The following is a 268708-nucleotide window of genomic DNA, read 5'->3' as shown; positions in this document are numbered from 1 at the left end:
AAAGAATCTCCCCAGAAAGTTTACTTTTACTTCTTCTGTTTGTGTTTGTTTTTTAGACCAGAACATAATACTTCAATTGTAAAAGAAAACTGAGGAACATACTAACCCTGTTGTTCGGGAGAAACTTCTATACAAAGAATCCCAGCTTTCAAGAAACACATGCACACGTGACAACCCCCGCTCCCACACACACATACACACACACAAATACCAGGGAACATCTTATTCTCTTGTGAAGTCTTTCTCCACTGGGCACTAGTCTACAGACCATACTGTTTCTCTATCTTGGTCTCTTGACCAAGGGAACCTTAAAAGGGAACCTCTCTCATTTCAACAAGTCATTTATAGAAGAAAAGTTTTCCTACCAATTTCTTTCCAGAAAGACATCATGCTTTCTCACAGTTCAGCTCTACTAGAGCACTGATAGAAACGTCACTGTTCCATGAGGAAGTATGTCCTTTGCTGTAGAGGTCTGATTGTTGGGACACTATACTTACCTAGAGTTGAAAACTGCATTCATGAGGCCGTCAACCATCAGAGCCAGCGAGACCATATTATAAGGAAGTGCACTCTTTTTTCCAACTAACAGACTTTCCAATATTTGAAGATAAATATTCTGTCTCCATTAAAATTTATTTTCTCCAGGATAAAAATCTCTGGTTAACCTTTTCTCCTATCTTATCTCCCTTATATATTTCTATTATGGACCACATTGCCTGGATCTATTACAATTAGGGATTGGCCGTCTTAAAGTATGTCAGTATGTTGTCCCCAAATGGACTAATCACCCCAAATTTTATCCAACAGATTCAAAGAAATCAAAACTATCACTCCTCTAGTAATCATTTCCTTCTCTTAATGCAGCCTGATGCACCAAAGGCCATAATTATTACGTAGAAACATCATTAGAATGAAACCTGATGTGTTTGCAAATAACAGGCTTGTTGCATAAGAATAATGAGAAACCAATTAAAGATACCAGGACTCCACCCCACAAATTATAATTCAATAAAACTGAGAAAAGCCCTAAGCAATCTAAATTTTTAATTGGTATACATTCAGAATTAGAAAATTCAGAAGTAGACATTCCACCTAGCTCAATACAAGAGGGTCCCTGTGGAAAGCAAAATCACTACTGCATGAGATTAACAAGAAACATCTCTTTGAGAAGATAAAATTTGATCTGGGCCCAACATGGCAGAACTGTGGTTATTCACCAGAGTCATTCTTGTCAAATGGGAACTGAATCCAAACTCCACTTCTCTTGCTAATTGACCTATAACAAACCCCCTCTCCCCAACAGGCTCTGTTCAGATACATATAAAGAGGGCCTTTGGTAGGAGAGATTAGCCAGAACAATCACTCAACACAGTGCCCCATCCACAGTAAGGAAACAACCTTCTCCACAATGAGTCTCACATCTTGCTTTAGTCTCCTCACTCTGGCATTTTTGTTTTCCTCTGGTGAGTACATCTCTGGTCATTCATGAGCATTCCCTGTCTGTTATCCATGAAGTCTATGAGCATTCTAAGGGGGAAAAAAGGTGAATCATATCACAAAATTGTATGACGGGAAATGGAAAACAGTCCTTGATATGTGATTGTAAATGTATAAAATCTCTTGTGTCCAAAGAATTATAAAGAGAAAATTTTGGTCTTTACCTTTTTCACTTTATTTTCCTTTTTTCTAGATCATCTTAAATGTAAATTTTGTTTGAATCTGTATATTAATTATATCAAATGTTGTAAAAGTTATTTTGAAGCTATTGCATCCATTTAAGTTTTTAAATCATGTTTTCAAACAGAATTTTATCATTTGTGAAACAGTTTCATGAGGATTACCTAATTTTATTTCTTGACAAATGAGGGAAGTAAAGCTAGAAAGTATAAATGGAGACCCAGGACTCAACCCCACATATTCTAATTCCAAGGCCAATCTTCTTTTCACTATGCCACCCTGTTTCCAAAACCAGTATGTTATCATTGATTTAAAATCAAGAGAAAGTAAACTATAATTAAAATATTTTTATGTCTAATATATGACCTGCATGAACAAAAATCAGTTTTGAAAAAGAATTAAAGGAGAAGTTGAAATCCCTTCAAATCATTACCTATCTATAAAGAAAAGCATTAAATATGTTCCCTACTGAATGGATTAATATAAGAAATAGTTTTCAGTGCTCAATTTATATGAGCAAAAATAAAGATATTTCGTAAATGAAGAAGACCCCCAAGGCAATCACAGCAGCAACAAAAATTAATGAATGGGACATGATTAAATTAAAAAGCTTCTGCACAGCCAAAGAAACAGTCATGAGAATAAACAGACAACCTACAGAATGGGAAAAAATATTTGCATACTACACATCAGATAAAGGACTGATAACAAGAATCTATTTAGAACTCAGGAAAATCAGCAAGAAAAAATCAAACAACCCTATCAAAAAGTGGGCAAATGACATGAATAGAAACTTCTCAAAAGAAGATATAAGAATGGCTAACAAACATATGAAAAAATGCTCAACATCCCTAATCATCAGAGAAATGCAAATCAAAACCACAATGAGATATCACTTCAGTCTGTATTACCTCCAAAGCAGACGCTAAAGTCTTGATAATATTTACTCTTTTCTTACAACTTATAAAAACTACCTAAAAGAATATTTCCAATCTTTCTGAAATTGAAGTCTAGATTTAGTCTATAATGAAGATAGTCCCAAAATCCTTTTAAAATTTATGTTTAAAAATAGTTATTGTTTAAATGATGTCTAAAAATAGTTATTGCTCTTCAGTTTTAGAATCCACCTATAAGCAAATTATAGAAGATATAATTATGGTATACAGAAAAGAACATGTATATTTTTAATGTATGAATTGTAAAAGTAAAACTAGAGGTGATAAATCTCTAGACAGGAAGGCTGATTGAGGGATGGGAATACAGGCAGATGAGATATTTATAGGGTTATGAGATAGTGTCTAAAAATTATGATATAGAAATAGCAACTAAAATATATTACTTAAGGTTATAAAAGTAACAAGCAGAATTTTTAAAAAAACGTCATGATATGCCTATCAAAAACTGAGAAGAAGAAAAGAATGGAAAGGTAATGCAAATTAAAACCTTTTTCTTCCATAGATAAGAGTCAATACATAACTGATTTTAGTTAGTAAAACAAGAAATAGAGGCACATTATATTACCATAATATGATGGTAACAACCTAAAAATAGAAATGATTAAAATTAGTTCTTACTGATGTGTTGTAATGATGATAAAACATTTTTATTTTTTGTAATAAACTGTTTAATGTCAATGGAATTATACATATTTCTTACTATGACATATATATTAACCTTCTTTTCTTCTTTTTGTCCAAGGTAAAGTAAAGGAATAGTAACTCTTTGCCACATGGCAAGCTACTAAATCACCATAAATATGGACGTGAAGTGAATTTGTTTTTAAAATTTTACTTTTACAAGTTTAGGCCTTGGAGAAGAAATGATTTTATTCAGTTTTACTCATTTCTCTGTGTAACCATCAGCATTTGATTCATTGCAGTCTTCATCATCCTCATTATCATTGTCTTCATTAAAAATCTCTACTAAGCAGTTCAGGAGAGCACAAAGGTTTGTGTGCTTACCCCAACCTGGATATTCACCAGGTGTGTAGACCTTGGACAGGATGTTTAAGGTGCACAAGTATCTATTTCCTTACTTATAAAATAAAGAGAATAATAACCCCAAATCTGACCTGTACATTTTAAGAGTCAATGACATAATGCATCTAAACTATAATATCCTATAGAAATGAAACGGATAATTATGATCTGCATGCCCATCCTTCTCCAATATTTACCAAGGCCTAAAAGCATATATCACATTCTTTGCAACATGCTTGGCATATTAAAGACATACAACCAGTAACTTTTCAGAGTTTTTTTCCTTGCTTGAGAAATAGGAATATTTCTATTCCTATTGATGTCTGAAAGCAAAAACAATGTACAATTTGGAACATACAAAGACAACACACATTTGTTTATATAGTTTGTCCCATTTAAATGTGACCTATTTTATTTAACTCATACTATGGGTAACATTAGAATAAAAAAATGAGATATTTACATAATCTGAGAGTCTCCCAAAATATTTATTAATTATGTAAGGAAAACAGGTAACTTTATAATTGAGAAACCTGCCAGACACCACCTTAGCCAAGTGATCAAAGTTAGCGTCATCAATGATAGGCAAATCAATATCACATATACTATCTGAAAGAATACAACGTACAGAACACAGCATAAATTCTGGATTTCTCTGCCAAAAATGTACAACCAGAATATAATCATTATCAAACATCAGACAAACTTAAATTCAAGAACATTCTATAAAAACACTTGTCTATAATTTTCAAAACTAAGGAAGGACTATTTCAATGTTCTGCCTTGAAGGAGACTGAAGAGCATGACAATGCGTGATCCTGAATGGACCTTTACATTACTATTATTATTGAGAAATAGTTCACATAGCATAAAATTCACATTTTTAAAGTGTAGTTTCAGTAGTTTCTAGTCTATTCACAAAATTGTGCAATCATCACCACTATCTCATTCTAGGACATTTCATCACACCAAAAGTAAACTTCATACCCATTAGCAGTCACTCCCATTCCTCCATTCTCCCAGCCCTGTAATTATATTACATAATTATATAATTTATATAGGTGGATTCGCTATTCTTGACATGTTATATACACAGAATCACACAATATGTGCCCTTTTGTGTCTGCCTTCTTTTGCTTAGCATAAAGTTTTCAAGGTTAACCTATGTATCGGTATTTCATCCCTTTCTATATTTGAATAATATTCCACTGTATGGATACACTACATTCAGTCATTCATCAATCGATGAATAGTTGGATTTTTTTCCAATGTGGGGTTATTATAAATAAAGCTGCTATGTATATATAAATATATATATGAAGTATACATGAATATATTCATGTACAAGTTTTTGTATGGACATATTTTTTGATAATCTGGGATAAATGCCTAAGAATGGAATTGCTAAGCCATATGGTAAACCTGTGAATAACTTTTTGAGGAGCTACCAGACTGATTTTTAAAATAGCTGACACCATTTTATGTTTACATTTACATTTACACCAGCAATGAATAATGGTTCCAAGTTATCAACATCCTTGCCAATAACTCATCTTTGTTATTTTAGCCATCCTAACATATGTGAAGTGGTATCTGATTTTGGTTTTGATTTGCGTTTCCCTAATAATGATTTTGAGGATTCTTTTCATGTGCTTATTTGACCATTTGTATTTCTTTGGAGAAATGTCTATTCAAATCCTTTGCTCATTTTTTAATTGCATTGTCTTTTTTTTTATTATTGAGCTACAAATGCTCTTGATACACTCAAGATAGTAGTTTCTTATCAGATATATGACTTGCAAATATTTTCTCCCATTCTGTAAGCTGTCTTTACAGAATAAAGGATAAAAGCATAAAAGGTTTTAATTTTCATGATGTTCAATTTACCTATTTTTTCTTTTGTTTCTTGTACTCTTAGTATCATATCTAAGAAACCATTGCCCACTCAAAGGTCACAAAGATTTACAATTCAGTTTTTTCCTAAGAATTCTACAGTTTTAGCTCTTACATTTAAGTCTCTAATTCATTTTGAGTTAATTTTTGTATATGGTTTCTTATGTTATTTTGCCTGTGACTATCCAGTTGTCCCAGTACCAATTTTTGAAAAAATTATTCTCCAAAGAATTGTCTTGGCACCCTTGTCAAAAATCAATTCACTATATAGCCAAAATATACAAGGAACACAAACAATTGAATAACAAGAAAAAAAAATTACCCTATTTAAAAATGAACAAAATACCTGAATTGACATTTCTTGAATGAAGACACACAAATGGCCAACAGATATATGAAGAAAATGCTCAGCATCTCTAATCAACAGTGTCTTCCAACCCTATCTACCAAAGCTGCAAGAGCTGCCTTCAAGGTTTTCTCATGGAGTCACTCTATTTGAAAATTGGCACATTCCAAAATCAGTGGTCTTGTAGCCTTTAACAAAGACTTCAAATGAAGCATGGTTTAATAAAAGTATAATTAGACTTATTTAAGCCACGGCCAAATGATTGGTGGCTTGTCTATTAGAAGTTATTGTACTAAATAGAAGATGTCACTGGCTATGTATATAGTTGTGGCTCTGGGCAAAGTTACCATTTCATTCTTGATCCACCAGCTTGGGTTTGGGGACAGGATATTGAAATGGCATCATGTGCAATTATGTGTGATTCACAAGAAAATAATCCCTATGCCTAGCAGATGTGTCTGATCCCTTTACGAAATTATGTTACTGGAAATAGCTATTTCACAATTGAGGCAGGAACTCGAGACATTATATAAGGCAGGATCTAAGTGAGCTGGACACACACCAGAAGGTAGCTTCTTTTGCCTACATTTGACTGCCCTTGGCCACTTCAGCACCATGAGAGCAACAGCCTTTGTCTTACTTTTGGCTCTGACATTTGCAACCATGTTCAGTGAGTATCTCTCTCCTAATACTGCTCCTGCCCTGATACCAATAGCCAATGTTCTCTTCTACCTCTTACGATGCTTGTCCCCCGACCACTCCAGCACAAGTTCCATAATTCCGGGATACACTCATCACATAGATAATAACGGAAGCTGTTTGAAATACATTTTTTGCCTTCACCAACAAATCACTAAATTATGTCATTTTGCGGGTAGAATGGATGTTACTAGTCAACTAAGGCCAAATGCTTATTACTATAAATACTTTGTGTAACTTCTTAGGGAAATGATTACAGACTCTGTTTTGACTTGATATCACCATTTATGAGGATCTCATTTCTTCATAAAACATTACAATCCGTTATTTGTAAACATGTGCTACTATTTTTCATTCATTATTGAGTTAAAATCTGCCTTCCTAGAATTTTCAACCACTAGTCCAACTTCTGCCATCTATACCTGCTAGATAATAGCAGATGCTTCCTATATATGACTCACTTGTTCCTTTTATATTTACTGAGCTCTGGTTATGAAGCAGAAAAGAAAAAGACAAACTTCTCATTTATCATGGCAGCTTTTCCATCTTTTTGGCTACATTCCAGTTTCACTTCAAAAAAGGGAAAAAAAAAGATAAGTGTTAAAAGCTTCAACTTTTGATACCATGCTGATATACAGTTCTGAAGAGAGACTTACATTTTTATGACAAGCTGAAAGCTAAAACATAAATCAAAGCTTATTTTTCTAATAAGATTAAGCTATTCCAGAGTTTAATTTAATATTGTCTTTGTTTTTCTTCCAGATATAGAATGTGCCCTACAGAAGCAACAGGTCAGTACATCCATCTTAATATAAAATTCTTACTTTTATGTAATTATATAATTTTAAAGCCAGCATCAGTAAGGAAATATTTGATGCTATCTATTAATTAAATTTCTCTGTGTTTGAAGGTTTATCTTTGGGTATCAAAACTGGTTTTATTTCAAAAACTGTAGACAGATCTTTCTAAAATGGAGAACAAAGTGGTGTGACACTAGTGCCACAGTTATAGTCCTAGGTTTGAATTCCACCTCTTCGATCACACAGCCATGGGCAACAGTACTTACAAGATTATTCCAAGACTTAGAGCCAGAATGTTTGAAAAGGGCTTAGCACAGTGCCTGACACATAGTGAAACTCAAAAAGAACACGGCAGAATTCTTATCATTTTTAAATGGGTCACAAACATCTTTGTTTTCTATCTTAGAAAATGAAGATTTTAATTTAATATTTTCTTTATGACTCAGATTAAAATAATGACTATTGTTGAGAAAATCTAGATGTGATAGTAAAAACCTTAAACCAGTACTCAGGCGATTTGAGTTCTAGTCTAAACTCTGTTGCTTGTTAACTGTGTGACCCTGGGGCTTGAGCAACTTCTTTCATGTCTTTGAATCTTTTGTTTTAACTATTAAAGAAAACAATAGGGTTAAGAATATAAATTTTGGAGTCAGATGGGCCTGAGTTCAAGCCATCCTTGATGATTTAGTAGCTGTGAGAGAATGAAAAGGATTAATGGAGGTTAAAGAGTTTGGTAGCTTCTCAGTGACATGAATGCCACATAAACTCTGGCTCTGCGGTCTGAGCAGGCGAGGAGAGGAAGTGAAATCATGCTGGCGTGTATTTACCAGGGGGCACTGCTATGCTATTCTTTGCACTAGCCTTTGAGGTCATCCTGCCATTATGTCATGCTTGCTAGTCTTTGCATCAGCTCAGCCCTAAACCTTAGAAAGGGCATGGAAGCTAGCACTTGATGAATGAACTAATTAATAAATGGAGCATATCTGGGGGGAAAGATAAATTCAACTTTAAGTTTGAGCATATTCCAAGCTATCCAAGTAGAGATATTCAACATTTAGCAAAATAGCATGCCAAAAACTCCGGGGCAGAATGAGCTGGAGTTTGTGTAGGCCTGGAAGATAAACCAAGGGATAAAAATAATAGCTATTATTTATTCAGTATTTTCTATGCCATGTAGTGCTAAGCATTGTACACATACCTTCTCATTTAAATATTTTTTACTTCAACCTTACAATGGAGCTATTATTATTTTCATTTTGCAGGTAAAAAGCTAAAGCTTAGAGAGGTAAAATAATTGGTCCAGGGTCATATGGTCAGGATTTAAATTCAGATGTTTAACTTTACTGTCCACATCCTTCAATATGTTCATAGATTTTTAAAAATCCAAAAAATTTTTTCTTGTGAATTGCCTACCTGATCCCACAGGCAGCTCATTACCTTGGCTTTGCTCCAGGAATTTAGAACAGTGGTTCCCAATTATAATGTTAGGATGCATTTGTCTATGCGCTGATGAAGTGTATAACAAGTTAACTTGTTACCAATAATTAACGGTAAAAAGTTGTTAATGATGTACTAGTCCTTAAAATTATAGTACTTATTCCTACAATATATCTCACACTTGCATTCATATTGAACCTTTTAAGTGAAAGAGAGAAATAAGATAATTCATACAGAAAATATAGCACACTTCTGATTGCTCCCATGAAAATGGTTGCATTTGAGAATATGCCATGCATTTTAAAAACTGATGCATCAACCTGTTGAGTGGAAAAACTTCTATTTTTAAATAAATTATGATTTGGGAACCACTTACCATAAAGATGTTTATCACTCATGATTTTATATGTGATATAAAAGATCTTTACATTTGCTATATCTCAAAGAGTTTAAATGAGGACCAACAATTGGAATAAGAAACAAATGCATTGAGAGCCCTCAACTTGCTAAGAAATCCTAAATTCCAGAAATAAAGATTTGATGTAAAGAATTAAAGTTTTTAATATGTTTTTTTTCAGGTTGATTGCAGTAATTATAAAAAGTTACCACCAGGAGAAAAGAGATTTTGCTACGAGATCTATCGACCAATTTGTGGATCTGATGGCAAAACTTATAGCAATGATTGCTTCTTTTGTTCTGAAGTTAAGTAAGTATTTAAATATTTTCCTTTTTATATTTAAAGTAAAATTATGTGTTAAAGCAAATGTACCTTAATTAGAAGAGGTGGTTTAGGGCATAAGAAATATGTGAATCATCTCACACTGACTCTAACAAAGAGAACCTTTCAATTTATAGGATTTGGGAGCCCCTGGTATCATTGTATCCCTATATATTCTGGCAGAAAGAGTGAATCAGAAAATCCTATAATCTCCAATTTGGAAGGAAATTTAAGGTCATCTAGTTCAACTTCCACTCAGTAATCTATTGCTTAAGCTCCCTCTTCAAAAAGGTCACCAAGTAGTCTCACAGTTCATGTTGATTATTTCCAGGGACAAGAATGTCCCCCCCTCCCAAGCGTGCCAGTCCACATCAGTTAGAATGACCCATGTTTACTGTTCGGCTTCAGCAACTGAAGGATATGTTAGAGTCCCCTAATGACTGGTACAAAAGGAGAGAATATCTGAAAAACCTGCAGAGCTTCTCTTTCAGAGTATAATTTCTCAACAAAATATATGTGAACCTATAGTAAAAATTATATTAAAAATTAAATAGCCAAGAGTTTAAAGGTTATAAAGTAATTATCTCCAAGATATAGTAACATCAGCTCAAAAAATATGAAGTGATGAACAATATACTAGAATGTATAGAAACATATAGATCCTTCTAAGTATTTTCAAAAATACATGAAATGAAAACAAGCATCTAATATACGTGGCATATTGTTCTGGTTTTTTTAGTAAGAGTAAAATTTATAATTTTTATGAAAACACGCTTCTAAATGGTTGTTTCTTTTACATTAAACAAATCCATTAAGAATGTTTTCAGGAATATAAACTGATTGTGATGTATTTTGAGTATCATCCTTATGTAACCAGCACTCATTTTGAAAATATTCCTAAATTGTAGTCAGTCCTTTTAAAAATATCAATAAGTGGGGAAACTACAGTACATTTTTAGGGTTCACTGATGAAGTCTGGATGCTAATGAAGTGCCCATGGACTTAGCATTTCTCATTTGTTGCTATTTTCTCTCCACAGGGAAACTGACGGCAAACTTAAATTTGTACATTTTGGAAGATGTTGAATCTATCTTGTGATTCCAAAATATCTTTTAATGCCTCTATTCACATGAGACACATTTTTTCCCCACATAATCTATACCACATTGCCTAATCTTATCACCATATGTAGATTTCCTTGTAGAATACAGTAGACATAAAGGAAATAAATGTGCATCTGATTCTTTTTTGGGGGGGGCGGGTGGGGTTGAATTTCTAGATTTGTTTTAACTATGGGTAATGTCTAATAGACCATCTTAGGGAGAGAAAGGGGCCAATAATAGGAACCAGAAAACCAAAGGCCCTGAAGCTAATGCATTCTTCTTACCCAGGCTAGGAAAATACCCCATGTATACTACTAAGTATATATGTGAATAGATAAAGAGGGAGACTTCAGGCCCAAGAATCAGAAAATACTGCTTTGCTAGATGGTCTCTTTTTTAATTTTTATTTTTAATTCCATTTCTTTTTTTCTATTATTTCAAAATATTATGGGGGTACAAATGTTTTTGGATACATGGATCACTTTTGTAATTCTTGAGTCAGGGCTATACATGTGCCCACCACCCAGATACTGTTTATGTGTTAGGTAGGTTTCACCCATCTCCTCCTCCTCCTCCCCCATGCTTGATTTCCACTGAGTTTTATTTCCTTCTGTGCACATGCATGCCCATCAGTTAGTTCCAATTTAAAAGTGAGTGCATGTGGTGTTTGTTTTTCCATTCTTTAGATACTTCACTTAGGATAATGGTCTCCAGTTCCATCCAAATTGTTGCAAAAGGCACTAATTCATCCTTCTTCATGGCTGAGTGGTGTTCCATGGTGTACATATACCACATTTTGTTTATCCACTCATGAATTGATGGGCACGTGAATTGATTCCACATCTTTGCAATTGTGAATCGTGCTGCAATAAACATTGAAATGCAGGTGTCTTTTTGATAACATGACTTATTTTCCTTTGGGTAAATAGTCAGTAGTGGGATTGCTGAATCAAATGATAGGTCTACTTTTAGTTCTTTGAGGAATCTCCATACCGTTTTCCACAGAGGTTGTACTAATTTAATTTGGCTCCTATCAACAAATAAGCAAAGAAACCATGGTTTCTCATTCCAGATAACCCTGAAGTCAAGTGTCAACTCCTGATCCATTTCTGACCATTAGAATGTACAGTACCTATTTGCATTCTGCACCAACCCAAACTGTGTCTTCAAGTTCCCTAGAAAGAACCCAGAAACACACAAACAATAGAGAGCAAGGAATGCTTTTCTAGAGATTGTGGAGGAGTGACAAAAATGGCAGTTTACCTTGCACACCCCACAGCCCAAGACTCCTCATTACAACTCTGTCATCTTTTGCAACACCACCTGGTAAAATCCTTGTCATTTGTAATATGAAAAGAAAATTACCATAAAATTTCAAAGATGCACAAATAAAATAAGGTAAAAACAACTAAATACATTATCAGAACCTGTTGCTAGAACTGAAATGTACTCAAATCCTAAGAAAGTTCACTTTGCTTCATTTTTAATTAGTCCTTCCTCATACTTAAGCAAAGCCGGCATCACTACACCCAACAATCTGGTCCTTTTGGAACAGGTGACTCACGTCTCCATCAGTGAACAACGTGAAGCCGAAGTATTGACTTCAGAATGTTAATTAACACTAAGGGTGCAGATCAAGGAAATGGAAGCCAGTATTATAAATACATTCCTTAACAAAACTCATCCATATGGACAAGTTCTGAAAACTTTTCAGAATTTCTTTAAAAAAGGCAACTCTGAATCTAAAGATAACAGTCAATATAAAATTAAGCTTTTGAAGATCACCTGATTAAACATAGGAAAAGGACTACTGGTGTTCTGATAGATGCTCCTGGAGAGTTTGGGAAACTGGTAGAACAGTTGTCAGATTCTGAGGCTCTGCTTTATAGAATATGAGGCATTTGAAGCTCACAAATAGGTGTGGAGGTAAAAACAACAGAAGCTCCTACCCAGCCAAGCCCAGAGTGACTCATCAAAGCCTAAGCCTGACTTTGGGGTTTCTTTCTATCCTCATGTCCAGTTCCTGAATCTCATTCCGCCTGCATGGCAGCTCCTGTTCTGGTGCCTGCTGCATGCCAGCCTGAGCCCCTGCCTCTGTCTGTAACCTGCTCAGGAGCCCGGCCTTCTGGCACTTTGCACCACTACACTGTGCTCCTTGCTTCTCTCTCCTCCATTTTGCCTCTTCTAGAAATAGAGGCCAGTGGCAAACACCCAGAGACATTAGCAGACTTCTGCTGTGCTCCCTGGCTGCCTTACCTCTGCTTTGGCTGCCTGTCTGGGCTCCAGTTAGTTCTTCTTTATCTCTGAGGCCCACAAATTGTTTGAACTACCATCTGTTTGCTGCCACACTCTTTAGATATTAACTTGTTCTCCCTGTCAGACTGAAATCATTTGTAAAGGGTGTATAATATAATGAATAAGAAAGGAAAGTCCTTGGAGGTAGAGCACACTGGGGTCAGATTTAGGTTTGCCACTTCTGGGTGACATTGGGTTAGTGGCTTAACCTCTGAGTTTCAGTTCATGCACTTCAAAACAGGGACAGTAGCCCTTCCTTGCAGATTAGCATAAACTAATGTATACACAGTGCTTCATATTGTGCCTAGCATGTAATTAGCTAACAATAAATGGCAGTTTTAAAAAATAACAAAAACAAAAATCTGTGCTTGCCTTAAGTTTGTCCCCTAAGCACATAGGTGGTTTAATTTAGGTCCTGGCACCCCTTAGTCTTTTCCATCCTATCACAGCCACCACACCTGCGCCTGCCTGAGTCTGTCTTGAGATACACCACTACCTTGCAGGCACAGCCTCATAGGAGACAGGTTCTAAGCAGGTCTGTGCTTCAGAAAAATCACTCTCTAGTGGAAGTCTTGAAAATAATGATAGAAAATACATGTTGTCTGTTCTATATGCCAGCTACTATTCTAAACGCTTTAGGAACATAAAGTCATTTAGTGCTCAAAACAACTATTTGAGGTAAGTACTACTGCCCATTTTACAGATGGAAAAAGTTACAGAAAGTCACAGAAAGTAATCTGCTCAAGTTTAGGTGAGATTTGAAACCAGAAATTCTAGCAACAAGGTCCCTGCTTTTAACCACTACAGCACAATGTCTCTGCACAGGTGTGAGGGAAACAGATGCTGAGAAACAAAAGGAGAGAGTAGAAGAGACAGCAGAGGATGGAGGACGGGAAGAATGAAGAGAGAAAGCAAAGGAGAAAAGTTAGGAAACATTTGGAAATTATAATGTGGATCTGCACAAAATTAGTGAACAGGAGAATAAAGTGGGGCATGAGCAATTGGAGACAAATGTTAGTAACAGAACTGAAAAAGAGTGGGAAAACTATCTGTTATGGGTGATGAGGAAGAGACAAAAATATTGAAGATGTGGTTGAAGTTCAGGGTTTGGACAATTAGTTACATGGTGATGTTATTACTTCTCAATCGCAGATTGAGATTTTTATGAACCTATAGGCAAAACCTATTCACTGGAGTATGGACCTCTTGAAGGGTGGGATTGCATCTTAATCATCTGCTGCCTCTAGGGCCTAACATAGAGTCTAAACACACTTAAAGGTAATTTAATAAGTGTTGAACTAATGTTAAAGGTTATTCTAGAAGACATACTGTAAAATCACCATTGACCCCAGCTATGCATTCAGTAGCCTGATAAAATAATTTCCCTTCCTTCAATTATGAGTTCTTAATACCTACTGGAGTTAAAGGAATAAACATTAGTTTGTTGCCCACAAGACTGAGAGTGTAACAGTTTACTTGCTTTCCCCACAGGCAAGAAATTATCAGAGTCTTTAATGAGGTCTCCTTGACTATTGTGAATAATGCTATTAATACAATGAACATGGGAGTGTAGATATACCTCTGAGATCCAGATTTCAATTTTTTTGGATATACACTCAGAAGTGGGATTGCTGGATCAAACGATAATTCTATCTTGAATTTTTTTTTTTTTTGAAGAACCTCCATAGTGTTTTCCATAGCAATTGCACCCATTTGCATTCCCACCAACAGTACACAAAGGTTCCAGTTTTCCTACATCCTTGCCAACACTTATCTTTTTTTTTTTTTAATAATACCTATCCTGACAGGTGTGAGGTGATATCCCATTGTGATTTTGATTTGCTAGTTAAAAAGCAGAATGCACTTCTATGGAACTGAATAATAATCAAGCAATCAAACAAAACAATGTTAAATCATGCTGTCCTACCATGGCTCTATAACTTGCTAAGAATGAAATATTTTCCCCTGGAAGCCTTCTTGATCTTTGATGACCTGGTGCTGTGGTCTGGATATGGTTTGTACCCACCAAAACGCATGCTGAAATTGGACCCCCTTTGTGGTGGTGTTGGGAGATGAGGCCTAATAAGAGGTGTCGTGTACCTCATGAATAGATTAATACCTCAGGAGTGAGTTCTCACTCTCCCAGGAATGGATTAGTTCCCTCAAATGGTTGTTAGAAAGTTTGCCTTCCTTGGTTTCTCTCTATTGCTTTCTTCCTCACCACTACACGATCTCTTTGCATGATCCACTTTCCATGAGTGGAAGAAGCCTGATGCCCTCACCAGAAGCTGAGCAGATGCTAGCGCATGCCCCTGAATTTTCTAGCCTGCAGAACTGTCAGCTAAATAAACCTCTTTTCCTTATACATTATCCAGTCTCAGGTATTCTGTTATAGCAACACAAAATGGACTACGATATCTGGTGACTTTGCCCTTGGTGTCACATGTAAATAGATCATTTGCAAAATGACTTCATAATGAGGTCTGAGGTTCTCAGAATGGGGCCACAGCCTTCCGTTCAGCAAGAGAACTGAGCCTTTAGGGATTTGCTAGTAAAATCTTGACTGAAGAAACTCAAGTGGATGAATCACATTGTTTCTTATGGCAAAGATGAAAACTTTCGTCGTGGCTATCTTGACTACTGGCTATTTCTCATGTAAGAATTTGTCAAAGAATCTTGGGGAAGGAGTAAATATTTGATCTTCCAGGGGAAATAACAAGCCAACAATAACTGCTATCTAGACATAGAAATTTTTGAAACTTTGAGGCTTTTCTCAGGAAGAATTCCTACCTCAACTAGAATGAATATCACTGGTTGAATCCATTTTTATATATTTCAAGAACCCTGCCATAGTGATGCAGATGAGCTATTTTAAGGAATGATCTATAAGAGTTGTAATCAATATCTGACAAATAATTTGGCCTTCTGAGTTGATAATCAATTTTGACTCTCCCTCTGCTTCCTAATTTTTTCCCATCATACACACACACACACACACACACACACACACAGAGTGGTATATTTTGTGTTTGTGTGTATGCACATAAATGTATTCTGTGCAAAGTGGTGTCAGTTTTTGACATGGCTTACTCTTAGAGCACCATGAGACCAGATGTTATCAAATCCCAAGAGAGGATTTCTAAGCAGCTTCAACAAAGTGACCAATAAGGTCAGAGGTAAAACTGAATCTGCCAGCTGAATGGTGCAAGTAGAGAGAGAGGCAAGGAGAAGGCTCAGCTGCAGTGGCTCAAAGAAGTCAAGGCTGCCAAGCAGAACATAAAATGTAAAGGTAAACGGAACCATTAAAAACGTGAGTAAACAGACTTTGACACAGAGGTCCCAAGAAAAGAGGCTTCCTTAAAAGTAGGTAGAGTTTAGAGAAACGGTGCGTTCAAGATGCAATAATTGAAAACCACGGCAAGTATCTAAGATTTCTATTGGTACGTAGGATGGCTATGAAGGATGCGATCTTTTCCTAAAATAACCTTTTCCTAAAATTTGAGCAGCTCAGCAGTGGACGATATTGCTGAGTCCCAGAAGATGAAACTGGAATTTAAATCCCTTCTGCCTAAGGTCAGCAGTAAACCTAGGCTCAGGTTGAGTTCCCAAGTGGGACATTAAGTGTCCCAGGCATGAAGAGAGGAAGGAAACAGTGTTTGGCAATCAGACACAATCAGATAAACCCGTATGAAGGAGCCACTTATTTTTTCATGATTTTTATGGTTATTAATTTATATGTGATTACTTAATAAGCTAATTAGCTGTTCACATTTCAATACTGCATTGCTTTATTTGATCCTTTTTTTTAAACATTTTTTGTTTCAGATATTTTGGGTTCTGGTCCATTTAAGGTAAGTTTGCCACTTCCTGCATAAGGATGATTTTTCTAATCTTAGCCTCATAGAATTTCTATTAGGTTGACCCATATTAAACCATATGAAACTGCCAATATCTGACCATTGTCAACCCAATTATTGCCAATAATGGCAATTTCATATGGTTCAATCTAAATATCTATGTCAAAATAGATCCTGGAGAACACCAGTACTCATCTTTGACTCTTACTGCTCCCTTATTCTCTTATATACCACTAGCAATTAAAGCTTCTGATATTTGTTTTTTAATGTTTTCTCTCCCTCTAACATCATTGCTTTTGCCTAGGTCAAGTCCTCCCCATTTCTTGCCCATATTGCTGCAGTGGCCTTCTAATTGTCTCTTTGCATTTAGTCTGATCCAGGGTTGGCAAACTATGACCACCTGTTTTTGAAAATAGAGTTTTCTTGGAACACAGACAAGCTCCTTTGTTTACCTATCTATGGCTGCTTCCAGACTAGAACAGCAGAGTTGAGTACTTGCAACTAATGGCCTAAAAATCATAAAATATTTACTACCTGGCTCTTAACAGGAAAAGTTTGCTAACCCCTGCTCTAATCTTCTCCACAACCTCAAGAATGGACTTTCTAAAATGCAAATCTGATTGACAGTAGTTACAGTCATTTTTGGAATGGTTCTTTTCTCCTCTAACAAATTGCAAATATGCACTACACAACCAAGGATCTGGGCTGTGTGGCTTCACTTGCCCTACAGGATGGAAATTCCAAAGACTCTGGCCTCTGAATTTAAGGTAATACAGTTTGTATGTTTGAGGTTTAAAAGAAGACATTATCTCCTCTCTGCACAAAATAAAATATTTAAGCACTTTTATTAGAAGCCATTAAGAGATCATTGCAGGATAGAAGGTTTGACCTGTGAGTTTTGTTTTAGGACATTCAATGTGCTCATTATATGACGGAGTCTGCACAACGGACACGCATATGCTCCATAAGACTCAGCCCATTATGTGCTTCTAATAATGTGACATACCCTAATTCCTGCGTGTTCTGCTTTGCTAACATGTAAGTGAAAGCATTAAACCAAAAACATAACCCACTTTTGAGAATCTAAAATGTAGCTGATTGATAGCAGTCAGCTGTACACTCTTTACTATTTTGGAAAATGTATGTGAATTCCTCAAAATGTGATTCTGTAATATAAAAGTGATGTCACTGGAGAGAAGGGGTGACAGGGAGTGAAGAAATGGGACTCTGAGTCTCACCTCTAACTTCAGAAGAGAAAGTTCCCTTTAACTGTTTTGAACAGGAGTTTCAATATGAGATTCTGTGTGAAAAAACATTCTGTTCTTAAAATGTATGTAAATCATAGCTGTAATAAACCTCACTCTTTTAAAAATAAGACCAAAGCAAAAAGTCTCAGCACTCAAGGTCAGAAGAGCTTGGGTTGAATCTTGCTCCTGAGGTTAAGTGATATTGGGAAGTCTTATCATTTCCCCAACCTCAAATTCTTAGCACCAATCTGTGAATATATTTACTGCTTCACTTGCTACATACACCCCATTCACACTAACTCTCTTTCCTGATATTTTCAAACCTACAAAGCCTTTTTCTGCTTCGGGAACTTTGGGCAAATTATCCTCTCCTACAAGGATATTTTCTCATCCTCTTCACAGGGCCAGCTCTTCATCACTTGGGTTTTAATCTAAATATAGCTCCCCATGGGTGCCTTCCCTGACTGTTCTATCTGACATAGATTCAACTCTGGTTTTTCATGTTAATCCCCATCTCTTTCCTTTGTAGTACTTGTCATAAATCTCAAATGCTTTAATATTCTGTTTATTTTTGGCCTATCACCAAACATAAGCTCCATGAAGTCAGAAGGTAGCTTTCTGATTTATTCCTAGCATTTAACACAGTGTCTGCACCAAGTTAGCCCCCAATAAGTACTTGTCATATGAATGAATAAGGCTTCTTGGGCAGAATTAATGTGCTAATGGGTGTAAAATTTATTTATAAACTTAAAGCATTCATTATAGGTAATTTTTAAATTTTTTTATCACGTGTTGTTTCAGCTCAATCTTCCCAAATGGAATGTGTGTTTAAGAGGAAAGACTCTGATCCTATAGACCTTAACCGGAACCTCAGCTCTTCTGTTCAAACTCGATGACTTAGAGTTATTAGTTATAGTTAACCTCAGTAATGACCTCAGAGGTCAGCAGTGAGAATAGAAAAAGATAATACATAAAGAAGACTAGCATAATGCCTGTTACATGGCAAGCCATGAGTGACCTAGTATTGCTGCCAACTAGGGGACCAAACATCCCAGTTTTTCTGGGACTGAGGGTTTTCCTGGAACGTGGAATTTTGAGTACTAAAATAGGATAGTCATAAACAAACCAGAATGTTTAGTCACCCTATCATCAACATTCCTTCATACTCAGCCCCCTAGGGCTCCTTCCATATACTGACTCTCTCACTCGGACCATAGAACCCATTTTCAACCAGTTCGACAGTGTCTTCCAGGCTATCTCAAAACTTCATCTGATAGGCCTTCAGGATATGGTCATGATCATTCCATGGCACACACAGGGACTCCTCCTCCCACATTTATTATTAGCTCTCCATTTTTACCCTTTTTCAAACCTACTGTCTCCCTCCTTCTCTGGGATCTGAAGGCTTTAGGGAAATAAAAAGGAACTTCTCAGTGCCAAAAATTTATCCATAGGACTTTAATTTTAATAGCAGGGTGAATAATAAATTCATTCTTTTAAAGTATACAACTCAGTGGTCTTTAATGTATTCACAGCATTGTTCAACCATCACCACTAGCTAATCGCAGAACAATTTTCATCAGAAAGACACCCGTACTCATTCTCATATCTTCCATCCCCAGTACCTCGCAATCACCAGTCTACTTTCTGCCTTTATGGATTTGCCTATTCTGGACAATCCATAAAATGGAATTATATAATATGTGGCCTTTTGTTTCTGGCTTCTTTCACTCAGCATAAGTTTTCAAGATTCATCCATGTTGTAGAATGTATCAGTTCTTTACCCCTTTTGTGGCTGAATAATATTCCATTGTATAGATATACCATATTTCATTTAACCATTTGTTCATTATGGACATTGGGTTGTTTCTCCTTTGGCTAGTATGAATAATTGAATAATGTTCCTATGAACATTCATGTACAAGGTTTTGTGTGGACTTACATTTTTATTTTTGTTGGGTATAAACTGATGAGTGAATTGCTAGGGCACATGGTAGCTTCATGCTTAACATTTTGGGGAATTGCCAAACTGCTTTCCAAGATAGCTGCAACATCTTACAATCCCAGTAGCAATATATGAGAGTTCCTATTAATCTGCATTCTCACCAATACTTATTATTGCTCATATGTTTGATGATAACCATCCTTATAAGTATGAAGTGGTATCTCATGGTTATGATTTGCATTTCCCAAAAGACAAATGATATTAGATAGCTTTTCATGAGTTTATTAGTTATTTGTATATCTTCTTTGGATAAATGTCTGTTCAAATGTTTTGCTCACTTTTAAATCAGATTATTTATCTTTATGTTGTCGAGTTATAAGAGTTTTTTTATTGTGGGTACGAGTTCCTTAACAGATATTGACTTGCAAATATCTTCGTCCATTATGTGAGTCATCTTTTCATTTATAAATGGTGTCCTTTGAAGTGCTAAATATTTTAATTTTGATGAAGTCCAATTTACCTATTATTGCTTGTGCTTTTGGTGTTATATCCAAAAAACCATTGTTTAACCCAGGGTCACAAAGATTTACTCCTTTGTTTTCTTCTAAGAGTTTGACAGGTTTAGATCTTACATTTATGTCTTTGGGCCATTTTACATTATTTTTGTATACGATGTGAGGTAGGCAATCCAACTTCATTGTTTTATATGTAGATATCCAGTTATTTCCATACCATTTGTTGAAAAGATTATTCCTTCCCCATTAAATTATCTTAGAACCTTTGTTGAAACTCAGTGGACCACAGCTATAAGGGTTTATTCTGGACTTTCAAGTGTATTCCATTAGTCTATATGTCTATCCGTGTGCCAACACCATACTTTCTTGATTACTGTAGCTTTGCTCAGTTAGCCTTGAAATCAGGAATTATGGGTTCTTCAACTTTTCTCTTTCTCAGATTGTTTTGACTATTCTGGGTACTATCCTTAGGAAGTATTAAAGATGTTGCTGAAGAATAACATACAGATTTATCAGCGTAATAGTTTTAACAGTAAAATACTAGGAAAAAAATTAAATGTTCTAATAACAGATAATTAATTTCAATAATTTATAGTGCATCTGCAGTTAATAATTTCTGGAAAAGAGATAGTGAAGGAAATTGTGTCACTACCTATAGTAATGCTACAATTATCAATGCTCCAATGCCCGCTGACTTTACTGGCAAGAAATCCAGTATTTTCCAAGGTTTTATTTTTCCAAATAGTTCTTAGCATCTTGAGAGATAGCAGTGGGACTAGAGGGAAGTTTTCTCAAATAAAATCTGTTCCTTTTCCCATTGTGGTGCTACCATTTAAATATCCTTGTCCATGACACCCCCTGATGTTTACTACACCTATGCCCTACTGCCTGTCTTCTTTTTATCCCAGGCCAGTTGAGAAACCCATTCTGCTTCCCATTCTCCCCATTTCAGAGAGTTCATACAGAAGAATTATCTGACTCCCCAACCTTCACACTTCTCTCTTTTAGCCTGCAGTTTCTTTCTTCTCAGATTATCGGGGCATTCCAAATGTGTGGCCAGGTCTTGTTCATGATAAGGTAGGAGGGCCAAGTTTCCCTTTACACTAACTGTACATATGCCTCCCTCCATCCTTCAGGCCACAGTCAGGTTCTGCCTGGTACTTTCTGCATCTCGGGGCAGTCAGAAGGTTGATCCACTTGAGAACACCAAAGATCTCTGGCCTTTTGCTTAAAGCCTCCTCTTTTTTAGTCACATAGGATAAAAAATATTGCTAGACATTGTATATCAAGTTTTCTAAAAATAATCATAATATAAAGTTAAAAAATAACATGAGATACATGAAATATGTTCAAACTTTTGAAAAATATATGTATTGCATATACTCAGAAATATAAAATATTAAAGAGAATACATAATTGGGGACCTTTTGAAAGCCTATAAATATGCCTGATTTTAATTTAGTGCTTATTATATATATACCAGGCACTGTGCTAGGTGCTATATAAGAATTATCTCACTTAATATTTAAAACAATCGTACAAAGTAGGTATTGGTATTACCTTTCATTTTACAGATGATGAAACAACTGAAGCTTAGAGAGACTTTTCCAAGACATAACTAAATGATCATAAAAAGAGAAACCAAGAAACAATTCTAGGGATGTGATTCCCAGAACATACAAGTTTAACTTCCCATTATCTTATCTCATGATTAGAATCTTATATTTAGACAAAATTTAGGATTTCTTGAAACAATTTATTATATTTATCCATTTGTCCTATGAATGTTTAATAAATACCTAGTAAATTCCAGACACTGTGTTAGGTGCTGGGAAAGCAAAAGAAAAAAAAAGAGTAAGAGACTATTACTCTCAGGCTATTACTACAAATAATATATGATTATAAGCCTGCTATAGTTAGAAAGTACTTTCGGAAATAGGGACCATTTTAGACCTATACCAATACTGTCTGGTGAGTGGGGAAGAGATTACTCTCTCTTACATATAAAAAGAAAAGACTCCAAAGTTAATTGCCTTGCCCAATGTCAAATAGGATGTATTTACAGAAGATGAATAATGTTTTTTATCCTTTCATAGTAACTCTTATGTGGCTATTGTTTAACTTTTAACAAGTAGATCACTTCGACAGGAAATGTACAAGCAAAATTCTATTGGCTATAATTTAGTACAAAATGCTGTAATTGGTTTCCTATTGTTTTTACATTTCTGATGAGGAAGACAAATATTTTTCACTTATGTTTTCCACACTCCTGTGTATATCTTGCTCTTAACCATTATGGTTTTTGTCCCAGTAATTTCCTTCCTATTTGTAGTCCATACAGCAGTTTTACAGCGAGCCTCAAAAAAACCTGTCTCAATTGGCACCCATGATTATGGTCATTTTACAGAGAATTCTGATATAGAGAAGTGAAAAGATTGTTTCAGGGTGCCTTAGCAAGCCATTGCTTTCCCTCCCTCCACTTCTTAATATAGAGGCTTACACATTTGCTAAAAGCTCTAATAATTTTTCACCATGATTACAAATCAAAGGGGTCTTCAGGGTGAAAGGGTGTGTGGAGGGGAGAGGCAATTCTTTGTGGCTGTGGGCTATTTGTAAGCCAGGCATTTACAAAATCAAGGTCTCTTTTTCTTTTAAAATTCCTAGTATAATACCTAGGCCAGGAGGAAGACAGGTTATATTTCATACAAATGGTCTCCAAATATTTATATCAATTTCTCTTAGAGCTTTGAATTTCACTCTTACGATTCAATACCAAGGAAAATGCAGAAAGGACCAAAAACTCTTGGATATGATGTGATTTTCCTTTGTTCATCATGAGAGAAACCATTTGAATTAAGCATCGTCTTTCCCTCATACAGCAGAATTTATTATATTACTTTATTTCTTTTAAATCAATAAATTTTATCCTCTGGAAAGCTCCTCTTTGACTTGAAATAAATTTAATGCAATGTGCCAGAACTGTGTTTAGTTCTAGAAATTCAGAGCTGACGATGAGCAACTCATAGTGTAATAGGCTAATTAGACAATTCAGTCATTTATTTAGTAAATATTCTTTAAGTACTCTATGAGATTGAGAAACTTGGTTAGCCTTTCAGTTTTCAGTGGTAATCAAAACAGGTTTGGGCAATTTTGCATTTTACAATGCAGTGAAGGAGCAAGAAAACAAATGAATATTAAACAATATGATAAAATGTGTGAAAAAGTAAGACACCTAATAGCATCCAGGAGCTGACCTTGGCATTGGTACAGGTTGGCCTCCTACTTACATCTGGGCCTTAATGTTCTACTATTTAAGATAATCAATTTCATAGAACATTTACATATGATAAAGATATGATGTAACTATGATGAATCAAGACAAAGACAATACCATTCTATAACCATGTATGAACACAGCAAAACATGAACATTAGCCAAATCACAAAATACCAAACATCCTCCTATCTAGACTAATATGAGTGACTGATGCTTCTTCAGCAATTACAACTATAGCCTTAGGCTACTCTTCCCTCTTTCTAAATAAGGTTTTTTAAAGATGCCCCGTCACATAATTACTCCTCCTTTCTGAGGAAATTCAATCAAAATCAAAGCCTCTCTTCTTTGAATTCCCCAAATTAACCTAATAATCCCAAAGCCTACAATAAATCCTTTCTAATATCCTCTTACTGACATGCTCCATGGCTCCCCCAGCATGTATATTCTCCTGCAATGAATAAACCCAACTTGTTCAATTATAGGTGTACTCCTGGTGGTTTTTGGCTGGAGGGTATGACAAATGCAAAACTTGAAAGTAGCAATAATACCATCCTCATTGCTCAAGCCCTCCTTGCCTCAATTCTCTGTCCAGGGGCATTTATGAAAATAGATATCCATGGAATATTAATTTATGGGGTAGGGAATATTTTATTCATTTATTTATTCATCCATTGATTCATAAGCTACCTTGTTCCAAAAATTATTTAAGGTGGCTGATACTATTCAGTGGATGGAAAGGTACAGAGTAGAGGGAAGTTCCCTGACAATTGTCATATGAAGATAACATCCTGACCAAAGAAACACCCAATGACAACGAAAAAGGTAGGATGAGGGCACCCCAAGTGACACTGATGTCTAACAGGATACGCCTTCCCTCACAGCTGAGGCTCCCTCTGCCCTGTTCTTAAACCAGGGATGATATATTAATCACCTGCTGTCAGGTTCTACCTGACTCCCCATCTTCTTCCCTGCACTGGAGGCTCTGCATTTCCATCCTCATCCTCAAGCCCTATCCCCTACTGATGGCGAGCTCATTCTGTTCTCAGGATCTAGAAGAAAAATCCTCATTACTTAACCTTGAAGAATTTAAGCTTCTATAGTTCAATCCTCAGGTAAATCTAAACCAAGTCTGATAAGGGGCATTTAAACTATGTGGGGACTTGATTTTTACTTGTCACAATAACTGGAGTGGCACTCCTAGGCATTCAGTGGGCTAAGGCCCTGCAATGCACTGAACAGTCCTGAACAGGTAAGAATTAACTCTCCCCAAATGCCAATAGTGCTCCCATTGAGAAACATCTCACCTGTAGATGGCAACTGTCTATCACATCCAACCCTCCTGCTTCTCCTCATGCCCACACCAGGTAGCAGTAATGAATGATAGTACATGCCACTTAGTTGGATGTGGCCTCAAACTCTTTCTCAACATAGCAACCAAGGCATGCCTTGTCATCAGGTTTTAGTGGAAGATAAAACTGATTTGCTATTCTTGCCCTTACTTTTTTCAACGAAGGAAGCTTCATGGCTCTTGAGATGAAGTCTCTACATGGTACCTTCGTGCTGTTCCATTTCCTCTGCCTGTAGTCATGCCTTGGTCATCTGACTGCTCTCCAAGTCCTTCTCAGACAGGGGCCCTTTCAGGGATGTGAGTTCTGTGGCCAAGACCCTGAAGCATCCCAGCAGGTCTCTGTGACAGTAAATGCCTGCCAGCATTACTTCTCTGAATATTGCTTGCTTCTAGTGCAGAGTGAGCTACACCCTCTAGTGGAGAAATCACATGTAATACATTGAACTTCTTTGGAAGAATACACCCTCTGCCTACCACCTCCAGTATTGATCAGACTCCCCAGACTTTACAGAAAACCCAACTCAAAGTGACATAAATAAATACGTGGAGGATGGAGGTGACAAGGGATTCTTTTATGGTTCCTGTACCTGAAAAGTCCAGAGGAATCTCTGAATTCAGGCATAGCTGGATATCCAGGATCTCCAAAAATTTTGCTGTATATTTCTCTCTTCATCTCTTGGATCCATCCGTACTTTCCTTAATGTTGTTTTTATTCACAGACAAGTTTTCTCATCCAACCCCACCCTACCTCCATTCCCAGTGGGGATGGAGGTAGCTTCAGAGGTACAATTTCAATGGAAGAGAGCTTTCTTTTTCTAAAACTTATAACAAAAAGTTTGAGTCTTGTTATACTAGTTGTGATAAGAGGTTGATTCCTGAACCAGTCATTATAGCTACAAGTATGTGTAATTCTCATTGAAATGGACTGAATCACAAGGTCCTACAGGAGCTAGGAGTGGATCAGCCCTACTGTATGGACTAGAAGAGGACAAAGAATTGTTTCCCAAAGGAATATTGAGGCATTACTGCCAGAAGGAGAAGTTGATGAAGCTCAAGCAAACAACAGATGCTTTGATGCTACACTTTCTGTATGCCATTCTAGAGTCTAAGATAGTCCTCAGGCCAATCCCCTGCTATTTTGCTGCCTTGACCACAGTTGTCTATTTTGTCTCTTTTTGTCATATGCCATGATACTCTCAGGAGCTGAAACACTTTTTGTCTTGGTAGAAAGCATGAAAATGTCACCCAGAGCTCTTGGCCTGCTGGAGCACACTCTTTCCTACCCAAACAAAATGACTTCACCTCCCATTCCACAAACTATTGGTAGTCTGGTGTCCTCCCAATTCCAGAGGACCCCAGAGCATTTACTTTCTTGTGGTAACTACTTGCTCTGTATCCCTAATTGCGCAGAGTTCCCCAACAGCACCTCCTTGCACTTTGTGATACTGCTGCTTGATTCCCCACCAGGTTGGTGCATGTTGGACTCCCCCCCAAACATCTTCATTCCTCAAGCACTTTCAAGGCTATTCGGGGTAATAAATGTTTTCTGAAGGTTTGGGGTAACGGAGGAGGATAATGGCTAACACAGCATTGAAAACATATCACGATTCTTTCAGTTAAGAGTGATACAAATCTAAATGAAGCTTAGCTTAGGCTGAACAAGAAATGTGTAGGCTCATGTAATCAGGAGGATCTGGGGTGGGACTTAATTCAGGTACAGCTGTATTCACGGACTCAGGCATTATCAGAAACCTCAGCCTCCATCCCTGCCCTCTGATTGTCTCTGAATTTCATAAATGCTGGTTTCATCATCTTCTATACAGACTCCATCTATGTGATGAGAAAATGGCTGCTACCACCCTAGTCATGTGTCTTTACAGCTAGCCATCCAAAAGGAAAAGGGTTGGGGATGGGAATAAGAGACTCCTAGGGCCCAGCCAAACATTCTCCCAGTCAATATGCAACTGCAGTCCCCAGATATGGTAAATAGAATGTTTTTTAAAGTGATTAAGTACCTTAAAATGTCTATGCCAAAAGATCAAATTCAAGCAAAGAAATGAGGATTAAATCACACCTATATTACTTTTCTGTGTTAAGAACTAGTCTATGGATAATTAGCATTTAAAATATTTGTCATATTTTCCTAAAATATTAAAGAATCTGACAGATGAGTTTTATGATTCAAATTTGAAATTTTTAATTGAGCATTGATTTAAACTTAGAATATTAAGTTGAAAAGATAAAAAAGTTGAGACATCAGCCAAACTGGCAGGAATCAAAATCACAACAGACATTTCTAGTTATTTTTTTAAATTTACTTACAATGCACCCCTCCTCTCACTCTCCATTTCTCCTTTCCCTTCCAAAATACACAAGGTTAGAGATTTTTTAGTGTACATCAAAGACTATATGGTACCATGCTTCAGAAAGCCTGTATTGGCACTGTCTAGCTCTGATACACATTACAAGGACAAAGGGTGCATTACAAAGGCTTAATCTGAATCTTAACATCAAGCTATTGGTTTATACGTGGCAAAGAAACACATAAAGAATCATATTTCAAGGCTCAGGCCTGCAATCCTAACACTCTGGGAAGCACAGGTGGGAGATTAGCTTGAGGTCAGAAGTTCGAGATCAGCCTGAGCAAGAGTGAGACCCCCGTCTCTACCAAAAATAGAAAAAATTAGCTGGTCATGGTGGTGCACGTCTGTGGTTCCAGCTGGGAAAGTTGGTGTACATTGAAGCCATATAAGACACAGGTTATTAGACTATGATGCTGGAGAAGAAAAAAACTGAAGATGGCATGAGGGGGGGGTCTTTTGTTCCTTATTACTTTCTTGATTGATAGGTGACCTACTGTTTCTTTCCCTACTGTGAAGACCTACTGTGTGTCTTATATGGTTTCAATGCACACCAACTTTCCTACGGGTTATTTGTACCTACTTAAATCTAGGTATTTTAACCTATATTAATTATATGTATGTAAGGGCAAGAACACGGGATTTGGAAGGTAAAAAATGTGGATTTCATTACAGCTGTGTGACACTCAGAGAAGATAATTCCTTATCCATTAAACAAAGGAAAAAAAAATAACTAAGTTGCTTCCTGCCTACTTGTCAGAGTCGTAGGGAGACACTGATATGAACGCCCTTTCAGCTGTAAAATAGCACTAATTATGTGGAGACAATGTCCAAATTCACAGAAGGGATGATTTAACAATATGTAATATGTTTAATTTGACTGCTCCTCCTGCAAAAAAAAAAAAAAAAAAAAAAAAAAATCAGTTCTCTGTTTTTTAGTTGAATGATTCTCGTAAAACCTCTACCGGAACCTATTTTTCAAATGACAAAGGTGAGGTCCAAAGGCTTACCCAAGATCACAGAGCATCAGCAGAACTGTAGAGCAAACACACCGGCTCCCGCGTATCAGACTCTCAGAGCTTCGGTAATGGCTCGTAAGTGTCACGTGAAGGACAGCCCCAAGCCTTCAGAAATGCCACACTTACCATGGCTGCTGCGCCTGTACGCTGCGCTACACACCCAATATGGACACGGCGGTGCGGGCCCAGCCCGGATGACCACACTCCGGAAATGCCCGAGCGGCGGCGGAAGCGGAAGCGCCTCGGCGGTGGGGGCCGCGGGAAGTGTCTGTAGCGTTCTCCCTCCCTCTCAACCACAATAACAGACGGCCGGCGTAGGTGAGGCTACTGTAGAGCGGGCCGGGGGACCGGGAGGCGGGCGGCCGAGCCACGGTTGTGTGAGGCGGGGCGGAGGCGGCTGGATGGGGGTTACAGGGCTCCCGACCGCTTAGGCTCTCGGTCTCCGGCTCTCTTCGGGCCTAGACCTCCCGGGAGAGCAGGGCTTGAATTTATGGTTCCTGGCTTTCTAGGCCTTGCTTGCGGGTTTGACGCCTTGTCTGAGCCCGGCCTAAAATTCCGGCCTTAAGGAACCTTCTCTTGGCCTCGATTTCCTCAACAAAATGGGGGGTTCGGCCTGGACAATTTCTGGGACTCCCCCTCCGGGCTTCACGAATTCCACGATGTCAATGTTAAATCGGTATTTAGGCCAGTAAATTGAAGATGGCCTGTCGTCAGCGTACTGAGGGGATGTCTCCGAGCAGGAAGCAATGAACATGTCTTTGAAAGGGTGCCACGTCTGGGGATCAGGAACCCCGAGTTCTAGTTTTACCTTCTCCACCGAGTCACTATATGACCTTGCCCCTGTCCATTATCCTCTTTGTGCTGCAGTTTATCTGTGACATGATGCCTTTGACGCCCCCTGCTAGCCACGGAAATCAGATTCTCAACACCCCTTTTGTGGAGTCTTTTCTTAGAGACAGACCTGAAAAGCATGTCTTCCCTGCACCATGCATAACCAGGATTTGACTGATAAGAGATGACAACCCTGTTTCTTTCCAGACACCAAGCTGGCCAAGGGCAGCTGGGCACTTAGGAAGTTTCCCGTGCAGTGGGAAGCTCTTTCCAGAAAACTTTGTTTTATAAACTTAAACCAGCACTGTAAATCACTCCAAAGAGGAAAATATGAGACCTTAGTTTTTGACTTAAAGCTACTGTTAACTTGATGGTTCACTTTGCACAAGTCCCTTTCTCTCTCTAGACTTGAGATTTCTCATCTGTCGAAGGAGGGTGTTGAATTATGTCACTGGTTGTTAGTCCCCTTTCCCATCTCCCCAGCACAAGTGAAGAATAAAATAATGGCTCTATAAGGGCATAATTTTCTGGGGGGATGAAGAAGGTGTGGTGCGAAAGGTACATATTATGTGGTCATAGATTGAAAAAAAGTCTGCTTGTCATTTTTAACTTTCATTTTTAGAATTATTGGTTTAGATGTTCTGTAAGACTCCTCTTTAAAATTTCTCATTCTAATGCCCTTTTTGGGTGCAGAATATAGACATTTGTGTACCTCGTTGTTTAAATGATTTTGTGCCTGGAAGTACACACATAGTCTATTAATGCATACTATAGGAGAAAAAAGAATAACTAGATTTCAGTAAGGTAAAGTGGTATGGTAAAATAAAATTGATCTTGAACTGGAGTTGAAGACCTGGATTGTTGCCTCAGCACTGGTGCACTCTGCCTCTGTGACTTTGGGCTAGCCAGCTCACCTCTCTGGGCCTCACTTCCCTAATGTGTAAAATGAGTGGTTGAACTGGCCCATATGTAAGCCTTTTTCAGCACTATTCCTGTTTTCAAACTATTCGTGTTGAATCGAAATGACTGAGATGGTAAGAACCAGGTGCTAGAATCTATCTCCACTCTGAGACTATAAGATTCATGGTGAGAAAGACTTTGTCACCATCTAGTGCTTATAAGATAGTAAATAAATGAGTGAGGGGATGGATGGGTGACTAGATAATAGTAGTCGAGGAAAGAAGGAGCTTTTCCAGAAAATCGTCATTTGTCATTAGATAGAGAATGAGAAATTGATTCAGAATTATGAAAATTTTATAAAAGAAGGGGTCCCTAACCTTCTGATCAGTTGCAAGATAAGTTAATCTCTGCCTATGAAGTATGCTAACAAGAGACATTCTGTGCTCCAGAAAGCCTGGTGTGATCTGAGGAAAGGAGTAATTAGAATAAGTCAAGGATGAAGGAGGATGTTGACAAGATAGAACACGTATAGGAAGATTTTTAGTTGTGACAGATTTAGAGAATAAAGACATGGAGGTAAGATTTTTATAGGTATCAGCAATTATCAGAATTAGGAACCATCAATGTTAAAACCTTTATGATGGAAATAGAGGATTAAAAGAAGAACTTGATTTTACAAACTGCAAAATGTTGGTGCTCCTGTAAGAGGTGGAGATAGCTTTGAGCATTAAGAGTTAAAAGATAGGGGTAATTTGGGAACAACCTAAGTGACTTAGTAGGGGAGGGTATAGTTTTGTTTGGGATGGGAAGGAGATTTGAATTGGCAGGAAAGGAGAAGAGCACTTAGAGAAATTGTGTTTTTGAAGAACCGTGGCTTAAAAGAATACTCACAAACAGCTGAGGTTTAAGAATGTGCTTGGGATACCAGGACAAAAGTGATACTTCCTATGGCTACAGTCTGCTAAACAGGCAGAATGACTAGGATACCTAAGGTGACTCTAGGCTACACTATGTAGGAACCTAAATTAGATGGACTACAAACCCTAATTTGTGAAGGAGGGTGTGGTCAGAAGCATTTCTGTCAGAGCATCCAGAAGCCCATTTCCAAGCTTTGGGGCATAACTCTGGAATACAGGAAGACCGCCACAGTGGCAGAGGACTGACTTGATGATAAGGTGTGTAATGTAGTTTGAGAAGTCTGAAGCCCAGCCTGAGCTTTGAACACTGTATGACCTTGGGCAAGTGACTTACCAGCTTATCTTTGTTGGTTCTACTTGTCCATCTGGAAATTTCAGAAACTAGTCTTGGATAGGGATCTCTGGATGAGCTTTGCTGTGTCTGTGAATGAACCCCCTGAAATTGTATATGTATAATAATTCTGCTTGCCTGAATCTGGGTAGAGGATGTGCTGCTTTCATCATATTCTCAGATGGGTTTGTGACCCACAAAAAATTGAGAACTGTGTGACAAAAGTAGTCTCTCAGGACCCCTTCAACTTTTATTGGGATTTTATAATTCTGTCAGAATGACATCTCTTTGCGGTTCAGAGTCTGAGTGTCCAGAACTTGCTAAGCCTAGAAGTAACACCTGGTGGTACAAAATAGAGTCTTTACATATTATACTCACCTGTTATTTATGCAGGCATACCTCAGATATTGCAGGTTCTGTTCCAGCCCACCGCCATAAAGTGAATCATGAACTTTTTGGTTTCCTGATGCATATAAAAGTTATATTTACACTATACTATAGTCTATTAAAGTACGTAGTAGCATTAAAACCAACATACATACCTTAATTTAAAAATACTTTATTGCTAAGAAATGCTGATGATCACCTTAGCCTTCCGTGAGTCGTAATCTTTTGCTGGTGTAAGGTCTTGCCTCGTTCTTTATGGCTGCTGACTGATCAGGAAAGGGGGTAGTTGCTGAAGGTTGGGGTGGCTGTGGCATTTAATTAAAATAAGACAACAATAAAGTTTGCTGCATTGATTGATTGAATCTTCCTTCACAGAAAATTTCTTCGTAGCATGCGATGGTGTTTCATAGCATTTTACCACAGTAAAACTTCTTTCAAAATTGAAGTCAGTCCTCAAGCCTTGCTGCTGCTTTGTCAACTAAGTTTATGTAGTATTCTAAATCCTTTGTTGTCATTTTAACAATGTTCACAGCATCTTCACCAGGAGTCGATTCCATCTCAAGAAACCACTTTCTTTCCTCATCCATAAGAAGCAACTCCTCATCTGTTCAAGTTTTATGATGAGATGACAGCAATTCAGTCACATCTTCATGCTCCACTTCTAATTCTCTTGTCATTTACATTTATCTGCAGTGACTTCCTCCACTGATGTCTCGAACCCCTCAGAGCGATACATGAGGGTTGAACTCACCTTCTTCCGCGTTCTTGTTAATGTTAATATTTTGTCCTTTTCCCATGACTCAAGAATGTCCTTAATGGCATCTAGAATGGTGAATCCTTTCCAGAAGGTTTTCAATTTACTTTGCCCATATCCTTCAAAACAATCACTGTCCATGGCAACTATAGCTTTATGAAATCTATTTCTTAAATAAGACTTGAAAGTCAAAATTTCTCCTTGATCTGGGGGCTGCAGAATGTATGTTATGTTAGCAGACATGAAAACATTAGTCTCCTTTTACATCTCCATCGGAGCTTTTGAGTGACTAGATACGTCATCAATGAGCAGTAGTATTTTGAATGGAATCTATTTTCTGAGCAGATCTCAAAAGTAAGCTTAAACAGATGTGCTATCACCTAGGCTTTCTTTCATGTATAGAACACAGACAGTGTAGATTTAGCATAATTCTTAAGGGCCCTAGAATTTTCAGAATGGTAAGTGAGCATTGGCTTTACCTTGAAATCAGCAGCTACATTGGCCCCTAACAAGAGAAGCTCCTTTGAAGCCAGGCATTGACTTATTCTCTTTAGCTAGTCCTATATAGCATTCTCTTCCAATATAAAGCTGTTTCTTCTACAGATTCAAAATTTGTTGTTTAGTGTAGCTTCCTTCATCAGTTATCTTAGCTAGATCTTCTGGATGTCTTGGAGCTTCTCCATCACCACTTGCTACTTCACTTTGCACTTTTATGTTAATGGTGATGACTTCTTAAACCTCATGAACCAACCTCTGCTAGCTTCCAGCTCTTCATAGCTTTCTCACCTCTCTCAACCTTCACAGAATTAAGAGAGGGCCTTGCTCTGGATTAGGCTTTGGCTTAAAGGGAATGTTGTGGCTGGTTTGAACATCTATCTAGACCACTAAAACCTTCTCCATACCAGCAATAAGGCTGTTTTGCTTTCTTATCATTTGTGTGTTCACTGGCGTAGCACCTTTAATTTTTTTAAGAACTTTCTTTACATTTGCAGCTTGGCTAACTGATGGAAGAGGACAAGCTTTTGACCTATCTTGAGTTTCAACATGCCTTACGTTTGCATTATGTTTGTTGTCTTATATGGGTGTGGCTTGTGGTGCCCCCCAAACAATTACAGTAATAATATTAAAGATCACAGATTATCATAAAACAATAATAATAATGAAAAAGTTTGAAATATTGCAAGAATTACCAAAATGTCACACAGACATGAAGTGAGCACGTGTTTGAAAAAATGGCGCCAGTAGACTTGCTCAATGCAGGGTTGCTAAAAACTTGCAATTTGTTTTAAAAAAGGAAATAACTATGAAGCACATTAAAGCAAAGCAGGATAAATTGAGTTGTGCCTGTACTCACCTCTCCCTCATCCTCCATGACTTTTCTGCTAGGCCCCCTTCAATTCATCTCTTTCTCTACTGACAACTGAACTTTCCTTCCTTTCCTCTTTCTCTTTTAACCTGCTGCTGCTTTGGATCTTCTTTATCTTGTTGAGTTTCTCAAGTGAAAGCCATGCCAGTGGCCAATGGTGATATATTAGAGATAGAAGTGGGAAGAGAGCAAGACAAAGAAAGCCAGTCATCATATTTTTCTATTCTCACTTGCTTTTGTTCTTCCTCCCACCAAAAAGAAAAACAAGTAAGAAGAGGGTGCACATCCAAAAGAGACACCATCAGCACTTGGGACTTTGCATGGATTGCATGGTGTTTATTGAGGAAGCCTTTTATCTCCTGAACATTCTCAGAGACACTTGTACTTGAAAGGACTGGTGGATTTCCTCTGGCTGTAGGTCCTGAACTCACCACCTAGATGTAGGATAGAGAGCTTATCCTTTACCCCCAGTGTTCATCTTCACAAGTCCCCTCCCTCTAAAGGCTTAGGGTAGGGTAGTCGCTGCCAAGTAGGTAGCTACAAGACCAATTCTTCAATTCCTGGTATGATGTGGGAAATAAGAGTATAGTTTTACCCAAAATTTTGTTGGTCCTGCTAATTTAGGCTTTTTGGTACTGTTAAAAATCTAGATGAGGGTTGAGAGTCCTGAAAGCCAGGAGGGTGGGTACAGGAACACTATTGTGATAAAATTAATAAGAACAGCTAATCAAGTAGTTGTGAGAAGTGAGTGACCAGGATATATTTAGGATGGTTTCAAGGTGTCTAATTTAGGAATTTAGTAAACCACGTTAGAGAAAACAAGGGTGTGTATGTGTATGTATCTGTGTGTATCTGTTTTGGGAGAGAGGGCTTTGTGGTATGGAGGGAGTTCAGTTTGGACATAATAGCTTTGAATGATGTTAAGGATAATTAGGCAAAGATTTCTGATAGACAGAGGAAATAAAGGTCAGAGTCAGGACAGGTAGGAGGGAGAGTTGGGAATCTTTTTTTTTTTTTTTTAGTCTACTGTATTCTCTGCTTGCTTTTCAGGTGCTTTAAACTCAAATAAACGAGGAGAAATTTGCTCTTGAATACTGGAGACTACACGGCAATGGGGCCACGAAAGAAAAGTGTTAAAACCTGTCTTATGAATAATGAAATCCCAGAGGAAACAATATCAGATGAAACAAAGGACTATATGAATCAACTTTCACATGAAGTACTTTGCCATATTTTTAGGTAAGATTTTGTTTGGTTGACTTTCACCTACCTGCAATGTATAAGACCAAACCCTGGAGCTGTGCTGTCTAATATGGTAGTCACTAGCTACATGTTGCATTTAAGTTTAAATTAGATAAAATTAAAATTCAGCTTATCAGTTGTACTAGCTACCTTTCAAGTGCTTAGTAGCCATGTGTGGCTGGTGGCTACTGTATAGTATAGCACAGAGTACAGGTAGAAAATATTTCTTTTGTCACAGAAAGTTCTATTGGATAGCTGGGCTTCTTGGAATTTTTATTGGCTGATAGATTTGTTGACTTTTCTTATCACATGATGACAATGCCTTGTATGTAAAATATAAAGCAGTGTTTCTGACTCTCTGTACAACCCACAGTGAGAAACACATGTTGCTCAATGTGCACATATAGGTAAGTGAGTGAAACAAAAGTTTTGTGAAATAATACCCATCATTGCTATGTGGTGCACACATTTTAAAGCAAAAAAGCTCTTTTAAAAATTATATTTTTACCCAAACTGCATTATAACAACAATTGAAAAAAAAGAAAGAAAGAAAACTGTTATTCAAGTTTCCACTGCTCTCTTCTTTCAGTCATTGTCTTTGTTTATACCATTCCAATAAACAAATTCTATCATACTTTGTCTCTGGAGTTAGAGACCTGAGTTGGAATAAATATAGAGGTGACATTAGGATTTAGTGAGATAATGCATAAAAGCACTTAGCACACTACATAGTATAAATGCTTGGTAAGCTTTAATGGTTATTATTGTGTTTTGCTTTTTTTCATATTGCTACATTGTCTTCATAATTATCATTTTAGTCGCTGCTTACTATTCCATCGAATGTGTATGTGACATCATATTTGCTATTTCCCTTGTCTGACATCTAGATTTTTTCCACTTTTTCTCTTTCCTGCAAGTACAGTTGCAATAACCTTTCAAGCATCTGGATTTTCTATGAGATTATTTACCTAGGAAAAATTTCCACATATGAAGTTCTTAGAAATGTTTTGAAGTTTTATAAATTATTGAATATTTGCAGATTATGAAGTTTTAAAATAGTTAAGCAGAGTTATTTTAGGGGACCATAAGCACTTTATTTTTGCTTGCTAATATAAATTTGTATTAGTCTTTATCTTCTGTAGTTTGTTATTCTGTGACACAGTGTAGTTTTTGTTAATTTGGCTCTGTCTGGGAATAGACAGTTCAATTAAAATATTAGGAGTTTTTTTAACATAAAAAATGATAGCAATGTTCATCTGGCAGAAGAAAAGTCTGCCAGAATAACCAGAATTTTTCAGAAAAAAGAGTCTAGCCCTACCAAGATGTTCAAATATATTCCTAACATTTGGTTCTGGAGAAGACAGCCAGACAGTTTGTGTGTTAGTCTATTTTGCGCTGCTGTAAAAGAATACCTAAGACTGGATAATTTATAAAGAAAATAGGTTTATTTGCTCACAGTTCTGCAGACTGTATGAGAAGTGTAGTACTAGCATCTGCTTCTGATGAGGGCTTCAGGGAGCTTCCAAACAAGGTGGAAGGTGAAAGGAGCAGGTGTGTCACATGGTGAGAGAAGGAGCAAGAGAGGGAGGAGGCATGGGAGTTCACATTGCCAGAGCTCATTGTTCAAAGAAGCCTGGCACCAGGCCATTCGTGGGGGGGTCTGCCCCCATGACCCAAACACCTCCCACCAGGCCTCACCTCCAACACTGGGGATCACATTTTAACATGAGATTTGGAGGGGCCAGATATCCAAAGCATCCATATCAGTTGGGTACGACAGACAACATAGGCTGCCTTCAAATACATGTGGGGATCTGATTTATGATAAAGTTATATTTGTATGAATAAGGAAGAGTTGGGTGGATTATTTGGTGATGATGTCACAATTATCAACATAAAAGTGTCATTCTTATCTGTCATTTCTTACAACTAAATTTGAAGTGGATCAATGAATTAAATAATAAAGCCATTAAAATTCTAGAAGGTAAAGCAGCCTCTCATGTGTAGGAAAATAAAAAAAATTCTAGAAGAAAGCATAGATAAATTGCTTCCAGGGATAAGTGTTAAATGGTGGTTGGATAATGCTGGCATGTATTATGAAGAAATTGGATGATATTTTAAATTGAAAGTAGATCAGTTAACATTTTGCAGTTCAAACAATATTCAAATGGAAGAGGTGAAATCAAGTAGAATGTTACCCTCTTACAGCAATTGGCAGAAGGTAAGAAGAATCATGAACTAAGCTGAGTTCTTGAACTCTGTATGAGATGTTTATTCTAAAAATAAACAGATTAAGTTTTGTTTTATTTTTAGCCTTTTAAAGTTTTGATTTGAGGACTCATGTTGTAGTGCTGTAGTAACTACTTAGTGTGCTTTCATGAAACAAGAAAAACTATTTCCTTCCTTAAGAGAAACCTAACTTTGCTACACCTGCTGTGCTAACTATGTCTTTTCTAAAATGTGAAATATGTGATCTGCCTTTTGAACTCCAGCTCTTTGACTATATATGTTTAAAGAAAAAATACATTTCTTTTAAGTGCAAATATGATGTAAAAGAGTCTTGATTTTGTGATTACCAATCTGTTTATATTTAAAGGGAGGGAATATAATATTAACCCAGACAAATACTTTGGATAACAATGATTTAGAAAAAAAAATTATAATAGCAAACTTGATTTCAAAAACAAATTCATTATTTTTCATTGTTTATAAAATGTATAATTATGTAGTTCCTGAAACTTATTTATTATTTCTAAATTATAGAGACTATAAATTAAGTTATGGCTAGTGGTGATGCTTTTTTTGTAGAAAGTTTCATTTGATTTTATTCTCTTTATCTAAATAGTTTTAAAGGGGAAGGAAGAGGGTCCAGAGATAGAATAAAAGGGAACAGAGAAATATTAATAGTCAGCAAGCATATGTGGACTTTTCTTTTAGAATTAGCAAAAATTTAAGTGTTAGCTGTTTGTGTTAGTGTCCGACCAAAGTGTCTTGACATTCCTGCCATTCCTCCCTCTTACCTAGCCATATTACTGTTTGCAGGTGTAACTTTTCTGAGCTAATTTTATGACTTGTAAAATGGAATAATAATGGCATTTAGTATATCAGTGAGGATTCCAGCAGATGACAGAAGATACACTTAGCTGGAATTAAAAGATAGCTTAATGCAGGGACTATTTACAGAGGCAAATAGTCCCCATCTAGGGTTAAGGGAACCAGTAAGTGATACTGAAGAATTCATCAGGGGACTAGCAGTAACAGAAAGGCAGCATTGCCACCTCTAGCCCTCCAACGGTGCCTCCCATTGGCCACATTCAACCAACCATTAGCCAGTGGGCTAGGGAGCACAGCAGGGCAGAGAGGGAAGGAAAAAGGACTGGGAAAGGGCTGTGTTGCCAACAGAGAAACCAGCTACTTACCTTTTAAGGTTGTTGTGAAGCAGTGAGTATAGTACAGTGTTTGTGACACAATGCAGGCTCAATGAAGGGTAGCGCTTTTTTTTGGTCAAATTTAATCTAGGTGTGTGTGGAGGAGTGGTAAGAGAAAGAGAGATGAGATTTTCTGATCTTTCAAAATATATATGGGTGTTATTAGAAACAGAACAAGATTAGGGGTTAATTGAAAAGTTTCAGGAAGGAAAAGATATTAAAGAAGATTAGAAAAGAGGAAATTGTTATTCAGATGTGATATCCTCACTTAATACTTATGCAGTACTTTTATCAGAGTGTGTGACCTTAAAGGTAAAAGATCTAGGAAAAGAAATTGTATCCTATAAAGTTAGTATACATATTTGTTAATGGAGAAAATAGTAGTTTCTGGGTGGTGGGGTGGGTTGAAAGAGCAGAATCACTATAGGAATGGATTCTGTGAAAGATAGGAAATAACATTGTCCATGTTCGCATTAATTAGTTCTCTCCGATCTTTCTTTCTCAGTTTCCCTTATCATCATACCTTGAAATGCACTGAGCTTTTTTTTTCTTCTTTCTTTTCTTTCTTTGTTTTTAGATTTTCTTTGTCTATATTAAAACTCTTAAGAAGAAAAGCAGCTTTTATCAAATGCCATATGGAGGAAGCTCAATGTGTTATTTGAATACCTGAGTATTTGCTAACTTACTGGTTTTTAGTAAAAAACTATTATGCATGTTAACCTTAAAACGCCTGTGAATGTTAAGATTTTTATTTCATTTTGAGGGGTAGGAGAATGGAGGGAAGAAAAAAATGACTTATTGATGAGAGGAAGTACTTACCCACTTGATAAATATGAGTTTCTTTCTCTCACAAAGGTACCTCCCTCTGCAGGATATCATGTGTATGGAATGTCTCTCCCGAAAGCTAAAGGAAGCAGTGACCCTGTATCTGAGAGTCGTGAGGGTTGTGGATCTCTGTGCAGGGCGGTGGTGGGAATACATGCCAAGTGGTAAGTGGATTTAGGTATCGTCGAGCCCTACTGGAGAGTAATAATAATGATCCCCTAAAACATTTGTTGTCTTGAGAAAGGCAATCTAAGTCACCTTGTGTGCAAGGAGGTGGGATTTTATCCGGATTATTTATGTTGGCTTTACGAGTTGGCAAAATGCATTTTGCCTGAGGTTTTACTCTTCTAATGGCCTGCTGTTTTGATTTCCTACTACTTAAGAAACTATATCAACCTGTTTCACACAGATATGATTGGAGAACACTTACTGAGCCTTTGAGTAACTAAGTATATGTGTATCATGTTAGACAGTGTGTCCATTAGTCTATGATGCAGGTTTTCTGGTAAATGATAACGTTTTCCATCATAGTTTTCCTGTACACCTTAACTGCACCCTCTAGTTAAATGAACACTTATTTTTGTAAAACTGTTCTAATAGGCCACAGAAATTGCACTTCTGGAACTTTCACTTCTTTAGTTTCACCACTTTTCAAAGGTCTATATTAAGTCTTAAAGATTCTCAAATAAGGCACTGGCCTTGCAGGTGAAGAACTCAGAGTTAACAGCTTAACCACAAGAGATTGTGCTCAGTTGAAGAGACCATCTAAAAAGAAAGTTGATGACTTTAGCTAAGCAAAGCATTCCTAAAAGGGAAAAATTAAAATGAAAGGCCAATCGAGGCTTCTTTTCAGTTAAGACGAATCCATTAATTAGTTACTATTGTTTAGCAATTTCAAATCTTTTAACATCACCCTTTTTCTGTGATGTCTGCATTTGAAAATATCGTGGGGCTCAGGGGGACATAAAAAAAAAGCCTTAGTAGAAGTAAAGGGCTGAGGAGATAGTTGTCTTGTTCTGTTCTGTAGAACTGAGCAGACAACCTCTGGAATACTGGAATACTGTGCAGTTTGCAGTGCTGCACCCTTTCAAGGATCATCAGTCAACTGATAACTCTGTCAGTTGTCCAGAGTCGTTATCAGTATATACTTTCTTGTGAAGAACATTGCAAAGATCTGAGGCTAGAGCTTAGCTTTGTGGGAGGCAAACCACAGTTGTCGTCAGATACTTTTTAAAAAGCCATTCTAGGGGGAAAGTATTTATCTTATTCCAGAGATTGAACATTTATACAGATAAGAAAAAAATTAGGGTAGTGTGAAAATGGTTGTCTTATTCCTTTATTAGATTTTCTTCAGTAGAGGTTAGACCAGCAGGAATCCTGGAGATGGAATTAATGCACTTCATAAAGAGGCAGGATGGCAGAGCTCCCATGTGATGCAATTTTATCCCACCCTGGAGTTTAAACTCTGATCGTTACTATAATTATATATACTATATATGATACTATAATTATAACATAATGCTATATAATGGTATTTTATGGTTTACATATGTGATCTCTTTGGGTTGTCACACCCTCTCTATAAATAAGGTATTAATAGAATTTCCTTATTTCTTTGGTGAGAGGCAATATGTAATATATGACAAGAGTATGGACGTTGGCAGTGGTCAGACTTGTTTTTGAATTCCAGCACTACCACTTAGTAGCTCTTAAACTCTTTTAACTTCATTTTTTACATTTGTAAATGGGTGATAACCTTTTTGACTTTGGTTGTGAGAATAAATGAGAAAACATGTAAAATGGTTAGCACACTGAATGTCTCATTCAGTAAAGGTTACCATACAAGAGAGTATTAAGAACTATTATTATAATTACAGAGACCAAGTAATCCCCAGGGTCCCTTCTTACTCTTCATTTTTGTGATTCTAAAGTTAACATATCTGGGCTAGTCCTATATGAAAACTTAAGTAAGATTCAGTCCTTTGGGGCTTTATTTTTATTCTGAACAGTTAATATTTTAATTTGTCATTAGTGATCTGGCAGTTGGCTTTCTGACAGCTTCCATTAAAAATAAAAAGCCCCTGTAATAGATAACATATCATCTGTATGAGACTTGTCTCCCTGCTTATATAGCTAACAGCTCCTGCTGTGGAAGTAACCTCTCTCTCAGTTTCCATCTTGTTGGTTCCTACTATGTAGCACAACTGGCCTCCCAGGAAGACAGCTTCCTGTCCAACTCAGCATCCCCTCAGTTTGGATCACTCTTGTTCTCTTAGCTAACTTGTGTTTGTTTTTTCCAAAAGAATTAATTGTCTAAAATGGCAAGGGAGCAATAAATACCAGGGCAGAGTAATTATTAGGAAATGGATAGAATAAGAGAACCTAGTTTGAGATGCAAATTAGATTGGAACTGTGAGCTTCCTGAAGATGAGGACTACATTTTATTTATATTTTTAGTTAGTGTTCTACGGAGCCCTGGAACTTTTATAGGCCAGAAAGCACCTTTGGGAGAGGAGAAGGGTGGTGATGATCAGGTGGATGGTCCCTCTCCATCCACCAAATCAAGTAGGTCCAAGTCATCTGGGTTAAAAGTGTGTTTTTTGCTGAATATTTCTGTGCCTTAAAAGCAACAACAAAAAGTCACTTATGAATTAAAAACCTCAGTTATAAAGTATTAACTCAGAATAAGTGGAGTTTCTGACACATTTCCTCTGTTACTAAAAGAATACATTTTCTGTTGTAACTGTTTGTTCAGCTATAGTGTTAGCCTTATGAAAATTTAAAAAGGAAATTCTTTCTTTTTTTAACTTTTGATAAAAATTACAAGTGCCTAGTAAATGTTCATGAACAGAAAGATTCTGGCTCTAAATACTTTTGAACTTCTCAGGCTTCACAGATTCCAGTTTTCTAACACTATTGAAGAAGATGCCAGATGTCGAACAGCTATATGGCCTTCATCCTCGATATCTTGAGAGGCGAAGAGTAAGGGGCCATGAGGCTTTTAGCATTCCAGGAGTCCTAGAAGCTTTGCAGGCATGCCCAAACTTAGTGGTGAGTGCACCTGGTTGGACATTTTGGCATCAACTTGTTGAAGAAATAATAGGCCAAAGAATGACAGAACATGTTTACTCATACAAATTTCATCCATAACAAACTTTTGCTTTAAGTTCCATTGTATACTTAGCATCTTATGGTACAGAAATAGAAGTTTTATATGCTAAATTTAAAACCTTTCTTATGCTTGCTTTGGCATTATTTTCTAGGGTGTTGAAACTTCTCATTTGGAGTTGGTAGAATCCATTTGGACATATATGCCACATGTTCATATTTTGGGGAAATTTCGTAATCGTAATGGAGCATTTCCAATTCCTCCTGAAAATAAACTGAAAATTCCTATAGGAGCCAAAATTCAAACTTTACATTTAGTTGGTGAGTACATGTTTCTTGGGTCACTTGGAACTCCTTGAAATGCTGTATAACTGAATATTCATTGAAAGGGAATAAAGAGAATTTTGGAGATGGCTTTGTTGATTGACGGTGGCAAAAGAAATGCTTGTAAGACTTGTTTAAAAACTCAGATTTCCTATTAAAGACCCATGGGGAAATATACTGCTTCATATGTGTGCATTCTCCATTTAAATATTTTTTGAAATTATATACCAATAATTTCAACCTAAATAAATAGTAAGGGCAGATATTTTCTCAAATACAATTTATGTTTGGCTTAGACTTCTTAAAGGAATTTTGGGGGTCCCTGTTAATACAATCTGACCTTTAATAGTCATTTAATATTTTATTCAACATATACGTATTGAGTATATGCTGTGTTCCAAGCATTATTCCAGGTATTGGAGGTGGTCTGAAGAACTGAAAATTTCTGAAACCGGGTCAGGTGGTAAAGGGAATGCAGCATGGCAGGAATAAGAAGTAGATCTTAAATAAGGCGCATACAATTATGGAAGAAGAATAAAACTCTCTAGCAACCCTTCATTTATAAGATCAGGGAGTTGGCCAGGTACAGTGCTCATGCCTGCAATCCCAGCACTTTGGGAGGCTGAGGCAGGAGGATCGCTTGAGGCCAGTAGTTCAAGACCAGGGTAGGCAGCATAGCAAGACCCCATCTCTATAAAAATAGAGGATCAGAGAATGACTTTAATTAGGAACTTGGATATCTTTGAAATTGGATTTTTAGATAATAAAAGTATTCTGTAATATCTATAGTTTATAATATAAACTCATTAAGGTCAAAGACTGTTTTTCTAGCTTTATATTTTCTATGATGCCTAACAGTTCATTGCAAATATAAATGCTTCTTAAGGTAAAGGTGTGTAGTAAATTAATGAACATGATTGAAGGAATGGATAATTGCATCCTTTGTTTATAGAGTGGATTTGGGGCAAAATGTAGATTGAGCATAGGGTATACTTTCTTCGCTGGATCTGTCTCACCCTTGCTACCTTGAGTTTCCTATTCAGTACAATCAGTACAACCACCTTCATGGTAGACACTAAACTTAACTTCGTGAATTCTGCATATTGCATCTCAATCTGTACCTTACTTCTGCTTTTCTTCTTTTGGTCTCATCCCCAGTTTTACTTCCCTTCCCAAGTGTTGCCATACAATGTGTGTGCATAGTTCAAGCTAAATTTAGCTAGGCTGCTTTGAGAGTACTAGGTTAAGTAGTAATACTTGTAGGTTACAGTAGGAACATTCTACAGAATTTAGCTTTTGAAGAACTGGCCATTCAAGTACTCCAATTTTGCTTTCTCTGGTTACTCTTGCTAGAAGGGCTTCTACTGTCTCAAGTTTAAAAGCTGTATTGAACTGATTTTGCCAGTTACGGTTTGTTAAATGCCATCAGAAATCCAAGGAGAAATCACTGAATTTCTCTCATAAACTTGTGTCCCTTCCTCAGCTTTTCTCAAGCCCACAGTGTTTAGACAAGTTTCTTGGGCAAGTTTCTCAAACTGCTTTCTTCCATTTAGAATTTACAAATTATCTTGCTTTCTTCCATATCTCCTGAAAACTTTCCCCCCTCGTTCTACACCACTGTCCTTCTTCTAGAACTGGTCTGCTGTGAGTATGATTCCTAGTACTGTGCCACTCAGGGATCAGAGGCATAAAATACTTGGATCAATTTGAAATGCTGAAATAAATAACTGTCAGATTTCTCACTTTCCCAGAACCGTGCTGGCTGGCTTCTGTCACATATTTACTAATCATTGTGATTCGTGTATCTGTAGAAATAGCTTTTTAAGCTCTATCTCTGGATGTCTTCTAGAAACCACAATATTGACATCCAGCTATCCTGACTTTGTGCTGAGAAATTTAGTTTTTCTACTAGGGGTGGAGTGGGTATTGGTAGTCCAGTCTTAAATTTGTGTATTCCATGTCCATCTTCACAATTTTGCTTTTAGTAACCTATTTTCACTTTATATCTTCTTGGCAAAGGATCCTAGAAGTTGTAAGATTATGAGAAAGGCTTACATGTGTAAAATGTAGAAATACTTTTTAAATTCCATCTTCCCATATGCCTTTTCTAAAAAAAATTTACAAAGTAAGCTTTTATGGTTTGCATAAATTGCTCTTTATATTAATAAGTTAGTTTTAAATAAGCTACACTTAGTTGATTTTAATTATATAATTTGTTATGATAAAAATCTCCTTGAAGGATAAATTGTCAATTTGAAATATAAACTCTTGAACTTACGTACAGAATATAGAGTATTTCTATAATGTTATTGTTTGTTCCTTTTTTGTATTTGTGTTTTAGGGGTGAACGTTCCTGAAATTCCTTGTATCCCAATGCTAAGGCACCTTTATATGAAGTGGGTAAGACTCACTAAACCACAACCATTTAAAGACTTTCTCTGTATCAGCTTAAGAACTTTCGTCATGAGGAACTGTGCAGGTAATGGTACACAACTGTGGTAGAATTAAACATATGCAATTCTAAAAATACCCTAAAGCAAACTCTGTAGCTACATTTGTAAATGTTATACTATTACTATTTATGTTTTATATCTTATCTTATGAAGATAAATGTACTTTTGTTTTAAAGATATTAGAAATATGGTTTGTGTTTGATCTTAGCAAAAAGCAAAACAAACAAAAAGAACAACAAAAATAAGTCAGAATATCTCTCTGTGTTTTTTATAGATACTTTTTACTTTTCATAAGATTGTTTTATTAGATTTCAGTCAGCTTTGTTTGTCTCTGGTCTCCTAATCATACTACATATAAATAGTTGTTTCATCTAATCTACCTTAAACATTGTTTTTATGATATTATTCTTCTGAACTGAAACCTTAAGTGTCCCTATTGCCCTAGAGCTGCGGTCCCCAACTCCTGGGCTGCAGACCAGTACCAGTCTGTGACCTGTTAGGACCCAGGCCACACAACAGGAAGTGAGTGGCAGGCGAACAAATGAAGCTTCATCTGTATGTACAGCCGCTCCGCATCGCTCACATCACTGCCTGAGCTCCACCTCCTGTCAAATCAGCTGGACTCTCATAGGAGTGAGAACCCTACTGTAAACCACACATGTGAGGGGTCTAGGTCGTGCGCTCTTTGAGACTCTAATGCCTGAGATGATCTGAGGTGGAGCTGAGGTGATGCTAATGCTGGGGAGCTGCTGCAGGTACAGATTATCATTAGCAGAGAGGTTTGACTGCACAGAGACCATAATAAATCAATTGCTTGCAGACCCATATGAACCCTATCAGTGAGCGGCAAGTGACAATTAAGCTACATCGGGTGGCAGGCTTTCTAGTGGCATGTGAGTTTATGTACTTCAGTTGTACAGCTGCATCTGGTGGCAGGCTTTAAGTCAGAATCCGACACTTATTTTAGTCCACACATGGCCCACCCATTATTTTATTTACCACTTCCATCCAGGCCTCTTTCTCCCCACTGTGCACTTGTCTCAGCCAGTTTTGTTAAGCCCACAACTAACACTAGCAAAAATGAGTAAAAAGCAAACATCGCTGAGCTTCTTTGGAAAGGGGGAAGGACCCAATGATGAAACAGCAGAAGACTCTACAACAAAATGAAAGCTGCATTTAAAAGAAAATACCAAGATTCCTACTTACATTACAGGTTCATTACAACAGGTGATTCTCCAAGCCCACTTTGTATATGTGGTGACCGGCTATCCAACGAATCCAAAACTGCTTCTCCACATAGAGACCAAGCGCCCTGCATTAAAAGACAAGCCTTTGGAGTTTTTCAGAAGAAAAAAAAAAACATCAACACGAAGAACAGAAGCAATTATTGAAGGCCACCACTTCATCAAATGTGTCTGCACTGAGAGCATCACTCCTAGGGGCTAACCACATTGCCAAAGCTCAGAAGCCCTTTACTATTGGTGAAGAGTTGATCCTGCCTGCTGCTAAGGACATTTGCCATGAACTTTTAGGAGAGGCTGCAGTTCAAAAGGTGGCACTTGTTCCTCTTTTGGCTAGCACCATAACTAGACGAATTGATGAAATAGCAGAGGATATTGAGGCACAATTGTTAGAGAGGATTAATGAGCCACCGTGGTATGCAATCCAGGTTGATGAGTCTACTGATGTTGACAACAAGGCAACAATGCTTGTTTTTGTACAATGTATTTTTCAGGAGGATGTACATGAGGATATGTTATGTGCACTCTTGTTGCCAACCAACACCACAGCTGCAGAACCATCCAAGTCTTTGAATGATTACGTATCAGGAAAACTGAATTGGTCATTGTGTGTCAGTATATGCACAGACGGAGCAGCTGCTGTAACTGGACGGCTTTCTGGTTTCACTACTCGGGTCAAGGAGGTCGCTTCTGAATGTGAGTCTACACACTGTGTCATCCATAGAGAAATGCTGGCTAACTGGAAAATGTCACCTGAACTAAACAACGTTCTTTGGGATGTGATTAAAATTATCAACCACATTAAAGTACATGTACCTTAACTCATGTCTGTTTGCACAGCTCTGTGAGGATATGGACACAGAACACACACATCTTCTCTTACACACAGAAGTGAGATGGCTTTCTAAAGGTAGATCGCTGGCCAGGGTTTTCGAGTTATGAGAGGCACTTCAGAGATTTCTTTTAGAAAAACAGTCACTGCTGGCAGCACATGAGACAGAATGGGTCGCAAAACTTGCTTACTTGTATAACATATTCAACCTGCTCAGTGAACTCAATCTGTCACTTCAGGAGAGGACGACAACTGTGTTCAAGTCGGCAGATAAAGTGGTGGCTGCATTCAAAGCCAAGCTGTAATTATTGGGGTGATGAGTGAACATTGGGATTTTTGACATGTTTCAAACATTAGCAGAGATTTTGAAAGAGACTCAGCCAGAGCCAGCTGGTGCATGATCACCTATCTCAGCTTTCAAAAGAGTTTGAGCATTACTCCCCAACCACAAAAGATCCCTGAACTGGGAAGGAGTGGATCTGTGACCCATTGGTGAATAAGCCAGATGAATCGACTTTATCTGTGCTAGAAGAGGTCAACTGCTCAAGATCGCAAATGACGGTGGCCTTAAAAGTATGTTTGAGACAACTTCAGATCTCCATAGGTTCTGGATTAAAGTCAAGGCGGAATATCCTGAGATTGCCACAAAAGCACTGAAAAGCCTGCTTCCATTTCCAACATCCTATCTTTGTGAAGCAGGGTTTTCTGCAGTGCCAGCAACCAAAATGAAATTACGGAGTAGACTGGACATAAGCAACACACTTCAGCTGTCACTGTCTCCCATCACTCCAGATGGGACCGTCTAGTTGCAGGAAAACAAGCTCAGGGCTCCCACTGATTCTGCATTATGGTGAGTTGTATAATTATTTCATTATATATTACAGTGTAATAATAATAATAATAGAAATAAAGTGCACAATAAATGTAATGTGCTTGAATCATCCTGAAACCATCCCCCCCCCCCGCCCCCAAATGGAAAAATTGTCTTCCATGGAACCGGTACCTGGTGCCAGAAAGGTTGGGGACCGCAGCCCTAGAGCATCAAGTAGGAACTACTTTGCATCGGGGTTCATAATAACCAGGACCCCCCCTTATTCTTGTCCTTATTCTGACTCTGTTCCAATATATACCTTCCTTTAGTGCCTGTTGACTACACAACTATACAGCTTTCACCTCAGTGTCTTCCCTTAATGCTGTGTTATTGTTTCCTTATCCTGAGACACACTCTTCCTTCTTCCTCTTTACTTATATACATACTTCAGGCTCTGCTTTTTCCAACTTATCTTCCTCTTCTCTTTCTCTTATTTATGGAATGTAACAAATCTTATTTTTATACTTGATGCATTCTACCTTTTTATCCTCTTATAATTATTTATGTTCTATCTCCATGTCAATTACAAGGCTTTTTGATAGTCAGGACCATATCTTTTATGATCTTCCATAGTCTCTACAACACTGGTCCCAGAGAGATGTTTAAATGATTGAGATGTTTACTTGAGTGGAGGATCAAACTTTCATCTTGGCTTTTTCCCCTTAGTTATTCTGAGCTCAAAACTATGGAGACTTCAGAGAATTTGTAAAACGTACTACATATCTCTCCAATGGTACTGAAAAATCCTTATGCTGAATAAGTATATAGTTAACAGGCCAACTTTCATTTGTAGTAAGAATTACAGATTGTAGAGAGCCAATAATTCAGCTGTCATTTTAAGACACAGAATTTATAAATTATTCATTTTAGTCACTAAATTGAAAATTCATTTTTAAGGCATTTACATTGTTCTAGTAAAGATTTTTTTTTTTTTTCCCAGGACCCACAAATTCCTTGAAATATGTCCCTTTAGTAACAGGCTTAGCCTCTGCCCGAAACTTGGAACATTTAGAAATGGTTCGAGTTCCTTTCCTTGGAGGTCTTATCCAACACGTAGTTGAAGACAGCTGGAGATCAGGTATTCATTTTCTTTAGTTACCAAATATCTTAAAAGTCAATTTCAAAAATTTATTAAGGTTTTATTTAGCTTCTCTTACGAGTCTTTTTAAAAGAAAATGCTTGTAATTTGTGCTTTTTCTCTAGATAGGTAGTTAACAGTTAAATCTAACTGGCTATCTAAATTAAAAAATCATCAAGTACCATTGGTAACAAATAGACAAATTGTTATTAATACTGTTAAAATATAATGAAGAGTAAACACTATTTTTAGACATTTTGTCAGTTAATCAAGTTTGGTATAAGTGAACTTCATTACATTGAGTCGGGGGATGGAACAAGCTCCCTGGAGACCAACAGCATTATTTTATGGCTATAGCTAACAGGATAAAAGTCAGAAGGGAAAAGAATGCCACAGTGGGTCCATTCACTGGAGAAACGACCTGGAGAAAGGTGCCAAAAGCTAAAAGTTTGTATAAAAGTTCCTAAAAGAGAAACAGAGACTTTCCTTCTCTAGTGAGTATTTAAGGAAGACCCTCGAGGAGTCAACATACCTCACACAAAAATTAATTCCAGATGGATCATCGATCCAAATGTGCAAAATAAAAGAATGAAGTTTTTAAAAGAGAATTAAGAGAATGTCTTATTGATCTTGGGTAGGCAAAGATTTCTTAAACAGGACACCCAAAAGCACTTTCCATAACTTAAAAAATTGTTAAACTGGACCAAATTAAAATTAAGATATTTTGTTCATGAAAAGGCATGATTAAGAGAGGGAAAAGCCAAGCTACAGAGTGGGAGAAGCAGTTTGCAATACAGATATCAGATAAACGATTTGTACTGAGAAAATATAAAGAATTCCTGAAATTAATAAGAAAGGACAAGCAACCCAACAGAAAAAAATGGGAAAAGACTTGCATAGAAAAGCCTTCACACAAGAGGCTATCCATATGACTAGTAAACATATGAAAAAATGATAGATTTTACTAATCATTAAGGAAATTAAAATCTCTGTGATACACAAACATTAAAATGACTAAACCTATGCATGCCTAGTATGAAAAAGCTAAACAATAATGCTGGCTAGAATGTGGAGCAACAGGGCCTTTCTTATGTTCCTGTTGAGAGTATAAATTGAGATACTGTTGTATCATATCTACTAAAGTTGACTATACACATAACAATAGTTGCATTCCTGGCTTAAAACCCAACAGAAATGTATACACATGTTCACCAAAAGATGTATTCAAGATTGTTCACAGAAGCACTGTTCCTAATGGACCCCAAGTGGAAACAACACAAATGCCCACCAGCAATAGATTGGGTAATTAACACATTGACTACCACACTAGAAAAAAATTTTTTTCCTTGGGGCCACGGTGTTTTATTGTGAAAATAGAATAAAAACTTTGAAAACAAAACGGTCCTTTCTAATTTAATGAGAAATTTGTTATTTTTTATTGTTTTCTGTGCATGAGTTATATGCAACTTGAAAAATAGTTCACGCAGCTCCCAAGATGAAAAACCATATGTATAAGTTACATATGCTTCATGAGGCCCTGGGCTCAAAACTAACGTGAGTTAAATACAGCTCACATGGCAGTTACTATGTTAAAATGTGGCATATTCATACAATAGAATATTATGCAGTAAGAAGGAACAAACTACAGCTACATGTAACAATATGGATAAATGGCATAAATAAAATGTTTAGTGAAAGAAGCCAGACACAAAAATATACATACTTTGTGATTTTATTTATAAAAATTCAAAACAGACAAATCAGTCCTTTGTGCAAATTCATTGAGCTATGCATTAATAATTTGTGTCCATTTTGTATGTCAAGTTTCAAAAACATGAAAAAAAATTAATTGAAGTTAAATTAGTACTGGTCTTGTTCCATATGATATATCGGAGGTTCAAAATCCGGCCAGAAAATAGCAGAATCCCTTCTTTACAATTGTTTCACGAGAAGCTGGCTTTCTGAAAATCCTTACTTAGCAGTCTAAATCTTTTGGAGTAGTTTTCAGATGCCATCAGAGTGTGTTTTCAGAATGGGTGTCTGTTTTCATCTCTTTTTAGGAGATGACTATCAGTGATATTTCATCTTGAGATATTTAAATGTAAAAACAAAACAGATTTACTTTTAAACAAATAATTATCATCTATTGTGTGTATAAATGCTTTACTGAAAGTGCTGTGGTCAAAAGAAATGCTTATTTTTGTTCCTTGTCTCCATTAGGTGGTTTTAGAAATTTGCACACTATTGTTTTGGGAGCTTGCAAAAATGCTCTTGAAGTAGATCTTGGTTACCTCATCATCACCGCTGCCCGTAGGTGTGTTTCCTCTTTACATTGTGTCTTTTGTCATATAATTATATATTTTTTTTCCTGTTTTACAAAAAACTTGGGGAATGTATGTGTATATGAAGTTCAGTCGTTCCTTGTTCAGATTTGAAATACAAAGGTGTTGTTTAAATAGCAGATGAGTATCTCGTAGTGGCTAATGTTGTGACTGATGAGCAGTTGAACTGCACTTCAGACCCGGCAAGCTCTGAAAGGGTGTGGTCTCTCATCAGAGAAAAGCAGTTGCCTATCTGGAAGTGCATGAGAGTCTAACAGAAGTCAGCACTGAAGCTCTGGTGTCTGTACCCCTTTCAGGAATCATTGTCTCAATCTCTGGATGATTTTCTGAATTGTTTTAGTTAGTTGCTGATAATATTTGCTATTCAGAAATCAATATTTTAAAACAGCTTTTCCAAAATCTGACCTTGTAACATCTTTATATTTTTTAACCAAGTATTCTTATCACTTTATGCCACATTTACTGTTTCTGCATATCTGAGGTTTGCCTCTACTTCTATTTCTATATTTTCTTTAAATTAACCATTTTTTAAAATTTACTCAAAAACAAAACTCTTACTTTCCATCAATAGAATATTGATTAAGAATATAAGTAAGATAAAATGTGTTCCTAAGTTTAAGTGGGTATTGTTACCTACTATAGAACTATACTGTTGTTAAAATGGCCCATTAACGACTAGTGTAAGAAAAATGTTAAAGAAATACCAGCACCACACGCAGATTCTCACTTTGACTAAATCAGGTTTAGAACAGCGCTTGAAATGATATATGGTTCCTACTGTGTAATTTATTATTATTTAATGTATAGCTTTAGTGTACTACCTAAAATGTGCCTACGCTTTACAAATATTCCTTTAAAGGAAATATCTCTGATATTTTTTAATGGAGGGGGAAAAGTTATTGACATCCGTGACACTAAAAAAATCTCAAACTTCTTTCAGAGCCTTACATTAGGAAGAATCTTTGATTCTGATGGCTTTCATTTTAATCTGATATGTTATATCTCTTTGCTCATAGGTTACATGAAGTTCGAATCCAGCCTTCCCTAACCAAAGATGGTGTCTTTTCTGCACTAAAAATGGCAGAGTTGGAGTTTCCCCAATTTGAAACCCTTCATCTGGGATATGTAGATGAGTTTTTGCTACAGAGTAAGACTTATCCCATTTTATTTCCTAGAATTGCTGTAGAAAACTTACTTGACAAACTGAAATTTGAATTGGAATGTGCCTTATTTTTCCTGAATATCAGATAACTTAAAATCTTAGGTGCTCTTACTTCTTGAAAAAGAAACTTTTAATGTCAATGATTTTTTTCCATATTGCCTCTGATGTTAGCATATTATAGAAAATATAATGATTAACAGTACACCAAGAAAAGATCCTTATCTACATTTGATATTGTCTCCATTTTACTGCCCAAGTTTCTTTCCCATTCTGCTTCATTTTTTTCACAGAATGTCATCCTTGGTTCCATTGTTGAATTTGATCTGCCACACTTCTTGAAGCTTTTGATGGTCCTCTCAGATGAGGTCCCATTCCCTGTCCATGCTCTTCATTTCCATAATAAGCCCGCTGGGGGTTCTGGATTTTCCAGATAGTGTGAGCATATAATGGTCAGTATTATTTAATGATGATTGCTGTTGGAAGGCTTGTTCACAGCATTTTCTAGAATGCATTTACAATTGGGAGTTCATTCCTTTGGGTCTGAATGCATGTCAATTCATTACTCAAACTTTTTTTCCATATGGCATTAATAAGACATGGAAGAAAATTTCCAGGACCAACATGTTTTTACTTTTTCAAGAATTAATTTCTACCCCATATAATTGCAACAAATCTTTCTTGAACTCTGGCACATCAGATGATACTTTTTCCTTTGAATCTAATATACATTATAGAATAACACAAGAGGGCTGAATTCCTCTAATCAGCACAGTGCAGGTCAAAAAAGTGACTGTTTTTCATTTCTAAAATATGCTACAATAATAGCTGTGTGTTTCTTTTCATTGTTCACAGTTCTCATTAATATAGGTGAAGGATTATTTTTAAAAGAGAAATCATCCTTCCTTAGCCAGTTTAATACATGAATCACTTTAAATCTATATAGCTTTGAGAAAGATCAGCTTTTCTCCAAAATAGCTTTAAAATAATCAACTGATGTAATGATTTTATGTAAAATTAATGTATTTGATACCAAGCTTTTCTGGTTTTGAATGTGATTATTAACATTTTCTGTGCTTCTGTAATATCTGTATAGTAACTTAAAATTATTAGTTTGGGAATTGGAGTTTTTTCTGTAATTTTATTTTGTGTTTTTCCCAAAATCTCATAACTTGAAAAATTTTGTATCTTCAGGATGGCCACATTTAGGACTACTGAAGGATTGTCTTCAGGAGAGTTCTCTTTATAACCAGTTATTTCCTTACAGTGTTTCTCTTTCCTCACCACACATTTTCAATAGAATAAAAACACTTTATAGCCAGGCATGGTGGCTCACACCTGTAATCCTAGCACTTTGGGAGGCCAAAGCAGGAAGATTGCTTTAGGCCAGGAGTTTGAGACCAGCCTGAGCAACATGGTGAGACCCTGTCTCCACAAAAAATAGAAAAAATAGCTGGGTGTAGTGGCATACGCCTGTAGTCCCAGTGATTGGGAGGCTGAGGCAGGAGGATTGCTTGAGCCCAGGAGTTTGAGGGTGCGGTAAGCTATGATGATGCCACTGCACTGTAGCCTGGGTGACATAGTGAGACCCTATCTCAAAAAACAAAAACAAAACTTTACCTTCTTGACTACCATTAACTCAAACAGTTTTCAACATAAGTTGTTTCATAGTCTCTTTCATATTTAATACTTTTCTTAGTGTTGACCTTTGTACAAACCATTCCCTTCTTATTCACTGAAGTCCAGCTCTTTCTCCCTTATATATACCCTCTTCTGTTCCTCCAAAGACTGCCTAGGATGCTCTGTTTAAGAATAGGCACCAGGTGCCTCTAACAGACCCATCTCAAGAAGGATGAGAATTCACTGCTCAGTCACACACTTTGACTTAGTCTCTCTCTTCTCAGTAATTTAGACTTGAAGCATCTGTCCAGGAGTTGAGGGGTTGCCTCGGGTAATACTTGAGTTAGTTTTTTGTTACAAAAAGTCTGACAAAATAAATAGAAACATCACCTTTATCCCCTGACATTTACGGTAAGAATGGCAGTACCAAATTGGGGAAATGGATATGCTGGAAAATAGATGCTGCGTTTTAGGGTTAAAGAAAAGTGACTGGGCTATAGGTAAGTGGCTGACATGGTTAAGATGCTGATGATGTGTTTGAAAAAATCAGTGACCCAAAGATGAATCCTTAGAGAAGAGCTCTTTGTTCATGTGGATTTATGATCTCAGAGCTTAATGTGAAGGTGATAGGGAGCTAAAACTCAGTGAAAACTTCAGAAGTAGTGTAGAGGAATCTTTATTCCGAGAGCTTGGGAGAAAGATGGAATTGAGGCCTGCCTGTTGTTAATCATGAGACCTTAGCAAGTGACTCCTTTTAAGTCATGTTTTCTCATTTTTTAAATGAAGATAAGTTCATTTCCTGCTTTTCTCTTGAGTATCTCTGAGGAGTTAATGAAAAAGCAATATATACATTTATAACAATCTCTGACATTCAGGAAGTATTCATTAGATGGTAGTTTTTACTTTTAGCTGATCTATGGGCTGAAAAAAGAAAAGAAATAAAAATGAATCCCAAGTGATATCATCAGGGTTTTGAGGGAGTTGGCAAGAGGGAAACTCGAAGAACAGGAACACAGTGGTAATCTCAAAAGACCGAATACAAGACATGGCTTTGTCATGTTAGGCTGTAGCATTTATGCAGATAATGCTCAGAGAACAGGGTCAGGTCAAGATTTACTCTATCTTAAGGTAAAAAGGCAAGTTTCATCTTGAGTCCAAAGGGCAGGAAAAAAGTCCTTACCAGGAGGCTAAAGAAAATAGCGAAATTGTAAAGGATGGATTAAGGTGAAATCTTTAAGAAAGCTAGTAAATACCAAAAATAGAGACTATGGGAGAGAGGTTGTGAATGATACAGAAGGTAAAATTGGAAGAGTTTGGAGTAGATTGATTGTTTTAAATATGTTCCGAGCCAAAGGTATAAATCACTGTGATGTTCAGGGCAGCTTCACCAGAGCAATAGTGTTTTCTTTGTACTATGTGTACAAAGGTTGGTTGCAAGGACTGTGAGAGACATGTATTGAGCTCTTATATCCCCAGTGCTATGCTGGACACTAATGGTGTAACTATGAACTAACTAGACATCATCCCTTCAAGGAGCTCTCATGATCAATGGACCATCTTGGAGAATGAGGGGCATGCAGGTGGGAGAAACGATGATAGGGATGAGGTGTGATGCCCAATGGTATGATCTAGGTGGGGCATTCTCCTCGACTTACACCATGCCTCTGGTTTGTGACTAGACAGTAGGTACTAAAGCTCAGTGGCATGTGTTTGAGTTAGAAGTCTACTTTTGGGGGGATAGGTAGATAGTTGCTAACCAGTAGATGGGCTCTAAAAATGAATCTTGAATTCCCAGAGTTTGCCCTTCTCTACACATGGGCATGCCGGACTCCAAGAACATGATCCTTATGCTGTGAGGCAGTTGCATTTTTAGGATTTTATTTTCCTTTTTAAAAGGTAAAACTAAAACTTCACCATGGTATGAACCAATACAATATATTTCTCAGTAATGCTTTAAGAATTTTTGCTTCTTTCTTTCCTTTTCTAAACAGTTGAAAAAAAAAATACTAGGTTATTAAGTATGAAATGTCTGATTTCTTTATGCACTAAGTTTGACAGTTGCTATCTCTGACATTTCACTTTGACATTTCTTGTTTTATTTTTATTGTGAAGGTACATCCTTAGTCTTTCAAATGCACATTTTGCCTTGTGATTATCTTTCAAATTTTTTATTGGAATTTTTGTGAAACCATGGATAAGTCAAAAATTTGTGTTATTTCCGGATATGAGTTCTGTCATGGAACCAATCCTGCGTAGCTCAAAATATCAAGTGTTTGGGAAGGATGTTGCTAATGAACGCACAGTATGTCGAAGTTCTATTCTGGTTATTTTAATCTTGAAAATGAACCCTGTGGTTGACCTGAGACCAACGTGGATGATGATGAGCTGAAAGCTATAGTGGAAGAGACTCCATTTCAACCTATGCATGAATTAGCAGCAAGGTTTGATGTTACTACTCCAACAATATTGGACCATTTGAAATAAATCGCCAAGGTAATGAAGCTGGATAGATGGGTTCTACATGAATTGGACGAGTGTCAGAAGAGAATTCATCTCAAAGCTTGCCTTTCTTTGCTGTTACTACATAAAGGTAAACCACTTCTACACCGTATTGTTATGTGTGATGAAAAATGGATTCTTATTGAAAATCGCAAGCGTTCGGCACAATGGATAAAGATGATGTCCTGAAACACAGTCCAAAACCAAATATTCATCCAAAAAAGCTAATAGTGTCTGTTTGGCGGTCCAGTGCTAGTGTTACCTACTACAGCTTCATGAAACCTGGTCAATTGATTACAGCAGCTGTCTACTGCAACCAGTAGGATAAAATGATGAGGATGCTTGCCGTTAAGCAGCCGAGATTGGTCAATAGAGATAGGCCAATCCTCTTTTAAGACAATGCTTAACCACATGTCGCACAAACAATGCTGATCAAACTATAGCAGCTGGACTTGGAAACTGTCATCCACCATATTCACCAGACTTTGCACCAACTGACTACCACTTCTTCCAGGCTTTGGACCACTTCCTGCAAGGAAAAATATTGAATTCTCAACAAGCTGTAGAAAACGCCTTTTGTAATTTTGCCGCCACTCGCTCTCCAGGCTTCTTCCCTGCTGGCGTAAACAAGCTACCAGTAAGATGGCAAAACTGTGTTGATAGTTTAGGCACATACTTTGATTAATTGTGCTGCTTATTATTTGAGATATAATAACTTAAACTTTTGATTTAAAATCAGACATTTTATATTTAACGACCTAATGTTTTTCTACTGCATGTCTCTAGCTTTTTAACATAAATATTTATTTTATACAAGAAGTGCTACCAGGTCAGGCGTGGTGGCTCACGCCTGTAATCCTAGTACTCCGGGAGGTCAAGGCGGAGGATCATTTTAGGTCAGGAGTTTGAGACCAGCCTGAGCAAAAGCAAGACCCTGTCTCTACTAAAAATAGAAAAAATTAGCCGGGTGTGGTGACGTGCGCCTGTAGTCCCAGCCACTTGGGAAGCTGAGGCAGGAGGATCGCTTAAGCCCAGGAGTTTGAGGTTGCTGTGAGCTAGGCTGATGCCACGGCACTCTAGCCCAGGCAACAGAGCAACAGAACAAGACTCTGTCTCAATAAAAAAAAAAAAATTGCTACTGTAAGTACAGACTACCTAACATAAAATTATACTTACACCTGAATCTGATGATAAACAGTTGATATAGAATGATCATAGAGACTGATCATACTGGATGCTAAGATATAAAATTGGCAACACTCCATAACACTTAAATGACACTTAAGAATTTGACCTTATTTTTTTTTTTTAATTGATTTCTCTTTTTAGGCAGAATGGCTAATGCAGATCTGGTGAAGTATGGTTTGGCCGACGTGGTAGAAAATCCTGGTATCATCACTGATATAGGGATGAAGGCAGTCAATGAAGTTTTCTCCTGTATCAAATATCTGGCAATTTACAATTGCCCCCATCTACACAACCCATACAATTGGATCTCAGGTACTGTAGACTTAGAGATAACAGCTGTATTTTATTGATATTGAAATAATATGTCTTTGTTTTCTGAGTATGATACGTTTGTATTCTTAATGTAAAATGTAGATTTTTTTGTGTGTACAAGCTCTGGGAACCTTTGACAACCAAGTTAGAAGTACATTCAATGCCTCTTTAAACTTCTGAAGTCCTCTGCCTAGAACTGCACTGTCCAGGTTATGGATTCAAACGCTTTGATCTTTATATATACTACTTTGGGTTAGATGTGTAAACCTAGGGTTGATGTTACTTAGAACCTAGGCTATTCTAGTTGTTTTCCCTGAATTACCTTCAAAATGGCATATGATCTGAAAGGACAAAATAGGTATGTATATCGAAACATTTTTAATTAGGTGACATATTAAACATTAACCTGAGGTGAAATTTTTTGTTGACTAGAAACCCTAGTCTGTATTCGACCTCCCGTCCTCACCCAATCCCCTACGTGTAGAAGTGTGACTTTTACCCTTGACATTTTATTCTTGTGGTGGGAGTTCATTTTCCTCTTTGAGAGTGTAATACTACTGGGTTGTTTTAAATGCCCTTTTAAATACCTAAATTTATAAATCTTTAAATATTCAGAGCTGGAGAAAGTTTTCCTTGCGACATCCACTTGTGACAAAGCTACTCACTGACACCTGTAGAACAGCCACTTCTGCTCTTGAGTCGCTTCACAGGGACCTGAATCTCCTTACAAAGCCACTTTCTAGTCCTGTTTTAGGGCTCTGGAGCTTCTACCGAGATCACTTATTAAAATGGCCATGTCTCACCTACCAGAAGTTAAATTCTCTTCCTGGCCCAGCTGAACCAAGAAGTTGTTGGGAGATAGGAACTTTAGGATATAGCAGGCGTAGATCGCTTTAAAAAAATAACATTTATTGGGTTTTTGGTTTGTTTGTTTTCTTAAATACAGAAGAGTATAAAGAAGAAAACAAAAAAATGGCCTATAATCCCATCACTAAGAACTCCTGTTAACATTTAAAAAAATAAAAGTAATACATGCACTTGATAAATTTCAAACAGTACAGAAAGGTACAAAATGAAAAGTCTCCTCTTCTCAAAGGTAACCATCATCAACAGTTTCTTGTATATTCTTCTGGACAAATTACTTTGTGCATATTGCAGCCTATATGTGTATAGCATTTAAAAATGACTTATATATACAAAAGGATCTTACTATGTATACACTGTCCTATAGCTTGTTTTTTGCACTAAGTATAATGTGGAGAGCTTTTCATATCAACAAGGATATTCAGCTTTCCTTCAATCTACTGATATAGCTGCATAATGTTCTATTACATAAAATTGCCATAATTTCTTTTTCCAGTGTCTTACTGTTGAAAAGTCATGTAGGTTATTGAGTGGATCACATTTAAATCAGGGCTGACTGGATTTCAAATTAGTGCTTCCCAGGCCATTTAGTTTTTACACAAAATTAAGGTATGTAAACATAGCTTAGAGTCATCAAGTTTTAGAGATTATGAAATAAGGGACAAGTTAGTTAAAGAAAAAAAGATTTGAAAGTCCTTGTGACCTATAGAAAAATTCATCAATAGTGGGTAAAGTGTTACTTAAATTCTCTCTGGTCATGTCATTTCTTCAACAGACCACTCAAGGTGGACTCGATTGGTCGATATCAACCTAGTGCGGTGCCATGCTTTGAAGCTGGACTCCTTTGGCCAGTTTATTGAATTATTGCCCAGCTTGGAGTTTATTTCACTGGACCAGATGTTTCGTGAGCCACCCAAGGTAAGTCACATTTGAGAATTTTTATTTACTTATTTTGATACTCAGGGAAGAAAACAAAACAACCTGTGATTTTTTTTTTTTTCTATTTAATAACATGCCTTTGTCATGTTATAGTTGGTCTTTTTACTGTCAGCCTCAGTGGAGGCATAAAGGTTGTAATGATACATAGCCTCCTGTTCCTATAAACGAGTGCTAAGGGGTCCCTGGGGAAGGGAAAGGAAGAAGTAAGGAAGCTGTCTCCATCAATTCTGTATAATCTAAAAGGTAAGGTAAGGATAAGGCTGGAAATGTGAGCTAAGACAAAAATGATTACTTGGAGTAATTAGGTGGCAGATTAAATCTCTAATCAGGAACCCAAAGTATAAGTAAGGATTTGGAATTTATTTGGAGAATGTTTTACTTTGCTGCCATCTTCTCTATTAAGTTATATAAACTGGGAAATCTGAGGTTGCCCAATTGTCTAAAATGTTATTTTAAAACTGCTTAAACTCTATACTCTCAAGGTAATAAAAATTTTACTTAATTAATTCTTCAGCTAGTTTTGTTCTCTCTTGTCAGTTATTAATGGTTGTATTCCCACTGTTGAAGCAGTGCAGTTAGTATAATGGGAAAAGCTCAGGATTTGAGGTCAGAATACTAGGTTTCAAGTCCCAGCTGTAGCACTTACTGACCATGTGCTACTGGGCAAATCTTTTCCCACTGTGTACCTCATTGTCTGTAAATCAGGCTACTAACACTTTATCTATTAATAGCTTGAAGTATTGTGAGCCTTAAATGAGCTGTTCTCTGCCTGTGTGAAAGCATTTAACAAATAAGTGCTTTATAAATATTAATTCTAATGTAAAGGCAAAATGATGGCTCTATTAAAAATGAAGTGTATGTTCTATACTAACCCAAGTTAACAAATGTGATTTGGTTTTGCCTTAGGGCTGTGCTCGAGTTGGTCTAAGTGCAGGCACAGGAATTGGGGTTTCCTCGGCCCTTGTTAGCAACCAGAACTCCAACAATGACAATGATAATAATGCCCAGAATAACAATGCCAACCTCCATGACAACAATCACCATCACCCAGATGACTCAGATGAGGAGAATGACTTTCGGCAAGACCTGCAACCAGGAGAGCAGCAGTTTGCAGCCGACGGTAACCCAGATCTTTTGTGAGCTCCAGATAGAAGTGATTTTTACTTTGGATCATGTTTCTCTGACTTTATCCTGTCCCTTTTTCCCTTATTTCAACTTTTCACTTTCCACGTTGAGGGGAGCTAATTAACAAGGCACACAAGGCGGTGGATGCAATTTTCCTATTTCTTTGCTTGTTTCAAAACCATCTTTGTCCGCAGAATCTATAAGGGTGCTTATAGAATGAAAGACTGATAGATGCCATGGGGATTAGGATGCAATGGTAACCTTAGAGGCCTGACTCAACTGAGAAAAAGTTTTTTCCTCCCCCAAATAGGTAATTCATGAGAGTAGGGATCTTGAATATCACTACTGTTGGCTCATCACCTAGGAATACTAGGAATACTAACACATTGTAGTAGGTGCTCAGTAAATATTCAGATGCATTCAATGAAAGAAATTGTTTAAACAACTTTTGAGTCTTGTATTAAGTATTTCTGTAGGTTATTCTAGAAGCCTAAAAGCAATTGCTCAGCAGCTTTGGAAAACCTAATCACATAGCTATACGAATGTATTTCTATTCATGCCATTCCCTGCATAAAAACCTTGTAGTAGTCCCCCTCTGCCCACAGGAAACAATTCTAAGCCTGTTAGCAAGGCTTTCCAAGCGTTTCACAATCTGGAGCCCAGGCTACCTTTTCAGCTTATTTTCTCTTTCACACCCTTATCACAACACAAACACCTGTGCTTTATTATCCCTGGTCTCCTCACTCTTCTGAAAAATGTTGCATTCTTCACTGTGGAAGTAAATGAAATGTCACCTTATCTCAGTGAACCCTTCCCTGACCCAACAGGAGAGTTAGTTCCTAATTTTTTTATCTGTTTCTTTGCACTTTGGGGCTGTTCTAGCTCTTAACAAATATATTCTGACCTTATTCTGTGTGCCTAACATCTCTGTCAGAATGAATATGTCCTTTTGAGAAAAAGAACTGTAAATTTCCCACCTACTTACAGTGCCTGTAGTGTAACAGACTCTGAAACACCTTGGTTTAAATCCTAGCAAACTATTAATACCTCTAAGCCTCCATTCTCAGCTGCACAAATGAAGCTAGTAATAAATCTGCCCTCATTTTGGCACTAAATGAAATCTAGATATTGCAGGATAGAGCTGGGCAAAAGTTCAGAGTGGGAGACAAAACATAAGGGGGGGGGGGTGCTGTTGTATGTTTAAGACCAGAGCAGATTCCACTGTCTCCATGAAATCTCAAACCTCACTACTATATATTTCAGTGACATTAATCTGAATGATGTCTTTTGGGCTTAATTATATTTTGCTTTGTTTCTTTGTTAAGTATATGACTTAATATGGGTTGGATGGACTTTCTCCACAAAGCGATCCTGTCCCATCTGTGATTTTCTCTTCTGTAGACTCACTGGGCACTTCTTGTTAATATTTCTACTACGAAGCACAGTTACATGCTATTCTTTCAGAGGGGGCCTGGTAATCAACGGGAATGTTCAGTCCTCAGGGCTGCCACAGTTTTGCTGCTATTGTGGTTTTTTATGCCTCTCTTGGTTTTTACTTTGTGTTTATTTTTAAGCATTAAATGAGATGGAAGACATAGTGCCAGAAGATGGAGAGGTGGTGGCTGAGAGTGGAAACAATGCTTCAGCGCGTAGTCAGGCAATTATTCCTGTGGATGTTGATGAGGAACAAGCAGGTAATCATGTGACTCTTCCATATTTATCCTTCTGGAAACTAGAGCCTGGCTGTAATGAAGAACATGAGACCCTGAGAACGGTTGCTTTTTCACCTTACAGCTAATGATGTGCTGTATGCTGTTTCCTTTTGAGGCCTGTAATATATTATTGGTATTCTCCTTGCCCTGTATGTGTGTGTGTATATCTTACTAAAGTTTTTTATTATTTGTAACTACAGCAACAACTGCTTATTCTATGTAACCACAGGTATGTGTCCATGTATATAGAAAAAGCACTCAAATTGTTGCTGGGAAAATAAATGACCTGATCAAATCTTCTGCTTGTACCCTCCTCTTATTTCAGAGGGGAGGAGGAGCAGTGCAGAGGTTGACTTTTTTCAGTAAACAGACCAAGATTTAGTTTATGTCACTGGATGACTTACAGCAGGCTACAGAGTCATAGGCCCTTAAAAATTACATACTACCCTTTGCTTTACAGATGAAGAAACTACTATTCTTTTAAAAGTGAATCATATCAACACTTGTGTGCACATATGGAAGTAACACTCATGGGGCATCAGACAGGAGGGCGGGGGAGAAGGTATTGGGTAAATTCACACCTAATGGGTAAGGTGGGCGATGTCTGGGGGTTGGGCACACTTGTGGCTCCGACTTGGGTGGCACAGAGGCAATATATGTGACCAAAGCATGTGTACTCCTATAATATTCTGAAATAAATGAATGAATGAATGTGAATGATGTGCTCAATACCCCTCAACCAGTGATCAAGGGACAGAATTTAGATTAGAACTCAAGTTTTTTTACGCCTGATTTATTGGAAAGATGTTGTCTTTGAAAATGTCTTTACCTTGTTTTAAGTATCTTACAGATGCAATCACTTAATCAACAAATATTTATTGAGTGCCTACTCTGTGCCAGGCATTGTACAATGTAACAGGAGACAGACAGGCAAGGTTCCTTGGAGCCTCCATTTTATTGATGGAGCTTATATTAGTCACTTGTCAGGGAGAACTGGGTCATAAGGCTAAAGGTTTAAAAGCTGTACTGCCAAATAGATAAAGCATTTTTTATGTATGTACTCAAACAAAATGTAACATGCATTTAGCCTTCAAGAATGTGTCCCCCACATCTCATGAAATAGACCTATACTCAACAGATGCAGAGTTGCTCACCAGTCCCATAAGTTTGTGAGGTTCATCTTCATTTGCTTTGCCTTGGCTCATACATTTGTAAATTGGAACACTATGTCGCCTAGTTTTAAAATTATTATTAAGATTATTTTAATTATTTTTAGAATGATTTGTGCTACTTTTTAAATAGCAAAGGTCCTATAGGAGGATGCCATATGATCTTCTATTTTAATTTGCCTTTAGAAATGTATATAGATGGTTGGCATATTAATCATACTTAATGTTGACATAATGCTTTAGAGTTAAAGTGCTTTCACAGTATCTGATCTCATCCAAGTGTATATTCCATTGAAATGAATGCTAAGGGAGGCTACATAGCCAAAAAACATCTCTGGGATTCTAGATCCCTAGAAATAGTACTTTGCATGAGAGCATTTCTTGGACAAAAAAGTAAATGTTAGGCTTGTGCTTTTTGTTCTAGGTCCCAGTGGTCTTCAACGTGTAGTAAAACCAACCCCAATTACTGTTCATGATTCAGAGAGCGATGATGAGGAAGACAGTCTAGAACTCCAAGAAGTCTGGATTCCTAAGAATGGTACTCGGCGTTACTCTGAACGTGAAGAAAAAACTGGAGAATCTGTGCAGTCCAGGGACTTGTCAGGTGAGAAATTGTCTTACTCTGACCTGTTAGTGAGAGTCACTATCAGAACTGACACACTTGGCCTTAGTAATGTGCCCTGTTGCAACTGATGGTACAGTTCACATATTCCTTATGAAATGTGATGGGAAGCAAGAAAGTCAGTTGCCCAAGGAAGGGGGGGAATCCGGGTGGTGCTATAGTGGGTGAGTGCAGCACAGCAAAAGCGTTGTGGAATGAGGGCTCAGGGAGGGGGAGAAGGAAGGATTGTGAATCCACAGTGGAAGCTTTAGGTAGCCACGGCGTGAGGGTGTCAGAAGTTAGCAAGAGGTCCGTGCCTCGTGTAAAGGCTGACAAGTAAGTCATCCACAGCAGTGAAGAAGCAACCATCCCCCAGCTGATAATCTGTCCAGTTATGCTTAGTCAATATTGGTGGCTGGTTTGGTGCTTGAGGGAGTCCTTAAAGTATGTTTTTATAATCCCTTGTCTCCCTTTAATTCTAGGCAACAGCCTCTGCCACTTGCCTCACCAAGAAGCTAGCATTCTCTTAACTTTTAGGTTCATACTTCTTCCTTGTCTTTCCTTCGCTTTTGTGTCTCAGAACCATGCGCTTACCACCTTTGGCAAAGGATGGATTTTTAAAAAAATTGTCCACTCGTTTTCCCTTGGGTACCTTTACTCCTTAATGTTTGAGTGTTCGGTATACATTAAACACTGTACCTGAAATATGTATACACTTCTGTGTACGGAAAGTTCAGTTCTTTGGACTTGGAATAATTTACTAATCATTAACTGATTATTCAATTTGTAATTTGTTCCTTTTAAGAAATTCAGATAACTTTGCACTGTGTTTGAAAGGAGCTTTTATGGAAACTGAAATTTAGGAAAAGTAATGTGACTAGCTAACTAACCTAATGTTTCCCAGAAAGTTCAATTTCTAAATTTAGCAACTAGATCCTCTGTCAGCCAGAGAAAACTTTGTTATTCCTTTATATATATATTCATTGAGCCTTACTGTGCCCCAGGTACTGTGTTAGGCACTGTGAGGTAGCAGAGATGAGTAAATCACAATCTGTCTTTCTTTATGAAACTTCCAGTCTAGTTTAAGAGTCAGTTTGAAAACATAGATAACGGTATTACAGGACATACACTACTGTGGCTTCAGGGTGGGGGTACAGACGAAGTTGAACAGAGGTCCAGGGCTGACGACTTGGGGTGAGACCAAAGGCCCTGAGGTAGTAATGCAGGGGTATATTCAGAGGGAAGTTGGGGATGGGGTATAGAATGGATGCAGAAGGGATAAAATGGAAAGGTATTTTGGAATCAGATCCTGGAGAGCCTCGAAGGCTGAGCTAAGCAGTATAAACCAGGTAGGCACTAGGAAGCCATAGAGAACTTTTGAGCAGCTCCGTGATGTCATCAGTTATGCTTTAGGAAAATTAGTGTACATTGTTTCCTGTTCCAGATTTACTCTTGCCTTTTGTCCATAATTTGTACTGAAATCTTTTCTTTTCCTCGGGCCATTCTTCTTTTTCTATAAGCAGTAAGTGGAAAAGGCAAGACTCCACTTCGAAAGAGGTACAACTCCCATCAGATGGGCCAGTCGAAGCAGTTTCCCCTCGAGGAAAGCAGCTGTGAGAAAGGCTGTCAGGTCACCAGTGAGCAGATCAAAGCCGATATGAAAGCAGCTAGGGATATTCCTGAAAAGAAAAAAAACAAGGATGTTTATCCCAGCTGCAGCAGCACCACCGCCAGCACAGTGGGAAACTCCAGCTCACACAGCACTGCTTCTCAAAGCCCCGACTTTGTAAGGACGGTGAACAGCGGCGGCTCTTCCGAGCCTAGCCCTACAGAAGTGGATGTGTCCAGGCAGTGTGTCTGCTCCCCCGGTGGGTCAGAGGACTCTGAGGCCATGGAGGAGGGAGATGCAGAGAGTTCTGTCTGCCCCAGATGCTGCTGTCACAGGCCCCAGGAATCCCAAAGGAGAACTAGCAGGTGTTCTGATGAGGAACGTCCTTCAACCAGCCGAGCCTGTGTTGTGAATGGCCCGGATGGTACGAGATCCGCCTTTTCCTTTAGGACTCTGCCACAAGGGGGGTCTTCAGGCCCAGCACATGATGAGAGGACTAATGGGAGTGGCTCTGGGGCTACAGGTGAGGACAGGAGGGGGAGCTCCCAGCCTGAGAGTTGTGACGTGCAGTCTAATGAAGACTATCCTCGGAGGCCCCTAACCAGGGCCAGGAGCAGACTGTCCCATGTACCGCTGGTATCTGAGTCAGGTATGACAATGCTCCCAAGATTAGCAACTGCAGGGTAGGGATGGAGAAAAGCATGAACTTATTTCATGAGTTTTCTTATAAAAAGTAAATTTAGCAAATTCTGTTTTGGGGTTCTGTGAATCATACAGACTTTGAACTAATTTTCAGCAATTGTTTGGTGGGTGGGGTTGTTAAACAGTTTGTAAAACATGCAACCTAGAAAACTCAAGTAGTTCAGCTTTTAAGAAAAATAATCACTGTGTGTATTTACTGTAAATATAACACTCATTCTGATGTCTAAGTCCCAGTAGATGAACTCTACTTCCATCTCCCACTCAGGGAAGCCTTAACCTAGGAAAGTTTTAAACCTTAGCCAAAAGGTAAAGACCTTAAGTTCCTAGGGCTGGGGTAACATAGTGCAGCTTCCTGCCTCGGTGTCTCCTGCAGTACTGAGTAGTTTTTTCAGAAATCAGTTTTGCTCCCAGTAAGGTTTGCCAGGAAGTGAGCAGGTAAGTAAGTAGTTTCGCTGAGAATTACTTTGTTGAAGATATCAAAACATACATACATACATTTAATTTCATTAATCTTTATAATCTATAGCCAAGGCATTAGGTTAAGTGAGGATAAGCACATTTCTTAATCATAATTCTGTTTCTATTTCTGATCTTATTTTCAAGTAGCCCCTTCTGCCTAAAACATTATTACTTGACAGTGAATAATAGTGTATTTTAATTTTCTCCTAGTATCCCTCAATTTTATAATCTTAAAATCAGCTCCAGAACATAGGCAGAGTCAGTGCTTTTTTATGTATTACCTCGAGCTTGTTGAATCATATGGAGTTAAACTAATAAAAATAAGCTTTTGTGAGATAGATAAGAGATTTTAATTATGCGCTAATTATCATAGTAACATAAACTCATATTAAAGTATATGAGGTTTATTTTGGGGGGTGTTTTGTTTTTTGGTTTTTTGAGATGAGACTTGCCCTGCTGCCTGGGCTAAAGTGCAGTGGCGTCATCATAGCTCACTGCAACCTCAAATTCTTGGGCTCAGGTGATCCTCCCACCTCAGCCTCCCAATAGCTGGCACTACAGGCACACGCTACTGGGCCCGGCCAATTTTTTAATTTTTTGTAGAAATGGGATCTTGCTGTGTTGGCCAGGCTTGTCTTAAACTCCTGGCCTCAAGCAATTCTCTTGTTTTGGCCTCTGAAAGTCCTGGGGTTACACACATGAGCCACTGGGCCTGACCTAAACTCTCATTTATTCCAAAATGAGAGTTTTACTTGAAGATTTCATTATGCCTTGCAAACACTAGTTCTGCCATTGGTAAAGATACTTTTCCCAGCTTGAGTTTTAAATGTTTTATGGTATTGTTTTTAATTGTGGTAAAATTTACATTATATAAAGTTTACCATTTTATAGGGTACAATTTAGTGGTACATTCACATTATTGTGCAACTGTCACCACCAACCACCTGAGCTTTTTCGTCATTCCAAACTGAAATTCTGTACACAGTAACTCCCCATTGCTATACCTTTTGTTGCGTGTTTTTTCATATTTGTAAAGTCAGATTTACGTGTTTTTTTTTAATGAATTCTTTATTTTTATGCTGTGAAAGGCTTTCCCCCCTACACTTGGTTCAGATAAATGTTCACATCTTCCCATTTTTTTATTCATCTATTTAAAAGTTCTTTAATTCAGTGGAAGTTTTATTTTAATCTGTGGAACTAACTTTAGGTTTTTATTCCAAATTGTCAGCAGGTTGTTTGAGTACTATTTATTGATGTCCATTCTCATGCTATTATTTTGAAATGCTCTTTTATCATGTACTAAATTCTTAGTTATGCTTAGGGTTATCCCTAGGCCTTCTATTCTGTCCCAGTGTTTTGTCCTCTTTTCATCATTATTTTTCAAAATTTCCTTGACTAGTCATGCATCTGTCTTGCATCTTTATAGATGTGCTTTGTAATAATTTTATCAAGTTCCAAAAACAAATCTTGTTGGTTTTTGTTTGGAAGTACACTAAAGTGGTAACTGAAAAGAAAATTGTCATTTTTATAGCTGAGTCTTCCTGTTTAGGGACTGTTGTTTGTCCCATTTTATTTGTCTTATTTCTCTCGGTAAAGTTATAGTTTTGTGGTGGTGTTTTAATATGGATCCTTCATATTAACTTTGTGGTTTTCAAGTTTTAATTTTTTGCCATGTGTTCTGCTTATCCCCTTTACCATTTCACTCTGACCTGTTTCATAACTAGAACTTTTTCTGAGGTTAAATAATTCCTTGGATTTAAAAAAAAGAAAAGAAGAGAAAAAAATCTCATTTATGTTGTACTTTTTACTGTTATATTTATTATCTTGTGATTGTTTTTTTTCAATTTGAGAAGACTTCTAATGTCCGTAACTCATGTGTCTATAGTAGGTAAATTATTTCTTAATATTTTTTAAGCACCATATAAATGTCCATTTACTCTCAATAACGGTTGTTCTGGCGAAATGTCAAAGGACTGATTTTAATATTAACCAGGTTCCTTTTGGAAAGAACAACAAATTATGTGGGTGGCTTACAAATTACTTTTAATCTAGCATGGTTTTGAGACCTATTGGCCATTCTGCTTTAAAAATTTTAAAGAGAGAAATCCAGAGTAATAAAGGTACTCACTTGATTGTTATGGATTTTTTTTAAAGCAGTTAAAAAAAGTAACATTTGAGCTTTTTATTTGGTTGATTTGTCACCGTGTAGAGTGTTAAAACCATGTTAGAAACTACAATGTAATTATTTGTTTTGTGAATGCCTACTTTGGCAATAAACACCTCTAAGTTGTTTTTATCCTCACAGTATAATAATTTATAAAGTAAATATCACAGAAATAATTAACTGGATGTCAAAGAATAGCATTTAAGATTAATATAGTTCTTGGCCAGGCATGGTGGCTCACGCCTATAATCCAGGCACTCTGGGAGGCTAAGGCAGGAGGCTTGCTTGAGGTCAGGAGTTTGAGACCAGCCCAAGCAAAGGCGAGACCCTGTCTCTACTAAAATACAAAAAAATTAGCCAGGCGTGGTGGCACACGCCTATAGTCTCCGCTACTTGGGAGGCTGAGACAGGAGGATCACTTGAGCCGAGGAGTTTGAGGTTGCTGTGAGCTAGGCTGACGCCATGGTACTCTAGCCTAGGCGAGAAAGTGAGACTGTGTCTCAAAATATATATATTAACATAGTTCTCATAAATATTAAACTCTTTCCCTGACACCTCCCCCCCACCAAGACTGGATTGATCTGCTTTTCTCTGTTTCTGTAGCATCTTCAACACTAATGTGAACCACACTATGTTATAATTTTGTGTTTTACTGTCTTTCCAGTAGACTATGAGCTCCATGAGGGCAGGGATGGTGTCTGCTTTTTCACCATAATATTCCTAGCTTCTGGCACCATATTTTATACATTGTATGGGGGGCCCAGTTAATAATTGTGAACCACTAAGAATTATCCGTAAATAAAATTAGTTGTCCCGAAATGTAGAGGGAGGAATAGAGAATAACAACAAACACAACTGTTTGCCTTTTACATTGGGAAGCCTTTGTTTTTCAAGGTCTTCTACATATAAAGTATAACTCAGTTTTATAACTTTTCTTAAAAAATGTAAACCACCAGTTTGGGCATGCTGGAGAGCAAGAAACTTAACTTTGAACCCCATATTCTGATTGATTAAAGGGAAGGCGAGAACACTCTAGGAAGGTTAGAAGTTTGAAAATTAGATCATGAAAGAAGAATGCTGTAATAGATGACCCTTATTATTAATAGAACACTGTCACGGAGGAGAGGACTATTTCTTGTTTTTATTTTTGTAGTACTGGGAGAGGGACCCAGGACCTAATAGAGGTTGTAACAGATGTGTGAATTTTAGTTATCAGGTGAACTGTGCTGCTTTCAGAAGGTTCTAGGTTGATGAAGATAATTAGATGTTGCATGAAGTTCCTTCAGGATGCTACAGGAGCATGGCTGCATTGGGTTGCCTAGTGTTTATATTTTTTTAGGAACCCTAGGATTTTGCTTAGTTTCAGGGTCCTTGGAGGAAGTTTGATGGGTAGATCTCTGGGGCTCTTCACCACCCCCGCCCCTGTGCCCACCTTCACCCAAAGCAGCTGCTTTTCATTTGTTTTGCTCAGTAGAATTTCACAAAGCTTCCAAATGGTGGAGAAAAAGTTTCTTAGACTAGATCTCTAGAGTTCCCATCTAAGCCAGGCTTTTGGGAATTTGCAGTATTTGTACCTCATTTCCCTATCTTTCTTTCATGTTTGAGGTTGCAGAATTAGCAAGTGGAATGTTTGTAATTAGCAGTGGTATCTAAAAGAGCAGTATGGTGGGTATTTAATTCATTAAGGTCAACTGTATTTCATTCAGTGTGTGCTCTGCTACAGTTGATTAAGTATCAAAAGTGAGGACAAGGACTTTTAGTGCATTTTCTTAAAATTATATATGTGTTTATTTAGTTTTAGGTATGAATTTAGAACTTGTTTTTAAATAAAATCAAGATAATGCTTTTAAATTGAAGTATGTTGTTTTAGAACAATGCTAGTAAATAAGTTAGGGACATACTAGCCAGGGTTTGACAGACAGAAGATTGCGGGTTTTCTAGCTTAGTGACTGGTGCCAGATTTCCTGGGTTTGACTCTTGGTTTGCATTTAACACTGTGGCAAGTTCTTTGATCGTCCCATGCCTCAGTTTCCTAATATGTAAAATGTGGAGAATTACAGATTTATCTCAGAGCTATAATAAGGTATACATAAGCTAATTATAATTAAAACCCTTCAAACAGTGCCTGACACACAGTAAGCGCTCAGTAAATATTTGTTATTCTATTTATGTACCTGTGGTGCATTCCTTCTTGTTGAGTGCCAGTTTATTCAATAAGTGTTCGTTTTAGTTCATTGATGGTGGCTGACATTGAAACAAAGATGAAATAAGACAGTGTTGTTGCCTTTAAGGAGCTTTTAGTTCAAACGGAGAGACAAAACAAGTATACAAGAACTTCAGAACGATATATAATGTTTGGGGATCCAGGGTGATTTGTTAGAACAGGTGGTGGTGTTTGAGCTGAACCTTTCACTAATGGGTATTTCAAAAAGTCAAGCCAGAAAACATGTCCTGGGTGGAAGGAGCTGAAGTAGTTGATGGTTATAGAGACATTGGCAGTGGAAGATGACTAGGATATGGTATGGGATAAAACGGAGAACAGGTAAAGCTAGAGCATAGCTCCAAATGTCAGGCATTGAAACATATTCTTAGTGCAGCAGTCAATAATTTAAAGTCTTTTTAGCAGGAAAGTCATGAGTTTAATCTACCAATGGTATTTAGGATGGGGTGAGTCAGACTAAAGCATGTTGATTAGAATGAGTCAGGTATGAAAAGGGTGTTATGTTTGACGTAGATACATTTGAGATAGTGGAGAGTGAGTCTGTTTTGAAAGGGTCCATTGGAAATACTGATCTAACTGTATTCCATTGGGAACCAAGTTGTAGATTTGGGAATTGCCTTGATGGAGTTTATAGTATGCAGCTAAATATGTTTGAAGGAAAGAAAGCAAGGCTAAAATTTGGATTTTCTTTTTGCCTTTTCTAGAAGTTGCCAAAACTAAGCCACGTCATGCCATGAAACGGAAACGGACAGCAGATAAATCCACCAGCACCAGTGATCCTGTGATTGAGGATGACCACGTGCAGGTAAAGGGAAAAAACCCTCATTTATCTTTATCACAGTCCAGTTCAGTTCTTGAATAATGCAAATGAACTAAAGTTTCTATCTTTATGTAGTTTCTTTCTCCTAAAGAGAAGAAATTGCTAACACTTGCTTCTCAGTTGTACCAGTGAAAACATTTAAGCTTAAAAAACAACAAAGAACAGAAAAATACATTCACATGTAACTCTTTAATTTTTCTCCTTGTAGGTTCTTGTATTAAAATCCAAAAATCTTGTTGGAGTCACTATGACCAATTGTGGAATCACAGATCTAGTGCTAAAAGACTGTCCCAAGATGATGTTCATCCATGGTATGTATTTGGGCCCATACAATACAAGAGCATCATAAATAGATTTAAAGAATTAAAAACTCATAAATATTACAATAGCATAACTTTATTGTTTTTTAAAAGGAAACATTGTGTTGGATTATCTCTAATTCTGTTCTTGTTCTATAGTTCTTAGATAACTTTGTAGTGTTTCTGAGGGTCCATGTGTAGAAATTTGGTTCAACTTTTAAAATAGCCTCTCCTCCAAAAGATAATTGCTGCCTGATCTGGCAGCATGGATTAACAGCATGTGTGGGCTTTGAGGTCAGATAGACCTCAGCTTGAATGCTGGCTCAGACATTTGTTAGCCTGTGTAATTTGGACATGCTTTGGGGGACAGTAGTGACTGGGCCGTAAGTGCATAACTGCTCTGTATTCGATTGAGATGATTAGTCGTATTCTTAATTCATGGCACATTATCAGTAGGCCAGTCCCTACTTTTCTTCTTAGTCCCATTTGTCCCTCATTGCCAATGTCATCTGTTCCCACCATTCATAGTTATGGATTGAATATATGTCTTTCCAGTGTACCTTTCATATACTTAATATATGTCTGTTTCACATATATTGTTTGAGCTTTTAAAATTTGAGATATACAGTATGTCCTGTACATGATCTATTAATTTTTCCTTTTCCTCTGGAAATTATATTTTTGATAGCCATCCATGTAAAATTATGAAGATCTGATTTGCTTCTTGCCTTGGGCAAATTATATATTCTGTGTTCATTTTCTTCAGTCTGTAAACTATGTACAACTATGCTTAACTCATAAAGCATTTGAGAAAGTTAAATGCAGTGACTGATGTGTCTGTGTATGTGTATGTATGCAGGGCATGCCTCAGAGATACTGCGGGTTCGATTCCAGACCACCACAATAAAGTAAATATTGCAATAAAGAGAGTCACAGGAATTTTTTGGTTTCCCAGTGCATATAAAGGTTATATTTACACTATACTGTAGTCTTGTAAGTGTACAATAGCATTATGTCTAAAAAACATAATGTATATACCTTAATTTAAAGATACTTTATTGATAAAAAATGCTAGCAATCATCTGAGCCTTCATCAAGTTATAATCATTGTGCTGCTGGAGGATCTTGCCTGGATGTTGAGAGCCTTGCCCTGGGTTAGGCTTTGGCTTAAGGAAATGTGCCTCGTTTGATCTTCTATCCAGACCACTAAAGGTTTTCAGCATGCCTTTTCCACTAAGCTTAGTCATTGCTAGCTTTCGATTTAAAGTGAGAGGTGTGCTACTTTTCCTTTCACATAAACAGAGGCCATTCTAGGGTTACTAATTGGCCTAATTTCAATATTGTCATGTCTCAGAGCATAAGGAGGCCCCAGGAGAAGGAGAGAGATGGGGGAACAGTCATCACTGAAGCGTCAGAACACATACAATATTTATCGATTAAATTTGCCATCTTTATATGGGCATGGCTTGTGGCACCCCAAAACAATTAGAGTAGTAACATCAAAGATCCTTGATCACAGATCACCATAATATTTTTATATATATATATATGATGATAATGAAAAAGTTTGAAATATTATGAGAATGATTAAAATGTGACAGATACAAAGTGAGCACATTTCTGTTGGAAAAATGGTGCCGATAGAATTGCTCGATGCAGGTTTGCCACAAACCTTCAATTTGTAAAAAATGCATTATCTGTGAAGCACAGTAAAATGAGATATGCCTGTATATGCACATATACACACACATACCCACACACAGTACAGGGTCTGAACTCTAAACATCAAGTAAATGTTAATTTGTATTATGTTAGTGCAGGGTGAGCATCCCTAATTCAGAATTTTGAAATCTGAAATGCTACAAAATCCAAAACTTTTTGAGCACCAACATGACACTCAAAGGAAACATTCATTGGAGCATTTTGGACTTAAGATTTTTGGATTGGGGTGCTCAACATGTGAGTATATAATATAAACATTCCCCTAATTTGAAAAAAATCTAATATCCAAAATACTTGTAGTTCCAAGCATTTCAGATAAGAGATACTCAACCTGAATTACAAAATAAATATTAAGGGGTTTTCTTTTCTTTGTACTTCTTCTCCTCTTTTAGTACTATAATAAACGAAACAAAGAAATCCCACTAAAAGGTGTTTACCAAACATGTTTTTATAAACTGGGAAAATCCCAGAAAGGAGAGACGAAACTGAGATTCAAACACTACCTCTCCTCTGAATTCTACAAGAGTCCAGCCCTTGGGGACCTCAGGCCCCATGGTCACTCTAAAGAGGTAGTACTTTTCTCCATCCCAGTCAATGAGATCTTTGATCCTAAAACAACTAATAAATCACTGTCTCCTGAGTTTCCTCCTGAAACAAAAAACATGACCTCACAAGCTCAGAGATCATAACAGCAGTGCTGTTCACCCTAGCCTTAGAGCAGCAGGGTAAGACTCTGTCAGCACTCCACCCTCCGACCCTGAGCTCTGAGAATCTAAAGAAAGCTCGACCTCCAGACTCGCTAGTTGGCATCTCATTCCATTTTTTTCTTTACTCTGAACGCTCTGAGGACCTGACCGGTTTTCATGTCTTCACTTGACTCTGATGATTCTCCTCATACCTTCTCTAACCTAGTCAGGGATCACATGGCCTCAGGCCCAGGCTTCTGCCCTTTAACACACTGAATGCCTCACTAGAAAAAAAAATTTTTTTCCTTGCAGCCACCGTGTTTTATTACGAAAATAGAATACAAACTTCTAAAACAAAACGATCCTTCCTAATTTAATAAAAAATTTGTTATTTTTTATTGTTTTCTGAGCGTGAGTTATACGCAGCTTGAAAAATAGTTCACGCAGCTCCCAAGGTAGAGGCTTGTGAGTTACATATGCTTCACAAGGCCCCGGACTCAAAACTAGAGTGAGTTAAATACAACTGACATGGCAGTAAATGTGTTAAACCAAATTGTTTCTCTCAGTCTGTCACGGGACAGAGCACCTTTGATAATTAGCCCAGTCTCTAGACATCAGCCAAGTTAATGGCAGATGAGCTGATTACATGCAATTAGAACTAACCTTAGCCACGTCTGGTTTTATAGCAGAGAACCACTGGATCCTTACTGCCATGGAGTCCTCTCCCTCTTTGCTCTGCCTGTCCTCAACACCAATTCCCCTTTTTTCTGTCATGTCACAGAGGAAGGAAATGAACCTAAAAGGCAGGAGACCTGCTCAGTGTTTAAACATCAGAGGTAGTTACGGGGCTACATTGCTCAGGAAAATGATGACATTTGGGTCAAGGATGTTACAAAAGATGTCTGTATGAAATGTTAAAAAGATCAGGCAAAACAACTATTGATTTATAATCTTTTCCATTTGATCTTCTCTCTTTAATTGGACCAGGTTGAAATGTGAGATGAGAAAAGGGAAGTTGATATAACTAGTACAGTTAAATGTGGTTATTGTATAACAATTACTTTTCTTTATGATCTCATGTTTTATATCTTAAACAGGAAGACCAATTATGTTTTAGACCAGCATTTTCCATTGAATTTTCTGCAGTGATTGAAATATTCTTTATCTATACTGTTCAATATGTTGACAACTAGCCACATGTGACCGTTGAACACTTGAACTGTGGCCAGTGCCTAAGGAATTGAATTGTTAATTTTATTATATTTTTAGTTAATTTAAATTTAAATACCTACAGGTGGCTAGTGGATACCATATTAGACTATAAAGCTTTAGACCAAAGTATCCATTATTTCTGGGTCTTTATTTTTAAGGTTCTGCTTTTATACTGGTGATAAGAATTAACATCATCTTTGCTCGTTTCCTGTGAGTGAATGTTGGATATATATGTAAATTATTTCAGGTTTATTTGACCACTAACCATAAAAATTTATAACTTAATGGTTATTCTTTTCGATAAATATTTCCTAAATAATTCCTGTTTGGACAAGTCATTTTCTAGGACTTGGTTTTCTTGACAGTAAAATCTTAGATAGAAAAAGACACATTAATGTCCCTTCTAGCACGAAAGTAATCACCTTCTTTTGAACTAAACAGAATCACATTTTCAAATCCTTTGTTAACTGTCATTTATTTGTAGTTTATAATAGTACTTGACTGACCTGTGTTAAAGATGTTATAACTACAGTATTTTGTGCTAATATAAATTAGGCCAGGCCTCCAAAGCAGATTCCAAATGGACTATACATTGCTCTTTTATTTTATATAAATTAATTAAAAGGCTTACCATTGTTTTTTTTTTTTTTTTTTGTAGCTACTAGGTGCAGGGTACTGAAGCATTTAAAAGTAGAAAATGCACCGATTGTAAACCGATTTGACTATGCACAATGCAAGAAACTGAATATGGATCAGGTACTAGACCAGATACTAAGGATGCCTCCTGAGAGAAACCGTATCATATACCTACGCCCAATGCAGCAGGTAAGGAGCTTTGCTCCTTTTTGATGATACACATAGTGTGGTGATTTTTTTGTTGTTTTTCTTCAACCTTTTGAATTTGTAGTTTATTCATTTGTTCAACCCACAGTAATGATTTTTTAAATTCTACAGATTTCTCTTAACCACGCTAGACCAAGATCTTTGCCAATCTTCTTCATTAATGCTTCTCTGCTAGATTTCTATAAGTTTTTTAACAACTTATATGATATGATGAGAGTAGTTGTCATTCAACAGATTTTTGTACTTATTAAAAAGTTACCTGTGGTCAAGAACACAGACTTGGTTCTGGTTCTTGGCAGTCTGGTTTCAGACTGCCTGATTCAAATTCTGGCTGTCTGGCTTGCATCAGATTACTTAACTTCTTTGTCTTAGTTTCTTCATCTGTAAAATGAGAATAATAGTATGCTTAGGGTTACTATAATGTTAATCTAATTTATGTGAAATGCTGGAACAGTTGCTAGTAAACAATCATGTAGTAACTGCTGTTACTATCATTATTATTAAGAGTAAACATCGTATTTGAGACTCTGTGCTTGATACCAAAAGATAGTTTAAAGGAAATATTAAACCACCCTTTTAGTAAATATGTACACATGGCCTCAAAGCGGTGAGTTTGACAGAGTGTTGAGGATCTCGACACTCAAAATGTGATGGGTGCTAAAGAATACACAGCACAGCATTCTCCCCTCAAGAGGTTCGCCTTCCCAAAAAGGAGAGAAACGTGTATGCCACTTAGATGGCAGAGCGGGATCTCATAACTAGAGATAGGGCAGAGGACATTCCGTGAGAAGAAAGCAGTGTGAATAGAGGCCACAAGGAGACAAGGAGAAAGTGTGTTCTGTATTTAAAACTATGTAGTAGTCCATTTTGTGTAGGATATATGATGCTATGCATTCACAGTTCCGTAATGCATTTGATACTTACACCTGTAAAGAACATATCAGAAGTAGATTCTGAATTGACTGAGATCATTTGCCTTGGGATTCTCTGGTTTAATGAGCACTTATATAACAGTGAGATAAACCGTTGAGTTCATTAGACAGAAGAATCTGCTAAATCTTAACCCCGGGGTGGCATGCTGTATTAAGGGTTGAATGTGAAGATTTGATTTTCAAATCATCCAGGGATTTCAAAACTAAAGGCTCAAGGAAAGAGTGTTCAAGCTCTAGGAGAAAGATTTCTAAGGCTTTCTTGGTCCAAATACCTCTTTATGATGTCATCTACAGGTCGACACACTAACTTTGGAGCAGAAGCTGTTTAGTGGTCCCTACCCCTATCACATCTGCATTATCCATGAATTCAGTAACCCTCCTAATGTTCGCAATAAGGTGCGCATTCGCAGCTGGATGGACACTATAGCAAACATCAATCAGTAAGTAATTCTGTGGCCCCGAAAGGCCTTTTTAGTCAATTGCCGTAGCAGGGGCTCCCAAAAGCAAGTCTTAATTTTTCCTTATTTTAAATAATTCCATCTGAGCTTTTTAGGCAGGCTTATCCCGAAGTCAACATATATAAAAAACAGGGAAGTAAGGACTTAAAACTAAAAAGCATACATGTATATTTGTAACCTTTTACTTTAAAACTTAGAGAAAAATTATAAGAACAGACTGTACATATACATTTAACTTTATTTCTTTAGCCTTGGGGCATGGAAAAGAGATCAAGTTAAAGAGATCTTTTTCATGTTATCATCAGAAAATTGAACTTTTTAGGTATTGTTATATGAATGTTGAATTGAGGACCTTCTATACATAAGGCATTTGCATGGAGAATAGCTTTCTTTCTTCTGAAGATAGTGAAGATAGTGAAGAAAATAATTTTGACCTGACTAGACTTGCATTTTAGAATTTGAATGTAATGTATTCTATTTCTGTTAAGTATTTAATATTTTGCTTAAGATGTTCAGTAGAATCTAGGTCTAAAAGAATTTTGACAGTTCCTTTCTACCCCTATACCCTAATATTATTTCCAGTTTTATAATTTTTATTTTAATTTGTTGCCTCCAGAGAGCTCATTAAGTATGAATTCTTCCCTGAGGCCACTCGAAGTGAAGAAGACTTAAAGAAGTACCCCAAGTACCCCTGGGGAAGAGAAATCTATACTTTAGAAGGTGAGTATTTTCAAATGGTTGGAAAGTTAAATAGTTATTCACTAGATAGAGGGACATGCCTTAGGGAAGATGGGAATGGGAATCTTACAGTTTGTCAGAATAATGGGCGATTTGAATACCTGCAAGAAGCCGGGACCAGATAAATACTGCTCTGCCTGTGTGAGTCTTTACCATCCCTAGAATGACAAGAACCCTTGTTGAAACACAAAAATTGAAAATTACTGTGATTTGAGAGTTGAAAATGCCTGAAGGCACCTGACTACTCACTCTTCTTATGTTTTACATTCTGCTTACAAAATACTGCAGAGTGTTCCACACCAGTAACACTACCACATCTGTCTTCTTCCTTTAGGTGTTGTGGATGGAGCTCCGTATTCCCTGATTTCTGACTTTCCTTGGCTGAGGTCATTACGGGCAGCAGAGCCCAACAGCTTTGCCCGATATGATTTTGAAGACGATGAAGAAAGTAATTATGACCTGACTTGACTTGTATTCTCTAGTTTAAGTCTATCTTACTGTGTTAGATACTTAATATTACATTTGAGAGTTGGGAGCAGTGCAGCTTTTAAATGGTTTCCCATTATAAATGTTTTCATTTCCTCCCCCGACCCCCACCCCAAAACACCTCTGAATTTGTGCAGTAGATGATGAGTGGACTTACTGGGGATATGTGAAGGCTGGCGGATAGGATTCCTGCTAGACGCTTTCCTGCCAGGTTTTTGTATTACCAAAATATTTGTGTCTTGTTAACTGTTAAGAATTTATCAACTGTATTGTTTCAAAATTGTTCTAATTATGCTGATTATTCTACTTATGAGCTGCTTATTATATAGCATGTGGGAATGAACTTAATGATTTAGGTGTAGAAATTTGGGGAGAAACTTTTGAATTTCTTTCTCTCAGTGTTAGCACACTTGAATATTTATTTTTAGCCAGAGTTTTTTTAAAAATATTTTATGTGGGAATGCACTTACGAACATGTACAGATATATGACTTTCCTCTCTGGTACATTATTTTTACCTTGGACCTTTAATCATGTATGCTATCCTGGGCATCAAACATGGCACAAAACTTAACTGATGGTGACCCATTCCATGAGCTTTCATCCATCAGCTACATTATATTACAGTACATAGGAATACTTTATGGACCAGCTGATCAGAGTGATTTTCCAAGTGATTCTGATTATCATACATGTCTCCCCTTTTCTTTCTAATTTCCAAGGCACCATCTATGCTCCTCGAAGGAAAGGGCAGCTCTCTGCAGACATCTGTATGGAAACAATAGGAGAGGAAATTTCAGAGATGCGACAGATGAAGAAGGGTGTGTTTCAGCGAGTTGTGGCGATTTTTATCCACTATTGTGATGTCAATGGAGAACCGGTTGAAGATGACTACATTTGATTGGCCACCCTCCTCTCCAGCTATTCTGTCAGAAAGCAGCTAGGGCCATCCAGCTGCCAGAACGCTCCACAGGGACTTGAGGCATGCAGTTGGGAGGCCCTGGCTCGGTTTGAAATATAGGAAATGTATAAGGAACATTGAAGTTGTATACAAAGATTTGTACATAGAGGAAATATACAAAGACACTTCCTAAAGTTCCAACTTTATATCATACATTTATACAATTTAATTTAAAAATTCATCTTAATGAAGGCAGATAATTTGAAAGAGTTCATTTTGTTCATTTTTCCTGACTTAGTTCATAAAGTATCAGTTTTTGACTGAGCCCCATTTACCATATTCTTAATAATCACTGTCATCCCCTTAAATCTGTGCCTTTTCTTCTTGAAGCTGTTTGAGTAAATCTGTTGAAGAGTGTTTGTGTCTTGTGTGCTTTTTTTGTTGTTGTTATTGAAACACCAACTAAACCCTATAGTCAGGTAAGGCTATATGTTTCTGTACAAAGCTGTAGTTTCTTTTTCTTCTTGGTATTATAGTTACTATGTTTCTTAAAATCAAATAAAAAGACTCATGAGCTTAAAAAAATGAGTTGAGTGGGAAATGGAAAAGTTTCCAAAGCATTTCTAGTTATTTATTTCCACATTTAATTGTGTATATGCTTTATCTTGAATATAAAAATAAAAGTTTATTAAAAACTTTATTTTTGCCTTGGACCTGAATCCCTCTTTGAAGAAGAGTAGCAAATACTACACAGAAAAGCGACGTATGGAGTTGTGTCTAAATACAGTTGCAGTGTAATCCAATTTCTGATCTCTCTTTTAAGTTGTATGGCTATAGGATGTTCAACTCACAGAACTCTGTACAACAGAATACTGGGAACAGCAGAATTCCCAAATGTCTGGTCATCAGGAGATGGCCTTTCTCCCTTCTCAAGGAAAGAAATTGCCCTGATATGGCAATGATATATATGTAGTAGTGTCGTGTCAGGGTAATGAGCAGAAGCTTTAGAGCAGCTGCATTCAAGACATGGCTTTGCTACTTGCCGGCTGAGTGACCTTAGCAAATTACTTAAACTGAAGATTTGTAGAAAAATTTTATAAAGTCTTTCCAGATAGACATAAGGGATTATGGTCTGTGTAAGGTGTAAAGGTCCTTTGAGATTTGTCCAGTCCCTTCATTTACAGGGGATTGATTGAAGCCCAGAGAGGGAAAAATTGCTCACCCATGGTCAGGACATGGTTCAGACCAGGTAGGAGGAGAATCTTCGAATATCTGATGGCCCCCAGGCTGCCTCTGTTGTTAATGATAGAAATGCAAAGATGCCGGCAAGTCTTCCTAACACTGAAATGTTCTGAATGATAATTATTCTTAATGTCTTCGAAGTTCTCTCTTTTCCAAGGCTTTTAAAATTCTTCCTATTACATTAGGAAGAGTGATCCAATTAGGTACTGCATTTTGTCATCTCTTTATTACATTGTTTTTAACTCAGCTAACTTCCTTTTTAATTAGATGAGTATGTTTCACTATCCAGGTTAGAACTGTGGTCAGTAAGAGGCAGGAAATAAATTACAGAATATCCTAGATATTTCAAAATGATCTGGGATCCGCAACCCTCCGTGAAGATTCAATCCAACCCCAGTTCACTGTATCCGTAACCAAATTATCTAAATATGCTTCCATCGGCCACTAGAGGCCGCTGCTGTGTCACTTTTCTTGGTTTATCCATCTGTGTCACCTAACCCAAACTGTTAAGTAGAGGTACAATAGTAAAGTCATTCTAAAGATGCCAAGACTGAAAAAACATTTAGAAAAGGTCTGCCATGGTGAACCTTCGGTGAGTGTATAGAAAATGAATGGCTAGATAGTGATTGCTCTACAGCAAGGGTGAGCAAACTTTCTGTATCTTTCTATGTAAGGCCAGATAGTAAATACTTAGGCTCAGTGGGTCACAGACATTCTCTGTGGCCACTACTCAACTCTGTGGTTATGGTGTGGAAGCCATAGACGATCCAAACAAATGGGCATGGCTGTGGTATAATAAAACTTTTATTTATAGACAAAAATTTGAATTTCACATAACATCTCACAAAATATTATTCTTTTGACTTTTTTCCCCCAGCCATTTAAAAAAGTAAAACACCATTATGAAGGCTCCCAGACTAGATCCGATCCCCAGGCCATGGTTTGCTTACACCTGGCCATAGATGAGTTGTCCTATTCATCCATTTAACTATGTCATCAGCGTTTGGTGCAGTGCAGGATCTGGCACATTTTTAAAAGGCCCTAAGGGATATTTCATGGATCACACATGACTGGATGTCAGAGGATCTTGTCTCTCTCATGCTGCTGTGTGTGGGTCTAACAATCTCTCTAAGTAATGGCTAGTACCACAGTTCTTACAGGGACTTCATATTCGGAAAGACCTGGGTTCAGATCCTAAGTTCCTCATACAACTGCTGGATGACCTGGAGATAGTCACAACCTCTACCCTTGAGCCTCAGTTTCCTCATCTGTAAATTGGTAACAACTGAACATACCCACTCCATAGGCCAGTGGTGAGGGTCCCATGGGAGCCTCCAGGAAGCTGGACAGTGTGGCGCAAGTGGAGGTAGTATTGCTTCCACTATAATTCCCGTTATTATGAAAGGCTTTTTTGGGACTAATCTTTCCACAACCAGTTCCTCAGACCATATCCCAGGATGGTAGGAAGCAGAGGGAACTGGTGAGCCCATTAAGAGGAAATCATGACGGTATGAAAGCTAGCTAGCTACCAAGTGCTTGCCATACCTTTTATAATAACACTTTGAAGTATGTATTAATATGATCAGTGTGTCCCCTACTTTACTGGTGAGAAAGGGTTGAGCAGATTAAATTACTTGCTCAAAAACTCACAGCTAGGAAGTGGTGGGAGCAGGATGCCTTCGGTCTGATTAAAGCCTGTGCAGCTTGGGTAGAATTTCTCAGTCCCTCTAAGTGAGAAACCACCCGTCCAAGCATGGGCTTTCCCCATCGAGGAGGCTGCCCAGAGCTGCTGCTGCCACTGATACTTGAAACCACTCCCGCTGACCTTCATGTGGTTAGCACAGTCCCAGAAAAACAGAGGCTGCTGATTTACTGATGCAGGCCTAGATGCCCCACTCAGACATGGAAAGCAGCCAGAACAAAAAAGAAACAACACTGCAAACTATATGATGTCTATAGCATGAAATGCATACACAACTAGCAACTAAAAAGAAAAAGAATTACATGTGTTGATGTGAAATGATATTTAGGGTGCACTGTTGAAAAAGGCAAGTAGCAGATTATTATATACAGCATCATTTTATTTACATAGAACAAAACAAAACCGTATGTTTTTATATGTACATTTATACATATGTAAGTGCATAAAAAATGTTCTCAAATTATATCAGCCCAGTGATAACAGCAATTATTTCTGGGAAAGGGAGTAGGATTGAGTAGAGACAAGGGGTATTTTGCTCAATCTATATAACTGGGAATTTTTATAGTGGGAATGGATTACATAAATACATCATTTGTGTAACCCATAATTTATATAGTCTAAAAATGTATAATTTATATATTTAGAAATAGGAGGAGGAGGAGGAAGGAAGCACTTTGTTAGAATTGAGGAACCCGAAGTGTTTTCAGCCCTGGCCCCAGATAAGCTCTGTGTTCTCGGGCAAATCACTTTTCCTAACAAAGTCTGTTTTCTACAAAATACAGTCAACAATCCCTTCCTGTAAGCTGTTATGAGAGGCTTAGAGATCTCATGAAAGTGCAGAGAAACTGTAAAGTGCCTGCAGGGGTGAGCTGATGTTTACGGGGACCAATGCAAGCATAATCCAAATAGTGTTGCAGTTTTCAACCAAGAAATGTGGGGACGTCAACTGCCTTCTGCAGGGGCCACTCCTGGCGTGAGCAGCCTCCGCCATGGTCTGGAATATAAAGGACCAGTGCTTCCTCTGGCTCACACATCTGGTTCTCACAGTCTGTCGCTGGTTATTCGGTAAGCCCAGGCTGCTGAATACTAGAAAGACTATTCCAGATCAGGGCAGAAGGGCCTTTCCTGCTGATCAGCCATTTACCTGAATCCCCGCACTGTGTGAAAATGGGAGTTGAGGTTCAGAGAGTGAAGCAGGAGCAGAAAACCACAGAATGAGTGAGCGTCAGGAGCGACTAGAATAAGCACACCCAGAGTTCCTCTTCAGGCCCCCAGTGGATGTGGAAGGGAAAATTCTTAGGCAACATGAGGAAGGGACCACCCACAGCCTGTTCACAGCTGTGTCCTAGCACAGGTGCAACCGCTGAACACGGAACAAATTAACCCCAATCATGAACACCGTTGCACACGTTTAAGCCTGGGGGCTCTATTTACAATCAGACTACCTGGGTTTACATTTCAAATCCACACTTCCTACATATGTCACTTTGTGCTACTCACCAGATGTCTCAGCTGAAGTTTGCTCATCTGTAAAATGGGGGTAATATTGGTACATATCTTGTAAAGATTTTATAAAGATTAAATGAGATAACTCATTTAAAGCACTTACCACGGTGCTTAGCAGAAAGGAGCTCATTAAATGTTAGTTTCTCTGATTATTGCTATTTTATTATTCTGATTATTATTATTATTAACAGATATGTTCTGGGCTGAGCTGAAGGTAAAGGGAAGGAGAAACCTAATCCAAATGGACTATAACAGTAGTTAAAAAGATGAGCAGTTTTGCTTCCCTTCTCTCCATGTTTCCAAAAGTGTGGAATGCAACTTGGAGTTAAATCACATTAAGTCCTAAAGTTTGGAAGTTCATCTCTTGTAGGTCCTCTTTCAACCCTCCCAGTTAGTTGAAAGAGGAGGTAGGGTGCCTCTGACTGCTCTCTGACACTCCCTGGATTCCCTCTTAGACGCAGAAGCAGGGGATAAACTCTGAACATCAGCATCTAGTTAGAACTTAACAGCCTTCTGTCTTTGTTCACTCATCACTATGGCTGCTTTCCACTTAAGGCAAATAATACTGATTTTCTATTTGGGACACTGATTTAATGTTGCCGTCTAAAATAAATTTATACAAGTGAAAACCTTAATTGAGTTAAAGATATTGTACAGGCAGAACACATATCTGGTAAAAATCCCAGCGGTGGCCCATGCATGACCCGTGTTGGAACACTCACAACAATCCTACAAGCTCAGAAATTACCTCCATTCGGTAGATGAGACAAGTGAGGCCAATGCCAGCGAGGTGCAAAACAACATGGTGTTCACACTCGGGCCTTCGAACCCATCCCTGAACTGTTTAAGTTCAAATCAAATATTCAGCCTCAATTTTCTCAGTTGGATGGAAAAGAGGTTGCAAATTTTGTCTAGAAGAGGTAAATGCATTAGTCGTTTGTTTTTTTCCTACTAGACTAGGTGTTACAGGAAAGATTTTGACCAGAGCAAAGCAGAGTAATAGAGAAAAAGAAAAGCAACATTGATCTCTCACCAAAGAGAGATCCAACACCAAAGAGATAAATGGGTAGACAGCACAGCACCAAGAAGATGTTATTTTTGTTCTTTCTTGAAGACGATATTAAAGGCAATTTAGTTATATCCACTCCCTGCCCCCTCCCTAGATGCCCTCCCTCGCCCACCCCGTGCCCACCCCCCCGTTGCCTAGCTAGACAGCAATTTGCTTCAGGACACAGCAAGTTAGCAGCATGAAGTGGAAACATTGGTGAGATGAGGTGAAATCTCAGAAAGGAAAGGTTTTCTACAAACAGATACTTGGGTGTCAGTTGAAGAAGTTGATTTTTACCTCCTTTGCTTTCTAGCTGCTGATGAAGAGGGCTGGAATGGGAGTTTTAGAGCTCAACAGTTCATGGGCTAGAGTCAGGTGGAGAGGAAGCACAGTGAACCCCTTTTGTCCTAGGCATGGGGACAGTCTGGTTGTAGCATCCATCGTGCCAATGATTGTCAAGGCCAATCTGGCAGACATGGCTGCAGCCATACCCGCCTCTTCCCCAGGAGCAGCTCTTCTTGACATTGCAGGCTTCCTGGGAGAGGGCAGACTTCTTACAGAAGAGGGCAAGGTATAGGTCTCCTTCTTCCTTACATAAGCTATAGAAGTCTTCTCCTTGTGGGTCTTCCACACACATGCTATATTATCTGGAATCCTGGGAGCCACAGATTTAATTAATGCCAGGCTAACAGCTGTCTAGACAGAACTAACCCGTTCATGTCCTATGAATCTCCAATGTGGGCATTTGATGCATCACCCACATTCCAGCCCTGGTCCAAAGAAACAGCAAAGCAAGCTCATGAGCCCCTCTTATGAAAAGGAGACCACTTTCTTGACCATGGCAAGAGGTACTATTCTTGCCATTGCTGCCTTTTCCCTCCCCCACGGTGCCTGTGACCTCTACAGATAGCAATCATGCGCTGGCTCACACAAGCATGTCCCAAGAATCAGGAAGAGTCCTGCGATATGGTATGATCTCATTTTCTCACCTATGTTGTAATCTTTGCATCCCTACTGAATCCAAGTTGCCATTTAATATGGAAGACCTGCCACTGAGACATAATATTTTATATAAGCAGATATGCTTACTAAGCTCCTGGGGAGAGAAGCATTTCATAGGGAAGAAATCCTACTGTATTTATGTCTGTATGTATGCATGTATGTATCAACTAGTAGATCCTATCAATATCAAGGGCATTAAAGACGTTTACCAACTGCCTCCACGCACTAAACATATTTCTCCTCATTGTAATCTGGCTCTTATTATCTCTTAGTCCTCCCCTAAGAAGTGCTTTGTGTTTGGAGGAGAAGAGAGATCATATGCAGACAGGAGAACTCTGGGCCTCCATATTCACAAATCTCTGCCTTTTCCATGAAAAAATGAAGACAGGGAAACATCTCTGAGGAGGGGTATTAATCCTAACACAGGGAGGTCCCATCAGCGTGGTGACCAACTATCTTTAGTTTGCCCCAGACTGTGGGGGACATCAGTGCTAAAACCAGATGGTTGGTCATTCTAGTTCTCTGCAAGGTGTGACCATCCCTTCTCACCATATCTGGGAACAGAGAGCAGAAGGAAGGTTAATGCATTCTGCCTTCATGGATGAAATAGGGGTTTAAGAGGCAATTGTGGCATCTGATATCACTTAGGAAGAAGGACCAACAGAGCAAGTAGAAGGGCAAGAAGAACTTGTGAGGTTTAAACTCCTGGCATATCTTTTTCTTGCAACGTGTGTTCCATCTGCACACCAGCTCCACCCACATGCCCTGTTCACTTGTTTCACTGCAAGAGCCAGCAATAGATCCTTTCAATAGGGTTGTATCAGCAGCCACAAGACAGACAGCTGAAAAAGTCTGCCCTTGGAGTTTCAACCTGGGGAGATAATTTACCCCAAGGTGAAGTCAGATGGTAACAGCACTGATACTGAAAGGGAAGCATTTTCTCAGAAGGTCTGAGGGGATGAGATAGATGCTGAAAAGGGTAGGACAATCAGTTGCCCTCCCAAACTCTGGGTTGTAAGACCATTCTCCAGCAACACTCTCGGGAAAAGGGTAAGATCCTTTTCCCACTGTCACAGAAGGGAAGTCAATCAAGATTTATTCCAAATGATCTCATCACCAGTATGCCAGTGAGAAAATGGCAACTTTAAATACACACACACACACACACACACACACGCACTGGACCAGCTATAAAGATGCCTTTTTGAAATGGATCTGAAACCAAAACCTAAGCGGAATCTGCGAAATCTATCCCCAAGGAAAAAAGAAAAGAAAAATGCTCATGGCCATAAAACTAAAATTTTAAGGCTTCACTTGTCAAAACTTTAGTATCTTGGCGTTGATATGAACCTAAATTTATTAAAATAGCCCTGATTAATTCAAACACCAAAGCACATCCAAGAGATGGACAAAATGAGGAGGAAACAGGAGATGTTCAGTTTAGAGAGAAGACTGACAGGTGTGAGTGGCAGGTCATTGTCTTCAGCATCTAAGGGCCCTGCGGGGAGGTGGGGGTAATGGCACGGCCTCACACAGAAGCTGCAGCGGGACAGATTTGTGTTCTAACCAAGGAAAGAATCTTCATATAATTAAAGCTTCCCTACAATAGAAGGGACTGGATTAGGAGGTAGTGAGCTCCCATCCCTGGAGGTATGCAAGCAGAGACTGACCAACTTTCGGGGATGCAATGGCAGATGCTACTCCTGCTTTGTAGAGGAGGCTGAATCTGAAGATGCCTGAAGTCCCTTCACAGCTCTGAGATCCTCGATGCTCTGGCCTCAGGTCCTGCCCCGCACTGTCCTCCATGTACCTTCCTGGGCCCTCAGCCCCCAGTGCCTGGTGCCTCCCTGGTGGTGATGAGATCAGGAGTGATGCCAGGGTGTCCCGATCACGTGAACATGAGTGGGAATGAACGGCTGAGTTGTGAGCCACGTCCTCAGTCAGAAGCATGATTCCAGGGATTCTGGATCATTGTGTATGGGCAGTTTCTCCAGTTCCTGGTGGTGTCCTCTGTGCAGAACTGTGTACCTAGGGAGGAAGGAAAGAAGGCGTGAGAATTCAACAGGCGTGCTTCAAAGGCACCAAGGAGAGCTCTCCCTTCCTGCCCGACTCCCTTTCTCTGCCTGCTTCTGAGGACATGGTGATGTGCGGGTGGGGAGGGGGAGGAACTTTACAGAGAGGGAAGCCCAAATGAGCTGTAGGCAGACTGCTCGTGTTAAAAGTGGGGAAACTGAGTCCCAGAATAGGTCTAGGATTACACAGGGAGTGAGTAGCAGAGCTGGGACTGGAACCCCGATTTCTTTCCTCCCAACAAAGCCTGGTTCTCTTGTGTCACTCATCGGAATGAACCCTATATCCACCTCAAGCTGTACGTGAGCACACTAGGTTTCCTCTACCAGGGCTAGTTTTGTGTTCAGCAATGTCTACAAGCTGACTGAGACGAAAAAAACCACTCAGGGCCTGAAATACAATGTAACTATGTTTGTTACTTTGATTCGTTTTGGTGTCATTTAGAACAGCAAATGAATTAGATGAATCAAACAGCAAGTTGACTCCAAGCATCTCAGTGCAATTTGGTACTTGACAAGTGTTTATTATGATTCTGCAGTGTCACACAGTTGCACTCAGTATGTTAATTGCCTTTAAATGCATCTCAGTGGCAGGCACATCTCATCATCGCTTACCCAGACGCACATGGGTGGTGACTCCTATAAAACATCTGCAGATTTTAGAAGCATGATCGCCACTCACACCTCTGAGGCCAGTGTCAAGCCCATTCAGAGAGACAAAGACACACCAGTCAGCTATGTGGCATCATATGTTGACAAAAATAACCAGTTGGTGGCTTCTCCTGACTTACATTGATGCTTTACTTTGAATTACAATAATTCACTGCCAATTTGTGTTGATTGGGGTTGGTCTCTACTACAACTTCTTCAAGAATTACCTTACTTAATCTCCACAATAGCCCCACAGGACAGTATTGTTTTCATTTTGCAGTTGAGCACAATGATGCCTAGGCACATTTAGTGATTTGCCCAAGAAAATATAGGTCATATGTGAAAATACATCCAATCAAACCCACTCTGCCCGAGACCAACACCCACGTGCTTAACTGGTTCTCACACAGCCCGCGTATGGGCCAGGAGCAAGTCTAGAAGAGAGGTTCTCAGCAGGGAGCATTTCAACCCCCAAGGGCCATTGTGGAGACTTTGCTGGTTATCACCGAGGGGGCGATGCTACTGGTACCTGGTGGGTGGAGACCAGGGATGTTGCTACGTATTACATGACAGGTAGCACAGCCCCCCGCAACAAGAAATTTTCTGGCCCAAAATGTCAACAGTGCCAAGATCAAGAAACCCTAATCTGGAATAAGTAGCCCTCTTAGCTGGCTAGAAGCAGGCGTTAACTGAGGAACATAGACACAGGGAAGCGCACGAGTCTAAGCTCTCACAGAACCATCTAGCGTGGCCACCACGCAGATAGAGGTGAACAGAGAGGAGGTAACGTGAAGGACCAAAAGCATCTGTTACTGCCACCTGGCTAGACCAGTGCTGAGGAGTAGAATAAAATGAGGAAGCAGACAGAAACAGCCAGATGACAAGCAATTAACTAGGGTGGCCGGGAAAGGTCCCAGTGAGCTGTGTGAGATCTTAGGCAAGCTAGTGTCCTGCTATTGAGTCATAGGCTCTCAGCCTCAAAGCCACCCTTGTACACTTGGCTTTGCCATTCTGCAAACCAATGTCTGCTTTGTTGGCTGGCTCCTCGTCAGGTTCCTCAGACAGCGGGTGTTGCAGGGGGCCTGGAAGCTGGAGGAAGGAGGGGTGCTCACTCCTGAGAGCTTCCTGTCTGCTGTGGTTCCTGCAAGCGTCGCCCCTGAACACTTCTTCACCCCAGCAGAGGCGGTGCCTTCCTGGAGCAGCAGCCAGGGCCAGTTTACAGTCTTCCCAACTCTTGCAGAGCCGCCTTGTGGCAGCCCCTCAGAGGGACAGCTCCATCTGGTCAGCCCCGCCTTCTCAGAGGTCCAAGTTTCAGCTCGGTGGGGTCCCTGCTCTCAGTTTCTAAGTTTTTGTGATGATTTTCTTTATTCTCTCATCCCTAGAGCTTCCTGCAGTTGCTAACTCCACAAGGCTTCAAGAACGTTCTTTCAGTAGTTAATGACTATCTGCCTAGTTAACAACTTTTTATGTTAAAATGTTGTTTAAGTAACTGGCATGGTTTATGTCTCCTGAGCAAACCTTATGAGACACAGTGAGAGAGGGAGGCGTGTGCATATCTGGGAGAGAAACATTCCAGGTAGAAGGAACAGCAAGTGCAAAGGTCCTGAGGCTAGATCCTGCCTGGTGCACCTGAAGAACAGCAAAAATGTCGGGGGCTGAGGAGGAATGCAAGGAGTTGAGGTCAGCAAGGTAGCCAGGGCCAGAGTGGGGTGGGGGCAGCCCCACAGATCCCGATGAGGCTTTGGCTCCCACTACATGTGAGGGGTTTGAGCACAGCGTCATGGACACAGTCTGAATGACCTCCCCGCAAGCCCCCTCTGGCTGCTCTATTGAAAGCAGATGGGTTGGAGGCAGAATGCCTGGGTTCAAATTTTGGCCCTGCCACTTACTGGCCATGTGAATTATTCCAAATGTTCTGGGTCATTGGGACATTAAATGGGATGCTGCACTTAAAATGCTTATTAGAATAGTGCCAGCCCAAAAGCAAGCACTCAATAAATGTCAGTATTGTTATCTACTGATCAAGGTAAGACTTGGACCCAGTACTCACCATCCTGATTCAGAACAGAAATCCATTCCTTAGTAATTGACCAAAAATGTTTGTTCCCTTGATAATTGATCACAGAGCTAAAAGAAACCTTCAGGATGGCTTTACAGATAAAGAAATAGCCCCAGACAGAGACGATCATCTGTTAGACTGGCAAATGTCTTTCGGTTCTGTTTGGCGAGAGCAAGCGCTTACCTGCAGTCTCACGGCTGCTCTGGTGGAAAGTGGAGCCCAGGTGAGTGGGTGCACCCGGGCAGTTTCACATCCTGGTGGAGAAACACTGCTGTTTCCCAAGCAACAGCAATGCAGCAGGCAGCTCCCTTCAAGCTATTAATTTACTCAAACATGATGGGAGCCACATTAGGTTTGGTAATTACCTGAGTCTACAATTCATTCACTGAGCAATTAGCATCATGCTTGGAGCAGCCTGGATGTGGTAATTAGCGGCATAATAATAGCCCCTCTGCCTGCCCAGCCTGGTATTATCAGGAAATGATTAGACTATTACACATCACACTGCCCTCCCCTGCAAGCCGGTGCTCACTCACACTGGGTGGAGGGGCGTTTGGGGAGGGGGGGCTTGCAAGATGTTTTAATTATTAAAATATAAAGTTTAGAGATTCAACCCTAAGGCAGAGTTTCATGAAAGCTGGAGCTCTATCACCTGGAAATGAATATTTTACAGTGGGTGTTTTCTCCAGGAATATAAATCCTAAGCATTTATTCATCCAGCCACTTACATACTTAAAAACATATTCTGAGTGGTTACCACAGTCCAGGCATGGTACCATGTCTTGGAGACACCACAGTGGAGACACTGTCCCTGTCCCCATGGAGCCGGCGGTGCAGTGAGAGGACTCCACGGTCAGATGTGAAATCACAGCCCTAAGAGATGTTAAGAGGGAGAGGTAGTCGGTGATGCTATGCGAGCTGGTCAGGGAGGGCAGTGGCCTCGGTTAGCGTGGCAGGGTTGTGTGACTGAGTAAGTGACAGGAGATGAGAACTGAAAGAAAGGTAGGAGTTCACCAGGCCAAGCGGACAGCAAAGGCCTGCAGTCCTGGGGGTGGGCGTGTGTCTAAGAGGAGGGGGCAGAGTCCGCAGAGGCCACGCCGAGGACCACTGTGGCCCATGCGCGGTGAGAACCGGCCGAGGCTGTGAGCAGAGCGAGTCCACGAGGACGTTACGTTTTATGGGAATATCCTGGCCGTGGTGTGTAGAATGGACTGGAATGAGGCTGGAATGGGAGCCTGGAGGGAAATTAGGGGTGAATTATCCTCCTGTTGTGGCTGTAACGAACTACTGCAAACTTAGTAGCTTAAAGCAGCACAAATTTATTATCTGACGTTTCTGGAGCTTAGAAGTGCAGAGTGGGTCTTCCAGGGCTAAGATCAAAGTGTTGGCAAAGGTGCCCTCTTCCTGGAGGCTCTGGGGAGAAGCCGTTCCTTGCCTTTTCCAGCTTTTGGAGGCTGCCCATATTCCTCAACCTATGGCCCCACTGCGCCAACCTCTGCTTCCAACCCCACATCTGCCCCGATCTTCTTGGTCCCTCTTACAAGGGCCCCTGTGATTACGGAGAGCCCACACAGATAATCCACGACCATCGACCCATCTCAAGATGCTTAGCTCCATCGCATCTACAAAGTCCCTTCTGCCACGTAAGTTGACATATTCAGACGTTCTGGGAGTTAGGATGTGGACCTCTCTGGGGGCGGCCACTATTTTGCCTACCACAGGTGTCCAGAGATGTCGGTGGCTCACGATGTGGGATGCCAGTGCTGGAGGTGTTGAGAAGTGGCTGGATTCAGGATGTATCAGGAAGGGAACGCTGGCAGGACCTGCTGACGCGCTGGACGGAGGGCCAGCGAGGGCATCCCAGGCCCGGGCGCGGCAGTGGCACGGAGGCAGGAAGAGCACGGATGGCGTGCTTGCTTGGAAGAGTGGTGAGTGTTCTAGGGCACATCCTACATGGCGAGGCTGGGAGTGCTGGGACATGAGGCTTAAAGGAGGTGGCAGCAATATTATTCAGGGCTCAATGGCTAGGCTCGGGAGGTTGGGATAAATCCTTAGGTGACAGAGCGGTGGCTGCACTGAGGAGAAGGGGACAGTCGAGACACTGAGACCAGCGTGGAGGGAAAAGACAAGGTCATGAGCAAGAGCAGCATCGTGGGTGGGAGAAGAGAGGGGGACTTTGTCCAGGTTGATGGGCTGGACACCATCACCGACTCCACGGGGGGATGACTGAGAAGTGTCCAAGGTAAGTCTGAGTTTCCAGCCTGGGCAAGACAGTGGGTGCTAATGCCATTAACAATGGGGCCCCCAGCCACCCCAACCCTCCTCTTCTCCAGGGGAAGCACCCCCAATTCCTCAGTATTCCTCATAGAGGGTTTCTCTTCTTCCTCAGCTTCCTGGTAGCTCCATTCTGGACTAGCTCATCTTTTTCACTAGAAAAAGGGTATTAAGGGATCCCGGCCTCAGGTCCAATCATTGGTTATCAGTGGAATAAAGACCCAAACCCACACCTTATTTTATCATGCAGCTGTGCATTTTTTTTTTTTTTTTTTTTGGAGACAGAGTCTCACTCTGTTGCCCAGGCTAGAGTGCCGTGGCATCAGCCTAGCTCACAGCAACCTCAAACTCCTGGGCTCAAGCGATCCTCCTGCCTCAGCCTCCCGAGTAGCTGGGACTACAGGCATGCACCACCATGCCCGGCTAATTTTTTCTATATATTTTTAGTTGTCCATATAATTTCTTTCTATGTTTAGTAGAGACAGGGTCTCACTCTTGCTCAGGCTGGTCTCGAACTCCTGAGCTCAAACGATCCGCTGGCCCCGGCCTCCCAAGTGCTAGGATTACAGGCGTGAGCCACCATGCCTGGCCAGCTGTGCATTTTTATACAGACATTTATAGCTATTATAAAACAGGGAATGTTTCCTTTACGGGTGCTCCTCTCCTGGGCTACCCCATCCTCCCTGCAGTCCTCAAGGACTTGGATTCCCTAAACACGTTTCCTCACTGTGGGGCACATCTGGTGCCCGTTTTCTAGTCCTCCTCGTGCAGGAAGCTCGACCTCCCCGTCATAGCAATGTCCGGCCAGAGAGGAGAGGCCCGAGTTAGACCATTGTGCTTCTGTCTTCAGGAAATACGTAACTGGAGATTTGGAGACACAATCAGGGTCTGTTAGTGCTTAGATGGAGAATGGGTAGGGCCCAGGGGAGTCAGTTTGGGCTCTTTATCTCATAGAAGTGGAGAAAGGTGGTCTAGACAGACAAAAATTGGATGAGCATGGAAGAGCAGGCAAGAGACTGCATGGCCTCAGAGGAATGGAAAGGTGAATGGTAGTCCCTGGGAACACCCCTATTCCTTCTTTTAATACTAGTTAAGACTAGTAAACTTCTGGCTTTGGGAATCCTTGAGATATTCCAGTATCTTTCCAATAAATTTCCCCTTCGTTTTTCTTCAGAAAGCTCTTACAACTTATGACAGACACTGTGAATTACATACTTGAACACATACACCCACACTTTCTTCTCTCTTTCAGGCAGAGACTGCCTATTAGTAAAGATAAAAGTGTGAGATGTATTGTAGCTAAGGGTTTGCCCTGTGATCCTCTCCTCTCCAATGGGAATGAAGGGTCTCCTAGGTGAATCTCCTGAAAAATTATTTCCTCCTGAATAAAAGACTAGTACAAGAAGAGTTTGCCTTCTCCTCTAGCATTTGGTTGTGGTTATGTTAGGAAGATGCAATGTTTGGAGCTTTGGTAGCCATTTTGTGACCATGAGAGGATCAGTTATCAGGCTGAGAATGGCAGAGTAGAAAGATAAAAAGGATCTGAGTCTTCTACAGTGTTCTCTAATCACTAAATTAACCAACTCTGAAACTAACAAACTCTGGACTTTCTTGACTTATAAATTGATAAATGACATTATTGTTTAAATTAATTTTAGTTAGACATTGTAGGACTTGTCAACTGAAGCGTTCTAAGTTATACACTATATATGACCCCCTGACTTTCAGGTCTACACTAACTTCCCACATTCTACCACATCAAAATCTTATTCACCCTTTAAGACCCAGTCCAATTCCCACCTCCTTCCAGAAGACTTTCTACACTATCCATCAGCATTTATTGTCTGTGAGAACACAAAATTTATCTGCTACTGTTAGCTGTCCTGTTGGGTATGTGTCTGGCTTCCTGGTACTCCTGAAAAGCAGAATCCATATTTTGGCATATTATAAGAGGTAACAATTGTTCAATCCTCCACCAGACCTTGCACTGTTTTTTAAATATTGCCTTTAATATTTATAATGACTATGATGCCAGCACTATTATTTTATATGTCTCCATTTCACAGATGAGGAAACTGAGAGTCATGGAGGTTAATACTTGCCAGAGATCACTCAGCTATTGATTGGCAGAGCCAAGTTTCCAACCCAGGCATGCTAACATCCAGACCCCTTCCTGTTATTAGTATTTCCCAATGTTATTTCTTTTTAATACTTGATTTATAGCTCACAACACCTCACAGAGTGTGGTGAAGATCATAGAATCTATAGAAATATTGTTGAATAGATAATGAATGAAACAATACACCCCTAACATTGCCTGGCCTTTGAACTGATCACAAAAAATGTTGGCAACTCCTCTCCCACAGTAAAACTGTGTTGTACCACTCAGATGATCTCTGCATTCACCATGCTTCTTTCCATTCTTCTATGCTCAATACCATATCTTCTAGGGTGAGTGTGGGGGGAGGCACAGTCTCCTCCATACACCCCCATTTCAGAAACAGCTCTGATATGGACATTTCTAGATTTTGTTCTGTTTATGAAGAGACTGGAGAGGCCTTCCTAGCACTAAAACTCGCATGATGGACTGGGTTCATTCCCATGGAAACACCTGGCAGAGAAGCTGGGGAGTCTGAGGATGAAAAACGGATGTTTCCTCTTTTTCATCCTCAGATGGAAGGTCTCAAGGAGTCAAAGAAAGAGTGTGTATGGTGGGAGAAGGAAACAACAGAGTGTAGAAGTGTGACTTTTTTATTGTAGGCCATTAATTCAGTAAAGCCTGACGCATCTAAAGCAAATGAGCTGCCAGAAGGTGTATATATGTGGGTGTTTCCATGAATCTTTAACTAGCAACACATCATTTATCCAAAAGTCAGTTATCCAGTGACTTCCACTATCCAGAAACCTGAACTTAGTTTTTTTAAAGGCTCTGAGTCATCAGAGTAGTTATCGCAAAGGTGTGGACTTTTCTTGTAGTCTTCCCCAGTTTTTCTCTCATAGCACATTTAAGCTCAGTTTTCATACAACTCTAGAAAGTTTGGTTCTTCCCCAACACACAGCAGAGCGGAGAAGGGCAAGGGAAGTATATAATACCAGTAGTCAATGAGCTGATTGCAGGAAACAACGATAGCTGATACGTGGCAAAGAGAAAAGAAACTAAGAAAGTCAACAAAAATCAACAAAGAAAAACCAACCGGGGACACTTAGCTGAGAAAAAATATTTCCAACATCTTTCAAGGTCATTACTGTAGCACGGGATAACTTATTAATAAAAATTCAAAATGACAACATTGAGTAAAGTTATTCAAAAACTGATTTGATACTGGGAAAATTCAAATAAAGTCCACAGCTCAGTTAATAGTATTGGACCAATGTTAATGTTCTAGTTTTGCTAAATGTACCACGATAACATAAAATGTTGGCATGAGGGGAAGTTTTAAAAAAAAAGGGAAGTTGGGCCGGGCGCGGTGACTCACGCCTGTAATCCTAGCACTCTGGGAGGCCGAGGCGGGTGGATCGCTCAAGGTCAGGAGTTCGAGACCAGCCTGAGCAAGAGCGAGACCTCGTCTCTACTAAAAATAGAAAGAAATTATCTGGCCAACTAAAACATATATATACAAAAAATTAGCCGGGCATGGTGGTGCATGCCTGTACTCCCAGCTACTTGGGAGGCTGAGGTGGTAGGATTGCTTAAGCCCAGGAGTTTGAGGTTGCTGTGAGCTAGGCTGACGCCACGGCACTCACTCTAGCCCGGGCAACAAAGCGAGACTCTGTCTCAAAAAAAAAAAAAAAAAAAGGAAGTCTTAAAAAAAAAACTAAAAAAAAAAAACCACCATGATTTAGGATTTAATCACAATCATTTGTTTAAGAAGTACAGAGTCCACCATTTACATCCAAGGAGATTAAGAAAGAGTTGGGGCACTGGGGATGATTCAGACGTGAGAACCTCTGAGGACCACAATTGTCATTCTACGGGGTGATTTCAGCTCCATCACAGCGTCCTTCTGCCATGAATCTTGGGAAGGCTGTGCTCCCAGAAGGGAAGAAGCCAAACACATCATTAAAAAATTAAAAAATAGAGAATAAAATAAACCTCCCAAGCCATATTAATTGTTTGCCTTCAGGTCAACAGCAGTCAAGCTTTAGAAGGAATATAGGGCGTGGCGGGTCTGTGCCAATGACAGTGCACCCTCAGCCTTGTCCAGTGAGGACAGAAGACTAAACAGAAACTAAGGATGTTTTGTAGGAAGAAATAAATAGACACAGACAGACTCACAACAGACGGTGACAGACTTACAGAGCACGGTCACAGTTAGACAGGAACTGGTCTATTGCAGAAGAGCAGGAGGAAGCTGGAGATAGAGGAACAGCCACTTTAGTTGACACAGAAAACAGCCACAGATGAGGGAGAGCCAAGCAGAAGGTGGTAAAGAAAAAAGAGAGAAAACACAGAAGTCAGTGCACAAGTGATTTTAGCCCAAATGAGCATGCCAATTTTCCTTAAAGCGCATTCAGGCAGGGATACGGAGTGGGGCATAATTATTGCACAACATGGTTTATGCTGCACTGTATGTCTGTAAATCACATTTACAGTTAGCATCTCATCTGAGTCTCACCACAACTTGGGATACTCACAGAGCTTGTACTACCTTAATTCACCAAGTAATGAAACACAATCTCCTCTTCCCTCTTCTTTAGCTAATCTCCTATGATATGTCTATCACAGGAAGAATCTTTGAAAATATAATTCAATATATACGGCCACTGCCTCCAAACAGCCATCTCTGACTCGCTCACTATGATATTCCCCTTCTCTCTTTTAAACAAGAGGCACTTTCTGCTTCTAAAATTCATTTGACAATGTAAGATGCCTACGTCAGCCCTTGCTGTGGCTTGCTGCATGCAACTGTACATGTATTGAAATAGCACGTTTCTAGATAAATTACAAACCTCTTGGGGAACAGAGCCATGACTTGTTCATCCAGCACAGTGAGGTATTTCACTGACCATTAATTGAGCAGTGGTGGTTAAGAGTCAAATATCCAGAATTCTAACCTTAGCTCCATTACTAAGTAGCTTTGCAACCTCAGACCTCTCTATGGCTCAATTTCCATATCTACAACATGGGGATAAAAACAGTTTCTCCATCAGTGAGTTATGGTGAATAGTCAATGCAATAAGGCAGTTTATCATATACGCATCGTAGCTGGCATAGCGCTCATAAATATTAGCTAATATTATTTTAATCAAACTTTAAGTTAATTACATGATTAAATGGTGATTTGAACCTCCAATTTTTTCTTCCTTCGACAGACTCTCTCTAGTATTTTCTTAGCCTGATGGCATGCCCGGGTATCCTGAGCTAACAAGCTCTCTAAGGGCCATAAGAACACCATGTCTATTGGATGAAAATTTCCAATTTCAATAATTCATATGCTAGTGTGAAAATCTAAAAAATAAACTTAGAAACTTTCAATAGGCTCTGGATTACCAGTTGAAGATTTAACTATCTAGGTATCTGCATGGCATAGACTTCAAAGCAATAAGGACCCATTCACTCAGACAGCAGGAGCCTTGTTGAGTTTTAGTGCATAAATGGTAGCTGAGACCTCTCCTTCACTCTCTATTTCCCACAATTAAGTGGTCGAGAATATTTCTATGGGGCTGGGATTACTCATGGGGTAATATTATTATAAATCATTACAAACCATTAATACTTGGTATATATACGCTATTTTATTGGACCTTAATTATTTAATTATAATTCTAACAACTTTTACCTACTTACATATTTCCTCTTAAATCCAAGTAATGATGTTGTTTTTCTTGGATATAAAACCCTTAAAGAGTATAATGACTGGACTTCTGAGAGTACAACATGTAGATAGATGAAATTTAAAGTATTAATATAAAATAAAAATTTAGACTTTCAGAAACTGTATAATTTGTATAACATGCCTTATCCACAGTCTCCTGCTCATGTCAGCCTTCCTGAATTAACAGTATAGTTTTCCTGGGACTTCTGGCTGTTTGCGTTTTCACTGGCTGGAATTATCATGTAAAACTACACCTAGTTGAACCTTTTATGTTTTTATATACAGAGATTATCACTTACATTTGCATTGCAAACCATGATTTTACAAAGCCCTTTGCCCCGTATTAGTAGTATTCTATTTTCTACTCACCACAAACCCATGAGGTTGGTATTGTGAACAGAATTTGAACAGAAAAGGGGTGTTACACATCCCCTTCCCATTCCTGCACGATGTAGAGAACTTTAAATGACCACAGTAGCCTATGCCAACAGGTCGGTTTACCTTTCTTAAGTTCAGACATGTTTGGTATAGGCAGGACCTTAGTCTGTCAGCCTGGGACAGAGCTGAGGAGGTTCCAGACCCTGGAGGCAGCACAGGTGACTGCTGGCGTGGCTATTGTTTGGATAGTGATGGCCAGGGTTTGGCTGTTGGTTAGCCCACTACCTGGCAGCAGGTGTGAGGAAGAACCAATGGACCCATAGGGGTATCTTCCAGGACAGGGAGGTCATCTCATCCTCTTCCTCACACTGAGAGCTCAGTGTCTCCTGGATGACAGTTGGTCCAAGAGCTGTTTCTAAGCAAAACTTATTTTCATCATCAGAGTCAGAAGCCATTTGTTTACCTTGGCAAATCCCTATGTACAAAGTGTGCTTCATTTATTCTGTCCTCCACATCAGGGACAACGTTGAGGCTTCTTAAAGGAGGTGATTTTCATTATTTTCACAGCAACAATATCAGGGAACACAAATTTACATACTGCTCAACAATGGAGTCTATTGCTTTAGAAAAAAATCTAAGCTAAAGCTGGTTTAAGTACTACATGAAATGACAGGGTAATATGTGGATATAATGACTCCTTTCATAAACTAACTTTGAAATGTTAGCTGTTTTTATATAAAACTCACTCTCATGCTATACCACTGTGATCCTAACAGTTTTCTTTAAGCATCACTTTGAGCGTACGTTTTGCTCAAATGAGTCTTGCCATTGTCTTTGGCCCAAATCAAATTAAATAACAGTTCTGACCTGACCCCACCAGCTCCACTGTCAGAAACGTCCTGGCTCACCACCCGGACATTTCCCTACTCCAGGCACCTCTGCTTGTCCCTGGTGGCAGGCTGAGGTCTGGCACATTCTGCAGCTGGCTCTGCCCTGGGTCAGCACCATTAGAAGGCTGTTGGCTGCTGTTGATGAATCTTTCTCTGCAGCATAAACAATAAGTTCCTACAGGGGGGCTGTGTTTGTTTGGTCAGGGCTTGTTCCATTAGGTTTGGTCATCGGCAGTTGGCTGGTTACAAATGCAGTCCTGAGACTAAATGGCTGGAATCCAATTATCCCAGCTTCCTGTCTGCAGAATACTGCCAGGGAGGAGCACAGTCATGTTTGCCTGCCTTGTCAGGCTCCCAGGACTCAAAGCGTATCATTTGGAGAAAACTAACAAACAACAGATCCTCAGATATTTTGATGGAGAGGCAGCATGGTGTGGAGAGAGGACACGCTGGTCCAGAATGTGAAGTCTCTGGCGCTACTCCACGTTCCGCCTCTTCCTGGCTTGGTGTCTATCTCTTCACTTCTTTGAGCTTCAGTTTCTTAGCTATTATAGGAATATCATTACACCAACCACTGGGTTGTTGGGAGCTTCTAATGAGATGATGGATGTGAAAGAGCTTTGAAAATGTTAATCATGATGATGATGACTGTGATGGTGATGACAAAAACAATGACAGCTGACATTTATTGAGTACCTACAAGAAGGATACTGTCCTAAGTGTTTGATGTGCACTGTCTCATTTAATACTCACAAATGTCTTTTGAAGAACTAGTGATGATGATAATAATGTATTAATAAGAGTAGCTAACATTTCTTAAATGTTGCCCATATACGACTCTAGCCTCCGCATTTTATGCATATTAACACATGTAGCCTTACACCATGTGAAATCGGTACGATTATCATCTCCACTTGACATATAAGGAAAATTAATTACAAAAGTTGGGTAATTTGCTCAAGATCATGTTGCTGGTAAGAGGCCACAAGGATTCCAACACAAGCAGTCTGACTGTAGAACAGGAGTTGCCAACCTTTTTTTAGAGTTGGCAAACTTTTCTTATAAAGAACTAGATGTAAGTATTTTAGGCTTGAGGCTACAGAAAAAAATAAAAAATGAAATATAAGATATTATCACTGAGTTAGAGATACTGTACTTTTGACACAGTGGATTTCTAAACCGAATATACTTTTTCCTCTTAGAACAGACTTGGGGACAAGGTCGAAGGCTGAAAATGAGCAGACTCAATGCCTAGCACAGTGCCTGATACATACAAGACATATAATAAATAATTTCTATGGAGTGAAATAATTCTGATTTCTGATAGAATTCAATCATTCCCCAAAATCTCAGCCATTTGCCCGGATTCTTCTGGACCTTGCATTTGAATGTGCAAGTGAAGACAATAAATATTCCTTAATTTAAGTTATAGGGAATTGGTAACAATTTATGAAATAATTTCCATAGAACTATTTGGAGGAAAAAAAGATGTTATGTGCAGAAATATTATTTTTTACCTGCCACACAGTGGGTATTTAATACAAATTAATTTAAATGAGGATAAGCAGAATGATGAAATCAATTGCAATTATTCCTTACATTCCTTTTTTTTTTTTTTGAGACAGAGTCTCACTCTGTTGTCTGGGCTAGAGTGAGTGCCGTGGCGTCAGCCTAGCTCACAGCAACCTCAAACTCCTGGGCTCAAGTGATCCTCCTGCCTCAGCCTCCCGAGTAGCTGGGACTACAGGCATGTGCCACCATGCCTGGCTAATTTTTTCTATATATATATTTTAGTTGGCCAGATAATTTCTTTCTATTTTTTTTAGTAGAGACGGGGTCTTGCTCTTGCTCAGGCTGGTCTCGAACTCCTGAGCTCAAACAATCCACCCGCCTCGGCCTCCCAGAGTGCTAGGATTACAGGCGTGAGCCACTGCACCCGGCCTCCTTACATTCCTGAGATGATAAAAACGTTGTTCCATTTCTATTATCTCCTGGGACATGCTGTCTAGATGGAATCAGTGTATTTGTCAATTAAAGGGCAATTTTCACCTTATACTGTTTGTTATTGGTGGTGGCAATGTTGGTATTAGTGGCATTGGTTAGTTTTATGTTGAGATAGCTAATTTGGATGTGTCTCTTTTGTGTGTGGGCCTGAGAGCTTCCATGGAGATTGTGCTTGCTGCCCTTGGGAACTAGGTCCTGTGGAAAATGTATTAAATAGATCAGGGTGGGCTGGATTAGGTTTCACAGACAAGGTAGTCCACAAACTCGGCCTTAGCTTCAACTGGTTAGTGGGCTGCAGCCAAGCAGGGAGACATCACATATGGCTTGACAGCTGGAAAAGGAAGTGGGAGTTGGCCCAGTTTTACTCATTCTACTCTGAACTGAGCGCTGTGCTGTGGGTGTAGAATACCGATGAGCAACAGGGAACCACGGAAAGTTCTTGAGCTGTTGAATATGGAAAATTTTAGGGAGGGTGTTACTTTAGTTTTTCTTTTTGTTATCTGTTGTGTGTGTTATTTTAAAAACAGATCAACCTGACAGTGTGTACAGGTGTAAAGGGAAAAGAGGTAGAAGGTAGTGGCAGTTGTCCTCGTGTGAAGTGATGGGCAACAAGCTCTGAGAGGTGGCAGTGAAACCAGAGAGACCAGATAAGTCATTGCAAAGTAAGAGAATTTGGAGACTAATTGAAAGAGACTTGTAAGCTACAGAAATCAGAGATGACTTCCCACCTGGAACATTAGACAAATAATAATGATGATAGTGATATTTTGAATTGTTGCCCAGTCCTACACATTTTACAATACAGTGTCTTCATGAGCCTCCTTGGACTCATCACTTTTTGCCTAGCTTTCTGATTTTTGTGACTGTACTTTTTCCCATCTATTAACGTAGAAGCCATCAACAGCCATTGAGCAAAACTGATTTATGTATCTCTCTTCTAACAGCACAAAAACATTTGTCAAGCGAATGAATGAAATTTGGTGAGGTGTCTAGGGCCGTTTGTTTCATGAGAAATTTGAGATCGTGAAGAAGAACTTTGAGCCTTGACAGACGTTACTGAGCTGGTGAGTGGCAAAAAGCAAGGTGAAACCAGAATTCATGGTTTTTTTTTTTTTTTTCCCCCATCATTCAGGGTACCACAGTGAAACCAACAGCTGCAATAGAAAAGTCTGAATTAGCAAAGAAATGCCAGGAAATTGGGGAATAAATAGCGACTGCTCTCCACTATGAAGGCTATTATTAAATGAGACAGAATTCAAGAATGATTTTGACCTTTTAGTCTTAACAAGTTCAGTGTTTCCAGAAGGCTCTGTGTTGAGGGGAGGAGATGTGGCGATAAGGGTGACCCTGATAAGACTACTGTCTCGTAATTCCTTCCACTGACTCACACCCCTTGACTGCCCACTCTCTAGCCCGCTGGGACAAGAGGTCCCACCAGAAACGGTGCCTCAGCTCAGCCAGCCAGGGGCTTTTCACTTCAAATCATGAAACCCTGGCTCGAGTTCCCTTTCGCAAAGCCTTAGTAACTGATGACTCACAGGTTCCCCAGTGGCAAGTCCCCAAGGATGATGAAGAGAGATTGCTATAAGGCTTTGGAGAAGAACATGGAGTGGAGAGGGGTGGTGGTCTATGTTATGGCCAGGAATGCCGTCACTAAGCAGTGGCATATGGGCCCCCATTTGGATCCTGTTGACAAGAGACCATATACTAATAGTTACCATGCTAATTCAAGGGACCAAGGATGGAATGAAATGACGTAACCACCTAATGCCATTCAATACTGAAAAAGACTCAATTGAAATTAAATTATCTGATCTCAACCAAGTTTTTAAAAAGATAGGTAACCTCTACCCTTTCATTCAAGGCTCCAGACCAACTTAAATGACTATTCATCCAGGCTACCAGGCTACCCACACATATTATAAAATGTCTTCTAATTTCAGAGGGAGGATATCTTCAAAGTTTGATGTTATTGTGTCTGTCTCTCACCTTCTAGGCGGGCAGAAAAATACAGTATGGGTTCTTAAGGTAGGCAAATCTAGGTCTGTATCCTGGCTCTCTCATTATTACTTGTAGGACCTGGGGTCAGAAACATTGTCTCCTTAAGCCTCATTTGACTTATCCATAAAATGGGTGTTCTATAAAATAATAACAAAAATAATAATAGAAACTACCAATTATCTTCCTGGCAGTGTTCTAATTGCTATGATAGACAAAATTTTATTTAAATTATACAACCTCATGAGTTAGGTAGTATTAACACCTCTATTTTTACCAATGAAGAAACTGAAATGCAGAGAAATTAACTTGCCCAAAGAAACAAAATTGGCAAGTTGAGAAGCTGGGATTCAAGCCAGTAAAGACTTGTTTTGAGAATTACATGATATGTAAAGCAGATATATTAATATCTTAGCTGCTCAATAAAGTTGCATCATTTTACCCTCTTAGGAGGTGAAATGTGACTCGTTTATAAGACACATGAATTGGAGAAGATCAAGGGACGTTTCAGATGCTCCATAACAAGACACTGAATGACATCCAGACTGCATTTCCCGCCCATACACATTGTGTGTATCTTTCTTCTCTACCTCTGTAGCCAAATCCCCCGCCATCTCCATCATCTCCTCAGTAGTCTTCTTCGCCTGCCCCTTTTCAGATTAGACAACTGGCATAGAAACAATCACTGCCTGCCACTTCTACGATTTCCCTGCTCCTGGTTTTTCAACACTTTCCATGCGACCCTGCCTACTGCTTCTGAACTTAACGGCCACACTTCAGTGAGAGTTTACTGCATGCCAGAGACTGTGCACCACTGTTTGTCCGCTTTAACCCACCGAAGCCTCAGTACAACACCCTGGTTGGGGAATGTGTGAGCATTATTCCTTTGCAAAGAAGACACTGAGGCTCAGAGGGTTAAGGAAGTTGTTTGTGTCACACAATCAATAATTGGTAGAGCCTAGATCTCAGCTCCTGTCATTTAATGCCAAAGCCCAAGCTCATAACCAAAGTTTCTCAATTTACAGGTGGCAAAACTTAAGGCAGAAAGGGGCAGGGATGTGCCCTGTCATACCACAAGTTAGTAAGGATGTGTGGAAATACATTTTCTGACATCTTTTGAACATGCTCTGTTAGACCCTAGCCTGAGTAACTCTTGCCATGTCCATTCTACCTCCACAGCCTGGTCCACCCTCCCTTCCCTCCACGCTGTCTCAATAAATGCCATTACTGGTGAAATGGTGGTCAATGTCCTCTAGTAGCCTACAATGTCAAGTAACTGACATGACTTCAGTCTGATTCATCACTGCATCCTATAAATACGAAACTTTAAGTTCAAGTTCTTTTTCAATAGAATGAACCAAAAAGAAAGTAAAACTTACTATAAATCAGGGAAATAATGGTATTTTGAAACTCTAATCCTTTTGCTACTTGCAAGAAATATGATAAACATCTTGATTTTATTCAAAACTGTCACAGAAAGATTTTCCTCTTATCAGAAGGCTGCAGCTTTTGCAGTGGGGGGAGTATTAATGGCAGAGCAGCAGTGAGATTTGGGGCTGAAAGAGTCCAGGGGGATGGTGCCGTGGAGATGCTGTTAAAAATGAAAAGCACTGAATTCTTCTAAACAAGTGAATTCAATGAATTTACTGGATAGCTGCAATGCACAAAAACCTGTGTTGGGCACTAGAAAAGAATAAAAAAAAAGATGAACAATAACAACTGGTGACCATTCTAAAGGAGCTCAAAATCTGGTAGGGGAGCTCAGAAAGGGCATAATTAATGAACCACGCTGAAAAGCATATCAAAATGTCATCAGAGAAGAGCACATAATGTGTTTGGGGTTTGGAATAGGTCAAAAACCTCATGCTGTCCTGGAGGCTGAAAAAGACTTCAAGTAGAAGGTGGCATTTGAAATGGACCTCCTAAGAGATGCCGGAGAAAGCCTGCGCCATGGGAAGAACAGCAGGACCAGTAGCCAGAATGGGAAAATGTAAAGAAAAAGTGAGTGGTGCACACAGCACATTGTTTGCTTTGCAGAGATAAAGAGGAAAAGCTGGAGGTAGACTTAGAAAAATTATTGGTAGACAGTGAGGAGTCCTCCAGGAATTTTGATCCAGGAAATAGCATGCTCAAAGTTGTGTTTAACAGATTCATGCCCCAGGCCAGATGACAGATAAAGTCCATTGAAGCAGGATGATGTCACTAAGGATGTAGATAAGGAAATTCATGAGAAACCTACTGATTCCGTGACTAGATTGATTTCCCCTTATTTCTGATAAAATGAGTAGTTTTAATAGGAAACCACTTTCTGGCTGGCCAAAAATCAGTCCTTCCTTCCAGTTAGACGTTATTTGGAATTAGCAAACCTAAAATCAATGAGGAATTACTGCATAAATACATCTTCGTGTACAGACAGCCAACACTCCATAGAGAAAGAGGGGAGGAGAAGGGGAGAAGAGAATCTATCCGTTTCAAGGGTGGTTCTTGCTGCCAAGAAAACAGGCTCCAGGTGGATCAAGTCCCCCTCAGTAAATAATGCTGGGGGAAAGGCTTGCCTTGGCAGGGCCTGGGCTGCATTTCCAGCTCCAAATAATCTCTGTGTCCTTGGGAAAATTCTAGGTTAACTTCTCTGATGTTCAGCTTGGTTTCTTTATCCATATGATGGGAAAATGATACCGACCTTGCAGTGTTAAATAAGGTAACTCATGAGGCTGGGCCCAGTGGCTCACAGCCTGTAATCCTAGCTCTCTGGGAGGCTGAGGAGGGAGGATCACTCAAGGTCAGTAGTTTGTGACCAGCCTGAGCAAGAGCGAGACCCCATCTCTACTAAAAGTAGAAAGAAATTAGCCAGACAACTAAAAATATACAGAAAAAAATTAGCTGGGCATGGTGGCGCACGCCTGTACTCCCAGCTACTCAGGAGGCTGAGGCAGAAGGATTGCTTAAGCCCAGGAGTTGGAGGTTGCTGTGAGGTAGGCTGATGCCACAGCACTTTAGCCCAGGAGACAGAGTGAGACTGTGTCTCAAAAAAAAGGTAACTCACATAAATGCTTCCCAATGGCGCTGGCACATAGCATGTAACTGGTGAATGGTATGTAATGCTATGGAATCATTATTGATCTTTACTTCTCTGCTCCCAACTCCTACCCCTCTTCCCACATTCACTGAGCTCCAGCCAGCCATGGTAAGTGCATTCCTGACCCAGTGCACATGTGTTAATATTTGCCATTCCCTTTGTCTGACTCGATAGTTTTCCAGATCAAGCATTCTTGTCCCTGGTCACAGAGTTCACCTCCTCCTTTAAGCCTTTTCTAACAACCCCAGCTGACACACCCCCTTGCCTGTTTCTATGTTTTATGTTCTTTATAGCACATGTCAGCATCTAAACTTGTCTAATTCATGTATCTATATCTCCCTGTTCATTTTCTGGTTATGAAAAAGAGAGAGCAGAGACCTTTTAAGTATTGTTTATTAATAGACCTGTGGCAACAGACCCAGCTGATAGCTAGCGTTCAAAAAATATCTGTTTCTCTGAATGCTATGGTGCTATTGAGAGAATTCAGCCATTTTCAAACAGAAACCACCTAGCACACAGTAAGTGCCAAATCAATGCTAGTTTTTCTCCCTTGGATGAGTCTGGAGATGGCTGCTCCAAAGTGAAAACAGGCAATTTGGAAAGAGAGCAAGAAAGGAGACAGTTTCCCAAGGCTAGGTTAGTGTGGAGACTGTTCCGCAGGAGGTCTCCGGGGTCTAGTACTCTGCCTGGATGTAGCAGGCACTTCCCAGCTGGTGAAGCCTCAAATTTTCATTCCAGGAGGAAGAGATCTTCTAAGTGGGAAATATGATTCTGAGGAAAGGGTTGTCACCTCGAAAATGAGCTCACAGCAGTATTATGAAAACTGCTTCGGAAAAACCAGGAGTGGGGGAAAAACAAGCACTATCACAGACCTTTAGAGGACATTCCCTGTCCAGCTGCTTAGGACTTTAGGATCCCAAGAAAGTTCCTTCCAGGATATGAATTGGAATGAGCAGAGATGGGGGATCCAGACATACCGATTTCCCATCCTGTTTGACCTTTGTATACAGGGGGATTCCATGTAAGTTCGTGCATGAAAAAGGGATTCTGATTTGAAAACCTAATCCTTGTCAACTGCAGTTTATATATGAGAAGACAGAGAGCCCAAGAGTTGAACAGAGGACTTGGACCAGCTCTCTTCTCCCTGACTGCTAGCGGGGGTCTTTGTACTGCCATACTCTCAGAGGAGATAAGACCTGGACTTCACTGACACATAATCTGGGCCTAAGAGGGCTGGACTCCAGGCTCTGGGTGGTTCATGACACCAAAAAAATTTAAAAAAGTTTCAGCAGAGAGGCACGTGCTTAATAACCTCAATCCAAGACCTCTGGACATACATTGTCACGCTGCCTTGAATGGTTCCTCATGATTCGTGCCCCGAGAGTGGCTGGGTAGATCCCCATCCTCTGCTTAGGGGGTGACCATGGCAGAGATCTGTCCTTGTGCTTGAGGCCTTGAAGAGGGTAGCAGACAGGCAGACAGATAGATAGAATCACACGATCTAGGGACCCTGGGCTTCTCGCTTTCCTTTGATGAGAACCTGATACTGGAGACAGGAAATTCTCTAGCTTTGAACAACCATAGCTTCTGCGGAATGCCCAGGGCTCCTGGAGGTTACAGAGAAGCTCCATAGAACTGAGGCATGGGGGTTGACTTTGGCATTTTTTTTTTATTGTGTATTCAAAATTCAGTTATTAGTTTTAGGACTTAAGATTTTCCTTAATATATAATTTATATAAACATGTACAGAATGCACTCAAACATATGTATAAATTATCAATGTTTATCAATAAATAGAATTTATGAATTTAAAAAATCTATATAGACTCCTGTTTTTTCCATAACACATTCCTGGGAACTGCATCAAAAAGTAGATAATCATAAAGCCAAGGGTGCGTTCAATGGAAACAAAGTTAGAATTGGGGGTCCTGGTACCTTCAAAGCATTAACTTCAAATAAATCATAGATATACCTAATAATCTCATAAAGCCAAAGATACAGCCATCATTCAAATTTATAATCCTTTGAAATTATAAAATTAGGTTTCACAGTCTATAAAATGGGCACAGGTGTACTTTATGTGTTGATTACACAAGGGGACTCAGTGCATTGTAAACTGTATGAGCGGCCCCATTTGTAATTCTACTTTATTAAAAATGTAAACAAAACTAAGGTGTTAGCTAAAATAACATTAAGCCATAATTAGCAATCATTTACATACACCATCAGATCAGGAAAAATCTCAGAAGTTATCTGGTTCAGTATCTTAGCAGACCCTTTATGTAATATTCTTGTTAGCTGGTCATTTGTCGTCTGGTCCATGTTTGATTTTTCTCATAGAATTTATATATACTGAATTTATAAAATGGGGATGATTTCAAAGTCCCCAGTATTTTTTTCTCCTAATACATTTTTTATCATGGCAGACAAGAATTTGAATTTATTCCATGTGTCTTTGAAGTTATATGAAAAGTGAGGTTCATTCTTACCAAAATTAGCCTGTGGTCCTCACTCTCCCCATCCACTCCTTTACTTTGAGAACAATAAAATCCCTTTAAATGAAAGTATTTGCAATGTATAAATTTGTGTGTTGGACAACCTGGAATGACCGAATGAGGAGGGGTAGATTTAGAAGAATCAGTACCCAACGGGTGGTCCTCGGATCTTATTTTTCAACATAGAAATCTCATTCTCTAAATTGGTTCACCTTTTGGTGAATAAATCCTTAGTCCTTGAATGCTCAGACGCATCCACAGTAATCCAAAATGTCCAACATAATAACAAACATGTAGAATGGCATTTTGTGATTTACAGAATGTTTTCACAAAAATTGTCTTATTTGTCTTCACAACAGCTTTGTGAAGCAGGGAGGAGAGATTGTCTCTGAGGCCAGAGACATTTAGCCATTAGTTCAATTCACCCAGTAAGTTAGTAACTGACTCAGCACACGTGCTGTGTCTACACCGTTCCCCTCCTCACCGATGTGCTCACGGAGGCAGGGGGTAGAGTGTATGGGCAGCATAGCAGATTGGCCAGATCTCATCACTGGGTCCGGAGTCCAGAGCTGTGAGGCTCAGAAGCTTGCTGCTCCCTTCTTTGCATTAGAAAAGACCATCCTCAAAAGGGGACTTGACTCCGAAAGGTGGTTGCTGAGCCTAGAGAAGGCAGGGGAACAATGACTTGAAAATCCAAGGGGATTGCTCTAGCCACAGAGTCAGGGTGCAAATTACAACTTAAATAAACGTTCTTCATATTTGACAGGAATAGGTTCCCAGTCAAATCTGCTCCACTGATCAGCGTGAGTCCCAGCCGACACAAGGAGCATTTCAGCATGGAGAGGTATTTCTCAATGGCATTCAGGAGTCCTAAGTAACATTTCTCTTTCAGAGGCTATTTCCTTTCCCTAGGCAGGACTTTCTCCCCAAGAAAATTAAGCCTTCACAAGACACAGAATTTTTTCTTTTTCTGTTTTTTTTTTTTTTTTTTTTTGTATTTGGACAGTTTGGGCAATCTTCTCTTCCTTATTCCAAAGTCTCTTTCCTGTTGGGTTTGATTCCAGAACTAAAGTAAACAACAATGGAAATGATAACTGACACATCCCAAGTAGCCAGAAAAAAGAGAGCATGATAGATAGTCCTGAGATGCTATCAAATCACAGCCAAGATCAAAGTTAGAACTTCACATGGCTCTGGGAAGCGGCATTTACCTCCCTGGGAACTTTGCTCTGGGGTAGTTGGCAAGAGCCATGGACTCAGCTTTGAAAGAAAGACATCCACGTTAATCTAGAGGGCAAAGCCCGCAAGGTGAGGGGTCTAGAATGCCCGAATGAGAAGGGTGGTTCCTTTGAAACAGAGCCAAAAGGCAGGCAGGCCACGGCTTTTCGAGGTAGCAGACAGCTATAGCAGCATCCTGTGGTCCTAGAGATAAAAATAAATCTTAGAGATCTCCTGGTCCAAACCTCAGTCGAGAGAAACAGAAAGGGAGGTCCAGAGATGAAAGGGAATTGTTCAAGATTCACAGCTTATTAGGGGCAGAGCCAGGGCTGGACCTTGGGTCTCCGACGTCAAGTCAAGCATTGCTCTCCCACCCCCAGCACGGCTGGGTCCCGCCTCCTCCCCCCGGGGTACGCAGGGATCCCCTGACAGCCCACACAAGGTGAACAGCTCTCTCCTTCTGCAGCAACCAGGCCAGACTGAAGGGTTTTCAACTGGCACCGTGGACTTCAGCTTGCGGAGAAGATTCCGAAGACTAAGAAACACCCACGATGCCGCCAGCCCTGCCCAAGGCTCTGTAGGAGAAGATGTCCGGTTCTAGACCGACAGGAGAGCGAGCATCCCAGAGCCTGCGGCCGGGCCCCGGGGAGAAGCTGTCTGTCTTCGGCTTCCCTCCAGGGTTGCCGCGGAGACCGTTTTCCTCCGGCAGATCCTGCCCCGGGTCCTCCACGGAAAACAGACGGAGCGAGTCCCGAAGAGGACGGGCGCTGCCCAGAAGGAAGAGCGAGCAAAGTCTGCGACGGTCACGGGCTGGCCAAGAGGATGCACGTTGGACCCAGACACAGGGAGGGGGGCGCGTCAGAACGGGATGAAGAAGGGACTGGGGTACTGTGAACAGGGCTGCGACGGACGCGACCGAGCAAGTGACACGAGCTCTTGGAGCAAACTCTGACCGAGACGGGGGCAGGGAGGATGCGTTTTGACAATGTCTGCCAGCAGACACAGCAACGAGGGCGTATCTGGAGACATCTATGACTGAGATAGGACACGGCAAGCGATCGTGTTTGGGACACGAGAGAGACAGACCAGGCACAGGAAGGAGAACACGTCAGGGACACCAGGGACTGGGAGACAAGAGCGGAGACTCCAGGAAGAGGGAAATGGAGAGTGAACTAGGAGGCCGTCGTGCCTCCCGGCTCCCTCGAGCGCCACCTGCTGGAATCTCGGAGGAAAAGCCCAGGGTGCTGGGGGGCCTGCACAGGCGGACGGAAGGCCTCGGGCGAGGAGAACACCGGGTGCAGTCACGCACGAGCAGCTGCTCGGGACCGAGCCCTCTCTCGGAGGCAAGGCTGTCTTCTGGGTCAGTGTCCCAGGGGCCTAAGTGTCACTGGGCTGAGCAGCCACCAAATGAGCAGTTGCTGGGGGGTGGCACTGACTCTCCCATTGGCCACCACACTCCACTGCATCCCTAGAGAGAGGAGAAGATCACAGAACCTCAGAGTTGGAAGAGACTTCATGGCTCATCTTATGAAAGAGCCCACCCAGTGCAGGAACCCTCTTGTGCCATGCAGAGGGTGGTTGCTTGGCCTCTGCCTGGGAATCTCCAGTGACAGGCCAGCCCATATTCATTTTGAGCAATGTTAGATATTAAAAAATAGCCTATTATTGTTCAGCCAAAATCTGCCTCCCTGCAACCTCTACCCAAGGGAACTACGGAGCCTGCCAAGCCCACTCAAAATTCTGCCCTCTACTAATTATATCCCCCACGTTTTCTCTTCTCCAGGGTACACATTCCTATCTTCCTTAATAGTTCATTATTACACTATGGTTTCCAGATTATTTTCCATCACAAGCACTGTCCTCTGAACACAATTCATAGTATGATGATCTCTTTTGAATTATGGTACCAGGAAAGAGCACAAATCTTCACAGTGAGCCTTATATTATGTGCTTTTCATTACCAATTTAGTTTACTTATATAAATGTGGTCAAATTCATTTCATTCTAACAATGGTAATAAATTGCAGGCTTATACTGAATTCGTTGCCAACTTTTATCTTTTTTGACACAACAGCTGTCGATTCCTGAGGTTCTTCATTACATTGGTGCAATTGACTTTATTCATTTATTTATCTGAGCCAAAATACAGTTCATTACATTTGTCCAAGTTAAACTTCATTATACTGGTTTGGTATCACTTTAGTCTGTTGAGATCATTCTAAATCAAAACAATTTAAATATTCAAGATATGATTATTTAGCACCTACTAGACTTTAAGGATTTTTTTCAAGCACACAGGAAGATCAAATCATCTACAGTGCTACTTAGATCTTTCCGTTTAGTGCCGTCTGCCTTCTAGATTTTCAGTCAAGGTAGAAAGTGTTGAACAGGACACAGCTAAAACACAGCATCATGATACACCACGACAGGCTTCCTTACAGTCAAATACTTAACACTCACTGTGCCTGAGAATGGATCCACCCTGCTAGGCTTTCTACAGTGCCTTGCTAAAATGCCTCTGCCAAACAGAAAATCTGTCCTAGCAGACAATGAAATTATTTGACACGAAGTATTTTTTTAATGGAACAACATTGACTCTTGCTCACAAATTATTTGTGTAATAAATGTCTCAGAATTTTGGTAAGGTTTATTTCAAGCTATGGTCTATGGTTTCTAGAGTCTAGCTTTATGGTATTTTTGAAGAATTGGGGCAATATTTACTGGTCTCTAAGCTTCCACCTATTCCCCAGTGCTAGAAGAGCACCGTTCAGAGGTATTAGCAACAATTCCTTTAGGCCCCTTTTGGCTCAGAGGCAGTTAAATGCTTTCCATCAGTCGTGGACAGCAACTTTCTCCCCATAATGTTCTCTTCTTTCCAGTTGGAAGTCTATTCTTATTGCAGCAGAATATGCAAGATTTCTTCCCTAAATAATGAGATCTAACTATTTCTGGGTTTGTTACTTGCTCTGAACATAGCTTTTGATTCATCCTTGGTTATACATTCCTTCTTCCAGACTTTCCACAAGTCATTTTAAAGTGTAAGCTCTCTAGATAACTCAAGATGTGCCCTCATGTCTTTAAATGCTCACTTATATTTTTATTTGTCTTATTCATTGGCTATATCTGTTAACAGAAAACAAGAATAAATGCAAGAAAGAAAGAAAAGGAGAAAAGAAAGAAAGGAAGGAAGGCAGGGAGGGAGGACGAAGAAAAAAAGGAAAGAAGAATTTCTCATCTCTCAATGACCAAATTCCCTTTGTATCATATTTGTTATTACTGTCTTTATTAGCAACAATGAAAACAGGCACCCATTAGTGCAGCACTGGCGTGCCAGGCACTGGGATAATGAGTGCATTATAAGCATTCATTCACGCATGTATTTTATACCCATTTAACATACAAGGAAACTGAGTTTCAGAGAGTTTAAATGATTTGCCCAAGTGTACACAGTTAATCAATGGCAGGGTCAGGCCTTATATTTAAGTCATTTTTGATACCTAAATCTGTGCTCTCAATTGTTCTGCTATATTGTCACTCATCACCCTGAGAACTACCACTAAGGTCCAGTGTTCAGGTCTTGCTGTCTCTAGCATTTCCTTGTCCCACTACGGCAGACCCCAGGGTGAAATGAATATGTACAGGGTCCATATTACTTCTGTTCCACCTAACGGAAGCCTACAGTGTGATATGGCTTCTCCTTCTTTGCAACACCACGTGACCAGGATGTTAACACAGGACCCTTTCCTGCTAAGCCCTCCTGCCCACTAAAGGAGAGTCATTGCCGTACGGAATCTTGTATTTTCTGTGACGTAGAACTGGAAAGACTAGGTGGAAATGAGAAAAAGAACCTGTGAAGGCAGGAGGAAAGTAGGGAGGACATGGAGAGAGTGGCTAGGTGAATAAACTTAATAAAGAATGAGAAGCAAGGATGGGGACAGAGTTGGAAGATCAGGGCTGAAGGAAGCCACAAAGTGGAGTGTGTGAAAGGCTCCAGAGCAACTGGAGAGAGGGGAAGAGGTTCTTTGAGAAGTGTTTCCTGAGGGTTATATTGGCTTTCTCGTACGGTTCTTCTAGAGATGCAAGCAAAGACTGAAAATACTCTATAATTGATATTCAATGCCTGAAGCCACTCCTCTTTATTCAGGCTACACCATTATAGCCCTGGACAACGGAGCTTTGAAGAAAGGACAATAGCCCACCCTGTAACTCCATGGAGGGCTCACAACCACTGTCCTCTCAGCAGAGCATATGGGGCCTTGAGAATAATGACAGGGTGATCTTATGTTCAGGTTGGCCCATAACAGTCTCAGTTTACATTATTGTCCTGACATAACTGTTCACAAAATTGTACTGACATAATTGTTCACTAATGGAAGTTTAGTGTCATCTTCCTTTTAGGTCTTCATTCAAGACAAAAAATAAACAATTATGGTGCATGATACTACACTCCAAGAGACCTCCTTCTGGTGCAACAGATCATGCTCAGTGCACATGGCTTTGACACTCGGGGAGCCCCTTTCACTCCCAGCTACAAGGTCACCCTACTAAGTCAGCAAAGGAATCAGCAGAGTGTAGCAATGTCAGCAGTAAACCAGAAGACAGGCACTTGGGTTCTAATGCCTTTTGAGCCTCCAGTTGTATGACTCTGGGTGGCTTAATTTCTTTCCCGTGCCTCACTTTCCTCATTTGTTAAACGAGGGGGAGGATAATCTGTTAGATCCTTTGCAGCTCTGACATTCTGATTCTACGAGTAGCAGGGATGGTGGGTGACAGATACAGGCCTTCTGACTGGGCACCAGCTGTGTGTGGGACTGTTCTCCAAAGCTGTGGGTAATTGCTTCACATTTGGCTTTTAATATTCTATTGTTAGTATCTGATACTTTATATTCTGTGTGGAGGGAAGAGGTTTCACTGGAAACACAGGGAGGGTAATTTTGGGATTTGTATTAAGGAATCTGAAAGACCTCAATTTCTGAATCTGTGAAATTACATTGCAAAGCTGTTAAACGTATCTGTGTAGGATAGGATAGGGTGGGGATGAGATGCCACAACTTAAAATGCAGTGAGATCACAACTGTCTCTCCTCAAACATATGCTTGATCAGAAACATTGGCAGAGCCACTGAAAATCCCTGATGCAAAACATCATTATAAAAGAATCTGTCTCCAATATTTCAACAGATGAGTTTTTAAGATGTAGTTTCTTGCTTTAATAGTTTTGGTAAAATCCTTTACAATTTACAAAGCATTTTCATATCTTTTTTCACATTTAATCTTGAACACAAATCTGTAAGGAAAGAAGGCATGGAGTATTACTTCCATTTTAGAGGAGGAGGAAAATGCAACGTATGGACATGGATTGACTGATGGGTGATGGTGGATCCAGTGCTATAAATCAGGCATTCTGCCTCCCAAACCAGAAATCGTATCCACTGGGAAACACAGAAATCATTCGTGCAGAGGAAAGAGTTTTATGATGAAGTTTGCTATTAACAGCTAATGAAACAGACTTACAAGTACCTGTGTTCTAGAAGGAGGAAGAGGAGGGGGACAAAGAGGAGAGAAATCACTAGCTAAGTCATCTTTCTCAAAGGTCCAAAGATTATGTGCATGAGAATTATATCAGGTACCTGTAACAAATACAAATTCCCAGGAGCCACATCAGATCTCTGATGGGGGTGGGGCAGGAGTGTAGAAATCTGCATATTATAAAACTACTCTCAGCTGACTGCTATGCACATAGGAGTATGAGGCCCTGAGCAAGTGGAGAGCCAGCTATGCTATGCATACTTGAGGGAGAGCTTAGAGATAGGGACTCAGGGGGCAGTAGAGAGAAAGTACAGGTGAGTCAGAAGGGCCAGAGCTGCAAGTATGGGGCATTCAGTGATGCTCCAAAAGGGACAGGCATGGGGACAATGAAATGAGATACAAAACATCCATTTCAGCAAAGTGGACAAGTGGGTATTTACTGGTTTTTATGACATTGAAGATAAAAAGATGAGGAAAGACTTGGTAATAAGTCATGAAAATGAGAAGGCAAAAAATGTAAGGAGACATGCACAAAGCAATATTTTTTAAGTGTTCTTCATGTGACGAGAAATGGAATGCTTGCACACCATTAGCTGATAAAAACCGAGTGACGACAAACAGTGAGCGCATAGATTTGTAAGAAGTTATCAGCAAGTTTAAAAGTAAAGTTCTTCATCTGTCTTTAGATTTTCTATCAACCAGAACACAATACTGATGCTAGCAGAGCAAGTATTTCCCAAACATGGGATATATTCTGCGGCTGATACACCAAGCAGTGGGCACAGCGTTAAAAACAAGCTGAACCACAGCAAGAGGATGCAAATTATTTTCTCACTCACTTTGTATTTTAAAGAGAAAGATTTAGCTGGGTTCCACTCTGGCTTTAACAAGTTGCTAATACCTAACAAATGGAGAGCAGGCCTCAGGCTCAGAGCCTTTGGCAAGTAACAGAAGCAAGTTAAGTTTTAATAACTTTTGTTTTCATTGCATTTATTTTTAAAATCATATTCTCTATATAGTTTTTCATTTAAGGTCATAATACAGAGTTTCCTTTAGAAATATGTTTATTTAGCTTAAAATGTATTTAAAGACAAACAGTAAATAAATACTAGCATGGGTAGAATGCTGATATGGTAAAAAAAAAAAATTGTGAAAGCAGCACACATTAGACAGATGACAAAACTGAATTGCTAAGAGCCCAGTGTCTTGGCAAGGCCATAAAACAACGTATCCAAAAGGCAGACGCTCTGGGATCTCAGGCTAGCATTCTTTCTACTATTTTGTGCTACTTGCAGAAAGGACCCCTGATAGCTCAGTTTGCACAGTTCAGGATGTCTAATCTTGTGGCCTCTGAACAAAATGTATTCCCAGGGTCTCTTAATTCCATCACCAGCCTCAGATATGTCCATGTTCCCATATGCCAAAGTGCAAGATCAAATTAGGTGTGGCTGATTCTAGTCCCAATGTACTTCTTTCCCTATGTCTCAATATGCTCCTATAACTAAGGGGTCAAACCAATATCCATGCAAGATTTTTTTCATTGTCTAGCACAGTTCCTAAGTGACAAATAAAATAAATGAAACTCTGAGTCTTTGGGGGTCAGATTGCCTGCCTTTTCTGCAGCATTCCAATATAAAAGAACCTAAAAATATCTAGGAGAAAATGCCTTAAAAGTATGAATTTCTAGTAAAAACAATCAACGTTTACTGAGTGTTTAGTATATGCCAATTACTATGCTAAGCAAATTGTGAATTGTCTTATACAAACTTCACAAGAACACTATCGTATAGGTTTTATTATTTGCAGGCTCTAGCTGAGTGCAAGGAAGTCTAGTAACTTTCCCCAAGTGAAACATCTAGAGAGTGGTAGAGCCAGGATCTGAACTCAGAGTTTCACTGAATCAGCATCACTAAATGTGTACTCACAACCTTCACCCGCTAGACAGTGCTCTTGAGAAGCTACCCAGGTAAGTGAGGGTTTGTCAGATGCATAAAGAATACTGAAGATACTGTGGGATGAGCTGAACTCCAAGAGGAGGAAAAGCTGGTGGTAAGAGAGCCCAGAGGAGAAAGAGATTAATCATTGCTCCGGGATTGGGGGGCGGTTCAGGAAAATTTAGAGAGCTCACACTGGAACCACGCCTAGAGGAATAAGTAGGATTGTCCCAGGCCAGAAAGTGAGAAAGAGAATTTGAGGCAGCAGAAATGACCCAGAAGAATGAGAATTCAGTCTTTATTTGGGGAAAGCTGACCAATCTTATATGCTTATTGCATAAGGAGTTAGATGCAGGGAGCTGGGATGTAGAGGAGAAAGTTGAAGGAAATGGGCTAGAAAACCAGTTTGGGTTTGGCCAAGAAGGGCTTTATATGCTCTTCTTTGTCTGCCCACTGCAAGTGCCACCATACCACTCAAGGCTATTCTATTATAACCCAACCCAGCTGGCATTTGCAGTTTAAAATCCCACATGTCTGAATGGCCTTTCCATCTTCCTGAGTGACACATGAGAAACAGCTTCTCTCCATGGTTATATTATACACAAAGTCTCAAAAGAAAATCAGAGGCAGAAAAAAGAAATTATAATTTGCAACCCTCTTAAGGAAAGAGCACCCTAAAGTCAAAGTATGTGAAATATGTGAATAGCCTGGATTCAGTTCCAGAGCCCTGCCCCCCCCTTTTTGAAAGTCATGGAAAAACTAGACTGAATGCAGAAGTTGCTCAGGTTGGTCTGATTTGTGTGTGTGTGTGTGTGTGTGTGTGTGTGTCTTTTAAGGTCAGGGCTTGGACCATAAAAAAGAAGAGGGAATGTATAAAAAAAAAAAAAAAAAGCTCCACTGTGTGCTCCTCAATGGCAGGGATCTTTCCTGTCTAGATCTCTGCTATCCCCACTGCCTAGAACAGTGTCTGGCCCAATTAGGCACGTAATAAAAACGCAATGAGTGAACGGATGGCTTAATGAATAAGTGAGAAGTTGGCCTAGGAGTTCTGAGATCTGGGTTCTGGTCTTTGTTCCTCTACTGATACGGCTGCATTACTTTAGCAAACTTCTTACATCCTCTGAGCCTCTATTTCCTTTTCTGTAAAATCTCAGCAATTTATTTCAGGTTACTTTTAGCAAGACTTTAACAAATAACCTTACAGAGTAGTCACAGGCAACAATGGAGGGATGGGGCAATGGCCATGATTCTGTGTACACATATCTCCACACCAACACTTATTTTGATCAAAGCAGTTCTATATTTATTGTTCACACTTCCAAGTAAGATTCCATTTGAACAAAAGATTTATACACCTGAAAAAATGCTTGAAAACCACTAGACTTCTCAAGCTCTGATATTACTTTCATTTATAAGATTCTAAGCTTTTATGCTGCTAAGATTTGGGGAAGTAAAATTTGATCAAACTTTGCAACAACTAGGGCTGTTCACAAAATCGAGTGCCTTGCCTTGCATAATAATGAGCTATCCCTCACTGGGAAGAGAGAGAGACAGATACCTACCAGATAAGTTGTAGATGAGATCACTATATTTATTGGGATATTTGAACAGACCATTTCTAAAGCCCTCTTCATGTCTAAGAATCAACATTTCTGCATTCTTACAAGAGTTTTGAGTTAACTAGCAAAAGCTATAGTTTGGTGATTAATGGCAAAGGGCTTTGAAATCAGATGGACATGTGTTGGATTTCTGGCTCTACCACTCACCAGCTGTGGGATCTTGACCAAGGTCCAATCTCTCTGGGTCTCAGTTTCCCCATCAATAAAATAAAGATAATACCTGCTTTATAGAGTAGATTAAGGATGCAATAAGATGACATATGCTATGTAATAGCTCAATGCCTGGCATAGGAACTGGTGCACAGTAAATGGTAGCTGCTAAGATGATGAAGATGAAGATAGGGATGTCTGGACCAGGAAACCAAATTATCCCTAAAGCAACTAGTTATTATGTTTGACAATCATTCACATCCATATACATATATATGTGTAGGTACACATACTCATATGTCTATGTGTATACGTGTTTACATGTACACATGCACACATACACACACACTCTCTATTCCTCAAATCACAAACTCCAAGCAGGCAATGCCAGTTTACAAATGGAGGAGGCAATTCAGTGGCACCAGCCAGCCAAGGAAATGAAAGCCTGACAAGGACACAAGGAGCATGAGCAGACACCAAATATTTGTCAGGTTTATCAAAATATGGATTCATTCATTTCTTTGAGAACATAACAACAAAAAACTCTCAAAGAGCAATTCTAACTATGAAATTCTAAGAACCTTGTTAAAAATAACCTGAAATAGGCACGGGAATGAGAAAAGCCAATGGAGAAATCATTTTGTGCAAAGTAGGTTCTCGGCTCTGTGGTTGAATATAACCCAGAGCACGCTCAGCTGTTTGTGTCCATATATAGAACCATCTAGTGTCAGGTCTCCTGGCTCAGGGCTTGTTGACCTCATAGCATTTCCCTCAGGCTGGCAGCTTAGAACCCCCCTCATCACTCCTTTCCCCGAAGTTCGCCCACCTTTGCAGTTGAAATACTCTTCCTCCTCCTCCTGAACACACCGCTCAGGAGCTATCCTGTTCCTTTTCAAGAGGACCTTATGATGATTTTGGCACTAAACCATTTCCCTTCAAACCCTATTTCGAATAAGGGACCAGTTTTCCAGAATTAGGAGCCTTGTCCTACTAACGCTATTCCTGACTTTTTGCCTCATAAGAGAATGATTATAATGAGAATACAATTTATTAATAACTTATTGTGTCCCAGGCTTTGTATGTGTAGTATCCCATACAAGCCTGACAACAGTCTTATGCAGCAAGAACCACCTGTGTTCCCATTTTGCACAGGAAGAAACTGAGGCACCAAGAGGTCAAATAACTTGCCCAGGATCACACAGCTACAAAGTGGTAGGACCAGAAGTCAAACCGAGGCCTGTCAAATACCAGCTTCTAGGCTGTTAACCATAACACTAAACTACTCCATGGGTACCCTGGTTCCTCATAGATGGGGATTCTGCCTTGTTCTTTCCAGAATCTGAAGTCTTGGTCCTGTCTTTATGTGAAAAAGAAATACCATAAAAAACAGATTGAGGGGACATCTCCTTAATTCCAGCCCAGAGATCTTTCTCCCTGAAAATCTTTAAACAACAATTTCCTTCACATTATAGCTTCAAACAACATATATTTATCCTGATTGGTGGGTATGACCAATATTTTCCTCAAATGCAATCTGCAGCATCAAATCAGCTGTGCACCACTGCACATTTACAGAGACATTTCTCCCTTAGAAATGTCTGAATTTTCTGCCAGCCAGAGATGGCCAGAAGAATCACTAAAGGAAAACACAATGGCCTCTGAAGTTGACAATATCATCTGTGACATCTCTTCTCAGTGGTAATGTTTCCAGAAGTTCTCCAGCTTCAACCAAACAAAATGTTACGCCAGCTGAAGTAGGATTTGCTCTGTCCTGTGCTTAACTGCATCGTGGGAAGACATCTGTGATTCTGTAACTCACAGAATCACAAAGGAAGGGTCTGAGAACATCTCATTCAATCTCCTTACTCCTTACTCAGAAATGCTAATGACCAAAGATTGCAGTGACTGAAGTCAATCAACACTTTCAAGTGCCTATGGTCATCCTTCTACTTTACTAAAAACTCCCTAGTAAGACAATCCACTCCATTTTGTGCTGAAATACATATTCTTATAACCTCAATCTTGTGTACCTCTCTCCCTCAGACTATGCAGAACAAGTTGAATTCCTCTTCCCCATAGTAGCCTTTTAGATATATAAAAATAATGCTTATGACCTGAATCTTCTTTGCTCTAAGCCCAGCATCCCCAATTCCTTCCACTGTTCTTTATATATCATGAATTATGCAGAGAAAAATCATGGTATCTGCCCTCTTCTGTACATACTTTAGTGTATCAATTTCCAGTATCAGATGAAGCTGTTACCACTTCCGTGTCCCGGCATCAATGCCCTATGCACTAAACACACATTTACATGGGGGTATGGCTTCCCAGTGGGTTTCTTAGTGTGCTTTGGAGGCGATTCCTTCCTGAACAGCTGCTCTGACTAAATTGGGAGGGCTGTGTCCTCGCCAAGTACATGCTGTAAGAGAACAAGCTCATAGAGCCTGCGTCTAGGAAAGGGCTTATCTGCAAGGTTACTGTGGGCAGTATAACTGCAGAAGTTCAGGACCCTTCCTCCCAGAAACAACATAAATCACCATCTGCAGGACTTTGTATTTTTATTTTTGTATTGTCTTGAGAATAAAGCCAGATTAAAAGGAGTCATATGGTGCAGGGGCTGCACCTCCTAGCATTGTTGAAAGACCTCTCCTGCTGTCCCCTGGCAACGGCAAGCTCTACCGTAAAGCTCGGAGGACTAGTTTAAAGCAGGGCTTCCCAACCTTAGTACTATCTTCAGATTTAGGCCAGATAAATATTTGCTGCGTGGGAGCCTGTCCCACAGGACACATTGCCGTGCACACATTGCTGGATGTTTAGCAGCTTCCCTCACCTCTCCCCACCAGATACCAGTGGCATTTCCCAGTTGTGACAACCCAAAATGTTTCCAGATATTGCCAAATGTTCCCTGATAAACAAAACCATTCCTAATTGGGAATTATGGGTTCGCACTCACACAATCTCAGTAGTCTTGTCAGGTTTCAGTCTGAAGGTCGGTTCTTGGCGTGCTCATGGCTGAAGAATGACCAGACACGCCAGAGTTAGGCAAGCACGAAAATGAGGTTTGTTGACGAAAGAAAGATAGGATTATAGGGCAAGAGCAAGATATGGGGTTACAGAGCATGGTACATATGCCATAGATGATGACTGGACCCATTGTCACAGCAAAGAGAAAGCAGAAGGAAGGGTGCAAAAAGAGGGTTGGCCACGGTCTGCTTCTCATTTTGTAGTGTCTGAGCTCTAGTGGCTCAGACATCACCATAGAATCACTTTGATTGGACAATTGGGAGTCACATGACCTGAACCTAAACTACCTATGCAGGTTGTTCTAGGTCAAGTTCCATTCTCTATGGTACCTATGCCGCTTGGCCCGGGGACTAGAGAGTCCTCTGCATTCTTTTACAGCTGGCACGCTAAGTTATGATCAGCGGATTGGAAGGGTATCCCCTCCTCCCCCAGGTGTGGAGAATTAGGGTGAGGCAGGACCAAGATGGGGGCAACAGCACCTGCTTTCATCCCTAGAGACCCGGAATCCCTCCGTATCTACCTGACAGTCTAAGACATAAAGCCAGGCTTAAACTTAAAGCATTATCTAATTCAGCTTCCTCATTTTATTGGTGCTGAGAGAGATGATGGCTGCTTGGTGATCAATAACAGAGTAGAAGAGAGGCTTCCTGCTCTTTTCAAGACACACTGATTCTCAACCCTGCTGTGCATTTGAGATCCTAAAACATATGGATTTCTGGCTTCCAACTAATCCAATTAAAAGAGAATGTTTACAAGTGAAGTCCAAGCCTAGGTATTTTTAAGAGCTCCCAGGTGGCCGTAACGTGCAGCCAGGGTCGAGGACCAGGGCATGCTGCCTCCAGTCTCAACCTCAGATAAACCACTTTGGGCATTTCTGGAGCTGTATTGTATTGGGGCTTGCCCTGCAGGGTGACAGGAACAATTTCTCATAACTGTGGGCACTGATTTCAAAGGGCTGGTACAGAACGCGGACACCCTGACAGAGGGTGCACCTGCAAAGCAAAAGTGGGGAAATGACCACACACAGAGTGTACCCCACTTGTCTGACGTGGTTAGCATGTTTTGTGTTGGGTCAAAGAAATGCCTACAGGTAATTTAAAAGCCAGAATACATATTCAAAATAACAGTCCCAACTGTTCAGCACAGGGCATGATGTACCCAGGAAACAAATTTTGTCTCACGTTGCTGAAACAATTATTTATAAACAGTGTGATTAATTTAATTTAATTAACTTCTGGCTTTTCTTCTAGCAGAAGGATCCCTACATCCCTTGTTTAAGGATCAGTGTTTAGAACATAGAAATTTCTATTGACTCATTTCTTCAGAAATACGAGGAAGCTGAGAAAATAATTGGAGAACTGTAGAAGGGTGTTTTACCAAGATGTGAATGATGGTATATATACAATTATAAAAATAATTATAGTAGTTTCTGTTCATGGAGAGCTTTCTTTGTCACAGGAGCTGCCTTAGCCCTGAACATATGTTATCATATTTACCCTTGGCAAAAGCCCTGCGAAACGAGTTCTAATATTATCACAATTTTACAGATGAGGAAAGAAACCTGGAGACGTTTGGTCAAATGCTCAAGGTCATATTGATCCTAAATGGAAGTTTCTCAGACAGGATTGAAACCCAGGTCTGCAAGATTCCAGCCCCTAAAGCCATGATGCTTCACTGGGTGAAATGCCCCTTCAGTTACGTACTGAAGTTCGCTGTTCACTAAGTCAGAGGCAGGAACTTTTCCTTGACAATACGTCTCAATGGAGGGGACAATGTTTTAGCCTCAGCATCTTAGCCCAGAAGAGGTCATCCTGGAGAGACACTTAGGCCACCTGATTAGCAAATTTCTGAAGAGCCGGTACATTCTGCAAACAGCACTAACTTTTCTAATCCTGAGTGGTGAGGCCAGTGGAGCTCTTTTGAAGTTGTTATTCTCACTGTTTTCCTAGTGTGATCTCAACAAGACAAATGTTTTCTGAGAAGCTACTTCCTGCCTGAATTGGGGCAGGATCTGGGCCAGGGTCAGCTTTGTGGATACGTGACTTGTGTAGTCACACAGGGACCCAGCGCTAAGTTTAATGCTCTGCTGTCCCGTCTTGAAATTTTTAATAACTTTATCTTTAAACTTGTGAAAGTTACTAGAATGTGCATGCATCAAGAAGTGACATAAAAACAGTTATGTTAGTTTTGTGCTCTGTCCTGGTAAAAACAAAATACATAAGCATGCATGAACTACAGAATGCGCTTTGTGTAATTTCAATGCTTCTACATACAAGTTAAATGCTCTTCTATTTGCATTTACTCGTAAAATGACATTGTACATTATAAAGACGAATGATAAATTTTATGCTAATAATTTAAAAACATTTCTTTACTAGAATAAAAGTAAATAGCAAGTAAAAAAAGCCCCAAGGACAAGTTGAGAGAGAGAGATAGAGAGAGAGACAGTAGATGAAAGGAAAAGGCTTTGCATTTTAGCACCTTTAAAAGTACTTTTGAACAGGTGGATTGAATTTTTACTTTGCATTGGGCCTGAAAATTATGTGGCCTGCCCTGGAGGGGGTGAAGGGAGAGAGGGCAAGGTCATTCTCATTCATTTTTGATTTGCACAGATTAAGTCTGCTTTGGCTCAAAACAATGAGGTAAACATTGAATCCAATTGTAACCTCCCGAAGTTCAAGGTAAAGGCTATAAAATGGGTTTTAAATGTCAAACAACTTTCCAACATTAGCAGAAACCTCTAAGGATCCAAAGTAAATCAAACCTAAATTATTTCCTCATCTATGGGTAAAATCTTCCATTTCACCATAGGAAAACCTTTATTTAAAAGGGGAATTCTGTTGTGTTGAAGTTAAAAGTTGACAAGTGGTTTCACAGTGGGCTAAAAACTATTTCAGTTATGGAATTAATACATATTTTTGAAAGCGGTGAAAGCTTATTCTAGCATACACAGTCCAGGTGAACAATAGCGTATGATAAGAACATACCTTCATTAATTCAACAAATACAATAATTGAGCAATTTCTACACTGAAAGGAAACTTTGGAGAATACAGGAGACCTGTTAAGGGCTGGGGACACAGATAATACACATGCTAACAAAAAAATACATTTTAAATTCTGATAATTGTTATTTATAAAGGAAACAATGGGTAATAACCCAGGAGATTTTTTTTTCTTGTACTGTTTTTTGGGGGAACTTCATTGTCTTTGCCTCTTTTTCATTTCACTTTTTCTCTCTCTTCATCTTCTTCTCCTCTGTTGATTCCATATGTAAATCTAAATATACTAATCTTGCGCATGGAAATGTCAAAGATTTATATAGCACATCCACTAGAATTGGTTGATTTGTTACTGGGTTTTGGTTGATAACAAAAATTAGTAAGTCTGAGGGAAAGTTACACTGCCCCCTTCCAAGGAGAAGATTCAGCTCCAGAGCTGCTCTGTCCAAGGAAACCTCCTGCAATCATGGAAATTTTCTGCGTTTGTGCTGCCTAACCCAGTAGCCACTCACCACAGGTGAGTCATGAGCACTCGGAATGTGGCTAGTGTGACCAAGGAACTGAATTTTTTATTTTATTTCATTTTAGTTAGAAAATAAAATTTAAATAGTCACATGTGACCAGTGGTCACTATGTTGGACAAGAGAGTTCTAGAGATCTCCAAGTCAATGGCAAATCTGATAATGGAGGATGATAGCCAAGGGCCAAGTTAGATACACAGTAAGTTCTTTGGAAAGTGCTTGCAGAAGTTCACAGCCTTCTTGGGAATGGGGTGAGTGCCTGGGTCTGAACTTGGGGAACCAAGGAAGAGACTTAAGCCTGGTGTGAGAACAGCTTAAAGCATAACTGAACTTAGGCAAGCTTCCAAAAGGAATTTTGTACTGTGTTTTACTAGTTAACCTCAGATAAAATAATTATCTTAAGAGTCATAATATGTGTCATAAGCGAAGCCACGAAGCACAATCAATACCAGCACACACTGAACCACTCTGATCCCCGAAAGTCTAGAACTATGGCTTGAAAAGTTCAATAGGCATAAGATTCATCTTGGTAGAAATGTCACTTCACTAGCCCTTCTCTGACTCAGTGACTGGCGCCCAGGAATCTGTGTTTTCACTAAGATACCAGGTGATTCGAATGCAAGTGGTCTGTTGATCATACTTTCAAGTAAAAATTATCAAGAAAAATAAAAATAAAGCCTGCAAATAAGGGAATATAATTACATTCTGCAAATTTCCAACAATAATGCATGGAGAGTAAAGAATGAAATTGGGGTATTTAGTCTGTAAAAGAAAACCCCCAGAAAGGATCTATGACTAAAATATACGTAAAGGGCTGTCCCAAGGTAAAAGATATAACCTGGTTTTCTCTCACTCAAGGCAGAAGTAGGGCCAGTGGGTAGAAGTCATGAGGATGGAAACTTCAACTCAGTATGAGGAAGACCTTTTAAACTCCAGAGCTGCCCAACCCTGGGACAGGCTCCTCAGCTGGCCGGCTTCTCTCACCGCAGGAGTTCACACAGATGGGATGACCATCACCAGTGACGATGAAACTGCTGGTTAGGTAGCAGTCCCGTCAGCTCCTGATAAACCTTGTGCATGCCTGCAGTGGTATCCACTGTACTGTGGCTAGTTGTTTCAGCATTTCTTTATTCAGTTAGGCTGTGAGCTCAATGAGACACCAAGTCTCATTCATTTTTATATCCGCCACGTGGTGTCTGATGCATTACGAGCTCAGTACATGGTTGCTGTGAATCAAACTGTGGAGCCTAATAAACCAAGTTCCAGAATATGCAAACCTGGAGTTCTGACAAGTTTCCTACAACCTCAAAAGCAAATTCGGGTTTACAGCAATCTCTTCTGCTATGCACAGTGAACCCGTAGCGATTACCTCTGCTCTTATTCTTCAGTAAAGTTTTAAAGTTTCCTTCCATGAAGGTCTTACACTTTCTTTTACATTTTTTAAGGAAATTTATTTATTTATTTTTGGAGACAGAGTCTCACTCTTTTGCTCTGGCTAGAGTGCCATGGCATCAGCCTAGCTCACAGTAACCTCAAACTCCTGGGCTCAAGCGATCCTCCTGACTCAGCCTCCCAAGTAGCTGGGACTACAGGCATGTGCCACCATGTCCGGCTAATTTTTTCTATATATTTTTAGTTGTCCAGATAATTTCTTTCTATTTTTTAGTAGAGATGGGATCTCGCACTTGCTCAGGCTGGTCTTGAACTCTTGACCTCGAGCGATCCTCCCGCCTCGGCCTCTCAGAATGCTAGGATTACAATTGTGAGCCACCGTGCCCAGCCCACATGCCATCTTTGAATTGCTATCTCTTTGCTGTATAAGCATACTGCAAATTGCCAAATTCAGCAGGTATTAAATAGTAAAGCATTAGTAAAACAGGCTCTCTTGGGCTGACCTAGAAACTCACAAACTCTTTCTATGGCAGTTTCTATGGGAAAATGTCATCAACTTCTAAATAACTGACTTAGCAAATGTATTACTGGAGCATACGCTGTTTGTAAGTTGTTGACAGCCTGTACTTAGGCAACTGCTAACTTAAATAGCTAAAAACTATCTGGCACCCACACTGAAGTTCTTGTACACATACTTTATGGTTGACTTCTTTCTATGACACTCACTAAGGCATAATAATTAAGAGAGAATGTCAGCCTCTAGAAGTGTCCTTCAAGGCCCTTCCACCAGCTGGAACCTCCACGCTATGCTAGACTTTAGCTACAAGTTTGCCTACACTGGCAGCAGAAAATTTAATTCATGCTTCTGAGCAGACTTTGAGGCATAGCATTTATATTTTATAGCAATTCTTACTTTTCTTCTTTTCTTACACAGGCAAATGAAAATTCCCCAATTTCAACCTGCCAGAACAGCTGAATACTGTCATCATCAGTTAAATTAAATGCTTGTCTCAAAGGGAAACCACTCTTTAGAAATTCCTGTGCATCTCAGAGCAAAGGGAAAAAATGTCATTGACAATTCATCTTTGCTACAGGATGAACTTATCACACATGGCTTTTCACGGCTGAGAGCAATCCTAACCCAGGGTGGCCAGAAAATTCTCAAGGTTTAGAAAGAAGCATCATGACTAGATGCTGAACATTCAACACCAAAGTCACTCTCACCTCCACCCACCTATGTGACTTTGGGTAAATCACTAGAGCTTTCCATGTTCTGGTTTCCATATTCCAGTTCTTTCCTCACACTGCTCTATTTGCCTACATGGCTTCCCTAATAGCTCCTCCATGTCTCAAATTCACGTAAAAGACTTCCCTGAGTTTCTTAAGCCAAATCAGCTACCTTCCTGCTCATACCCCCATTCTAGACTGCCCATTCCTCCACCAGAGCATTTATTACATGGCATTACTGCTACATAATTATTATTCTATTTATTTTAGTTTATCATGTTATTTATGGCTGTTTTAGGTTATCAGGCAATATGCTGTTAGTACTAGTCTTACTAATATTAATAAAGTTATTAGTACTATTATGGGTGCCTAATATTTGTTAGGCCCTATATGAATACATTATCTCAATTTTCACAAAAACACCATGAGATGAGAATTACCATTTTTTTAAAGTTGAGGAAAGTAAAACCAAGAGTGATTACACAGATGGTTAGTAGAAACATTGAGAGTCAAGATAAAGTCTACGTTACTCTAAAGCCCATACTTGTAACCATTACTCTAAAATATTACCTTTAAATAATAATAGATGACATTTACTAAATGCTCACTAGGTATCAGGCTTTGTACTATGTGCCCTACATGCATTAGCTAATTTGATCCTCACAAAATCTCTATGATATAGATTCAGTGATTACGTTCTTAAGTTTTTAAAAAATGAAATTAAGGTTAAGAATGGTTAAATGACCTTCCCAAGGTCACAAAACTATGGAGACTAGATTTGAATGCAGGTCAGTCTCCCTCCAGAGCCCGAGCCCTTACCCACTACTCTATTCCACGACCAGATGGTAGAATCTTCTATAATCTTCGCAAATTCTACACAGGTTTTTAGGTATAACCCCTCTGGAAATAGAAAACTGGAGTGTTACCCCTTCTGGGTAATGCAAATCAACCAAATGGGTCAACTCCCTTAGTGCACTCACCTTAGTACATGTGTGGATCCATTAATGGTTGTGGTTGAACAGGGGACAGTCTGGCCCAGAATGGAAGGTCTTCGATAGCGCTCATCATCACAGCAGAGGATGATGAGGAAGGCACGTCTAAAAGACTTATTCAAGAAGGCGTAGAGAAAGGGATTCAACCCGGAATTGATATAGCCAAGCCAGAGGAAAGCGGTCCACACCTGCCCAGGGACAGTGTAGTCTATGAAAGGATCCACAATATTGGTGACAAAGAATGGAGCCCAGCACAGGCAGAAGCAACCCATGATGATGCACAGGGTCTTGGCCGCTTTGGTCTCTGTCCTCATGCGATGAGTGCTGTGCTGGTCTGCCGGCTGCGGCCTGCCCTCGGAGGGGGCTCCTGCCCGTTGTAACATCTGGATCTGACGGGCGTGTTCCTTAGCTGTGACATAGATGCGGTAATAGGCCAGCACCATGAGGAGGAGCGGGATGTAGAAGGCCACCACAGAGCAAGTGATGGCGTAGGGCTTGTTGACCATGAAGATACAGTACGTAGAATTAGAGTTGTGGTTGAACTTCCTTTTTTCTATCTGAGAGTTGGCGGGAGGGAGGAAAAAGAGGGAGAAAGGGAAGACAAAAGTGAAAAAAAGAAGTGGGAGAAAAATGAAAAAGAAAAGAAGAAGAGAAAAGGGGAGGTTGGACGACAGGAGGAAGGGGAGGGGAACAGGGAAAGATAGGAAAGGAAGGATAAAAGAAAAGAGTAAGGGGAAAGGAAAGAAAGAAGAAGGTTTATCAGCAAAGCTTTGGTTTTCTTATAAGCCTACAGCTCACAGAACCTTGATGGCAGAGAAGGAACATGATCGCATCCCAGGGCTCAGAGAGCTTGTCTACACAAGAGAGGCTGAAGGGCCCAGGAAAGGAAAGAAATAAAATGGGAATAGAATCATTTTTCATTTCACCTACCCAACCAATAGTGGAGTCCTATTCTCCCTTTCCTGTCTGCTTGTACATAACATACCACTGCCTCAGAATAAGATACCTGCAGAACAGTAACATCAGATTCACCTGTGGTGCATACTGTAAGTGAAGATTTCTGTCTCCCCCCCACCCCCACTACCCTGAGCTAATGAATCTGAATCTCTGGGCAGTGACGCCCAGATGCCTGCATTTTTAGTGTACTATTTATGAATAATTCTAAAACTCATTAATATTTGAGAACCATTGTTTTGCACCGTTCTCAACCTAGCTCTTTGGGGGATGCCACGGGGCACTTTACTAAACTCATTTCTCTGCCTACTGAGTGCCTTGATGGAGGTTTTTCTCATTTAGATAATATAGTATTCAAAGTGTTGATATAGAGTAACAGCCAAGAGGGGCCTTAGGGCTTGGAGAGAGAAAGGGTAGATATTTTAGAATCATGGGAGAAAAGGATATGTAGATTGTGTAGGGCAAGATCATGAGGGACCTTGGAACCCAACCAGACTCAGAACCTAGGGAACACTCACTGTCTCTACTTACTCTCCTCCCACTCTCTCCTGAACCCACTCCATCAGGTGTTCCTCCTAATAACTCCATCGAAACCGCTCTGGTCAAGGTTGCCAATGACCTCCATGTTGCCATGTCCAGTACTCATTTAAAATGAGCCGTCTACACCTTCCACACACCTGAACCCTCCCTCCGTCTCCTTTTTTGAATATTTTATTGAACTAAAATACATGTAAAGTTCATAAATATTAAATGACTATTCAGATGGACAAATTATTATAAAGTAAATATACCTGTGTAATCATTATTCAAATCAAACTGTAGACTATTTCCAGCAACCCAGCAACCTCTTAAAGGCCTTCTGCCAGTCATTACTATGCCCAAGGGTAGCCACTAATCTTTATCGCCATAGATTAATTTTATTGGTTTTCCAATTTAGTATCAAACCAATAATAAAACATGTACTATATGTATCCTCTTTGATTTAATATTATATCATTCCTATTATTGCATGTACTAGTAATTTATTCTTTTTCATTGTAGTATAATATTGCATTGTAGGAATAAACCACAATTATTATTCATTCCACTATTGACAGACACTTGAGTCACTTTTAGGTTTTGGATATTTTGAATAAAACTGTTATGAATATTCTTGTACAAATTTGTGTGTGTGTATGCATGTGTACATACATTTTCATTTCTCTCAGGTATAAACCTAAGATGAAATTGCTGTGTCATAGGGTAAACTCAGCTTTTGTAGATATAGCCAAATGATTCCCAAAGGAATTGTATCAATTTACATTCCCACTATGAGGGTGGCAGAGTTCCAATTACTCCACATCCTGACCGACACTTGGTATTGTCACAGTGTAGTGGTATCTCATTGTGGGTTTGTTGTTAGTGGTTGTGAAATTTATTTCATTACCACAGTAAAATACTCCATGAGTCCTTGACTATCTTTCCAATGAGTTTACATTGGGATTTGTCTTGTGCTTTTTTACCAAAAAGTGTCCTGGGCATCCATATCCACGTTATTACAGTCCATTGACATCACTCCTTTCAGAAGGTATGTGACACTGAGTTTCAGCTTCTGTTCCCTGATTAGCTCTCTGGTTTCCTCACTGGGACCAAAGCATTTGCTTCAGAATGGTGAAATATTGCCTAGTTCTTGTCAGTTGCAATTCTTCTTGCAACTACATCCTCAGTTTCAATCCAGGTAAATCGCCTCTAACTCTCAGTGCGCCCTGCTCTCTACATCTCTGTTCCATGTTTACCAGGACCTACCTATCTGATTGGAATTTTGAAGCAAATCAAATGAACTTGAATCAAATCTAAGTCCATCATGACCCTTCAGATTTGTATTGTGGTTTGACTGTACATTTCCTGTTAACTAATGATGTTAATCACTGTTTTGCCATTTGGATGTCCTCAGTTTCAGGTATTCTGCCATGTAAAAAATTGAGTTGTGCTTCTCTTACTGATTTTTAAAAGTTCATATTCATGGCTCTCTGTTTGGATTTTCTATTTTGTTCCTTTGAGTTATCTATCTATGCATCACACTGTTTCAATTTCTGAGACTTTATTAATCTTGGATATCTGATAGTAAAAGTCTTTGAACTGTGGTTCAGCTTCTTGAACACCGTCTTGAATATTCTTATATCTCATTATTTCCATATAAAATTTAAATTACTTTATCAATTTCCGTAAAAATCTTCTAGAAATTTGACTGGAATTAGAATAGAATAATTGAGGAAATCTGACATCTTTATAAAGTTAAGTCTTCCAATTCATGAACGTGGCAATTCTTTCCCTTTATTTTTTTAAATTTATTTCAGTAATATTTTATAATTTTATGTGTAAATGTCCTGCACATCTTTTGTTAGATGTATTACTATTTTATGTTTTTATTCTATTTTAAATGGTACCATGCTAAAATTTTTATTCCTAATTGTTTGTTGCTGATATGTAGAACTCAGTGAGGATTTTTTTGTATATTGGCTATACATCCAGCAACTTTGCTAAGTTAGTTATTAACTAACACTTCAGCTCTAGATTCTTTTGAATTTTCTCTATGAATACTATGTGATCTGCAAATAATGACAGTTACATATCTTTCTTTCCAATTTTAATACCATTTTTTCTTGCTGTAGTGAACTTGATAAAACCTCCAGTCTAATTCTGAATAAAAGTCATAATAGTTGACAAACTATTTCATTTCCTATTTTAGGGTGAGAACCCTAAATATTTTACTATTAAGTATGATACTTGCTATAAGTTTTATGTTAATGCCCTCTACTTGATTCAGGAAATTCCCTTCTATTCTTAGTATGATGAGAGTTTTTAAAAATCATAAATGGATACTGAATGTTGTCAATGCCATTTTGGCAATAATGAGATGGTCACGTGGGTTTCTCCCCTTTCTTTTATTAATGCAGTGAATTACACTGATTGCATTACATTCCCGGAATAAACTTCACTTTTACTGGATACTATGAAACACTAAATTCTTTTTTAAGGATTGAAAGAATTTTTCACCAACTCTAAACACTGCCTGCTGACAACTCTTAGTCATCACCCTTCTCCAGGAATAGCCCTTAACTGAAGAGAGCTGCTTAACCCAATGTTACTTCCCCTTCTTGGGGTCAGCCTGCATGCATTGTGAATATACACATGAATAGACATATGGAAAATATACATATATGCACACAAATATGCTACTTTATTAGTTGTACACATATTTAGTATCTTGTTTTATAATATAAGGTTATAGTATTAATATGTCTTCCTCTTGTATTGATATTTTGATCACTATGAAATATCTCTATCTCTAGTAATAGTATTTGCCTTAAATTTTATTTTATCACCTACAATAGTACAGTTACACCAGCTTCCTCTGGAGTAGTACTTGCACAGTGTATCTTTTTCCATTATTTTATTACTACTTTCAATGTTTTTGTCACTTTATATTTAATTGGCCTCTCTAATCAGCATATACTTGTATTTTGTTTTGATTCAGTCTGACAATCTTTGTCTTTTCACAACTTTCTTTGAAGAATTAATCATTTAGTATTTACTATCATCACAGATTAATTTAGATTTAAGTCTACTATCTCACTATTTTCTATTTATCTCTTTCTTTCTGCTTTCCTTTTTCCTTCCTTATTATTTTTTAAATAATCTATTTTTATATTATCACATTAGTTTTCCATCTATTGGCTTATGGGTTATACATTCTTTTATTAAACTCACAAGGTATCAATATTATTGTCATTTAAGTAGTAAATGTCCTTTTGTATTACCCACACATTTACCATTTCTAGTGCTCTGCACTCTTTCCTGTTGTGTGTGCTTCCATCTGTCATCTTCTTTTTGACAGAAAAATTTGTTAAAGTAGCATTTGGTACAAACTTTGCTGCTGAAAAACTCCCTCAGTTTTTGTTTGCCTGAAAATGTTCTTAGTTCATCTTAATTTTTAAAGAATATTTTCATTGGGTATAGAATTCCAAGTTGTCATTTTTTCCATCATTTTAAAGATGTCATCCCATTGTCTTCTTGCTTCCATAATTTCATTGAATGATCAAGTGTCATATTTTCTCCTTTAAATTTAATTTAGGTTTTTTCTCAAATTACTTTTGAGATTTATCTCTTTGTCTTTGATTTTTAGCAGTTTTTAGAAATGACTTTTCTAGATTTGGTTTCCTTTTCTATTTAACCTGTGGGATTTTATAAAATTTTTGAATCAGTGACTGAGGGCTTTCATCAGTTTTGAAAAATTCTTAGGCAGTATTTCTTCAAATATTACTTCTGCCCCCATTCTCTCTCTCTTCTCCTTCTAGAATACCAATTATATAAATGTTATAACTTTTGTGTATGACATATATATATCACAATTATCTATAATTTTTACTTATTTATCTCAATCTGGATATTTCTACACACACAAATTCTAGGGTATTCTCTAGAGAGAATTTAATTTTCTTCTTCCAGGCGAATATAATCTAGAAAGAAAACCTCGATCATACTTAGATTGTATTTAATGCCTTCCGAGAGCTAGTATTTTTCCAGTTTGCCCCTTTTTCTATGGGATAGACTCTCAGGTGTTTGAATTAGAGCACCAAGGGTGCTTACCAGGGCCCTCTGCCTTACTAAGCACTCAGATTTGATTAATCTATGTCTCCCCAGCATTGTAAGACTGCTAAAATCTCTACTTTATTTATTTGTTTCCCAGCAGTTGCTTCTAGGTTAATTATTTATTTATTTATTTATTTATTTTTTGTATCTAACCCCATGCATCCTCAGTTTAGGAGTAAGCAAATGCTCCAAAAAAATTATGTGCTAAATTTTAGGTTCATCTGTCTCTAAAGTTTACACCTCTCTGGGATCTTAGTCGCTCAAGTTTTAGGCACCTTAGCATCCTCAAACTCCAAACTCTGTTCCCCCAGTTCAGTGGGGCAGCCTCAAGTCCAAGACTCTTGCTTTCCATTCTGCCTCTCTCTATCTATGAGTCAGTAAAGGGCCCCCATAAAAACGGTAGAGGTCTTCTTTTACTTTTTGAGATCACAGCTACTCAATTCTTGCCTTGGTTACTTTCCAATGCCTTCATATAGTATTTTATTTTATTTTCATATTTTATATTTAATTCAGTGTTTTTTATTCAGCTTTGATAGTCATGGGTATGATAGCTCCCATTATATCTAGAAACATAATTCTTCTTCCTTCCATATAATATATTCTTAGTTTTCAAGACAATTTTTTTTTCTCTTTGTTTTCTTCTTCCCTGGCTGTTTCTTTCCAACCTCCTTTATGAGCTCTTTATTCCATAGACCACCTCTCTCTCTCTCTCTTCTTTTTTTTTTTTTTTTTGAGACAGGGTCTTGTTCTGTTGCCTGGGCTAGAATGCAGTGGCATCACCATAGTTCACTGCAGCCTCCAACTCCTGGGCTCAAACGATCCTCCTGCCTCAGCCTCTAGGACTATTGCAATTCCTTCATAAATGTTGTCATCATTTCCTGCCATTCCACAATCATTCTCTACAGAGCAGCCAGAATGATTCTTTTAAAACATAGGGCAGATAATGTCACTCCTTTTCCCCAAACCCTCCAAAGCTTCTTTTATCACTCAGTGTAAAAGTCATAATCTGGCCCTAGTCTACCTCTCTGACCTGTACTCCTCTTATCATCTTACTGCATGCTCACCGTCCTCAATGGGTTTCTAGGCCATTCCTGGAACTAACCAAGCAGGTTGCTGCCTCCAGGGCCTTTGATTTTATTGTAATTTTAGCCTAGAACATTTTTTTCTCTAAATATTTGCTGACTTACTCTTTCCCTTCCTGCAGGACTCTGCTTTAGCAATACCTTATCAAAAGGTGAATTTCACATGTAAAATAATAACATCTTCCCATCAGTTGCTATGTTTTTACTTTTGGTTTTTTGTTGTTGTTGTTTTGTTTTCTTTAAATAAAATTTAATACAAAATATATTTTAGTTTCTCTTCACTAAATTTTAAATGTCACAAGAGCTGGAATTTTTTTTCACCATTAATTTCTTGAGTACCTATAGAAGAAGGGGGCCATTCAATTAAATTTATGTATTTATTTATTTATTTTGAGACAGAGTCTCGCTCTGTTGCCCAGGCTAGAGTGAGTGCCGTGGCGTCAGCCTAGCTCACACCAACCTCAAACTCCTGGGCTTAAGCAATCCTCCTGCCTCAGCCTCCTGAGTAGCTGGGACTACAGGCATGCGCCACCATGCCTGGCTAATTTTTATATATATATATATATATATTTTTTGTTGTTGTTGTTGTTGTTGTTGTTTTTGTTTTTTAGTTGGCCAGATAATTTCTTTCTATTTTTAGTAGAGACGGGGTCTCGCTCTTGCTCAGGCTGGTCTCGAACTCCTGAGCTCCAGCGATCCGCCCGCCTCGGCCTCCCAGAGTGCTAGGATTACAGGTGTGAGCCACCGCGCCCGGCTTAAATTTTTTTTAATGAATAAATGAATGAATAGTGCTTTGGAGATTAGGGGGCATGTTACTTAACCTTGTGAGCCTGAGTTTTCTCATGTGAGAAATAGGGAAATAATTATACTTCTCCTAAAAAAGATGTTGTCAGAATTATATGTATTTAGCATACTGCCTGGCATACAGTTACATTACAGAAAAAATTATTTATGACACTTGTTAAAGCATAAGGCAGATTTTATTCAGGACTATGGTGATAGGTTACAGGGACTACTGCAATGGAGTTTTGCAGAAAGGGAGAGAGACTGGGCTCAACTCTGAATACGACAAGGAAAAGTAGGAATTTATAGCTAAACAGCATGGTGGGTGGGGCTCAGTGGATGGAAAATTACTAAGGAAACATCAGGGGTAAGAGGGATTCTGGCTAAAACAACCTAGCACGATTCTTGCCAAAGACTGGCCTGGGTGATCAGACATCACCTGGGGGATGGTGGCAGATGTGGAACCTGATCAGATATCGAGGGTAGGGATTTTGGCTAATCCAACTTAGCAAGATTCTTGCTAAAACTGGAGGATGCAAAGACATACACTGAATTCCAAATGTCAAGGCCTACTTGGGAAGAAGACTGAGAGGAACCTGACTGCAACTTGGTCCAAGAGAGACTCTTTGTGAGTAAACCATCAAAGATGTTAGCTTTCGAAAAAATCGTCACTCAGAACACTACCAGAATCTTTCTTAGAATATCCACCCAATCTAATACTATCTGTTTCTTTAGAATCCCAAGCCAAGTTGCCCAGATAGTAAGCCGGTAGGGTCTGTGTGGATACTCACCAGATCAATTATGCCAATGTTATTCCAGCCTTGCATTATAGGGAGGAAAGATATAAATGTGGGGATGACCCAGCAGCCTCCCAGCATTAATGCGATGCGCAGAGGGGTCATCTTGTTCCTATAGACCAAAGGCTGGCAGCAGATGGCATAATACCTGGAGAGAGAGTAGAGGGCATGGGCCAGGGCAAGGGGGAATGGGAGGGAGGGTGAGGAGAGCAACAGATGAGAGAGGAGAAGAGGAAAGACAGAATGGAGCAGGGGACAGAGAAGAGGAAATAGTGAGGAGAGGAGAAGAATTGGAGGGGGGTAGCAAAGGACAAAAATGAGGAAGAAAAGAAAGAATGAAGAGAAAAAAAGGCAGAGCAGGCAGTAGAAGGGAAAGAGAAGGAAGAGAGCAGGGAGGAAAGAAGAGAGGAAAGAAAAAAGCGATTATGCAATAAAATATGTTATATTGCCCTATGAGATTTTGATAATATAAATATGCACTTTAGATCACATCTGAAAATCATTGCCTGGAGTCGGTCCCACAGCCCTCTCCATCTCCCCGTGTCTGCAGGAGCTCCACACACTCCGGACGGTCTTCCTGTCCCAGGCACAGTTCCAACACTTCCCTGCTGCCTGGGCATTCGGGAGCTCCTGTCCAGCCCTCTGGGCCTCGGTGTGCAGGCGCATGTAGCCTGATTACAACTTAAGGTGAGGCAGGCATGGCCCTACATCTGGGCTCTAATCACTGTATCTCAGATACGTCCCCTTCCCCTTGATCACCTGCGTATGCTGAGGTGGGGCTCTAGGTCCATGTTTTTTAAATTGAGGTCCAGGGGTTCCCCTCCATCTCCCCTGCCCCAGCCCCCTGCATCAGACTCACCCGAGGAAGCCCTTTGAAAATGCAGACCCCAAGGGTCTCCTGAATCAGAGCCTACTGGGGAGCAACCTGGAGCTGGCATTTTGACAAGTGGGAGTCCTTGCTGCTGCTTGCTAAGCATGCTCTGTTTCCCTCTTCCAGGCATGTGCACTTCTTGGCCTCCTTATGGCTGGGCAGGATCAAGTAACTGGTCCTGGCCAATAAGTCATGAACACAATTGACACACATCCCTTCTGGGACAGACCATTTGACTGTTTCTCTGATGCCAAGAAGGTAAAATTTCGAGTATTTCCTGTTCCATCACTTCCTATGTACTGTCTCAGACTCTCCATCACCATTTATCAGGGTCTGACCTCCCTCATGGGACTCATGGCTCACCCTCTTTTGAGTCCATGTTTTGCCTATGGTCCTAGCTTTCTTCCTACCTCCAGATAGGGGTGCAATCTGTCCCACTCAACAGTCTAACCTCTAACGCCTTGGAGATGATCCCTTCTATGCCCAGGCATGGCATGGAATTTAACAATACGCAGAACACTACAGTAGGTCTATCAGCTGTTGCTTTCTGAAAAAGTAAAAAATAAAAAAGTGCAAAAAGAGCCTGGAGGCTAAGTCTATTCTTTAAGATTTTGTACCATTTAGTGATGAGCCACCCCCTTACACCCTTTATTTTATGCAGTTCACTTTGTTAATTTTTCCCACCTCTTCTTTTCTTTTCTTAATTCAAAGCATAACTAATATAACAATGGCTATATTCTTTGAAGAGGTGGTGGTAGGATGGGTTGAGAGAGAGGGTGGAATGAGAAGGAGAGCCCAGTGTTGGAGCATGAGAACTGGGTGCCTCAGGAGCTGGGAGGGGAGAATTATCCCCTTTCCTCCAAGGAATTGAGGAGCAGCTGGCCACACTGTGCCAGGAAGCTCCCTCTGGCTGGCAAGCTTAGTGGGGCATCCTGAGTGGGACCAGAGTGCAAGGAACAAAAGACCAAAGAACGGGAGAGGGGCATGCTCAGGAACCCATTGTCTCCACTATAAAACTGACATGGCTGCAAACTGACTAAAGATAACTCAGTAGTGGAAACCATCATGACTAGCTGGATTCCCTCCATACTCTTGACTTATAAGAAAGGCAAATTATATCTGAGTTGGTAAGTTTTTCTGAATGGTGATAATGATCAGAGGTTTGTTATCCACATAGAGTGAATGATAAATTTGGAGTGGATAAAGTATACTTTTTTCCCCCAAAATTTTGTTCCCTTTCTTATTTCCTGCTAGGGGGCAGGTTTTTCCCATTTCATGTCCTTCCTCCTTTCTCTCAGTAATAGCATCTCAAATCCTTTGGGAATTATCTCTTTGCTGTGGCTGCAGTGTTGTTGGGAAAGCAAATGATGGGGCTCTGAGTTTTTTAGACGAGGAGTGACCCAATCAGACTTTTTGCTGGGACTCGACATGCAGAGTGATGCAAAGACAGGAAGGTCAGCAGAGGACCCTTTATTTTAGCAGCAGCCTCCTGGCAGGGCTGGATTTTAGTTCCCACTCCTTGGATCTTCAAGCAGTCATGCTTTTGCCACTCAAGCCTTCATTCCTTATCTCTTCCTTCAATCAAATAAGCCTCCTCACGTCTTTTCAATAAATTTTCTGTCTGCTTACACTGTTATGGGTTGAATTGTGTCCTCCCTCCCCTAAAAAGGTAAGTTGGAGTCCTAACCCTCAGTACCTTGCAATGTAAACTTATTTAGAAATAGGGTTTTTACAGAGGTAACCAAATTAAAATGAGGTCATTTTTGTGAGCCCTAATTTAATAGGACTGATGTCGTCCAATAAAGGAAACTTGGGAGACAGAAACTGTTATCAAAGCAAGGAAGATGGCCATGTGAGTGTAGAGAATTGGAGTGATGCATCTATCAGCCAAGAAACACCAAAGATTTCCAGCAACCACAAGAAGCCAGGAAGAGACAAGGAAAAATCCTTCCTCTACAAGTTTCAGAGGCAGCATGGCTCTACTGGCACCTTGCTTTTAGACTTTTAGCCTCCGAAATAGGAAGACAATAAATGTATGTTGTTCTAAGCCATCTAATTTGTTGTATTTGTTATGACAGCTCTAGCAAACTAACACTGTTTGCTAAGGGCAGTCACTGTTGCTTGCAACCAAAGCAACCTACCTTATACAGAACATTAAGAGTGGCTTTGAATGTCAGATATACCCTTCACAGATACACTTTTTTTTTAAGTATGAATACCTTTTTTTATTTAATAGGCTTCTAGATTGTAGCTCAAGTTATAGCAACCCTTCATCTACCACCCCAAAGAAGGCAACAGAAGGCTAGATGAAGAATAGATGCTCCTTTATCTTTGTTGTATAATCATATAATTTCTGAGGTTTAGAATCAGGAGCCAGATGTCAAGAATTTTGGTGGGGTCTTCAATGTCACAGAAATCCAAAAGTTCAAAAAGGCAAGGCCAAGTTAAATATCTTGCAGTACAAAAAGTAAGTTTCAGGAAGCAGGATGTCTTACCAGAGAAGATTCTTTTGATTTTCATAAGTGGATATGTATGTTTAGAGGGTTATGTTGAAAAGATAACAGAATTCACAGAAGAGGACTTTAGAATATATAGTTATATTGGTGCTCATACGTTTTTGTGAAAGCCTTTCTTTCTAAGTCTAGCTTGGCCAGGGTATTGCCAGATTCTCATGTATGATGAATATCCCATGAACGATAAGGTCTCCCCATATTCTGCTGTCCAGATGCTCTATGCTTTAATTTGCATTACCCTAGATTATTAGGAGCTGGTGCTACAGAAAAATAGATAGTGGTAACAGGTTTCCTATTGAAATTCAACTTCAAGGGGGATACTGTGGATGTAATACACATTTTATTCATCCCTTATACAGTTTAATCATACAGTCAGTCTCCTGGACAATGAGTGCTCATTCTGTACGGAGTTAAGGTGGGACACACACATGGTCCCTTGCACAGACAGTTGTAGGAAGTTACTCTAGCGTGATCTGGGGTGGTTAAGTTAGGCTTGGAAAATCCTTTATTTCCTTTTCTAAAAATTAGCAATAAGTAAAAGGGGAAAAAAATTTTACTTTATTGAAATTTAAATTAAGTTGGCTAAATTGTGAGTGATAGGTAAGGATATGTATAAGAAAAACACCAAATTGTGTACATGTATATGCTTTACTTAAATTTTGTTTTCTATATCTTCTTCAGTCTGATCCTCTGTCTTACAGTAAACATAATTTGATTTTTAAGTGGCATGGAGAATATAAGGCTCTTATTTAGAGCTACAATTACAGCATCCACTTAACTTTATGTGCTCAAGATTCTTACCAAGGCCATGACACCCTTTAGGCAGCAGCCATAAATAAGTCACCTCATATCCTTCCAAATCTTTCCAATCTCAGCTTTCAAGCAAAGAATCTAGAAAAGTAAACATCTCCTGAAGGCTGCACTCAAGAATCTAAATAAAGTAGGTGAAAATAAACATTACTGAATAAAACAATTAATGAAAATGAGCTCTATAGTTAATTGACTAATGGAGCTTCTTCAAAATTCTAATATTTTTCTATAGATCAAGGATTAGATAGAAATCTGGTAACTTTAATCTATCGTGTTGCTTTTTAATTCCTACATGTGGATGATATGGACTCTTTTAATAATAAAAAAAATTGGCTTATCATGAACTACTCCTACAACACACATGCAACACCACTAGAAAGAAGTAGTTAATTAAATTTGCAAGTTCTTTGGATGTCAGGCAAAGTGCACTGTTTGATTTAATAATAATGGCTACTATTTTGTCTGCTTTGCCAAAGATCAGATAGCATATAAGGATGGTTTTATATCTGGGTTCTCTGTTCTGATACATTGGTCTTTGTCTCTATTCTTGTGCCAGTACCACACTGTTTTTGTTACTATATCCTTGTAGTATAGCTTGAAGTCTAGTAAAGTGATACCTCTTGATTTGTTCTTTTTGCTTAAGGTTGCTATTCAGGGTCTTTTCTGGTTTCATATGAAGCATAGAATTATTTTTTCTATATGGAGAAAAGAATCCCTATTCAATAAATGGTGCTGGGAAAATGGGATAGCCACATGTAGAAGACTGAAACAGGATCCACACCTCCCACTGCTCACAAAAATTAATTCACAATGGATAAAAGATTTAAACCTAAGGCATGAAACTATAAGACATCTAGAAGAGGAGGTTGGAAAAACTCTTATAGATATCAGCCTAGGCAAAGAATTTATGACGAAGACCCCAAAGGCAATCACAGCAACAACAAAAATAAATAAATGGGACCTGCCTAAACTTTTAGGCTTCTGCACAGCCAAGAAACAATCATTAGAGTGAATAGACAACCTACAGAATAGGAGAAAATATTCGCATGCTACACAGCTGATAAAGAACTAATAACCAGAATCTACAAAGAACTCAAGCAAATCAGCAAGAAAACATCAAAGTGTCCATTAAAAAGGGCAAAAGACATGAACAGAAGCTTTTCAAAAGAAGATAGTCTAACGGCCAATAAACTTATGAAAAAAATGCTCAACGTCTTTAATCATCAGGGAAATGCAAATCAAAACCACAAAGAGGGCCGGGCGCGGTGGCTCACGCCTGTAATCCTAGCACTCTGGGAGGCCGAGGTGGGCGGATCGTTTGAGCTCAGGAGTTCGAGACCAGCCTGAGCAAGAGCGAGACCCCACCTCTACTAAAAATAGAAAGAAATTATATGGACAGCTAAAAAATATATATAGAAAAAATTAGCCGGGCATGGTGGCGCATGCCTGTAGTCCCAGCTACTCGGGAGGCTGAGACAGGAGGATCGCTTCAGCTCAGGAGTTTGAGGTTGCTGTGAGCTAGGCTGACGCCACGGCACTCACTCTAGCCTGGGCAACAGAGTGAGACTCTGTCTCAAAAAAAAAAAAAAAAACCACAAAGAGATATCGCCTAACTCCAGTGAGAACGGCTTTTATCAAAAAGTCCCAAAACAACAGATGCTAGTGTGACTATGGAGAGAAAGGAACACTTATACACTGTTGGTGGGACTGAAAACTAGTTCAACTCCTATGGACAGTAGTATGGAGATACCTCAGAGAACTAAAAGTAGGCCTACCATTTGATCCAGCAATCCCACTACTGGGTATTTACCCAAAGGAAAAGAAGTCATTTTATCAAAAAGGAAAAAAAGACATTTTTAAAAAAAGACACTTGCTCTCGAATGTTTATAGCAGCACAATTCACAATCATAAAGATGTGGAAACAATCCAAATGCCCATCAATACATTAGTGAATTAATAAGATGTGGCATATGTATACCATGGAGTACTACTCAGCCATAAAAAAATCATAAACTAATATGTTTTTTAACAACCTAGTTGGAACTGGAGACCATCCTCCTAAGTGAAGTATGGCAAGAACAGAAAAACAAACACCACAGGTACTCACTATTAAATTGGAACTAAATGATCAACACTCATGTGCACATACAGTAGTAAAATGCAACGGAAATCAAGCAGGTGGGAAGGGGCAGGAGGGGATGAGTTAATTCACACCTAACAGGTACAATGCACTCTATCTGGGTGATAAACACACTTATAACTTTGAGTCAAAACATACAAAAGTAATTCATGTAACCAAAACATCTGTACCCCCATAGTATTCTGAAAAAAATTATATAAAAAATAGCTACTATTTTATTTGCTTACCAAAGGCTCTACCTGTTTTATCTCATTTAATTCTCATAACCACTTCTGAGACAGGAATTACAAATGCATCCATCTCACAGATGAGGAAAGGGAAACACAGAAGGGTCAGAAACTTGCCCAAAGTCCTGCAGGTGGTAAGAGCTGAGCTGGTGTCCAGTCCCGGCAGTGTGACCCAAGGGCCAAGACATTAACCTCATAGCGATTGCTCCATTCTGCTGCCTCTTCCAAATCCCCAAATGATTTATTTTAATTCTTTGAAAGCCACTTTAGAAATAATCAAAGCATAAAAACACTGAATCTCAGAACTTAAAGGATGTTCAGGATCATAAAATCCCCAAATCCCCTTTAAAATGAAGTGTGTATCTAAGCCTGCTTGAATTTGCTAGGGACTGGGAATTCACCACCTCCTACCATGACATATTTTAAATTTAAGGGTATCCTGAAGTTAAGATAATTTCCTCTAAAATCAATTTTCTGTAACTTTCAGTTTTACCCTCTGGCTTAATTTAAAATTCCTGTCTATCTCTAATCCTTTTTCTTCATGGTGGTCCTATAGACAACTGAAGACAGCTTTAACATTCCTCTAAAGTTTACTTTCTGCAGGTAAAAATATTCCCAGTGGCTCACGCCTGTAATCCTAGCACTCTGGGAGGCGGAGGCGGGAGGATTGCTCGAGGTCAGGAGTTCGAGACCAGCCTCAGCAAGAGTGAGATCCTGTCTCTACTAAAAATAGAAAGAAATTAGCTGGACAACTAAAAATATATAGAAAAAATTAGCTGGGCATGGTGGTGCATGCCTATAGTTCCATAGTCCCAGCTACTGAGGAGGCTGAGGCAGAAGGATTGCTTAAGCCCGGGAGTTTGAGGTTGCTGTGAGCTAGGCTAACACCATGTCACTCAAGCCCGGGCAACAGAGCAAGACTCTGTCTCCAAAAAAAAAAAAAAAAGGAATGCTGCCAAACATTCTATCGTGCACAGGGCAGCTCCCTCTACCCCCATCCCCTACAAAAAGAAGGATTATCTGGTCTATAATGTCAATAGTGCCCAGATAAGAACTCCTGGTTTAGATGAGTGATTTTCACCAATAGTAGGGGCTCCCTGTTCTCTATAAGTGCTACAGTGTATTATTATCTCTTAAGAGTAGGGTGCCACAGGGAGAGCACAGTACTCTGGTACATCCTGTACAGACCAAAGAAGACTACTGCATTGCCTTCTACCCTGCCCACCATAACTCAGCATAGCCTAGGGTGTACCCAGAAGTACAGGACACCTGTGCTCCTCAAAGAACTTATGCTCAAGGACAGAAGGTGGGAGTATCCCCTAACTGATTTATAAGTTCCATGAGGGCATGTTCGCCATGTTTACTGTTGTATCCCCAATGTCTAGTACAATGCCAGAGAGATGGTGGATGGTCACAGACTGGATTAAATAAATAATAAACTCTCAATCACTACCAATTAAAATAAATTACATTAAAATATGTTATCGATTTTGGAGATGTAAAAGGTCATATCTAGCAGAAGAATGGGGAAAGACTTTCTTCGGTAAGTATCTTTTAGGTTGGATTTTAGAGATTGAGTAAGGATGGTGAAGGAGAAAGTATATTTCAGGTGCAAAAGAAAAAGAAAGCAAAGAAAAAGGCTCAGAGAGAGAAATTATATATATGAAATACATATCCATAAATATATGTCCCTATAACCACATAGCTCTATAAACAGAAAAGAATAAAAGTTAACTGGATCATAGGGTGTTTGTAGGGAAATAGATGGAAATAAGCCTAGAAAGGCTGGCTGGGGCAGGTCTTGGAGCAGTGGTTCAGTCCAGCCTCATTAAGTGTCAGAATCACCTATTTGTTGAAACACAGATTTCTGGTAGGTCTTGAGTGAGGTCCAAGAATTTACATTTCTGGTATGTTCCCTGGTGATGCCATTGCCAGGGGATTGGGAACTACACTTTGAGAACCATTGTCTTAGAGGTTTTGAATGGTAGGCTAGGAGAAGTCACCAAAAGCTTTTTGAACTGGAAAATGTCCATCACAATCAAATACTGCTGCATGCTCTACTAAAAAAAGCTGAATTACAACAAATTCAAGAAAAGAGGTTGTTGATTCACAGGTTAGATGGACAGTATTCAGTAGGTAAAACAATTCTGTCTCATCTCAGGAACAGATGAATCTGTAAGTTCTGTTCTCTAGCCTTCCATTGGACATTTTCCATTCTTCTCTAACTAGAGAACTTTTACAAAGTGATTAAATGAATGTTCAAATGACAAGTGAGGTTCCAGATGGCCAGGATTAACTAAAATGTAGCAAAGGTATTTACAAAGTAATTTCTTATGCAAAACAGTTCAAAAGTATTGCTCACAAAACTCCATTAAAATCCCTTTTGGTAAACCAACCACCAGCTTCTCCAACTGAAGCCATGTGCAAATATGTGATCAAATTGCTTTTAAATGTCTCTGGGGACACAATTTACTTTGACAACTCTTAGAAGAGAGCCGTGTATTTTAAGCTCCATGCTAATCCCTTCCCCACTCCTCCTGCAATTAAGGAAAATTCTACCTCCTCACTTCCTGCCCTCCCAACCACAGGAAAGGCAGAAGAAGCAAAAAGAATAACTTGGAATCCTAGATTTTCAGTATTGGCAAAGATCTTAGCAGTCAACTTTACTTTTTCACAACTGGGTACCGGCTCTCCCTGCTTTAACCACTTACAAGCTCTGTGGTCTTAGAGTCAGTCATGTAACCTTTCCAAGAACCAGTCTCATCTGTAAAATGGGGATAATTATGTCTATCTTCTTTGTTGTAAGAAATGATGAAATAATATCTTTAAAACATAGAAAGTTCCTGTTGAATACATATAATAATAAACAAATTCAAATATATTTTGGAACTATGAGCTCTAAATTATTTAATAAATAATATCAAAGTCACTTGGTTCAACATCTTTCTCCGGCAGTTGATTCTGTTGATAAAAGCGGAACTATAAAAAATAAAATAAAATAAAAAAGTGAATGGGTTGGTCCCTAAAGGTGAATGAAGGCATTGAGACCACATTTGCTATGTGCAATAGAATTGATCACATGTAAGACCTAATGATCATACATTGTTTTTTAAACCACTAAGGTTTGGGGTAGGTGTTACATGGCAATGGATAACCACAATGAGGACAAACAAGTCATATAGAGCTTGAGATAGTTGTGGGGTTCATGGGCTGGGTAGCAGTCCTTCCTCCAGGAGGTGGTCTACAAAATTTCTATGGCAGAGCTCTGGATAAAGAGACTTGTCTCTCTGCTCTTAGTAACTGGTTTTATTAAACTGTTGAACTCCTGTAGTTCCGCTTTCAGGAGGTGGAGAAGAAAGAAAAGCAGCAGTAGACTTAAGAAAGAACTAAAAGCTTCCTCCCTGCGGTCCCCAGGCTTGGCAAGTTGCCAGCCACCTGGAGGATCAACAGAGGAAGACCCAGCAGGGATGTTAACCAGGAGCCAGAAACAGGAAGGGAGGCTGAGAACACAGTCAAGAGCAGACACAGAACTATGGGTTCCAGGAAGGAAAGACTGTCAGGATAGGGAACAGAGAGAGACTCCTTTCTGTCAGAGATCTGGAAGACATCACATCGGGCCTTTTCAGGAATCAAAATCCCATGTGCAATCTACAGATTTAATGTTTACTATGTTCCTGTCTGTTAAATATTCTTCTGTACTTTCAAGATAAGAAAACTTGCAAGAAAGGGAGTTTCAGCTGTCTAGGAAGGTGTCTTTCTGAATTGTTATACACTAAAGGAAATAGGATACTCTGCCAAAAATGTCATCTGAAAACATTTTGGCAGGGGCTTACTGGATATACACAGAGTTGCCAAGGCACACAACTGTATGAACCGCTCAACCTGCCAGCAGACACTGGCTGCTTATCCCGCTGACTCTTCCAGACTCAGCTCAGCGGTCACATCTTCTGAAAAGTCCTCACTGGCCCCCCAAAACAGTGAATAGTTCCTCATCTCTGCTCTGGTTTTTTAGAGCCCCTTGTAGGTATCTGATCTGTGGCACAGCATTTTTCTAATTTTATTGCTATTGTCCACTTTCTTCTCTATTGCCACAACTACTGCTATTCCTGCTACACACCCCACTCATTTAGGGAGGGCACACTACGTGGCAGAAAGCGTGTTCGGTATTATATCTAATGCCCGTAACAACTCTGCAAGGCAGCTCTCGTCTTCTTCATTTCAAATATGAGGAAACTGAGGCTCAGAGAGTTGAATCCACTTGCCCAAGATCATACAACTAGGTTATGGTAGAACTGGTTCTTAAACCCACATCTGCCAAAGTGCATGCTTTGGTAACATTGGTAAGTGAAACAAGGCCAGACAAAGGCTTCCCTACCCAGGAAGAGGAAGGAGAATACGCAGTGCTCTCGAGGCTTTTCCAGCTGAGGACACACAGAAAAAAAGACATTTAGAGATGAATCTCGTAGATATGATAATATACAGGAATAATAACTAAGGAGATACTGCAGTAACTCAGAAAGGGGATGGGAAGAAGGAATACAGAGGAAGAAGATGTATTTGAAAGATATTTACAAGAATCTAGCAATGATGTGGCATCTACCACTGATCATGGTACATAAGTAAAAAAATAACCTCAAGTAATGCATCTAAATGACTAAAAGATGAGTAATAGTTGTACCTTTGATGCACAAAGCGGAAGAGGGTACAGTATTAGTTTACAATGGAAATTTCCACCTTGAGCACACTGGGTTTGAGAAAACAGAAAGAGACTTAAGGCAAGATGTTGAACAGGCAGGTTGAGATAGGACCCCGGAGCCCAGCGTGGAACGAGACTGAAGGAGAGACAAGAACAGAGGGGCAGGTGAAGCCACAGGATAGGTGAGGTCTCCAAAGGAAAGGGGAGATGCTTATTCAGGGATGAGCGTCTGAGGATCTAACCTTCAAGGACATTCAGCTATGCGGCAGGGTGGGAAAGATGACTATCGGTGTCTGGGAAGGCACTCCCAACAGCCACGAGGAGTTTGCATTTGGAGAGGAAAACAATAATAGAATAATAGTTTTCGCTGACATTAATTGAATCCTTACTAGGTACCATGCACTGGTCTATTGTAGTATTCAGTTTATTAACTGAATAATAAACACCCACTTATTCCTCACAAATCCCAAAGGGAAGGTACTATTATTAACACAGTTTTACAGATAAGAAAATACCCAGAAAATTTAAGTAACTTCCCCAATATCACGCAATTGATAACTGTTCAAGCTGGGATTGAATCCAGGCAGCGTAGCGCCCCATGCCTCATTCTTAACCACTTTCTATACTGAGAGTTCTAAGAAAATAGAGAAACTAACACTGAAGTCATAGCAAACAATGACAAGTCATATCTCAGCATTCTATGCTCAGCCAAAAGTGTGTGGAGCAGCCTGTAATAAAAACACAAGAATGGGCTGGGTGCGGTGGCTCACACCTGTAATCTTAGCACCCTGGGAGGTTGAAGCGGGAGGATTGCTTGAGCTCAGGAGTTTGAGACCAGCCTGAGCAAGAGCAAGACCCCGACTCTACTAAAAATAGAAAAAAATTAGCTGGGCATCGTGGCACATGCCTATGGTTCAGCTACTTGGGAGGCTGAGGGAGGAGGCTCCCCTGAGCCCAGGACTTGGAGGTTGCAGTGAGCTATGATGATGCCACTGCACTCTACCTGGGGTGATGGAGCAGGACTCTGTCTCAAAAAAAAAAAAAAAAAAAAAAAAACACCCCACAAGAATGGACGTGACAAAGCCCTGCTCTCAAAGAGGTTATATTCTAGAGTGAGACAGACAAATAAACCAATAAGATGAGTGCTTATATTCAATGCACTATGGGAGCTCAGTGGAAGAAACAACAAATTTTGGGGAATGAAGGCCAGCCAGTCATTGAATAAGGGTCAGTGTTCGCCAGGAAAAGAAAAGAAATTCGAGGTACAGGTAGCAACATGGAGTCATGAAGAGACACATCACACTCAGGGAATGATAGTGTCACTCATGGGTGGGAGTTGAGGTAGGAAAACCAGGGGGAGGACACACATTGGGGAAAGCACTGAAAGCCAAGCTAAGAATTTAGCTGTTAGTTAACAAGAGCTTTTTCTGCAGCTTCTCACGTGGGTTTTCTGGAATTGTCATGCCCCGTGCCTCACCCCCTTCCTTTTTGTGACAGCCACATCATCTGCAGGTCCCAGCTTCAGCATCACCTCTCAGGAGCCATCCCTGCCTCGGAGATGGCCTCTTGGCATGCTCCCTTTTGTGACTTCTCCCTATTCTATTTCGAAGGTCACCAATTCTGCTCTAATTACTTATTTATTACCTGTATTCTCCACTAGACTAAAAGAGCTCTGTGATTCAGAGCTTTTTCTGACTATTCACCACTATATTTCCACTGTCCAGAACATCTCCTAGCAATTAGTAAGCACTCCATAAATATTTGATGAAGTGAACATAAAAATAACAGTTCAGATCCTTTGGCATGACATTCAACTCAACAAGTATTATAATTACGGATAAAGCATGAACCTGCCCTCAGAGTGTATGTGAGAGGGGAAAACTTTTAATACACTTTCCTTGCAAAATGCATTTCAATCTTGTTGGGAAAACCAATGTAATGGTGTGACACAAGTTCACAACGACAGACGTTTTTCATTTACACATTACGAAACTGAGTTATGCTCCAGGGAGATAATTAAGAAATGCAGAAACACTTATCTCCAGCACAGGATTAAATATGCAACCTTGGAGTCAGAATTGTATGTTTTACAAGTAAACATGTTTAAAAGAGGATCTGTGACTGAGAAACTATTAACAGACTTTGCAGATAAAACACATCAAGTTTTTTTGCTATGCAGGGAAAGGTTGACAATTCAGTTGGACATATCAAAAATAAAATCTTGCAACCCTATAGAGAATGGTAGCCTCAATGAAGTGAAATAGATTTTTAAATTTAAATTATATTTGATGCCAAATATAGGGCAAAGTACAGCATGTTCAGAAAAAGGGGATCAGAATGGTTAAAGGTCTGAAAAGTGTGGCTTACAAGGTGGATGGAAGGACAGAGGGATATTTGGCCTAATATAGGGAAGATTTGGGGACGGCATAACTCTGTTTTGTTGTGGAGGATCCATAAAGATAACCTCTAGTCCCATTGGCCACCTAAGAGAAATTGATATCTGCTCTTCCTGTCTGCCCAACACCCTTCTTTCCAGTGGGAGCTGCCAGTCTTTTACACCATATACCTCCGATAAAGCTGGCAATCATGGTGCCTGACCTCTGCCCAGTGACCAGCCTGTGTCATCCCCACACCACGGTAACCGGTCAAGGAGCGAGCGTCTAAGTCAGGCAAAGCCAACTAAAGTTCTCCCATGAGAAATAGCACTCAGGTTTCTCTTCCTGTGGACTCATGTTTTACGGATGGTTTAAGGCTCATGTTGCTTGTGGCTACTTTTCTTCCCTGGTGGAAGAACCCAGCCTGACAATGAATCCAACAAGAAATCAGAGCTGAGGGACAGCAATGGGGCCAAAGAGTGACAGATACAAAGAGAAGGACAGACACAGAGAAACAGAGGGGAGATAGGGAGAAAGAGACGTCAAGTTTAGACAAAGAAAAAAGGGAGACTGAGTTAGAAAGCAACAGAGGTGGCTTAGATGACACTGTTCAATTCCTTGAGAGGGGTCACGTCTGAAGCCAGCCTTTTCAGGTAATTGAACTAATCGATTTATTTGCTGTCACACGCTGTTGAAAGAGACCTGACTAATGCTTTGTTCAATACACAAGTTGGTAAGAACATCACATTCAGGCAATTCATCAGCATATATACGCTAAATACCGTCTTCAAAGGCTTATTTGAAACATAAATTCAGAGTATATTTACATAAGTGTGCTTATTACACATGACGCGACTGGAATTCACAGGGCCTATTATCTACAGTGGTTACCTAAGGGCACGCAGCTGTGGAGGCGGAAAGGGAGAATTCAGGACGTTTTTATGTTTTACTTGTGAACTGACGGCATTTTTTTTAAATGCTCAGGTATTATAGTTATGCTTAAAAAAATCTGTGATGATTAGAAAATAAACTGTTGAACTAGATCAATCACAAGGCCACGAACTGGGATGAGGTCAACCGAGATCAATGTGAGAAGCGATCCGCAGACAGAGATGGCGGGGCTCCTTTAGAAGGAGAATTGGAGGTATTTTGTGAAAAAGTGGAGAGAACACACTGGTCAGAAAGATTTCCACGCTCCCCACCTTGCTCCGACCTCACAGGGAACTCCCAGAACTGAAGCAGAATGTTTTTAGCAAGCCGAGGAATGTGCCAGGCCAGGAACACTTTCCGCCAAAAGGCTCTTGTGGATGAACCTGCACTGGAGGTGCTTACCTCCCAGCAAAGGGAAAATTTAAGTTCAAAATGTGTATTTCAGCAATTAGTAAACGCGAAGGCTTTCAATCAACCCCACTGACCACCAGGTCTGGGCTGCATTATGCTCTGTGGTCCCCCTACGTGACCAACCGTTAATGGTTTGGTAAAAATTCATTTGTGTTTTTTCTTTTTTATTCTCAATCTTTCTCCGTCTCCCCCACACACTTATGTATGCCCAGATACATACATCTATATATTTATTTCACAAAAGCGAAATTATGCTAAACATCAAAGTCTGAAACTTGCTTTTTTCCCCACCTCATTTAATACACCAGTGATATTTTCTAGGACAAAACACATAACTATTTCTCACAATTTTTAATGGCTGCATTTTATGCCACGTTAAAAACCAGTACTCTGTTATGGTTACTTGGTTGGTTTTCATTCACCATAGAACTTTATTATTTTTTTTAAATCAACTGTACTATAAAGCTTTTAATGCAGTTTGGATCTCCCATGAGCCATACTATGTAATGCATTTATATTTTCATTGTGCTTTGGAAATTATTTTTAAGGAGGCATTAAACTTTCATTAATGGAATTCAATTCCCAAGGCACCAGGAAGCACAGTGAGTTGAGAATGGCAGTTGGGAAAATGCAATTTGTAATATTAAAGGAGTTCTGCATTTTAGTTTGATCCGGGAGTCTGCCATCTGGGGGGAATTGGGAATCGAAGTGAGCATTCTTACTCAAAAGGCTCTCTCCTGTATCAGTCATCCCCGAAGACTCACACGGCAGCTCTAGGGAGGACAGGCATCTTGCCAGGAATGGCTAGTGATGACATCGCACCTCACTGAGATGCTCACTCTGTGCTTTGGCCCATCCCGGCTGAGCTCAACTGTCAGGCTGGGAAGGACACAGCAAAAATAGAAGCTAGATGATAAATAAAACCATACATTTCCAGGCTAAGGTGTTGCTCTGCAGTATTCAGGATGGATCCTCCAGCCCAATGAGAATATCACTTTTGGGACAGGAAAGCTGGAGGCAAGTTGCCCAAGCTTCCAGAGGTAACCAGAACCAGACAAAACCATCTGATATCTTCCTTATGGTAGTGGAGTTTTTGACATCCATTACTAGAGAAAGAAATGGAATTATTGGCAGCAATGTTCACAGAGAGAATATGCTGATAACTCCATTTGTTCCATAATGTTTACCAAATACCTAAATAAGCATTTATGCAATTACTGGTTGATTGTCAATCTCCCCATTAAAATGCAAGTTCTATGAGGGCAGGGACCTTGTCCTTGTGCAGAGCCTTGAGCTTTCTCCCACTGGGGAAGAGACGTTTAAGAAGAAATCACAGAGTTGATTTCAATCACTGTTGCAATGAGTTCTACAAAGGAAAAAAATGGGTTTGATGGGGTCAGAGAAGACTTCCATAAGGAAGAAAGGGTTGAGCTAAAACCTGAAGCACACACAGGAGAGAAAGGGGCAGAGGAACTTTCCAGGCAGAGGGAGGAGCCAAGGCTCTGAGGTTGCTGAGCATAGAGCACCAGAGAAAGAGAAAGTAGGCGAGGGTGGCTGGGGCCTCGGGAGGAGGCTGGGAAGGGCATGCAAGGAGGTGGAGGATGTAGATGTGAAGCAGACTGTGAAAACCCTCCAGGAGTCTGGCCTTGACCCTCAGTGCAATGAATAGCCACTGAAGGGTGTTAAGCATAGAAGCAATGGGATCAGAGCAGCACTTTTACAAACTGGCTATTTGATCTTGTGAATGGCAAATGGATTGGAGGGGGATAAAATAGATTTGGAGAGAACAGGATGTTGCAGTGATTTATGCAAAAGATGATATTAGTTTATACTATGATGACAGAGATGCAGAGAAACAGACTAGATCTATTTAGGAAGGAAAATCAATAAAACTTGTCATTTAAACGTCAGGGATACGAAAGACTATGTTAAGAATAACTACTAGGTTTCTGGCTGATGTAGCCACTGGAGCAGCTACTCACTGACGTCCAAGTTTGGGAAGATTATGGATATGGATAGTTAAGAGAAGGTGAAATTGACAACAACATCCACTAACATGGAATGCTGGGCCAACCTGGGCCAAAACTATGCCTTAAATGGATTATCTAATGTAGTCCGAACTGCAATCCTATAAAATAGGTGTGATCCTCCCCATTTTTAGAGACAAGAAAACTCAAACTCAGAAAGGCTTAGTAGTAACTTATTACCATTTTTAGAGCTAAAATTTGGAAGAGCTGGGATTTGAACCCAAATCTCTTCAGTTCTAGAGCAGAGGGTTCTTAATGACCAACTTCATCTTGCTTCATGACAACTCAGGCCTACTCAGGGAAAGTTTCCTGGTGTCAAAAGAATGTAAGTACAAATCTGGAACTCTGAGGCCAAACCTTCCTAGGCAAACTCCAGACCTTCTCTCAGGGCTGCCCAGAGGAAACTCTCCATACTAGACAGGTGACTCTGCACCTTCCCCCACTCTTTACTCCTACCTGGCTTTTCTTCCCTTTGCCTTTACCCAGACCTCAAGGTTACCTCAGGCTTCCCTGTGTCCCCAGCCTTGCCTTCTCCAGGTTCCTATAATACTCCCCATCTCACCACTCATTTCAGCAACACTCATATTCAGGTTACCCAACATGATTTCCATAGGTTTTGTTATTTTCTACAATGTGAACTTTCATACAGTGTATACTGCCTGCCTTAAAAAAGTCTTTCATGCAGTGAAGTCAGACTATTGTAAACATGCTAATAAACACAAATATCAAACTATGACATCGGATGGCTCTGGCTGCAGGCCAACAGTTAGATTTTACCAGTGTTATTATCTCTAGCTATATAATGGAGTCTCATTATATATGCATTTAATTTAAGCACATTCAACTATATGTTATCAGCAAAGTGAAAGAGAAAGAACAATTTAAACAGAGGAGGCCATTACACCTGCCATTTCAATCAATGCACATGTGTCCCCAGAGATAGGAGATGAATCCACTGTCCCATGAACTGGTTTCAGTTTGTAAGCACCTCTCCCAGTGTGAGTGATTCTCTGGGAGGACTACGATTTTAGTGTTTAAAGGTAACTATTTTAGATATTTTAATACCAAAATCTCTAATTTCACTCAACTACTTTTCCCAGCCGTCAAAGAAACAATGATCTATCCCAAGACTAGAAGAAATTGTGGGTCTGTTGACTACTAGAGAGACAGTAAGAGATCATCCCTGCTAATTCTGATATTAATAACATGTAACCTGCACCATACACTTTCTTTTAGTAACTATCCCCTAAGATACGACTACACTGACAGCAGCATATGTTCTTGTAATCATCTGACTTTTAAATTGCATTCTTCCTTTGTTATTGAATACAAATGAGCGGGAATTGGAAAATGAAAAGTGATGATACAAGTGATAAACATACATCTCCAACAAATGAGGCAAAGATGGGAATCATGAAAACTCCTGAAGTCAAAAATAAAGAAAAAGAGTAAAATTATGCAACATGAATGAAATTCTAGACTCGAGTCCCCAAACCATGCAATTATTGGAAATTTTATTATCATCTGTAACTTTCTGGAAAAGAAGCTCCACAATGACATGCACATACCTAAACATGTATATGGAATTATTAACTAGGCATATTTTCAGGAAAAGGTCATGTTCAAACATAGGACACTATCATTCTGAACTTTCCTTGCTGCCCTCTGGGCAGAGATATTAATTCTTGCCTCTTAGCTCCCTCAGGATGGTGTTCATGCCATTGGTATAAAATTTAAAGCTCTTTAGCAAACTTGATTGTTGGTACCTATTGCTATTTAGATTGTAAGCTCCTTGCAGGCAGGTTGTAGGTCTTACTAACCTGCTTCTACAGTGCCTTAGAGAGGGGCCTGACTAATAAAGGGCCCTCTGCAAAGGGTGGAGAGCGAACGAATAACTGGATTATCAAATTTACCTTTCTGAGATTCATTTCCTCCAACGAATTAGAGAAGAAAGAAAGACACTGCACAAAATCCACCAGGTCATGGTCCCCAGCACGGAGCTCACTATGCACCGTCCTTACCTATCCAGGGAAATGCAGCACAGGTGGAAAATCGATGCTGTTGTAAGCAAGACGTCTAGAGATGTCCGGACGAGGCAAAACATCTCCCCATAAATCCAGATGTCTTGAACCAGCTCAATGGCACCAAAGGGCATCACCAGCACGGAAACCAGCAGATCCGCAAAAGCAAGAGATACAATGAAATAATTGGTTTTTATTTTCCTGTGAGTGGAAAGGTGTAAGAGAGGAGGCCAGGGAGGGAGGGAGAGAGAAGAGAGCAAGACAGGAAGCGGGGGAAATGGAAGCAAAGCAAGAAGGAAAGAAGGGAGGGAGGAAAAGGGAAGAAAAGTCACATGTTTAGCGTATTCTGTGAGATTCGGTTTCCCCTTCTGTAATGTGGCTGAGACAACCTTGCGTGGTCCGGCCTCTTCTGACCTCTCCAGCCCCACCTTATGCCCAAAGCCCTCTCTTCCTCTCCCCTCTGGCCACCCGGCCTGATCTGAGTTCCCTGAGCACACAGCTCCCTCCCCCTGAGTGCCTTCCTGCAGGCGCTCTCTCCTCCAACCATAGGTCCAGTTACCAGTATGTGCCGCCTGTCCCTCTGTCTTTGGGCATTCTCAGGGAACCCTGCCTAGGAGTTCCCCTCACAAACAGTAGTCACATGTCACCGTTTTCCCCACTTAGACTGACGACTGTGTGCCTCACCTTTGTGACACTGGTCAGAATTACATTTTTATACTTAATTTGCATCAGCATTGGATCAGTGCATGTCTTGCTTAGGGAGGAACAGCTGCCTTTACCCCTTTTTATGGCCCAGTGGCTCTCATCTCAGGCTGCACACTAGAATCACCTGGTGAATTTTAATAAATATGGATGCCCAGGTCTCACCCTAGATCAATTAGTTCAGGAGCCATGGAGGATGAATACCCCGCTCCTCAAAGACTGCCAGACAAAATATAGGTTGCCTGATTAAATTTGAATTTTAACGAAGAATCATTCCTTTTTAGTATAAATATGTCCAAAATATTACATGGAACACACTGATCATACATAGTGGTTCTTTTAACGTGCTTCAGGTGATTCTAATTGTAGTCAGGGTTGAGACTGATGAAGTAGAAAGAGCAGAAGATACAGGTTTAATTTCTAGTTCAGTCTCTTCTCAGCCATCCCTTCCCTGAACCGTTGATAAAACAGAGAGATTAGATCAGATGGTCTCAACAATTGTATATATAGTGATCACTACTATTAAAAAAACAAATACAACGTTGAAGAAAAGACAGGATGGACATAGACTGAAGTGTTTACACTGGTTAGGTGAGAGTTGCAAGATTCTGTGTGATCTCTTTTTCCCTATTTTTCAAATACTCTTCCCATAAATGTTTTCGTGCCTAATTACAAATTATAATGAAACGTTCAGACTCCACTCTTCTGGGAGGGCCTGGATTTCCACCCATGTTATCTCAAGAGGGTCCCCCGTGCTGCTCACCTGAGCTGCCTGTCCCTGCACACGGCCACCATCACCAGCAGGTTCCCCAGGATGGCCATCAGGATAACCGCCGAGAGAAACGTGAGCAGCACAACCTTCTCCACTGACCCGAAACCCTCCTTGGAACTGGAAGACACGCACACACACAAGCACAGAGAATTGAAGGACACTCGGAGACACAGGAAAGAAAATTCATCTTTTCCTCCTTGACCTTCAGGAAGGTAACTTCACCATCAGCAGCTGCAACACACATTTACTGTGCACCAAGGTCTGAACTCTTCACTTGGCGTGTTATCCTGGTTAACTCCTTCATAGTAAGGAGGAAGAAGCTCAGAGAGGTGAATTAACTGGCCTGGGATGGCACAGCTGTCCTCCATCTGAGAACTTGTGGCTTTCCTTCAGAGCACTTAGCTCAGTTTGTGCTCAGACATTGTGTTGATTCCCGTTTGTGTACATACCTAAATAGATTGTAAATACTGAGTGAATAAATGACAGTAACTAGAACCAGGGTGCGCACAAAGGCAAAGCCATCCTGTCTTCAATGTCCCATTCCGGCACAGGTGGAAGCTGCTGTTTGCAGGTGTGCTGCCCCAGGGACACAAGATCATGGCTTGAAGGTTATTCTTCCATCAGTTCACCTGGACAAACTGATCTCAGTTTGTCTGTGAAGTCCATTGGAAAGACAGAGGCCAATCAATAAGCTCAATGATTCCTCTCACTGACCTAAACCAAGTTTCTTTCGGTGCCCACCACATGTGATGGTTTTAACAGTTCAGACTTGTGTAATTGTCAATTTCAGCATCTGATTTGATTCTACAAATGTTGCCTTCCCCGTGTACACTCAGCATTTTGTTTTATTAACTTGGAAGTGAAGATCCTCTATCAATGGCAGCATATCATCTGCAGGTTATTCAGAAGCTATAGAAATTTTTTCTTTTTTATAGTGTAATAAAATGTTCTTTAAAACATGAAGTTTCAAAAGATCTTAAAACTCCCAAACCCAGACACACATTTCAATATGGGAAAACTAGGGCCCATAAAGGTGACCTGAGTTATCAGAACATGTTAGTGCCTGGTCTGGGAGAGGCTGCTCTCCTCTGAGACCACCACTGAGAACACGGAGTCCCAAGAATCAAGAATGATCTGTCTTTCCTGAGTGTCTCTGACTGAAAATCAAGATGGCTACTGGCCCCAAATGGCAGTGGCCCACCAATCCTGGCCTTGGCCTTGTCCAAAACCTCTTCCATTCGGCCAGCACAGAATACAAGGTGCCAGCTGGAATAAGGAACCAGTCTCAGAGTGGCGGGAGAATGAGAAAGTCTCTGTACTCTGCTGAGAAGTGTTTTTATAGATTGATTGATTGAAGTGTTTAGGGCTGGGGTTCGGATGAAAAGAAAATTCCAGGCGTGTTCATCTAAATCACCCTTCCACACTTAAGTTTCAACTATCAACAGTACACACATTGGACGGGGAAGATTTAATTCAATGAGGAAAAGCTCTCAACAGGGTGATGTGGCCACCAAAAATTAATTTGCCCTTAGGCTATGTTAATGGAGGTAAAGTGCCTGACAAAGGAGGTGATAGTGGTCCTTTTCCTTGTCCTTACAGAGGCTCTGACTCAGAGCCCCTCTCTGAACTTCTCCCCTCTCAGGGCCTCTGTATTTGATGCACCTTCTTTCTGGCATGCTCCTTCAGTGGCTGGCTTATTCTTGTCATTGAGGTTTCAGATTAAATTTAATGCCCATATAATGTGTCATGGCCAGCAAACATTTTTCATTTTCTCTATAGCATTCATTGTTATCTGAAATCACTTTTGTCATTAATTATTGTGTGTGCTCCTCCCCAACAAGTTGACTTTTGGTTATCTTTTTCGTAATTCCCAGTGCCTGGCACAGTGTGTAGTCTACAGTATGTGTATCATATAGTAATATGTAATAGATAGTAAATGCTCTGTTTTTTTGCTGATTGAGTAAAAGAGAGACATATTGTGCTCATAATGGTAAGGTTTATTATTCAATGTCTCTGAAGACTGGTTGAAAGTACAGAAGAGATTCTACCTAGAGAAGAGAAAGTCCAGGGATGAGACACAAAAGCTATTTTTAACTATCTGAAGGGCTGTCATTTGAAATAAGAGTGTATTTATTCATTCATTCATTCAATGATATTTTCTGAGTACTCTGAACACCTCCTATGTTGTATGCCCTAGGGAAACAGAAATAGCAAAACAGAGAGCAGACAATAAATAGATACAGAAGAAAATATGTAAGTATTTAAGAACACCTGGATGACAATGAAATATAACTTTATATCCATCAGGGTGGCTATCATTAAAACAAAATAAAATAAACAAAAAAGAACAAAAAGTATTGGCATGAATGTGGGAAAACTGGAACCCTTGTCCATTGCTGGTGGGAATGTAAAATGTGCAGCCACTATGGAAAAGAGTTTGGTGATTTCTCAAAAGGTTAAATATAGAATGACCACATGGTCAAGCAATTCAATACTAGGTATATAACCAAAAGAACTGAAAGCAGGTATATAAACAGATGCTTATACACTCATGTTCTATGCCAGCATTATTCACAATGGCCCAAAGGTGGACACAATCCAAGTGTCCATTAATAGATAAGTGAATAAATAGAATGTGGCATATACATACTATGGAATTTTATTTCTCCATAGAAAGGAATAAATTTCTGATACATACTGCAACATGGATGAACCCTGAAAACATTACTCTCAGTGAAATAAACCACATACAAAAGAACAAATAGCATATAATTCCACTTATATGAGAATCCTAGAATAGGCAAGTTCATAGAGACAGAAAATAGAATAGCAGTTATCTGGGACTGGGGCTAGAGGGAAATGGGAAGTTATTATTTAACGGGTGCAGAGTTTCTGTTTGGGATGATGAAAAAACTCTGGAAATGGATAGTGGCACACCATTGTGAATTGTTCTTAGTATCACTGAATTGTATGCTTAAATGATTATTTTATATACTAATGGTAAATTTTATGTTCTGAATATTTTATCACAGTAACAAAAAGAATACGTGAGTGATCACATATGAGGATACTGTATGGGGCTCCTGTATTGGGAGCAGGCTGGTCTGGCTGGTTTTAGGTCCCTTTTCTGTCTATGGTCTATGATTTAAACATACCCTAAAACATGGATTCTCCATCAACCACACTCTCACCATTAGAGCCATCTCTCCTGTACTGCCTTTTCTCTTATAGGAGAAGAAAACAGATTCATCATGTCTGTGATGGACATTCCTGGCTCCAGAGAAAGTATATTTCAAATTAAGTGGGAACGAGGGTCAGAAAGTACCAAATTCAATGTTACAGTTCATTCGTGGTATGACAATTAAGAGCTAGAAACAGCTAAACTTTAAACTGTGAGTGATGAGCAAAATTTAGCCACAGAAGAAGATTTTTTAATTAGGCAAAACTGTCCATTGAACCAAACGTAAGCCCAGTAATGATAATTAAAATAAACTAGCAACTACTTTTGCAAAATCCATGTTAAAGCCTTGAGTTGCTTCTGATACTCTCCAGGAATACTGTTAACCACTATCAGACAGTTCTCATCTGGCCAAGGAGCTGTCCACTCCACTAAATTGTTTCTTTGACAGCTATTCTTATGAGAAATCTTGCTTTCTCTTTCCTTTTGCTTTTTCAGTGATCTTTTGATCCATTAATAAAGAAACTCCACAAACTTGCAGGCTGTATTTGCCATTTTTCTCTGAGCCTATGAAAGAAAACATAAAGACACTAATTCTGGATACATTTCCACATAGGTTATTGTATATAAAAGTGGATTATAAGTGATAAAGTATAACACAAATAAGTAATTATTGTTATTAATATCAGAAGCCCATGCAGGGACAATAGCAAAGGAAGTCTTAGGTTATGTTTTGTTACACATGTACACATACATGCACACACACACACACACACACACACACTCTAATACTTTTTGAGAATCAAGAATATGTTTTTTTACTGTTTTTGTGCTGGTTTTGTTAATAACCAGCTATGTGACTTCAAAAATACACTTGCCTTCTTTAAGCCTCAGTTTCTTCATGGATCAATTGAGAAAGTTAGATTAAATTTCTCATTCATCAAATATGTACTGAGTGCCAACTATATGCCAAGCACCATGCTCAGTACTGGATACAACAGTAAAGAAAATAGACAGAATCTCTGCCCTCATGGAGTTCATACTGTGAATGGCAACACACAAGCAAGTGTATGATTAAAGAAACAAATACAGCTTGTGATCAGTGATTCAAAGTCATACTTCTCCAACTTTAACGTTTATATTAATCCACTGAGGATCTTCTTAAATTGCAGATTCTGATTCTTTAGGTCTGGGAGAAAGTCTGGGGTTCTTCATTTCGAACAAGCCCCCAGGCATTGCTGATGCTGTTGGTTCCTGAACCACACTTGGACTAGCGGGACTGTAAAAGGCACAAACATGACAGTGTGATAGAGAACACACTGGGTTAGAAGGAAATGTTACATAGTCAGAGAACTGCAATACTGAGACATGCAGTAGAGAAGGAAGAACCAATTGAGGAGATGGAGAAGGACTATCCAGGATATTTTAGGGACACCAGGTGAGTGTGGGATTGTGAAAACCTAGAGCAAAAAAAAAATTTCAAATGCAAAGAAAAATTGGACCTAGGAACTAGGAACTACTACAGGGCCATCTCTGGGAATGACAGGAGGTGGAGTAACTAGAGCAATTCTTATTTTATCTTTTGAGCTTTGCAATAAAATTATGTTAGACAAGAGGACTCCGCCATTGCACCAATGATCTCTGCAGAAAGTGCCTCCCCTTCCACCTGCTATGAGTGCCACAGCACATCCACAAAAGATCCCATTCCTCCTTGCACAAGTGCTTTATTCCCCCATCCCCATGCCCCAGACTGCGCAGTCCTGTGTGAAAGAATTACATGTTAATTAGAGAAAACGTTGTTTCATTTTCTTACCAATCAACAGTCAGTGAGAAAAATGCAAAGGCATTCTGACTTAAGAGAGGGAAGCTGCCCAAATTGGATGTTCTTCTACTGTAAATGTTGTATTAACCTTACGTGTGAGGTCCCCGGTGTTTTCTCTACCCGTAAAAGATGGGGCACTGACCAAAACGCCGTCAGGTTCTGCTCAGCTTGACTAAACTTCAGACAGGATTTTTCCTGATTCTAAGGCTCTGCACTCCCTTTTCTTAGAGAATTTACTTTACAAAATTTGTAATTGTAAATTCTTTCTATGACCCTTTGGAATGTCAATCAAAGCCACTCACCAGTTTTACAAGCTAGGACTGTTTCTCAAGGACCTGGGAGCCATCCCTTTGAAATGAACCATCAGTGCCCCTGTCTCTCAGACTCCGCGAGAGGGTAGAAGCCTAGGTTTAGTGGGCACCTTGCTCCAAATTTTAAAACTACCTCTTGTCATGAAGATATGAGAAAGTTTGCTTTTCCTTTGGGTCAGGCCAATTAGTAAACACAGATGGCCTATAATCCGTCCCCACTGCCAACTCCATTTCTTAAAAATTTCCCGCCCTTTGTTGCAGTGAAGTGGGGCCCAGACTGGTGTTCTGGTCTCTCTCTCTATTGGAATAGCCTTGAAAAAAGTCACCTTTACTTATTTAACTTTGTCCAGTGCTATTTTTGTTTTGACAGTGTATATCAGTTTTTGCAACTACAGATGCTTCTAGACTTACAATAGGGTTACATCCCAATAAACTTGTTGTAAGTTGACAATATTGTACATGGAAAATGCATTTAATACACCTAACCTACTGAACTTCATTACTTAGCCTAGCCTACTTCAAATGTGCTCAGAAAGCTTACATTGGCCTACAGTTGGACAAAGTCATCTGACAACAGAGTGCACTGTACAGTATCAGTTGTGCAGCTGACTGACTGCTGCAGCCCACAGTGTACCAGCCTGGGAAAAGACCAAAACTGAAAACTGGAAGTAAGATTTCCTACTGAATGCATATCACTTTCCCACCATCATAAATCAAAAAGTCATTAAGTCAAACCATCGTAAGTCGGGGGCCATCTGTACCGATGTTATGTGCATACCTTCTTCATCATCATTACCACTTGCCATAAACAGAATCCATGACAGCTGGAGTACACAGAGGAGAGTTAAACTCAGATAACATTTGCATTGGTAATATGTCCTATGTAAATGAATTTTTCAAATACCTTTTTAATTAAAGTAGAAATAGTAGAGTCCATGAATATGTTAATTGTTTTCCCTATAACCAATAATTAGAGCAATACTGTACCTGAGGCCTTTTTAAAGTGTATGTCATTTCCTTTAAATACATGCACTTTTCCCCCCTAAGTTTCTTGAGAGACTGAACATACAAATGGACAATGCCAGACCACATGTAACAATAAAACTCTGCCTGACAATCTCTGTACCAGCCAGCCCAGCATGGTCAGGACTTACTCAACCACCACTAGCTGCCTTATTTTTTTCCATCCTATCTGCTTTCAAGTCAAGACAAACCACAGAACACCAAATATGCTCTCCAAACCAATTACGTAAGATGCCCTCCTTCTTGTTAGTGCACCTCCTGCTTCCCTGTGCCAACACCTCCAAACACAGCATATCTGAAGTCTTTTTTTTTTTTTTCCACTATGAAGCTTTTCTACTCCCCTACCTGTCTTTGCATCTATGCTAAATGCAAGGGGATGGTGACTGATCCTCTTGCTATTCATGCTCTGAATAAATTCCTTCTGTTTGCTCTCATTGGTGTGGCCTTCATTTATTTCCACATTCCAGATATGTACTAGATGTTACGCTTATTTGAAATTCTATATTTGAGTGGAGAGAATATTTCTTATGATTTGGCTTATGTTAGTTTGGGTTTTTACAGTAAGTTTTCAGGTCTCCGATCCAGCTTCTTTTCTTTCACAGAATGCTTTTTTTTTTTTTTTTTAACAAAAGGATTAAATGAGATAATTTGTATAACATTGTTCCCTAACAAGAAGCATCAGAACGGTAGAGTTTCAGAATGACCAGTCAGCATTAGGATCACCTGGAGGGCTTGGTTAAAACACAGATTGCTGGACCCACCCACAGTTTTGAATTCAGTGCATCTGGGGTGAGGACCAAAATTTTGCATTTTTAGCAAGTTCCCGGGTAGTGCTGATGCTGATGCCGGTCCAGGGACTGCATTTTGAGGACAACTGATCTAGAACCTTGTAAGGGATGCCCTGAATCTTAACCTTTGTTCCTCCATTGCAAATTACTTTCTTTTGCTCCTCAGTTTGGAACTTAGCCCTTAGAAGTGGGTTGATTTTGACATTGACGTATTGAGCACCTACCCTATGGCAAACAATGCACCTAGGAGGTTTTTGAAGTTGGCTCATTTAATCTTCATACTTGTCATGTGATCTAATATCATAATGTCCCTTTTTCATAAGAAGAGACTGGAGCTCAGCACAGTCATGAGACTTAACATCCTGCAACTACCAGGTGGTAGAGGTGGGGTTTAAACCCATCCATCCATTCTGACTGTAAGTCCAGTGCTATTCCCACTAAATTTTAAACATGCTCATTTGAAATCAAATAAAGTTTCTTTTTAAAAAAAATAGACATGCTAAAGTTTTTTTATTTGTTTAGAAACTTAAGAACCAAAATGTTGATGATGACAGCTTAATATGTCTTTTAAAAATACGCTGGATATAGAACATAGTAGGAGAAAAGGGAATACATCCTATAGGACAGAAATTATGCATAATGAAGTTTCTATGTAATTCCAAAAGAATCCTTTTTGATTGTTTTTGAAGAAGCTATAGATGAGAGCAGGAGGGTAGGGAGGTGGTTGGTGCGCAGTTGGTAAAGGTTGGGTATTTCTGAACTGCTAACGTGGAGTAAAATTCTTGTGACAAACTCTTAACAGACTTTTCAAAGACCTCTAAGATCACATATATTGTGCATGAGAAAAACTTTAAAGGCCGAAGAGTATCTGTCTGTATAGAGCATAATGGAGGTAGAAGCTGCAAGGAATACAAAGGATACCCAGATCAAAGACGGTGTTCTCTGAGGCCGTGCCTGAGCGTAAAGCCACACCAGACAGATATGATAAGGTAAGATCTACATTTGGGAAGATGCCCATTGCTGCACACTGTGTTTACGACTAGGGATTTCATTATTCTTGAAAATGAAATGCTACATGATAGCGCCAGTAAGTTAGACCTTAGAGGTAGATCTCACCTTAAGAAATCCCAACTTCCAAAATTAAAACTGGGCAGAGGTAGATATTTTTTCCTTTATAATATCATTTCTTCTTTATAAGTGGAGTCAGTGTAGGGTCTCCAGTTTGTTTCGCAAACATTTCTTTACCCACAATTGTTCAGGAACATGCTCACGAGGCACAGAAATATCTTTCTTTGCACTGAAACACATGGCATGTTTTCAGCATTTGGCTGATTCTTTCCTCGAAATTATTCCTGCGATTATGAGAAATTCAGCACGGAGAAAATGTGGACCACACGTGCTCTCTCCACTGTGGTCAATCATTTACCCCAAGGATAAGCACTCAAGGAAAAGTGGAATTTCCCACGCTCTGATAACCACCCTCTCTCTCTCTCTCTGCAACAGCTGGCCTCCGACTCAGGGTCCAAGTGCTAATGGATCTCGCACTTGCATATTTTGCCAGGATCTTGCCTTGACGTCCCTAATATGTTTTCTCTTCTCACCACTGTCTCTGAAAAATTGTATGCCCAAAGCAAGGAAGAAACTGCTTAATGCTACCCTATTGCAGAAGTAGCCAAATTCAGCCCACTGCCTGTTTTAATAAATAGTTTCATTAGGACACAGCCACACTCAATCATGTGTGTGTTTTCTCCTGCTGCTTTGACACTAAAAAGGCAGAGTTGGGCAATATGACAGAACCTGTATGTCCTGCTAAAGCTGAAGCTATTTATTCTCTGACCCTTTATGAAAAAGTTTGATGACCCCGCTTTTTTAGAACCAGAGATGAGTTTGGTCTAAAGAATATGGTGCAGAAATATTAAGACCTCTACGAGCCTCTACTGAAAGGAGCCTATTTAACTCATTCCTCTGGATTCTCTCACTCAGTGGAAAGCGGCATCATTCCAGTTGACCAAGCCAGAGACTTAACACCTTACTCAATGTTTTCTTCTCCTGTACTGAAGTCATTATCTATTGTGAGGATCTCATAAATCTCTTCACTTCTCTCCCATTTGCTGTCAATCTCCTAATACAGGTCTGTCTTTTATCTCTGCCTAGCCTACCACGACCACTCCTATCCCATTGCCTGCTCTGTCTTTAGTTATTAGCCTGTTCGACAGTTTCAGTTGAACGTGTCCAAAGCTCGTCTCCTGATTTCCTTCACCTCCAATCTGCTTCCTGTCTCAATAAGTAGCACATCTATTTTCCGGTTGCTCGGGCCGACCATCGTCGTTCTTAGCAAGCCTCTTGCTCTCAACCCTCACATATGGCAGCAAACCCCGTAAGCTTTGCCTTTGAAATGTCTCCTGATCCGGCCCTTCACCAGTTCCCCCACCACGACCACCCTCGCTTTTACTACATCACGCCTCACCGGGGTGATTGCAAAGGCCTCTCAACTGGTGTTCCTGCTTCCATTGTTTCCCACATTCAACCTACTGTTCACCCACTAGACAGAATGAGCTTTGTAAAATCCTTGGCTTGGGACATATCACGGCTGTCCTCACGACCCTTGAGACGGCTGCCTTCCCACTGAGAGTAAAGCCCACAGCCCTTTGGAGGACCTCAGTGAGCTCACAAGGCTGCCTACCGGCTGCTTCTGTGAATTCAACTCCCTCCACTCCGTCCCTTCCCCGTGCCGCTCTAGCTAAGGAGACTTCCAGACTCCTCACTGCTCCCAGAATGAGCCAACCGTGCACCCACCTCAGGGTCTCACCTGATGCTACCTCCACCAGGGTCTTTTTGTCCCACGTGACCAGAACAGCTCACCCCTCACTTCATTCAGGTCTCTGCTCAGCTTCACCTCCACAGAGAGAACTTTCCTGACCACCCACATTTAAAATAGAACCTCCCCTGACTCCCCATTCTCTCACATCTTGTATTACTGATTTTCAGGGCCGTTACCCGGTGTGCTCCCACACGCGTTAGAATGATTGGAACGTGAGATCACTGGACCAGGAATTTGCTCTGTTAAGTTTACCGATGTATTTCTAGCATCTAAAAGAGTACTTGGCACATACAAATGCTGAAAAAGTACAGTTGGCCCTCTGTATCTGTGGGTTCCACAGCCATAGATTCAACCAAGCAAGGACTGAAAATATTTGGGAAAAAATTTGCATCTGTATTGAACATGTACAGACTTTTTTCCTTATCATTATTCTCTAAAAAATATGGTATAACAACTATTTACATATCATTTACATTGTATTAGGTAATATAGGTAACCTAGAGATGATTTAAAGAAAATGTGGCATGTATACACAATGCAATTCTATTCAGCCATAAAAAAGAATTAAAATCATGTCTTTTGCAGCAACATGGATGGAACTGGAGGTCATTATCTTAGGCGAAACAATTCAGACATAGAAAGACAAATACCACGTTTCCCACTTACAAGCAGGAGCTAAATAATGTGCACATATGCGAGCAAAGTGTAGAATGGTGGACAGTGGAGACTCAGGGGGTGAGGGGCTGGGGGCTGGATGATGGGAGGTTGCCTGTGGGTACCAAGTGTGCTGCCCCAGTGATGGATGCACTGAAGGCTCTGACTTCACCATCATGCAATATACCAATGTAGCAAAATTGCACCGATACCTCATGAATAGATACAAATAAAAAAATGGAAAATTTTTTTTAAAGAATTTCCACATACAAAGTGAAAAAAATAAAATAAAAGTCTGTTATAACAACCATGGGAAAAAACAACTTTTTAAAAGTATATGGGAGGATATGCATAGGTTATATGCAAATACTATGCCATTTTGTATGAGGGACTTGAGTGTCCTTGGATTTTGGTACCCAAGGAAGGTGCTAGAACCAATCCCCTATGAGTACTGAGGGACAAATGTATTTGTGGGATGAATGCATCAATGAATGAACGAGTTACTTCTTAGTCACCTAATCATCAATACCTTGACTCTTACCCTTCAACCATTTTCAGCACCAAAGTGAAAATATGTTGGTGTTTTTTCTCAGAAGGAATTAGCTCATCTTTCCCCCTTGTTCAAAACCCTGTAATGTCTTCCCACTGTAATTTTGATAAAATAGCAAATCTTGACCTGGTTTTACCTGGCCCATGCTTACCTCTCCAGATTTATTTTTGACACTGCTGCATAACCAGCTCTGCCACAGAAAAGTCTCCAAATTCTCATTCAGGGAGATGAGACACACTTGGTAAGCCCCTTCCTTTCCTTCCTCTTCTTTACCTGGCAAGCCCTTGTATGTCCTTTGGTCCTCAGTCTAAACATCTTATTCCCTGGGAGGCCATCCCTTACCCAATATCATCCTTGTCCTATATGCTTTTATAGCACGCTATAATCACATATTATATAGCTTTTATCACACTGCATTTAATTATTCATTTAAATATCTGTCCCTCCAACCACACTGTCTTACTCATTTTTGTATTCATAGTGCCTAGCACAACAAACACATGTTAGATAAGTAAAAAGATCTACAAGTTAGCCCTTACCCGAAAGAAGTTTAAACAACAGGCATTAACATAAAGAATTTTTTTCCCCTTTCTCCAACTCAGTAGTTCTATTTAATCCTGTATCTAAATCACTCCCTGAGTCAGGTGCTTTAGGACCACCAATCATCTCCTTAAGTTACAACTTATAGTTGTTGACATCATATACAGACTTCTAAAGAGTTAACTAGTTTCTACGGAAAATAACAGAAGCCTTTCCCAGGCTGCACTCTGAAGGCTAACAATACTTCTAAGTCTATTTCTAGTCATCTTCTGGGCATCGAAGTTGTTGTAAGGTTTGAGGAAATACATATAAAACACTTAGAATATTGCCTGGTGTGTAGTGTGTGCTCTCTAAATGCTAGCCATTGTTACTCGTCTTTTCCGTTCATTTCAAATATACACAAATGACACATTTGTCCTGGTCCTCCCGCTCACAGTATAGCAAGCAACTCAGGCCGGTCAGTGACTGATCATTATGACAGCATGTTGTAATTTGGCTGGGAGCTTTTGAAATGACAAGTATAAATAGCATCCAGAGAAAAGAGATGGTGAGTAAGAATATCTTGGAGTTTTTCCAGGCATAACTGGTAGAAACGCAAATGTGATAGAGCAGAGAAGAAAAATACTGTGCTGAAAGTTCACAGGAGTGGAGATGGAGTTTAGAAGGTGGTTCATAAATGGTAGGGGTAAAAATTGGGGAGCATAGGGAGCTGCCACAAGCATAAGAGAAGTAGGGAGTGTCCAGTAGTTTGATGAGCCATGAGGATTTCGAAGAGAAAGGTTCTGCATTCTAGTTCACCATCAACATGCGTACACTTACTCACACCTGCATGCCCCGCCATGCACACGATCCATACCGAAGGCTGGGGATGGAGGAAGGCAAGTGGAGAGTAACGGTGGGGATGCCCAGGGACAGTCAGACTGAAGTTCAGGTTCTCTACCTGGATCAGATTCTCCACTTACACCTTCTCCCCCTGCCCATGCTACTACGCATTCCTAGAGCCAAAGACAGTACTGTATAAAGTAGGCTCATTTAAAAATGCCTGCTATGGCATTCCAGCCAAGCAAACCTAAAAACTGTGTTATAGTACTGCATAAATGCATACCCAGACGATGCTTGTGACAAATGTTAAAAGAGCCTTAAAACATTCATGCTCCCAAAATTCTACTTCTAAGAATTTATCTTAAGGAAATAAATCATTAGAGCTGTTCTTTAAAATGTCTGTATATTGTTACTCACAATCATGTCGTTTATAATTGAGAACATTAGAAATAACCTAAATGTCTAAATTTGAGTATTGGTTACATAAACATTTTACACAGCCATTGAAACTTAGGTTTAAGAGAATATATATGAACATGTATCCAGTGTACTATGATCGTGCCTGTGGACAGCCACTGCACTCCAGCCTGGGCAACATTTAAAGCCATTTTTTAAAATAAAAAACATATATTTATATACGGGTCGAGAAAAAAATACTGAGAGAACTAACTCATGACCTTTTTCTTAAAATCACAAAAAGACTAGAAGGAATGAAGAGTTACCTTGCTCTGCCATCCCAAGAAGATAACTAAGATTTAGATTCTGGACTCTCAGTAACTTTGGTTGTATATTTTTCAAGTTGCAGGGCTGAAGGCAGAAGTTTCTGGCACCAGAGCAAAATCACCTGACCTAAAGTCTAAATTAGCCAACTAGGATATAAGGAGGGAGGTTTGCAGCAGGCAGGGGTTTGCAGATTACAGGAATAGCGAGAAGGAACATCACTCACTCTCAGCGCCCATAGAGACCAACCGCTGGGATGGAAGACCCCAGGGTCAAGCTTCCCATGGAAGCAGCAGAGCCTCCTGCCCTCAAGGGACCTGTCGAGGAGGTGGTGACCAGTGTGAACTGAACAGCAAAAGGTCCAGTTTGACTCAGAAAGGAGAGGTCCACAAAACGTCTGAGGTTGAATTTCCCCTTAAAACCTAGCTTGAAAAGCTCATAGACAAGTTAACTAATTTAGAGAGTAAAAGAAATGTGGCATTTCTTACACCTGAATGTTGCAGAGTAAAATTCAAATGCAAGCCTGGTATATGTATGTGATATACATATACATACATACATGCTTACATATATACAAATGTATATGTACAGGTAAATGATACATATAAAGTACTTAATATTTACACATATAATATACCAATATTTTTTACATATAACTTCATAGATTAACATTATATATATATATCCAACAGTTACCACAAGTTGATGTTATTCTAGAAAGATTTGAATTGCTTCTTTATAATTTTTTACCTTTCCCCAATATTTCCCATCAAATGTGTATTACATTCTTAATGCACAAAAGTGATTTTTCAAAATGCATTGCCTACATCTGGCATTGATCATAAAATTGACTTGATAAGTATATTAAATCTGTACATATTGTTTCTCCAACCAGTTTGAACTTACTAATTGGTGCACTTGATTGTAAAAAGTCTTTAATTGCAAATGTAGCTATAAACTGTAGAGCTTAAAGGAACAAATTTTTCTCCTAGTTTTTGTCCATCCACCTGAAGCTGCTGTAAAGAAAGAATAACTTTAAATTTTTTACAAATTCTTCTCCCCTTCTATAGATGTTTTGGAGTTTACAACTTTGTCCTGAATCTGACCACTCCTCATCAGTGGTACCACTAATATTAGTCCAAGCCACCAACATCTAACTTATTTCTCATAAGCTTACTTCCTGCAATAAACTCCTGTCTTCAATTCCCAGCCCTGATGACATATTTGCTACACAAAATCCAGAGTTATATTCCTGAAACCTAAGGCAGACAATATGTGTTTCCTGCTCAAAATTCTTCTATGGCTTCCCAGCTCATGCAGAATATTCCAAGTTCCTACCGTGACTTCCAAAGTTGCACAGAATCTGGCACCAGCAGCCGCTTTGACCTCAACTTCTACCACTTCCTCTCCTCACTCTGCTCCAGTCACAAGAGTTTCCCCCCTGTTGCTCCAGTATATCGACTGCACTCTGACCTTTATACCTGTTTTCTTTTCTTTCTGGACTACTTACCCCCAAATATCTATTGTGTTCCTTGCTTGTCTTTAATTAGGTCTCTGATCAAAGGTAGCCTCATCAAGGAGCACTTTCTTGATCATCCTAAGTAATGTAGCACACCTTGTGATCCTTGGATTTCCTATGCCACTTTATTTTTCTTCATGGTATTTATCCAACATGTTCTTATGTTCCTTTGTCTTTCAGTGTCTATTAACTGCCTCTTCCCAATAGATTATAAGTGTCATGAAAACAAAGGCTTTGGTACTTAATAGGTACTTAAAAAATATTTGTTTGAATGAGTTAAGCAATGAATGGTGTCATTATAGACTATCTTGAAAATGTGGTTATATCATCTGATACAATAACACGTAGTAATTTATCCATCTTGACCAAAGTACTGCTTTCAGATACTTCAATCGTCTTTCAAATCAAACACTATCTTTTCCGCAAGATTTTACATATATTACATACAACAGCGCCTATAAGAAGTCTGTCCTCTCCAGCTCTGTTGTCTTTTTCAAAACTCAGTGGAATTGTTTTTTTCCAAAGTGTAGGGTTCTTAACCACCCTTAGTCCTATTTTTTTGTTCTTCCATAGGACTTATTCTATTCTAAGACTCATTTTTTTCCACTAATTATTTCTAGTTCAGATTCTCTTATCCCTTTAGAAAAATTTTTTTAAAGTATAAATGCGCCTTTGGTAATCAATTAATCTATAAATCAATCAACTAACCAATCAATATTTATTACTTATTTACCATGCTTAGCCTTGGAACCACAGTAGAGAATGAAACAGATGTGGCCTCTGTCCTTACAGAGCCTGCGGTATGACATATATCATAAAGTTGCTCTTATTTTTTACAAATTGTCCACAAGCTTACCTAAAAATGCACACGTTTACAAGTAGTTAGGAAATGTAACCTCAAACCGTGAGATATAATTTCTACCCATCAGATTGGAAAAACACAAAATTGCTAATCTTTTGAGTTGATGAGGATGTCCTGGAAGGGCACTCTCAGGACTGGCTGTGGGAGGACACATTGGCAAAGCTTTTTGGATGCTAATTTTGCAATATCTTTAAAATGTTTGAATGGATATTTTCTACATATCTATTTTAGGGAAATGCTACAACACTTGCTTTGGTGCCTAAGATGCATGTGGAGGGATGTGAGTTGCTATATTGTTTGTAAAAATGAGCACTTGGAAGCAGTATAAATACCCACAAATCTGCGAGTGATTAATTAAATCATGACACATTGACATCCATAAATACTATGCAGATGCTAAAAAGAATGAGAAGGGATTCTCATACATGTAATGAAAAATAGAAAGACATGCACTAGGTTTATAAACAATAAACCCACGGAAGTAGTTATAAAGTCAGAGCAGAGAAGAAGAGGTTTTTTTAATCAGGAGAAAATTTGATTTTGATTGGGAAGAGATTTGCTCAGGAGGAAATTTCAACTATATTTTTAATATTTTATATCTTAAGCTGGGTCAGGGGCACACAGGTGTTCTTTCATTTTTTTCTCAGTACCTTTTGTTATGTGTGAAATATTTCATTTTTAAAATAAAAGGATTTTATATATACATATGTATACACACAATAAAGTAATAAAATGTGTCCAAGACTCATGGGTAAATAAAAAAATCATAGATCAATATATATAATATGATACTATAGGTGTTTGAAAGAAAATAAAAACTAAAAGAGGGAAATAGGTATGCATATGCATGTATTTGTGTACATAAATTTACATATATGTAAATCTAGAGGTCATGGCCATAAGAATGCACACTTAAGCGTTAATCATAAATATTTTGGGCAGGAGAGTAGAAGATGATGAGAGACTTTTTCATTTGGAGTATTACTGGAACTTTAAACTATAAAAATTTGTATGTTTATGGATTACTCGTTCAACTGAAGAATATGAAAGACTATTCCATCTTCTCTTGCATTTCTGGGACACTCACAAGTCTTCTCACTGTACACTAGAAGGTTAACATATTGTTCTGCCAAGTAGGTCATACATGAGAGCATGAATTCCCCCAAGCAGCTAGGTAAAAACTCTGCTCCAAGCAGAAAACAAACAAACTCACTGGCTCAAAAGGAGGTTTGGAGCTAAGGAGTTTCAGATCAGCTGTAGGCATGTTTGTCCATTTGCTCATTCAACCCTTCCTTCATCAACTCAATCATGTATATGTGCACTCAACAGAATATTTGAGAATCCACCCTATTTCAGGAACTGAGAGGAGAAAGCAGACATAGCTCCTTCCCTCAGGAAACTCAGAGGCTACCAGAGAAGACAGACAAGAATCCAATAACCCTATGTCTACATGTAAAATTACAGCTACAGAGGGTGCTATAGAGAAAGTACACATGGTGCCATTGACCCTTATGGGAGATCAGAAAACACCTTCCTGAGTTAAATAGAGCTACAATTTAAAGGAGGACTCAGAGTTGGCCCCCCAAAAGGCAGGAGACATTGGGGACCAAGGCTGGAGGTGCAATAGTGAGAACTCCGTGACTCGTGACTTAGTCCAGCAGTTGAAAGAAGATCAACATAAGTGGAGTGCTGAGAGTGAAGGGAGGCTGTGTCAGCTGAGGCCTTCCAGGGTCAGCTCTGGAGGGGATCAGAGGCTGTGCTGAGTATGCAGGTATCATCATTGATTCCGCGGGGAGTCACAGGTTGTTTTGAAAAGATTGGCATTGGGGATGACATGATCAATTTACGTTTCAACCTATTTGGACTGTAGAAGGTAGTGGCCAACAGTGAGTTTGTTTGTTTGTTTTTGAGGATGGCATTAATTATTTAAAAACATTTTCCTTGTATGTATGCCAGTCTACCTATCTCGAACATAGTTCTTAGTGGAAAGGGTATCACCCGCTAGAGGTCATCTGAGATATCTGTGGGACATCGGTTGTAGTTATGATTGGGGGACACAACAGAAATTTAGAGGAAGGACAGGTGACACATTATCATATGAGGAACAATCCATCACAAGAAAAATACATCCCATATCCTCCAGATTTTAGAACATCCTCTCAGCCATTTGTGTAAGTGAAAATTTTGTTTATAATTCCCTAACTTAGCTCCTTCTACATATAAATACAAAGAATTTTTGCATGGTAACTCCTATACACTAAATGAAGGAAAGATTTTGCTTTCATGTTGTTCAGAACAAGTATTCACTATATGTCACCTATAACCACTCAATATATAGGAGTTGTCCACACAACACGCCTGCTTTGGACTTTGTTCGTAGTTGTCACAGCCGTAGTGATTTAACGTACAAGTGCACATATCTGACGGCTTCATTGTGTTTTCTACTCCAAATGAGCCTGAGCATTTATATAATGAAATATATATTATTCTGTTATAAATTACTCTCTTTTTATTACTTCTTTGTATTCTAGCTAAGGCATCATATTCATAATTTTAAATTGTGTATAGGTAGGTTATACTAGTCATAGATTTCATTTCAGTATAATAAATGGATATTACAAAATATTTGTTTTAAAAAAGAGAAGGGTTGCGGTTGATCTGAGGTGATTGAGAATCACGGGTCTCGAAAAATATAATGACTTTCAAGAGCTAGGTTGGTTTTATAGCCAAGGCACATTTCAGGTGTCTAGTCTAAATGAATGCACTGGAGTGTTCCTGATTTATCAGCCCTGGACTTAATGCAGTTAAGGAAGCCCAGTGAATGTCAAGGGTTGGAGAGAATATCGCAACAGCAGAGGCAGCCCGCTGCTTCCCTAGCAAGAAAATTACCAAGATCTGCTTCAGCTCCAAGCTTTTCTCACAGTCCTGAAGATTTTTAACAGCTGCAATACACATCTTCCATAAAAAGCTGTATTTCATTATCTTATGAATATCTAATTTGACAATATTTGCAAATCAAGTTTGTGGGATTCTGCTGTGTTTGTGAGAGTGTGTGTGTGTGTGTTATTGTTTTCTCAGAAAAATTAATGGGATAGAAATGTTTCTATGTGATAGAAACTGCTGAGACAGAAAAATTAATTTTGTGGTTAGCTTGAAAATAAATTCTGGGCTGTAATATGCAATGTAATGTAAGATAATGTAATAAGGGCATCCCCTTAGGGTTGACTGTGGCAGCTTGCCAAGCCTTCAGGCCTCTTTGGCTTCTCTGCTCTAATCATAATAGAATAAAGAATAGTTATTCTCATTATCTAAGTGCTACTATGTGCCAAGAAGAGTGCTGTTTTTCATGCATTCACTCATTTGTATTGTCACAACAGCCTATGGAGATAGGTATCACTACTACATTTGATTGACAGATGGGGAAACTGAGGCTCAGAGACTTGAACTGATGTGCCCAAGGTCACATAGCTGGCAAGTAGTAAATTCAGGATTAGAAGTTAGGTCTTTCTAATTCTAGAACCTGAGCTTTTGATCCATATGATGTACTAATTTAATAATAATTGAATAATCAGTGGCATAATTTATGAAGATAATCTGAAGGTTAAAGTACATAATCTGGAATACAGATAAATATAATGCTTGCCTCTTTAAAAAAAATCATCTGGTAACTCCTTTGAGAACTGAACCTGCTCTCCTCCAATGAGCTTGTGCTCCACACATCCTCAGTTACTGATTCCCATATTCAAACCTTGAACTTATTGTTACCAATGGTTGTAACTACCAACAATTTCTACTTAAAATATCCCACCCTACAGCCATCATTTCTTATTTCTAGAGACTTTGTCTGTAGCATGCTGACTCCAGTAATTCTTTGATCTTCTCAGGATATTCAATCTATTGACCCTAAAACTTTTTCACTATCCCTTACCCTCCTCATTTAGAACATGACACATCCAAAGCAGGCTATGAGCTCATAATGATTTCACAAATGCTAAAGCTGCTAGAAGGCTGAGGATGCCATGAGAATTGGCCTGCATAACGCTAATTCAGAGATACTAAAAAATATCTAGACAGTTGACCAGAACAACAAAGGTTTAGAATTAGTCCCTGCCCCACAAGTAGAGCAGTTGAAGAAATGGAGATCTCAGCCTGGAGACCAAAGATCTCAGAGGTGCAGAGGTAGCCAGCTCTAATCTCAGAAACACTGTCACGTAGTTCTAAAGAGTGTGACTCGGTCCAGTCAGGGAGGATGCTGGAAGGTAGAACTCAGCTCAAACTAAAAGAAGTACTTTTCTTCTCATACTACAACAGTTACCGAAAGCCTGGTACTTGTCCACGAGGCCAAGTCAGAAGAAAGAGGACAAGTGGTTTGAAGAGGAAGGAAAGAGACATTTTATTACTTTGCCAGCAAACAGAGGAGGATGGAGACTCCTGTCTGAAATGCCGTTGTCCTAATAACAAGGAGAACTACAGAGCTTTTAAAAGATGGGTTCTCAGCTTCAGGCAATTACTATTCAACTACAGTTGATGATTCTGATCATCCCATCAATCTCCTGACCTCCCCCAAGAACCTCCCTCTACCAGGTCTGGGCTGAGCCATCTCCTATAGCACAGGTAACAAAAAACTTACCCTGCCCCTCCCAACCCCTGCCCTGGGGCAGGGATGCAGGCTTTCATTCTCAAAAAGGAGTGCAGGATGTGTTAAAGAGACACAAAATATGTTTGCTGTTTTTTCTGGCCCTTCCCTCTGTTACATATTCCCCACTCTCAGTATCTCCCTGTCTGTGGGAGGAGGGGTGACCGCTCCGTTATACAACTACAATCCAATCCTATAGCTGAACGCTGTGCCGAGAACATTTCTGAGCATGGGTTCTCAATCATCATTGTGTCAGTCAAAATGGGCTAGATTAACTCCAGTAACAAAGAACCCCTAATCCTCAGTAGTTTAAAACAACAAGGTCTATTTTTCACTCACTGTACATGTCCGTGTGGGTTGTCAGGGACACTGGGCTCATCACATTCACGCAGGGACCCAGAGGGGTGGCATGGCCACCATTTTAATTGCTGCCGGTTGCCACGTTAGAGGGGAATGGAACCAGGAGGGTAGTGGTGGGAGAGTATGTGCCTCACAAACTGGTAATAAAATGCTCCAGCCCGGAAGTGACTTATATCACTTCCACTTAACAACTCGTTGGCCAGAACTAGCCAGAGGGCCCCACCTAACCATAAAGGAGCCTGGATGTTCAAACCTACAATGAGTCCTTCGGGAGAACAGTGAACAGCATAATGAGCACCACAAGCAGCAGAGAGGGCAGTGGTGGGTCCGGGTCAGTGTTCTGGCATTTATATGGGCACTCCTCCTCCTGGCCCTGGTTACTAGAGCTGCCCTGCAAAGCCCCACCATGCACTGAGCTCCCCAACACCAGAAAGGTGCAAGCAAAGGTGAGAGGAGTGTAGATGAAGGACACCACAGAGTAAAGGAGCAAAAGGATGCTCACAGCTGAGTCTCTACATGGGTCCCTCACTGCTATGAAATAAACAGAATTAGGCATTGTGGAATCCTTCACTGAGTGCACCAGATATCTAGAGAGAAATAGCCAGTTCTCAGACCAACTAATTGGCCAAGTACCGGGGCAAATTTTACTCATCTAAAACAGACAGAAACGTGAACTGAGCATTGGAGTTGCATCATTGTTCCTCTTTCCATGGGAGAGCTGATCACATTAACTCACTCCCCAGCAAGAGACGATGATCACAAAAATCCAACATAAAGCAAGGTGAAGGATTTCCATTGGGAGAAACCCCCAGAGCAAAACTTGTGGTGCTAAATATTTCTTTGTAAAAACTAGAACCTTACTATCAGCCTTTCTATTCAGTTATAGACGGAACAGCAAATGATTGGGTGAGAATATGCATTGCCACTCACGCATGATCATTAGCAGCTAGTTAGACTAATCAGCAATGGATAAAACATCTGAAAACACCTGAGAAAAGGGCAAATATTCTGTAAAATCTGTCTGTCTGTCTGTTTCTCTCTCTCTCTCTCTCTCACACACACACACACACACACACACAAAGGATAGATTTTAAATATTAACATTTGAATTTAGCCTTCAGTTAGCAAAAGCTTTCCTGACTGCTCCTGTTTAATCCACACAATTCAGAATGGTTAGGATTATTATCATAACTGATATGTTCAGATAAAGAAACAGATTCAAAATGATTAATTTCATCCATTCCTTATTGAAATGGGTGTATATCTGTGGTCCACAGGAAAGCACCCTGAATGAGTGTGCACCAATAACTGACTTCTTAATCTTTCAAAGTTGGTATCATCACACCACCATCACGTGCCCGTGTTGGTGATGGAATTCTGGGCTTGAGAGACCATGGTTCCTATAATATATGATACTTCTTGCATTCGCAGGGAAATCATTAATCTTTGACAGTCAACACTAAGTCAAATTTTCACCCACCACAGAATTCATTTTATTTCTCATATTGTCAAGTGATATAAAATAATTTTCTCTGGTTTCTACTGCTAAAATGTTCTTATAGTGGAGCTGATTATAATATCCTAGGAAGACGCAAGCATTATGGAATAACAAATGAGTATGTCCACGTAAAAGTCAACCTCCAAGCACTCTAGAAAATGAGCCAAATCATCTGTAGATAAAATGGCTCACTGGCTGATTAAACTATGGCTCATTGGGCCAGTGGAGAAGAGTTACTGGGTGCATCTCCTCTTTGTTTCCTGCTTCTACCTGTCTTTTCTCCCCAGCATGGAGCTACTACAGGCTTCTCTCAACCTCCAATTCTGGGGCTAGTATTATCCTTAATAAAAGGTGAGGTAAGCAGCCCCCGGTCAATTACAAAGAGGTCTACAGCTCACCTTGGCCTTCCGGGAACTCCAGTGGACCTACCCAAACACTGAAGTTGTGTAGCATACTAGTTCAGCAACTGATTCCCTTTTATTCCTTTTCCTGATTTCTTTCTTCTCCGTTCCTCTCCTCTCCCCACCCTCACCTCCCTCCCCCTCTTCGCCCTTTCTTTCTTTTTAATTATATGAGTAAAACATGAACACATTCTTATTGTTAACAAAATTGGATTAGCGATAATTAATGTCTGGCATGCTCATGTGTTGACAGAGACCTGGAACAATGCGGCTTCTTATGAACTGCTAGTAGGAGCATAACCACGTTGGAGGGGATTTTGGCACTACCTAGTAAAGTAGAGATATGTACACCTTACAACCCACTCCTAAAGAAACTCACACACATACTCAAGGTGACATGACTATTTATGGAATAATTTTCTATAATTGCAAAATACTGGAAATGTATCTAAATGTTCATCAACAGGAGACTCACAAAACAAATCAGTCATAAAGTTGACTGCTATACAGGAGTGAAAAAGTCTAGCCCTCCCCGTTTGCATCCCCTCCAACTTCAGAGCCAGCAAGGCTCACATCAAATCCCTCTCATGTTCCCCTGTATCTTTCCTCTTGATTCAGATTTAAAGGGCTCATGTGATGGAGTCAGGCCAACCTAGATAATCTCCCTATTTTAAGGTCAGCTGATCTGGGACCTTAATTATATCTGCAAAATCCCTTCACAGCAGTACCTGGATCAGTGTTTTATTGAACACCTAGGGGAAGCAGTGTATACTCCAAGTAGCAGGACATCTTGGGGGCCATCTTAGAATCTTGCCACTCATAGCAAGTCACTTTGGCTTCACAAAACTTAGCCATAAAATAGGCACAATGGTACTCACTGCAGAGAAAACGTCAGTAGGGTATAGTGAAACAATAAAAGCGTACTGACTATGCTCAGGATTAGGCTATCTGTTTATATTATTTTATCTTCCAAGTAATCTTTTTCCTTCTGGTTTTATTGAGACACTGTTGTTATACCAACAGTATATGGTTACCATATTGGACATATGGTTACGCTTATGTTACTATCACTACAATCCAAGCAATAAACATATCTATCACCTCTAAAAGTCCATTTGTTTTCTTTTGTAGTGAGATCTATTCTATTAACAAATGTGTGAGTACACTACACCTTATTGTTAACTGTAGGCACTATTTTGTGCAGATCTCTAGTACTTACACATCTTACATAACTAACTTTATGCTCATTGAACAACAACTCCTCCCCCATCCCCTGGAAACCATGATTCAATTGTTTACTTCTATAGCTTTGACTATTTTAGATGTCTCCTATAAGATGAATCATGAAATATTTGTCTTTGATGGGCTTATTTCATTTATCATAATGTCTTTCAGGTTCATCCACATTGCCACAAATCTTAGGGTTTCCTTCTTTTTAAAGATGAATAATATTTCATTGCATATGTATATCACATTTTCTTTACCCATTCATCTGTTGATGGACACTTGGGTCATTTCCATATTTTGGCTATTGTGAATAATGTTGCTATGAACATGAGAGTGCAAAAATCTCTTCAAGATCCTGATTTCAATTCTTTGGGATATATACCCAGAAATGAGATTAGTGGGTCATATGGTAATTCGATTTTTAATTTTTTTGAGGAACTTCCATACTGTTTTCCATAGTAGCTGTACCATTTTACATTTTTAAGCATTCCTATTTTCCTATTTCTCTACAACCTCACCAACATTTGTTATATCTTGTTTTTTTTTTTTTTATAACAACCATCCTAACAGGTATGAAGTGATATTTCAATGTGGTTTTGACTTGCATTTCCCTGATGATTAGTAATGGTAAGCATCTCTTTTATACACCTGTTTTTCATTTGTATGTGTTCTTTGGAGAACTGTCTATTCAGATCCTTTCCCCATTTTTAAATCAAGTTATTTGGGTTTTTGCTATTCAGTTGTAGGAGTTCCTCATATGTTTTGGAAATTAACACAATATCAGATATAGGCTTCCACATATTTTCTCCCATTCTATAGGTTGCCGTTCCACTCCATTGATTGTTTCCAGTGCTGTGCAGAAGCTTTCTATTTTGAGGTAGTCCCATTAATTAATTTTTGCTCTTGTTGCCAATGCTTTTGGCACCATATTCAAGAAATAATTGCTGAGATCGACGTCAAGAAGGTTTTTCCCTCTGTTTTCTTCCAGGAGATTTAAGGGTTCAGATCTTATGTTCAAATCTTTAATCTATTTGAGTTAATTTTTGTATATGGTAAATGATAGAATTTTGTTATTTTTTTTTATTTATTTCATCTTATGGGGGATACAGAATTTCAGGTTACATACGTTGCCCATGTACCGCCTGTCCCCCCAAGTCAAAGCTCCAGGCGTGTCCATTCCCCAGACAGTGCGTGTTGCACCCATCATGTAGGAATTTTGTTATTTTGGATTTGGATACGCAGTTTTCCCAAAACCATTGGTTGAAGAGACTATCCTTTCCCCATTATATATTATTGGTACCCATGTTGAAGATTAGTTGACCATATATGTGTGGGTTTATTTCTGGGCTTCCTATTCTGCTTCATTGGTCTATATGTCTATTTTTATCCCAGTCCCTTACTGTTTAAATAACTGTAGCTCTGTAATATATTTTGAAATCAGGAAATGTGGAGCCTCCAGCTTTGTTCTTCTTGCTCAAAATTGTTTTGGCTATTTGGGGCCTTTTGTAGTTCCACAAAATTTTAGGACTGTTTTTTCTTTATCTGTTAAAAATGTCTTGGGATTTTGGTAGGGATTACATTGAATCTGTAGATTGTGTAGTATAAATACTTTAACAATATTAATTATTCTTAACTATTCTTTCAATTTATGAACACAGGATGTCTTTCTGGGAAAAGTACACAGAAGCAGACATTTTAGTCTGCTTTAATTGCTTTCATCAATGTTTTATAATTTTCAGTGTACAAATAAGTCTTTCACCTCCTTGGTTAGGCTTGTTCCTAAGTATTTTATTCTTTTTGGTGCTATCATAAATGAGATTGTTTTCTTACTTTTCTTTTGGGATAGCTCATTATTAATGTATAGAAATGCAACTGATTTTTGTATGTTAATTTTGTCTCCCACAGCTTTATTTTGTAGCCTGAATTTGTTTATTAATTCTAACCATTTCTTTTGTGGAGTCTTTAGGGTTTTCCACATATAATATCATGTCATCCCCAGCAGTCCTTTTGAAATGAGCCTAATACAGAATCTCCTTTGGTGATTGGTGCTGATTAGGCATCCTATAATTATTCGTTATATGAAAGAATGATGCAAAGACTATTATTACCTGTGTTTTATAAAGAAACAGAGACTTAGAGATAGTATCTATAAAGCAGTTATCACAAGCTCTGCCACATAGGGAACACTCATAAATACTAATTGCCATCATCATTACCATCATCGTCATTTTATATTGAAAAGGAGAAACGCAAAAGTCTCCAGTGGCGTCTACTGCACACCCACTCCTCACGCAGGCCTTGCAAAAACTGTGGAGATGACAAGCACTTTGCAAGGCATTTCTGGAGAGCTGCTGTTCTCTGGGAAGCTGTCGGGTCATTTTTTCACTGCTTTCTTAATACCCCAGGGAGGGCTATTGTTGAAGCTCCAGTCCTGGAACTGACAGTGCCAGAATCCAGAATCTTCCAGTTTCTTTTAACACCAACTTGATGATGGAATTTGCATTGCCTAGTGCAAAATGCAACCCTTTAAACATTTACATTTGATCTTTATCTTCTGGTAATACAGATTCCTTCACCTAATTTTACCTGTTATTTGTTTTAAAGCTTTTCACCCATCTTACCCAACTTTTAGTGGAGACAGGTAGTATTCGAAAGCTCCCTCGAATCTTATAACAGCACGTAAAACATTTCATGCCTATTAAACTAATATCCTTCATTTTTTCCAAATGTCAACCCGTAATTGACATAAATAGGGTCAGGGAAAGGTGGTACACAAGGAGGTTTTAGATTTGATCGGGTACAAGCACCTTATTTTACTATGGAAAAATTGAGGCTTGCAGCAAGGAAAGGATTTGTCTAAAGTCCTAAGGTGCAGGCAGAGCCAGGACCAGATGGGCAGCGGAGTCCAGTCGCCCATGCAGCCCCTCTCCAATTATATAACTCCACCTGGGGTCTGGCTTATGATCCCTAAAGCTCTACTTAGTGACTACTTTTATTGTGTGTGTATGCATTTATATATAAAAAATCCAAACAATTATAAAGTGAAAATGGCTCATCATAGCTTTAAAGTACTCTTGAGTAATCAGAGCCTCCATGGAAATTCAGTGGCTGGGCTACTCTATCAGGTATTGCAGACACTGATAACCACCTTCCCAGTAGCCATCCTCCCACTCTTCCTAGGTGACAGAACCCCAGTTTTGTTTGGGGGCACCAACATGCCCAACTCCATCAAGCTACTCTCTTTTCCAACCTCTCCTGCCACCAAGGGTGGCAATACAGAGCTGTGGCAAATGAATTAGAAGCAAAAGATGAGTAGGGGTTTGGGGAAGACTTTTGCTCTACTGAGTAAAAGGATGGACATTGCTGGCCTCACCCCTTTCTTTTTCTTCCCTTTGATCCTGAACTTGATGTCTAGAGCAACAACAGCCATGGGAAGCCATACATAGGGACAAGAAAATGGAAAGCTAGAAGGTGCATGGATCCTTGGTATCACCAGCCTGCTGCACCAGCCTGAACTGTTTGGCTGTCTTACTCAGGACAAGAAACAATAATTCAGGAAGCAATATATTATAGAGCCTAAAGGCACTACCTGAGACAGATATGGGTGTGAGTCCTAGCTAGCTATGTGACATTGAGAAAGTTAGCTAACTTCTTGGAGTACCAGTTTTCCCAGTGCACAGGATTGATTTAAATATTAAATAAAATAATACATACAAACTGCTTAAAATGGTGCCAGGCACATTGCAAACCTTCAGTATATGGTAGCCTGGTTAAATTCAGGAATCTATCTCTGAAATTTGGCCTGAAAAGGTGGGACATCTCAAAGTAGGGGCTTACAAGTCATAGGTGGGTTTAGGGATTCTTTAGTTGACAGTTAGCTGAAAGAGTAAGGCTCTGTCTAAAAGACCAGGAGTCAGTGGAAAGAAATGCTTGAGTTAAGATAAGGGTCTTCTGTCTTTCATGTGATGCTATACCAGAATCAGATTGGGAAGTAAACCACATTACATTGGGTTAACAAAACCTGTTTAGTGAGATTTTATCACCAGGCCCCCTTAGAAAGCAATCTGGGCAAAAGAAAAAGATAAGAAGTTTACTCCTCAATAACTAGATTGGTCATGGAAGGCAGAAATTACCAAAATAAAGCTACTGAATATTCATTAAAGATTGCCTTAGAATCCTAGAATGCTAAAGCTAGAAAGATATCTCAACATTCATCCAACAAATATTCTTTGAGTGCCAAATCTATGTCCAGAACCATGCTAGTCACTGTGGATATATGAGTTTATGAGCGAAATTAAGATCCCTGTTCTCATAGGGTTTCTCTTTTGATGGGAGCATTCCCTGAAGTGTATCCAATATGACCATCTTATTTTACAGCTGAGGAAAACGAAGCCCAGAGAGGTTAAATGACTTGCAAACAGACCTGCATCACACAGTAGTTGGGGGCAGACATTGCAATAAAATTCAAGCCTCCCAACTCCTGTTGGGTTGGTCTTTTGTCTACACTCTGACACTCGTGATTGAAATTTTTGTATACCATCACAAGGTATCCCTTGCTGTCTGCCATGATTACTGACAAACAAAATCTGATCCCAGTGTTCCCTTCATTTCTTATCATCTCTTTCATTACACTTGCTCCAAAAAGTGTAATCTTGGTTTTATTTCCTCAAACATGTCAAACTTGGTCCTGCTTGAGGACTTTTGCACTAGTTATCCCCTCTGTCTGGTTGTTCTTCACCCCTAGTTTTACCTGTATGGCATTCTTTCATTGTTTGAGTCTCAGCTTAAATGCTGCTTGTACTGACCGCTCCATGATAGACATCATTCCCTACCTCACCATTGTTCTTTCAGCTCATATAATCAGCTGAAATTATCTTACTAATTTTTTTTCTCATATGCTTGTTTCTGGGCTGCATGAAGGCGGAAACCTTACCTGTCTTGCTCAATGCTGCAACTCAGGGGCCGGAACAATGCCTGGAACCAAAGCTGGCACCCAATAAATATTTATCAAGTGAATGCTGGGTGATGCGGCTAGCTCTAGAATTCTAGGCTCCCCAGGCAATCTTTGTCTGATAAATATTTGTGAGCTATGCTTGGCAATTTATGTTGAATGAACGAATGAATCCTGAAGCCATTTCATATTTAGCTTTCTAAGATATTAGATCCTGAAGGGACCTTGGAACAAAGTTACTCCAATCCTTTCATGTGAAACAGGAGGAAAATGAAGTCCAGTACTTGCCTTAAGATCCAGTTGACTGAATTCAACTACTGTGCATGTAGGGTGAGGCTGGGGGTAAAATCTGTCACAGGCTACATCTCTAAAAAACGAGATGAATATTGAATGAGATAGCAAATGATGATTTGACTATGAGATGCCCCTACCTCTCTCACCCCTTACTCCCTGCTGCCCCAATCCTTTTAAACCTCTTAGGATGGATGCCTGAGATTCTAGCACAGGTTCCCCTTTCTTTTATCTGGGGCTGCACACTGGTGGCCCTTGGCGGCACAGATTTTCTGACCCATCTGCCTGTGAATGCCTTTGGGTGAGGCAGATACTCACCAGTTCCCCTGCACCCTCATTGCTACCATCTCCCATCTGGCTACTGTAGAAACTTATGTTACCTCCTGGTCCCTGGAAGCGTCTAGGTTTACCATTTTTCATATTAGGGCTAAAATGTAATTTTTCTAGCTACCACGAATAGATAACACTTGACGATGAGTGAATGACCCAGAGCTAATCTTGTGGCATGAAGGACTATATCTTGAAGATATTTATAGCAGCATAGGATATCAGAGGTAAAAGAAATTTAGAAATAGCCTGATCTCATGTTTTTCATGTGAGAATGAGGAAACTGAGGGTTGGAAAACATAGATGACTTGCTCAGGGTCACAGAGCAAGTTGGTGGCAGATCTGGGACTGGAACTCGAACTTGGTTGCATCACGCCCACCCGGTCTGGTCCAGCGCAGAGAGGCTCTGGGGGGGGTTGGGGGGGAGGAAGCTGGGGTGGTGGGCGGTGGAATTTCAGAGCATCGTGAAGATCCTGCCTGGGCTGAGCCCACCTTTCCCAGGCTTCTCCCCGCAGCAGAACTCTGAACGGTGGGAGGCTTGCTCCTCCCACATGATCACACGCTGGTGCCTTCAGCCTTCTTCACTAATTTGTATCTGTATCTTTTCTGTCACTTTATATAACTAATTACTGTTTACTCTTTCCCAGCAGGCCGTGTGGGGATCCAAACTGTAGGAGAGAATGATGTTCCTTTAAGGAAGCCTTTGAAGAAACAAGACGACCCGGAACAAAGGGAAACTCAAGCTGCAGAATTTTCTTCTCTTTTCTTGCTATGGCCCCACGTCCTCCCACCTGGGCTCCAGGGAAAGTCCTAGGTAGAGTGTCAGTAGCTCAGACTCAACATCTCTCAGCAGACACTAAAGCTGCGTCTGGAAGGCACAGCCCCTTCACCCCCAGACTTCCTCTCCTGGCCACGCCTGCCTTAGCAGGGAGATGACTGGCTGTCCTTAGCGCTTCCTCTCCCTGCTGCCTTTGTAACTTGATTTAGGGACCTCTGAAGCAAATTTAACCACATAGGGAAGTGTGGTGGTCAAGTGGAAGAAATGCAGACACCAAGACTCCTAAGATCGGGATCTAGTCCTGCTCTGCCACCCACCAGCTCCGAGTCTCCCCTGCTGAACCTTCAATCAGCTCTGGGATCACAGGACCAGAAGCCTTTTCTCAACACTGGTCTGATTTCATTTCTGCAACACTTGCATTGCTGATCAAGCTCTTCTTTAAAATTTTTTAAAACAATTTCTAATTATTGAACATTTCAAACATTCCAGAAAGGACAGAAAATAATACATTATGTTCAGCAAACAAGGATGGAATGACCATACGGCCAGACTTGAGCAATGATTATTGAAGAAAAGCTCAGCTGGCCGAAAGTTAAATTCTGGGAGGGACTTTGATTTGGGGGATGAGGGAAGAACCAGGTATGACTGAAGTCTCCATCCCTTCAGCCTCCCTCCCCAGAAATTACCACCACACAAAAAGTCAGTGCATACCATTCACAGCGATGTTTTAGTCCTTTTGTTATTCATGTGTATTAACAAGTAAACATAAAATGTATAAACAGTATAAATAAAATATACTATTTTATATGTTTATGGATTTTCATGTTTATGTGAATAATAGTATCATGCTAATGGTATCCTTTTGAAAGCTGCTTTTTTATTCAATATAATGCTTTTGATATTATCTGTAGTATACACAGAAACTGAGTTAATTAATCGTAATTGGTACTCCACTATCTGAATAGACCACAATCTATTGATCTTTTCTCCTATGAGAGACAGATAATTTGTTTCCACTGTTTTTGCTACCACAAGCAAGCTGCAATAAACACTGTGCACAAATTCAAGAGTTGGTTTTCTAGGGCAGAAATCTAGAAAGGGAATTGCTAAATTATGGGATATGTGCTCCTTCATTGTAATGCTCTCCAAAATAGTTACAGTAAAATTTTGTTAAATACGTATATGAAAATTTTGCCAAATTGCTTTTCAAAATAATTATACCACTTAACTCTCCCATGAATAAATTTCTTGTTTCCTCACATCGTGCCAACACTTGATGTCTTTGATTTGTTAATTTTTGCCAATATAATGGGTAGTATTGGTATCTCATTGTATGATAGCTAGCATTTCCCTACTTTCTTGTGAGATCGTGAAGTTTTCATTTATTTATTGGCCATTCCATTTTATTCCTCTAAGAATTGCCTTGTTTCTCATTTTTTGGTTGGGTTGGTTGTTTGTTTTTTTTCTTCTTAGTGTTTTGTAGAAACTCTGTTTATATCTTGGGTACTAATAAATTGTTGGTTATATGGTTTACAAATAATTTCTCTAGTTTGGCTTGTTTTCTCACTTTGTTTTTGGCATATTTTGCTATGCAGAAGGTTTAATTTAATTTAATGGAGGTATAACTTACAAATAAAAATGATATATATTTATGATGTACAACATGACATTTTGGTATGTATACACACACACACACACATATATATAGTGAAATAATTAAATCAAGCTACTGAACATATCCATCACCTCACATACTTATTTTTGCTGAATAGAACATTTAAGCAATTATCTTAGTAATTATCAAGTATATAATACATTATTATTAACTATAGCCACTATGCTATACAACAGATGTCCAGAACTACTTGTTCATCCTAACTCAAACTTTGTAAACTTTGACCAATATCTCCCTATTTCCTACTGTCCCCAGTCCCTGGCAACCACCATCTCACTCTCTGCGTTTATGAGGTTCACTTTCAGAAGCTTTAATTTTAATGTAGTCAAACATAACAACCCTTTATTGTTGATTATGATTTATAATGCAAGAAGCAACATTAAACACAATCTGTGTCATCATGTATTTTTTCTTCCAAACATGAGCCTCCCTAAGGTGGATCTGACTGACAGCGCCTAGACACAGGACACACTCCGCTAACGAAAAGCAAAAAATGCCCCAAGTGCAAGAAGGGTATTCAAAGATCCTGCAAAGCAATGACATTTGTAACAGGAGAAGTCTGCATATATTTTTATTGTTTTAATTTATACTAACATCATTATATTCATTATTGACCTGACAAGATTGACATATTGGCCATTATGTATGAATCATCTTGACAAAAGCAATTCATATGGATTCTAAATGTAAGGAATAACTGAATTTGTCCTTTCCTATTCTTTTATGTGAGATATGAGAGGCAATTTTTAGGTTTTCAATAACCCCTTCCCACTCCACCCTCCAGCATGCACCAAAAAATTATTTGAAAAATCTTTTCCAATTTAAATGATACAAATTCTAAAAATGATTACAACCAATTTATAAGGATGATTATCCATAAAACTGTGGGCTGCATGAGGAGTTAGAGTAGTGACACACTTATTTACTCCCATGACTAATAATCATTGCAACATCATGTTTTGCTCTCCCAAGTTAGTTAAAAATATAGTACAGATGATCAGTTGCTTCAGACACCAATCAACAACCCACAGACTTCCGATCAAAGTCTGTGGCTGCAAATCAATTGCAACATATGGCATTGTGCTTCTATTGCAGCCTGGAGCAGTAGCTGAGGACATAGTAATTAAGCAAATGCTAATGAACTGTCTAATAATCCACGAATGTATGAATGTATGGATTGTAGTTATTTGGTACCCATTTTAAGGGGCAAGCACAACCTATGGGCAAGTGTACTTGTAAAAGCCTTAGGATAGGATGATAATGGCTTACTACTAGTCTCTGAATGTGTGCTGGGAATCTCTCTCTTTTAAAAATTGAAATGGTACAATTATCACTAACTCACTAACAAGTAATCCATATTCATCTTCTTGAAGCAAACCTCAAATGTGTTCACTCCCCAATGTCAACTCTTGATCAGCTCGCATTATGTACTGTTCAAAGCTCACAGTTCTTACCTGGGCATTCAAAGCTCTCTATTAACTCACCTGGAGCCATTTTTCCATTTGTTATCCGCTTTTTCCCCTTGTCACTGGCATTGGCATTATTTGGGGCTGATTTTTTTTTTTTATTGTGGATGGCTGACCTGTGCCGTATAGACTATTTCACAGCATCCCTGGCCTATAACCATTAGTTGCCAGCATCATCATCATCTCTCCCTAGTTCTGATAACCAAAAAATGTCTCTAGATATTGCCAAATGCCCCATCAGTAAGGGGAGATTTGGGTGGTAAGATTCCCTAGTTAAGAACCATTATTCTAGCAAAACTGAATTACTAGTCCTTTTCTAAATAAATTTCCATTTTTCCTGCCCCTGTGTCAATTATTCATTCATTCAGCAAATATTTATTGAGTATTCACTTTATGAAAGGCACTCTGCTAGATGCTATAAATTTAGTAGTAAACAAGAAGGCTATGGCCCCTGACTTCCTGGAGCTAATGGCCTTGTGTAATAAAGCAGATGAAGTGTAACAAGCCAAGAATGCAGACATGAGTAAGCAGACCACGAATAGAATGAGAAGTGCTCTGAGGGTAGAAGCCTTCACTCATCTGACTAAAATGTCCTTTGCAGAACTCGATGTGTATAAATTCCACCTATTCCGTGAGGAGCAGCTCAGGTGCTGCCTTTGTCTGGCCTTCTCTGACAGCTTCATGCGGAAGCAATCCCCACCCTCTGAACCCCACACTAATGAACGGCAGAGCAGACATCCCCTATGGTACTTGGCACCTTGCCGTTGGTTATTATTTATTGCTCTTTTATTGCAGATGTCTCTCTTATTGAATGAACCTCTTAAGTACAGGATCCATGGCAGATTCATTTCTTTCTTCTTTTTTTTTGAGACAGAGTCTCACTCTGTTGCCCGGGCTAGAGTGCTTTGGTGTCAGCCTAGCCCACAGCAACCTCAAACTCCTGGGCTCAAGCGATCCTCCTGCCTCAGCCTCCTGAGTAGCTGGGACTAAAGCTGTGCACTACCACACTCAGCTAATTTTTACTATTTTTAGTATAGATAGGGTCTCACTCTTGCTCAGGCTGGTCTCAAACTCTTGAGCTCAAGTGATCCTCCTGCCTCGGCCTCCCAGAGTGCTAGGATTACAGGCATGAGCCACGATGCCTGGTCTCACTTCTGATTTATGCACAACAAGTTCAGTTCTTTGCACAAAAAGAAAAGCTAAATGTACATCCACTCTAGGCCCCAACCAAACTCTTCTCCAAAGAGCAGTAAAAGTAATCCATTCAAAATGTAAAACTGATCATGTCATACACTACCTTAAAACTCAGCTTGAAACAGCTTCTCATCACTCTTAGAATTAAGAGCAAAGCCCTGAATGTAGCTACCAAAACTTCCTAATGCTTATCTCATGCTTCTTCTTCAGCTCTGCCTCTTACCACTTTGCCCTTCACTGTCTATGCTCCAGCCATACTCACTGCCTTTCAATTGCTTCAAGGTGCCATGATCTGTCTTGAAGCAGGGCCTTTGCACATGCTCTTCTCACTGCCTGGGATGCTCCCCTACTACATTGCATATTCTCTGCATTGCACCTTTCAACTGTCACTTTCCAAGGTAGCTTTATCTGACCCTCCAGTCCACATGTAGTTCTTCTGAAACATGTTGTAGAGTCAACTTCCTTTCCTGCATGACTCATTCAGTCTATATCATATCCTTATCTCTATGATTTATTAAGGCTCATCTCCTCCACTATATCATAAGCTCAATGACCACAAGAAACTCCTACACCCAAAACAGTGATGGACCCATAGAAGGAATTCCACAAAGGATTTTGTTAAGTTGATGAACAAATGGATTTTTAAAAGGAGTTCAAGTTCTGATGAAAATGCCTGTAATTGAACATTCAACATTCTAAGCACCGTTATGCCAAGGGAGACAAAGTACCTTAATTCCAGAATGCTAGAGACAGAGGAAGGTTTATCTGGGATTATTTAAGTATCTATCAGGCTTGAGTCCGGTGAATTCTGAGAGAAGATTCTGAGATTAAGAGGACCATAAAAAGTATATTTGGGTTAGGATAGAAGGAATGAGGAGAAACTGAGAAAAGGACAAGTGGGGGGAGGGGTGAAAAAATCGAACAGGAAAGTGATGCTCAGAAGGTCATTAGTAGAGATCATGAAAAGTAAAATCACTGAAGGTTAGTAGTCAGTGTGACCTTCAAGCTAGATAGTTTAGAACTTGAAAAAGTGCCTTGGCACATAGTAGGTACTAAATAAACATTTATTGAATAAATTCTGACCAAATCCTCTTCTACTTACAAAACCATAAAGACTCCAGAAAGATATTTGACTATGTGAAAATTCACCTTAGGTGTTAATCTTAGAAATTTTTGAGTGAGATTTGACTCTAGGAAAGAGTAAGTTAATGAAATTTACTATCCCAGAAGTTGTAGAACCTGAAAATACAAATGTTATAAGTTCCAGGGGGGATTATGGGAAGCCAGAGGAGATTTAGCACAACCCTAATGTGATGCCGTCCTTCCAACAAAACACTGCTCATCACAACTATCTGAGAAAAAGAGCGAGGGCTTTCTTCAGCCCTCATGGCCATGTAAATGGAAAGTTCCTGAAGGTGTGGTTAAGTGGCTAAGTTCCTGGGACCTCCTTTCTCACAGACTACTCAAGTAAAATGCTGACTCACAACTTTGGCTTGTCAATCAATTCTTCAGGTGGGATCAAATATATTTTTTGAAAAATGTTCCACTGCCTGAATTTACTCAGATGCTGTGATTTGATTTGCAACTGGAAGATACAGTCTGGGCATTTTCTTTCTCACTTTGTTTTCTATAGTTTTTCTCTCCTTCTCCTCTTTCCATTTTTTGATATAAAATAAAGGACAAGACTTTACAGTGATTAAGAAGCACACATAGCAATTCCACTAATGTTGCTAGGCAACAAGGGCCATCTATATGAGCTCAGTGAAGGGATTCCAGGCATCTGCACAGAGGAGAAATACGAGGAGCTAGCAAGTGAACTATCTCGATAACCACCGGGGTCAGTGCTTTTTGACACACATGTTCCTGGATATGCCTAAGAAGGGGAAAAGGCACACTTATTTGAAACCTTTCTGGTGGTTTATTTTTCCAAAATATGTTCAGAATTCTGATTGATGAAAAGTTGACATAGTTTACTGTAATGATCATGATCTCAAGAGAAAAAAGTAGGTAAAAATGGTCCTAGTTCTGTGTCCCTAGTTTGGGGCTGCATTTCCTATAGCCTGGGCTATTGCAACACCCTCCTGCCTGATCCTAGAACATGCTTTCTCCCCCTCCCCCACGAGTCCATCCACTCAGCTGATTAACTACGAGGGTATTTTCTATCTCCTAATCAGCAACTCTCCTCCCCTGTCATCAGCATTTACCCTCTTTAGTTGCTGTGAAAAATATAACATTGTTGACTATAGTAAGTCCTTTATTTTGTTCTCATTACAAAGCAATGCATGATCATTAACAACAAAGCAGAGAAATACAAACACATGAATGAACATTAATATCCATTATCCTCTTTACCAGAGACAAGCTATGTCAATATCTTGGTGCATATTACTCTAGATTATTTTCTGTCTATACATAGACAGATTTTTCTTTCTTACAGATTTTCTTCTTGTATTACCAGTATGGGCAAAGTTATGACTTGCCTTATAAACTCAACAGCAGCCAATATCATTTTTAATGACTTCTATACAAGAATGAGCTAAGTTTTCCCATGACACTTGAAATAGTAATTAACAGGATAAATGATCATCTACAAGATAATTCTACTAATTTTATTGCATCTTCCTATTCATCCCCTGAACCTAACCATCGCTAGTTTTATTAACTCCCCAGTCTTACATTATTATTTTCTTTCCATTTCCACTAGTATTACTCTAGTTCAAGGCTCTGACCTGGCTTCTTAGAGTAATGAATTAAAAGCCAGACTCTGGTTTCAAATGTCAGAAACCCCAATTCAAAGTGGCTTAAGCAAAAGTCAGCGTAGAGCCACATTGCTAAAGTGAGAGTCACAGACTCAGATAACGGAAGTGAGATTTAGCTTCACTCTCTCCAACTCTCAGCAATTCCCTCTTCTGCAATGGCTTCATTCTTGGGCAGCCTCTCTGCTAAATGTGACAAGATAGCTGTCGGCATCTCTAGGCCTCTGTGTTCTCAGGAACTCTCGGGGCAAAGGCATTCCTCTGATTTGGTCCTGGGAGTCACTCTGATTGCACCCACCTGAGCCAATCACCATGGCCAGGGGCCAGGTGCTCTGAGTGGGGCCAGACCTGGAGAACACGTCCACTCTGCATCCTGGTGACAGGGTTCACCCAACCCAAACTCAAGAACCCAAGAGTCAAGGAGGGGTAGTTCCCTAAAGCAAAATCAGTGCTGTCTCCAGGGAAAGGGGAAATCGATACTGGGCAGTCATTGTCCTGTGTGTTCCATTTGCTCCTTCAGATCCAATCTCCACCCTTCTCCACCCGGCCTCAGTGTATGGACCGTATCAATTGGCTCCCTTTCCCTCTGGCTTCCAGCTGGGTTTCATCAACAGGAAGCACCAGCAGGAGAGTGAAGTCAGAGTATTTCTTTATCTCCCTCCCTGGTGGGTTATAGGTTGACAGCAGCCGTGTTCCTGTACTGAAGACCACCGCTCCTGTCGGGTGAACTTCTACAACCAGCTATAGATCTCTCTTGGGGTTCTGGGAATAACTCTCTCCTCTTGCCCCTTCAGGTACTAACTGCTGTTGTGAGCCCCGGGGCACTGCACCATCCTTTGTGAATTGTAACCTTGCATGCACCTTTACCGCACCTGTGTGTGCCTTCTCTCTCCTACGGGACCATCACAGCTTCAGCCTCCTGGCCGGTTGCTCAACTTATCAGTGTTACTTTATATCAACCCCAAATCTGATCACCCATTAAAGTAATGGGTAATTACTTTCTAAAGTATTGAAAGTTTAAGGATACTATCAATTTAATACAAATTATTGGTCACTGTTACCTAGGCTTTGGTGAACACAGAACTACACTGAGGATTATAACGCACACTAGTGAATCCAACTGCTTTCACTGTGGGTTGACTTAATAGAGTACATCTGGAATATGCTCTGTGAAGTTTATATTTTAGTGCAGTTCATCCAAATTCTCTGGTAATTGAAAAGAAAATGAAGGAAGAGAGGAAAGAAGTAAGAAAGGGAGAAAGGGAGGAAGAAAAGGAGGGAGGGAAGGAGAAAGGAAGGGAGGTAGGAAGGGAGGAAAAAAGAAAGAAAAAAAAAAAAGAAAAAGGATATAGAAATAGAGTTTTGACCTTGGAGTCAGGAAACCTGGGAACTCAGTCCAGCTTTGCCTGTGACTCATTGTAGGTGGCCTTGGGACGTCTTCTCCCCTTGTCACTGGGCCTCATTGTCCTGATCTGTAAAATACTGGGATTGGGCCAGATCATCTTTAAGGTCCCTTCCAGTTTTAATGATCTAGTAAATTCTGATGTACTATAATTACTGATGCTTACAAAAGAAATGCGTTTATAAATACTACCAGTTCTAGGAAAATAAAGATAATTTACTAAATTGGATAAAAATGTTTCTCCTGATCAAAAAAACAATTTTTTTAAACTAGGCAATCATTTAAGTTAATAATGGAATATGGAAACCTAAGGCACTGCCCTCAATTCAAAACAAAATTGTTTTTGTTCAGACTCTTGCTGCATACCAAATTTTATGTACAGACAACGTGGGGCTATCAATAGAGATCTGCAGTGAAGCCTGAGAAAAGCACTAATGAAGTCAGCAGGAGCCCACACAGCCCGGCCATGGGCACAGCGCAAGGCTGGAAATACGACTGAAAACCCGCAGAGGAGGGAGTCCCCACACTTCTCTGTGTGGTTTGCCTGGTCCAGCCAAGATCGTGGAAGCTGTAGGAGGAAGATCAAAAAAAAAAAAAAGGCTAAAGCAGGAAATGAGCTGTAACTTGACAAAGTCACAAAAGAAAACAGAAAAGCATGAAACATATCAGGTCCAAAGAAGGGGCTTGGAAAAATAGAGCCCTTGTTTATTCTGAAATGAGACAACTGATAACGTTAAAAAGGATGCCAAAACAAATTAAAAGCTCTTAGGTATCTCATGCTAAAAATATTCATTATAAATAGCCAGGGTACAAGAACAGGCAATGACAAGCTGGGTTTGGGAAACTAAATGTGTTGATATATTGGAGGAGAAGAGAGAACATGAGCGAAGGAGAGACTCTGTTCCCGGGGGCTTGACGTTCACTTCAGGCAAGGTCGGGCAAGGTCAGAGCACCTGCACCAGACCCGGTGAGAGCTTAGCAGCCTCAACAAAGAAGGCAGAAGAATAAGGAGGGAAAGTCAGAGGTTGAACTATCTGTGCTGGCAAAATGGTTTTTAAGCTGCTCACCACGTAACTGATCAGCTGTTGATGGCTGCCTCAAACACTGTGCTGAGAAGGATGGTGAAGTCACAGGAGAACCAGGTCCAGGAAGGAAGAGTGATAGACTGACAGTGTTTGCGGTGGGGGGTGGGAGTAGGGATGGGGAATGGTGGCCCTCGTCAATAATTTGCTGGCTTTGGAACTTATGTTCTAGAACCGCACTGTCCGGTACAGTAGCCACTGGCCTTGTGTAGTTACTGAACATTTGAAATGTGCCTGGTCCACATTCAGCTGTGCTGCAAGTGGGAAATACACACTGGGTTTTGAAACACCAAGTACACAAAAACTGTGTACCATCTCAATCGTTTTTATACTGATTATATGCAGAAATACTATTTTGGACACGTTGAGTTAAATTGAATAAGTTATCACAATTAGTTTCCCCTGTCTCTTTTTACTCATTTTTAACATGGTGAGTAGAAAATTTAAAATCACATATGTGGCACATGTTTGTGGCTTGCATTCTATTTCTACTGGACAGAGCCGCTCTGTAAAGTCCCTTCCTCTCTCTCTCCAGGCTTTTGTGAGGTTGCGATGTTTAGGAAGACTTGACTTAGCCCTCACTGCCCTTTCCATCTCGGGCACAGCCTGGTCTCAGAAGAACCGAGAGAAAACCACACTGAGAGTCAGCAGCTGCTGTATCCACACAGCTCACACCCACTTGGGAAGATACACTTGCTTAGCCGATCAGTCACCACCACCTCTTCACATGCACACGCGTTTACCATCTATGTACAAAACCATATTTGTATGTGCCAGAATAACTTCCATAAATAGGGAAGGCATATTAGCAGAATCATTTGTTTCAGTAAAATTTACATTTCTACTGTCAACTGTAATCATTTGTTTGAATTAGGGAGACTCATTAGTACTTGTTAATAAGAAGAGGTTCTTTGAAACTCAGAAGAGTATTTGAACTTCACATCTTACACTTCCTAACAAGAAACAAGTTCACTGAAAGGTGATTTCAGCACAAGCTTCTTCTACCTGTAATCGAGATTCTATGGCTGCCCATGCATAAGAGACGGTAAAGGGAAGTTCTTGCCTGGGGATGGAAACCTCTGGTGTGATCTGCCAACCAGCACAGTTGGATTCCACTCTCCCAGCTGTCTTCTCTGGACCTCTGCTCTTTCCAAACCCTAAGAGCCGCCTGATCCTTCCAACCTTGTCAATTCCACTGGCACCCACCACCTAGCACACCTATCTTCTAGTCTAGTCACATCAAACTCCTGGTCCAGACACTGTTTGGTCAGACCTTGGCAAAGTAAAAAGAGACCAATACTAATGACCTTGTTTGAGGCTTTGGTCCAGCAAGTTGTTCTCTCAAACTTTTCAATTAGGTGAGCTAATAAATTCTCATTGTTTCTTAAGCCACTTTGAATTTAGTTTCTCTTGCTTAAAATTGGAAGAATCCTGACCAACAGCACTCTTTAAATATTTAGCCACTCCAGGAATAATCTATATTTTTCCTATACTTCAAGGGCCAGCTTCTCATGAAGTCTCTCATGATGATATGATTTCACCTTTCCTTTTCCTTTGTCCTTTTCAAAAAGTGGTCTGTAGGGCATGATTATCATCATTAGGACTTGCCTTGGAGATCTGGTCCACCCATAATCAAGGGAATTCAAAGGTCATCTCAATATTTCATGCTGAGTTACTGACAATGCTCAACATCAGGTCACCCTTGCTGCTCATTTTGATTATATCCCAGCTCTTGGCTTCTGTATGGATCTCGAGACCCAGAGGCCAATTTGCATTCCAGCTTTAATCAGTAACCAAAAGCATCTTGATGTTTCTGCCTCTTATAATAATTGCTCCGAATCCAGTCACTACAGGATCAGGGGTCTGTCTACCTGATCATTCCTCCCAAGCTAGGAACTGCAGATGGGTTTCTAGCATATTTTAAGAAACTTCTCTAAGGAAACTAAGAAACTTCTCTATGGTTTAAAATTGTCAACTTCCAGATTACCCATTGCTGTGATCTGACTATTACCATTTACTGAATTTGCTTGATGCTAACTGCTTGTTATAACATTGCTTTATGGACTATTCTTCTTTCCATCATGTACTTGTCATGTTACCCCATAACCAACCTTATCCTGATCAATGAATTTGTTTTCAGATCCCAAACACTTCTCACCAAACTTCAGCTAACCTTTCCATATATCCCAACCTAGAACACCATAAAACCAGCATGCCTCTCTACCTATATTTTGTCATCTTATGGCATCACTGTTGTCATGCTGATATACTTCTGATACTCCTGTGTTCACTTACTGAGACATGTATAACAAGAAAACACTGGAATAAGAATGAAAACATCTGGATTCTAATCTTCATTCTGTTATTTATTGGCTGTATGGCTTTAAGTGAAAAAAACATCTCTTTTGTAACCTCTCAAATTTTCATTTTCTTTAAGTTGGTTAATAATACTTCCCCCATTTTGCTGGGTGTTGTGAGAATTAGATAACAATGCATGTGAAAGCACATTGAAGTGCCATATAAATAAATTATTTATGTAAGGCTTTATCACTAGCTAGAACTGTTATCTCACACTTCTTTTTAACCACAAACAGCCATACATATTACAGATAGTTGGTGAATACCTGTCAACTCATAAATATATATGCAAGTACTCCTACAAATATATCGGTAAAGCAAAGGGAAATGTTCGCCAGTGAGCCAAGTGAGGGGCTAGGGGATAAAGATGCTGAAGGAAGAGAAGAGGTAGAAAGATGTGGGTTGTGAATGTAAATGAGAGTAGGCGTGTTGGGCAGAGTGGGACGGCAGGAGAGAAAGAGAAGCAGGGAAGACAGGGCAAGTAGGATGCGAGATGACCATGATGTGATGTACAGGAGGAAGAGGAGGAAAAGACAGCAGGGAACAGAAAAAGGCATCAGTCATTCCAAAACCAGAGTTATTTGCTCAGGAAAGATTCAGGGATTGAGATGGAAACGGGCTCCTTGCTCCCCCAAGGTTTTCAGGTAGGTCGGAAAAAGTGGCCATTTGAACTTGGCTTAAGGAAAGCTCAGCCCTCCAGTAGGGAAAGTCAGGAGCTGAACCTTCCCCACAGGGGCAGACAACGCCTGCTCTGTGGGAGGAGATGGGGACAGCAATTGGACATTTGACAAACTAGGGAGTTTAACAACAGCACAGATAATGAGAGAAGGAGTAAACGGGCAGAGGACGAATTTAAAGGTCTGTACAACAAAACCTGTTGCCGCACCTGACTACTTAAAATATCGCATCATTTGACATGATCTCACTGTTGTTGCTTTTCTTCCCCCAAAATATCTAATAATCTGAGTTTAGCTGACCATTAAGTCCAATTTAGCCAATTGCCTGGACATACTTAAAAAGAGGACTGGAATTGTCAAGCCAAAGCAGGGGGGCTGCTTTCTAGGACGCTGCAGTGGGAATTCTGATACGTGGGAGGGGGTTCAACCCTCCTCAGGACGGCTCCTGTGCTAACATTCTAGGTCCTCAGTCACCTCGGAGGATGGGAAAAGAGGGAAGAGGTAACAGCAGCTGAAGGACTTCTGATTAGAGATGAGGGAGAATTTCTGGAGAATGAGTCAGTTCAAGAGAAACAGAAAGGCTGGTGAAGGGGGTCCTGGGAGGGGGTCCTGAATCACGGAGCGCACGCCTCATCCACCTGGGATGATGCAGGCATTCCTCCCCAGACGGGGCAGTCTGTATCGCTGACCCAGGGACGCAAGGTACCGTCTGTGAAGCCATTACCACAGTCCCTGGAACAAAGAACGTCTTAGGAACTCATAGCTGTGGTAGCAGAGACAGGAGAAATAAAATAAGAGTAATAGCTGTAGCAATAGCAGCAGTTGTAGAATTAAGGTGTGTAATGCTGATCTTAGGGTTTGGTATGATGATAATTTATGGATCCTACAGGGGTATAGCATAGGGGTCTGAGCTCTGGAACCAGACCTCTTAGGTTTGGCTCCTTGGTACCATCGGCTAATTAACCTTTCTGTGACTCACTATAAAATGCAGGTAGTCAGAGCATCCCCTTCATAGAGTTGTCACATGGAGTGAATGAGAAAATACTTGTAACGAGTTTAGCGCAGCACCCACCCTTACTGAGTACTCCTGCTAGCTAGCAAGCGCAGGAATGGTGGTGGGGGTGGCAGCCCTGGCAAAGGAATGGACCCCACCTAAGGAATACAAAATAAAGGGCACACTGACCCTGTCCCTAGAGATCCCATGCCGTGAAATCTGCAAATAGTTCCAAAGGAGGGGCTTTTTCAAGTTCAAATAGACAACTTGTGTCCTTTTCATCCTCCCATCTCCTCTCCAATCCCATAGCCTCAGAACCCAGGGCTGCAAGGGAAATTCAGTGTGGGGGTGTGTGGGGGTGTTGGGGGGCAGGGAGAGGTGATGGTTATTAATATCCACTGGACACAAACTTTTCCATGATGGGCCTTCCATGATGATAAGATATTGCCTAAATAGTTGAAAAGTGAAATAAAAGCATTCTCAATTGTAGTTAAATTCCTCCAACACTGTAAGATGTCAGATAGTATATAAATACTGGGCACATGAAGTCCAGAGGAGGAGGTAGACAGGTTAAACAAGTAATTATAAACAATTGTGACAGTTATAAGCAATAGATAACAGCAGTTTGTTCACAGAGAGCTCTGGGAGGATAGAGGGGAGGTAGGGAGGCATGGGGGTCAGCAGGCAATAGATGCCTTCAGACTGAGGTGTGAGAAGGAGGCTGGCAAAAGAAAGAGGGGATGGGCATGCCTGGACCTAGGCTGCAGGAAGATGGCCAGTCCTCTGGCTGCTAACTGAACTGGAGCTGGGGAGGTCCGTAGCCAAGAGAGGAGTTTGGAGACAATGCCAATCACTCAGAAAAAAGATGGCACAGCCTCGAGACAGCAGTGACAGGAAGGGGAGAGAGGGCGGCAGAGCCAAGGTTACATAATTCTAAATAAAACACTTGCTAAAATTAAGCTGGTGTAAAAAGGTTACTAGTTATTTTTTTTCACAGAGTAAAGCCTCATCAGTTCAACATAATTGGATAGAACCATGTCAAAATTAATCAAATATGAATTACAGATTTTTTAAAAAAAATATGACTAATTGCTTAGGATTTTTTTCATTAGATGAGCTATTTTAAATACCTTTCAACTTCCCCACTCTTAATTAGTGCCACCAATGTTCCTGCAAACAAAGTGAGGTTCTTAGAAGTAAAGTTTTTCTCTGAAGTGGATCGAACCTTTCCCTTTTCTGATTTTGTTCACACAGATGAGTTTCATGGATTCCAAAGCTAGTCTGTCTTTCACTAGTGCATGAAGTCACAATCCTGACACTGTCCAGAGAACTAGCCTCTAAAATCCTCAGTCACAGAGGACTGGCTGGCCAACACCGTCCCCCTCAAATAGGGCCATCAAACTGGGTAATCCTGGCCCATCAGAATCACAAGCACAGAAAATAACGTTTGAAGTTACAAATAGAAATCGGCCACAATTTTCCTGATTCTCAGGATTCCCTGCGATGACTCAATTTGTTTTGCAAAACTTCTGTCAGTGGTACAATGATACAATTCAGTTCACTCTCAGGACAAGTCATCAGAACATTCCCTTTTAGGGAGGGGATTCTATTTGATCCTCGACTAAAGTACCAAACTAGTTGAAACCCTTAATTATCATAGCTCATCTAAAACTCACACTAACTAAATGTACTGTTTATTTTCTAAATACTTGTACATTTCTTACATCATAACGCTCATGAGTCATAAAGACTTTACTACGAAAAATATTGGACTCAATTCTCACAATCACATTGACTTGAAAGTACAAAAGAAATAATTCAGTCATTCCCAGATTACATATGGATATACAACAGGTAATTTGCTCCCCTCAACTCTCTGAGTTTAGATCAGAAGGGTCATAGTTTTCACTTCAACACACATCATAATTGTGCAAAATAGTCCTTGCAAGAAAAAGAATAAAATGATCTTTAAGCCTCAAGAAGGCAGAAGCTCCACATATGGGAAGTTTTCTTGATATTAATCTTTGGAAATCTCTGTTTATCTTTCACTGGTCTAGAAGATCATTAGCCCTTTTTGGAATCAAGTTCTATTCTATTTAATTCACCATACAGCAAATGTGATCAGAATCTTCCCCAAAACATTTCCCCACTGAGATCCACATTAATTTAGCCAACTTTCTATCAGACTTTTTTTTTTTAACTTGAATGTTCCCACAGGTTTTTCTATCTCAGTCAGCTCCAAACTAAGTTCTATTTCCCTATGCACCATCCTCCTTCTCCAAAGTCATTTTCAAAATGTCTTTCTCTTCCTTCTCATGCAATTGGTCACCTTCTACCAGAAATGCTACTTCATTAATTCCTCTACAGTCTGCCCTTTCCTTTACCCTTGCTCCCTCAATCTTTCTTCTGATCCTTCTCCTACCTCCCTGGACCAGTGTCACAGCCTCCTAACTGAGTCCCCCGGGCCCATCCTCCTGTCACCACTGTATCTCCACCTGCATCAGCCATGGTCATCCTTCCAACATGCTTGACATGACTTTTCCCTCTTCTGCACAGACTGAACACATTTCTGGACCTTGCATATCTAGTTTTCTACAATTCCTCTGTATTTACTATTACCAACACTTTTTTGAGTGGTAAGAAGTTAAGAAGTTTGCAGGGTTTTTTAACATCTAAAAAATGACCTTCATGCTCTGGTTTCTCTTCAGATCATATAAATCTTTCGCCTTTTAAAAAATGACCTTCTAGCTTACGTATCTATCTACATATACACTTTTTCTGGAATTCACCTTTTGAGAGTTTGAACTGCAGTAACTACATATAATGAACAATGGTGGCATTTGAGATAAGATGAGCCTAGAAATGTCAGTTACACTGTTGATAGAGAGCACTCAATATACATACGCATCTACATCTGATATGCACAAAGCCATGATAGTATTGAACGTTCAAAGATGAGTACTTTGTATAAAACCTTTTGCAAGCACTGAAATTAATAAAGTCATTATAAGTTAAGGAGCAAGTGAGTGGGCACAGAAGGAAAAAAAAAGATTATTTTTACAGTTCTTTAGAAATGCAAATAAGAACATTGCCTGAACATCATTACCTTACTGATCATGGTAATCACTTAACAGCTATTTATTTAGAAACCTGTTCCAATTGGAAAAAGGGTCTTAAATGCAACACAACCCTATTTGCTAAATGGTACGAAAACAGATTTCCAGGGAGAAAATAGCATGTACTAAATGTCATAATAAAGTTCCATAAACCTGGAGATAATTCTTAGCACTGTTTTCGAAATTTAAAGTGCTAACGTATAAAGCCCTCAGGGGCCAAGCGGGCAGATCGTACACCCTGACCAACTGTGCGCTGTGGCTATGGAAGGTAATGGAATAGTTCAAAACAGCGTCTTTTCAGAAGATTGGGACTCATAGTTATTACTCTGGCAAATTGGAGAGTGCCTAGCTTTTCCTAAAAGGATTTTAATCAATTTTTTAAGACCCTGGACAGGCCAAACAAACATATCTGCCAGGCCTTCCCTTTGGGAACCCAAGTCTAAAATGTCAACTGACAGACCCTCTAGAACATAGAAATCTTTAGAAAAGCAAACTATAAGCTCAAAGCATCGATTTTGACATCAAGCAAACTTGGGTGAAAATACTGGTGTCTCCTCTTCCTGGGAATGTGGCTTTGGGCAAAGTTAGTTACCCCCTCTGCCTCAGTTACCTCGTATGTCATGCAGGGGGCACTATGGGTAAGGAACACACAGGGCTGCTAGAATTGAGTGAGTTCCTGCAGGTCACAGGTTCAGAAGAGCGTCTGAACCATGGCAAGCTGTGACCAGATGTGCAAGGCAGCAAATAACAAGTGATTTGATATTTTCCTTTCATTGCCAAAGCCATTTTTTCAGACTGAGTCATAGTTAAGGAACATTTTAATTATAATTATAGACATGTTAGAATATAGTTTGTCTTTGGATAGTTGGAAGATAATTTGAAAAAAGGCAGTGATTTTGGGAGCAAAGATTTGGACTTTAGTCTTAATCACTTGTTAGCGTGTAGCCTTAGGAAAAATCACTTAACCTCTCTGAAACCCTTTTTATTTCTTTTGTGTACCATGCATACTGTAAGAAGCCACAAGCCATAGGCGAGGCTCCAGTTTATGGAAAGGAGCTTGAGGGGAGTTTTAAATAATTCTCAGCATCAGTCACACGCTTCTTGACTCTTAAAACAGCCTGTTCTTGTAAAGAGGGACAAAGTGACCTAATCCTACTGGAATCCAGGTGACCCTTCAGTACAGACCATACTCTAACCCTATTAAGTACAGAGGAAATTCTGACTGGGCTGAAGCTGAGAATCATATAGATCTTGTAGATTTTTTGTAAAATTAGTCAATATCTCTATCCCCACTAAGTTATTTGCATCACATAGGTCCTGAGAAACTAGAAAAATCTTATTGAAATCTGACATTTAAAGAAAGATTGGTGGTAGCTTGCAGGGCTCCAAAGGAACCAAACTGTGGGGAGGGATGACAAGGTGTCTGTCATAAGGATCCAGACCCACCAGGGTTGACTGAGCGACAGAGCCAGAATGACGCACGTCGGTGGTAGTTCTGAGAACACGTAACCATCGATACCCAGATTCATCATCACCCAACCCCTCTGTGTGCCCAGGGAGGAAGATGAGGTCTGAGAATTGGAAATGCTGCACTGCTGGTTTCTGAAATACTCCTTCTATCTCAAGAAATTGTAATGTGGGACCCACTTTGATCAAGTCGGACACAGCAGGTACACTCTTCTCACTTCGTATGTGAAATGTTGTGTGTTTTCACTATCAAGAAGCTCTGCTTTGTTAGCATCAAGCAGGCCTAGGGACTGGTCACTTAGCAGGCTACAATTCTAAGTGTGCCTCGGTGAAACTGATAGAACTAGAAGCTGCAGAAGTTCAGCTTGGCAGGCAGAACAAATTCAGTGACGCTCGTCGGCACTCCTGTCTGGCAATAATCAAATCTCCCAAAACGCGTGGATAAGGCGAACTGGGCAAAAGACTGAGCTTCCTGCAGTCTAGCAGATTGAGACTCAGATGTTTATGTTAATGTGATCTCATGTGCACTCTCACGCTTGTGAAGCCCAATGCAAGAGTTTGCATAGCTGTAGTTTCCAGGAGGAACCAAGGTTATTTGGTGAAGAAGCTGTATCTGGTATGTGCTACTCTTTTCATGCACTCTTCTCAATCAGAGAAGGCTAGAAGCCTGAAAACAGTCTTCAGACTTTCTTACCTACTGGCTTCTGGTTATGTTGTCCAAATGAGAGACTCGGGATGGAAAATTGGATGGTGAGAGAGGAAAAAAGAAGCATTTTTCTTCTGCAACTTCAGCAGCAAAGGCAGCAGCAAATGGGTCCAGAAGCAACAACTACAGCAAGGGCAGCACCTGCGGCAGACCCAAGGCAGCAGGGCCTGCTCCTGAGGCTCCCTGGTCAACATCTCCTTCTCCCTGCTCTTCCAGGGAGCTTTGTGACCAAATCCTTGCATTAAATCTCTCTTTGCTTGAAATACATGCAATAATTTCCATTTTCCTAACCAGACATTGACCGATAGAAAAACAAAAAGAAACAAGTCAGAGGTATTTTCCTCTAAACAGAGCTCATCAACCAAGGTATTAATTGAACATAAAGGAGAGCTGGCTGTATTGAATACAGCACAAAACCAGGAGTCAAAAAGACACATTATTTAGTCCTAGATCCTCCAATTCCCAAACAAAAATATGCCCCAGTTTACGGGAGCTGCAGTGTAAAGAGAAAATGGTGTTGAATAAGGTATAAAAGATGAGTGGTCTCATCCCAACAAGCCACTTATTAGTCCCACTGTTGAGAGTCTTCCAACACCTTTGGGAGCTTCAGTTTCTCACAAGATAATGATCAAAATCAGGGACAATTCAAAAAATTGAACAAATGATTAATAAGGTTAGCCAGGTAAATAAATGAATACTAAGGAGTAATAAATACCTACATCTCATGATATTTGTGATGACTAAAGACACATTTGTTATTATTCTATACGTACCATGTGGGAGATACTATGCTTAGAGTTGTATCTATGTTACTAATAATCTTCGCAACAATCCCATTTTCAGATGCCAAAACTGACAGCTCAGAGAGATTAAATAAATTGTTCAAGGTCATACAGCCACCAAGTGGGACAGTCAAGACTTGAAGCCCTATCATTCTGTTTCCATAAACCCACTCTTCCAGCATCCCATGGCGCTGCTAGTTAATCACTATGGGAGGAGCCCTTTGGAAGCTGAATAGCATCATATGCATGTAGAGGATTGCTAGCTTAATGCCACAACCAGCAACTTTCACACATTACAAAACACCATTCGTTGCTTGAGAAATATATATGTGTCATCCTCCCCCTGGTAGTTTGTGATGTCTCTAGCTCGAGGTCCCCTGTGGCCCAAGGGGCACAGGGGCTTTCAGCACAGGATGAGTTCCAGCACATATTCACCGCACTCCTGATCTAATCAGAGGACTAACTGAATAATCACCGTTTTGTCAGTCAAGCGATAAAGTTGAGTATTATTCTCATTTCCATTTCTAAAGCAACATAAAAATAACCCCTTTTAAATGGTACCCACTCACTTTCTCCTTATATGCTAATTCATGTCACAATTTCAGAGCCTGAAGGGAGATTTCCTGCAAAACATCTTATTGCCTTAAAGTTGCACATGTTCACGATTCTGATTGCCAGGTTAAGAACATGAATTAACTCTGGTTCCAAATCAACTCCATATTGATAAGTCTTTAGGGCAGACAACCTATACACATTGATTTCAAATTCTATAAATTATTTCAAGGCTTTAGAATATTTTGCATGAAAAATTCCAGCCTCATTCTCAGATGTTAGTGAAGCAGAATATGTATTTTCACCAGTGTTAATCAAACCAAAAATCAACTCCCCTATTTAAAAATTTGCTGTCTTTTCCTCTTTGCTAAAACCGGGTAATTTCAGTTAATTCTTGCTGTCAGATGTGGTTTGGATGTTTGGTCCCTTCAAATCTCATGCTGAAATTTGATCCCCACTGTTGAAGGTGGGGCCTGGTGGTGGGTGTTTGGGTCATGGGAGTGGACCCCTCATGAATGGCCTGGTGCTCTCCTGAAGATAGTGAGTTCTTGCTTTATTAGTTCACTCAAGAGCTGGTTGTTTTGGAGGAGCCTGGCACCACCTCCTCCCATCCGCTTGCTCCTTCTCTCCCCATGTGACACACCTGCTCCCCCTCTGACTTCAGCTTTGATTGGAAGCTCCCTGAAGCCCTCAGCAGAAGCGGATGCTGGCACCAGGCTTCTCACTCAGCCTGCAGAACTTGGAGCCAAATAAACCTCTTTTCTTTATAATTACCCAACCTCAGATATTTCCTTTATAGCAGTGAAAAATGGACTAATACAATATCCAATTAATGTAATTTCTTGATTTGAAGTCATGAATTGTAACTTAGTGCCATGGCATAATTAAGGCAACTGGGTAATTAATTTGACGCCAGCCACACATTTTTGTTATAGTTTTTCATTAATGTTGTCACATGTGTAAATGAAATGACTGCTTTTACATAAAGATTATGTATTTTATATTTAAAGTAGTCACCTTTTGGCATTTATTCAGATTTTCTGTGTTATATACAAAAGCTTGCTATTTTGATCTTCAGTTCAAAAATATTTAGTGGCTCCCTATTACGTGACATCAAATCCTACCAAAGGAAGAAGAAAAGAAGTTTCTCTCCCTGGAAAATGATTCCATCTTGGATTCCTTTCTCCCTTTCTTTCTTTTCTTCCTTTCCTTCCTTCAAAAATGATCAGTATAAGATATTGTTAAGAAAGCAAAGGAAACAAGATGAAGAGATAAAAAGAAGGGAGCTCAAGTTCATAGCTCATGATGGCCTCACACATTCAACATAGGAGACATTCAACACACAAGTCATAGCCAAGCTAGAAAATTTTCCTGAACGGTCTTCAGAGAGATCAGCACACATACCACATTTAAAAAAATAAATAAATAAATGCAACTAACTGCTCTCAAAGTTCCTTAAACCGCCCTGCCATTGGATGTTCTGCCCCTTCCCAAGCAGAGCCCAGACTCTACTTCTCTGCGTCTTCTCTCTTCTCCAAGCTTCTCCCTCTTCTGTTCATTTTCCTCTATCTTCAGAGCAAGTAAAAGAATTCCTCCCCTGGGCCAGGGACCCAGGCTTTTTGTTTCTCACCTTATATAGGCACTTTTCCAAATGAAGACATCTCCTTACCAAAGAAGAATTTCTGGTCCCTGCTCTTAAAAGAGTTGGAAAAATAAAATAAATGCATGTTAGAGCCATAGTACCTCCCTAGAGTTAGTTCTTCCACCCTCGCTAGTGGTGATTGTGAATTTGGCTATCAGTTTCCTAGAAACCCAAGCAAAGGGAGGAAAATGCTACCATTCATATGACTCATCATTCCTATAAGATGCTGTTTTGCTTACTAACAAGAAACATTAATAAGAAAGCCCAACAGTTCTTTTGTAGAAGGAGAAACAGAATCTTAAACGAGGGTGTTCCGATGAAAGGAAGAAGCCCCAGAGACTCGAGGACAGTGAAGCAGAAAAGTGTGCAAAGCCCATGGGGTAAGCAAGTGAGTCAAGGGGAGAAGAAAGCTACAATTAAAAGGAATCAAGATATAAAATAAACTTTTTCTCTGCTCAAAGTCTGGGGTCATTATCTTGAGAAACTGAAAAGTGCAAGTTCATGTACATATACATGGACTTTCATCTCTTGCCTGAGCCTTGCACTGTCTGTAACTAGAAATTGATAGAAAAAAATTCTTAGAAAGCAGAAACTTTTTAATTGTAATAAACAGCAAGGAAAAAAAAAAAAAAAAAAGGAAGGAAACCCGGGCTGAGGAAAACCACATGTCCGTGGGAAGAATCTGGTAGTTAAAACAAATAAAACAAAAAGCGTTGCTATCTCTGAAGTCAGGCAGTGTTTTAGGGCTGAATTCAGTGGCTTCACGGGCTCAGGGTTAGTGCTGGGTAAGGCACCAGCAGGCTCAGTCCCCAAACGCAAGCTGATGACACTCCACAAAGAACATCCACTGCAAAATTACCAAAGCCACTGTTTCCATTTTTCTTTCTCCAGCCCTTCAAAAAGAATGCAGCTGTCTCCTCTGGAGCCTCAGCGAGGAGCAAACAGACTAAAAAAAACCCAATCAGCTAGGTGTCCGATTGTTTGGGAAGAGCTGCCTGCTAAGTTGGTGAGACACTATTTAGCAAAGGACAGGACTCCTCAGTAACTTACTTCTCTAACAAAGGCCGTGTTCATCCCCGGCTTTTCATCCTGAGTCAACCCACCCTACATCCACTGCTTTCTCTGCAGTGGAAGCACTTAAGAGGAAAATGCTTGCAATGCTTCTCACATTTCTAAAATCAAGACCTGGTGTTTCTTTTCTTTAGTCTCACCTTAGTGTTCACAAAGAACATAGCTCATTGTCTATCTCACTATTAGGATTCTTTTATCACTGTATTAAGTTCTCTATTTGCATGATTATCTTCTAGCTAGACCATGAGATCCTTAAGACCAGGAACTGGTCTTACTCTTCCTGACACAAAGTTTGGTGCTTCATTAACATACAGTAAATAAATGAGGGCAATGCACGGACCACTTCTCCCCCTGGTTGGCCATTGTTCCACTACCTAACTCTCCTGGAATTCCCAAAGTTCCCGTTTATATCCAAACCTAGTCCTCTAGCATTTTTCACCTTGATTCTTTGAGCCTGTACACGCTACCTGCCCGAAACGACCTTTGATTATGTTAACCAAAGTTAGTTTCTGATTCTTCTGGCCAAGAATGTTGACAGATACAGAATGGCAAGGACTAAGCTGAATTAGCAAACTCAATTAAATGAAGCCAAACAAACAAAAAATGATCTGTATGACCTGACAAAATACTTAAATGTAAGACATTTTGTTTAACCTAAATGTCAATGAGGACCTCTCTGTCTCTTGATATCTGGGGGAAATTGAGTGGAACCCCTCAATTCTACAACCTGTGGAAGAAGTCTAAAGCCTACTCTCAGATTCCTAAAATTTCCCCAGGGCATTTATCATCTCCTGACAACCTGTTTCTTTCCGGTGTCCATTAATAGCAAAATAGTATTACTTATCATGATAAGAAGGCAACTTTAAATATTTAACTTTAAAATAAATAAGTTGTTGGTATACTACCTAAATTCATTACGTATTACTAATGATGTCTGCATCACAATTTGGTAAATGTGAGCCTAAAAACGTCCTGTCCATTATTATGGACACTCAGAAGCTATACTGAGTGGAAATGAGTGGAAAGTCTGCAACATTTGTCTGTTATTAATATTGTGGGTAGACAGGGGGAGGGGGTGAGAAGGAACATATGTTGGATGGGATCTGGTCAGAAAACTGACAGAGAAGATGGTCCAGAGACAAGATTCAGGGGCGTGATATCATCTCCTACCCCACACTGTTCCACAGCACCCGGGAGAACAGCTAATGTCCACTTAATTGAATTACAGTCTGCCGTTAGAATCTAATGCTGCTATAAATAAATGTTTAAAAGCCAGAAATGTTAGGGATCATAATATCTGAATTATACCCCAAAAAGTGCATTTTAACCAACTGATCCAGTTTGAGACAGTATCTGAAATTTAAAATAATTTCATAATATGTCACCATTGGTATTGCTCACTCTGGCCTTTTAATTAACAACAATAAAATGGAGATTCTCTGGATCTCATTGTGCTTTCTCTGGGCAAACAATTTCACAAACTTTTAGAGAAAAATTAAACACACAGCACCAGCCTCAAAAGCTATGTTAAGGTCCTAAGACTCTGTACCAAGTCAGGGTGTCCAGTAAATAACGAAGTCCACAAGATTTCTATTGAGAGTGTACAATGCTTTATGGCAAAGTATACAGAGTCTTTTTGTATATCGAGATGCACTAGAACAGCAGTCCCCAACCTCTTTGGCACAAGGGACCAGTTTCACGGAAGACAATTTTTCCACGGAGTGAGAAGGTGGGGTGGGGTTGGTTTCGGGATGATTCAAGTGCATTACATTTATTGTGCAGTCAAACCTCTCTGCTAATGATCATCTGAATGTGCAGCCACTCCCAGCACTAGCATCACGGCCTCAGCTCCACCTCATATCATCAGGCATTACATTCTCATAAGGAGCGTGCAGCCTAGATCCCTAGCATGTGCAATTTACAGTAGGGTCCACGCTCGTAGGAGAATCTAATGCCACTGCTGATCTGACAGGAGGCGGAGCTTATGCTGTGATGTGAGTGATGGGGAGTGGCTGTAAATACTGATGAAGCTTCACTCACTCACCTACCTGCTCCTCACCTTCTGCTGGGTCGGGGACTGCAGCACTAGAACACAACACTATTTGAAATATGTATATAGGACAGCAACGACAAGCTGATCAACAACTCTTTAATACCCACCACGCAGGGATTATACGAAGCATCATGATATACAGTCTACACTAAGGAATTCCCTTGGCTGGCTGATAGTACATCTTTGCAATTCAAGTCAGATTGCACTAGAGTTTCTGTCAAGATATTTGACAGCTCTCTTTTGTCACAGCTTTCTACTACATCAAATACAGAGGCACACGGCCCCTAATCTATACCTGAAACATACTTTTCTACAGGTCTCAAGTGAAAGGAAAACAGCTCCTGTGACTGCACCAGGAAGGTATTTTTTAGGATGTCTTCCAGCTACTGATATCTAGGGATAATCCTCAGCCTCAAAAGCCAATCCATTATTGAATACAATTTTTGCTGCACTATATGGTTGTGTCAAATAAAATGGAGTAAGCCTTTAAGAGAAAACTTCCGTAGGAGTCATCCTATTATTTCATCTCCAAGGTTTGCAGAAAATTACAGGAAAACAAAACAAAACGGAAATCATTTAGCTTGATGTAACTATGCCATACAACCTATCATGTCCCATAATCTATTGACCTGGTTGCACGTAGAAGCGGACAAACTAGAATCTGCTATTAAAAGCTACCTGAATTTATATCTAAAGCTTAGATGTACAGACAGATATTCTTAAGCTATTTTTACCCCCATGTAAGTACATCTTTCTTCCTATTACAGAGATGAGTATCTATTTTCAAACAGCATCTCCCTAATGCAGACTTTTAGTATAGGCAGCTGGAAACATTTACAGCCATATTACATTAATCATTGAAACAGAAATGCTAAAATGCTAATAGTCAAACAGCACAACACTCGTGATTATATGTGAAACATTAAAGAAAATCTAAATCCATTAGCTCTGTAACTCTACAACAGATTTTCAGTCCACAGTTCACAGCACAGGAGGTAGACAGGTGTGACATACCTCACATTAGCGTCAAGTCTGTCCATTACAGGAAATAGGCATGGGTGAGCTGGATCTCAGTGCCCACAGGGTCCTACAATGGGAGAATAAAAAAGATATTAGACAGGAAAACAACACAGGAAAATAAGAGTCATTGTTAAAGGGAATAAAATGCCACATAATCACTGCTTCCTATGTATTAAGACTTGTTTTGTAGAAATATTTGATAAACAATACTATAGCAAAAAGCTACAAAGGTTTCTTCCCATTCTGCCGATTTCCTGGTGATTAAAACATATGGGCATTTCTTTTTGCTCTATGTTACTCCCTTTATTTGTTATTTTTTTGTTCTTCCCGGAAACATGGGTTATTTTTGTGATCTGCATTAGGACACCAGCCGGTGAAAATAGGTAACTACGTTCTCTTGATTAAAATAGTACATTGTCTAAAATGGTCAGTCATTGTGCTTCCTATGAGGATTTTCAAATTTCTTTTTTTTTAAACCATTTTGAGGGTGGGTAATCGTAGATTTCTTCGAGAATATAGTCACTTTGGAAAACTCTTCCCAGAGGGAAAAAAAACATACACACACCCACTTTCTAGGGAGCCCATGGTTCCTTGAACCCAGGAATCCTGGAATCCCCGGTCCATCCAGGAACCCCAGCTAAGAACTCTCAGTCAAAAGGGAGTTAACCTTCAAACCAAAAGTTCCTCTAGCACAGATGCTCAGAGGACCTTACATGCTTAATGGATGTGCACTCACTGATCTCAACCAAATCAACTCTCTAACTGTGCAGTTTCATTTTTGCAAAAGAATTTCTATGTTTTTCATCACGTTTGTTCTATAACCTGATGAATCAGAGGATGTAGGGGCAGGGCCCGCCTGTCTCTTCCAGGGTTACCTTAAACAAGTCCCTTTTTGCTCTGTGCCCAATCATCTACCTCTCCGTAAATGGAAGCGATTAGAAGAGATCATCTCTGGGTTCACTCCCAGCTCTGATATTTGATAGTTCTGTCTGCTGGTTTTCTAATTGAATCTCACCAAGAAGAAACTCTAAATCTGTTTATCTACATAATACAACCATGAACTCAGCCTGGGCCCGTGGATACTTGGCCAGGGTGGACTAAACCCATGTGGGTGGCAGCCAGGAAGAGAATGGCAGACCACCAGAGCTGGAAAGGACAAAGGAGGCATTTTACAATGTTTGTTTTTAGAGCCTGCAAGCCTAACATGAGTTCCTGTGGGGATTTCTGGGGCTGGGGCAGGTGTGGGGAAGAATCTGCCTGGTGGTCTCTGAGCCCCCTACCCTGACTTCAAGCAAAATAGCTCTGTCTTCTATTCATTTTACATTTTAAATGTAGAATAATATTTTATTTGAATATGCAAGTACAAAGTTCTAACTACTGAAGTGACAGGGCTCGATCCTCTTCCCTCCTCTATCCAAAATCATTCCTAAGGTGATCACATCCATCCCATGGCTTAAAATATAGCCTATTCACTGAAGATTTCCAAAATTTTATCCCTAGCCTGGGCTGTTCCCAGACTGGTACTGCCCACCTGACATCTCCAGTTGGATGATTAAAAAGCACGACACACTGAACTCTTCGTTTCCCAGCCCCCGAACAAAAACCTGCTCCTCCCCAGAGCTCTCCATCTCAGTAAACGATCCCACCATTTACGCAGTTACTCAGGCCAAAAGACTTCCTTTTCTCATCCTACAACCAAACCATCAGCAAACTCATTCTCTCTAGTTTGAAAATGATTCCTTCACCTGACCTTTCTCATCACCTCCGGAGCCAGCACCTGGGTGGAAGCCAGAACCTTCTTTCCGTGGAATCCTGCCCCCACCCCACCCCCACCAGCTGGAGCCCTGCTTGCTCCACTATCACCTCCTCTCCCCCTGGCAGCCAGAATGTGATCTTAAAATGTAAGTCGATCATTTCTTGCCTGCACGAAATCCTAGTGGCTTCTGGTCACACTTAAAATAAAATCCAAACTCCTTATCATGGCCAAGCAGACCCTACCTTACGGAATCTGGCCCCAGCTCCTCTCCAAATTCAACGTTAGCCATGCCCCACTGCCTCCCTGCCCACTAGCTAACTGGTTTTGCTACTTTCCTTGACCATCACAGCAGGTTTTCACCCCAGAGCCTTTTCACCCCAGCGACTTTTCACCTATCTCCTCTCCCTGAAATGCTACCATGTAAATCACCCCTTACTTCCTTAGGGATGCTGCTCAGATATCACTTCCTCAGAGAAGTCTGTCTCACCACCTAAAATTTCAGACCTCATTTTCTAAAAATGTCTATCCTTTTATCTGCTCTATTTCTTCTTCCTACCATGTATATAATATATATAGTCAATTGCTTCTTTATTGGTGATCTATCTCCCTCACTAGAATCTAAGCTTCAAGAGGGCACAGGACATTGTCTCAATCACTGTTACATCCTCAGTACCTAGAAAAATGCCTGGCATATTGTATTTTCTTCATAAATACTTGTTGAGCCAACTAAGTAGTTCATTAGTTTTGTAAATGAGGAAACGGAGGCTTGGGAATTTGTGACTTTCATACTAGGAGGTACTATATAGACCATCCCAAGCATACAACATCGTAATAAAAAAGTAGCAAAACCCATTCTATCTTAATTAATTACCTTCTACTAAGTGTTAATAAGTGCCACATATTGTCCTTTTCCTCCTCCTCCAACTTCTGAGTCTTTATCTCCATGCTATAGATGAAGAGATGGAAGTTCAGAGAGGTTAATTGACTTGCCAAAGTCACACAGCTAGCACTTGGCCAACCTGGGAATAGAATCCAGGTCTGTGAATTCCAAAGCTCAAGCTTTTCCTTACACAGTTCTTGTCACTGTATCATACTACCTCCCACTGGAGCAAGGGAGTTTCTTGATGAAAGTGGACATTTTCTATCATTTTCTGCTGACCATCTGTTTTATCTTTCTCTGAGAACAGTGTCTTGCTTCTCCTTGGTGGAACCAGCCCTCCTCTGCCTCAATCCCTGGCTCCAGTTATAAACACATGAGCAGGGCTGGCCGGTCAGGACAGTCCATTCCTGGCCACGAGGATTCCTTAGCTCACTGGCAGGATCAGTGAAAGTCAGCCACGAGATTTTTGCTAGAAAGAGTCTCTGTTTCCCCTGGCATTGCTAAATAGTTTGAAGAGGCGGGTGGCCATCATGGGGAAAACCTGTTTGAGAATAAAACTAACCTAAAGGAAAGCAGAGGTGCAACTCAGGGAATGTCAGTGTCCCGATTATATAATTGGAGGGTTAAGATCCAGCAGTGCCTTAAGACAGTTTTACACTTGAACATCCTAATTATATGAGCCAACAAATTCCTTCTTTCCTCCTTAAGCCAGTGTTGGCCGGGCGCGGTGGCTCACGCCTGTAATCCTAGCACTCTGGGAGGCCGAGGTGGGCGGATCGTTTGAGCTCAGGAGTTCGAGACCAGCCTGAGCAAGAGCGAGACCCCATCTCTACTAAAAATAGAAAGAAATTATATGGACAGCTAAAAATATATAGAAAAAATTAGCCGGGCATGGTGGTGCATGCCTGTAGTCCCAGCTACTCGGGAGGCTGAGACAGGAGGATCCCTTGAGTTCAGGAGATTGAGGTTGCTGTGAGCTAGGCTGACGCCACGGCACTCACTCTAGCCTGGGCAACAGAGCGAGACTCTGTCTCAAAAAAAAAAAAAAAAAAAGAAATACCAGTTAAAAACTACAAAAAGTTCACCCCATTCAAGCTGCATTTGAAAACATAATGCAAGAAAAATCTTATATATTCATAGCAATATACATTATTATTGTTTGCTCACTGAAATCCAACGAACAAATTTAAAATGATTGCCATTGAATAAACCAGTGAGCATGCATTTTGTTAGAGAGAAAGGAACACTGACAAAAGAGGAGTTGGTGATTAGTACCTATCTTGATTTGATTAATCGATTATGGTCCTCTAGTTTCTGCAGTGCTCACCAGGGAAAACTAATCAGAGCTGTGATTACAGAAGCATCTCTTGTTGGGAAGACTGCATAGGGTGGGGGGAATGTGGGAAGAACCAGTGCTTTTATCCTGCAAACTTATATTTCTGGCTCCCTAACAAAATACTACCTGGTTAATTAAAAACACAATGAACCCAGAGCATCTCCCATGCTCAGGTACAAGTTGTGTCACTGCTGAAAGCTTTGCCAACTCTTAATCCAATAAAACCTTGTGTTTATGGGTGTGTGGATGTGAGTGTGTTTTAATGACAGTCACACTGTACCCAATCACCTGGTCTAAGGGACAAGGAACGATTCCCTCCACCCTGGTCTCCTTTAGAGAAGCAGTCCTAGGTCATCAGAAAAAGAGCGAGGCAAGTTTTGGAAAATGGATGGGCAAGTGACCCAAACAAACCGTTCTACCATGTGAGGTACAAATGAGCATCTCAGGACTCTCTCATGGCCGCTGTAAGCTCAAACCACTAGAATTACTCAAAATGTTTTATCTGCCATAGAAGTAAAACTATGGCAACATGAAACTCTATAAGATTCCTTTGAGCTTATTCTCCTTGATGGATATATTCAGACTTGATCTTTCCTTAAAAGAGTAAGAGGAGGAAGAAGAGACCATCTTGTTTATGCCACCCAATGCTGATTCCAAACCCTCAGTTTTCTGGCTTACAAATTTTAAAGGCAAACACAAAAGGTAAGTGCATCCCATCTTGACCCTTGTTTTTTGATTCAGAATGCTCTGAAATATTGCTGTGAACAGTCGTTAATGGTTAACAGAAGGTGTGTAGTTGCATCTCTATTATAAGAAGTATGAGCACAGGGCTCACCTGTAAATAGTCCCCACCTATTGGAATGAAATATCGATGTAATTTGGTATAGTGCCAACATCTGCCAACCTGGAACTATGTCATAAACTCAGCTTGCTTTGCTGTGCTTTGTTTTGTTTTCTTTGCTTTTGGTTGCATGGACAGATATTCATGCATAACCATGCTTGGATTGACCACGTTTCTTTATAGAGTATGCCTACATGGGTTAAATTTCTACATCAAAGGGCATATCCCAATACCTTTGTTTTGGACAAGTGTCAGGAATAGGTAAAACATTATTTATCTTAATAGCCAAATCAAGGGTGGGAGCCTGACATAATGGAAGGAGCACTGGATGAGGAGTCACCAGACCTAGGTACTCAGCCTGACCTTGCTTCTAACTCCCTGTTCCTATTCTTAAGCACATCCATTCACCGATCTCGGTCTCAATTTCCCCAATTGTAGAATGAAATGGAGCAGAGGGCACAGATGAAGAAAGGGAGAAATTTCAAGTAATTAGAGCTTCTCAAAAGTTAAAGGAAATTCCTATACTGTCTCAAACAGGTTGCATCTACGGAGTGGGTGGAACAAAAGTAAGAGCAACGTGTAAGTTATTTGGTAAGAATGAGCTGTCCAAATGCTTGTTCTTGTCCCCATCACCTCACTGCCCTAACCTACCACCAGCCATATACACCAGAATACACAATCCTACCAGGATTACACAAACAAGCAGCCCCAAAACAGTTTCAGTTTTATGAATTCCACGATGATCGTGGTTTCCTAGTATCCCAAGCTCTCTTGACCTTCACTGTAAAAAAAATCATTAGATTATACAAAAAATTGCAACAGAACAAAAACGTTTACTAAGTGGAAGCAAAATTTCCTCTCCTTGGCTATTTGCTTGGACTTTTCTTTTTTCCTGGGAAGCACATGAAATTTATAGGATGCTGTCTTGGCAATTATTTTTAACCTCAGTCATCTGAAACATGCTCTGTAAAAGGATTTCTATGTGTAAATTAGTATCCTCCACAAAACCATATTATTTGTTTATCCATCTAAATTGCAGTGTACAGGTAAAAAGTTGTATAACTCTTTAAACAAAAAAAAGAGCCCATATTCCACAAGCTGGATCTTTTGAGGGCTGATAGTCAAAATGCCAGTTAAGCAAAGTCATCTAGAAAGATTTAGTCCTAAATATTACAAAAAGCTTCTAGCCATTCCATTTCCATAACTGAAAATCCTACACAGAAGCCAATTCAGTTACACTTGAACTAACCCTATGCTGATATATACAATTAGGATAAAAAATGGCTTTTAATTTTTTTCAAAATAACTAAAGAAAATATTTATTCTAAGTAAATAAACATTTTTCAGCTGGTAAGTTTAGGGGCTTTGTCAAAAAATTGACATTTAAAACAGCCCTTAACTAACGAAAGAATATTTAAGAGGCATACCCCATCTACCTTTGGGGGAAAAAATGGAGTATAGGAAAAATGAAGGAGACATGTGGACTTCCACTTCATGTAGCACTAAATGGAATATATCTAGAGTGTTTCTAGAAATCAGATTTTTTTAAAGGCAAAGATTTTTTTTTTCCCTCCAAAGAATTAGTAGAGCGTGGTTACAAGAAATCAGATCCAAGCAAAGGTGGATCTGGGAATTTCATGAAGAAAAAGAGAAGTTTCAAAGTCGTCTATTTATGTAATTGTGGGATCACTTGCTTAATGTCTCACTCTCTGTTTGACCACAGATTCTATGAGGAAAGAGACACAGTACATGACGGAGAAACATTTGCTGAATGAATGGCATGACATGATCTGAAAGTTCTACTTGATAATTCGAGAAGGAATTAGCCTGGTCTTTATAGCCCCAGAGGAGAGACAGGTGGAAGGCTACAGAGAAGTCTGAGACTCACTGTGAGGTCGATCATTCCAATAAGCAGAGCTGTCCAGTTATCGACCTGTGTGCCTTGGCAAGCGATAGGATCTGCCCCAGCGGGAGGCTCAGACAGAGGCCAGAAGGCCATCAGTCAGTCACGTTTGAGGGAGGAAGCAAGTCTCGGATGCTTCTGAATTCTGATGAAATCCAGGAATGCAGTGAGAAGCAGAACTAAATAAGAGGCTGTTTATCTTATGGGAGAGCAATGGTTTGCCAGTTCATGCATGCATAGGAATCACCTGGAGGCTTATTAAAACAAAAATGCTGGGCCCACCCCCAAGTTGTTAATTTGGTAGGGTTAGAGTGGAGAATCTGTATTCTATCAAGTTCACAGACACTGCTGATGCTGTTGGTCCACGGACCACTCTTTGAGAACCACCACGGCACAACGTTGATTCCCCAAGTGTGGTTCTCATCCCACTGGAGAAAGAATGTGCTATGAGGCAGCAGGTAGCCAGACCATCAAGTACTATCAGATCATATGGCGAAAAATGTGTTCTCTTTTCATTTTCTATTTTAATCACTGTTGTTTACGTTGATGAAAAGGACTCAAAAAAGGTGCTAGCTAATCTTTGAAAACCTTCCTGTTCTTTGCTAAGCTCTCTTTTATAATAAAGAAGAACAGGTCTCAGGCTCACAGTCTTTTTCAAGAAACACTATTGTCCTAGTCGGTCTACCCCGAGCAGCAGATCTCGAGGTGAGGACTAAATGCACACAGTTAATTTGGCAGATGCGGATACACGAGCAGGGGAATGTGATACGAGAAAAGGAACAAGAGTCACCGACGAGCAGAGCGTTATGAAGCCACTGAAGCTGAATCCCACAGGTAAGATCTGGGAAATGGTATGTAAAACATATGCCTCAGAATTGTCCCGGACAGGGGGGGAGGTGAGTGGGGTACAGATACTCCCGCAATCATCATTTTGTAGTTAGAGCTATCCACAGGGGGACATGGATTCCCAGGTACCAGCAGTTCGTTGTGTTTGTGCAAAGGGATCCCAGTAGACGGAGGGCAGCCCTCCTAAAATGATGCTGCCTCATCACTGGACGTCAGATGGCTTACCCAAAAATGGTGCGGGCATCTGCAGGAAAATGAGAGGAACACCAACATTGTCCGTTCCCGCTATTTAGCTGAAACCTGATGTTGCATTTGTTTTTACCCTTCTTCTATTTCTTGCAATTAGTAGGGTTTCCACGTGCATATTTGTTTCTTTATAAAATAAATTTATTTAAGGAAAATTAATTGATCTAAAGAAAAAAGCCATGCAGATAATTGCTCCAGATGGTACAAAAAGGGGGCAAGAATCACAGAGGCATAGAACTCAAATGTTTGAAGTTTGAGGAATACTGGCATAGTGGCTTAAAGCAGGGGTCAGCATGTTTTGGGCTTTTTTCTGTAAAGGGCTAGTTAGCAAATATTTTAGGCTTTTCAGGGCATAAAGTCACAGTCAAAACTACTCAACTCTGCTGTGCAGTGTGTGAAAACAGCCACAGAGAATAAATAAATGATGGGCCTGGCTATGTTCCAATGAAACTAAATACATGGACATTGAAATCTGAATTTCATTTAATTTACACTTGTCACGAAATATTACTCGCCTTTTGATTTTTTTCCAACAATTAGAAATGTAAACATTATTTCTAGTTTGCAGGGCACATAAATACAGGCAGTGGGCCAGATAGTTTGCCAACCCCCAATTCAAAGCACAGCCCTGGAATCTGTCCTAGTTCCATTGATTGCCAATATGACCTTGGGCAAATTATTTAACTTTTCCTAGCCTCAGTGGCCTCATCTGTATAATGGGGATAAACATTATATCAACCTCACAGAGTTGATGCAAAAACATAAAGGAAAATGAATACTTACTAAGTAGGTGCTCAGTGTGTCCACAATATGATATTAGCCAGCTGTTGTAACAAGGGGGACCCCAGCTTGTCAGGGCCCCAATCACTGGAGGCTGAATGTTTCCTACTCTGCTTCTCCACAAAGGTAGCTATGCATCTGGGGGCCCATCTCTTCTACTCTGGTATGTGTTTACAGAAATTATTCCTCTTCTCTCTAGGTTAGGCCCCTGAAGGCTGAGCCTGAGAATGCCCCCAAAGTCTCGTCACTACTGATTTCAGAAGCCTGGAATTGGAAGCAGGTCAAACCAACGTTTGCATTCCATATAAATTAAGTATTTAACGTTAGTGTTTGGAACCTGGTAAAATTCCGCTGCTGACAGCAATGGTTCTCAAACATTAGTGTAAAAATCACTTGCAAAACTGCAGATTCCGACAGAAAGGCACCTCACTCAAAGCATTTCTGAATCAGTAGGTTCAGGAAACGTCATTTTAACAAGTGTCCCAGTGGTTCTGATGAAGATGATTCCTGGAGAGCAGTATGGGAGATGCTACAAGGATGGAGTACAATCCACCCAGGTGAGCACACCCTTCTGAAGTCCTCTTTACTATTTTTCCACATCTGTTTAAATGCCTTATTGGCTGAGAAACCTGGATTACAGTATTTGCTGTGCATGCCAAGAGAAAGGTCTCTGCCAACATACCTCTTGTATCCTCACTCTGCTGTTTCTTCTGAACCTCCTGGATTAGGAAATAGTTTATACAGAATTCTCTACTTCAGATACCATGTGCCGATTATCGTACCCTATTAAACATGCCAGTGTAATCTCGAAGAACAGAGGCTATTTACAGTTTCTTAGATGGAAAGTCTTGAGCAAAATCTACATCTTTCCTAGACTAATAAAACGTCACCTCCCAAAAGGCTACTGCCCACAATCTCGTCCTAACAGTTTCTAAACAACTCCCCAGAGGGAAAAAGATAAAACTATGCCCATAGATTTTAGAGGGGTCCGTTTGACACAGAAGAGAGGGCTCCTGGGAAAGACGCAGGAAAGGATGAATGACACGCTTTTTACAACTGAGACTAAGGACCAAACCCTTCACACACATTGCCTCATTTCATCTTCGCCTCTCCTCATTTCACAGATGAGGAAACTGAGGCATAGGAAGGAAGAGCTACCCAAGCCCACTCAGGCAGTGGCTCAGAGCCAGACCTTTAACCACTAAGCTACCCCACAAGGATTCAGGTCTACAAGGTCCCCCATTCAGTGGTCCCCAACCTTTTTGGCACCAAGGACCAGTTTCACGGATGAGATTTTTCCACGGACTGGGGGTGGGAGATGAGGCAGAGCTCAGGCTGTGACGCGAGCAATGGAGAGAGGCTATAAACACGCTCCCTAGCCCACCTGCCGCCACTCACCTCCTGCTGTGTGGCCTGGTTCCTAAGCTTCATACAAGACAATTTTTCCACGGAGGGCGGGGGATGGCGGGCGGAGCTCAGGTGGTGATGCACAGCCCGGTTCCTAACAGGGCCCGGGGTTGGGGACCCCTGCCTTACATCAATTCTCCCAGCTTAATTTTATTAACTAGTGTTTATGTAGCTCTTCAAAACCTCTGGAATGTCTACCAACCTTGAAAGAGTCTTAACTAAAGCCCAACTTTGCACTTAGCATCGTGTGACTTCGAGTTCTTCACTTGGTGTCTTGAGACCCCAGGTTTCCGGCTGTTCAGTGTGGTTAAGAGACCCAGCCCACCTGCCTTGCAGATCTGCTGCTACGCATGAAGTTCAAATACGATAACATGCGTGAAAGTCCTCTGAACATTGCAAAAAGTTATCTGAAATGGTAACTTCCCAGCCTGTCATTTGTCATAAATTATTTTTAGATGTTGAGAAGGAAGAAAGAGTGTATTAGTTTTATGAAATCATCTGTGTCAAAAATTAGATTTTCCAGAGGTCTAAGGTAGGTTGAAAGTACCAAATCTGGAGATCTTTGGGGAGGGAGGCAACACTACTTACACTGGGAAGGTGGATGATTTATCATGGCTCAATGTAATGGAGATTGTGGGAACTTGAGAATTCGGTGACCTGGACACTGGCCACTCCCCTGCCACTACCTGAACTTCGGCGAGTCTTTCCCTCCCCCCTGTCCGGGGAGACAGAGCTGTGTGGGGGTTAAGAAAGTGGTTTGGGGAGTCAGACTGTGAGCGTTAAGTCCCAGCCCAATCACCTCATGAGTGGTCTTGGGCAAGTCTTATCACCTGTCTTGGTTTTGGTTTCCCCATTATGAAAATGAGAATAAGGAATAGTAATTGCTAGAAATATGACAAAGCAACTATAGTAAAATGTTGGTTGTAGAAACTACTTGGTGAATATATGGGTGTTCACTGCATAATTCTTTCAACTTTTCCCTGAAACATGTATTTTCATTTTTAAATATTGGGAAATAAACTTTTTTAAAAAGGGCAACAACAGGGTTTTTAGAAAAGTTAGATGAGATGCAGAGCTCTCAGCAGTGTTCATGGTGCTTGGCATGCATCGGCAAGGATTATTTACTGTACAGGTAGAAGGTGGGACAAGATGGTGGGTCTCTCTAGCTCCTAAAATTTGTGAGTCAGAGCCATGCCAGGTGAGCCAGAGATGTGACATGCATGAGCAGAATGAGAAGCCAGGACACAGGACACAGAAACCAGATGAACAGGGAAGAGCCAGGATGTGCCCACTGACTTGTCAGAGTCTGAGTCCAGGAGACATGCACAAATGGAAGGATCAGGACCCTTCCATCAGGAATGCCCAACGTGGGGGAACCTTGAAAATCAAGGCAGATTGTCTTTATTACCTGCCACATCATGTGCTTCTCCATCAAACGTCCCTTTGGGAGAAGAAAAACTGGTTTTGGAGTCAAACCTGAGTCTAAATCCTATCTTTGCTGTACCAGTGTGACAGCAGGGGACATTCATTCAAGCATCCATTAGACCACTTGTCACTGGGAAAATCTACCACAACCACAGGGTGAGCCCAAGACAATTACGCTTCTCCTATGATGTCCTGGCTATAAACGGTTGAACCAATCAGATTGTCTTTCTTGAGAACCTGAACTGAGAAGAACAAACTCTTGGAAAGATGCCCCGCTAATGGCAGAGCAATGGGGACTGATCATGAACTCCTGGAGCTGAGTTCTCTGGAGATGATCCCTGGGGTCTAGTTCCTTAAATCCATAAGAAAAGCTCCATCATCTCTCCAATAAATTCCAACTTTTGCTTAAACAAGCCCATGTTGGCTTTTATTATGTACAATAAAAAATATATTTACTAATACAACTAGCCTTCTAACTAATACAAGAGTTTTCTTAAAGTTCCTAAGCCTTAGTTTTCTCAGTTGTAAATGAGACAAACAATACTTCTCTCAAGGGTTGTCAGAAAAATCAAAGAATACTAGGTGTATAAAACTCCACAGCATATGACAAACATTCAGTAAATATTATTTAAATTGGATCTGAGTTTCTGAATAGCTAGAGCTTTCTGAGCAAGTACTTGGAGCTACCTTGGTTGGATGAGGATGTGTGGTCATGCAGGAAACAAAACAAAACAAAAATGCTGGTTGTCAAGAAGAAGGAAGGAGTTGATTGAGTTTGAAATTTGATTTTAAAGGCAACTTTCTGATTGAGATTTCAAAAATTTAATCAGTTACACATACATGTGCAGACTCGAATTTCTGTTGGGTTTCTCCATTGTGCTAATAACGTGGATTTGAAAGGGGAAAAAGTACAAAGCAACTGCACAAGAAACAAAAGCTGGATGGTCAGATAATACATTTTCCTTAACTTCAGAGAGACTCAATCAGAATTTATCGGACAGTAGACAAGATATTAAAGGACATTTGATTTGGATTATCCTATGAGTAATGAGGGATTTTATCATCCAAATTAAGGCTGCAGTGGGGGTGGGTGGAGACAGAAACATGACAAGATCTAAGATGAGAATTAATCCAACCTAGAAGTACAATTGCTGAGAAAAAGCAAAGGTTTTTCTGAAACTCAAAATGAGAGGCAAAGCTTAGATGCTTAGGGAGAGATGTCAATTCATGCCTAGGAGTTATTGTTCTTCCCACCTTGCTCCACTCATTGATTCTCATTAATCCAAATGTTTCGTTATCTTAAAAATAAGATATATTTTCAGTTTAAAAAATCCAGGTGTCTGGATTGTAAACTGTGTTTTAGTTATTCAGATCGTAACCCAGCGGTTCTCAAATAGTGGTCCCAAGACCATCAGCAGTAGCAGCACCCGAGAATCCATTAGAAATATAAATTCTCAGATGCACCAAATCAGAAATTTTAGAAATGAGGACCAGCAATCTGTGTTTTAATAAGCCCTACAGATTATTCTGTTGCTCACCAAAGTTTGAGAACCACGGTCCTGGCCAAATCACAAGGCTTGCAAAGCCAGGCTCTGCCATTTATTCACCGGCAGCTACCAAACCTGTGGATTTGTTGAAGTAGGGTCTTAAAGAAAATAGTCAACCTTCCTAGGCTTGCCTTGGATTTTCGAGTGCATTAGTCATTGGTACAGTAGTCATTTTAACTCTGACTATATTTAAGGCTACCCTATAAAAAAGCCTATTTAGTATCCATTTATACTGTACTTTTATTTCCCTCTGTCCAAACGTGTGCCACTTTCTACTGACTCAATAGTATAAGAAGTCAACAGCATGCAGAATGGAAGGACCAAAGGGCAAGCCAAGAAGAATAAGGAGGGAATTGATTAAAATGTGGCAACTTTATTCTGGTGAAAGAAGAACTATCTAAAGTTTATAATGATGGTGAGGAAGAGTTCATGGAAAAAGAAACATCTTGTTCACCATCCTTCCTCTCCCCTGCACATCCTCCCTTTCCATCATCCAACCCTGCCACGGCCCCGTCTCACTCTGCACGTGCCTTCGAGCTATCTCTGAATAACAAAGAGGAGAAGACATAAAAAACAAGAGAAATCACAACTTACAACCTCGTAGTCTCATAGGCAGACTTGGTTCTACAACTGGGCTTGAGGCTATCTAAGATCTTTTTCACGCTGTGATGCCGAGATCCCGTTCATACAGGGCAGCCGGTATGGGGCTTTGGAGCACGGACTCCAGAGCCAGCCAGACAACACACAATCCAACCCAGCTCTCCGCTCAATAGCTGAAAGAACCTGGGCATGTTATTTCTCTCTAAGTTTGAGCTACCTCATTTTTTAAATGAGGGTAATAGAAGTATCTCTCCCATCGGATTCTTAATGAAGATTAAATAAGTTCATCCACGTAAAGCATTTAGAACTGTGCCTGGCACATAACAAGGACTGTATTAATGTGAGCTCCTAGGGCTCTTATTATTAATATATTGCCTCTGAAATGCTTCTCAGCCTCCAGCAGCATCTTGAGCATTTCCAGGCATAGCAACAAGGCAGAGAAAAATCAGGAGGGATCGAGGTAAATGTGTGAGGGTAGCAAAGCTGGAAGGGGGAGGAGAGGCAGCTCGCAACACAGCAATTCATCTACTTATTAAAAATTGTTGTTATGTTTCTGTACAAGGCTACAAGATTTGTGTTTGAATTACAGCAGTGGTTCTCAACTTCATTTGCGGGGAGAGGATTTTGCCACCCCTGGGGACACTTAGTAATCCCTGGAGACATTTCTGGTTGTCATAAGTAGGGGTTGCTCCTGGCATCTGATTCTAGGATGCACAGGACAGTCCCCACACAGAGAATTATCTAGCCCAAAATGTCAATAGTGCCAAGAAATTCTGAATTATAGCATGGTGTGGAGTTATCTTAATAAGGCTTGACATATTTTTTCCAATTTTCGGAAAGGCAATAGTATGGAAGATTCTGGCACTTGATGGGAGCTGAGAATGGGTGACCTCTAAAACTCCTCCAACTCTAAAGCTTAATTAATGTATGCAGCTGAGCTTCAACCTCAAACTTAAGTCAAGAGTGCATTTTACTCTTTTCCCCTTTGCCTATTTCCTTTCCCTAATGACAAACTGAATTTTTAAGGAAGATGGTTAAATACCAGAAAGTTACCATCAGACATTAGGTGAACTGCTTCTTGCTAAAACAAAGAACCTCGATGGCGATCAAAGAATTTTAGAGTTAGGAGAATCCTTTAAAAATGATCTAGCAACTCGATTCTAGTTGAAATCATTCATCACATTTCACAGGTGAATAAACTGTGATTTCGGAAGGCAAAGAGACTTGATCTAGGTCACATAATGCTACAACCATCATCCAGATTCTTCTTCCCAAGAACTTAGTTAACTCCTTAGTCAGACAGTGACAATATCAAGGGTCTCCTCTCCATGCATTTTCTTCACGTTTTCAGTGATCACAGTCTATATCTGCTCCTGTCTCTGAAAATCCTGAATATGCATCTCACCTGGTAAGGTGGTAACAGTGGGAATAAAAAGGGAAGAAAAATTAAAGATTTATTAAGGAAAAACAGACAAAACCTGCCTGCTGATGAAGCTGTGGCTGCTACTGACGAAGGAAGAGAAGGAATAAAAACGTGACTTCAGTCCCCAGTCCGGGTGCCTCAGAGGACGGTGGTGATCAGGAAGCGATGGAAGAATCAGGGAGCAATTTGGGGTCGCAGGTTCTTTATGTTGGGTGTCAGGTGCTGTCTTTTAATCTGTGAAGTTGTGGAGGGAGATGGGGGGATGAACAGACTGAGGGCAGCCTAGGAGAATAAGTGCGGAAGAAAACACATTGGACGTGTTGGCTACAAGGCTGCTGTAGCCCCCAGAAGGCCAAGCAGAGCGAAATCCACATAGCTCAGAGGAACCAGCGGCACTACTGCGCTCTGGGCCCTGGGACCTCCGTGGGGCTGGACTCAACACCCCCCGAAGCGCCTGCTAGCTTTGATGTGCTGCCATTCTCCTGGAGTTGAAATGATGATTGTCGCTCTACTGTATAATGATAATTATAATAAACATTTCCCAAAGGGGGAAGGATGCAAACATAAGACAGAATTTAGGATAAGAATACATGAGGAAAATAAACATAAGATTAAAAAATAACAAGAATGCTGCAAAACCTGTTTACTTTTTACTAATATGTCTTCCCACACTCATGTATCTCCTGAGTGAGTGCTCCGTCTCAGAACTCTGTGGGTCTCCTCCCTGTCCTGACTTTTTCCTTGTTTCTAGGGCACCGCATCTGTCACCTGTGTCCTTTTCCTTCACCACCTGTGCTCTTCAGCAGCACACAGCAACTTCTCCCTTGGTCACCGATGCTTAAGTCCCATTCAGGGGACGAGGCAAACGTCAACAACTGCCCACCAGGGTCACCCACAGCTTTACTGCCCAGCAATAGAAGACAGGGAAGGCCAATTTACATCAGTGTCCTTCCATCAAAAGCCATCTTTGGTTCACGCCCAACCTGTACCCTAAGAAACATTTTTTCTTCATCTTGATGGACCAAATGGGAATCAAGCCAAGATTTTCTACTGACGTTGAACTCTAGGAAGACGAGCTCAGGCCTCTGACTGTTTCACCTCCGCCACCTGCCACTTCTCTGTATCAACAGCCTCGTCTTCCAAAGGCAACTAACAGCACAGTGCCACACACAGGGTAGCAAGCGGAGAGGAAATGCATCTTAAATTGGGATTGGGATTCTGTGAAAGGCAACTGCAAGATGATTGCTAGTCCTGGCAGTGACCGTGAAAGCTTCATGCAGCACAGCGGTACCCACGCGTTCACGGCCACGAACACGCACAGGTAGACACTCGAGACACTATCTTGTCTCTCTCTCTCACACACACACACAGCACACACATCGCACTGTTACACATCCTGGACCATCCATAGCCTCCACACATGCATCGGGTTATACACACGGCTATGGTTGCTCAGCCTGTGTGTTCTCTCTCTCTCTACACACACAACCTCATACAGTCAGTGAACACACATGCAGTTTCACTAGTACTTACATACACAAGCGCAGGGCAGCAGCCCCAAACCTGCGGTGGTCCCACGCTGGGAACCCGTCCCACACGACCAGCCAGCCCACCCACACCCGGAGCCACCAGGCAGCCCACCCTTCGGCAAAGCCGGGTCTTCTGAGTCCGGAGTCCATTAGTCCCCTACCCCGTCGTGCCGCCCCGCCCCCGCCGCGTCCCCCCTGACACATGTGGGCTCCCGGGCTCCGGAGCCCTGGGCACACTTGCCGCACCTACCCGCTGCCCGAGGCGACGCGCCCTGGCTGGTTGGAGCGGCCACCTCCAGCCGCGGAGCCGAGCTTCTGCCGCCGCCGCCGCTGCGCCGCCGCTGCCGCTGCGCTCCCAGCCGCTGCCGGCGCCCTCCCCGCCGCCCCCTCGGGTGCCGGCTCCAGCCCCCGCGCTGGGGGGCCGGCGGGCACGAGGCTGCAGGCGCAGGACCCCAGCCCGGCTCACCTGGGTGCGCCGTGCATCGTCCTTCTCCCCGACCGAGCGGACTGCGCGGGCTTAACAGTCCCCCATCCGGGCGGTCCCCGCTGCCCTGCCCGCTGCCGCCCCCGCTGGGCGCCGAGGACGGCGGGGGTGCAGCCCTGGCAGCCGGGCGCACAGGAGAGTGGGCGCAGAGGCGGGCTGCGGGGATCTCACCCACTCTGGGCTGGCCAGCATGCGCCCTCCCTGGCCAGAGCGCTGCCCATCCGATGGAGGCGGGCAGGGAGCCCCGGGCTCGCTGCAGGCTCCTGGGTGACCTTGGGCAAGTTGGTTAACCTGTGAACCCCCACTGCCTCTATTCAAAGACAGTATAGTATTAATAAATATGAAAGGGTTTGTGGCGTCCGTGCCAGGGGAAAGCCTACTCCTCTATAGCTTACTTCCTCCTTCTGCCTCTGCCTCCACCAGGGCAGGTTAGTTTGGGAGCAAGGTTCAGAGTGAGCTCCTTGGCGCCCAAGTTTTCCAGAAGCAATGTTTCCATTTGCCTGAAGTCTGCCTCAGGGATCCTGCCCATATCTGTTAGTCCGCTGTTTCCTTTCCTGACCCAGAATCAGCCTGTGCTCCCAGCTTTGACCACCTGTGATCTTGAGCCTGTGATGATGCTGGAGCCAAGCCTCCACGCTCTCATCTGTAAAATGGGTGTCCACTCGCAGTTGTGTTGTGGCTTACAGAAGCTCTCGTGTGTCACTTAGTAAGCTGCTGTGTCTGTGAGGAACTGTGACAGAGGAAAAAACATTTTTCCTCAAAACATCTGACAAAGGCCTCAAATTCCAAGTATAAAACAATCCAAGAATTGTTGGGAAAGGACGAGGGAGAGCAGAGGCTTCCTTCACCGAGACGGGTCAGGGGGCCACAGGGCCGACTGGGCAAATGGCTCGCCTCTCAAGGAGCGCTAAGGACTCCCGGAGGCCAAACAGCACAGACAGGCTGTGGACGGTGATTAACTTCTGAAAGCAAATAAATCTTCCCAGTCTTAAAAATTATTAACTTACAATTGTGAGCACAATTCAAGTGAACTGGAAATTTAAATTGACCAACTCGTTCATGCCAGAAGCCTCTGAGTTGGTCCCTTTCTCAGTTTCTCTGTTGAAATTCCTGTCTCTCGTTCCCCCGTTCTTTTGCCAGGCTCCAGTCATTCTTCCTCGTGGTCTGTTTTTCTTCCCCATCTTACTCATACTCTTTCTCTCTTCTCTCCCTCTCTTCCCATCTCAGTCTCTCCCCCTCTTCCCATCTCAGTCTCTCCCCATCCGACGTATCTCTGCTCTCCTGTCCTCATGCCCAGTCTCTGTCTCATCTCTCGCTCTCAGCCATTTCCACCTGTTACTCCTCTCCCTGGCGTGTCTGTACCCTGAATCTGTATGCGTCCCATACCTCAGTTAAATGGCACCGTTATCCTCACACTCACAGATGCTCAAAGCTGGAATCACCTTCGACACCTCCACCTCTGTTCCCCTCCTCCCTCTCTCCGCTCAACCATTCACCAGTTCCCGGGGAGTCTAGCCCCACTCCGTCATTTGCATCTGTCCCTTCCTTCTTATTTCCACTGGACCTAATCGTATTTTTTCTGGAAACATCAAAGGTCTTCTAACTGGTCTCTTTCCCTCCAGTCCATCCTCCTCACTGATGTCAGCATAGTCTTCCTCAGGCAGATCCCCAACAGTGTCACTCTTTGCTCTAAAACTGTAATGCTCATGGGTTTTAAGAAGCAAAAAACAGTTCCCCAAAGATATCCACGTCCTAATCCCAAGAATCTGTGACTGTGTTACCTCACATAGCAAAAAGGATGCTGCAGATGTGATTAAGAATCTTGAGATGGGGAGCTTACTGTGGATTATACAGGTGAGTCCTTAAAAGGTCCTTGAAAACAGAAGAGAGAGGCAGGGAGGAGGTCAAAGTGGTAGGACATGAGAGGGACTTGACCAGCTGCTGCTGGCTTTGAAGAAGGGGTCATGAGCCAAGGAATGCAGATGGTCTCTAGGAGCCGGGGAAGGCAAGGAAACAGATTCTCCCCTGAGTCTCCAGAAAGGAATGCAGCGCCCCGGACACCTTGAGTTTAGTGTAGTGAGATCTATGTCAGATTTCTGATCCAGAGAATTGTAAGATAATAAATTTGTGTTGTTTTAAGCCACCAAGTGGTCATTTGTTGCAGCAGCAAAAGATAACTGATACAAGGCCTCTCTTTTACTTACAGAGTTGCACACAAATGCCTTACGTTGTTATTAACAGCAATCAAGGTAGCCCAGACTTTCAGCCATCACGCTATATCCAACCTTGCATTTCAAGAAGTCTGTTCTCCGAACTTCTTGTCTTTTCTCCTCTGTGCCAGTGCCCACAATGCTCTCTCCTCCAGAATGCCCCTCCGACGATGCCAGTCCTACCACCCATCAATGCCCATTGACTCCTCGGAGTTGTTCCTGATCTCTCCTGCCTTTGGTTCCCCAGAATCCTTTGTTTGTGTTTCTCAAGGCATATCTCATATTCCCATTTTAAATGGTGCTTTCTAATGGGGGAAGCAGGGAACACAAGGACTTTAAATGCATAGGTTAAAAATGCTCCTGGCTCTCTGGTCCCCAAACATTGTGTTCATACCTCTCCTGTAGCAGCGACTGCCTCACTGTATTGTTTGCGAGGTGTTTAGGGGTCGTCGGCATGGCCCACTGGACTGTGAGTGCTTCAAAGCTGGAGACCAGATCTCACCTCCCTTTATAAGCCCCAGCCCCTAGAATAATGCCAGACACACAGTGGGGACTTTACAAATGTTTTTTGAATAAATGGATGAAGAAAGCAGGTGCGATTTCTGGTTATATTGAACAGACAAGGCTATTAATAAAATCTTCTTGCACCATCTGTTTCTATTTACTTAAGCCACACAATGGAAGCATCTCAATTAATACCATGCGGTTTTAAATAGGGCTGCCTTGATGGTACCTTGAAGCATAGGATTTTCTTTTTGTTTATTTGTTTTGTTTTTGCTAAAGAAGAGACCTAAGATAAAAGGGTTAGTCTCTTTTAATAAGGGCTATTGTTGTGAGTAAAAGCATTGTAAACACCCAAGTTCTTTGTCCCAACAATTCTACTTCTTGAAATATGTCCTAAGGGTCATTAAGCACATGCACACAAGGATTTACCTAAGAGAATGTTCACTGAAGGATCTTTTCTAAGAGTGAATAATTGGAAAGAACCCAAACGTCTAACAATAAGGAATTAGCTACACAAACTATATCATCCCTCCCGTGAGATACCACTCAAGTATGAAACAATGATTTTGTCCATAGATATTACATAGAAAAATGTTTATGAACATATTTATGTTCTTTTTTATGCTTATCTAAATTTTCTAACTACCACACAATAAACATATATTTAAAAGTTAGTTTTAATTATTTTTGGAAAACAGTTGTGTCTCCAAAAGAAAGCTATATAAAACTTTAATATTTATCCAAGTTTCAAGAAAACCCATCTGCACTTGAGATTCAGTTCTTCGATTATGACAAAAGAAGTGAAAAGTTATAAAAGGCTTGAAATATAAGCTAGGGCTATCTTCATTCCATTAATTCATTCACTGTAGGAACACTTATTGTACCATCTCAATTAAAGCCTTTGATAGCAAACAACAGAAGCATACTCTAGCTACCTTAATCAAAAGAAAAGTATGGGAATGATAGGGGCTCACAGCATCACTGAGATGCTAGAAGCCAGGCTTGGAGAAGCAGGTTACCAAGAGAACTCCAGAGAACCAAAAAGCAGAAAGTACAGCCGCTGGCTCACAGACGAACTCAATCAAGACTCTGCACCGTCCCTCCTGACATGACGAATGGCCTCCACCAGTTCTCCATTCCTGTATGGGTCACTCTCCCAAATTCAAAGTTCCTGGAGAACACACCAGATGGCCGAGGTTCTGAATCAGAGGAGAGGGGGTAGAGGCCCTGGTCTTGCCACCATGACTACCCACAATGGGGAAGATTTTACCTCCCCAGAAAACTGGGGGTGCTGTTAGGAAGTTAACAAGGAAGCTGGCAGCCTAGAAGCACTAAATCCCCCCCTAACCCTGGAATGTGCCAGACTCTGTGTCGCTCAGGCTACAGCCCTGGCTTCCCTGCCAGAAGCTCCCGAGTGTGACTGGCTACCAGGCCAGAAACACTACTCAGAAGAGATGGGGGTCTTTGGTTCTATTCTTTCATTTATAAGCCTGCATATGTTAAGGTTTTCTGTTGCTAATTTCTTCTCATCCGCAGAAATAAATACTATTTTTCCATTTTGGTTGTCCACACTTTGCTCAACTGGTACAAATATTCTCTTATGAACTTACTACACAGCAGCCTGCCAAACAGACTGGAGCTTATTATCAGCACCACACCAGGGGGGTTATCTTAAAAGTCTCAAAGCTTGTTTTAAGTTTATTTTATTTAGGGTGCCTGAGCTACAGAAGAGAGCTGTGTGTGTGTGAGAGAGAGAGAAACAGAGAAAGAGAGAGAGAGAGAGAAGACGGCGGGGGGTGGGGGGGGTGGGAGAGTGTAGGCAGAGAACCAAGAGACAGGAACAAAGAAGATGGAAATTAAATTCCAAATTCAGATTGTTGAAATAAATCAGTGCTTCTCTTGAACTCACAAACTTGAAGCCTGCATACCTTCCATCCACTTAAGAGCTGCTAAAAATTTAAACAGTTAGACAAAGAGTTTTAATGCAGCTGCGAAGGCACAGAAACCAAACTGTGAATTCCTTTCCTATCATAAACTCCACAGAATAAATAAGATCCTCAGACAAGACACTGTGTCATACATGGGCACATGGGTCATGCACAGCTGTCTCTGTTTATCTTACAGACAATCATTCTATGTCAGGAAACAACTTCCAGCAAAACCTCCTCCAAATAAAGTTCTAAGTGGAGAAATTTTCGCACTTTATCATTTCTAGGAGTCAAATCCAGCGCAGAGGGCCGTATATATCTTTATTTCGCTACATGTCCTGGAGTGTACTATTACCTCCCACTCCCCGTAACCCGAATCAGACCCAATGAGCGAGGCTTGGTGCTCAGACTCCTTCTCTCCCTGAGCCTCCAGGGTGTCTGCACCCTGCTTCCTCTCCCTCCGGGTTCACAGCGCTCTCCTCGCCTGCTGTGCTCACTCCATGCTGGCCTTTAGGTTTCTAGTTACACACAGCTCGCTCTGGTCTCAGGACCTTGGCATTTACTGTTTCCTGGACCTGAAGTGCTTTCTTCTCTGGGTCAATTTAAATATCTCTTTTGACAGAGAGGTTTGCCTGGACCGCTTATCCCCCTACCACTACTATTTTCTGTCCTAGCTCTCTGTTCCCATCACTCATGTCTCTTATCCCACTCTATATCTAAGTCATTGATGTATTTTTCACTGACTTTCTCTCTGCCACCCACACTAAAGCGTTAGCTGCGAAGAGACAACATACTTCGCAATGAACCTGGCTTAGAATGGACACTCAGTAGGAGTTGAGTGGGTAGAAATATGAACACGCCGACAACAGGATTTGTCTTCGGAGCATCTGTCCTCCCCAGGGGGTCACAGTTGCCCAGGAACCAAGGACCCTCGGAGGCCAAAGGAAACTGCATCCGTGTGGATGGAAGGGTGATGGCTCATTTCCATGAGAGGATGTGGCTCGGGAAGAAACAGAGTCGTGTGCGGGAGGGATTGCAAAACAGAACAGGTGGTTCGGATTCAATGACATCATATATCTGCAACTGCAGAATGAATGAGGAGGCACAGAAGGAGGAGAGAGGCTCCAGGCTGCCTCTAAAGAGTAAACAGCTTCCCAGAAGTCAGTCTCTTCCAAGAGGAATTAACAGAATTGAGCAAGAGAGCATGAGATCACATCAGTTCAAGATAGGGTGTTTTTGATCACTTCCTATCTGGCAAAGTCTGTATTAACCTGCTGTTTGAACCCTGAAAAGCCGACTGCCTGAAGCCGCAGAGACTAGGGGCAGATAAAGGCGGCAAAGCGGAGTTATCGCAGCCCTGATAAGCACCTCCTGGCCCCTTTCAGTGCTAGCTGCTCTTTGTCCTCTAGTCTTCCCGATATTGTTTGGCTTAATCTATCTACGTGTGAAAAGGCAGTTAACTAATTCATGTTTTATTACCAATAAAAATCAAATAAATGAAACCTAGAAAATAAACTCTTCCAAGTCAGTTCTTTCAGACAGGGGCAGCCAAATCAACGGGACGGAACATCACGAGTGTGGCGCACCAGGAAGAAACCCGACATGACTGGAATTCTATCATTTATTTCTAAATTTATGTGTAGTAAAATTCACTGTTTTTTGGTGCACAGTTCTATGAGTTTTAACAGATTTATAGGGTTATGAAACCATTGCCACATTCAGGATACAGCAAAAGTGAGCTTTAACGTGGACAAATGTATTTAAGGATGAATTTCAAATAATGTATTTAATGGGGTGTCATTGGACAGTCCCTCCTTGGTACTGCCCAATGCCCCTTTCCCACATCGGCTGTCTCCATTCAGAGACCTAGAAGCTTTTGTGCTTTAACTAGGAAAGGAAGCTCTGAGGAGGGTGTCTTCGCTGGGGACAAAAGTGGGCAGATAGGGAATGGCCTCTGGCCCCAGAACATCCCTTGAACTGGTTTGAGCTACAGAGAGAAGCAGTTAGAGGCAAAAATCAACAGGAGTATTCAAGAGGGGCTCAGGGCCCAAGTCAAGACTCTGTGCTCAGGGCTAGACTCAGGGAGGAGGCCCTGTCCTGGAGCCTGAGGGGCAGGTCTTCGGGCCACCCCCAGCTGGACTCCTTGACACAGACACTGGTGCCCCTATGATGGGGAGGGGAGCAGGGATCCACCTCCAGGCGGCACTGTGGGCAGTGGAGATGCTCAGAGCAGAAATGGGAAAGGTGAGAGCGGCTGACATATTTGGATTGTGGGTGCATGTGGATCCTTCTAGCAGGAACTTACAATAGGAGGGTTAGAGGATGATCCAAACTATCATTCAGTGTTGAAAGAAGGTCAACGTGGGTAGCTAGGGGCTTAGCAAGTATTTGTTCCATAAATGTTTCACTAATTTTCTGCACGGCAAGCCCTGTGCTCAGCCCTGAAGAACATGGTGAATAAGAAGATGGGACCCTTTTTTCAAAACACTCAGAGCCAACTAAAGGAGATAGGGGTGGACACAGACAATTTCAACATACTGCGATGGTTAATCATGTAAGCAGAGGTGGCAAGTGGAGCTCATTTATTATTATTGTTGTCATTATTTTATTATTACCTAGCAAACATTTATTGAGCACATAGTATTTACTAGGTCACTGTGATAAGCACTTTTCCTGCATTATCTTATTTAGCCTCATAGCAACTCTATGAAGAAGACTCTATTACTGTTATAACTTTACAAAGGAAAAAGAAACAAAGCACAGAAAGATTAAGGAACTTGATATTGAGATGACATGACCAGAAAGGAGCACAGCCAAGATTAGAATTCAGGCTGTCTGACATTAAAGCTTTTGCTGTGAGCAACCACGAAATAAAAGTCATAACAATAACAACAATGCAAAAACAACGTTAATGGTTGATTGCGTTAAATGTATTGGGCACTTAACCATCTCAGACAATTTGGAGAGCTATTATGCAGAGGGAAACAATACAATCAGGCTGGATTTCTGCTGCATGCGAATGTGGAACAGGGGCCAGGATATTACAGAGAAACGGAATTCAGCTCAGTGGAAGATTGTCTCAACATTTGGTCTAGCACTGTAGGTACCAAAGCACAGGCTGGATGCCATCTGGCAGGAATGCCGAAGCAGGAACCCCTGTTCCAGGTGTGAGGTTCAACATCACCTCTGCTGCTCCCCCAACTCACTGATTCTCTGATGCTAAGATTTGAAAAGCTCAGTCTCTGTTGCCAGCTCCTTCTCCAGGTAGCACTTAAATGTCAAAGCCCTTCCTCTCCTCTTTTTACTCTCTGTAGTTCCCCATGCTATTTCATCCGTAAGGCTCACTTTAGTCATCATTTGTATGCTAACAAGTCCTAAATTTTGCACTCCAGCCCAGAATTCTTTTCTGAGCCCCAGATCTACCTCTTGGAAGTAAGATATCCATGTCGCTGGTCTCAGGAGTACTTGGTCTGATTTGGCCTGGATGACCATGGAAGAAAGGTCTCTAGGGCAAAAGAAACGATAAGAGATAAATCAGTTGGACGGAGATCTTGGAAAACTTACAGAAATTGTAAAGGTATTTGGTAGTGGTTAGAAACAGAGAAGCCATTTGAACTGGAGTGGTGCAGACGTATGTCTCTGACCACCTAGAAGGGAAGTATAAACAACTGGGCCCTTGGGGAACACTATATATGATGTCATAGTGATTTAAATGCTGTTTTCTGATTTTAAACTTTTAGAATCAACCTATGGATATCTGAAAAGACTTAACCAGTGTAACAGAACAGAATGTATATTTCTCAATCTCGGCATTATAAAAATACAACTGGCAAAGTAATTAATTAGGAAGTAGAGGTAGGAAGGTGTCATGAATCAATGAAGAAACTTCAATGTCCTCATTATACAAAATAGGAGCCAATGACCATTCCCTGTGGTTAAAGGAATAAGCAATAAATTAAAGGATTCATTGTGCTATTTAAAGTTACAGAGGTGACTAGAGAAGGAAATCATATGATATTAGGAGGTCACTAAACAACAAGTGAAGAAATAGCTATGTAAGCGTATTACATAGAAAGACGGAGGTAATTTCCAGAAGAGCATTGGTTTCTCTAGGTAACTGCACCCATTTTTATGTGCAGTAATCTTATCTCCTCCATCCAGCCAATCTGTGTTTTAGGGAAGCTAAACTCATTGCCAGTCCTAGGGATGACCTCGATTGCCCATCAGTATATTTTGTCTACCCAATCATAATGACTGATTCAGGCATAAGCAAGCAGTCCAGTTGGGCCAATGATACACAAAGAGCCTTTGCTCAGGATTCTGGAAAGAAAATATTCTTGCCCTCTTGTGAGAGGTCTCAGAAAGTATGTCTCCCTCCTTCTCTGAACAGTGAGGGATAAGGATGCTCTATCATGAAATGCTACAGCCATGCTAGAAGGAGCCAGTCTAGAGGTAAAAACAGCACATGAGGATACTGAGCCAGAGAATCTCTGAAAAATGGAACCTAAGTCCTGATAATGTTGCCATAACCTGGATCAAACTGTACCTGAAGCTATAGACAACTCCTGAACTGCTCAGTTATGTAAAACAATATATTGCCTACCCAATCTTCTTCCTTTTATTCCATGGTACCAGCACTTGGCTGAGCTCTGGCCAATGAAATTGAAGCAGGTTTGCTGTACGGACCTCCCAGGAAGACTCCTTCAAGGTTCCCAATGTGGCTAGAGCATGCCATCTTTCCTCTGCTTCCTTGCTCCTTCCTGCTGGGTAGCACGAGGAGTCCCGGCAGCAGCATTTTAAAACCTTGAAAATGGAGGCCACAAGGGAGAAGGAATCAGCTAGAGCCTGGGTCCCTGACAGAGCTCACGTGGCAAAGACTGACTACACATCTTCAGGCTGCTTCTACCTGAGAAAACCAATGAGAAAGTGTTTAAGCTACTATTGATTCATATTTTCCATTATATGCAGTAAAGCTACTCCTAACTAATACAGCTGATTTTTCTGTAATTTTCAAAATTAAACAGTCATGATAGATGCACTCAACCAAAAAGTTCTCTCCTCTGGAGATAACAGATTCTTGGGTGGTAAACCAAGAAGAGACAGATGCCTTTTTGTGTTTTCCTATAAGCACTGAATTACTAGGTTAAAAAAAAAAACTTTGATGTGAAGAATAAAATATGAAGAAAATGTAATTAGGCATGAAAAAGCCCCAAAGTAAAGAGGAAAACATCCAAACACATGGTTTGCAGTAACTGCAGGCCTACCACAAGTAGGAGATTAATGGTATACAGGAACACTGGCCACTTCTCTAAGGGCAATTTTAAATTATGGACAGCATCACTGGAAAGCATAGTGTAAGTGCACACACACATACATCCAAATGTGGTCTCATAGACTATTTAAATAATATGGGGAAATATTCACAAAATGTTATTAAGAGAAAAAAGTGGAATGCCTAACAGCACATTTAACGGCATCCCAATTGTAGAAATGCTTGCGGTACAGAATTCAAAATCTATGCGGAATTTCATAAAATATTAGGAGTGATCATCTAATAGTTTGGGCAGAATCAGAATCAATACTTGCTTTTTCTTATTTATACATTTCAGTATTTGTCATTTCAATTTGTCAAAATGTCTACATTGATTATGTTTTACTTTATAATCAGAAAAAAGAAATATACTTTCTTTAAAATTGTTTTTTAAAATATTTTCTAATTCAAAAAAGAATCCTGGACGTTGACAACATAGCTATTTGGGAGCCCAGGCTGGCATCAGCTCTGTCGAGGGGAGACCAGAACAGGGGCTGTCACCACATCTGGGCTGAGAGCAACGGGAATCGGAGCAGCATGGCTCCAGGTAAAAACACAGTGCTCCCAGCGCTCCCAAGGGCCACACTCTCAGGGCTCAGAGCAGCAGGTGGAGCCTGAGACCAAATCTGCTAAGGCAGAGAGCGTGTCCCACACCTCTGTACCCATAGGAACTCACCTCTGTGCATGGTGACTGGACTGCAGGCACCCAGGTTTTGCTCCAGTTTCTTCCATCCTCTATCCTGGGATGAACCCAGGAAAGTGGAGTGAAGAAAATGGAGGCGCATGGGATAGGGCACAAGGTGGCAACACTCAGGGGCAGTGCCCTTCTGCACACTCAGGTGGTAACAAAGCCAGGCTTTGTGCGAGCTTTACAACTTCCAGTATCTTTCTGATCTAGAAGGCAGCCTGGGTCATAAAGTGCCCTGAGAAGAGAAAATGGAAGAAGGTACAAAGTTGATGTAGATAAAGTCTCTCATGTTGGCACCAGTAAATATAGTAAGTTCCAGATTAAGAACATCAAGTCAAAGAGACACCTTTGAAATGAGTTAGCCAATTAGCCTTTAAAAACAAAGAAAAAGTCATGATCCCAGAGGAGAGAAAAACAAAGCAAAATCAAACAAAAAGGTAAACATTTACTTGGCAAATAAACTGGAAATTTGATGGCCCTTCTCTGAGCTTCAGCTTATAGCTTTAAAAAATGAGATAGTTTGACAAACTCAATGGTTTTAAAATGCACGAAATACACACAGTGAAATTGCCAGAGAGCAGGATTGCAGTGTAAGAGTCACACTGGTTCATTAACAGGTTAGATCTCTTTGTATTTGCTCCATGAAGTTTAAAACAGAGATACTTGAGAAGACAAAAAAGCAACAGTTTGCCATCCCAGCTTCCAACTCTTTTCTGCTCAAGTACCCAAAGTATCTGTTTCAAAACTTCTCCCTAGCTCAGACTTCTTTCTACTCAGCCATGTTGTCTACAGCAGTAGGACCCACAGGATCAAGAGGTTCTGGAAACTTTTTCAACATTCCTTTTCCTCCTAGGTTCTTTCTCCTCCTTTTTCTAATAATAGCAAGAGTGATAATGAAAATAATAATAAGATAAAATGTAAAATATTCATCTGACCCCTTAAGGATAAAACCCGTAATGCCCCTGGGCATTTATTTATTTTTTATATTATTTATTTATTTATTTATTTTTATTTATTTATTTTTTTTGAGACAGAGTCTCGCTTTGTTGCCCTGGCTAGAGTGAGTGCCGTGGCGTCAGCCTAGCTCACAGCAACCTCAAACTCCTGGACTTAAGCGATCCTACTGCCTCAGCCTCCCGAGTAGCTGGGACTACAGGCATGCGCCACCATGCCCAGCTAATTTTTTCTTTTTTTTTTTTTTTTTTTTTTTTGAGACAGAGTCTCACTCTGTTGCCCAGGCTAGAGTGAGTGCCGTGGCGTCAGCCTAGCTCACAGCAACCTCAAACTCCTGAGCTCAAGCGATCCTACTGTCTCAGCCTCCCGAGTAGCTGGGACTACAGGCATGCACCACCATGCCCGGCTAATTTTTTCTATATATATATTTTTTAGCTGTCCATATAATTTCTTTCTATTTTTAGTAGAGATGGGGTCTCGCTCTTGCTCAGGCTGGTCTCGAACTCCTGAGCTCAAACGATCCGCCCACCTCGGCCTCCCAGAGTGCTAGGATTACAGGCGTGAGCCACCGCGCCCGGCCATTTTTTCTATATATATTTTAGTTGGCCAGATAATTTCTTTCTATTTTTAGTAGAGACAGGGTCTCGCTCTTGCTCAGGCTGGTCTCGAACTCCTGACCTTGAGCGATCCACCAGCCTCGGCCTCCCAGAGTGCTAGGATTACAGGCGTGAGCCACCGTGCCTGGCCTATTTATTTTTTTAAATGAGCAAATATGTAAAATTTCTGAGTTGCTTCAGGGATGGTCTCTTAATTCATCTCTGATTCCTCAGCACCTGGGACAGCATCTGGCACATAGAGGACACCCAATTACTGTTCTAAGAGTAAATGAATGAGCTCGTGAATTCAAGCCCAGAAAAGGCAAATACTCACACCCTGCTATCACAAACATCCCCTTAAGGACCTTCATATGTGATAGACCCATACAAAACTAATGTTATCTACTAGAGGGACTGGAGGCTGAGAGTATAGTGGAGTGACATGCATTTTCACTTGGAAAAGTTCCATTTTACATGTTTGTCAAAACATATATAAAGAAAAATTATTAAACAAGTAGTGACAATTCTGTCCTCCTTTTCACTCAGTATCTATAAAACCTAGAGTTAGCATATGGGAGAAGTAAATTTCATTTCCCAGTTTTCATGCACCTCTCCTGAAAGAAACATCTCACTGTGCTACGTGTGACTTTGGGGTCTCGAGTAATGCACTTTTCATATAACATGTCCCCTAAATACAAACAAGCAATATCATCTGATGCTCTACTAAAGAGGCAGCAATCGGTTCTGAGCTGGAAAAGAAATCAAGTTGGCTAAATTGGATTTATTCTAAAATGGCATAATGGCTTTCAGTGCTGTCATTTCCAGGGAAATTTATTGACACTGTAATTTCTGTCCATGTGTTATTTTTACATTTTGACTAACTTTTAGGATCAGGTCTGAGATGTAACTGCACTGTAAATATCTGCAGAGTCCAGGGAGAGTGATTTGCTGTGTGTGTGTGTGTGTGTGTGTGTGTGTGTGTCTGTGTGTTGACATGACAGGAATATATTGCTGAGCAGAATGAAAAGTCACTTTTTATCACAGAACTTCACATTTTGCCACTTTCCTCTGCCTTTGTAGTTAAGAAAATAGATTTTGCTGTAATGGTAGAGGCTCCTACTCCAAGGAAATGACTTTTCCTATTAAATAGTGTATAAGTTTATTTCAAAGAGAAAATGATATCTAAATTCAGAGCAAGGGTCCTTGAGGTATAAGTCCATGGTACTGTGCTACCAGAGAAAGGTGAATTCAGTGGGAGAGAATCAGGGAGCCACACACAGGCATCTATGTCTTGGGAAGTACTTGTGTATTCCATCATTTACAGGAATTGATGCTATGCAGGGCATCTGAGCTACTAGCTATGTAACACTGGACAAACTACTTCACCTCGATAGACCTCATCTCTAAAATGGGCATAACTATGGTACCTACCTCATAGGACTGTGGTAAGGATTAAATGAGATAACACATGTAAAGTGCTAGGGCACATGGTCAGGCAGGAAAACACACTTAATAAACATTAGTTATTATTATCACTTCTTCATTCATAAAACGAGGCATGGAATTAGACGGTTCCTCCCAGTTTTGATATTCTAGCACAGCACTGCCCAATAGAAATATGCACGCTACATGTGTAATTCTAACTTTTCTAGTAGACACATTTTATAAAGTAAAAAGAAAAGGGTAAGTTTCATTTAACTAATATATTTTATTTAATTATATACATAGAAAATATCATTTCAACACATAAAAATCATCAGTGAGGTATCGTGTGCTCTTTTTCTTGAATGAAATCTTTGAAGTTCGCTGTATGTTACACACACAAGGCATCTCAATTCGAACTAGCTGCGTTTCTTGTGCCCAGTCGCCACAGATGGCTGTTGGCCACCATATCAAACAGCATAGTTCTAGAATAACCAGTTTGGTTTTAAATATTTAATTTGCTTTAGAAGAAGGATATCTAAAAAGTAATGCCTCAAAAGCACTTGAAAGTTGAGCACGGAGACCTTGAGTGAGAGATCTGGGCTAGCCATGGAGTTGAAGGAGCTCTTTCCACTGTTAGTGCCATGAGAATGGTGGCCACCACCACGCCTGACATCTTTCCTAGGAAGCCATCACTGGGTTAAGATAGCATTGTCCACAAAGGAATTATAGAAAATATATTACCTTGAATGGACGGCGGATGTCACCATTTGGATCTCTCTATGGATTTATAAGAGGGCAAGAGCAATAACATTATGCTTGTGTTCCTGACTGAAGCCCAGTTAATTAGTAGTGACGGTAGTCTTATATATAACAATAGTTAAAAGTTAATGAGCAAGCAGAGTTGTAATGATCATTAAGGTAATAAAGAATGTAAAGATAGCTTTATGTTATTAGCTGATGAAAGACACTACGCTAGAAATGAATTGTGGAGCAAAATTGTGTGTGTGTGTGTGTGTGCGCGCGCGCGCGTGCGCACACACACACACACGGGACCAGTGAACCACGTGATCTGATAAGGAAGCATCGGTTTAACTGTTGCTCCAAGAACCCAAAAAGATTCTGAGAAGACCCACCCTGGAGTAAAGGAAGAACTATCAGATAGAATGGCAGGGCAGGAATTGATAAGATATTATTAATAAACTGTCACAGCGGCACTTTTGGTTGATCTACCTCAGCCATGCTTTCTAACAAACCTCCTCCCAGCCCTACAAGAGTTCCCTGAAATTAAGTGCTTTTCAGGGCTTCACCTTACAGTGGAAGCTGCTTTTCCTCACCCTGTTCATCTATGACACCCAGACTGTGGAAATGAGGTTGTAAAACGACTACACCTTTGAATCAGTTTATTTTGATGAGTATAATGGAGAGATTAAGAGCTCAGACTTTAATTCTACCAGATCTGGGGGTGGATACGGCTCCCCCATGTACCATGTGACCTGGAGCCTAACCTCTCCCAGTCTCCACTTACCGGTGAAGCAGGAACATAGAGTCACTTTATTCGCAGGAATGTCGCAAAGCTTCAGTGAAATGGTGCATGCAAACCTCTGGGCTCAGTGGCCGGCACCTCATTATCATCAGCATTTGTAGTAAACTTTCTTTGCAGATTTAGCTTTGTGAAAAGCAGCGTGTTTTTGAGTTGGCAGATCATAACCAAGAAAAGGCATTTGGATGATTTCATACATTTTGCTCTATATTATGCATTTAATTATTTTGGATAGTTGGGGAAAGAATCAATTAAAATGCCAACAAGAAGGACAATTTCTTAAAAATGTTGTTGCCATATTTTAAACATAAAAATAGAAGGGAAAAATTGTATCCCAGCTCCATGAGGAGAATCTTTAAGGTAGCGTTATGATCCCACTATGATACAGTAGAGGTCTTCTGGAGATGGGAATTCAATGGAAGAAAATTGAGTTCTGAGCCTCATTCAGGGGAGGTTAGCTATTAAAAGATGAACATACTGCCTTATTTATCAGATTGCTCCTGGCACGGAGAAGCTGCTCTGGCCTTCTTTCTCTGGACCTTAGATGAAGTTAGGGACAGGTGCAGGTGGGCAGCACCAACCACAGGAAAAGAGGAAGGGAACAAAAATGGGGAGGTCGATGAAAACATCAACCCTGACAATCTCTAACCTGCAAAGTGAGAGTACCCCACTGGTACCTGATTTCCTTCTGCTTTTCATATTCCAGGATTCCATGCCTCTAGCAAAATTGGGTCCCAACAGTTCTATTAATGAGTATGCAACAAAATTAAAATAATTAGCTTTTGATAGTCCTCCCTCAACCTAGAAGGGGGAGTCTTCCCTATAATTCTTAAGATTGTAGGATTAAAGATCAAGAAGAAATGATGTGAGGGTAATAAAAAATGACATGAGGATTTAAGGAGAGACTTAAAGGGCAGAGAAACTGACGGGAGCACCTGCAGATGGAGAGGCAGGTGAGAAAAAGCAGGAAAGAGAGAGTTTGAATGTTTCTGGGAATTACGTTTCATCTTCATGTTGTTGAGACATATGGAAGATTTAGGTCATTTTGAAATGGCCGTAGGTCTCTGAACTGTGTTATTTTGATGAAAACACCATTTTTAGACCAACCAGGTGGGCTGTGGCATTATCAGTGCCCGCAGTGGTTGCAGAGATGCCGGTCCTCCACGTGGTCAAGGTGACCTTTCAGACTGGTACACCTCTTCCCTCATCCACCCCCGCCCCCCACACACCCTAAGGAAATCTCTTACATGAGACTATTTTACCCTTTTTATCTGGGAAAACCCAAGATGACAAATGGGTAGGAATTTCCTCTTCTTCCATATTCACAATTTTATTTAGCTAGAAACACATCCATCCTTCCCAGACATAAGCCCCGGACAGACTACGTTTTTTACTTTTCTGAGGTTTAATTCCCCTCTCATGTTTTTTTCCTTTTGTGTTTTAAATCTCCTTTATGATTTTGAATTGAAAGAGGAATTTAATTGGCCATAGTTTTCTTCCCGCTGTTCCTTCCCCTCTCTCATTTGGCTAACTCCAGGACAATTTAGGCACTGTCTCTCCAGAAAGGTTTCTTGATCTCTCTCTGTAACCCTTTGTGCAAAGACCCACACCCCACTGATCACACTGTACTGACATGATTCATTTATGTGGTGGCCTCTCCTCCATGGTCAGCCCTAAATCTCATTCACCTTCTCCTTTTCCACGATGCTGAGCACATCTGACACGAAGCCATCTCCAGCGAGCGCTTGTTGTGCTGAACTGCCTGATGAACGGCAAATTTTGAAGCCACTCTGGAAGACTCCTTTATGGTCCGTTTCCTTTTCTGAAGCCCAGAGGGGTGGGAAAAACAGGGAAAGTCCTTCTCTAGGTTCCCATGGGAACTGAAATAAATGCGGCAACAATTAGAGGAGAGATGATTGCACTAAAAATATCATTTTACAAAGTAAAAGAGTATCACCACTTCAAGTATTCACATTATACCTGCTGCCCTTTCTTTCCTTTAGGGAAATGTTTAAAACAGCTTTATAAAATCACGGTTCTTTGTTAATTATGAAGGTTATTCATCAATCCTAATTTTATATATATATGTGTGTGTGTGTGTGTATATATTTATATCTCACTTCAGCATCCATATCTACCTAAGATCCTCTCTGTTCCTTTCATTTATTTATTTAGTCAATTTTTACTGAGTGCCAACAACAGTGTGCCAGACATCATGCTAGGCTCCAGAGACACAGCCATGATTAAGGGAGCCAAGAAAGATAGTCTTTATCCCTCGTGGAGTACACAGTCTAGCAGGAGAAATAAACAACTTAAAAAATAAGCAGACAAATCAATGCAAACTTCAGGTGACGTGCAGGAACTAGCAAGGTGCCATGATGGACACTAACAGAGGGGCATCTCTCAGGAAGAGGCACGAATACGAGACCTAGAGGAAGAGAAGGGACTGGTCTGTGAAGAGCTGGAGGAAGATGGTTTCAGGCCAGAGGGATTGCAGGTACAAAGAGCCCAGGGCAGACAAAGTCAGAAGTGTGAGGAATGGAGAGAAAGTGCTCACAGCTACAGCAGAGCTGAAAGGAGGAGATTGACTCCGTATAGTGGGGAGGAATTTAGGGTTTGCTCAAAGTGCAATGGGAAGTCACTGAAGCACGTTAAGCAGGGATCTGCTGTAATTCAATATACATTTCAAAGATCACTGTGGTTGCTGCAAGAGAACAGTTTTGAGGGGGTGAATGAAAATGTGAAAGCCAAGTATGAGATTTTCCAGAAGTTGAGCAAGAGATGACAATGGTGTAGATAAGCATGGTGGTAGCAGAGACAGGAAGACATGAATGTGCTTGAGAAATATTTTGAAGGTAGACATGCCAGGACTTCTAGCGTCATTTCTCTGCTCGCAGCTGTTGATGGCTCCTCTTCTCCTAAGAGGGTGAGCCAAGGTCCTGCAGAACCTTCCCCTGCCCTCACCGCTCTGCTCTCCTCTCCACCCCTGCCCGTTCACTCTGCTCCAGTCACACCCACCTCCTTCCCGTTCCTTGAACACACAAGCCGTGTTCTCAGCTCTTCTGTTCCCTCTGCATGAAATAATTTTCCCCACCATTTTGGATAGCCTCATGGTGCACCCCTTCAACTCTTTAAAGCTTTGTTCAAATGCATCTCAACAGCCATGCTCTTTAAAGTTGCATGCCCCCACCCAAAAATCCCTATAACCCTTCCTTCCTTAGTGCTCTTCTCAGCACTTACCACCTTCTAACATGGCTGTAATTTAGTTTTATATTTTGTCCATTGTCCAACTCTCTAACACTAGAATGGGAGAAGTTCACAGGAGAGCCTCGGCATGTAGAATAGAGTCTGGTACATAGTAAGAAATCAGCAAATTTTGTTTCATAAATAAAGGGGGTCAAGAAAGGAATTAAGGATGATTCCCAAGTTTCAGATATGAACAACTGGGTTAAGCTTTTTAATGAGATGAGAAAAACTGGGAGAGAAACCATTTTTATTTCTCTGATAGAATAAAAACAAGCTAAACCCATTTTATTCTCCTATAAAAATCAGTGCTTAAGATAAAATGAGGTTGAACTTGTTTTTTCAGGAATGCGAGAAATATTGATTTTGAGGAAACTGTGAGGGACCTGAACAGAACAGCAAAAGAGACCACTGGATGTTTGCTTGCTTTCTCCCTCTTCCTTCCCTCCTTCCGTCTCTCCTCCCTCACCATGTGCTCTCGTCCTGCACACATCCTTGGGCCCTCCGCATTCTGAAGCAACCTCCACCTTGCTCCATGGCGAGCTCTACATCCTCTCTCTCCCCTGGGTGCTCACCAACACGTTTGCATTTGCTTGTGGCTGTCACTGTAATCCAGCTTCGGATTCCCCTACAAACAAAAACAGGGACTTTATCATAGAATAAAGTCCTTCTACTGATTTTGCTCAACTCACCCATCTAAACCATTCATGCACTTATAACTACAAGAACCATGCCCTGGGCTAATAAATCTGGACCCAACATACACCCCTCTCCACATACTAGTTCAAGCTTTTCCCCCCTTAGTAGGCTCACCTCATTCCTCTCCATCATTTTGTGTAATTGAACTCGGATCTAAGCTGCAGTGACATGGGGTAGCAAGTGTCTTGCCTTTGGACCAAGAAGGCCGCTAGGAAGTCTTAGGTGAATAAAATAAACATGAGCATTTCATTGCAGAGCTATGAACTAATGATAAAAATGCATCCTTAATTGCTCTCTTCACACTTTCATCCTGACGCTAAGCATCCTGCTCTGTGCTGGCCTGTTAGAAGAGAATCTTTTAATTTTCCGTTTGAATAAGATACTGTTGTAGAGAGGATTAAAAGGGCTAAGACATGCAGAGCAATTAGGACCGTGCCCAGCATCTAACGGAAGGTTGGTAAATGCTGGCTGCCCTGAACTATAAACGCCCTCTCTCCCCTGCCTGCTATCTGGGGCTCGCTCAAAGAAATGTTCCCCAAAGGTCCCCCAAAAGTCCCCAAAAGGAGCCTCAAAATCAGGGTGAATCCTTCCCCTTTGAAAGAATTTCATACCTTAGAGCCTATCGATCTTCAGCTGTTTTTAGTCAGAGACTCTTTAAAGGGGCTGATTGTGTGTGTGTGTGTGTGTGTGTGTATGTGTGTGTGTGTTTTAAATATTGAAAAGTTCAGTTTCACAAAACAGTATGACTGCTAAAACAATAACTGGATTTTAGCATTTGTCATGGTTTCCCAACTACAGGCAAACAGTGGTAAGTAGAATATGAGGATGCAAGCCCTGGGAATGACCTTAGAGATCATTTATTCAATTTTCTCATTTTCTTTTTCCTTATAGGAAATTAAGATGGAGAGGGAGCAAAGCAATTTGCCAAGGGTTATATAGAGAGTATGTGGCTGAGCCAGGATGGCCCCAGGGTTTCCAACTCCCAGGTCAGTGTCCTTCAGACTTTCTTCCTTTACTGGCAGGGGATTCCTCCTATAGACTTGGGGCCAAATCTCATTGTTGGGGTCTCATTCCATGTAGGGACAGAGAAGAGGGGTCCTCAGCCTGTGGAGAACTGAAGGCATAGACAGTACCCCTCACTCATGCCAGCTTCTCAGGGCACAGAGAGAGGGCCAGAAACCAATGCAAACTTCCTCGTTGTCCATTGACTCCTTGGATTAGGTCCAGACTTGACCTAAACCAAACACCTATTTGCAGAGTCAAGAGCAAGGGAAAGAAGGAATAGGACTGGGGAAGGGAAGGGTTATGAGCACTCCACATTGTGTTTCTTTCAGACAAGGACTATTTTTGTAATCTTGCATTTCTCAATAAGTATTTGTTGAATAAATGAATAAATTCTCAGCCTTTGTCTGGCATTACATTTAAACAATATGTTAAACAGGTACATAGATTCTAAATGACTGTCCGAGCCTCATATACAGTTATTAAATATATTAATCTGAAAAATGCAAGAACTAGATGAATTTAATGGCAAAAAAAAAAAAAAAAAAAAACTAGACCAAAACCTGTGCTCTAAGTAAATGCACCTAATGGACTCATTTTCGAGTTCATTTGCCTCATCTAATGCAATTTCTGAGTTCTGTGTCTGTCTTAAAAGTCTTCTTATTTTGACAATTTTTAGACAAAAGATACATAGCCACTCTAATCATGGAGGAAATACAGAGAATAGTCAAATGATCACACAAACAAACATATAATTGTAGTGAGTAGTATGAAATAGGTGAACTGTGCACAACCATGACCGAATTAATATAGGTCTGCCTTTCAGAACATGGGGAGTGATGATCTGTCATAACTTTTGCTCTTCTCCAGGTTTGAATTCTGAGATCAGTTCCAGCTGCCCTTAGTAAGAAATTCTCCTACTGCCTCCACACTTAGTCTGCTATTTTAGTACCATTTTCTTAGGGGCTCTGCAGGAACAAAAACAGACAAAAGTAAACTAGATTTCTTTTACTCATGAGAGATTTATGGAGTCCCTGCTATGTGCCAGGCACTTGGCTAAAGCTGGTGATGCAATAGATGAAGAAAGGAACCTGGTTTCTGCTCTCGTAGGGCTTGCTGTCTTTTAGGAGGGGCAGACGGTAATCACACGATTACACAAATAAACGTGTAAATACAAACAATAAATACAACAAGTACAGGAAACTATGAAAAACATAATGTAATTCCAATTAAGGTTCTTGAAGGGTTTTTCTAAGGATTGAAATTCACGTTGATATTTAAAGCATGTGTAATAATTAACACAGCAGAGTGGAGTAATGTCCTGGTATGAATGCCAGAAAAACACTATCATCAGGCGAAGTTGTCCCTGGCAAATCCTGTGACCTGATGATTTAAATGGTGAATGGGAGGGAATTGAGCATTCCACAATAAAGAGTTAAATTGCAAAGGCCCGTGAGCCAAATCCAGCCTTGCTTCCCTTTTTTGTACGGCTGAAAAGATATGATTGGTTTTTACATTTTAAATGGAGGAAAAAAATCAAAAAAAGAATAATATTTCATGACATATGAAAATTATGTGAAACACGGGCAAATTTCAGTGCCCACAACTCAAGTTTCCTGGCGATGCAGATGTGGCCACTCCTTTCATTCACGTGCTGCCTGTGGCTCCCTTTGTGCCGCAGCTGCAGAATTGAACTTGGCAACACAGCCTTGCAAAGCCTGCAGTATTTGCTATCTGGCCCTTTATAGAAAGAGTTTACCAACCTCTGGATTATAAGAAAGTGTTTCTTTTGAGAAGATAAAATTGTCAGTGTTGAGGTCTCTGCTTAAGGAAAGGGCTTAAATGTTTAGCGTAGTGGAATTATATTGGTTCCCAGAAACACGTCTTCAACATTTGTAAAAGTGATTGACCTCCTCTCTGGCCCCAGGTGTCCCTAGGAGATAACTGAGGCTTCAGAGGAAGCCTTCACTTCCTTCTGTCTAATACAGCTACCTCACCCCTACTAAGACAAGGCAGTCGCTTGCAAGGATGGGCAGGATTTGAGTTCCAGTTGCAGTGGTCCATGTATTACAACAACAACAACAACAATACACACACACACACACACACAGAGAAAAAAACAGCCTATGGGATCTTTCGTCTTCTGATGACATCAAGGCTGCCAGGGTCTGTGATCCTCATTTCTCTCTTCCTGCTGCACGGATACAGGAAGATTAAAAAGGTGATTGTACTATTCGGCCACTAAAATTTTCCCTACCCCTCTCTTAGGGTCAGTGGCTCAGAGGTGCGGAGTGTGAGCACTAAAAAGCATACATGCTTGGCTTGGTTGCCTGTTTTCTCCACGCTAATCTGCCAGCTTGCAGAAGCAGGGCCAAGGCATTTAAAACGGAAATTATGCCTGCTTTGATCTTCCCTTTGGAAGGAACCATGCGAAGAGGGGAAGAGTATTCCAGGCAGAGGGAGCAGCCTGCTTGAAGACTCCAGAGTGAGAAAGAGGTTGACGTGTTCAGGAACAAAATGGAGGCTGTCGTGGCTGAAGCTTAGAGAGCAAAGGCAGGGAAGAGTCAGAAAGAGGCTGGAGTCAGACCACGTGGGGCCATGGCAGGATATTGAACATGTTAGGATGATCAGAAACCACAGAAGAGTTTCAAGCTCTGGACTGATGCTGCTGGGAGGTGGAGTTCATCACATTTTCCAAAGATGGCCACACCAAACATCCCCTGCCACACGCTCTTCTCTCAATATGAAGGAGAAACTCCTATGCTGAGACATGGGGCCTGTGTTTCCTCCCCTTGAAGCTGGCAGAACTGAGACTAGAAGTGATACCAGGTGACTTCCAGGCCACATCACGGGAAGAGATGCAGCTTTCGCCTGGTTCTTTGAGGATGCTTGCTCTCGGAACCCAGTCGTCATACTGTGAAGGAACAGAGAGTCCACGTAAAATGTTCCTGCCAACAGCCCCCACCGAGGCCCCACTGGACAGAAGGTGTTACCCTCCAAACAGACGAGGGATAAAGTGTGGAGATAATTCCAATCCCCGGGCTTTGAGTCACCTCAAGGCTTCAAGGCTTCAGTGCTCCCAGCTGAAGTCCAAGACACAGTGAGGCAGAGGCAAGCTTCCCCTGGCATGCTGACCCGCAGAATCTGTGAGCATAATACAATGGTTGCTGGCATTTCACCCCACCAGTTTGCAGAGGTCCAGGAATTGGGGTACACAGCAACAGATGCCCAGAACAAGAGGCTAAAAACTCCAAAGTCTAGATTTCCTAAAACTTATTCTTTTCAATTCCCTTCTCTTTTTAGTTTTTAGAACACCTGCTAGCAATATTTCCCCTTTGGTATTTAACCTAACTCTATACAGGACTCTTTCCAGACCTTACCCAAGGCCTCTCCCTTCCAACCAGTTCTGTTGCAATGGCCTCAGCTCACAAGTTTAGTTCTTTTACAGAACCTCGAAACTCAGAGTATAACCCGAGAGGGCATTTGAACAAGACATTTTAACAGAATTTATAATTTTATGTTGCTTCTCTCCAGAGGTATAGGTCCTTTTAAGGAGTGGGGAGAAGAAACCAGGCAAGCCAAAATCACTGTTAGTAGCTGCAGACGATGAAAATAGAAAGAAATATTATACGCAAATCTGGTTTTACCTAGCTGCAGGAAAACTTGGGGAAAATGAGCACCTGTTCCCAAATCATCACCTTTCTTAACAAACCCTGGCATGATGGGCAATTCAATCTGCATGCAGATTTGATTAGAACACTACTTTCTTACTCATCATAATCTGTTTTCTTGGAAACAGATCCCTCCTGGGAGAGCAGGAAGTTTGACGTCAATTTTAAGGTTTCCCCAAGTGCTGGCAGGGACTTGCTCCGTGGGTGTCTTCTGCCAGCCACAGACTTCCTTGCCCACGACCTGCCTGGTCTATTCTTCTTACTCAGAGACCACAAGGAGGAGGCGAAGAGAAAGGAAGAATTGTCCCTCTGCCCTGTCTCTTGTCCTCCAGCTTGGCCGACTCCTCACGCACAAAGAGGAGCAAGTAGATGGAGTGAGCCCTGGGGACCACCTTTTTCCCACCGGAAGGGAGTGATCACCTTCAAAGGGAAGAACAACGTGCTTTCCTTTGCATGGTATCTTCTGCTGCTCCTTTAAGCACTGTTTGATTTAAACACCATAGTGAGCCTTCAGGATCAAATATTTTTTCATTTCTAAGAGCAGATCAATTCCCGTTTACTTCTGAAGTTCTGTTTTCACGAAATAACTTATTTTGTGATCTTATGGGATTCTGACTTGCACAGCAGATTTTACGGAGGTGATGAGGTGTGTCTGTGAAAGGGTTTTGGGAAGCCTAAAGAGCCACCTTAAGGGAAGGCGAATCTAGCTGACTCTGTACCACTAACATTTTTGAGCACACATCGGGTGCCAGGCCACTGTGCTACACACTGTTCACCAAGGACTGTAGTTTGTTTAATTCTCCCAACTTTATGAGGCTGGAAATAAAACGGTCACCGTTTTACAGATGAGGAAGCTGAGGCTTGGAGACCTAAAGCAACCTTCACAGGGTCACACGGCTGGGTAGTGGCACAGCTGGGATCCAGCCCATGTCAGACAGCTCCAGGGCCGGCACTTACGGGAAGCCACACTTGACGCTGACGTGGAGCCAAGTTTGAGAACTGACGGGTGAAACTTCCAGGCTTCATTCAGTTCTAATCAGGCAGCAGATCAGCCACACACAATACAGTTTTGCAGGAAGTCTGATCTCAGCTGATGAATGATAATCACTGCCCACAATGTTTGCAATTTTTCTTTTTGACTGTCTGGATATGATTGTTTTTAAAAGCACTTGAATAAGTGCTTAACAACTAAAAATACTCCAGTGAGCTGTGTACTGTAGTCAATAATTCGAACTCGCCTAAGAATGGAATGCACAACGATCATGGTCTCAAAAGTAAGGCTGCCCAGGATTGGAGCTGGGAGGTCTGGGTTGTCATCTGTACCCAGATTTGCTGGGCAGCTTTGGGCAAGCCTCCTCCCCACTCTAAACTCTACTGTCCCTTTTTGTGAAATGAGTGACTGGTAGTAAGATAATGGCTTTTAAGCTTTACACCTCAGAGATGCTTGTGGGGCCACCTCCAGGAGGTGAGCAGAGGAAGAGTAAGCCAAGTTCAGGTTCTCCATCACCACAGAACCCAGAACACCTCCACTGCTGGTATTTTATATACTGGGGCTCTGGTTACATTGCCAACTGAAGCACTAGCCCAATGTTGCTTTTGCCTAGCCACCATTCATTCCCTCCCCTCTGCTTTCTTCTCATAGGGGTCCTTAATTTTTCTTTAGAAAACTACCCTTGTCCCCACTTTTCATGGTTTCAGTGGGGGTATTAATTGGGGGTCCCAAGCACTCTGGACCTAGTGGTGGGTCCACAGCCTAAGTCAGGGCAAACAGATTCTCTGGGAACACAAGTCCAAAGCATGGGAGCCCAGAACAAAATTGGAGCAGATCCATCTCCCAAAATGACACTTGAAAAGGTTGGTGTTAGAGACTGAATCGTTCCCCTCACTCAATTCATACGTTGAAGCCCTAATCCCTGATGTGATTATATTTGGAGATAGCGCCTTTAAGAAGGTCATTAAGGTTACATGGGGTCATGAGAACGGGGCCCTACTCAGTAGGACCAGTGACCTTATAAGAAGAGGAAGAGACACCAGGAGTGAGCACCACAGAAGAGATCACGTGAGGACACAGTGAGAAGGCAGCTGTCTGCAAGCCAAGAAGAGAGGCCTCACCAGAAACCAACCCTGCCAGCACCTTGATCTTGGTCTTCTAGATGCCAGAACTGTAAGAAAATAAATCTCTGTTGTTTACCCGACCCAGTCTGTGGTATTCTGTTATGGCAGCCCTTGCTGACTGATAAAATTGGGCTATAGAGATTGGCTCCCTAGATGTCCAGACCTGGCCTTTCTAAGGCCCGGTATGTCAACTTTCTTCGGGTTGTGTGAGTTACCCTAGATCTTCCCAATAAATTTTTCATTGGCAAACATTATGCAGAATGGGTTTTTGTTGCTTATAACCAAATAACTTGGCGCAGTGCTTTGTAGAAGAAAAAAAAAAAAAAATCAAAACGGCAGCCAAGATGGTCCCTAAAATCTCCTCCAATCCTAGAGCTTCATAGTTATCACATCACTATCACCCTAGGATTTAAAGTTGTTTCTCTGCTGTAGAAAACTTTCAAATTGAGGCAGCAAAGGAAGAAAATAAATCAGACAATTTGGCATTTAGCCCACAAGCGCGGCAAAATGATGTAAGGTATTAAATTATATTTTATTCTACTCTATTTTTACCTTCCATAAACTCCCATGTACATATGCACATGTGTAAATGCTTGTGCGTTAACACAAATTCGTGTAAAAACCCCCACACACATACACACACGGATTTCTAAAACACAGCCAGGTCTCTGTGCCTCTTTGACTTGGGGCTAAAAGGAGATGCCCTCAAAACAAAACCTCCCTTAGGCCTTTTTTCCTCATACCCTGAGCTCTAGAATTATCTGTTCTGGAGAGGGGAATTCTCAATATGGGCAAGAGGACCTAGGTCTGTGGGTTCCACAAATAGCAGGAACCTGGGCCCTGATTTCCAGAGCCACCTCCAAGGAGGGGCCAGGATCTCACCGGGATCTCTCGGAGGGAAAGTCTGGTCTCAGCAAAGATTCTCCACTAAGCTTAGCCGTAAGGCACCTTGCTGCCCAGTTAAGGAACCATGCAAGCGTGGACAGAATGAGTATCAGCGGCCACCAGGGAAGACTGGGGTCAGAGGATTTTTCATGAGACTCTAGGGAAGAGGAAAAAACTCCCCTGAAATGATGGGAACTGAATTTTCTGTCCTGCTGTCAGGATGGGGACTCAAAAGTCAGATTTCATTTCATTCAGGAAAAACATTTGACCTTTCTTACACACTCAGGTGTGTGGAATGAGATTCATATGGGTTAGCTACATGAGGCAGACAGTTCATATCTCTTAAATTTTGCAAGTATCCAATGAGATGATTTGAGGCTAAAGACATATTACTTTCCATGTAAGTGGAAAATGTTAATGAGCTGGGAATGTGTAGACTGGAATCATATCTGCTGGTGTCTCCCAAGGTTGGGCCTTGGCTATTGTGGTCCTGGGGAAAAGATTGGAAAGAAAAGAGCCAGAATAAGCTAGTGGCCTTGTCTTCAGGATGTATTTTTGATTCCTCTCTGCAGTACTGCCTTGTGCAAAGCTCCCTCCCTGTCCCTTCGTGCCATTTCATTATAATCATCACCATTGTTGTCTCCATTATCATCACGGTCATCACCATTTTCATTGTCATTGTTGTCACCACCATAGCAGCTGCTTATTTTCTTGCAGACACTATTCTAAGCACTTAAATGTATTATCCTATTTACTCCACACAACCACCCTTTGAACAAACTTCTTTTATTATCCCCATTTCACAGATGAGAAAACTAAGGTTTAGTGAGAGTGAGTAACTTGCAAAGTGAAGCAGCAGAGCAGCTTCCACTAACGTGGTGAATCACTGGACCTCGTAAAAATACCACAGTCACAGAGTTAAATATATTTCTATGAAAATATGTTTAACTCAAAACAAAAAGTAACATACAAATTTACATATAACAATAAGCCCTTAGATCAAATGCGAAAAATAAACAACTAAATTCTAAATTGTGGGATTATCCCCATATGCTACTAACCAGTGATTGCCTAATCCACAGGGCCGACACAGGCTATTGTTAGTTCATTATGAGTTCCCATTTTTTATGGCATTGTATGGAGCTAAATCCTCCATGGTATCTGTCACTGTTCCTTTTAGTGCTTCTTGATTTTTTTGATAATAAACCAATTAAATGGGGTTTTCTTTCGGAAATTGATAAGAAATGCATTTTATTATGTTTTCTGACTATAGAAGCAATATTAGCTCATTATTTAAAATTAAAACATAATAGACCTACATTTCCCAGAAAGTGAATATCTATGAAATCTCTCATACTGGAAAGACAAACATAACCAATTTAATACACCTATTCCTTCAATATATTTTCTTCTCCATATATATACACATATATTAACAAATCTATAATGTAGTTATGCATATATGAATATATATGTATATATTAACTTACAAAAATGGAATTATGCAACATATAATATTTATCACTTTTTTCAATTAACAACATGGTTTGAATCCTTTTCATAACAGTATACATAAAACTGTCTAATTACTTTCTAATAGAAGTATTACATCCTCACTATTAAACAAATTCCACATATAAAATGTATAAAATAAAGAATAAAAATATCTCACCCTGTTGCAGAAATAACTTTCCAGCAGTAATCACTGTTTATCATTTCACATGTATCTCCTGGAAAATTTTAAGCCTATGAGAACACATTATATGTCTACTTTTAATTAGTCTTAACCAAGATCAGTTATTATGGCTCCAATTTCTTCTCTTTCCTCTCTCCATGTGGTTATCTGAATGTCTATCAACCTACAGACCCGATAGTCTCATTTCTAAGCCATTCCCCATCTACAAAAGTTGTTAGAAATAGACTCGGTAAAAGGTTTCTATTTCTTAAAGAGCCAGATTTTTATCTTCCAAATCTCTTCTGAAGCCATAAATAATAGTGGTTAAAACACAAATAGGCAGGCTACTAAACAAAACACATATAATTTTTGAGTGTGATCTAGTTTTAAAAATAGGCAATAAACAGCTTTCTTCAACAAGTCCCACAGACTTGCTCTCAATAATGATGATCCTAAGTCCAATTTTCATGCTTACAAACCCACACTGGAATAGATTCTCTAGCCTGTTTATTTAACACATCCCTCATTTATCATGTGGCATCTCTGCTAGTCCCAGTTATCCAAGCCAAAAGTAATTCAGAAACCTAAATAGCTGCTAATGACCAATGGAATTTTGAAAAAAAAATGTATTAAACATTTTGATTACATATCTAGTCTTCTCTGTGTTCCCTACAACCATTTCTCCTCTGTGGAAGAATCTTGATCATGTCAGGAGCTTAGCTCAAGCCGCATTTGACATTACAATCATTTGTTTGGTCATACAAGTCTTAGTATTGCCCCTAAAAGGAACTCACTGCAATGCCACAGAGAAGAGAGTGCACTTCTGTAGGTATCAGGCAGTTATCAGAACTGTTCAAGCAAGGAAATGGCACACATAGGTCTGACTTCTGGAAAGGTGGCTTTAGAAGCTTCAGGAAGAGGTATTTAAGTGACTGGAAATTAGAAATGATGCCCAAACCACTAGTCCAGGCAAGACATAATGAAAGCCCAAATCAGGGAAGCCTCAAGGAGATGAAGTTGGCTAAGAAGATCCAGGGAGATAAAATCAGTAGGATTCGTTGACATTATGCTGGGTAAGAGAATGAGAAGAGTCAAAAACAACCTGGAAGTCTGCAGCTTTTTAATGATAGCAGCAGAGATAATGTAGCCAGAGATGTCCTGGGATGGAGCCCTATTACGAGGGAGGAGTACTCTGGAGGGTGAGACCAGCAAGAAGGATTCCATTAAGGAAAGCTGAGGTCAGTATCTCTGCTGGGTATCTTCCATTTCAAGTATAAAGGAAGTAACAAAAACCACCCATTATAGAAATCAGGACTAGGAGAGGAGCAGTATTACTGGCAAAGAGGGGCATAATGTGGAAGATGTTGCCAAGATATAAAGGAACACAGAGGACTCACCACAGTTTTAGTTCCCAGGGTCACAAGACTCATTTTTACCCCAACTTGTTTGTTATATTCAGCAAAGAAGTAGACAGTGAAATCCATCAGCTGAGCCCAGAGGGACTCCCGGGGCTTATGCTACTACACTTCAGCTCCCTACAAATACCCAAAAGATGCCAGGGACAAAGGCTTCCCCTTCTGAAAAGAAACCTAAGAGCTGGCTTTCTCCCTCTGCCTTCCAGATGGCATTGCACATGTCGATTAGAAGTGTTCAGGAAGTGCTTTCTCTTTGCAACCAAGAGAAACATTTCCCTTCTTTGGAGCCCGTTCCCACTGTCTCTCCCTCCTTAAATGGAATCTGATGTGGTTTTCTTCCCCAAATTATCCATGGCTGGTCCCTTGCACTGTTTGTGCTCTTGGTAGATACTCTGGAGTAGGCAGATAAGGACGGGGCTTGGTGACGTGTATTTCTCGACTGGTTTCCTTAGCAATGCCCCAGCAGGCTTCCAGCTCCCCTACAAACCTGCTTCTGAGTCAGCCTGCTTTCGGCTACAGTCCAGGCTCTGCCAGAACATCACTGTTAAAACAGTAATAACTCTTTTTCCTCCATGGCACTTTACAGTTTATAAAAATCTTTTGCAGTCTTTATTTCTTTTTATCTCTACAAGCACAATCTCACAGAGAAGGTGTTATCAATATCAGCATTTTACAGGTAAAAACATAGAGGCTCTCAAAAGTTTAATGACTTGACTAGATTGCATAGCAATAAGTCAATAGTAGAGAATGACCTTGGAAACAGGGGATGTGGAGTTGGTTCCTTGAGCAATAGTGGCCACTGAGTCACAGCCAGACTTCCCCATGTAGTCTGAAGACTTCAGAGAGGGGTTATTCTACCCAAAAATGAAATAGGGAGCACTGGTCTTCCCTGTGAAGATATATTCAAGATCTACTGACATAAAGTCTAGCACATGGATAGTAATGATAAAAGGCTTCTTAAATCAGCCACCAGCTTGCCCCAGGTAGCATCAGTGGTCAAAATACAACAGTTTTTATAGTGCGCGTCATGTAACAGTTGTGCTATGGACTCATCTCAGGTGTGCCCCTGTAGCTGGTCAATGTACAAATTTAATGTTGCTTTAACTTGATGTACACTGCTGTGGCAAAGTTCATCAGGTACAACACTGAGTGGAGTGGATCACAGAAATGGTGCAAAGTTGGTAGAACTTGTGAATAACTGGTACATGTTAATGTCAAGCTGGCAGGTGAGCAAGAGCACGTGCTCACTGGCACATGGCCACGTGTGTGTGTGTAGGAGGAGCTGGAGAGGGCAGGCAGGGCTGACGGGTGATGACGCTTTGCAGCACACAGCAATGGATGCATCGATAGACTCTCTAAGATGCCAATACACAGGATTAATATTTGCATTGTAATTATTTTTTGGTGCTCTTTTGAATATCTTAATATCTTGAGGGGAGCTCTAAATTTCTAATGTGTGAATGTGAGCCACATACTTACAAACCTGAGAACTGCTGTTCTAACTTCTGTTTATGGTAAAATCACAATTAATATCTAAGATATTTGATTTGAAGAAGTCCTTAAAAGGTATAAAAGACCACTGAGTTAAACTGCCCTTCCAAATTCAGGCTGTCTGTAAGGAGGTTTTCCACCCACCCCACCTGATCCATCGACAGGAGTCTCACTGCCTCACACGGCAGTCTGATCTTTCTATCACATATTATTGTATTTCTAAAAGTTATTCTGGAGTCTTATTCAAGATCCGCACCAGTGACTTGCAGTTCACAGATGCCACCTTCTTTTTCTTGTGACAGAGGATCACAAGCCTTCTAACACCTCTTGAATCACTATTATTCTTAATATTTTCCTTTGTATTGATTAATATTCTACCTTATTATAGCTTCCAGGAGAGACAATTAAGCAAGAAAAAAAAAAAAAAGATAAGGTCTTATATTTTGAAGTCAGGAACCTACATGTAAGTGCCAGCTGGGCCACTCCCCTTTTCTGCAACTTGGGATGAGTTACTTAGCATGAGTTACTTAGCACTTCTGAGTGTCGGTATCTCAACCTATAAACAAGGGAAAATAAAAGTAATAATACCTACCTCTCATGCCTGTGACAAAAAGTCACTGAAATAATGTATATAATGTTCATATAGCACAGTGCAAGCCTATGTCAGGTAGTAATTTAATTAACCATAGCTATTATTAAAATTCTAAACCTTGGTCTTATGGAGACCAAGGCATGTTCTTATGGAGTCATGTGAAATGGATCAGTGAGCTCTTCCACATGTCAGCCTTTTCAGAAAACTGCTTCCATTGCACCATGTCTTCTCTTAAGGTAATGGATCATAAGTAACATTTGAAAGGAAGGATGAACTACTCCTGTCCCCACAAAGTTAATTAAAAGATAACAATGCTCATAAGTGATACTCCAGGTAATAAGATTTGGCCTCTACATAAGCATATGAGAGATTTATAAATAGGGAACATGGCACAGCAGTGGAGAAAACACTCAACTAGGATTCCTGAGAATGGATTATGCTTGCCCCATGCCCTTGGGCAAGTCATATGACTGCTCCAATCTCTTCAATTGCAGAAGAGATGAAATGAGATACATACCCAAAACTAGTACAAGGAAGATAGCACATATAGGCATTAAATTGGTTGATTTTATTTCTAGGATCCCAAAATTTTGATACCCATTTAGTGTTCTCAGTCTAAGTAGTTGGCTATAGCTTTTCAGCAGATGGTTATGTTGGCTTCTTTAACCAGTCTCCCTGTTTCCAGTCCATCCCTGGAAATCTAGCTCTAATCATGTGCTCAAAATCTAATAGAGAATATTTAAAAATTATTAATTATGCATCAAAGTCTATAAGAAATAGTAAAAACAATAGGAAATAAATTTATAGCTTTACTTGTCTTCCTTCTTAAAAATAAAAAGAAAATTAACTGAGCTCTCACCTTATTTTATAAGACAAGGAAATGAGGAAAAAACTGCAGGAGAACAGAAAACTATAAACATGATAAAATAAACAAATTGATTAAAGAATAAAGAAAACTAAAAGAAGTGATTAATATGACCAAAGATAACTTTTTGAAAAAGGACTAACAAATGGCCAGGAAACAGCAAAATCTAATTAAAAAAAAAACTAATAAAATTAGAAATAAGGCAGATAGAGCACCCAGAATAACAGAAAAAAATGTATCAAGAAATACTTTAAACAGTTTAATGTTAATATATTTTAAATTCTGTGTGAAATAAATTTTTCTCAAAAGCAAAGGAATTATCACTTACTGGGTACTGACCATGTACCTTGTCACAGTGCTGAGTGTTTTATGTGTGTGCTTTCTTTTGTTAGTATGACAACTCATGAGAGAAATATTCATCCTCCTTTTAGAGATAGGAACTGAAGCTTAAAGAGATGAAGTTATATGACCAAGGTCACCTAGCTACTAGGAGATGCAGCTGGAATTCAAATTCAGATCTGCAAGGCATGTGCTATTTATACTCTTTCAATTTTTCACCCTAAAAATATAAAACATCAAAATGGTCATAATAAGGAAGACGAAATTTGAATATCCAGCTAAATATATTGAAAAAGTATTCACACAACATTATCAAAATAAGACTTGGGCATACTTGTTTAGATCAAAATTTCTCCAAACTTCCAAGTAGCAACTCTTAATAGTAACTTACTACCCATTTCATTTCCCCAAAAAGAAAATAATAACAAACTACCTAAACTATTATAAAAGGCAAAAAATTAGTCTTAATTCTAATTGTGATTAGGACACATGCACACAACGATTGTGAGCTTTCCTCTTATAGATATGAATTTTTCACTAAAAAGCCCATTCAATAAAGCCATAAATCAAAGTAATTCCATGCTAGAAGATGCTAGCAGAATACAGGCATGCTCAAAGAATACAGCAAAAGGAAAATGTATTCTACTTAATATTTTCATTTCAAAAGCTTATTCACATCAATAGAAGCCGTAAGTCATTTGACAGAATGTAAGACCCATTCCTAATGTTTTGAAGGTTTAGAAATAGTAGACCAGCATGAGGAGCTTGACAGACATACAGCAGCAAAGGCTGAGCACCGTGAGGAAGGGAAATAGAATCACTGAAATAGCCCAGCCAGTCACTAAGCAGATAGCAATAAAGAGCCACAAGGGAGAAAGGAAAGAATTCAGAGCTGCTACAATATACTATTTGAAATGTCCAGTTTCCAACAAAACTGCAAAGACATGCAAAGAAACAGGAAAATATGACATAAACTGGGGAAACAGTGCAGGCAGAAAAAAAACGGCCTTTGAGAGCAACCAGATGTCAAATTTCACAAAGCATTAAAAGCAGTTATGAGAAATATGTCCAAAGAACTAAAGCAACTATGATTAAAGAAGTAAAGAAAGGTATGATGACGATATTGCCTCCAACAGAAAAAATATTAATATCGGTATTAATAAGGAGATAGAGATTATATTAAAAAAAAACAAACAAATGGAAATTCTGGAATTGAAGGTACAAGAAAAGAAATGAAAAATTCACTAGAGGAGCTCAACAGTAGATTTGAACTGGGAGAATAAAGACTTAACCTACATGAAGATTAATCTACAGAGATTATACAATCCAAACAACACAGGGAAAAAAGAATGAAGAACAAACAGAGCCTCCGAGAAACATGGGACCCTATTCAGCACACCAACGTACATGTAAGAACAAGTAGATAAATGCAGGGAGATCTGCAGACACATCGTTGTCAAAATGCTGAAGTCAAAGACAAGGAGAAAATCTTGAGAGCAGTAGGAGAAAAACGACTCATAGCTTAAAGGCAACCCAAATAAAACTGACAGATGGCATCTCATCAGAAACAAAAGAGACTAGAAGACAGTGGGATAACATATTGTAAGTGCTCAGGAAAAAAAAAAAGTTACCAACTTGGTTGCATGTTGCAACCAAGAATCCTCTATCCACAAAAAAAAAGAAAAAAAAAATACCACTGTATTTCAAAAATTAAAGCGAAACA

At 40.2% G+C, this 268708-nt stretch overlaps 3 protein-coding genes across 8 annotated transcripts; 2 read left to right on the top strand and 1 right to left on the bottom strand.

Moving 5' to 3' along the window:
* The first annotated feature begins 6510 nt into the window (after positions 1 to 6510).
* On the top strand, positions 6511 to 10634 carry SPINK9 (serine peptidase inhibitor Kazal type 9). Its single transcript, XM_069484467.1, has 4 exons — positions 6511 to 6565; positions 7357 to 7385; positions 9410 to 9537; positions 10589 to 10634. The coding sequence occupies exons 1-4, from the start codon at positions 6511 to 6513 to the stop codon at positions 10632 to 10634; spliced, it is 258 nt and encodes an 85-aa protein (XP_069340568.1).
* An 18116-nt stretch (positions 10635 to 28750) lies between these two features.
* Positions 28751 to 81882, top strand: FBXO38 (F-box protein 38). 3 transcript variants are annotated; one of them, XM_069484391.1, is made up of 22 exons: positions 28751 to 28832; positions 35051 to 35239; positions 39526 to 39659; positions 42383 to 42546; positions 42759 to 42924; positions 45269 to 45406; positions 49265 to 49402; positions 51623 to 51716; positions 52761 to 52891; positions 58352 to 58522; positions 60162 to 60304; positions 61232 to 61445; positions 63025 to 63144; positions 64756 to 64935; positions 66456 to 66965; positions 72792 to 72892; positions 73116 to 73218; positions 77485 to 77651; positions 78896 to 79041; positions 79676 to 79779; positions 80132 to 80245; positions 81005 to 81882. In XM_069484391.1, exons 2-22 carry the CDS (start codon positions 35112 to 35114, stop codon positions 81181 to 81183), a joined length of 3345 nt encoding a protein of 1114 aa, XP_069340492.1. In that variant the 5' UTR covers positions 28751 to 28832; positions 35051 to 35111; the 3' UTR covers positions 81184 to 81882. The 3 variants fall into 3 exon arrangements, with proteins under 3 accessions (XP_069340492.1, XP_069340491.1, XP_069340493.1); XM_069484390.1 differs by having other exon boundaries at positions 66456 to 67190; XM_069484392.1 differs by lacking the exon at positions 66456 to 66965.
* Positions 81883 to 89476: 7594 nt separating this feature from the next.
* On the bottom strand, positions 89477 to 216901 carry HTR4 (5-hydroxytryptamine receptor 4). Of its 4 annotated transcripts, XM_069484387.1 has the most exons (7): positions 216829 to 216901; positions 160734 to 160859; positions 159269 to 159469; positions 140242 to 140395; positions 131988 to 132556; positions 99034 to 99109; positions 89477 to 89711 (listed from the first exon to the last, which is right to left on the bottom strand). In XM_069484387.1, the coding sequence occupies exons 1-6, from the start codon at positions 216852 to 216854 to the stop codon at positions 99049 to 99051; spliced, it is 1137 nt and encodes a 378-aa protein (XP_069340488.1). In that variant the 5' UTR covers positions 216855 to 216901; the 3' UTR covers positions 89477 to 89711; positions 99034 to 99048. The 4 variants fall into 4 exon arrangements, with proteins under 4 accessions (XP_069340488.1, XP_069340487.1, XP_069340490.1 ...); XM_069484386.1 differs by lacking the exon at positions 99034 to 99109; XM_069484389.1 differs by lacking the exons at positions 89477 to 89711; positions 99034 to 99109 and adding an exon at positions 107455 to 107570.
* Positions 216902 to 268708: the final 51807 nt, after the last annotated feature.

The sequence above is a fragment of the Eulemur rufifrons genome, chromosome 10 (genome assembly GCF_041146395.1).
Source record: "Eulemur rufifrons isolate Redbay chromosome 10, OSU_ERuf_1, whole genome shotgun sequence".
Lineage (NCBI taxonomy): Eukaryota > Metazoa > Chordata > Mammalia > Primates > Lemuridae > Eulemur > Eulemur rufifrons.
Note: the sequence above shows the minus strand (reverse complement) of the source record. Positions and strands in the feature narration are given on the sequence as shown.

What these genes read in the sequence shown, in the direction of transcription:
- FBXO38 (XM_069484390.1), top strand. Translation starts at nt 35,112, where the DNA reads ATGGGGCCACGAAAGAAAAGTGTTAAAACCTGTCTTATGAATAATGAA. An exon ending in GTACTTTGCCATATTTTTAG is followed by an intron (nt 35,240 to 39,525) that starts GTAAGATTTTGT and finishes TCTCTCACAAAG; the next exon opens with GTACCTCCCTCTGCAGGATA. An exon ending in AGGCATGCCCAAACTTAGTG is followed by an intron (nt 42,547 to 42,758) that starts GTGAGTGCACCT and finishes ATTATTTTCTAG; the next exon opens with GGTGTTGAAACTTCTCATTT.
- HTR4 (XM_069484386.1), bottom strand. Translation starts at nt 216,854, where the DNA reads ATGGACAGACTTGACGCTAATGTGAG. An exon ending in AGACTTGACGCTAATGTGAG is followed by an intron (nt 160,860 to 216,828) that starts GTATGTCACACC and finishes CGTGTCTTCCAG; the next exon opens with TTCCAAGGAGGGTTTCGGGT. An exon ending in GGATCCACACATGTACTAAG is followed by an intron (nt 89,712 to 131,987) that starts GTGAGTGCACTA and finishes CTTCCTCCCTAG; the next exon opens with GTACACAGTTCTGCACAGAG.
- SPINK9 (XM_069484467.1), top strand. Translation starts at nt 6,511, where the DNA reads ATGAGAGCAACAGCCTTTGTCTTACTTTTGGCTCTGACATTTGCAACC. An exon ending in GACATTTGCAACCATGTTCA is followed by an intron (nt 6,566 to 7,356) that starts GTGAGTATCTCT and finishes TTTTTCTTCCAG; the next exon opens with ATATAGAATGTGCCCTACAG. An exon ending in GTGCCCTACAGAAGCAACAG is followed by an intron (nt 7,386 to 9,409) that starts GTCAGTACATCC and finishes GTTTTTTTTCAG; the next exon opens with GTTGATTGCAGTAATTATAA.